Here is a 285,197-nt window from a genome sequence, read left to right on the forward strand (position 1 = left end):
TATTTCAGCCTTGTGCATGCAGGGAGGGCGATGGTTTCTGATGCAGAAAGGGCTGATTTGCACCAATCTGGTGCATTACACTCATGGCTATGTGTGTGCAGAGCTCTGCAGCAAGGTGGGCCAGGGCACGGTGCCACCCTGCTTCAAGCTAAGCCCCTCCATCAACCAGCACAGGGAGACTGGACAAAAAATCCACACTGGAGCTGTTCCTGTGCTGCTGTGCCCTTCTGCTGTCCCACACAGAGCCCAGCCCCTGGGAAGGCTCCTGTGATCCTGGGGGGTGGTGGGCACAGCCTGCCCCCGAGGTACTCCAAACAAGGCAAACAAAAGCAGAAAGGAATGGAAATGCCACGTCAGTGGCTGTGGAGCACCAAGCTGCTGTGCAAAGGATGGTACAGCAGCTCTGGGTCACCAACGTAGGCAACTTTAGCAGCTCCAGCTGCCATGATGCAAAAGGCAAGCTCCTGGTGTCAGGTGGATACAAGGATCGAAGACAGGAACGCCAGTCCAGGGGCAGCTGGAGGGCTGAATGCAGCAGCCATGCTCTAAGCACATGCAGCAGGCTCCCCACCTCATGCTCTGCCCCTTCCTGGGGCTACAGGCACACCAAGGGAGCAGCAGCCATCCAGCCAGCCCTAGGGGTGCCCTCCTGCCCTGAGATGCTCAGCCACCTCCTGTGCTGATGGCACCCATGCACACATGGACATGAGGGACGTGGAGCCACGGTGCTGCCATCCCCTGCACCACACCGGGGCTGCTGGCAGCTGAAGGGACCCCACTGCTCAGCCTCAGAGCAGGGCTCAGGACTGGGGTGCAGGCAGCGCAGATGCAGCCAGAGATGCGCTCCCCACACTATTCTTAGGAAGGGTAAAGTTTATACAAGAAATTTAAGCTTTAAACCCAGGCACCATAAATAGTCTATTTTTCAAGGGCTGCAAGTCAGTTGTAGGCCGGCAGCCAGAGCCAAAATTTGGCAGCTGTCTTTGTTTAATGATTAATTAAAATGAGGTAACAAAACGAGACGTATCTATTAACGAGGGTATTTGCAGCGTCAGGAGACGATTCCAAATGGCTGATTTTTTTCCCCTTTTAATCTCCAAACCTCTCGTCAGGAAAACAAGCTCTTCCTCGGCAGCGGTGGGCAGGGCTGTGCCGTGGCCCCTCACCCTGGGAGCGGGAGTGGAGGGCGTGCAGGCACGGCTTTATCTTTATGGTCTTCTGCCTTTAAACAACGCGAACCCTCCGCAGAAAGATTTTTCCAGCTTAGAGATTTTATTAGAACATCAAGTAAACTTCAATGGAGAGACCCTTGGCTGTGATGGAGGAGGGAGGGGGTAGGTCTGCATGTCGCTCCGGCCCTTTGCCCAGCATGGGGTGGTGGGTGCTGCAGAACAGGGACGGAAACAGGAGTGCTGGAGGCAAAGGGGCACTTTCCATACTCTCTTCTGGAAAAACGGGGTCCAATCCACATCTCCACACTTCTCTGGGGGAGCAGCTCATGCTCTGGGTCAGCTCTCAGCAGTATCCAGCCCAGGCCCCTCAGGGAGACGTCCCCAGAGCATCAGGATGGGGAAGGCGCTCCGTCCCCAGCCATCACCCAGTGCTGGGATGTTCCTGAGCTCTGAACACCCCATCGAGCACAAGGCCACCTCAGGTGGGGTGCCTGTGGCCACAGGAGGGTTAATACATACAGGGGGGTCTGGAGGCAGCTCCGGGGGGTGTGCGGAGCAGGTTCACCCTCCCCGGGGCTCCAAAGGCCTCACCACATGGGAAAGCACCCAAGTATGAGGAAAAGGGAAAAACATCCCAAAATAGTTTAGTCTTGTTTTCTGCACTGAGACGCCCAGACAGGGTGGGAGTTCTGGTTGTGTCTGAGCTAAAAATTACAGTAAATAGCGAAGTGGCTGCAAAGCCCCACGTTCTGGATAAGAAGGACACGTGCAAACACTGCCCGTCAGCGAGAGGACATTCTGGAGGTGAAGGCCCATAAATAACCGAGGGGGGATGGAGCTGTGCGAGGGGTGAGCCCCAAGCGCCTGCTGCAGTTTGTCCTCTGCCCAGCCAGGCAGTGAGGGGCTGGCAGTGAGGGGAAGATGTGGGGACTGCTGAGAGCACAGCCAGGACCCTGTGACCCCACAGCCACGGCCAGGACCCCGTGTCGTCATACCCATGGCCAGGACCCTGTGTCCCCATAAACACGGGCAGGACCCCGTGACACCATAGCCGTGGCCAGGACACCGTGTCCCCACATCCAAGGGCAGGCCCTTAAGACTCCATACTCACTGATGGGACCCTGCTGTCCCCAGCCACGCGAGGACCGAGGGTCGAAGAGCAGCCCGGCAGCAGGGAGGTGCTGCCTCCGCCCGCCGCTTGGAGCCGCTCCGGGCTGAGCCACTTTCTCCGCACCGGCCCCCAGCCGCCGGTGAGACGCTGCGTGAATCCCGAGGTTACGGGGCTGACTGCCGACCCTCCAGGAGCCGAGAAGCGCTGCGGTCGGCCCGGGCACGGCGCTGCGAGCAGCGGAGGCGCGGTGCCGGCCGCCACCTGTGGCCGGGCCTCGGCAGTGCAGCAGCGGGCGGCGGGACACGGCTGCGCTGCTCGTCCCGTGGCCAGTCGGGGAGCGGGGATGGAGGCTGTGGGGCGGGAGGGCGCCCAGCGCTCACAGTTTGGGTGCTGCAGAAAAGCTCTGGGAACAGAAGTGCGGCTTTGTTGGCTCTTGGCGCTGAGAATCAATCATAGAGTCATAGAATCGCTCAGGTTGGAAAAGACCTTAAAACTCATTGATTCCAACCACGACCTACCCAAACTACCTAACTAACAGCCCTTCACTAAATCCTGTCCCTGAGCACCACATTCCAACGGTTTTTAAACACATCCAGGGATGGTGACTCAACCACCTCCCTGGGCAGCCCATTGCAGTGCTGAACAACGCTTTCTGTAAAGTTTTTCCTGATACCCAACCTAAACTGGCTCAGCTTGAGGCCATTTCCCCTCGTCCTGTCACCAGTGAGCAGAGACCAGCCCCACTCTGCTGCAAGCACCTTTCAGACATTGGAAGAGAACAGTAAGGTCTCCCCTCAGCCTCCTTTTTCTCAGACTGAACAGCCCTGGTTCCTTCAGTCTCTCCTCATAGGCCACATTCTCCAAGCCCTTCACAGCCTTGTTGCCCTTCTCTGGACCTGCTCCAGCACCTCCATGTCCTTTCTGTACTGAGGTGCCCCAAACTGAACACAGCACTCGAGGTGAGGCCTCACCAGTGCTGAGCACAGGGCAGGATGACTTCCCCAGTCCTGCTCACCACTCCATTCCTGATCCAAGCCAGGATGCCGTTGGCCTTCTTGGCCACCTGGGCATACTGCTGGCTCATATTCAGCCCACTGTCCATCAGTACACCAAGCTCCCTTTCCATCAGGCAGCTTTCCAGCCCTCTTCCCCAAGCCTGTAGGGCTGCCTGGGGTTGTTGTGACCAAAATGCATTAATTAAATTAAATTAAATTAATTAAAATGTTTAAGCTCAGTCTGCAGGCAGAATCGTGGCCCTGCTTCCCAGAAGCACACACTGGTGGTGATGTGGTCCTGTGGTTGGACATCAGCCTGGTCTTTGAGACCTGGTTGTGCTGTGAAGCCTGCAGCCCCAGACAGTTCATGCAGGCTGCTTACCGTGGTGGGAAGGTGTTTCTGCACACAGCCTGCTGCTCTGCCCTGGCCCAGAAGCACACTGAGCCTTACCTGCCTTTGGGACCTGGCCCTGTGGAGCCCCTTGGTCTGGTTTCAGCTTGGTGAGGCTCAGGCCTGGGGCTGGAAGCTGATCGCTTAAGTGCTGTCTCTGTGCAGTGTGATCAGACCCAGATCACTTCTCTGGTGGGACAAAACCAACCTCCTGGGTCATGCAGTAAGAAGTGCAGACGTGTCAGGAGAAGGGAAAAGCAGAGCACAGCTATAAATCCTCCTAATTCAGAGGCAGGGGCTGCTCTCTGTGCGCCTGCAACTTGCCACATACTGCAGCTGTTGGGGAGAAGCTGATGGAGAGGCTGGGCCAGGGAGCCCAGAAGGGATGGGCTGCCAAGGCTGGTATGAAGCAGGCCCAAAGTCTGCAAGGAACAAGGAGGAGGAGGAAGGAGTGGCGAGGCTGAAGCTGAGCCTGCCTTCATGCTGTGCCCGTGTGCTCTTGTATCTCTAGGCTTTTTTTAGCATATATCCCAGTGTGAAATTCCTGTTTTCAGCCTGATTTCTGCTGTCTGGCTGTCTGAAGGCTCACTTGACTCAAAGTCAGTGACAAATTGATGCTAAATAATGCTGGCTGTGTTTTCGTGTGTCATGGACAGAGGACAAAGAGTAAATTACAGGGAAAGGACCTTATTCCTCCTTGAAACAGCACAACTGATTCAATTTACACTTTAATAGACAGAATTGAAAATAATCAAGAGCACCTGCTGCTGAGTGCAGAATGTTTACTCACCCCTCACTGAAAGAGCAAAACCCAACATCCTTGTGGCAGGGTGACTGGGACAGAGAGATTTGCCTCTGCAGGGGCTCAGATCCACCTCCACATCTGCTGCCAAAAACAGGGCCCAGGGTCTGGATGAGATTACAGATAAGAAATGTAAACTTCCTTAATGAAGCTCCCCAGGCTGTACCTTGCTACTCACCTGTGCTTCTTAAGATCACTCTCAATTCAGGCATTCCTGTGGCCCAAGGGATATTTTCCTCTTTCTTCACTACTTGTCTACATTTTCTCCTATGTATTTTGTATCTCTTTGAAGATTTCACCAGCTAAGGCAGCTCCTGTGATGCCCAGTTCCACTTTGTGGGACTCTCCGACAAGTATTTTCATTATTAGTGAGAAACAAGTGCTTTTCAGCAAAATGCCACCAATCTGAGGGATAAACCACCTGAAAGTTCAGCTTTTGGGGTAACCCCTTCAATTACCTCAATCCAAATATCGTATTTGATTTCCATGGCAAAATCAGCAATGCCAAATTGATCTCTCCTTTTGGATTCCCTGGATGTCAGGAAATCAGGGAAGAAAAAAAAGAAAAAAAAAAAAAAGTAGAACTCCTGGGCTGAGATAAAACTATTTACTAAGAGAAAAGTAAAAGGAAAGTAGTTATGACTATGTATGTAAGTGTGTATGTGAATGCATAAAACAAGTGATGCACAAGCAATGGTCACCACCTCCTCTGAGCAGCAGCAGAGTGAGATGAGCCCCCAGCCCTTCAGAACTCTCTCTGCATGACGTTACATGGTATGGAATCTCCCTGTGGGCAGTGTAAGTCACCTGTCCTAATTCTGTTCCCTCCCAGCTCCTTGGGCCCTTTGCCGAGAGTGGCGTTGTCTCTGTACAGCACTGCTTAGCAGCAGCTGTAAACACTGCTGTGTTATCAGCATTGTTTTTCTCCTGGACCCAAAACAGAGCATCATACCAGACACTGAAGAAAGCAATTCCATCCAATCTCTTTGTTCCCTGTACCCTCTTGCTCCTGGTTTTCTTTATAATCATTACGATAGAGCAGCCAGATGCTCCTACTCTGTGCTCAGGTCATGCTACTCGCCACCAGGTTAAAAGGTCCATTAGCACTTTTCTCTCTTTGAGAAACGCTAATAAACAAGTTGCTCCTTGGTCTTCATTTGGTAAGACCTTAATGGCTGATCTTTCTCCTCCGTATGCTGCAGGTAAATTGTGCAAAGCAGATGAGTAGCACAGACCAGGATGCTTCTGCTGTGCAACAGCCATGCAGACAAGATCCTGCCTAAGGTGGTGATGGCAAGAGCATGGGAAGAGCACAGAGGATGAGGAACTTTGTATCATTACTTTTGTTGTAAGCAGCATGATCATGGAACAGCCTCAGGGCTCGGTGCTTTGAGCATCCCTGCATGGTGCACATGGGGGGCTGGAGGATGGATGCCAGCAAGCAGAGAGGAGATGGCTGCTTCCATCAGCTGCTGCCCTGCCTTAGCACAGCTGTCCCATCTGGGTGACAGTCATTCAGCACCACGCTCTGGCTTACTCACTGATGTGAACCACTGACTTCAGCAGTTTCTGATCCTAGCACTCAATTTTACTGGCCAGCATCGCTTGGTCTTGACTGGCAAAGCTCCCGTATTTGTAAGATCCAGGCTGCTACGGGCTGGCGTTCACTGCTGAAGAAGGAGAGTTCTTCTAGTACCACCCCTCGATCCTGAGCCCACAGACATGTTGCATCTCTTCCTCAGTAACCTGAGGTATCATGGGCATACCGAGCTAGAAATAATTCACCTTTATGTTGTGAATCCAGATCTGCCTCAGCCATTTCAATCCTAGCAGCCTGATCCACCTGCTGGTTGTTGTGATTTTCTTCAGTGGCACGACTCTTGGGTACATGAGCATCTGTGTGATGTACCTTTACAACCATGTCCTCTATCAGGGCAGCAAGATCTTTCCACAGTGCAGTGGCCCAGATGGGTTTGCCTGTGCGCTGCCATTTATTCTGCTTCCATAGCTGTAACTGCACTCATAGGGGCATTTGCCACCATCCAGGAGTCAACATAGAGGCAGAGCACTGCTACTTCTCTCATTCAGCAATGTCTAAAGCCAGCTGGATGGCCTTCATTTCTGCACATTGACTCGATTCACCTTCTCCTTCAGTAGCTTCTGCAGCTCATTGCGTAGGACTCCATACAGCAGCCCTCCACTCCAATGTTTTTCCACCATTTGACAGGACCCATCAGCGAACAGGGCATATTTCTTCTCATTTTCTGGCAGTTCATTGTATTCTAGAGAATCTTCAGCACGTATCACCTCCTGTTCTGGTGATACTCCAAAATCTTTGCCTTTGGGCTGTCCATAATCATTTCTAAGCTTCCTGGATGACTGAGATTCCCTATTCAAGTCCATTACGTAATCAGTGCAAACCAACTTAGTCTACATAGGATAAATTGCACATTTCTATGATTCTGTTGTGTAATTCAGCATTTGTGATCAGAGGGCTGGCAGAGCTGCTCCAGGTGACCCACGAGCTCCATCACTGCCTGTTTCCATAGCGATGCTCAGCTTCACACCCCACTGTGTTTTGGCAGGAGCTTGGGTCAACTGTAGCACCTCAGACCACTGATGATCACTTGCAGGCAGCCCCCATTAACATTGCATGTGGGAGGTATGAGCTAAGAGTGACATGGGAACAGCTCACAGCCCTGAAATGAGCGTGAGGAATACCAAAAGGAGAACATGCAGACAGGAAGCTTCAAGCCCACCCAGCCCTTCCCTGGTCAGGAGACAGGTTTGTATGTCTGTGGCCTCAACTAGAGCAGAGAGCAAGCTCTTGGCAGAGGTGGGTGTTCCTCTTCTGGCAGGTGCTGCTCATTCCCACAGCAGTGCCGAACAGCAGCCTGCTCTCCTTGTGGGGGATTCAGCCTTGCTCTGCTCTCAGCTCCTCAAGAGCTGCAGGATGTGCTCTCCTTGTGCCCTCCACAGCCAAGCAGGGCAGGGCACAGCAGGGCCTCCTGCATGCAGAGGATGCAGAAATAGCAAAAGCCATTTTCAGTCACTCCCAGTAGCAGCACGTAAGTGGTTCTGAGAAATACAGAGACATCTGCAGCTTTAGCATCTCTAGGTGACTCCTGGGCCTTGCCACCATCCAGGCAAAGCTCACTGCCTCTGTGCGCCCAAAGCACGCACAGATTGCAGCTCTTATTTCAGAGAAACAAAGGGTAGCTTTAAAATCCAGGATTTAACTTTCCCAACTTTCACAGTGCCATGCTCCAAATTTAAACCCAAGATCTTTCACAGCTGAACCAAGCACACTGTCTACAAGTCAAAAGATCGTTTTCTAAGGAAATCAGAATGACAACAGTTAGGCAGGCAAAACGCACGAGCCATTCATTTTCTCAGTACTACAGGGGCTAAACTTTACTTCTTTGCAAACAAATCGGAAGGACTAGGACCACTCTCCCCAAGACATGGACTGAAGCTGTAAATGAAAAGACATTTCCTTCTGAATCAGTCTTTGAAATCCCCTCCCAGGATGTGAACTGCACAGAAAACACTGTAACTGAAATTGCAGAGGACAGTCCTGCACTGTTGCTGCTATGAACCTTAGAATAGAGAATAGTATTTCTCTTTCTGTGAGGTCCTCACGAGCCTGCTGAGATGGAGCTGTGGTTTTGCCTCTTTACAGAATTTACTGGAATCACAGCTCTAAATCCTGCACCTTGCACACAGAGCCAAGCCAGTAAAGTTGGACAATATTGCCAGGAACCATTTGACTAAAAATACCACACAGTATCACTTAGTTACCTCATCAACTAAAGAAACACTGGCTGGAAATCCATGCCAGCCGGTCAGAGCCCTGAGAAAGCTTTTGTGCTCCCAAAGGTGTAACAGAACTAGCAGAAAACCTGAGCTGAAAATCATTAGCATGGGGAAGAAATGATGCAGCAGGAGCAGGAGTGCACAGATGTACCTTTAGGAACTTCAGGTGTGCTTAGGAAGCAGCTCAAGAGCCAAACCGATGTCCTGTGTGGCTTCAGGGAGCAGAGCCAAAGCTGCGGGTGAGCTTTAGCTGCAAGACTGTGATGTGGAGGATGGGCACGAGCAAAGTGCTTGCTGTTGGAAGGAAAATCCCTTTGTTCCAAGCAGAAAAACGCTCGTTTGTGCTACTGCGTGAGGAGATGAAAGTTTGGAGGTAAATGAATCATACAGCACTGACAGAAGGTCTGCAAACAGCCGTGCTGAGACCTGCAGGCCGGGCACTGCGGGCAGATCCCCAGGGCTGTGAGAGTGGGGGAAACAGAGAAGAACGCTGGCAGTAAGAATAAAGGGAGACAGTGTTTGGAAAGCAAAGCTCTGAGAGAGATAAGCTTCGTCTTTAGAAGCGAGGAAGAAAAGGAATATTGATGGTTGGGACTGTTTACGGCGGGGCTCCGATGGCGACAGCCAAACGCAGCGCCCCGCTTTGAAGCGGACAGAACGGCGCGCAGCCGCCACCACTGCGAGCCCCGCTAAGCCCCGCCCCCAGCCAGGAACAGCCTCACTGGGTACCTCCGGTCACGTGACGGCGGACGTCCGCCGGGTCGCCTTTCGCTCCTCATTGGTTCGTCCTCCGCTCCTCATTGGTTCGTTCTCATCACGTGGCGAGGGGGGACGTCGGAGTCGCTGCGCTCCTATTGGCGGCCGGCGGAGTTCCGGGGCGGGGTGTGGCACGCGGATGTGGAGGCTGGCGCGGACGCTGTGGCGCGGCCTGGCGTGGAGCGCGGGCACGGCCATGGCCGAGGGACCCTCGGCGGCGCGGCGGCCTAAGGGTGTTCCGCGGCACGTATGGGCCCGCGAGCGGCGGCGCAGCGCGGGCACGGGCCTGTCGGGGCCCAACACCGTGTACGTGCAGGTGGTGGCGGCCGGCAGCCGCGACGCGGGCGCCTCTGTCTACGTCTTCTCCGAGTTCAACCGGTGAGTGCGGGGACCGGGGCTGGGACGGGGCTGCCGGGACGGGGCTGCCGGCCTGCGCTGACCCCCGTGTCCCTCAGGTACCTGTTCAACTGCGGCGAGGGGACGCAGAGAGCCATGCAGGAGCACAAGTGAGTAGCGAGGGGAGCCGCGGGGGGACGTCCCGGGCTGCGCCGGCCCCGGCTTACCGCCCCGACCCGCTCTGTCCCCAGGCTGAAGATCTCGCACCTGGACAGCATCTTCCTCAGCAGGGTGGCCTGGGCCAACGTCGGCGGGCTGCCTGGTGAGTGGGTCCTGTGCCTGGATCCGGCCGCAGGGGCGGGGCTCGGCTCTGACCGCAGCCTCTCGGGGCCTTTAGGGGTTCGTTAGCTGCGGTGTGGCATCGCCTCAGGGTGCGGGGCAGGGTGCTGCTTGTCCGTGCACGTGGCTTTGTGGGCCCGAAGCCTGCAGGAGATGCTGGTGCTGCCAGCACTGAGAGCTTTGTGGATCTGAGTGGAAAAGACCTCCTGTTCCTGATGCTTTCTGTGTCTGCAGAGATGAGCAACTTGTTGAAACCACCACAAAGCTGAGGCAAAATTGAGATTGAGATTTCGGGTCTGGTCTTCCATGAGAAGGTCTGAGAGTGAGGGGGACCTTCCCAGCAAGATCCATCACCTCTTTGTTTGGCTGTGATGAAGTTGTTTCTGTGCTTTGTTTTAGGTATGATCCTCACGTTAAAGGCTATGGGGCTTCAAAGGTGTGTCTTTCTAGGGCCACCAAAGCTGGTAAGTAGTGGAAGGTTGCAGAGAGGGGATGGGAAAGCATGAAATATTGGTACTTACCTTTCAATTGGGAGAGCTGGTGTCAAGGCCTCTCACTATAAGAAAGACATTGAGGCCGTGGAGCATGTCCAGGGAAGGGCAGTAAACTCACGAGCAGAAGTCTAATGAAGAGTGGCTGGGGGAACTGGGATTATTTAGATTATTACAAAAAGGAGGCTCAGGGATTATCTTATCTACAACTACCTGAAGAGAGGTTGTGGTAAGATGGAGGTTGGCCTCCTCTCCTGTGTAGTTAATGATAAGACAAGAGGGAATGGCTCAAGTTGTACCAAGGGAAATTCAGGTTGGATATTAGGAAAAATTTCTTCTCTGAAAGAGTGGTTGGGCACTGGAATGGGCTGCTCAGGGAGGCGGTGGAGTCACCATCCCTGGAGGTGTTCAAGAAACGTTCAGATGTTGTTCTGAGGGACGTGGTGTAGTGGGGAAATATTGGTGGTAGGTGGATGGTTGGACTGGGTGATCTTGAAGGTCTCTTCCGACCTTGATGATTCTATGACTCGAAGGCAGTGGATCAGTGGATCAGTCTGAGATGCTATTCTGGGACAGCACCAACCCGAAGGCTGTGCCAGAGAGGTTGGGTTTCAAAAGCAAATCTGTCACATACAAGGCAGCATCACACTTCTGCTACTTCAAACTGCCTTGTCAGTCAGTTTTAGAAAACAAGGGGAGTTCTGACTGTTTTTCTTCCCCACATTTTAATAGAAGCTTGGTATCTGAAAACCTGCTTAAGGCAATCCTTAACAGTCTAATGCCATATCTAGGCTTACATTTCTATTCCTCACTGTCATTTAATTTCCTTGTAGTATCTGCTAATGGTGATTTGAGGGATGGGAGGCACTGCTGTTCGTTTTCCTTTCTTTCTGTGAATGAGTGATGCCTGCTGGGGGTGGCATACCTGCCCACTGCTTTCTGGCTGTGCGCTGCCCAATTTCTTGACCAGATATTGAGCTTCTGATTTCATGGAAGTAAAGTGTAGCTTCTGAAAGTGTTGCTTTTGGTTTGTACTGCTGAGGGGCAGTTCATTGACTCACTTTTTTTTTTTTTTTTTTTTTCCCCCAGCAAAACTACTTGAAAGCTATTCGTCTCTTTCCTGGACCCCTAAAAAGAATGGATTTAGGTATGTATGTTAGGGGTATGCAGCCAATATAAAGTTGTAAATTGTTGGTTTCAACTGTATCCAAAGTTAGGCACTACCAACATCAGAATAAGTAGCTCGGGTTTGGGTGCCTTCAAATCCATCCCAAGAACTGTCTGGGAGAAAAGTAGTGTTTCCAGGTCTGGTTGTGGCAGGCAGCTGCCAGTCTGCCCAAGTAGTATATGGAACTCAGCTTCAAAGCACTGTTAAGGAAGCTTGCTTCTGGAGATTGGCAGTGAACTTGCTTACCGTGGTGTTATGAACTCTGTTTTGAGGGCAGTGGGCTTGCAAGAGCTTTAATTATTCTTTGATCCTTGCTCTGAGGCAGAAAAATGGAAGGGGGTTGGTCATTCAGTTTTTTTTTCTTTTCCTGAGAGAGGAAAAGATGTTTTCCTGGTACTAATTCTTGTAGCCTATGAATGTCTTATGAACTTCTTAATACCTGTTTTTGTCCTCTTCCCAGCTGTGCAGTTGCACACAGAGCCAGAGTACAAGGATGAGACAATGACAGTCCACCAAATACCTCTAATAGGTGAGCGTGTGATGCAGTAGTTAAACAGGAGAAGCGCTTGTTCATTAATTTTGCTTAAGGTGATTAAAGGAGCAGCTTCTGTTTGCAAGCCTGAGTAAGCAGAGGTTCAAGAATTTGCATGTTTTTCTCAGCAGTAGGATCTCTCAAAGAAATGAGACATGCTCAGTCAGCTTTCATTTGTTCTTTTAGTAGTGAGTTTAGAATGACGTGTATAACAGGGCTGAATTTTGGCTTTGTTAGCCAGCTGAGTATTCCTGCTGCTGAAAGTTGCAATACTTCAAGAACAGGCATAGCTTTCATAGAGTCTAGCTATTCTGAGGGAACCTGGAGGATTTAGACGACAGGTGGCACCTGAAGACCAAGTCAGACTGGTGGAAGGGTGCTGTACGTTGGTGTGGTTGGAATGCTAATGTCACAGAAGAGGAAATGCTGCTCTTGCTTTTCTTGTTGGTCCACTTTGCTTGAGAGGTTTTTGCCTGTTTTTCTTGGATTTGGAATAGGAAAACCATCAGCTGCTGAAAGTACATTTCCTCAGAGTCCTGGATTATCAGCCCAAGATGGAAGTAGCTCAGAAAGTGACACAGAGCCTGGATCCCCAGGAGCTGCGCAGCAGAGCTTGGATGAGAGCAAGGAGAAAGGAAGCCCAAAGAAAACAGGTGAAAACAATGGAACTTTTAATGTGCTTGAAATGAAACCAGAATAAGGATGTTGTTTTTTTTTTTTTTTTTGTCCTCTAAGCTGTTTGTCTGATGCAAGTGAGATCTGTACAGGAGCTCAGCTGAAGGATGACGTGGAGCACAGTGAGGTCTAGTACTTCAAAACCTAAAGCAAAACTAAGAAGGCCTAAACACAGGACATGATTCCTGTGTGGAGTTGTGGTTAGGCCTTGTATTGATTTGCTCCTGTCTGGAGTGGGCTCTTCAGCCTTTGTAACGTGAATATGAATGGATGCTGATCAGTGTTCAGACAAGGGTTTTAGGACACTTTGTTGATAGGCTGCAGGGTTGGCTGGATGATGTTGCTTCACTAATGCTTTAATAAAAATTCGTCTTGGCTTAAGGGAAAGTGATATTCAGTGAAGACAGTCAGTAAGTTTTCTTTCTGTTGCAGATGATGAACAGAAGCATGAGAGCAGGCATCCTGATCTGGTCATGGCATTCCTTTGTAAAGTAAGCTGGCACACAAAGATACCTTGTTCAGTACTTCATCTTGCTAGTTGGATTTATTTGTAAATAGTGTTTTCAAGCAAAAATTTAGAAGCTTTATAGCCCTGCTTTCAAAAAGGCAGCAATAGTAGGAATAGAAGCCAGTTAAAGCTGGAAGGTTTTTTACTAGGCAGCCAGTTAAGAATAGACATGTTCCATTTTTTTCAGTGTGTTTATACTATAGAAGTCTCTTCTGCCTATATTACAAAAGAAGAGAGAGAGAGAGAGAAGCAATAGCCTGATCCTCAACACCCAAAAGGTCTGGGGAAAACTTTTTGGGAGTAAGTTAGACCAGTGGCGGGGGAGATAGTAATAAAAAAAAACAAACAACAACTACCACCTGATCTGAATGTGTATGTTTGGTGGCCCTGCTAGGCAGGGGGGTTGGAACTACATGATCCTTGAGGTCCCTTCCAACCCAGGTGATTCTGTGATTCTGTGATACCAACCTTCCTTGTCTGGAAGGTGATTTGTTAAAGATTTGCTGTTCCACATCTACTGGGTGTGATATGCTGGGTTCTTCATGTCTTCACTGGAATAGTGGAGAAGACTTTGTTTCACAAAATCTGATATTGAAAGGGAAGGGGGGGAAAAGAAATGCCTTGGCTTCTCAGGAAATAGCTAAGCTGGACATAATGGATCTTATTTCCTGGCATTCCTTAATGTTCTTTTATTTGGTTGATTAATTCTGTTTTAACTCTTTTCAGATTCACCCAAAGAAGGGAAAATTTTTAGTTCTTAAAGCACAGGAGATGGGTCTGCCAGTGTGAGTATGAGAGCCCTGCACGGGGAATGGGGCCAGCCCTGGTGTATTGAAGATGTCAAGCTAAATTTTCAATGCCTTGTTTTCAGGGGAACACCAGCCATTCTTCCTATAATTACAGCTCTTAAAAATGGGGAGAGCATCACTTTTGAAGGCAAGGAGGTAAGATGCATATATGCTTTCTGGCTGTGGGTCCAGTGAAGGAGGGAAGTGGCAAAATGTTTCTGTGGAAGGGTGGGTGATAGTTTTCTGCCTGTTTTCATCTCTGCTGAGGTGTTTGTATGGGTTTTGGTGTTCAAGCTTTGCGTGGTTACTTTTGGTGACTGGTCCTTGTTTTCAGCCCCAAGTTGTTGCTGAAGGTGGCTCTTGAGGAGTGTCTGTTGGAGGATGTTGTGAGGGTGTGATTACAGAAGTACGCTCTGAAACGTGTTTGTTTGTGACCATGAATGTCTCTGATTTGCTGGGGCTTCTCGGTTTCACTTTCTCAAGCTGATGCAGATTTAGTTGTGAACTGATCCCTACGTATTTTAAATCTGGGACTTGAATGCTTGTACAGCCATTGTTCCCTCCTTACTCTGTACTTCTTAGACCACAGAGGCGAAGTGAGCTTTAATCTCTCAGACTCTAGTTGGATGTGGGAGGCAGTCAGCCCTGGCAGTGTCCCGGGGGATCTGTAAGTGAAGATCATAACCTGGATGGATACAGCTGTTGTATCTTTTTGTCATAAGAATTTTTGCAGAGCTTCTTTTCCTAAGCAAGCTGTTTGTAGTGTCTGAATCTGCACTGAGAACCTGGAAGCTGCTAAAATTCCCTTTGTTTTTTTTTTTTCTTCTAAGATCAGGATTGTGTTTGTTGTGACACAGCAAAATGCAAACTTGTTCCTGTCCTGCCCTCTCACTGCACGAGGACTGCACTGTGGTTTTGCTTAGTGTTGAGTGAAGTTGCCTGAAGCTGCTTCTGCAGCCCCAGCAGCCTGCTGGGAGCTTGCTGGTGGAACTGCTGAATGGAGACTGATATAATGATGCACAAAGGGCTGCTTGTACACCTTCACCCCACAGTGTGGTGTTTGTATATCTGTCTGCAGCTTTCACCTGAAGAACTGTGCGCCCCTGGTGATCCTGGCCCAGTGTTCATTGTGTTGGAATGTCCTCATGAGGGCTTTGTGGATGCTGTCTGTGAAAATGAGACCTTCCGAAGGTAGCGGGGATGGGTGACCTGAAGTGTTTGGGGGAAGACGTCCGTGCTGAGCCTTCTAGAAAAGGCAGGTCTATGTGTAGGACCTGTGGGATTCTGTGACTGTGACAGGTCTGTCTTCCCAGAGCCTTCAGAGGAGGAAATAGGCACTGGTTTCTTACTATGGAGCCATGCTGAGGCTCCTGCTTTTTTGTGCAGTGAGCCTGGATGCTTAGTTTGTGTGCAATATCTCCATGAGACTTGTGCAGAGGCACACCGAGCTTCTGAAAGGCTCTGCTCCTCTTGGAGGAGGGTAGCTGTTTGGGGTGGGAGAGTGGAGATGTCAGCACACGAGTTCTTAGACCCTCATGTGAGCCTTAGGCCCACTGCTGTGGGGAGTCTGGAGCTCCTGGGCTGTGCTGTTGAGATCTATGCTCTGCTTGCTCCTGGGGGAACAGCTCCAATAATACAAGAGTGGAATTGGAGGGAATGCCAAGGGGGTTAAGGATCATTCTCACGTATCCTTTCTGTATTCGCTTCAGGTATCAGGAAGGACTCAGTGAGGATAAGGTTGCCTTGGTTATTCACATGACTCCAGAGTCGGTGCTTCGGGACAGCCGCTACCAGCAGTGGCTGGAGAGGTGTGTGGTCTTCTGATTACTTGGCTTTACATCGTTACTGGACAGCAGCGTTCTGATGTTGTGAAGATTTTCCCAGAGTCGGTGCTGAATGGCAGCAGAGCTCTGTCTTGGATGAGATTTTTAGCAAGTGGCTCAGCAGTGTGCATATGGCAATGTGGGACTGACGCTGTTGAACATTTTGTCATCCTCTTGTAGATTTGGACCTGGAACTCAGCACTTGGTGCTCAATGAAAACTGTTCTGCAGTGCACAATGTGCGCAGCTACAAGATCCAAAGCCAGCTGAACCTCATCCACCCAGAGATCTTCCCTCTGCTCACCACGTACCAGAGCAAGGTAGGCAAGGCCCTTCCTGTCTCTGTACCTCGCACCCTTGGGTGAGAAACGTGTTTCACGTTGTACTTCTCCCTGCAGGAAGAAGAGGCTGTGTGCAGTGTGCCCGTTGTGCGAGGAGAGTGCCTTTTGAAATATCACTTCAGACCCCAGCAGGAGTGGCAGAGGTCAGTGGCAATCTTCTTGGCACTTCGGTTTTTGAGTGTCGGGCTATCAGCTGTGTTCTGAGGGTTGTGCCCCTGTCACTGAAAATCTGAAGTGTGGAACACAGATGTGAATGAATTGCTGATTTAATAATTTGGGCAGTAGTTTGGAGGGTTGTTTTAATTCCTCACTCTTGAAGTCCAATATGCATTTCTCTGCCCTCTGCTTTTGATCTCATGTGCTGTGCGCCCAACTGGCTGTGATAGGGAGAGACTCCTCAGGAAGCCAGGTGAAAATCTTGCCAGACTTTGTGTGTTCAAATGGTATCAGAGCCTAAAGCCCCAGGTGATTAAACAGAGCGGGCTCTGCACTGTCACTTGCTAGTGTGCAAGCAGGAGAAGGTGTTGGATGGAGCTGTAGAGGGCAGGGGGTTCTGTGATGCACCATTTACTGAGACTCAAAATTATGTCTCTTTGAGCAGAATAGGAGACCCTAGATGCTAAGAGGAAATGATTTTTCTTAAAGGTGCCGAGGCCTGCAGTAGTGCTCGTGCAGTGATGCAGAACCAGCGGACACTGATGGGTGCCTGGAGCCCTGTCGGGTGGTTGCTGTTCTTGCAGGAGTCTCACTGCTTCCCATGGTGGGCCATGCAGTGCCCTCTAGTGTCTACAATCTGAACCTTCATGGTGCAGAAGAACATAGTGCTGTTACAGGAGCTTTGGTGGGATGGTTGTTTTAGTGGGGATGTTCAGTCCTGCCTGACCTTTCTAGCCCACGCCATACTCATGGGTTTGTATTCTCCCACTGCTTGAAATAGAAGAAATATTTGACCCTTTGGAAATCTGTTTTGGCACAGTAATTCGTCATGCTGCTCTGAAAAGTCAGTTCCCTGTCACCCCCCATCCTGATGCCTGGCCTTTTCTTTCAGAGATGCTGTGACTGTCTGTGATCATAATGCATTTGTTGCTGAAGCCATGGATCTCCCTAACTTCCAGACTCGTGTGAAGGAGTGCAAAGAGAGCCTGCCTGCTGTACCAGGTAAGGATCAGCAACTTGTCTTATCTCATGTAAGGGCAAGCAGAAGGTCCTGGTGAGCCAGTGCTTTAAAGCTCAGGTCAAGCTGTGAATGTGCAGTTTTTCTGCTGCCCAAGATGTGCTATGAAGTCCTCCTGGAGCTGTGCAAATTTCAGGCTGAGCTCAACCTGAGTTTAGCTTATACCTGTTGAATTATGCAGTCTTCTGCTTCTGTTGTTCTGAAGCTGCTAGGTTTGGGGATTGACCACTTGGGGACAACTACAGAAAAAGATCTGTGTGGTGTTTCTCTGTGGTGATGAGCTCTGCTTGTGTCGAATGCTGTCGTAGCAGGCAAAGTGCAAGTCCTTATGTTTGGGAAATACCCTCCTCTGCAAGCAGCTTCCTGTGAAGTGTTCTCTAACTTTCAGTTGTCCTGTTGGTAGTGAGGTTTTCCTGGTATGGTGCAGCACCACCCACTCACTGTCTGGATCCTGCTGCAGAGAGTTAGGGCAGGGTGGAACACTAGCTAGATCCCCCTTGAACTGAGAGCTCTGTGTTGGCCAGTGAGATGAGTCCTCATTTGCCTGCCTTGTTATATGCAGCTGTGCATTCTGCTTTGTTTTTGTGATTGTACCTGTTCTGTTTTCTGTCCTTCCACGGTAAATTCTGATGCTGTGGGAAAGCTAGAAGCTAAGGTGAACAAAAATGAACATTCCAGGTGTGGAAATGCTCGGCTGTTGAACTGAACGGTGTCTGACTGGGCAGTACATGGATAATGCTTACAAACTCGTGTGCATTTTTGCAGGAAACGTGAATCCTTATCCTGAAATTGTATTCTTGGGAACAGGATCTGCAATTCCAATGAAAATCCGAAATGTCAGTTCTACACTGGTGAACACTAGGTAAATCATGTGCGTTTTGCTTAGGGAGAGGCTCCGTGTTCTGAGGGTGTTTCCCAAGGGTGGTTTTGAGCAGAGTGCTGATGACACAGGAGAGTGCCCCTGTAGTGGAGTCTGTAGGACTTCTGTCTCTGTAGGGAGGGAAGGCTTGAGAGTTACTTGTAAACACAAGCATTTAATGTCTTCATTTTGCCATTTGCCCCAAGAGTGTGTTCACCATCAGTATAACAGCAGAAGGGGCTTGTGGATGGAACAGTATCTTTGGCTAGGAGGAGTAGCAGTAGAGGTGCAGCACTGACAGCTCTCTGCCCTCCAACCCAGCAGATCCCCTTCCCTGAACAGACCCTGCTCAGTGCTCATCCAGTGGCTGCCACTTGTCTTTGTCACTTGTCTTGCCAGCTCAACACGATCCCTGCTCTTGGACTGCGGGGAAGGAACCTTTGGACAGCTCTGTCGCCACTATGGAGAGCAAGTTGACCAAGTGTTGTGTAACCTAGTAGCTGTGTTTGTGTCTCACATGCATACGGATCATCATTCGGTAGGTGATGTGTTGGAATGAGCAGGAGCTGTGTGCAGGTCTCTTTGTGTTTGGGAGCCAGATGCAGCTGCAGCTGGTGAATGTAGGTTGCTCTGCTCTCAAGGATGCAGTTCCCCTCTTGTTCCCCAGCCACTGCTGAATCTGTCTGTTTCTAATCCCTTTTTGCATCCTGTTAGTGGTCCCTGTAGATTGTTTAGAGATGTTTTTATTTTTATTTAGTTTATTTTTAAATCAGTGTCCAACCCAGCTTCCTTTGGTGCTGTGCAATAAATCCTCACAGAGGGATCAGTTGGTCTGTTCTACGTTGGGCCTGGTTGCGGCAGGCTGTTTGCTGGTCTCCTGTCTCATGTGTGGAAACCAGTCTGAGAGTGATGTGTTGGCTGGAGACTTTCTGCTCTCTCTTCTGCTGGGAGAGACACAGCTCTGGAAGGGTGGAGAGGCATGGTGTTATGGGCTGCTGGTCACCAGCTTGTGGCATAAGTGGTGACAGTGTTCCAGCAGCTCAGTACGATGCAGTTACTGGGGAAAAAAAGGTGGTTGGTACTTCTGATTGTAGACGCTCCTGAAACTGAGCCTTGCTGAGCTGCTGTAGCACTGCTGACACTTATGTTCCTGGGTCTTTCTGACTGCAGTTTGCTGTCTTTTCGTCCCTTTTGCAGGGCTTGGTCAACATCCTCATGGAGAGGCGGAGAGCTTTTGTAAGTTGTGCTTCTGTTTCACTGTTCCCAAATGTATCTTGAACAAGGGAAGGAAAACTTTCCCTATGTGGTGGAGAAGCACCTTCTTTTCCCACGGCTTTTCTTCTGTGTGATGCAGTGTCTGCCTAGTACTGATTCTCCTCCTGTCTTTTCTTTTGCAGGCTTCCCTCGGTCGAGCTTTTAGCCCTCTATTTCTGGTAGCACCTGAACAGATCATGCCTTGGCTACATGAGTACCACGACAACTGTGAATCGATTCTCAGAGACATCAAGTGAGTTTTCTGTGTGGTATGTGAGGAAGTACTCCTGCTGGGTCCTTATTCAAGGCAAATGACCATCATTTGTTCTCCCCATCGTTTTACTGAAGCTCTTTGACACCTTCCACTGTGCAGGACTGCGATGTGTGACTTGCACAGGAGATGAGAGGATCTGTTGTGCAACACTTGGTTGTGCTTCCTAAGAGGGGCTTGCTTGCAGATTATGAAAACGGAGGTGGGTTGGTTTGAAATGACTCCAGAAAGGCAGGGTGTGTGACAGTAGGGAAGAAACGATTGGATGAGTTTGTGGGGCCCTGGATAGCAAAAGCAGAGGGGAAAACAGATGCACAAAATCGTCTTGTTTGTCAGGCAGTGAGCAGAGAAGACACTTGTGTGAGAGTCTGCTTTAAGGTGAGATCAGGTTTTACTTTGTTCCTGTCCTCAGTTCTTTCATTTCCCTTCCCTTGCAGAATGATTACTTGCCAGTCCCTTGTGAAAGGCCGTGAGAACATCAAATCTAAAGCTAAACGGTTTATCACTTCTTTATTAGAGAACTATGACTTGGCTGAGGTAAGCAGACAGCATCATGTGCTGCAGTAAAGGACAAGAGGGAATTTGAAGTCTAATGCTCATGTTCTTGTTTAGTTTCAGACTTGTGAAGTCCAGCATTGTAAAAATGCTTTTGCATGTTCAGTGATCCACAAATCTGGATGGAAAGTAGTATATTCTGGTGACACAATGCCCTGCAAGGCCTTAGTACAAATGGGTAGGTGACAAAAACCTCTTTGAAAGACCTCTGAGTATGGCCTTGAACTGTCAGTAACTGAGGTGGTCACTCCCACACTCTTTGTGCTATGACTGCAAGCCAGTGGGGGCCCTGGGTGGAGATGAGAGTTCACTTGCTTATTTAGGCAGTTGCGTGTTCAGCTGAAGGTGAAATATGTGATTATTTACACAGGGAAAAATGCTACTCTGCTGATCCATGAAGCAACACTGGAAGATGGAATGGAAAGAGAAGCTATAGAGAAAACACACAGGTGGGTGTGTTTTGCTGTTTTATCACTGCAGGGAAAGCAAAGCTGCCTAACTGGGCTTTGACCTTGGATCTGGTGGTGAGGGGCCCAAGGCCTGTAAGTAGTTCTGGTGTGCATAGAGCTCTTCAGCACTAATATTAGAGTGTTGCTCACTGCACCAGCTCTGTAACTCTGTTTTGAGCATCCTCAGAGAGAAATAGGGGAAGCTCTTAGACAGTAGCAATTCTACAAACTGACTAGCCCAAAGGAAAGGCCCTCAGCTTGACTGCACTGCAGGACTAAGCTTGGACAGTAGAGGTGTCATCCACACCCCTGTCAGCTATCTGCATGATTCAAACTGAGCTGCAGCCAGTGGTACTGCCTGCTGCCCCCAATGAAAGGGGGCGATGGACTGGAGAGCAGTTTCCAGCGAGTGAGCTGGACTTACTGGCACCTCTAGGTTGAGCTTTTGTCCCCAGGTTGTGAAGCACTGAAAAGCTTCCAGTTAATTAGCATCTTTTCTGCACAATGAGTCGCATGGAAGCTAGAGACTTGCCAGCTGTGCAGGCAGTGTCTGGGCTTGCTGATGAAGACAACTTGTGCCCAGCAGGTGGTGTATAGCATCTAGTGTTTGCTGTTGGCAAGATGTGGCACTAGCTGCAAGATGCAGCCTGCTGTTCCCTGTTGGAGGAGCAGCGCTGGCTAGTGTGTATGAGTGCTGTGTTCCTGGTCCTTTTGCAGCACAACCTCTCAGGCAATTGAGATTGGGATGAAGATGAATGCTGAGTTCATCATGCTCAATCACTTCAGCCAAAGATATGCCAAGATCCCGCTGTTCAGTGAAGACTTCAGTGAGAAAGTTGGAATTGCATTTGATCATATGAGGGTAAGTTTGGAGTTTTGATGCAGACTGTGAGAAAGGTTTCAGTGCTGCCTGGGGATGGCTGCTTAGGAATGAAATTTTCCATTTCTAATAAAGTATCAACGTGCTGTGTCCTTCTGAGAGCAGTTTCCTATGAAACAGCTTGTTTTATACCTTCTGTCAGGAGGTATCACCAACATGGAGGGGTAGGGGGCATAGTGCCCAATTCTCTTTAGGACAGGTGCTGATGGCTCTTGAGAACAGAAATCTGTTCTTCTGGATGCTTGCCTCACGTCACCTCTGTTGTTTGTGCTGTTGCCAGCTAAAAATATCACTTCCATTCCCTTTCCCTTCTTAATCAATTCACTGCCTTAATGGCTTTCTGCAAAAGATGTCTGGGATCCTAAACCCTGTAGTGCTGTTGCTGTCCTGAATGTGTGAGTAGCACACTGGCTGACGTATACATATACAGTGTGTGCATGCTTTCCTGTGAAGAGAATGGCAATAACTTGGTGTAAGGGATTGATGGACTGGCTTCTGTAAGGGTTGTAAATGCTCATCTGCCTGGCAACTGCAAATCATCACCAAGGTGAGGCTCCTCTGTGCTGGTACCACCCAGAGGGAGGGGTGCTGTCCTGCTTGCTGAGCTGCAGAAGGCTGGGGGCAAGGGATGGCAGTTCTCAAGCAAGTGCTCTTGTGCCCAATGTATTGCAGGTACGGCTTGGTGACTTTTCAACCATCCCAAAGCTGATCCCACCTCTGAAGGCTCTGTTTGCAGATGACATAGTGGAAATGGAGGAGCGGAAGGAAAAAAGGGAGCAGCGCCTTCTGAAGGAGGCTGCAATAGTCTTGGACCAACTGACTGGTGGTGAGAACAAGGAGACACCATCCCAGAAACGGAAACAAGACAAGAACCATCAGGAAGTACCAAACAAGAAACTTAAAAAGCTTAAAACAGTGAACTGAAGGAAAAGAGGTAGAGAACGTTCTCTGCTCTGTAAGAGGTGCCCTGTGTTGTACAGGCTTCTGGGGCTGGCAGTGCTGGGCAGCCTGCAGGTGCCATGGCAGGAGGGGCTGGCCTTGGCCGCTGGCTGCGCTCGGTTGTCAGTGGGTTGCTGTGGGCTGAAGCTCCCAAGCATGCTGTAAGCAGTGCAAGTCCTGTGATGGCAGTATTTACCCATACAGTTCCACAGTTCCTGACCCTGGATATCAGCAATCCACGTGCCGTTTTTCTTTTAGCCAAGACTTCTCTCTGAGCTGTTTTAATTTTCGGTTTTACGATGGAAGCTATTGGTAATGCAGCAGCAGTTACAATCTTGGGAGTTGCAAGAGGTGAAGTCTGGTAAGTCCTCATGGGGCTGTGGACTCACCAGAATGGGGGGGGAGGAGCTCTCTGGTTACACAAGGAGTGTATCTAAGTGTCAAGACCTAGGCTGTGGGAGGAAATTTCAGATAAAATGGGACCCAGTTAATTGCTTTTAGAGATCTAGTTTAATTTAAGGATCTGAATGCTGCTGTGCATTCCGATTTTATTTTGGTTTTCATGGTTGATTTCCTCCACCCTCCCACCCCCCCACCAGAACAGGTTTCCAAAACATTACAGTCTGAATAAACCACTCAACATCACACACAAAGTGTTTTGATTAGGTAGTTAATGAGGTGAGGAGTCAACAAACACCTCAATTTTGGGAGAGAACGACCTTATTTATGTGTTACAGCACCTTGATCAACCTCATAGCTGTTACAAATATGCTTTGTGCTAGTAAAACTACACCTGCTTCTGCTGCTTCATTCCTGTTGCTTTGAGATGGCTAACACTGCTTCTGCAAGGCTCCAGAACAGACAACTGTGAACTGTGTTTGGTGTAGTGTGCAGGGGAGCTGGCGGTGTGAGCTGATGGAGGACAGTGAGCTGCTAAGGGAGGATGTGTGATAGCTTCTCTGCTCAGACTTCTGTGTCCTGGAATCATGTGCGGGTCTGATGGGGAAGGCATTGGGAGCAGGTTGCCCAAGGAGGCTGGGGATGCCCCACCCCTGCAGGCATTCAAGGCCAGGCTGGATGTGGCTGTGGGCAGCCTGGTCTGCTGGTTGGTGACCTCCACATAGTGGGGGTGGAACTGGATGAGCGTTGTGGGCCTTTTCAACCCAGGCCATTCTGTGATTCATGGCTACTTCAATAAAGGAATTCCCTCTCAGAAGCTACTACTATGCCCCCACGTGCTCGACAGGAGGTAGCAATACGTAGTAAAGATGGCTTTATTTTAAGGGGATGGAAGATTGAAGACAAAAGGGCAGCAAAACATCTTAGTAAGTTAGCTGTGCTTTGTTACGCTTGTCTAAAGGGGGAGCTTGGCACGCTGGAGCAGAGCAGCAGGCTGTGTGGGCTTAGCAGGCTCCTACTGCTGCACAATGTGGGCACACAGAGGGCCGGGGGGCGAGCGGGCTTATTGCTGGGCTGCCGCGGATCCGTGCTGCTTCTCGTAGAAGTAAAGGCGGATCTCTTAGGTACGTGCCAGAAATGAGGAAACGCACTCGTTCTCACGTCGAGGTATTCACAAGCAGCAAACGAGCAGCGACGGACGCCGCGAGCTCCAGCTGCCCCGGGGCTGAAACGGAAAACCGGCGGGCGGGGCGATCGGCGGGCATGGCCCAACTCGTCCCCCGGGCAACCGCGGCTCCTCCCCGCAAACAGCCGCCGCATGGAGGGCGCGGAGCTGCCTACGGAGGAGGCTCCGGATCCCCGCGTCCTGCGGCTGCTGCGCCGGGCGGCTCGGGGCCTGCGGCTGCCGGCGGACAGCGTGGCGGCCGGCGATGAAGCGGCGGCGGAGCTGCGGGCGTTCGCAGCCGGGGCGGCGGGGCGGGCGCTGTTGGCGTGGCGCGGCCCCGCGGGTCGGCTGGCTCTGGGACCATCGCCGCCGCCGGCCGCCGCCGCCCGTCCCAAGGCGCTCTTCTTCCTGCGGCCGCCCGGGCCCGGCGAGCCGCTGTGCGGGGATCTGCCCGCCGACGCCCTGCAGCACTTCGCCGCTCTGGTGGAGGAGGTGAGGCGGAGAGCGGGGCGGCTCGGCGCCAGCGCGGTTGGGCGGCGGGGATCCGAGCTATTCCTCGTGGGATGGAGCGCAGCCGGGCCTCGGGCACGGGGCGCCCACGCTTCTTCGAGCGGCCGCGTGTCTCTCAGCCTCGGGATAGCAGAGCTTCCTCCTCACACCTAACGTACTGCTCTCCTCTTGTAGTTTAAAACCGTTTCTCCTGGTCCTATCGCTGTCAGACTGCGTAAAAAGTTGCTCTTCACTGAGACGTGCAGGCTTCATCTGAACTTCCCAGCCCCATTCCTCCAGATCCACAATTACAGACCCCCCGGGTTCCTCGGTCCCCGGCTCCAGCAGCGCTGCACGCTGGGCTGGATTTTGTTTTGTTTTGTTCTCTCACCCAGCAGGGCTCAGCTCCTTCCCCCACCCCCTTCTGCAGGAGGCCGCTGAGAAACGAGGAGGAGGAGTTGCTGTTCCATTGAAATAAACTACTTTACTATAAGTGGTAAAGGAACGGGAGGTAATACAATGTAAAAGGAATCAAGAGTAATAAATCAAGCAAATGGGAAAGGGAACATCTCCTAAGTGTGTGCCGCAGGCTCGGCAGCGTGGAGCAGAAGAGATTGTCTTCGTATCAATGCATCACTTTGTATCTCCCTCCCCAAAACCACGTGGGAAGGTCTGGAGCACTCTGGGGTCTGTAGTTCTCCCTCAGCAGCTGTCCCAGTTCTGTCGCTTCATTGCATGATGACATGATATGGAACGCATATGGAAAGCCCTGACAGGTATCCAGCCTCTATTCCATGTCATTGCATTATGCCAGAATTGTACAACACACATATATAAATACATGCAAATAATAAACAACAATTAGCATTATATGCATGTGCACATGTATACATAAAACTGCTGACTCTTCTCCCCAGCATCAGGTCCCCTTGGAGATATGCACTGAATGTCCGCTTTTCCTCGTGTTACCCCCCCAAGTGAACACGGGTCTCTGAGCAAAAGCAATCTTCTCCCCTGGTGCTGTTCCAAAATTCCTACCTTCAGGCCAGCCTGTGTCAGTTCCAAAAGTCCTGGACAATTGGGGTTTCCCCTTCGAGCCTGTTGTGTAATCAACAGAATCCACTTGGTGCCAAAAAGAAGCTGAGTCAGGGTGACAAAAGAAGCTGTGCACAGTACCAACCACTTTGGAAGCAGCCCAAACCCACTCGTATGCTGCCAGCATCTCCTTTTCAGTTGGACTGTAGCACTCTTCAGGTCCTCTAGATCCTTCTGACTGCTAAACCACGGCCTGAAGCTCTGACTGACCACCTGAGGCAAGCTAGGAATCAGCCGTGGGAGCACAGGTGAAGGCAATTCAGCTGTGCTGCTGGGAGGGGGAGAGCCTGGCTGTGCCTCTCCTAGGTCCCATTTAAGTGCTGACTGCCACTGAGGCAGGATCTCTTCCTGGACATCGATCCTTGTGGAGAATGTTGTGAGCCTACAGCATCAGTGAGCATTTTTCACTTATTAGCTTTCCATCATGATAATCCTGCTTAGCCTAAGCTCTGTACGCTTATTGATTTACATGTGGTGAGCCAGGCAGGCTAAAATGGACTGAAATTGTTATAATGTATTTTCTGTGGAACGTCTACAAATGGGTCAGGGGGAGAACATCACCCCCTTAGATAGAACGATTCCTGGGGAGATCCAGGGCTTATGGGTTCTCCTTATTAGCAGTTAGCAACCATTGTTGAGAAATGGGGTCCCCTGTGTATTGTGGGGAATTTTTCTGCCTGGTGGAATACTTTCACGGGTTAGATAGAGATATCTAACTACAAAAGAAAGGCAGTTGGCCGCCTCCAGAGTGGCATGGCTACTGTTAAATCAAACTGAGATAAGAGCTGACACCTTAGAAAGTGAACATCGGCTATTAAAAGATTGCACTGAAAAACTGGAACAGGAGCTTAATGTATTAACAAGGAAAAGACCAACTTTACATTCCCCGATAGGTCAGGTCTGCAATACTTCAATAGATAATAACCACACCTCTGAAACAACGGGCCTGGCTGAAACTCTAAATTAGATCTAGAGGTTCCACTTATGATGGATTCCTTGGCACTTATCCTATTATAACCAAGAAGACAAAGGAGGCACAAGGCAGACTGGCGGGTGCCCCCTGCCCAACAGCTCCCTGCCCAAACGCATTCACACGTGATGGTGAGGCCATGCACCAACAGAACTGATGGATGTGGTGCAACATTTCGGCACAGGCCGAAAGAGAGTGTACCCACGTGGTTACTTAGATTAGGGGATTCAGGGGTGGAAGGTGTTGTGGTTAATGGCCCAGAAGTATCAAATTTGGCCACTGTGACGGTGCACCCTGCCCTCAGGCAGAGACCGTGTGCTGCTGTTCAGTACAGCAGTGAGAACCAGTCGGTAATAGACTGGTTAATGGCTGCATGCCGCGTGGTTTGGCTGAACAAACCAGATGTTCCATTAAACACAGGATTGTGGTCCTCCATAGGGGACCTTCAGAATTATATTCGTGAGCTGGGCAAAAGAGAAGCGATATAGGGATATAGGGATATTGGGAATAGGTGAACGGTTGGACTGGGTGATCTTTTAGGTCTTTTCCAACCTTGGTGATTCTATGATATACGAGGACTCATTCAAAAGCCCAGACATGGTAAAGTTTTCGGCAGGTACGCGAGATGGAATCTACAGCAGGGCCCTTCCCACCTGTATGGGACTTTGGTTTCCATATTAAACCTGGTGGCCTCGGATTCAACAGGCAGCCCAGTCAGTGGCTGATTTGGGTGAGAGAGCGTCTGCGCGCTGGGTGCAATATCTGAGTAGCAGAAGAAGCAGAGCTGCTTCCAGTAGTCAAAACCAAGAGGCCTCTTGTGCCAAGGCGCCACCAGTCCTCAGTTGGGCCCATAAGGGTCTTGTGAAAACAAATGTTTAACAATCTTATTTGGGCTGGGGTCCAATTTGCGGAAATTGACTGCCAGCCCAATCACATCCTCCTTCAGCTGTGGAGACAATCAGAGATTCCAAAATTACCCTAAGAAGCCAAGGGTGAGAGTTACAGAAAGAGTACCAACGGCGACATGGAACTTAGGGGATTTCATTGCTTCCAATAGCAAAAAGAAGCCCCTCAGGTGTCTCGGGCCACAGTGACAAAAAACACAAAGACAAAAGACTTGACTTTGGCTCAGTTCATGGCATGACGAAGGATGTTAGTCCCCCTAGGGCCTCCAGAAGGGACCGGAGGCCCTTTGTAGAGTTGACAATATTCTGGTCCCGGAAAAATGTCCAGGGAGTGTTATGGCACTTGTTGATACAGAGGCAGAAACATCAATTATCTACAGAGATTCGACTAAATTTGATGGAGATGGAGTGATGATGGGTGGTTTTGGGGGACAGACTATTCCTGTCAGCCAAACATGGGTGAAACTGGGGGTTGGGCGTCTCCCACCATGGGAGTATAAGGTGTCTGTTGCCCCAGTCCAGGAATACATCCTGAGTATTATTATACATTATATACATCCATAAATATTCTATGAGGTCTGGCTCTCCAGACAAGTGCACTCATGTAAGGCAGTATAGACTCCAGGGTGGGCAAGATGAAATATCACAGACCGTGCATTCTCCAGAAACCCACAGCACCTAAAGAAGCTCATGTTTCCCTCTTGCTGGTTGTCAGGGACATAGCAGTGATTTTGTTGTTGCTTCTATTGGGATGTGACGATGTCGCAGTCTTGGGAACTGGATTTCCTAGCAGAAGGGTTTGGATTATTTTCTCTCCTTTCTCAAAAACTTCTGCTGTGTTGCCCCACACGATAACATCATCAATATATTGCAGGTGCTCAGGGGCTCCAATTTGCTCCAGTGCAGTCTGAACATCAGTTTAATGTTCCAGGTCATTAAATCCACGCTGAGAAGTTCTGTGGGATGCTGACCACCAGAGTGGGCTTCCAGGAGCAGGCTGTGGGCTCAGCATGGCTGGCAATGCATTACTTACATGGGAGCTTTTGTTCTGGCTTGAGCTCTGTGGCTGTGCTTAGTCTGCACAGACAGCAGTTTTTGTATCAGGTTTTGTTTGTAGATGACAGCAGGTAGTGCATGATACGTGTTGTAAATACCATCTGTTATGGGGAGGTTTTGGGGTAGGAACATTCCATTCAGCACTGTTGGATCTGTTTTCTGGCTGCCTCCAGCTGCTTGGGGGCACACTTTGGGCTTTTCTCCCTGCAGCCTCTGCAGATGGATGCGGTGTTTCCATGGGAGCAGATAGTGTCTGGGTTTGGTTCTGCTTTTTTGCTCAGACTTAACTTCAAGGAAAACAGGATGGTGATACAGGATAGGGAGAGGGGTGGAGAATTGAAAAGGACCTTTAGTTTCCTGAGGCTGAGGGCGCACATGGCTGTGGCTGCTGCAGAGCATGTTGCAAAGGGCCTTCTATCAACACTTCTGGGTCAGCCTTAGAAGGCTTTCTCTGGTTGGAGAAACAGCTTGTGCTGAACAGTGAGGAGGCCCAGCATGGCTGGGGATGTCTTTTCTGCCTGTCCCACACAAACCCTCATTAGGGCTGAAAAGAACGTGCCTTCTCTTCTTTGTGGAGCTGGGGGTTGTTCTGCTTGCAGGTCATGCTTTGATGGTCTAACAAGGGAACAAGCAGCTGGTTACAAGGACTAGCACTAGCAGCCCACAGGATTTAATAGTGGAAGGTCTCAATGGTAATAGATGGAACTACTGAGCCAGTAGTGAGCCAGGAGTTGGGCATCCTGCAGTGGCTGGTGCTGCTGTTCCCCAGGCCAGCCGTGGCTGCAGTCACTGGCACTCTGATTTCCCAGGCACGGTGCTGTCATGTTTTTTTCTGTTCAGATTTGGGCCCACTTGCAGTTGTTTTTATAACTTTTCTTATTGCAGCTCACCCTACTTTCATTGGCTTCTGCCATAGCTGCACCCAGCAGCCTCCCTGTGCCAGCAGCACTAAGGAGTAGCATTGGTCACCAGAGAGAACCCGGCTTTGTTAGTCTGCTGCCACAGCCTGGAGCCAGCTAAGCCAAGGCAGAGCCAGCCCTGGCAAGCCCAGGTAGCTCAGGGGGACTCTGCTGCCAGGCTGGGACCAACCTGAGGCTGTGCAGGAATGGCAGGAGTCAGATTGACAGGGCTGCAGCTTGGAAAATAACCGAAAAACTGAAGAGCTCCAGCACTGTTGGAAAGGAGACAAGGTGACCCTCACCAATGGGGGGATCCTCTGAACTAGGGGGGTTCAGCCCAGCCCTGCTGCCCTTGGAAGTCACCTGAAAGCTCTGCCTCTGCCCTGCCTGCTGGCATTGAGTACCAGAGCTGTGTGCAGGGGAACAGAACCGATGCAGCCTGCTGGTCCATGCAGCTGCCTCCAGGTGCAGGTTTGGAGGCTGGGGCAGCTGGAGCAGCAGCAGGACTGGGCTGCCTGCTTGCTTTGTCCTCTTGTTTCTGCACTTTTCAGCTCTTGGATTTGAGGGAGGTGTAGTATGTGAGTTTATCATCACATGTGACTGACCTCCTTCCATGAGAACAGTGCAGAGATGTCTGATTTTTCGCCTTGCACACAACAAAACAGCCAAGTGAGTGCTACTGAACACCTTCCCATCCGGCTTGACTGTCTTCTGCCCTCCTGGTGAAGAGAGAGCTCTCAGGACAGTTGACAGTGGTGAGCATTGTTGGGAACGGAGAGCAATGAGCTTTGAACATCAGCATTTTCTTATTCCTCTTGTGCCTCGTGATGCTCAGCAATGCACAAGAGGTGTGACGTGGAGAGGGCTGAAAGCTGTCACCACAGCCCTGGTCTGAGCAAGAGCAGCTAGTTTCGTAGACAGGTTTCATCCCTGGCAATGTTTTGGATCACCAGCAAAGCAGGCCTGTGGAGAGGTCCTTTCCTCCTGCCCTGCCCTTGTTTCACACAGGCACGAAGCTGCTTGGGCCAGCAGTGAGTTCAGGTCTCCAGGCTTGGTTGAGCACGGAGCTCGGAGCCTGGCGGCCTGTCAGTTTCCTGCAGCACTTTTCATTGCTTTTTTGCAATTTGTTCTGCAGGTGATCGTGCCCATCCTGACAAACAGGAAGAACCATCAGGGCTGGCCACGGGTGGTGTCACAGGACATCATACGTCATGTCCACAGCTTGAAAAGTGCCATCTTCGTGGTGGTTGGCCAAGTGAAAGGCAAGACCTTGCTGCCTCTTCCAGCAGGCTCAGAGGGAATAGAGAACATTGATCTGGGACATGAGAAATTGTGAGTATCACTGCTTGCTGTCCTCTGGTTATGTTCTACTGATGCGTGTGCTGTGTTCTGGGGAGCCCTCACCAATCGTAGTGGCTCTTACTGATCACCATTGACTACTGCTTATCCAGACTGCCCAGATGAGCGTATTTTGCTCTACCTGTTCTCTTCCTTACAAACTCTGTCTCTGGGGAGCGTGCAGCACTATAAGCAGGCAGGAACAGCTCAGAAAGTGACAAGAAGTTGTGAACACACAGCAAAGCAACAAACTTAATGGAGAAAACAAACTGAACAAAACCTCTTCTGCTTTCCCGTTACCTCTGAATGGGAAGCCAGGGTTCTCCTGCCAGAATTTTTCTGGCTTCAGTTTGCCAGTGCATCCCCTCAGCTGCGCTGCTCAGAAGTTGTTACCCACCTGTTTGTGGTTCATGCTGACTGCTTGGTCAGGGTTATTCTGCCTCCCCTCAAAACTGGATTTGTTATGGAAAGGTACCTGAAAAAACAGCTACAACTTCCTTCAAGTTTCTGAGCTGTTTGTGGTCCCACAGAGAGATTTGGAAACTGTTGCCTACGTCCTCTTGCAGAAGTGGGGTGGCTTACCGGACGCACACTGCGTTTCCATGAGCACTGTGATAATTTCTGTAGTCTCGATTCATGGTTAGACCTCCCTGGTGGCTGTTGTGATTCTGAAGCTCACTTTTAGTCCCTGAGGGATGACCCCCAGCAAAACCACCCCAGCATCTCTGGTTAGCACAGCCTGGGGAGGCTGAGCCCCTGCAATAGCTTCAGCAACTGAAGAATCACTATCCAAGTGCTAGTGTTATGTCAGGCAGGGTGCCCACACTGCAACTGGGAGGAACTTCCACTCTGGTCTCCTCAGCAGCCAGCCCAAACTGGGAATTAAAGGGGTTTGAATTCTGCAGTGCTGTGAAGCTGGCCCAGGACAAGGCAATAAAGCCTGGGCAGCATGTGGTGGCAGATACCTTTGCACACTGTGTCATCCCCATGCCTGGACTGCATTTGCACCCTGTGGGTCCTCAAGAGGTGTGTTAGTGAGTGTGATGGGACCAATCACGCCTTGGACTGGACGTGGTGTGGGTGGGATGGCAGGAGGCTGTGCTGCTTCCCAGGCAGGGAGGTGGCCTGTCCTGGACACACCTGCCCACCTACATGGTTTCTTTCCGTATTAAGTGAGTTAGTGACAGTGGATGAGAGCGTCTTGCTGCAAGCGTGGCTCTCCAGGCTGGACACTGAGCCCAAATGGATCTGATTGTTTGGGGATGGAGATGTGGAAGCTCTTCCACCATTTCTTTTGTGAACCTTGCTCATAAAAGTGTATTGTTGCCTGGATTGCTGTCGAATTTAACTCATTTTCTCCAGATTGTAATTTAGGTATTGAAGTAACAGCAAGATCTTAATTTCTGATGGTTTTCTGGTTTTGAAACATAAAGCTGGACCTTAATCTATAAATTCTAGCAGGTACAGCTGAATAATGAGCATAAACAAGCAGAAAGCAAAGTTAACCACGCAGTCTGTTATTTTGCAGCCTGGCGCAGATTGACAAATCTCTTGTGCATGCCACGGAGTCAGCTATCATAGACTGGAGCTACCAGATCCAGAGAGCACTGAAGAAAGAGTCCTCAGAGCCTCTCCTGCAAGGCAGTAATCCCAACCCCAAGGTGGAACTGGAGTTCTGGAAGAACAGGTACCCTGGGCAGCCTGGCTGGAGCACGGTGGGCCCTGGTGCCAAACCTGGCTGGTTTGGAAGGAGCCTCGTAGGTGCCTCTAGCAAAGCTGCTTGACCAATTGCAAATGTTGGGCTGCCTTGGATTCGTGTAAGGATTTGAGGCAATGACCACTGCTCCCACACATAAAATAACCTGATCTGCACAGTTCCTTGAGGTCATAGGGCAGCTGGTTGCGTTTTAACTTAGTCCTGGTGTCACATCTTTAGGGGAGAGTTTTGGAAGTGCTCTCACTGTCTCAGTTCACTAGGAGCCAGCCACAGCTGTAAGAGCTGATGGACACCTCTCTGGATCTTCTCAGCCTAAGTAACTTATTTGTGAGGTCTAGGAGATGTCCCACTTCCTAAGAAACAGAAATCTGGTTCTCTGCCTTGGAAGAGGTGGCTTCTGTGCCTGAGGCCGATTAGTGCAACCACTACCACTAAAGTGGTAGTGAAGGCTAATGAAGTTTTCAGCCTTCTCAGAAGCCATCTTTTATTTTTAAAAAGACTACCAACTTGAACAGGCATGTCAACATTTGTTTGTTTTTTTAATTCAGAACTGATTTTCATTGCTGAGCCTCTCCTGGCTGGAATGTAGTAGTCCTCTCAGCCACTCTTGGAGCATTTGTGTCATCAATAGGCATGTGACAGCTCTAGATACCCAATGGAGCAACTGATGCTTGCAGATGGGAAGGGGTTTGAGATATTGCTGTCCCTCTATGGCCTCTAGGGGACCCTGCTCCTTGCAGCAAAACCTACAGAGCCTGTCTGCACCACAGCTGAACTGATGAGTTGAGCTGATGCTCGCTCAGTTTGTGAGCTTGTAATGTGTCTTGGTTGTTGCAGGTGTGATGACCTGGAGTGCATTTACAGTCAGCTGAGGACGAGGAAGGTTAGGAACATGATAGAGGTGCTAGAGAGAGTTGAGAGCAGCTACTTACCGGCCTTCAGAGCTATGCTCACGGATGTTGAAGCAGGTGAGATAATGGTGCAGCTTTGATATATCTGTATGAAATGACCTCTGGCCTTTGTTTTACCTAGTTTTACTAGGTTTACTAGTTTTACTGGTTTCAATCCTAATGTGTGTGCTTGGTCCTTAGGAGTCCACTATGACCATGAGGACTGCAACCACATTGCTAGCCCTGTTTTGTGGCAAGACATTTGTCTGCTTGTGCTTTTGTTTCTAAGCTTGGCCAAGCACGATCATGGTTCTGTTGAGCCAGACCATTCCCAAGGGTCAGGGTGAATGGATTTGGGATTTCACTCTACTGTACTAAAGTAATCACAGTGATCCAGCAGGACTCATCAGAACTGATCTGAAAGATCAAGGTGCACAAGGTCTATCTTGAGACTTTATAGCATCAGCTCCTGCGGTGTTGATCTGCAAGACTGAAGTTTCAGTACAATAAGGACAGTTCTCACAGCCAAGAGAAAGCAGACAGGCCTTAGGTTATTTCCCAAGCTTTGGCTGCTGCAGTCCCAACCTCTGTGGAAGGGTAGCAGCATTTAGCACTTTATGATGAAGCCCTTTGGGCATGCTGATTTCAAGGTCACCCCTTTGCAGACCTCATTTAAGGGTTGGCAGTGGAGGTAAGGGTATCTCTTGCTGGAGATCCCTGCCTACCTGCAGCCTTCCAAAGGTAAGTAGCTTTTCTCCTTCGTTTCTGCATCCACAGCTGCTGTACTTGGGCTTCTTCTCATTTGCTGTAGCCAAAACTTTGCCACCCTGCTGTTATTGCAGTACTTTCCATCCCTTTATAGCATTACAAGGGTATTAAATCATTTTTTTTCTTCAATGAGAAGAAAATCCTTACAAAGAAGGATTTGTTTTCTCCTGTTATTGAAACAAAATTCTACCTTTAACATGCAGCTACGTGAAGATAGCGAGTGAGTTTTGCTTAGGGGAGTTCAGCCAAAAGAAATACTGCAAATTCCCCTCTGCAGTGAAAACCAGCAGCGCCCTGCTGCTCCGCTGCCTGCAGCTCACCGTGAGTGACCCTGCATGTTCATCTTCATCTCAGCTGCTCTGTGGCAAGAGAAAATTATTCAGGCTTTGCCAGCTGTGTTCATGCTGACAGATAATAACACTCTTTACTTCTTCACATGGAAATGTTCCTTCTTTTAAGGACATACTACAGTATGCACAGTGCATGGGCAGTGCAGATCAGTAGGGCTAGAGAAGGACCCAATGTATAAGGAGCCAAGAATTCACTGTCGGTGTAATTAATTCTCTAACAGCCTAATCAAAATAAAAAACATATTTGGTTTTAGTACAGTAACAGCAATACCAACTGGGTAATTTGGACTGTAATTGTTAAATCCCATTACAGCACAGGTCAGATTGGTGGAGTGCTCTTTGTGCTGATGTCTGTGGGTCTGTGCAGGGAGGTCAGTGTTGCTAGTGGGGATTTCTTCCTTCATCGTGGATTCTGGGGTTATCTTCATATGTATCTGGATACTTCTGTTGCTTCTTGTTGGTCTACAGATGTAATTGCATTGTGCTCATATGGTGTCGTTCATGTTTATGCTCTGTAGGATTTTTCTCAAAGGTGAAACTACACAGGTATACAAAGTCAACTCGTGTCTGTGTGGCTGAAGGCTTTGGCTCAACTTGTTGTTGGACAGCTGTGCTGTACAGCCAGGACGAGTGGGACTGTGGTCACCTGTGTTGCTGGCTGCTATAGCTGAAAAAAAGCTCAGGCCAAGACAGGCCCTGCAAGGCTCCTCAGCCTGTGCTGCATGGCAGGGTCTGCAGGCTGCTTGGGGCGATGGCAGCACACATTTACAGCACTCGTTTGCCCACGTCTCATTGAGCAGTTGCAGACCTGGCTTCCGTCTGTGCTGGTTATGGCTGTAGATGAGCAGTGGTCCTGGGCCACCTTCTGCACCTGGGTGTCTTGGTCCACCTTGTGGTCGATGGCTGGTTTGCACCATGTGTAGGTGGGTCTCACCAGCTCTTGTGCTGCTTCACACAGCTTTGAGTGAAGCCCAGGACATTCACCTGCACCTGATGCCCCTCCGGCGCCATTTGGAGGACGTAGAGAGGACTGACTTCAGCGAGGTGCAGCCGCTCCTGCTCCCCCTGCTCCACGTGGTGTGCTTGATCTGGGTCACCTCCAAGCACTACAGCCGGCCTGCACGCATCGTGGTGCTGCTGCAGGAGATCTGCAACCTTCTCATCCAGCAGGTGTGTGGCTGTCACGCTGATGCTTCCAAGAGGAAGTTTTCTAAATCTAGTCCCTCTCTCTTCCTCTCTCCCATCCATCCCTGGCAAAATGATTCTTTCAACTTGAAACATTCAGTGCAAGAAGCGACCTCCTGAGTGTGATTTTGCTGTTCCAGGCCATGGTACACCTATCTCCAGAAGACCTTCTAAAAGGGGAGATAGAGGAGAGTCTGAGCAAGGTGCAGGTGGTGCTCGGCATCCTGAATGGATTCAAAGAGGCCTTTGAGGACAGAAGGGAAGAACTTCACACCTATTATAAATCAGGCAAAGAAGTGAAGGAGTGGGACTTCCATGCCAAGATGGTGTTTGCAAGGCTGGACAGATTTCTGAAGAGACTGGAAATGGTGGAGGTGAGAAAATCATTCCAAGCCTTAAGAAGAGCTTTAATGACTTAAGTTTATTTGTTAACACCTTCACTGGGTGCCTGGGGATGGGGTTACTCACTGTTAGGTCTGCTGGAACTGTTTTCCCTCATCCTGCCCAGTAAAATGATTGAGCTACTCAGTTGTGCTTTTCTGTTCAAATTGGTAGGTGTATTTGTTCTTCCAAAGAATCCCGTTGGGCCAAGGGAGTGGGAGTCACTGGGGGCTGTGGATCTCAGTGCCATCTCTGAGACCCCCTGTCCTGCTGCTGCTGTCAGAGACACCCGCAAGCTGGGTTCTGAGAGGCTGGGAGAGGCTGCCTCTTCCCCATGATTATGTGTGACCTGGGAAGAAGCTCACCGCATCATCCCTTCGTGTCCTGGTGGTCTGCCAAGGAAGGGTACTGTGGCTCAGGGGTGTCCTATCTGCCTATTCAAAGGCAGATTGGGGTTGTTTTTCTCCTCTTGTTCTCTGCAGTGGAACAGAAGGTTTTACTAGTCAAAGTAAGCTGTATATTTTTATGCATTATTTAATTAACTGTACTCAAAATCGTTGTGACTGATGTCTGTTTTAAGACTCTTCATAGTGATGGTTTCCAATAAGATTTGCTGTGCAGTAAACCAAATTATTCTGGTCAGTGTAGAGATGAATGTTAATTGGCACAGAGTAACTGCAGGTCATCATGAGGACAATATGAGTGACACAGTAATTATGCACTGTAACTCTGCAAAGACTCTGGGGCACTGTTTGCTCATTGCTTGGTTACTCTGAAAATGGGCTACAGAAGAAAGCCATTATGGAGGGTTTGAGCTGCACATGTACTGACATGATGGCAGAGCTTTGCAACACTGTCCTACACCCCCAGGGATGGAGAAAGGCTGTACAGTGTGCAGTCAGGTGGAGGAGCTGGAAGGGGGAGAGGAATGAGCTGTAAAATAAAAACAAAGGCACAGCAGCCTGTTGATGAGGAAGGATGCTGTCTCCCTCTCTCTTCTTTTCAAGCAACCGAGTGAGATAAAATGAGGGGCAGAATTTCATGAAGGGTCCAGTTACTCTGGTGCACAGGCAGCCTGTGAGCGTGTGCAGAGAGGAGGGCTCTTCCCTTCTTCATCTCACAGTTTTGCTTTTTTTTTCTGCTGTAAAGCTGCTGCCTGGCTGGGGTGGCCCTCTGCACTCTGTAGTCTCAGCGGTGCAGGATGGTTCTCAAAGCTGTGAATATTTAGCTGCCAGAGACCTGCAAGATGTAGTTCCCTTGGCTGGAAGCTGTTCCTGATGAGCCTGGCCTTGGCTGGAGCTGCAGTCACATGGCATCTTCCCCACCTTTGCATGGAGGGAGGCACCAGAGCCTGGCAATGCCTTGGCATAGATGGGAAGCTCTGGACCAAGGGCTGTCACCTATTCAACAGCCCATGTGGGGTGAAGCTCCCTTGCTGCTTAAGGTTGTCCCTGGAGCTCAGGATATCTGCCAGTGCATTCCTGTGCTTGGGATCAGCGCGCTCCTGGTCCTCTGAGGAAGACCAACGCCAATGCTCACGCATGCCCACCAGGAGTCCTACTGAAAGGGAAGGACAGGGTGGTGGTTGTGCTGCTGCCATACCTGCTGAGGGGAGAATTTCCTGAGAGGTAGCACTGTGGGATCAGGCCTGCTCAGGATGTGGAGGGTGGGAAGGAAGGAGCTCCCCGGCCATCTCAGCAGAGATAGGTCTCACGTTTTGAATCTGCTCCCTAAATAACCTCAGGAGCAGTTTCTCTGCAGGCGCTGTGTTTACAGTGACAGCTTCAGCTCCCGCTGGGCTGTGAGCAGCCAGTGGTGCCCATGACAGGTAAGATCTGGCTCCCTGCTTGTGCTGCTCAGTGTGTGCCTGGGGGAGGTTCCTGCATGTGGCAGCAAGCGCAGCTCCCTGCTGGGACAGCTGTTCTCATTGCCTTCTGTCAGTGTTATAACCTGTGTGTGTCTCCTTTGACTTGAAGGGTCTCCTGTCAAATGCCTTGGATCTGATGAAGCTGGAAAAGATTGAGTTCAGTGGATTTAAAGGGAAGGCCCTGGGTCAGAAGGTCCTGGACATGCATGAGGAATTCCAGGAGGCATACAGGGTCTTTGCAGAGCGAACCTATGACTGCCTCGACCTGACCAATGCGGTGGGTGCGACTGGGAACAGCAACACCACGTGCTTGTTTCCAAAGCACTGATGAAGAACTGGCCCGCATGCACTCTTAATGACTCCTTCCCACCTCTTCCTTCCTTTTGTTATGATCTTGTCTCTCACTGTGGGGGAAACTCTGTCACTGGGAGACGCTGGTCCTACAGACACATGGGAGCTCCTGCAGGCCCATGCTGGCATATCCTGCCAGTTCAGGACCTTAGAGCAGTGCAGCTGGGATGCCTGGATTTCTGTGTGTTTTGCCCAATGTTTTACTCTAAGTGGCACTTGCTAATGTGTATGAACTGTACCATCCACGTTGTTTTGTTTCCCAGCTCTCAGTTCCTAGATGGTCAGCTCAGGTAATCCCTGGGGATGCCTTTGCTTGTCTTGCTGCACACATGATGTCTGGTGCTCTTGGTGTTCAAGGATTCTATGTTTAAATAGTCATAGTGCTTTAATTAAAGGATCATTGCCAGTCCTCTGAGTCATGGCTCAGTGAGCATCCAAATCCCAGATGCTCACAGCAGCACAAGCAGGGCACAGCAGGTGAGCCACTGTACTTATGGTCTGCATGGAAACTCAAACTCCTGGCTTTGACACCAAGCAGTGTAGCCTGTGCAGGCTGTGAAGGAAGAGTGGGAATGGAATTTCTCAAAAGATCTGTGTTGTGATCTCAGCAGGAGAAATCAGAGATCCTCTGCTTGTCGCATTTGCTAAATTGAGTTGTCAGGACGTGGTTAGTGCCATGTGCATCCAGAGGAGGGAGTGCTAAAACAAGTGGCCACAGGGTAGCTCAGTGCTGAGAAGCTCCAGTCCCACACTGCTTCATGGTGATCATCCAGCTGGAAGGAGAAGGCAGAGTCCCTCCTCCTGCCTTGCTCTGAGTTGTGCTGGGATGATGGGCAAGTGGGCTGGTGGTGGGATGCAAGGCTGGTGTGTCCGACCTGTGGGTGGTAGGGGCTGTACGGCACAATGAGGACAGCTTGCACTTCACCTCCTGTCGTTCCCAGTGATGTCTCTGCAGTGGGAAGCACAGGCCCCAGTGCTGCCTGGGAGGGTTTTACTTGCAAACTGCTTGCTCTGCATCACTCCTTGTTCAGGATAGAGGACACAAAAAGAGTGGTGACAGTGGCTTTGCAGGGGCTGACTTGGTTTTTGTGACCCCTTGGCCTCTTGAGTCACACTCCTTCTTTCAGTGCTTGAGTTTTCCACCCTCTGTTACTGTCTGGAGACTTTTTTTTTTAAGCTGAATTGTGACATCTGGTCTTGCTGAAGCTCATTGATGGCAGAAGTAAAGCTGTTGCCTTGCACTTTGTTTTTCCAGTTAAGAGACACACAGCCTAATTTTTATGTGCTTTATCCAGATTAGAAAGGCCAAAGCCTTGCAGTTTGTCAAGTCCAGCTTTTGATTTTACTTGAAGGAAAAATAAAACAAGATTTTACTCTTCAGCTTCAAAGGGTTTACCTTTAATCAGAACAAGAGAAGCAGTACTGGAAGACAGTGGAAGTTACAGAAATGAACTGTTGAGGTTTGAAAGACCTTTGGAGTTCACCCAGTCCAACCCCCTGCCCAAAGCAGGGTCAACTAGAACAGGATGGTCTCCAAGGGTGTGGACCCCATAATCTCTCTGAGTATTTTCAGTGCTGTTTCACAGCCTCATGGCTCGCTGCTTTGCCTTCCTACAGGATTTTGAGCAAGACGCCTTTGATTTCCAGCAGAAAGTAGAAGACATCGACCGGCGTCTGGGAACTGTTTTCATCCAGGCCTTTGATGATGCCTCAGACTTGGAGCACACCTTCAAGGTTTGTTGTGATAACACTGGCAGCTCTGGGGTCTCTGAGGCTCACCCACAGTCTGTTAAACTGCAGAGCTGGCAGGAGGGTGTTTGCAGATAGCTTTGAAAGTATTTCTGCTCTTTCCATTAAGACACAAACAGATTAACGTGGTTGTTTTCCTTCCCTTTCTTTACCTGCTTGTTCACCTCTGCAGCTGCTGGAGATGTTTGGGAGCCTTTTGGAGCGGCCGGTAATCGCTGCGCATGCTGCTGGCAAATACTCTGACCTCGTCCACATGTTCAGCAGTGCCTTGAGCGATGTTAGGCTGATCTACTCCAGGCACGTACGGGCAGAGCGGGAGCTTGGTGAGTAGGGATGCTGAGTAAGGCTGATTTATTAGAGCTGGATGAATTCTGGGGGGGGAAATAATTTGTATTTTCTGGGGAAAGTGGAACTTCTAAGTTACAAAAATGTACAGCCACTGTATCTCCCAGTGCAAATGGAAATGCCTGGGAAATATCTCTGTTCTTAGTATTAAAGCAAAAAACCTACCAGGGTGGGGGGGAGACTGTGTGCGCGTGTGCATGTGCACGTGTGAGTGTGTGGTATGCAGCTGGGAATGGAGATTCTTACAGAGATTTTCCCCATTAAGGCTGTGACAAGAGTTCTGTTCATCTAACACTGAGCGGGGCTTTGCTCCTGCTTGTGTGCTCCCCAATATGAATGCATGATGTTTCTCTTGTATGCAAAGGAGCGAATTCTTCCTGGGCAAAGTCTGCCTCTGTGTCAGCTCCATTTCTAACAAGAGCTGGCTTCCTGATTGATCAGAGCCGTTCTCAGATGCTTGCATTTAAGGGAGAGAGCTGGGAAGTTAACATGGTTTTGTGCAGACGAGTTGCTTTTCATGTATCTTTGAGGTTAGAAGGGCCGTGTTCAGTCAATTGCAGTTTCAATGTTCCCCCCAGGCTTCCCTGCTGTGCATAAGAACATGCCACCAGTAGCTGGAGCCCTGCGCTGGGCTCAGGAGCTGCGAGCACGGATCCAGGCACAGTTTGGTCACCTCAGGCACATCACACATCTGTGCGTGGCTGTTCAGCTAAGTTGTTTCATGACTATCTTGGTATCTTTTCTCTAATCAATCTGATTTTCTTTCTGTACCGAACATCATGCAATGCTTATAGTTTGAAATATTTCCTAGTTGAAGAGGAGTGAAATGGTAGCACTGCCTCTTCAGCTTGCCAGGAGTTGCTTTTTAAGGAACTTGTTAGCTGAATTTGTTTGAAAGTGGTTAATAGGCACAGTAGTGGTTAATGGGCTTTTGAGCTGTGGTTCTAGGTTGCGATTACAAGACACATTGGAACCTTTTTCCCTACAACTCACTCTGTGTGTGCTCCAGTACCTCCCTGGGAGCAGCCCAGGCCTAGGCTGCAAGCCCTGATTCTGGTATCACCCAGTGGAGGGCAGAGAGATGCTGGGCCGGACTCTCCTGGGCTGGGTTGGTGGAGGGGAGTTTCAGGTTGGTGAACACATGAAGACTTGTCCTGGGCACTGACAGAAAACAACTTGCTCAACACCAAACAAGGGAGCGATCTCACACAACTAAGGAAAGAAACTATGCTGAGATATTTTTCACCCCAAATTTTGTTCTTGTGGGTCATCTTGGAGAGAGGTGGTCTTGCACTTGCACTGCTACACCTAGTGGCACTGTGCGTAGACTTCAACATTCCTGAAACAATGCATAAAAGCCCCATAAGTAAACCTGCGTTGGACATAGGATAATTGAAGGTACCCTGGAAATTGTGTTGTGGCTCACCAGAGCAGCTTTACTTGAGGCTGAGTAAATGAATCCAGGTTTTTAATGTGCTTGTCCAAATTAAGCCGTCTCCATCACTGTCTAATATTTGTGGTCTTCTCTCACCTTCATTACCACTGTGAGTCTTTAAGTGCAAGTTGTTCTGCAGCAATAAAGACATCTCTGTGGTGAGACAGGCTCTTGGACCATCCCCAGCAGAGCACCCAAGTTAGCACATGCATCTTGTTTGAATCCAAATGGTGAAGTTTGTAATCCATGAAGAAGGACCCAGATCTGCATTTCACATTGATTTTCTTTCTTCTGTTTGGAGTGGTTAATAACGTGCCTGCAGCAGTGGTGGTGTGATTCTGTTTCCTACAGTGCAACTTGAAAGAAGGAAAGGATTAAAATAGAAGGAAGTTGGTTTTGCTGGGGCTTGCACAATGCTTGTCCAGCAGTGACCTCTCAAGTGCTCCCTGTGCTTTCAGCTGAACTTGCAGTAGATACCAATTACCCTTTGAGCTCTCTGAGAATTTGCTAGGTTTTAAATGAATCAAGTTTTTATCAAAACATTCTTGAAAATCAACAACTTTTCAAGAAGTCTTGAACCTGGGATAAAATTCTTATCAGCATTACTTTGGTTGGCTGCCTCCATGGTGGCTGGGGTTCTGCCTCCTGCACTGTGGGGTGCTCTTCCCCACTCCCATGGTTCAAGGGGCACAAATCTGGCACTACAAATAGCTGTGTCCAGCAGGAGCCACATGCTGCTTCTTTCTGAGCCTCTTTGGTCTTAGAAAGTGGTGGCTGGTGAGCAGAAAGTTGCCATGCTCTGCGCAAGTGCAACGTGTGAAACTGGGAGTGTTGGACGTGTTAGAGGCCAGCCTTCCTCCAGCTGCACTGATACCTTCTTCCCTCTGGTGTGTGGTTCCTGTTTTGCAGTTTGCCAAAAAAACACTTGAGAGGGGTTGTCCAAGCCCCACTCACTCTTTGTGGAGCAAAACACTTTGGGGTGATGTGGTGGGGTGAAATGGTCCCCAGTCATCTACAATCTGTCCTACAAAACGGGAGGATGAGCTTATGAACTTAGGAAGGGGTAAATACAGACTGCAGCCTTGCAGAACTACTGTAATGCTGAGTTTGTCTGTTTTGCTACCAGCTGTCTGGACTCTACTGAAGGAAGAAGGGTGTTGGAGAGGTATGAAGAAATGCTCCAGTTGCTTGACAGGTGAGTGGCAGTGCAGGCAGGACTGTAACTGTACAAAATGATGTTCTCCTCCATGCCACCTACCAGTGTACTTGCCAGTTCAAGGCCTAGCAATGTTCCTTTCTAAGCCAGAGAGGGTCTTCTGATGAGAGAAGAGGAGAAATCCTTTTGCTGTGTGCCACAATCTATTTGTGATGCCTTGCAGTGGGAAGCTTTCCTGGGAGGAGCCTAGCAGAAGCACTGGTACAAGTTACTACTGGGTGTAGAAGTTGCTGCGGTTGACAATCTGGATTGACCAGAAGTTGAGCTGCTGTTGTTCATTCCCAGAGTGTATCTACACTGCCTGTGATGTGTGTTTTCCACAACTCACAGTGGAATTTATTATCACAGACTTGGTATCTTACAGTTTGATGTTAAATCTGATCTGGTCGCTCTGGGCTTTCCCTTGTGAAGTGTCACCTCCCCAGCCAGGATTCATCTCTGCAGGGTCTGCTCTTTCTTGGTCAGCAGTGCAGGTAGCCGACACGCAGGATCGCTGGGAAACACAGGGCAGGTGGAGGCAGCCTTGGTCCTGATGTTCAACCCCCCAGAAAAAGCCACTGAGTAATCATGATGCATCCTTTCATAAGGGAGCAGACCAATGGGCAGATCCTGGGTGACTTTGACAGAGTTGTTTTCTGGGTGATGTTCTTCAGAGCTCTCAGGTGACAACATGATTCAGAAGAGACTTTGCTGTTTGGGTGGTTGTTAACATCCTTGTCATGTGAGCTAATAGGACCCAGCTTCAGTCTTCAGAGGTGTCACTGAGTTCTCCAAGAACTGGATCTCCATGAGGCTGATGGTTTCTCACTTCTCTAAGATAAGTTAATGCAATTGTATCCAGCCCAGGGTTTGTATGGGTGTAGACACCTGTCCTGCTTAGAAACATTGGAAATGCCCAGCAGTTGCTTACCAGTTACTTCTAGCCAAATGCCTTAGAAGTCTGTTTCCAAATCAGTATCCTCTGATAAAAGTGGTACTTAAGTGCTGTTTGTCCTCCCCATTTGATACTGTCTCTGTTTCTTTGGGTGTTTGTCTTCAGAATCGAGTTAATTGTGGAAATGATGTGAAAGGCTTTTCTCATCCTTTATGTTCAACTTTCAGAAGTGGGCTTGGCTTCGTCTGCTTATACACCTGTCAGCTGGCTAAATAGCTATGTGATGAATGTGTGGGTTTTTTCCTGCAGGTATCAAGAAAAACTGTACGTAACCTGGTCCCAGACAGTCTCTGAGAAGTCACAGTACAACCTCACTCAGCCGCTCGTCCGGCGAGAACCAGAAACCAAACTGCTCACAGTCAATTTTGATCCCCAGGTAAAAACTACTGCCAGCTACCTTTCCTGCCTGTCTGCAGGCATCTCTTCCTGCTGGGCTTTTTTTTTTTCTCACTGGGCTCCACTATAGGAAGGTGATTGGGTGAATTTGGTATTAGATCTGTTCTGCTGACATCTGTGGATCCCCTTCTATGATGAGTAATATAAGTATACCACTCTCTGTTTCATCTGTCTCCTGAGAAGATAACAGGATTGAGGTTATAGCAGAGCTGTTTCTAGTGAAAATCAGTTGTGGGATGTAGCAAGGCACACAGATGCTTAAGCATCTCCAGATTAGACTTGGTGCTGGTGTGAAGAGTGCTGGACCTTGAGATCCAGTGTTTGGTTCATGTTATGTGTATATGAACTCTGGGCTACCCAAAAGGGTATAGTATAAGCCAGGAAAGGTTCATTTCGTTACAACAGTATTGTGGCTGTTAGATTCTTTTATTGAACTGCATGAGGCTTGGAACAGATTTAGGGTGTTTTTCCAGTACCCTAAGATTTCTTCTAAAGCCTGTCTTGAGCACGGACGGACCATTCACCTCGCCCAAGGTAGAATCTGGGGTCCAAACCATCGCAGCGCATAGATGGACTGAGATTTTTCTGGGGCCTGTTGCAAGCCAGTGACTGGGAAATGTAAAAGTGTCATTTAATGGGAGAAACTAACTCTCAGGGTCCTGGGGTGCATTGGCACCAAAACCTTCCCACTTTCCTGGGTCTGCTGCAGTTTTAGTGTTTAGATTTTACAGCTCATTCAGACTTGGCCCTCAGTCAAAGGATTTGTCTATCTCCTTGGAACCTCCTTTCTAAGTTGGGAGCCAAGTGGCCTCGGGATGTTTTTTACCCTTCACCTTGGGGTTTGGAGCCTATGATGTACTGAGCATGCCTGCTCTCATCTCCGGTGCCAGTCTTCAAGTACTGCTGCTCTTCTGTTCTTTGCTTCCCACAGTCAGGACAGTCTGATTCCCTGGGTGCCAGTTAAGCTCCTTCATTCCCTCCAGGGTGGATGGGAGCACCTCGCTTTGCCTCAAGGCGTGTGTTTGTAACCCTCCAGAAGAGTCTTTGAGAGCTCTCCTCTCTTGGAAGAAGAGAAAAGGAGGACTGTTTTCAACCCCATGTTGGGCACATCCCAGACCCAGACAAAGAAGAAGGGAGGGGAACTTGTCTGTATCTCACTTGCCCTCTTGCCCCTTCAGCCCTCCCAACATGTGCAGTTCCTGGAGCACTTTACCATACTAGCTACAAAATACAATGAAGATTTTTAGTCTTAAAAGTCACATATTATGTTGGAAGATCTTACTGTTCCCTGCACTGCAGGCTTGCATTTATACTGGGTTTATAACTGAATAAAACTCATTAATCCCAACAGTCACTACTCCATCTGGGGTGGGGAGAGGTATCTGGAAGGCTTTGCTGGTAGGTGGGCACCCTGAGATGGAAGGACTTGACTTGCTAGGTTTGGGCCATGGTGTTTGTTTTTTATGCCAGTCATCTCCAGTTAACCAACAGAACTGGAGTCTGGTCCATCTTTCCCTTAAATAACTGCTAAGCTCTTAGACAAGAATATTGCTGAAAAAGTATTGGTGAGGATGGCTAAAAGAACCAGAGTTCATTGTGGCTTTTAAGGGCTGCCTGGAGTTTACTTGCTTGGTAGTTACCAGAGCTGCCTGTCTTTGATTGGAAAGAGAACTGGTGACAGAGATCAGTGGAAGACAGACAGAGTACAGACTTGGAAGTGTCCGGATGCTTTTCAGAACATGTTGATTTATTAACAAAATAGCAGGCAAACCCTGAAACGTTCAGACATTGGAGAGTGTATGCTGGGTGAATGGAGAGGATTGCTCTGTGTTCAGCTCTTTGCCTTGGTTTTCCAGTTGGTTTCAGTGCTGAGAGAGGTGAGCTACTTGTCTGGCAGCCAGATGGGAAGCATCCCACCAACAGCAGCAGAAATCTATTCCTCCAAGGAGTCGTACCGACAGATGGTGGCCAGGTTGGATCTAATGGTGAACAGATACAACAAGATCCTGAAGACAGTCCTGGAGGTTGAATACCCTCTAATACAGGAGCAGCTGCGGGATATTGATTTCAAGCTGAAAGAGGCAGAGGAAACATTGAACTGGAAGATGGAGGGTAAGCTAGCTAAGCACTGGGTAGTGTGAGCTCAGACACTTGGGTCTTGTCACATTCCCCGTGTACCCAATGTCTGTCACCTGGCTCCCAGCCGCACTTCTCAACCCGAAGCACAACAAGGGGTGGTGAGGTGAAGAGCAGCCCCCAGCTTGCGTGCTGCTCTTCCTGTTCCCTTACTCTGCTGGCCTGGTAGATGGGGTCCTGCTCCCTTTGGATTCAGCCTGGAGAATGCCAGATTTGGGTTTGTAAAAGCTGGCAAGGCTGAGGTTAAAGCCTCTTTTGTTGCCTGTGCTGACCAGCCAGTGCTAGTCCAGGCAGCCCGTGTCTAGCTGTGTGCCTGTGTACCTGGGGCACTGCTTTCTCCTGGTTTACAGAGAGTGGGGACCTTTGGCCCAGCCGTCTGGCACTGGAGTGAGCTTCTCCCAGGGAGAGGCAGAGCCACCTCGATAGCTTTTCCTTAAGGATGAAGTGCTGCAGCTGGAGTTGGGTATTGCGTGACTTTGGGATGATTTAAGTAGTGTTCTTGCTTGATCAGTTTTATCTGCAAGGCAAAGCAGAGGAAAACAATTTGTTTCCTCTTGGTGAAAGCAAAGTGCTCACTGGTGGAATATATATTTCTGTCATCAGGCTTGTGGTATGAACAGGAACAAATGTCCTCCCTTGAGAACATGCAAAGCAGAAGTGCTCATGCTGAAAAGCTCTATTCAGAGAGCTCCGTTGCACAGTAAAGATGGAGGGATTTTCCTGCAGACGAGTCTGAAGTTCTCTGCATCTAAATGTAACCCTTGCTGGTGCCTGAGGCCATGTTGTGGGTGCAAAGTCCCTGCTCCAGTCATGGTGACAGGGTTGCTTAGCCTGCTAACTGTGCTGTGGTGTGTTGGGGTAGGATGGAGCTCACAGTGGTTCAAGGCAGGAAGCTGCTGTCGGATGACATGGTCAGTCTTGCAAGCAGTGATGGGTGAGAAATATATGAGACCTTAGGAAAAAGATGTCAGAGGCTAATCTTAAAGGTATGTGAGAGGTTGCTCAGCAGCTCTGAAAACTCAGTCAGTCATCTTATTTCTGGCCAGGTGTCTGGGACCGCATCTCCATGGTGATGGATGGTGTCCATGACCTCGAGCAGAGGATACAGAAAGCCAAAAGCAACGTTGAGGAGATCCAGAGCTTTGTGCAATCATGGGGGTCACCCATATTTGAGAGGAAGGATGGGAAGAAGGAATCACTGCTGAACCTGGAGGACTGCCAGGACCGTCTGGAGAAGCGTTACAGCCTGGTCCGAGAGTCAGGGCTGAGGATTCATTCGCTGATGAAGGTAAGGGGGGCAGATCCCCAGGGATGTGTTGTCACTGTAGTTTCTCTGTGTTTCTCCCCTCTTTTGAAGTTATCCATAGCTATTTCACCTTAAAATCAACTCTTAACACCTTTGAAAGTTTTAGGCAGTGTTAATTGACAATACCTTTCATGATTGAGTTGGTGTGGCTGTGTGCTGGCGTGTTGCTGGCTGGGCATTGCTGGAAACACAGCTCAGGACAGGAGCGAGGGCAGCCAGAGCCCGTTGAAGGAGTCGTGGCTGTTGTGGAGCCACTAGAGGGGAGTCGTGTATCAGGCTTCAGGCTCCTGCTAAGAGGAAAGATCTCCCTTCAAAATATTTACCTGAAAATACAAAGGCAGCTGCTGACCTTTCTGTTTCAGAATTGTTGTCCCCTGAGGAAGCAGGAGGTGATGCTGGTAGTCCAGGGAGAAACTAAGTGACAGGAGAAAAGCTGCTGTCCAATACTTTGGAGTTTTCCACTGACATTGTCATTGCTGAGAGATTTCTTTGCAGTGCAGGAGAAAACCCAAAGTTCTGCTTCGCACCTTCTGGAGCGATGTGCTTCGTGTGGTGGGCACAGCACCTTGGCCTGGAGGGCAATGGGTTTTAGACCCAAACCACTCTTGAGGGTCTCCACCTGGCCTTGGGCTCTGGAGACAGCTGACTGATCTGCTTGGGACACCAAGCTCTTGCTGCTCACCTCACCTTGCTGTCTGCAGGCAGTCCTGGACCTCTCACCATTTCTCTGCACACTGAACCAGGATGAGGATTTTGTTCTGCTGCTGTGAGCGTAACAAGCTCAGCCCCCTCCAGCTATCCAGCTACCACCCAAGAGATGAGTGCCCTCCTGTGGTAGCCAAGGAGGACATGGCCTTGTGGTCATAGCAGCAGGGTTCATTAAAACATTGGTGGTAAGGGAACTTTGTTCAACATGGCAAAGACAGTGATGCCTTCAGTCAACTGTTAGTACTGAGCTCATTCATATGAGATTCTCTCTCTTCTAGTGTCAGCTTTCTGCTGCCAGTTTGTTTGCAAGGCGCCAGAGCCCTACTTCGCCCTGTTAGGAGCTCAAGCACCCAGCTGCAATGTGTCAAACTGGGAAGCAGCAACTTTGGGTTGGATAACTAACTAACCCAACTGGCAGTGCTGTCTCCCATGTGCTGAGCTGCCACACCAGCACTGGGGTGCATGTTCTCCCGTGCACCCACATGTGAAATACATCTGAGATATCCCCTAAGCATGCCTGATGGCCCCGCAGCGATGGACAGAGTGGGCTGGTTTCTGCTCTCAGCAGGCTGGACCTTGTTGAGACTGTGACTCTTGAGAGCCTCCTTGGGAGAAGGAGCACTCAGAGGACATGCCAGGGCTGGGGACCGAGTCCCAGTGGAGCCTGGAGGCTGCTGAGAGGAGCAGGGGGTGGACAGCCTGGCTTTGTGGGGGTGCAAGGAGGAAACCCAGGAGGGACGAGTCCTTGCTGTGGCTCAGAAAACCCTGAGTTTCATGGCTAGGAGCTGACCTGGAGGAAGGGAGCATAGCAAGATGAGGAGCAAGGCTGTTAGCAAACCCTTTGTTTTGTCATCCCAACGATTCTCTAGTTTTGTTGTTTAAAAACCTCTTCTTGAATTTGAAAGCTCAATGATCTTTTCGAGATGTCCATTTGTAGGACAAATTTTAAGCTGTTTCAGGTGACAGCAGTTTCTGACAGAAGCAGTCACCTGTCTACCTGGGTGTTCAGTAACAACTATCCGGTTTCCAGTCCCTCCACAAGGCTGCTACCCATGGGCTCCCTGGCACATATCCTTAGCTGTGAGCAGCTCTCTTGCAGAACAGGCTCAGCCCTGCTGAATTTCAAGGTGTCTTTGTTTTCTTCCAGGAAAATCAGAGCCTCTTAACTGCAGACCCAGCATCTGATGTCTGGAAGGCCTACGTGGATTATGTGGACGAGATAATCCTGGATGGATTCTTTACTGCCATTGAGTGCTCACTCAAGTACCTCCTGGAAAATACAGGTAACTGCTGATTGTTTTCTTCTGCCCACAGTGCCTGCTTCAGTCTCACCTAAGGGAAGTTCCCTGCTCCTCTTTGCAGAGAGCCATGCAGTGGGGTCAGTGGGCTGTGCCCAAGGGAATGGGGTGGATGACTTTTCTCTCTCTCTCTGATGGAGATTGCAGCATTTGAATCCCTTGTGTGCAGCAGAGATGAGATGCACAGCATGGGGCTGGAGGAAGCAGCATTGCAGGAGTCAGGTCTCCCTTGCTGTTTTCTGTTCTGTACTTTCCCTTGTGCCTGGAAGTTGCTCTTTTCCTGCCTTCTTGCTGTGCCTCTTGTGCTGTCTACAGCAACTCCAGGTTGGGTGAGTGCCTCCATCTCCTGGTCAGTGGAGCAAAGCATTGCACAGGGAAGGTATGGAGAGGACAGTGCACCATTTGTGGGGACTGGATGGACTAATTTGAGGGATCGTCCCAAGTCTGAATACAGCTCAGATATTGATCCTCCCCTGCTTTTACATTTACAAAGCATCAGGGGTATGCCGTCTTTGACTTGTGAGCAATCTCAAGAGCTGATTCTGCTGTTGAAAGGTAGGGAAGAAAATCTCAATCCTCAGGCAGCAGGCCAGCAAGGAGATGAGGTGTGTTCAGGAGATTCTTCCATTCAGACCTCCTGCCTAAGAACATTGTGGAGGTGCACTTAATTCTGCTGCAAGCATCTTGTGTTTACCTAAAGCATGTTTCCAAAAATGCTTCCCCCTTGGACGTGGGGGACACTGAGTTGGGAATTGAAATCCAAACAGTCTTGTTTAAAAACACGCACGTAACTTCAGATTTGAATTTGGTTTTCATTTCCAGTTGCTGTGTTTTTTTTTTGTTTTGTTTTTGTTTTTTTTTATGTGTTTCTCCAATAAACCAAAATGCCTCTTGGTTCCTGATGTTTTTCTCCTCTGCAACTTGTGCCCTGTAATTGTTCAGCTCTCAGATTCCTTTTTGATTAGCTAAAGAGCCTGGACTCCATAACGCTCCGTTCCACAACATTATTATTATTATTTTTTTTCCAACCATTAAATCATTCTTGCCTCATCTGTTCTCCATTCTGATCTGTGGCTACTGGAACATTAGAGAAAAAGCTAGCAAGCCAGCTGTGCTGTTTGCAGGCAGAATATCACAGGACCCTTGGAGTGGGTGTCCCTGGTCACATCTGCCAGTGTCCTTATAGGGCACAACACGAGTGTTGTGTGGTGGATGTCAGTGGTGACTTGAGGTCATTTCTCTCAACCTGAGGAAGCTGCTGATGTCTCTGTTCTTCCTTGCCAGATCCCAAGGCAGGGCTTGCACCCCTGTTTGAAGTGCAGCTGGATTTAGTGATCCCAGATTTGATTTTTCGTCCCTCCTTGGAGCCCGGCACAAATGATGGTTTCTATGACATGGTGGAAAGCCTTCTCAATGACATCTACAGGATCTCCTCACTGGTGCCCAGGCTGGCCGAGCACAGCGGCTTCCCCCACTACCAGGTCTGGTGGCTGAGCTCTGCCTGCTGCCCCGCGGCAGCACGGAGGCCCCGCTGTCACTGTGCTCTGCTTCCCTCCCCTAGGCTGACATGGAGGACATGGCTGACCTGGCTGACGTGCGCCACGACCTGATGGGCCGTGTGCAGGCCGTGATGGCGGCCTGTTGTGAATATCGCAGCAGCTTCGATCGCTACTCGTACCTCTATGGGGATGACAGAAAGGAATTCTTCCGCCAATTCCTGCTCTATGGGCACATCCTCACCGCTGCAGAAATCGAGGCTCATGCAGAGGATGGGGTCCCCGAGACACCCCCCGGCCTCGAGCAGTTCAGGGAGCAGATCGACTCCTATGAGCAGATCTGTGAGGAGGTGAGTCGCATCGAGCCCATCAGCGTCTTCCATTGCTGGATGAAAGTCGACGCGCGGCCTTTCAAGGCGTCCTTGCTGAATGTGGTTAAAAGGTGGAGTCTGTTGTTCAAGCAGCATCTCATTGACCACGTCACACACAGGTAAGAGCTGTTCCCACCTCCTCTCTCCAGCACCTGTATTGACAAAAATGAGTTTTCTCTCATCTTGACTGGACATTCAGTGCTTAACAAATACAAGAGCAGGAGTAGGAGGGTCCCTACTTCTGTCAACTTACCACATGCCCTGCAGCTTCCATCCCCTGCTCTCTGTTGGGAACAGATACTGCTGACTGGGTAATGTGGAAATAGCTCTGTGGACTTGGTGCTCTTGATGTCCTACATGCAGGTCCTCCCAGGACCTGCTGTGTGGCTTTAGGTGGGATGTCTGTTTGTCCATTTGTCCTGATCCAACTATTCTGACAGTCATGAGGAGGTACTTCAAGGTCACAAAAAAGGGGAGTTCTCCAAACAAGTTTTGAGGTCCTGTTCTCCTTGCTCTGAGTAGCTGCTTGGTTACCAGCTTTGTGCAGGGTGATGCATCAGGTGATTTATTTCAGCAGTTGCAACTGAAGGCCACTGTAGCTCTTGGATGCTTACAAGAAGTATTTGCAGACATTTGTAGTAGTGAAGGTCACTGCTCATGGTGGATGGTATGACCTCGTTGTGGTAATTTCACCTGATGGGCAGCTCACCTTCACCACACTGCTCTCTTACTCCCCTCCCTTGAATGAACAGGGAGAGAAAATATGATAGGAAAGGCTCAAAGGTTGAGGTAAGAACAGGGAGATTGCTCCAAACTACCATCATGAGCATGATTGCGCAAGGAGATCTTCTCCAAGTGGTGCTCGTTGGCTGCAGGGGGACAGCTGTCTGCTCCATGGGCCTGTCCTGTGCTGCAGATTTCTTTTGCTCCATGCCTAGTGCAACTCCTGCTCTCCTTCCGCACCGACCCTGGGAGCTGCAGGATTCTCTCTGTGCATTTTAGCACTTCTATCTCTGCTGCTGTGCAGCAGTTTTCCCCTTTCTTCATTCTGCTCTCCCAGAGCACAGCCAGCATTGCTCGCTGCTCAGCATGGGTCCCTTTTGGAGCAGCTGGAGCTGCTGCTCTTGTGTGACATGGGGCAATCCCATTGCATCCCTTTCTACCAAGCCCTTGCCACATAAACCTAATACACGTGTTCTTTTCAGGACTGTGACTTTGATAGATAATTTCTATGCCAAGAGCTTTTTGTATAGTTTTACAACCAGGCAGATAGGAGCTCTTGCTTGAGAGTCCTTGACTCAGCAGTTAAGTCTTCATTAGGTGAAGAATTTAAGAACACATCTTGGCCCAGTGACATTCACAGAATTTAAGCAGGTGCTTAATGCTGTTTTGAGAACAAAAGCGTGGCGGTGCTGGAAAAGACCGAAGATCCAGGAGCTCATTATGCCTCTGCTGACTGTGCCCAATAGCAGGCAAGGTTAAGAACAAGGTAAAGCTAGTAAGGAAGCTTCCCCCACGTTCCCTTCATTGTGTGTTTATTTGTATGCTATATAGCTTGACTGACCTTGAAGAGTTCATAAAAGCTGCTGATGAAGGTCTGAGCAAAAGAGTTGAAAAAGGAGATTATAATGGCTTGGTGGAGATTATGGGTCATCTCATGGCTGTTAAAGAGAGGCAGAGTGTCACTGACGCCATGTTTGAGCCCCTGAAGCAAACCGTGGAGCTGCTGAAGGCGTATGAGCAGCAACTGCCTGAGGAAGTCCATAAGCAACTAGAGGTGAGTGAGAACTCAAACAGGAGTTGTCAAAGAGAATGTGACCTTAATAGTATTGCAGTAATACTGAAGACCCCACTCCCAGTCATTAGAGGGCCTCATTGGATAGTGTTTTGCTATCGTGGGATGTGCCTTGATAACTCTAAATTTTGGAGTTCTATTGAGATTTTCTTTTAAGGCAGAGATTAAGCCTTTTGTTATGTATGAAAAACATAGAATTGCCTGCTCCAACTCCCAGTGATTACTTTTGAAAAAATTAATGCATTTTCAAATGCATCTGTTAATTAGGTTGAATTATAATTATTTTTAAATAAGCCAGTTCTTGGCAACTGTGGAGATGGGGAAGATAATGTTGGCAGAGGAGTTGCTTTCTCAAAGGACTTCATTCCTCTGGGTCTGTAAAACCAGATCTCCCTGACTCAGAGGATGTCACTGGGAAACAGGTTCTGAAAGTGTTCTGACACCTTTACTGGTGTCATTGAATTGAATTTCTGAATTGGTTTGAATTGAATTGGTTTGGTTGAATTGGTTTTCTTCTGAGAATTCCTTTTTCTTCGGTGAAAGGGGCCATGAGATGAAGGTTAGAGAACATTGTGAGGTACCCAGCCAGCCCTGGGGGTAGCAGGAAGTTCTTCTGTGGGTGCTCCATCCATCCAAGGCTGTGGAGGGGCCCTGGGCAGCCTGAGCTGGTGGGGGGCAATCAACCCATGGCAGGAGTGGGGCTGGTGGGCTGTAAGGTCGCTTCCAACACAACCATGCTGTGATTCTATGATCCGATCTTCTTACAGTGGAGAAGTGCATGGCTACGGGCCCATGGATGCCCTGTGGTCACTGAGTGCTGTGTGCAGAACCCAAGGCTGAGAGTGGGGCCTTTCTTGGAGGTTTCCAAGGAGGTGTCTTATGCACCTGGGTGGCAAGGACTCCCATTCTCTGATGCAGGCTTGGGTGGCAGCTGAGTGGGGTTTGGTACTTCCTTGGTTTCCTGTTTTGTTGGTTTTTTTTTTTTTCCTTCAGATGCAGGAGAAAACAAACAAATTGTATTCTTTATGGCAACATGGAGTTGAATGGTTGAGTCACTGCCATATAGGGTGGGAAAAGCAGGAATAAGTTGCTCTTAGTGCCTCTCTCTCCATGGCTGGGCTGAGCTGGAGCTGGTGACGAGGACAAGGAAGCAGCTCCGTGTGTGCACTGACAAAGCAGAACCCTGGGATTCAGGGACAACAGAGCCCTCGGCCAGTATTGGTGTCTGGGCTGAGAATGTGGCCCAAAAAGCCTAGTGAGAAGAAATAGATAAATACATCCCCTTCAGAAGGAAATCCCAGGTACAGCGGGGGGGTTGTCAGCAGCGCTGTGTGCCTACAGCTTGGCTGCAGACCTGAGAAAGGAAGCAGACTTATTTAGCACCAATTTTATATACACAGACTGCAGGGATTTGCCCCAGAGTCCTGCTTCTTAATTAGCTCTGAAAATCCATCTGATCTGATGAGCTGGCACAGGCAGCCCATCCTCCTGCCTTCGGCTGCTCACAGCAGTCTCTGGGTCCCGCTGGGCTCAGTGTTAGCAGCAGTGTTCTTTCTCAAGTATTGAGCCATCGTGGGAGCCCAGAATTTCACATGGGGCCCTTTGTTAAATTATTGAAAATACTTTTGTGATGAGAGCAGCTGGTTGTAAGGTGCCAGTCCTCAGTATTCTTCAAAACTCAGAATCCCACTTAAGTTTTATCCCAAACTGTGTGTTCAGCTTTTCTATCATGGGAATTCTTCCTTACAACTTATGGCGCAGACTCAATTGCTGTTCTGGGTTTATCAATAAACAGATCAGATATGCCATCTATCACGTTTCAGATACACCCTACCATTGTTCAAATTTTGCTTGCAGGAGCTGCCAGAAAAATGGAACAATATAAAGAAGCAGGCGATAGCTGTGAAGCAGCATGTGGCTCCTCTGCAGGCGAACGAAATGGCAGCTCTGCGCAGGAGCTGTGCAGCCTTTGATGCTGAGCAGCACAGGTTCAGAGAGAGGTTTCGGAAAGAAGCACCGTTCAGGTAAAGGCAAACTGCAGCATCACATGAGCCCTAAGGAACAGAGCTTGATGAGGTCATCTCTGAGTGTCTGTAGCCTTTGCATGCACTTCCTACCTGCTCACAATGTTGTATCTCAACACCTGGGGTGTTGTGTTGTTGGGAGCACTGTCCAGAGCTAGCAAGACATTGAGCCTGGGTGCTGAGTGCATAGTACTGCTTAAAAGCGGTGTCAGCACTGGCATGGGGAAGCACCATCAGTGCATACTACAGATGTTTAATTTCTGCTCTGTCTCTTGGAGGCACCATTTGTTTAATGTTTTCTTCAGAAGTTGTTACACTACGTTTCTTTCTAGGTTTGATGCTGAAAAGCCTTATCAGCTGCTGGATGCAAAGAACATTGAGATTAAGCAAATGGAGTCAGCCATGACCTCGATTTATGAATCAGCTGCTCTGTTTGAAGTCATGGTGCCAGATTATAAACAACTGAAGCAGTGCAGAAAGGAGATGTGTCTTCTCAAAGAGCTCTGGGATGTGATCTCAGTTGTGAACAGCAGCCTCGAGGACTGGCAGACCACCAAATGGGTGGATATTAATGTGGAAAACATGGATCTCGAGTGCAAAAAGTTTGCAAGAGAGATTCGAAATTTGGATAAAGAGATGAGGGCATGGGGTGCTTTCACAGGGCTGGACAGCAGAGTGAAGAACATGCTGACGGCCCTGAAAGCTGTGGCAGAACTTCAAAATCCTGCTATTAGAGAAAGACATTGGGGTCAACTGATGCAGGTGACGGGTGTGAAGTTTGTGATGGACTCTGACACCACGCTGGCTGATCTTCTGAAGCTCTGCCTGCATAACTACGAGGATGAGGTTCGTGGAATTGTGGACAAAGCAGTGAGAGAAATGAGCATGGAGAAGGTCCTGAAGGAATTAAAACTGACCTGGAGCAACATGGAGTTTCAGTACGAGCCTCACCCACGGACAAACATCCCGTTGCTGAAGTCGGACGAAGAACTCATTGAAACTCTGGAAGACAACCAGGTGCAGCTGCAGAACTTAATGACATCCAAATGCATTGCTTTTTTCTTGGAGGAAGTATCTGCGTGGCAGAGGAAACTGTCCACTGTGGACTCTGTCATTTCTCTCTGGTTTGAAGTGCAGCGTACGTGGTGTCACCTGGAGAGCATATTCATAGGCTCAGAAGATATACGGACGCAGCTTCCAGACGTAAGAAAGCCCAAGTTTTCTCTTTCTGTTGGGAAAGGGTTGAAGAAGATCCTCCATGATCTGAAATGGGATTGTCTATAATGCCATGTTCCCCAGAGTGGGACTTCTCTCCAGCTGCCTCTCTTTTGGCAGAGACTCTGGTAGTGATGCAGTAGTTTCCCTCGCCCTGCCCAGGGATGGTTTTGTATTGTCGATTATGCCTGAGCTGAGAAGCTAGTTTCCACTGTAATGGAGCAAATACAGAGGTACTGGAGACTGAGTGCAAGGCTGCTAGTCTCATTCAGTGCTGCAGGTGGGTTCCCTGGTTATTTGGAGGATCGAGGACCAAGGTAATAATGGAAATGCTGCAAGACCTCCAAACAGACCTGAGCAAAGCAGCTCTGGCAGCATCTGCTTCCATGTCTTCAGTGCTGCTGCAGAGTGAGAAGCAGATGTTCACTTGCTTCAGCAGCTGGAGCACACTTGTCATTGGTGACCTCGGGGTGCCTGTAGCAGCCCACCTTCCAACCTTGCACCAAGTTCTATTCATTACTTTGAAAATGCTCCAATCTGGTTCTTGGCCCCTCTGGACCGCTTGCATCTATGCTGAGGGATCTTCCTTTGCATGGGCTGGAGTTGGCAATGTCCCCACTGTCCCCATCCACACATGGTGTCAGGTCCTGTGTGCGGAGCCAGGGTCTGTCACCTAAGGTGGGTGTGCACAGCCCAGTGTTGTCCTGGTGATGCACCACACTGGTGCTGTCCCCTTGTCCTGCTCTGTATGGACTGCTAACTCCCACAGCTTTTCTCACTGCGCAGTATAGACAGGTCCTAAGGACCAGAGCCATGAAGGCTGTACCATGTGCCAGCATGCTGTTAATATCTGGCAGCTCTTTGATGGCATGTGTGAAATCGCTTTGTGCTGTGGTCTGCATCCTGCTGGGCAGCTGTCTGCATCTCAGTACCCACCTGGCAGGTGGCACAGACCAGAAACTCAGTGTTTCTGGAGGATAAACCTCCTCAGGATGCACCCAGGGCTGGGGAGCACTGTGCCAGCAGGGCATGGGATGTACTGGAGCATCCTTGTGCCTTGTGAGGAGGGCTCAGCCCTGGGGCAGGGCTGCCAGCACTGAGTGCAGGGTAGCATGGAGATGCTGCCAGGAGAGCTTTGAGTGCTTTTGTGGCCTGACTCGGGAAGAAGGGGAGGAGTGGGAATATCCTGAACATAGCTTTATTTATTCTTCACTGTTCTAAAAATTGAGGATCCTCAGTAGGCACAGAGCATATCTGTCAGTGTCTCCCTCTGCTGCCACAGGGGGTTTTCATGCCCCACTTGAAGCAGGGAGAGGCTCTGCTTGCAGGAGACACGTCCCCATTTTGGAGCACTGATGCTCTGATGCTGTACCAGGAAGGGAAGAGTGCATGGAGTCAGTGTCCTTTCCCCTGTGTGGAAATATCTGCTGCTGCTGTGGCCAGAGAGGTTTGTTACACCACCTGAACAAAGGAGAATAGGTATGAGGAGACATTCAAAGAGCAATTCAACCCCATGAAAGTGGTGGATCCTAGGCACTGACTTCTGCATGGGTCACTTTATCCATGGCTTCTCTGGGAGCAGTCAGAAGCTGAGTGCCTGTTTTGGGCATTTGGGTGGAAGTGCCCTTCTGATATGGTGGAGGTGTTCCTTTCTGCTCTTGGCATGAGGCTCTCAGTGGGGAATCTCTCCCCTCAACACAAATATGGTGCCTGAAGGATGGGGCCTTCCATCACAGAATTAGTGCTTTACCATGAATATGTTCTCTGTTGCTTTTTAGGACTCCAAACGCTTTGAAGGCATTGATGTTGATTTTAAGGAACTGGCCTATGGAGCTCGGGAAACCCCAAACGTAGTTGAAGCCACCAATAAACCAGGCCTTTCCCAACAACTGGAGAACATTCAGAGTAGGTAGGTGGAACTTTGGTCCCTGGATTTTGGCAGAGGCTGGGCTCAGCTGTAATAAGTTAGCTTAACCTGTGCTCTGAGGAGTTCTTTTTAAGACTGCAGGCTTGTTTGCATTCACAAGTAGCAGCACGTCTGATCTTTCTTGAGTCCTTTTATTTGTGATCCATCACCTTGAAGCCCCCAAAGTGGAGCCTGGCTTTCTGTATGTGCAAATTCTCATCCTGCCTATCGATTTGCACATGTACAAAAGTAGGCATTCAGCAGGTTTGAGGAGCACGTGGCCTTACTGCCATCCTAAATACAACGTCTTAAAGGTCTGTTTAGCAGTCCAGGCAGGAATATCTGCAGCAGAGCTGAGCCCATGTTCTTTAATTTACAATATTATCTCTGCACATATACCCTTGGCATATGGAAGATCTAGGCTGCCTGGGAAGAACCTTACTGTCCTGAGATGGATGCACTTCTCACTTAATGTATGAGTTTGTCTGCCTGGAGCATACTGAAAGCTGAATACGATAGCTTTTTTCAGTAATAACTATCCTCTTAAAATAAGGTGGTTTTTTAAATATACATATTAGGTAAAGCCAGTGTTGCTCACAGAGGACTAGCTGCATGTTATTTATGAAGTTTGTAAGCTCAGCAGCAGTTTAGCGTGTAAACACTGAAAGATTTATTTTAGATTGGAGCAAACAAATTTCCCTTCAGGCTTCACAAACACAAAGAGCTGACTAGGTTTGAATAAGACTTTAAAATACAGCTTGTTAAAATAAAAGCAGTTACAGAAACTTTCATCCCAGTGTGAAATCACCTGTGAAAATTATGAACTTTTTTAAAGCAGCAAGTCAGACTGCAAATGCTTTCTAGCTTCTTCCACTTCTGTTTTTGCTTTTTTATGAGGCTCCTAGGCTGTTTGGCCCTTGGGGATACAGGGAGACCTGTGAGTTACTACATGCCATGCTGCCCTATTCAGTGAAGGCTGTAAAGGACCACGCCGTAGGCTCAGCTCATGCCTGACATTTTCCTATGGCAAGGAGGAATCTGCCCAGCTGCAGCATGGAACATGAGGGGATATTCTTCTGTCCTGGGTGTTCATTCGCTTTGTTTCTCCAGGCTGTCGCTGTGTGAGAAGGCTTTGGCTGAATATTTGGACAGGAAGAGGTTGGCCTTTCCCAGATTTTACTTCATTTCTTCTGCAGATTTATTGGATATTCTTTCCAATGGCACCAACCCACAGCTGGTAAGCATTGCTCTGTGTCACCTTTGCATTTCCAGCTGTCAGTGATATCACAGCATGTCCTGGGACTCTCTGGTAGCTTATCCTTTCTTTGAGTGCTTTTTCTAACCCACCTTACTTGGTTAAATAATAATTCCTACACAAGCCAACTTCATCTGTCATCTCTGAAAGTCGGTGCACACAGTTGTCAGATGTAACCCTGGTGAGGTTTGCAGATGGTTCTGAAAACATTTCTCAAAGCAGAGTTTGTCTGCGTGTTGATGGTGCCAAACCACTGGTGGTGAGTGAGCTGTGGGGAGGGAAATATCATTCTTGAAGATTCAGCTAGAACTTGTTCCTGACCCGGGATCCCCAGGCTCAGGTGCCTCCTGCTGTTGGAAGAGCTGCAGACAGAGCATTTGGATGTGAAAGGAGATGTCCCTTTTGAGACAGAGGAGTCATTTGTTATTCAGCCACTTCTTTCCAGAACCATAGCTCTTGGTGTGCCCTTGTGCCAAACTGAAAGAGGCAAGACAGCTGGTGACCAGACAGTGGCCATGGCCAAGGCAGGCAGATAGATCTCCTGGTTCTCTCCATCCCTGCACATCTCAGCATGCAGGCTGGGTGTCCAACCTTCTGGCCCAGGTCCTGGGCTTTCTAACCAAGGATGTTTTCTCTGTTCAGTCTGAGTTTTGGAATGCTAAGTGTGGGGAAGTCCCTTGAAATACACAATTCCCCCTGTTTACTTGTAGTGGGGGAAATTCTAGTTTCCTATTTTAGGAAATGACCTCCATGTATGCTTTCCTGCACTCCCCAGATGAGCATGAACTCTTCCACCAAATTCTGCCCACTGAGAGAAAGGAAGTTTCATAAGGAGCAAAGCAGTGCTAAGGTTGTTCAGTGGTATGGGAGCATGTCAGGAAATGGGGCAATTATGGGCTGCACAGTGCTGTGTTCTGGCTGGCAATGCTTGAGGGACATCATTTGTTCCAAGCTTGGCTTATCAAACTGATAGAATTTTGCAGCAAATGGGGAGTTGTTGGATAAGGAATAAACTCTTTGTTCCAGCTTTCAGTAGTGGATAACCTCACCTTCAAGCTTTCCATCTAATTAGGAATGTGGATGCATGCGTGGAGCAGGTCTGTACGTGCATTTGACAGTGTTGTTATTTATTGCTAACCTTTACCACTGCTTGTACCTGCCTCTGCTGCTGGCTGATTTCAGCCCTCGGAGCATTACAAATGCCCAGTTGACTGATGCATAAAATAGAGAGGAAAAAATAAGGTTGGAAAGAGAAGATACTGTGTCAAAATGCTCTGTGGAGTATGAAGGAATTCTGCGTGTTTTCTGTTAGTTGAATCTATTTGTGAAAGCAAAGTAAATGTCAAGTAGGATCATATGTTAATATACTCTCTGGTTTTCCACTGTATTTTCAAAATCTGATCATCCCTAAAGGAGGATTAAATGCACAGTGCTGTTATCCTCCTGAGCTGGGTATTGAACTTGGGTGGATTCAGGTGTGCCCAGGGCTCCTGTGGCAAAACTATAGCAATGGTTGTTGGAAGCCTTGTGAGCAGGCCAAGGTGTGGGATGTGGAGATGAGTGAGCAGAAACTTCTAGATGTAAGAAAAACTTTCTGTGGTTTTACTTAATGTTTGAAAGGAGAGATTTTAATCTGGGCAGATGCAGAGTGCCAGTTTCTTCTTGAAAGTGTTCAGCATCTTCCAAAGTCTGGCCCTATTTGGGCATGCATAAGGTGGCTACTGAGGAATGTCAGCTGCAGCTTGTGAGAGCAGGCGTGGTTGTCCTTTGTGAGTCAGGTTTAAACAGACAAGTCTGTTGTCTTTCTCTGAAAGCATCAGCACGCCATGCATCTCAGGCTTTCTCAGCCTCATCGCTTAGGAGGCTGCCTCCGACCATCTGCCCATCCCTGGCTGTCTTTGAGAGAGGCAGCTCTGCTCTGGGACTGCTTTGGAAGCCGACCCTTGGGGGAACATCAGTCCTGGGAGACAGCTGCCTCTGGTGGTGGCAGTGATCTGGTGCACGACTGAATGGAAGTGATCTGGAAAGAAGATCTGGTGACCTGCTTGGCTTCCATCGGGAAAGTGCTGATGTTGAGAGCCTGCAGCAGAAAATCTGACACCTCCACATTGGCTTTTCAGTCTCATACAGCTGTGAACAAGGCAGGAGTTGATCGCTTTCATTCTAGAAGAGCTCTTTTGGTCAGTGTGGTTTTGTAGAAGGGCTGGGCTGCTAAGCTGTTTAGCATGGATCTTCATCAGAAATAAAGGTCTCATGATGGAGGAGATCTCCTGACTTCATTGGCCCAGAATTGTCTTCTAATAGGGAGAAAGCAGGGAGATTAAAATAAATTAAATAAAACTCCCCAGCGTGCTGTGAATAGGATGAAGCAGAGCAGTGGCTGGAGACCTTTCATCTTTACATGGTAGGGAAAGTGGGCCTAGGAGGTGATGTAATGTTTGAATGTTTGCTTTCTGTGCTGTTACGTAATGTAGGAGATTTCTCAATGGAAAAATATGGTTTATTAAGGCATGTCTGCTTTGTGAATTGAATAGAAATAGCTGGAAGTATTGGAAGGGACAGCAGCAAGCTTGTGATCCTGGCCATACATGAAAAGCTGTGGTCGCACTGAGACATTCAAGAGCTTCCTTATGAACATGACTGTTGCTGTGAGTTGTGTATGGTGATGGCTGCTCTCCTTGCCCTGTCTCAATCACTTTATACAATTCCGCCTGCAGGTGCAACGTCATCTTTCCAAACTCTTTGACAACCTGGCCAAGATGAGATTCCAGCTGGACTCTGAGCAAAAGCCAACCAAGATTGGCCTGGGGATGTACAGCAAGGAGGAGGAGTACGTCAGCTTCAGTGAGCCGTGTGACTGCAGTGGGCAGGTGAGAGGGAGGACCTCATCCATCAGAATGGTCTGGGGGGCTGCTCTCCCACACCATATTTGGGCTTCTGTAGAACTCCACTACTCTCCCTTAATGAGAGAAAGGTTGGAAGAGGTGCTTGTGTGGTTTAGCAGCTCCATACTTAGTAGCCCTTGGTCCCACTGTGGTTACATGCTCACGGAATTGATGCATTGGCATTGCAGTCCACAGAGGGAACAAAGGGCCTTTTATCGGCTAATTGGGGTTTCATTTATTCATTTATTTATTTAAGATATTTTGAATGTTAGTCTTACATCTTGTTAAGAATATCCTCGTAAGGGAGGCGCTGTGCATTGGAAATAGAATAAGCCCTTCCATGCTACCTCTGCATGGGCATCTTTTGGAAGACAAGGGGTTTTTTCCTGTTTTCTCATCTTCGTTCGTTCATAGGATGAATTACTGAGCTACTGCTCAGCTAGTCTGTCCCCACAGCTGTACCTTTCTGTATCAACTCTTACAAGAAGCTGAAGTATGTATCAGCCACCAAACTGCATGGTGATGGGGCATGCTGCATTTGTGCTCTCCTCTCAGTGAGGATTTTGTGGAATACGAATTTCAGGAGGAATCTTGTTCCCAAGTTTGGCAGCACTTCTTGCCTGCTGCTGGCAGATTGCACCTGAGTCCTATCTCTGATCCTTCTTGTGGCCTGGAGGAGGAACATACTGCTCCAAATTACTCATCCATGGAGTTTGTTTTGGTTTCTCCCATAGCTTGAGTTCAAGAAAGATCTTGCCTGTTGATGTCTACCTATGCAAGTTGTCCAGTACCAGAATCATCTAAATCCACTGAGTCTGAAAGAGGCTGAGGCTTGTTTAGAGAGTTGAGATTCTTGTGCCATTCTGTATCTTCGCTTAAGCCAAAAGTGCTTAGGAAGAGCAGATGTGTTACTGTGATTTAATCTCTCCAGGTTGAGGTCTGGCTGAATCACGTACTGAACAGCATGAGGGCTACAGTCAGAGATGAGATGACAGAAGCTGTAACGGCATATGAGGAGAAGCCAAGGGAACAGTGGCTCTTTGACTACCCTGCTCAGGTATCTGCTGTTGTTCATTCATCTCTGCTTGGTCTGGTGCATGAAGAGGCAGCTCTTGGCCTTTTTCAGTCCTGCTCTTTCCTTCTTACAGTAACAGCATCTCGCTGACTGAGAGCCTTCTGCTATGCTGTCCAGTAGCGATGGGGGATGAGTTGTCCTTTATCCTACCATTCTTCTAACAGAATCTCCAGGATGAGCCCTATGGTCTGGTTGGGGCTGCAGGGAAAATATTCTCTTGGTTGGTTTACAGTGCTCATGGGCTTGGACAGTGCTGTGTCAAAGACAGGTTTGTCTGCCCAGAGAAGGAGAGAGATGAAGATGGATGGTGAGGGCTAATGAGAGGAAAGAGCCCTTCATGTGCACTTCTGACAGCTTCAAGGTCTCCAACTCTGCCTCCATTGCTGTGTCTGGCACATGAAAAATGCTCACTTAGTAATAAGTAGTTGTTAAATAGGTCTCTATTACTGACATGTTTTTAAATGAACATTGCTGAGCAGGTCCCCGTTGTCCTGTGTGCTGTGACTGCTGTATCAAAAAACATTTAATTTCATGTCACGGATTCTTTATCTTTGATCTCTCATGGATCACATGCTCTCTAAGTTCTGCTGTTTTCCCTGGTACTGAGCCAGCTCCTTTCCCTAGGTGGCTCTGTCCTGCACACAGATTTGGTGGACGACTGAGGTTGGGATTGCCTTCGCCAGGCTGGAAGAAGGCTATGAGAACGCCATGAAGGAATACCACAAGAAGCAAGTGACCCAGCTGAACACCCTCGTCACCATGCTAATTGGGCAGCTCTCCAAGGGTGACAGGCAGAAAATCATGACAATATGCACCATTGATGTGCATGCTCGGGATGTGGTGGCAAAGATGATAGCACAGAAGGTTTGTGTTTGCAGCTCAGCAAAGTCCTGGGCTGGGCATTGGAGGAGGGATTAAACGAGGGAGAGTCAGCCACATGCCATTCAGCTTGCTGCCTTGGAGGGAGAAACAAGACTGATTTTTACCTCTGCAGAGTTTACTGTGAGGAGCATGGTGTCATGCTGAGCAATGAAAGCTGGGGTAGAGAAGGAAGAAGGAGAGGACATTGGAAGTGATGACATTTTCCTGTCCCTGGGAAGCAGTGTGTTAATTCCTTAATTTGTTTTACCTGCACATGTAGCTTCAGCTTAGCTGCTGAACTGTCATAATGTGAACCCATGAGTTCCCACGCCTTCACCTTTCCAGTTCTCCCCCATCCCTCCTGCGGAGTGGCTGCGCGGTGCTGAGCTGCTGTGAGTTCAGCACAGCACTCTGACAGTGCATGTGGGTGCATTGCAGGTGGACAATGCACAGGCTTTTGTTTGGCTGTCGCAGCTCCGACACAGGTGGTCAGATGAGGAGCGGCACTGCTTCGCCAACATCTGTGATGCCCAGTTCCTCTACTCCTATGAGTATCTTGGCAATACCCCTCGGCTTGTGATCACTCCACTGACAGACAGGTAGGTCCCCGGGAGCCACCATCACAGCTGGGCTGTGCCGTGCAGTCAGACACAGCTGCCAGACATGGATGGGTTTGGTTTTGACAGTCACATCCCCCTTGTTCTTTCTCCGTGTCTCAGCATTCTTGTGGCAGAGCTCTGTCTCTAACCCAGCGGTGGTACGCACTGGGGTATCTGTGCCTCAGATCCCAGGCTGGGGTTTAGCTCACAGATTAATATGTTCGCCTGTGTGTTTGCCTTTGCATGGGTTGTCCACAGTCCCATGCAGTTGATAATTTTAGAAAACTTTCATCCTGTCTTGAAGTAGACACCTACTATGTGGTTCAGTTGTCTCTATGAGGATGCTTGGAGGGACTTGAGATGCTCTGCAGTGTCCCAGCTGGCTTCCGACTGCCAGTTCAGAAACATTCAAGTCTTCTGTGGACCCTGTGTTGCATCTTCACTCTCTACTTGGCATCTCAGGTGGCTCAACCATGTTAGTCAGCTGAGCCAAGACCCCATGTATTATCATTACAGAATCACAGAATGGCCAGGGTTGGAGGGGACCTCATGGATCATGAATCTCCAACCCCCTGCCACACGCAGGGCCACCAACCTCCCCATTTAATACCAGACCAGGCAGCTCAGAGCCCCGTCCAACCTGGCCTTGAACACCTCTAGGAATAGGGCATCCACAGCCTCTCTGGGCAGCTGTTCAGCACTTCACCACTCTCATAGTAAAGAACTTCCCCCTGACATCCAACCAAAATCTTCCCTTCTTTAACTTAAAACCATTTCCCATGTCCTGCAGTTATCTACCCTTTCCAAGAGTTGATTCCCCTCCTGTTTTAGGCTCCCTTTAGGTCATCATGTTTTGTTAACCATATTGACTACAACTCCATGGTTTCTACAGGGAGGTGTGTGGGCATCTAGCATATGTCTGTCATCAGCATGAGAGAGGAGCTTTGGGGCAGCACTGAGTAGGATGATTCCTAGGCCACCTAAGCAAGTTTCTGGCAGTGGTGGGCAATGGGACGCTTTCAGTTGGAGGGTACTGGGTGGCAAGAGGAAGGTCTCTCAGAAAAGCCAGCCTTTTCCCACGTTACCTGGGATGTTCTCAGTATCAGTAGGCAGTATGGGCTTTCAAATGAAGCCTAAATCTGAAGGCCCATCAGCAGACCCTGGTGGAACAGCACACAACCAGGTAGAGGTGGTAACTGATGCAGAGGATATTTAGCTTCCACATGCACTGTGCTCAGCTACTGCTTTGCAGAACGAAGGCTCACCAGAGCGCGTTGCTTCAGTCCCTTTGCTCTGCGTCCCAACAGTGACCTATTGGACCAGGTCTCAGTCTCTTCTCGTTTTCCCTTTTTCTTTTGCCGTGCAAGATGTTACATCACCCTGACCCAGTCACTGCATCTGACCATGAGCGGAGCACCTGCGGGCCCTGCAGGCACTGGCAAGACGGAAACTACGAAAGATTTGGGGCGGGCCCTGGGCATCATGGTGTACGTGTTTAACTGCTCTGAGCAGATGGACTACAAGGTACTGCAGTGCTGCACCTCACTGCCTGCTGAAACCTCAGCTGGTCCCTCTGGGATCACTGCTATCCACCACCTCGCTCTGCTCCTTTCTACTGTACTCCATGCCATCCTCTTCCCTTTTCTAAGACTCGCATGTGGCTCTTTGAGAAGCAGAGAGCCAAATCCCTCTCTCTGCCTCATGACACCTTTCCTTCTGGAATTAGTTTTTCATGTGAAATGCTTGAAAAATCTGTGTTAATGCTTCAGCCCTGTTTGTTTCTCCCCACCGTGCTCATGGGCTGATGGCAGGGCTGCCACCTGCCCTGCTTTTTTCAGGGTTCTCTGCCAAATAAAGGCGAAGCCTGCTGAACCTTCCATCACTGCAGAAGGTTGAATCATCAGGTTGAGCTTTGCTCCCTGCCACTCTGGCACGGTGCAATGATTTGGTAGCCTTAGATCATATTTTATTCAGCGTATGGGCTCTCCCAGGAAGCGGAGCCATAAGTAATTCAGCACAGGTGACCTTTAAATCAAACGAGTGCACAGATAGATCAAGAAAGTGCAATTAGCAAATCAAGTGGCAAACTGTGTGGAGCTATAAATATTATAATTGAGTTGTGCCTGCTGTTTCCATGCACTCTTCTAAATACCCACAATAGACTGTGAGTTGCTAAAAAATAAACAGACTGGGAATGAAAATAAGCATCCTTTTTTTTTTTTCGTTTTCTTTTTGGGTTTGATTCCGTTCTTAACGTCACTGTTGTAATTTTGTCGTTCTGTTTTATTTTTATTTCTTTCAGTCTTGTGGGAATATTTACAAAGGCCTTTCCCAGACGGGAGCCTGGGGCTGTTTTGATGAGTTTAACAGGATCTCAGTCGAGGTCCTTTCTGTGGTGGCTGTGCAGGTAAGCGGAGAAGCACTCATAAATACACACAGACAGGGTAGAGTTGTGCTGCACTCATAGAGCAGCAGTAAACGTGGGAGGTGCGTGTTGCTGCTTCCTCAGCATCGTGGCTGAGGGATGATATCCCAGGGTTATCACACGCAAATCACAGCACTGACAACGTGTGGCAGTTATGCTGCAAGTATTTCTGTCACTTCTTTTTCTTCCTGCAATTACAGCATTAGTGTGGAGGCAATACCTTTCTCCAGATCAGTGCATGCTGTGGTTCTGTGCTCCGTCCTGAGGAATACACTTCATCATTAACGTGCTGTGAGATCATTGCAGCCCATCATTTTATAGGGAAGAAGTGTATTATGGCTACTCAGTCTGCTGTGCAGGGAGGAGAGGAGGATGTCTGGGGCTGATCATGGCCTGCTGGGCTTTCTGGTGGTTATTTATTGCCTCCAGTCAGGCACAGCTTTTGTATCATGTGTGACGAATAGAAATATGTCCAAGATCTATTTTCCTAACACCTGCCTGTCACCAACCCCAAGTCATCTTTCCCTTCTTTTGGTTTTCGCGTGGAGTTAATCTCAGTATCTGTAAAGAGGGATGTTCCCAGCAGGGTGGGTGCAGTTCCTGGGAGGAAAGCCTGCAGCCCTATGGTGCAGCTTGGTGTCACTGGAACTTCTGCCCACCTGCAGCCTTGGTTGGTGTGCTTGCCTAGGATACACAGTGTGGATTCAAAGCCTAGAGAGGGCTGTTTGAGCTGTGCCTGGCTGTGTGTAACTCTTTTCCCTGTAGGATGATTTCTCATCTTTTTGTTGGTTTATCTGTAGAGACAATGAAGGTCAGGCTGGAGCAGGCTCTGAACAGCCTGATGGAGCTGTGGGTGTCCCTTTTCATTGCAATCTTTAAGGGTTTTTTCCTACTCAAACAATACTGTGATTAGTGAGTTCCATGCAGTGCACATGAGCAGCCCTGGGAGAGGGGCTGGTAATGAGAGCCCCCTCCTCATCGTGCTATGGAGCCCTGTTCTCTTGTGTTTATATGTAATCTGGCACATCCCCTCCTCTTAACGGCCAGTGGGGGAATCTGGAATTAATTTGGAATTACCTCAAGCTCAGTCACATTGGTGCCCTCTGAAAGCACCAGGGACATCCCTGAGGCAAGGTGGGATGGGGAGCCCCCAGCGTCCAACTGCCCCAAGCATTTGGGTGGTGGGTGCCCAGCTGCACTGGGGTGGATGAAGCAGTTCTGACTTAAGCAGCACTGAAAATGTTGAGCCTTGGGGAACTTCACTGTGGAAAACTGGGAAGCTGAAGGGTTCAACTTCTTCTGCACCCAAGTGTCAGTTGAATGCAGGGTGTTAGGATCCTGGTGTTTGATGGAGGTACAGAGTTCTTGATATGTTCTCTTTTGGGCTCAGTTTTGTAGGAAGAAATGCCTAGAGCCCAGAAAGTTCTGTACTCTTGTAGATGTTTCAGTCAAAGATGTTCTGAACCCCTCCATGGACTCCTCACTCTTCTCATCTCCCTCTAAGCTGTAATTGGTTCCTTACGTGACATCCCAAAGAAGCCCCAGGCGAATAGAGGCGTTTATGTACCTTTCCCTCATTTTCTCTTCCATCAGATTCTAGTTGAAAGTTGTCATTGAAAAAAAGTCTTTGAGGATCTTAAAATAAAAGGGGAAGCTGAACAAAAGAAGCCCAGATATGACTCAACTGCTAATGATTCTCTGCTCCTGGCTGGAGAGCCACGTCTGAGGAAGGCAGCACAGCTGTCATTCCATTGCTGGCTGCTATTGGGGGTGTAACCATGGCGATGTTTAATTGGCTGCCTTAGTCATGCAGCTAACGTCGATACGGTTCCTTACAGGAAAATATTCGATTAATTGCTTCTCTTTAAGATGGCAAACAGCGGTGAGGTTAGAGTGGGGAAAATAGATTTCTCCCTTGCTTAAGTTGTGTTGGTGAAGAGATGATGCGTCTTTAATAAACTCGGTTCTTTGGAACCCAAGGAATGGGAAGGACAGCGCTGCAATCAGGCAAATGTAATATTAGTAAGTGAAGGTGTCAGGGGAGGCCTTGCATCTTCTGCCTGGTGATTTTGGTTTAAATTAAGCATCTGATATCCCAGAAACTTAACAAGTGATAAGTTCTGGGGCCATTTCCTGCTCCTCACCCATTGCTCTTATGAGAAATAGTGCAACTCTCCTTTGCCTGTTTCCCAGTCTCTTCAGCTCTGTTCTCTGTTTTGTCAGACCTTAGCTGTGATGGGAAATTGATGCTGGCACACAGATATACTCCAAATGCTATATAAAGATTTATATGGTTGATTAAAAAAGTGAAACAGCAACAATAAAACCCAACCAGTGGTAAGCTCTGTCATGGGGCCAGGGGTAAGGAGTGTGGCATCGTCATCTAATGTATTTCTTTGTACTGAACACCATACCAACGTTTTGCCTTGGCTCCTAGGTGAAGAGTGTGCAGGATGCAATACGGGAGAAGAAGAAATCCTTCAGTTTTCTTGGAGAAGAGATCAGCTTGGTACCTTCAGTGGGAATTTTCATCACCATGAACCCTGGTTATGCTGGGCGAACTGAGCTACCTGAGAACTTAAAGGCTCTCTTCAGGTGAGTCCAGGCCAGGTTTTGTGGCCTGTGTAGGGCTGACAGGAGTTGTCTTTTGGGATGTCTAAGCTTGACTTTGTTTTCTTGGAGAAAATGCATTGGAGAATCACAGATTTCTGCCTTGCACAAGAAGCCAGTACCAGGAGTATAGAGGCAGGGAAAATGAGCTGTGTGCTTTGTGTTGGTGAAGTCAGTGCATGACCTGTCTCACAGGAGTAATTCTGGAAGATAGAATTGCAAATCCTCTGCCCTTTTACAGCTGCAGATCGACTCCTCGCTCTCAGCAAACACAGGCTGTTGCTGCCTTTTGGCTCATTTCTCAGTAGCTGAATATTGTAAAAAGTACAGCCCTGGTCCTTCAGCTGGATAGGGCAGGATGGAGGGGTTGGAACTTGGTGGTCCTTGGGGCCCCTTCCAACACAAGCTATTCTATGATTCTGTGATCTCCTTCTCTCTCACTTTCCTGTGGAACAGTTGTCTCAGATAGATAGCCGCAGCCTCTGTCTGCTCTGCTCTGGGACTCGTTATCCCCCTTGTTTCATTATCACACGTCTGTGAGCCTGGATGGCCGTTTTTCCTCTGGCACATTACCTGGACATGGGTTAATGGGCACACACAGGGCTCCCACCCTCAGCTCCCTTCCCCTCTGCTCCCACACCAGCACTGCCTGCAGTGGGAGGGGCCCATCCTCTTTTCAGCACCGTGCTAAGACTTTGCAGAAGGTGGGGGAGAGGCCCAAATCTGAGTCTGTCTGCAGGTTCCTGCACCAAGCCACTGGTGTTATCCTTTTCTGAGCATCACGCAGTATTCACTATTGCTGATTCAGCAGGTTCAGCATCTGCTCTCCTACCCATCAGGATAACACTATTGCCTGGAAACAAACCATTGTAGAAAGGAGATTTCAACAATGATATTTTCTTCTGAAGACTGATTTTTATTTTTTTTTTTAGTTTTATTTAAATTTTTTTTTTTTTTTTTTTTCCATCAGTGCTGACGCAAATGCTTTCAGGTGAGCTTCAACACAGCCTCCTGTTTCAGCTCAGGACAGAACTCAGATAAACTCAGGAAGAGCTGGAGAGGGAGCTTCTGTGTCTTTGGGGTGGCATAAGCTGCAGTACAGAATCATAGAATGATTTGGGTTAAAGATCATCTACAGCCTGCTGTGATCAGAACAGCTGGTAGCGTAGGCTTTTTGTTTTATTACATCCTCTGAATTCAAGCCCAAACCATACTAATACGTGGGCAGCAAACTGTGCCTGTCCCCTCTTTATAAGACCTGTAGTCAAAGGTTCTGCTCTCCTCCCTCCCATCCTCCTAGGCCATGCGCGATGGTTGTGCCGGACTTTGAGCTGATCTGTGAAATCATGCTGGTGGCTGAGGGGTTCATCGAGGCCCGTGCGTTAGCCAGGAAGTTCATTACTCTGTACCAGCTGTGCAAGGAGCTCTTGTCCAAGCAGGTGAGCCCGTTTCCATGGCTGCATGGAGCAGAGGAGCACCCTGATCCCAAAAGTTGCTCAGAACACAATGCTTTGCCACTGCAGCTCCATGACTGAAGCTTCCCAGCTGTTCTTTAGTGACTGCAATTGTGCTGGAGGCTGAAGGGGGTCTTGGGCTGTCTAAAGGCTGTGGATAAAGTAAGAACATAAGAAGTTACTTCCTGGCTTGAGAGCTCCTCTCATACCTCTTTGTGATCCTTTTCCAGCGATGCCCTTACAGCTCAGTGCTGCTTCTGAGCTGTAACATGCCAACATGCTGCACATGGTAACCTTGTAATGGAGAAACCTGGGTGTTTGGGGCTTCATAATGTACTAACACGACTTTCACTTCATTAACTTGTGCAGATCCGGGCTAGGCTGGACTTGCTTTAGCTTGTTTCATTATTTTGGTGGAACAAATTGCTTAGGTCTTGTTTAGTGCAAGTCCTATTGCTGTTCTGCTGCCAGTGTTGAGTCCCCATGGTAGTAGAAGCAGTTGAATTATTTGACTCTTTAATGCTGTCCCTGAAAAGAATCTCATCCGGGAAAGAAATCAGGTAGCTCAGTCTGGAGGAGGCTTCTGGGCACAATGCACATATCAGGTTTGGACATATTTCTATTGCTGGCTTGTGTGGCTGTTCAGAGCTACTAGTTCTTCCCCCTTCATGGCATCATGGCAGTGTGGTGTCTGAACATAAATTCATCCTTCCTTTTTCTCCTGCATAGGATCACTATGACTGGGGCTTGCGTGCCATCAAGTCAGTGCTGGTTGTTGCTGGTTCCCTTAAGAGAGATGACCCAGGGCGACCTGAAGACCAGGTTCTGATGCGTTCTCTTCGTGACTTCAACATCCCCAAGATAGTGACTGATGACGTGCCCGTGTTTATGGGGCTGATTGGGGACCTCTTCCCTGCACTGGATGTGCCTCGGAAGCGTGACTTGAATTTTGAGTCGTTTGTGAGGCAGGCTGTGTTGGACCTCCGGCTGCAGGCTGAGGACAACTTTGTGCTCAAAGTAAGACCAAATAATCAGCTGTGCCTACATCGCCATCAAATTGTGGTTTTCCTCAACCATTTTTGCCTTTGCAGAGGTGGCTCTGTGCAGAATTCCCCTTTCGGTCTGACCTTGGTGGAGGAGACAGTTTGTTACGCTGGTTCTGACGCAGTTGTGCAGAAAGCCAGCACTGACTCAGTCCCTGAGTTTACAAGGGGCCAAACCTTGTTGCTTGATGAAAGCATGACCCCTAGAGAGCAGAGCTTTGTCAGCCAACAGCTATAAGGTATAAATCAAAAAATCATGGAAGGGCATGGGCTGTAAGGAACCTTGAGGATCTTGTAGTCCCATTCCTATGCTGTGTGCAGGCTGCCCCTCAGGCTGCCCAAGGCCCGTCCATGTCCTTGAGCACCTCCAGGGATGGGGCACCCACAGCTCTCTGGGCAGCAGTGCTGGGGCCTCACCATCCTCTGAGAATAGAATTTCTTCCTGATGACTGACCGAAATCTCTCCTCTGTTATTCAAAGCCGTTCCCTCTTGTCCTACCACTATTCGACTGTGTAGAAAGTCATTCTCTGTCCTGTTTACAAGCTTACTTTAAGTACTGAAGGACCACTGCCTGGTGTCTTCTGTTCTCCAGGCTGAACAAACCCAGCTCCCTCAATCTTTCTTCATAAGAGATGGTTGGAGCCCTCTGGTGATCTTTGTATCTCTCCTCTGGGCATGCTACAATAGCTCCACATATTTCTTGTGCTGAAGAGCATCAGTCCCAAGACTGGCTCCTGGGAGACATTACTCATCACCAACCTACACTTAGACAGACCTGCTGACCACAACCCTCAGGCTGTGACCATCCAACCAATTTCTTACCCACTGAATAGTTCAAATCGTTCAAATCTGTGTCTCTCCTCCAATTTACAGATAAGAATGTGGTGTGGCATCATAGATAAGGCCTTGCAGAAGTCCAGGTAGATGACATCAGTTGCTCTTCTTTGTCTACTGATGCAATCACTCAATCATAGGAGGCCACCATTGGTCAGGCAAAATGGTGCTGGTGATTTATTTGCAGTCTGAGGTTCTCAACTATCATGATCAGAGTGGCTAGATCAAACTGGAGCCAAACCCATTTGCGTATCTTGGTCACATCCTTCTAAAGAAAAGGCACAGCAGAAGCTGCTTTGTAAGTCTGTACTTCAGTATGGCATCATTGTCTGAAATTTGGGCATGCTTTTTTTAGGTGGTGCAGCTGGAGGAGCTGCTGACAGTACGGCACTCTGTCTTTGTGGTGGGAAATGCAGGCACGGGCAAGTCGCAGGTAATGAGGTCTCTGAACAGGACTTACCAGATCATGAAGCGACGGCCTGTCTGGACAGACCTCAACCCCAAAGCAGTCACCAACGATGAGCTTTTTGGCATCATAAACCCAGCGACAAGAGAATGGAAGGACGGTATGTGTATTTTCTCCCTGAATGGGTGGATAAAGAAGGGTTTTAATTTTTTTTTTACGAACTTCTTGAGCAACCTAGCAGGACTCCTTGTATGCAGGTCGCAAAGCCTGGCGTTTGTCTGCTGCTCGCACCCATGTGAGAGTTTGTGGTTGAAAGGATTTGTAGGATGTTTCAGCTATTTGGTCGTCAGATGGGAAGTGTAACATGAGCCTGCTTTATGCTATTGCCCTGAGAGTGTCACGTCCCTTAAGACCAGCAGTTACCAGTTCCTAAATGGGACAGATAAGCTGGAGTGAGCTGGGCCAGTGACAAAAGAGATGTGTGCTGGGGCCCCTCAGCGTGTGCCAGCCCTGAGTTTCTACTGCTGGTAGAACACACACGCCAGCCCTGGAAGTGATGCTTTTCCACCACAGTATTTTCCACCAAGTTGCTTCCTGATCTCTGCAGTACACCAGGACTTGCCAGACTGTCAGTCATCATCACTCCCAAGGAAAATAAGCCATGTGCTTAAAACTGGCTGAAGGGTCACAGGCAAATCTTGGTTGTTTAATGCAGGAATGCAGTTTTGATTTACATTTGCAGCTGGTCTGGGAGAAAGGCATTGCCATCAATCATCCTCGGCCAGAATCTCATCAGAGATAAGGAGACAAACTGTCACCCACCTCTCCCTGCCACGGACCCCTCCCGATGCCCCGCTTAGCTCCAATGTCAGGGCTCATTTCATTTAATTGTAATTAGGGACCCTAAATGGAAAGTGAGGGAGGGAAGTGCGGGACGCAGGCAGAGCTGTGCAGGAGGCTGCAGCAGCAGACGGAGGGCTGCAGGTGGCATGAAGTAGCAGCACAGGATGTGGTAAAGGCATGCACTCTTTCTTGCCTGGCCTGCAACATTTCAAGGGAGCATAGGTGATTCTGCCCTGAGATTTAAAGGCAAACGCTTTTTGTGTTGGCCATTCCTGAAAGTTCTGTTTCTTTTGGCCAAATAGCAGCAAGGAGATTTTTCCCACAGTCCAACAGGAGGTGATGCTGTCATCTCATCACTGTTCATTATTGAGAGCTGAAAAGGCTGTACCTGTTAGATGGTGGAAGGTCCCACGAGGGAGCCCTAAAAGTGTGCTTTATAAAATCAAGCTCCTCTTTTAAGCCTCTTGACAGCTCTGTGGTGTGGATGCACAAGGTTATGAGAGAGGCACTTTTCTCTCTGCTGCTGTCACAGAGCATATGAGGAGAGCATTGATGCTTTGAGACAGTCGATATTTTGGATACTAATGATCTTGGAGCAAATTCAGGGGCAGTTTGCGTGGCACGTGTTCAACATGTGAGGGTCTGCATAGAGGCAGAGCCAGTGGAATCCCCCTTTGTGACTTAATCTCAGAATGAGATACCCAAATCAGGTGAACTCTTCTGCATTTGCTGTGTGCAGGCTTAATTTTCAGTCATGTAATGCCACTATCCATTCCTGGTGTGGGTCACAGAGAAGTAGCTCCTCTTGGAGGAAAGAAGTGTGTTTGTTAACAATTCATCAGGAGAGACGCTTTGTTTTTCTTTCATGTTTGCCTGATGTTTCTTCATGGAGACCAGCATCTCCCTCAGTGTTTCCATGTGTGGAACAGAGCTGTGGTTTTGTGGAGTTTCCGTTTGCTCTACAGTACTGCTGCTCTGTTCCCAGCCTCCTTGCTCTTCTTAACATTCATTATTTACTCCCCTCGAGACACTGCATCCTCTCTGTCTCCTTGATTTTACTGACATTTTGTTCTGTCATTCAATGCTATCCCCTGCTTGTTCTCCCCTCAATCTCACTAAAGCCATGACCCAGCGTTTAATGCATCTTGATTTCCCTGAAATATTTTGAGCCACAAAAAAAAAAGAAACATAAGAAATTCCAAGGCAGATTCAAATGGTTTTCCCTTCATTGTGTAACTCATGCTTTCTTTTGCCTCTCAGCATCTCCTTTTTGCTTTTCATACCCCTTATTCTCAGTGGGAATGAAGCTCATGTGTAGGTCTGCAGTCATCTTCAAGTGATGCTGACTGATAACATAATGATTCCTTCAAAGCAGACTAGACCCATATTGTGATACAGAAGTATTTATTACTTAAAACATGTACAGGTGCACGGTGCTCTGAATGCTTAAGATGAAAGCATTAATTATGATAATTTTTAGCAAGATGCTAGAGAAAATAGAGCAGGTGGCAGATTTGTTCATCAGGATATTCATGTCATCTTCCCAGGGCTGTTTTCATCAATCATGAGAGAGCTGGCCAACATCACACACGATGGCCCCAAGTGGATGGTACTAGATGGAGATATTGATCCGATGTGGATTGAGTCTCTTAATACAGTGATGGATGATAATAAGGTAATTAAAATAAATTAAAGCAGCAGACATTGCTTGAACTGCATGGTGTGGCTCAGCATGGGAGAAATGCATACACAGAAGTAACACCTCCTTGAATAATGCAGTTATGATAGGACTTTTTTTCAGCTTTACCAAACAGTGTTGCATTAAGAAAATGATACGTGAGGATAATAGCATGCTTTCATGGGAATTTCTCTTTCTTGGGAAACTGGAATCATGAGTAACCACGATGTCCTGACAATAACTGCAGACCCTTTAAAGGTAGAGAATAGGGCATAATTATGCACCTTTTCTCTCACCCCAAGGGAGTACTGTTGATTCTGAGTTGTGGAAGAGAGGGATTGTTCCTCTGTTAGAAATCAGTTGCTGTGCTTGGAGGAGCCGATATGACAGCAACCAAGCTTTGAGTGCAAAGTACTCAGTGCTTGTCAGTCCTGTTCCTGGGGATGCATTAACCCCAGAATTGTGCTGCTGCTCTGTCTGTGTGCCATATGCAGGTGCTGACCCTGGCAAGCAATGAGAGAATCCCCCTGAACCCAACCATGCGACTGCTGTTTGAGATCAGCCACTTGCGCACAGCCACCCCAGCGACCGTGTCCAGAGCAGGTGAGTCCTGGCCTGACCTCACCCTGGGGTGTTGCAGGGGCAAGCTGGGATCCATTGCCATTCACCAGACTTCTGTTGGATTCCACTGGAAGTTCCCAACTTGGGATCACGCTTGTCTTTGATGGGCAGAACGTATCCCTGAAGCACGTGGGCAAACTGAGGATCCTAAACCCAAATCCGTGCGTCTCGGAGATGTAACCATAGCTCTCTGATGCTGCTAGATGATGACAGCAGCAGCAGTGCTGAGTGCTGCAGCTGTGCAGGGCCCTGTATGGACAATCCATATTCCAGATTGCCTCTGATCTTCAGGAAAAGTGCATGAAGCAAGAGAGGAGGGAGCGAAGGTGTCTTCTACTTTCATATTCAGGGGAGTGAGGCCCAGAGCAATAACATGACTCAAGCAGGACCACGTTCTGACTTTGAGTCAATCAAGAGATGTCATCATGTTGTCTAGGTTGTGTCCCTTCACTGTTAGTGTTTCTTCTCTGCATTTTGTTCTGCAGAAGGGTTGTGAAGTGAATTCACTGAAGAGTGGACATTTCTAGGGGTATATGCAGAATCATAGCACTGGGTTGGAAGGGACCTTTAAAGCCCATCCAGTCCCACCCTGTATCATGGGCTGGCTGCTCCCCCAGCTCAGGCTGCCCAGCGCCCATCCATGGCCTAGGGCACCTCCAGGGATGGGGCACCCACAGCTCTCTGGGCAGCAGTGCCAGGGCCTCACCACCCTTGGGGAGGCAAACTTCCTCACATCTGACCTGAATCTCCCCTCTTTTAGATCTAAATAATTCCCCCTTGCTGTATCACCACATTTTCTGACACAGAGTCCCTCTCCAGCTTTTCTATGTGTCCCTTAAGTATACCGGAAGGCTACAGTGGGGTTTCCCCAAAGCATTCTCTTCTCCAGAATGAGTTCCCTCAACATTTCTTCATAGCAGAGGTGCTCCAGCCCTCTGAGCATCTTCATGGCCCTTCTCTGGACCCACTTCAACAGCTCCTTATCTTTCCTGTGCTGGAGACCCCAGGTCTGGACACAGTGCTCCAGGTTGGGCCTTGTGAGGGCAGAGCAGAGTGGTTCAGTCCTCTCCCTGCCCAGGGTACTGCTGGCCTTCTGGGCTGCAAAAGCTCACTGCTGGCTCATGTTAAGATTTTCATCCACCAGATGTCAAACTTCTGTTAAGCCTTCGTGGTGATGGCACCCCCACGAGGCCCCATGCCTGGCTGTGTTGGTGTTGAGGAGCCCACCTGGCACACCCTGCCCAGAGCTGCACAGGCTCCTCAGCCCTTTCTGCCTGCTTTTGCCTGCCTTGTCTCTGTGATGAGGGATGGTTACAGTGGTGGGAATGCAGGGCAGAGCAGCAGAGCAGTGCCTGTGCTGTGGTTGCCCTCCATGATGGGGCATCCAGGTGTAGCTGGTTGTGTGAAAGTCGCTGAGCAGTTCTGCTGAAGGCCAAGAGTGGTCACTGCTGTGTCCTCAGTGTTATTTTTTTTTCCTCACCCTAAAGGGATCCTGTACATCAACTCAGCAGATCTGGGCTGGAATCCTCCAGTGAGCAGCTGGATTGACAAGCGAGAGATCCAGTCAGAAAGAGCCAACCTGACCATTCTGTTTGACAAGTACCTGCCACCTTGCCTGGACACCCTGAGGACAAGGTACCATCTGCAGTGACTGCTTCCCCAAGGGCAGGAGGACATGCTCTGCTCCCATGCTGGCTGTGCTGTGCTGGGGCTGTGAGATGTGGTAGCAGAGGGGAGAAGTTTCCTCCTTCCCCTTAAGAGCTTCGAGCATCACTGGCTTAACCACAGAGAAGCAGTGAAACAATCTAACACTCCTGCCCTCCTTTATTGGCAGATCTTGTTTTAATCTGATTGTGTCCGTACTTCTTGTGCCAGTTCTGCGTCCCTTGGAAAGTAAATGCAGGACGTCCTAAAGAGAAAGTCTTCTCAAACTCCAAAAGCATCAGGCTGGACCTGCGTCCACCCTAGAAGTTGTTTTTCAGTAGAGCAGATTTTAGACCACTGCTGAAGAAGAGTTTTCAGTCTGTAATGCGGGTGGTAGAGAGATCAGATCTCCTTTCTCCTTCTTCCATCTTTTTTCCCGTGTTAGTGAGAGAAAGTAGGATTGCTCTTGAGGCAGTTTTATCTTGAATTTCTTTTCCCAATGCACTTGAACAAAATGAAATTAGTCTGCAGTCATCCAGCCTGGATGTATTTCACAGTTGGCCAACTGCCCAATGCATATGAACTTGCACTTTTGGAAGGGCCCTGATCCTTCTTGGGTTGAGTTAGTTCCCAGGTGGGGCCCACAGAGAAGTCCTGTGGTTCTTGATCAATCATTAAGGGAAAAAGAGCACTCTTAATCTTCACGTAATGAGAATTGGCCAAAGCAGAGTCCCAGCAAATCTGAGTTAGGAAGCTTCTCACATCCTCTGCTTGCTTCCATTTTCCAACAAATGACCAAACGAAAGAACACACCAAAAAAGTCAGGCTGCAGTTGAGCATTAGTGTTAATTGATCAAAATAAGGACTTATCAGAAGGGTCCGAATTAATGAAGACAGCGGCCTTTGGAAATTAGACTTGGGCAGGAGGTAGAAGGGAGCTGCTCCCCATGAAATGAAGCTGACGGTGGCTGCTAGCAGCAAAGTCCAGTGGACATTTCCCACTCTGCTGAACATTGCTGTGTCAGAGTGTGAAATCCATAGGATCAGCTGCAGACAGCCCTGAGCTGAGTATTTTGGTAGCTTGCTTAATTCAGAAATTGTAGCACCAACCTTTCAAATAGCTATAATTACTTTATGGAGGACTTCAGTTCTGCTACAATATTAGTTTGGAATTCTGTAAGTGTAGCTTAAATGAATGTAAAATGGCAAGATGAAAGGGTTTATTTTATTACTCCTCTATTTGACCGCTTTTGAACTCCCTGTGTTCGCAGGAAATCATTGCCTTTAGCAAGACTTGCATTTTACTTCTTTCAAGAGGATCAAAGTTTTAAAATGCTTGAAACTTCCGATTACTGTTATTAGTTGTGTATGTGCCAGCACCAGCAGGTCTGGGGAGGAGAATGGGGGTTTTCTTTATCCCTGTACTCGTGAATAAGACAAGCACTGAAAAAAAGTAAAATGCTAATATTCTGAAAAAAGAATTTCTAGGCTTATCTTCCTGTGTTGTGAGCGATTGTAGTGCTGGACCCAATTACATTTCCCATGCTTTCAATTTCCATCCCTCAGGTTTAAGAAGATTATTCCCATTCCTGAGCAGAGCGTGGTTCAGATGTTGTGTTACCTTCTTGAGTGCCTCCTGACGGAGGAGAACACACCTCCCGACTGCCCCAAGGAGCTGTATGAACTTTACTTTGTCTTTGCTGCTGTCTGGGCCTTTGGTGGATCAATGTTTCAAGACCAGGTAATGAGAAGCCGCTGCTTCATCAGTCTTCTATGCATGTCTCTCTTTTTTTTTTTCCCTTAATACTTTCCAACATGTAGTTCTCTATCAGTAATGCTGGCTCCTGGGGCTTGCATGTGGATGATAACGAATTAGAAATGTGAATACAACAAATCTGTTTGCAAATGACCTCCACAGTACCAGAAAGAGGAGGGTGTAGGGGTCAAGCAATGAAAGGATGTTTGTTCATGCAGGCGTGTTTTAATGGGGAGAAACACAAAGTTAATTTATAGAGACCTGTGGATAGGCTTAATGAGATGAAATTAAGTGTGGTTTATTAGGGGATGCATCAGCTGAGCAGCCTTTCAGCCATCAGATTGCATGGGTAGACACTGTACTCTGTGACACAAACCAGCCGGTCCTTTGGCACCACTGGCTTTTGTTAAAAAGAGGTGTGTGTCAGCAGTTGGTAGTCCTCAATTTCTGATAAAATCTTGTCAGAAAGAGAAGTGCTCAGGAGGGCATGATGTGCCCCAGGGATTATGGGTGTCCTCTTAGGTGGAAGTAGTGGCTGTGCTCTCTCCCCAAGGTTTTGTTTGCTGGAGGAGGGCTGTCAGACAGGATCAAAAACGTGGTGCCCTTTGGGTGCTTAAGTCTTCAGTCCAGCCAGAACTGTTACGTGGCTGCTCAAAATCTGCAATAACTGTAAATGAAATGTGAAAAGAGGGTCCCTCTTTAGAGTCTGTGGGTCTCTTAGTGTCTGGCCAAGGCTTTTGCAACTGCTGTTGGACATCTCGACTCCCTTGCCCCTGCACTAGTGCAGAGGAGCAGCCACACAGCTGCTTGGCCAGCTACTGGGGTGGGTGGCGGTGGAAGCTCCCTCTGGGCAGGCAGCTGGTTCCCTGGAGTGAGCTGCTGGCCACAGTCAAGCTTTTGGACCCTAGACTAGTGCTTGAGGGCACAACCTAGAGATGAGGGTTTTCTTGGGAAGGAGAGTTTATCAGGCCGTGTATCACCGCCTCTGACAGTCCCAGTATGTTCCTGTCTGAGAGGCAGAGGAAGGCAGGGCGCTCCTCCCTATGCTGCTTCCCACAGCGCATCTATCCTATAGATTAATTGCAGCTGTCTGCCTCCATTTCCATCAGTTTGCATTAGATGAGGTGGGTGTGACTCCTCACATGATGGTAGTATTGTAAGACTGAGTTTTCTCAAGGTCATCATGTGATAGTGCATAATTTAAACTCCCTCTTCAGACCCTGGTACTCAAAGTAGAGCTGGAACACAGTGGCTTTGGTGGGAGCTTTGGTGTGGGAACACAGTGGGACCTGCAAGTTCTTCTCTGGAGTTGCCCTGGGGAAGCAGAGGATAAAGAGACATTTCTCTCCCCCCTGGCCCCTTGTTCTGCCCCATTTCCCAGCTACAAGGCTCAGCTCAGAACAGTGTGTCTTACCACGGGCCAGAAACACCTGCTGGACTGCTCACGTTTGCTTCATAGCAAGGAGCTTTGGGAAGTAATGGGCAACTAAAGCCAGACTTGGTGCTTACCAAGAGCCCTCGTGTCTCCTGGTGCTGTGTGAGCTGGATGAGAATGGCTTTTGTGGTCCTTGTGGAAGCCTTAACCCCTCAATTTCAATGTGAAGCACTGTGTTTGCTCTAGCAGTGCAGACTGCTGTGTAACCACAGGAGCTCACAGCTTCTTCGGCAAGCTGGCTAGAACGCAGCTGCTTGGCCAATGGGTGCCATGTCCCCCACCCCACAGCTCTGCTCCTGCACCTCTGGCACTGTTGCAGCCATTTCTGCACTGCCAGGGCCTGGTGGGCTCCCAGAGCCTGGTGAGGGCTGCAGGAGGATGCACGCAGCGGCCCTGTGGGATGCCACCCAGCGTGGGGCTGCTTCTGATGCTCTGTAAATGTCAGCGCAGAGAGCGAGGGTACGGCGGTCCAAGCGTGGGGAAGCCTGATGAAAAATGATCCAATATAAAATCTGTTTATTGCTTTCCATTGAAGGGGCCCTTTGCGTTGACCTTTTGCTACTGAAATGTCAGGAGCAAAGAGTCGGGAAGGCTTCTTGCCGCTCTGCATGTGGTGGTGGGTAGCGGGGCCCTGTACAAAACCAGATGATAAATTGGCCATTTCAAGGCTCTGAGATCAGTGGCAATCCATGCAGGGTTGTTATTAAGGAAGCAGTTCAAGCTGGAGGCCGTCCTGGCAGTGAGGCTGGGGCTGGAATCCATGCAGCTGCAGGCATCTTGGGCTGCCGGAGTGATGGCGCGAGAGGGCTTCCAGCACTGCTGTGTGTCCCTGCTGCTGAAGGCTGCTCTGCTGCTGGCACTGGGCGGTTGTGACAATGGGAGAATGGAGAATTACAGTTATTCCCCTTCTCTGAATAGCACGAGGATGCAAAATCAGGAATACGGATAAGCTGGTTTTAGGATTCTCTAGGCTTTTTGATGAGTGATGGCTCAGGGAGCTTCACAGAGGATGTTTGGTGGCAATTCAAGCCCTGATGGAGACTTACCAGCATGGAGGCAATGTTCTCACAGTTGCAGTTTCTGGCCTGGGAAGGCATGTGGCATAGCCATGTGGGGAGAGTGCCATAGATGTCCCAGGAAGACGCTGTACTGTTAAAGCTGGATGAATTCTGCATCCAGTGTTTCACAGACATCTTTTTAACAGCATCTTTCCCTCCCTCCCTGCAACTCCTCCCTGGGGCAGGGAGCTGAAATACCCCCGATCTGCCTGGTGTCATACAGGAGATCCTTGTCAGAGGAGAAAGATGAGCACATTTTGCAAGTCCTGGACCAGCACTGAAATGAGCTCTTGTAAAATTCAAAATGCTTGAAAATCTCCATGCTTGGAAGGACATAACGAAGAACAACAAGAAAGCAGAGCTGAGGGCACGCGGTTCCTTCTGCTGCCTTGGTATATTGGCACAGTCCTGTTGCTCCAGAACGCCGTGGTTTAAAAGAAGCCAGAAGACAACGACTGATATTAATAGAGTGCTGTGATTTATGAGGAAAAGCTTTAGTATGCATGCTTTGACTAACCACGGCCACCGGTATAGACGGATGTTGTGTCCTTGTCTGTTGGAAGAAGCAGGCACCACAAATCAATCAAGTGGTCTGTTTAGTCACAGGCACGTATTGCTCTTTTTCAGATTGATCCATCTATCTGTTGTGAGAGTGATCAACACAGAGGATGAATTATTTAGATGAGTAAATAGGAGCGATGAGAAGAAACGGTGGAAATGAAAAATTAGGCTTAACAATAGGAAAAAAAATAAGACCATTATACAGTGGAATGTGTTTTAAGCACCAATCCTGCTCTGGTGGGCTGAGGCTGATAACGTTCTCCAGCACTGATGAATTCCTACAGATCAGCATATCTTCTTCCCTTTTTGTCTCACAGCTTGTGGACTACAGAGTGGAGTTCAGCAAGTGGTGGGTGGCAGAATTCAAGACTATCAAGTTTCCCTCTCAGGGAACGGTCTTTGACTTTTACATCGATCCAGAAACAAAGAAGTTTGAGCCTTGGTCTAAACTGATCCCCCAGTTTGAATTTGATCCAGAAGTGCCATTACAGGTTTGTGTGCCTTGTGTGGATTGGTTGTGCATTTGGTGACTGTGAGCAGGCTTTGGGATGATGCACCATTAAACATCAAGCTCTTCTCAATAAGAATGCATTTCTGCGTGAGCTACCACTAAATCATCCAGTTTTCATTACAGTGCTTGGACTGTGCAGATCACCTTCCCTTGGCCTTTCACATACAACCTATGTGCAGAGAGGTGGGTTTGGTGGCAGCTCGCCAAGAGCAGGGAGAAGGCGTTGGGATGAAGCCCCCGCGACACCACGTTGTTGTTCTGCCTCAAAACAGAGGTGTTTTTGTGAGCTAGGCGAGAAATGTCTGCAGATAGAGAGCTGCATTTGCCAGCTACACTTTCCTCTCCTTTTGGAAGTGCTGCTGTGAGCAGATGACTTGAAAAAGTTGTTACCGTTTTAGCAGTGTGTGTGTTTGTGGGGAGATCCAGATGCTGCTGCCAGCATCCAGCTGTCAGGGTTTCATCTGCACAGTTAGTTTAATTTTAATGGCTGGCAGCTGTGTATCATTCCCCTTCCAGGTGTGGTCTGCAAACTGGAGTCTCCTCATCCGTTCCCACCTCTCCCAGGTTTTCTGCTCCCCAGAGCGTGGCTGTAGGTTGTCAGTGATGGGAATTGCTCACCTTCTCGTTCCCCCCTGCCCTCAGGCTTGCCTCGTGCCCACAACTGAGACGGTCCGGCTGCGGTACTTCATGGATCGGCTCCTGGAGCGCCAGCGCCCAGTGATGCTGGTGGGCAGTGCAGGCACTGGGAAGTCTGTGCTGGTGGGGGACAAACTCTCCTCTCTGGACACAGATGCATACGTGGTGAAGAAGGTCCCGTTCAACTACTACACCACCTCTGCCATGCTGCAAGGTGAGGCAGCAGCCGAGCTGCGGGACTTTTGTGGCTGCATCAACAGAGGGCTGGCAGCAGGCAGATGGCCTTTTATATGGGCAGATGGTGAAAAGACTAGGGGTAATGGCTTTAAACTAGAAGGGGGTGGGGTTAGGTCAGATGTAAGGAGGGAATTCTTTACTCGGAGGGCAGTGAGGCCCTGGCACTGCTGCCCAGAGGTGCACAAGGCCAGGGCTACCTGCTGCTGGTGTTTTCCTCTGCATCCCACTGCAACCCAGCCTGCCCCCATGGAACAGGTCTGCCCCCATGGAATAGGTCTGCTCCCATGGGATAAGTCTGCCCCCAGCCTGCATGGGGGCTCGGAGCCTTGGGGATCAAGGCAAGGTCAGTTTGCTGTGTGGTTTCTTCAGAAACAAAGAGAAAGATGGGGATTCTTGCAGGGGGATTTTGGAAATGCTTTTTTACTTTGAGTTGCCCAAAAGACAGAGAAAGTTACTTTTGTGTGTTTTTATTAACCCAGAATGGAACAGCCCAGCTTGCTTTGAATTGAAGAGTGCTTGAGGGTCACCATGAAGCAAAGCACTTCCTTTATATTGCTCCTCTAAACCCTTTTGTGATCCATGTAGCCTGAAGTGCTTTTGCTCCTCTGGCCCTGTATGAGAGCACCATTCCTGAAGCATCCCTGAGACCTTGTCAGGAGCGTGGTGATGGCAGAGGGCTCCCTCTCCTCCTGCCTGGTCCCATTTTTCCTTTCTGGGCTCTCTCTGGGATGCCATGGAGTCATTGGATGGGCTGAGCTACTGTGAGCAGTGCTGCCATTTGTACACCCTGTCAGTGTCCCTGTTTCCTGCAGCCATCAGCTGTGGTCTGAGATGGGGACGTTCCTCCTCTGTGGAGGGGAACAAGTCATCTTGCTCGGGGATGAAGGCATGGCTGCATGCCTTGTGTTGGGAAGCATGATTTATGCTGCTCGGCAGGCTTCCCGGCTGCTCATTTTTTAGAGTTAATTTGTCCCTTTCGGTGCAGTTTGTCAGTTGGCTGCTTTTTTCTCCAGCAGGCACCTCTGAAATTTGTAAAACATGGATACAAAGCAGTTTTGTTGTTGGTTTTTTTGGTTGTTTTTTTTTTTTTAGATCTCCTTAAGAAAAGATAAGACCCTAACCTTCAAGTCAGCAATTTCTTAAGCTAAGTGCCTCTCCCACCCCCATCAGCAGGCAGCATATAGAGCAGGGATGCCTGCAAAGTCCCATCTGCAGAGATTGTTTCTTCCAGGTTCCAGCTCAAGTATCTAGCATCACAGAGGTAGAGATGTGGGCCCTTCCTGTTACTGTGGGATGTGGCTTCAAGGTAAAAAGCATCTTTCACCAGTACGTCACTTGATCCCCAGTAGTTGTGTTTCAGTGTGATGGATCTCCTGGATACTTGTGTAATCTCAAAAAAGGCTGATTTTATATGTTCATTAAGGGCTAATTAAATTTAAATTAAATGCTTATTTGAAACACTTAATTTAACTTGCTACAAGACATCTCAAATCTTTTACTGAAAGGGGAAGATGCTCCACTGAGGCAAGATTCATCATTTTTCTCAGCTCAGTTCATTCCTTTGTGCAGCAACTGTCTGCAACCAGAAATGGGCTGAATTTTGAGGAGTGGGAAAGAAAAGCTGTCTGAAGTGCACCAGAGCAGTGCAAACCAAGCCAGAACAAATGGTGCTTTAAAGCATATGTAACTCATAGCTTGAAAAAAAAACAAAAACAAAAACAAAAAACAGAACATAAATCTCCCTTAATAACTTCTGCACATGGTAATGATTGGATTAAATGTACATTTTAAACAAGGAGAGTTTTATTGATGTTTGCAGTCCCGTTTGCGTTTGCAGGTCTTCCCTAATTACAAAGAATTGTTGCTTGCTGTGCTGCTATAGATGTGCTGACAACCCAGCCTTTGTAAATGGAACTAATTCTGCTCCTGGGTCTGGTAGCAGTGAGCCCCTAAGAACAGAATGTGCTCCAAGTCGATCCATGGGAGAGAATCCATCACACCCAGCAGAAAACAGCTGCTTCTGTTTGGTTTTCCGCTTTCTGAGCCAGTAAAGGTAGCTCAGAATCCAAGGAACCAATAGCTATGAGATGTTATGTGCAGAAAGGTGAAATGGTTTTTGTTAAACATGGCCTGGTGCTGTAAATATTCACCGTGTTTTACAGTGTACAACATGCAACCTCAGCCTTCTGCTAAAACCCACTAGTATCTTCCAAAGCTTTGAAACAATAAATTCTTCTTTGTGTCCTTTCCGTTGCTCATGCATGACCCTGCTGAAATCTGAGGGCTAATCTGGCAGCTGACATTGGATATATGTAGTTAAACTGTGGGGAGGTTTGGATATTCTGGGAGGGGAGCAGAGAACCTGTATGGCTCCTGTTAACAGAAGTAAAGGATGCCTGCCCTGCATCACCCAGCTCTTTGGGCTGCTGCAGTTGCATGTGGCATGGAGCTGCATGGGGTGGGAGCCTGTTTCATTTTTCAGCCATGACCCTCTGGTAGTTTACATTTGAGTCTCTTCCTCTGTGCAGGTGTGCTTGAGAAGCCTCTAGAGAAAAAGGCTGGCAGAAATTACGGCCCTCCGGGCACCAAGAAGCTCATCTACTTCATTGATGACATGAACATGCCAGCAGTGGATGCCTATGGGACGGTGCAGCCCCATACGCTCATCAGGCAGCACCTGGACTATGGGCACTGGTAGGAGGCTGCCTGGGCTGCACTGCTCAGATCTCTTTGTTCAGGCCCAGATTTCAGGATGGCTTTTTGGAGGATGATGCAGTGCAGTTCTCCCTTCCGGGACTGTGTTTGGCACTGCATCTTTCTGGACTGGAGAATTCTGGGGCACACCCAGAGGTTTGCCCTTTCCCAGCACAGCAGCTCGCTTGCTCCCAGCCTGGCTGAGGCATTCTTGGCTCTGCTCTTGGCATGGTGTGTGGCTGTAGTCTTGGGGAAGAATGCTCAGCATCGATGTCCTGTAGTGCTGAGAGCAGGGGGAGGTGATGGATCCAGCCCTCGTGGGGATGCAGCATCCCTGCTGAGCCCTCGCTGCAAGCACCTGATGTTGTTTGCACTCAACCAGTAGAAAACAAACATTTTCTAGGCAGAGGTAATTTGAAGAAAAAGCAGTGACAGTGCTTGGGAAGATCAGTGAAATTATATGTTGTAGCCAGCAGCGCTGCGAGGGGTAAGGATGTTCTCAGCCCTGATATAGGGAACATTGTGCATGAGCCTCCAGTGCAGCCCTGAAGCCAACCCAGACATCATGCTCACCCTGCTGCCTGTTTTGCCCGCAGGTACGACAGGGCCAAGCTGTCACTGAAGGAGATCACAAACGTGCAGTATGTGTCGTGCATGAACCCAACAGCAGGGAGCTTCACCATCAACCCACGCCTGCAGGTAGAGCCCAGAGCAGGGCAGGTCTGAGTTCATCTCACAGGACGTTGTTGGAGCATGAGGGCAGAGGAAAATCAGACAGGGATGCTGCTGTTGTTTTATCAGTGGAAATAGCATTAATCGGTTGGGTGACCAAAATTTGTAGTGGTAAGGCTGCGGACTCCTTCCCATATTCCCTTGTCTGGTTTCCCTCTCATTTTGCTGTTCCATCAAAGGAAACAGTCACAAGAACACCTACTTCTGTATTTCAAAAGAAAAAGACATTACCAGGTGCTGGTGATAGAATCGTAGCATCACAGCTTGGCTTGGGTTGGAAGGGACCTTACAGCCCACCCAGTTCCAGCCCTTGTCATGGGCTGGTTGCCACACGCGAGATCGTCTTGTTACGAACTGCAAATATAGATTTTAGGAGAGGTGTTAAACCTCAGGTTTGATTTTATTGGAGCTGGGAGGCTTGACCTGGGCCCACAGTCATCAGCTCTGCCCCTCCCAGCTGCATCACAGCTTCTTGGAGAAGTCTCATGACTGGAGTCAGTCCAAGCCATGGCTCCTTTTAGCTGTTCTGTGTTAAAATGGAGTGTTCTGTGGCTGGAAATGAGCCCCTCTGCTGAGGGATGGGTCCCACATCAGTCTTCTGGGAAATTACACCTTCCGAAGATGGCATGGTTGTAGTCCTCCTGTTTTGGGAGGGAAGGTTCAGTGGGATGGGAGAGCCAAGTGTTACTGCAGTCTGAGTGTTGGGAGGAGGCCAGGGGCTGCTGGAAAAGCAGATGAAGCCACAGAAGTCAGGATTTGGGGAAGCAGGCACTGAGTGAGAAAGTGAGGCTAAATGGGCTGTCAGATAGAACCGCTCAACGTTAGATTTTTGAGGCTGCAACACGAGTTTAGCTGAACTTTGCTGAATCTGAAGTGTTAAACACAGTGTGTGGGGAGTGGCAATGCTCTGTCAGTTGGTGAGACCATCAGATGGGCTGAACTTCCAATATATGGTGGAATACAGCTGAAAATCTCACTTAGAGAGCTGAAAAAAGTCACTTGCCAACTTTGCTGGGAAGTTAGAGTTGGAAAATGGAAGGTGTCCTTATTCTGCACAGACACCAAGTCCCCTAGGGCCTTGGGTGCCGCAGGGGTGGTTGCACAGCCCCCTGACCTTTCCATTCTTCATTTCTCTTCCTCAGCGTCACTTCTGCGTCTTCGCCCTCTCCAGCCCCGGGCAGGATGCCCTGTCCAGGATCTACAGCACCATCTTAGCGCAGCACCTGGCAAGCAAGAATTTCTCAGAAGCTGTACAGAAGTCAGCTCAGCAGCTCATCTCTCTGGCCCTGGGCCTGCACCAGAGGGTAGCTGCTGCTTTCCTCCCGACGGCTCTCAAGTTCCACTACGTTTTCAACCTGAGAGACTTCTCCAGTATCTTCCAAGTAAGTGCAGCTGTCATTTTGTGGCGCTTGGAGCCCAGCTTCAAGCTGCAGGTGTGTGTTCCCCACCTGCGGCGTTGCAGCAGATGTCCTTCCTGAGCAAAGAGAAGAACCTCAGTCTGCTGTGTAGTCCATGTTTGGTTTTAGATGCATTCCATCCCCCAGGGCTGTGAGGAGCACCAGTTTGAAGCTGGTTTACTCTCCAGCCATGTCTGTGGGAGGGCGTGCGGGTTTGGGCTGTGTGGCTGTGGAAGAGGCCAGCTGAAGGGGTTGTTGGGCTCCTGACATCAGCCCTTAGTGAAGCGACTGTTAGTTGGTGGGGCGGTGCTGGCTTTGTGAGTGTCAGTGTGACAGCCTGCACTGGCACAGCCTTGCATTTCTCCATGGTCAGGTACCCAGCCCACACGTGACAAATAACATCCAAGGCATCGATAAATAGCTTGATTCCAAGTCAGCTCGCAGTTACTGACTGAATCACTGCCAGAACCAGTTCCCTACCAAGGAGAAGCTGCCAGCCAGTAACAAAGTTTGAGATGATGAGGTTTGAATCACCCTAACCCAAAAGCTGTTCTTGTTGATGTTTATTTTACCAAGAAGGTAATAAAGGCTTGGATGCCCCCTGTGGTGATGGCAAGCAGTAGGAAATCTAAGAACAGAAACTTGAACAAATTAGTAACTTGGTCACGTGCATTCATGGGAAGAATCAGACCTGTCATTAACTCTCAGCTACACATCACCAGCATTTGGCTTTAGTGTGGGCCATACTGAATTCTGGCTTCTAACCTGTGATTGGAGAAGCAGAAAGAGAGAGAAGCAGTGGATGCGTATTTTAGTTCTAACTGTGGTCTCTTTGAAGCATGTCAAGGCTCTGGGATATCAGAGAGCATCTTGCCACATCTCAGTTCCCAGCCTCTGGAGCAGGGACAGTGATAGGAGCTCAGGTGGCTTTCAGTTTATCACAGAGATGCAGGAGGGAGGGAATTTGGTTTCTTGGTCTTGTCTTGTTTATTTAGGCTGTGGTTCAGATGTTGTTTTTTTTTTTGTTTTGTTTTGTTTTTCTGTAAGCCCTTTATTTGGTATTTGTTTCTGATTATTTTTTTTTAGTACATCATAGAGTCACAGAATCCTCAGAGTTGGAAAGAACCTTTAAAAGTCAGCTAGTCTAACTCCCCTGCAATGAACAGAGATGTCACAGCTTGATGAGGTGCTCAGAGCCTTGAAGGTCTCCAGGTACCCCCACCACATCCCTGGGCAACCTATGCCAGGGCTTCCCCATCCTCACTGTGAAAGACTTTTTCCTTATATCCAAGTTTAGCTTTGCCAAAAAAGTTGTGAAGCTCTGAACTCTGGGAATGCATTTCCTTGTGTTTATATAATAATGTTGATACACATTCGTTATATCTTGTAGTTTAGCTCTGAAATGACCATAGGAGGTCTCTTGTCTGACTCGAGCAGGGCCAACTTCAGAGTTCCCTGCATTGAAGATCCCACAGCCACCATGGCCATCGCTGTACTGTTAAACTCAGTCTACTGTGAAGTGTTTGTGCTTCTCATCCTTTCGCTATGTACTTCCAAAGGAAATAATACTCAGTCCTCTCTATGTTGCCTGTTAGCTGGTCACAGACAGCAGGAGGGTTCCCCTTGACCTTTTCCCCACCCTGAACAAACCCTTTTCTCTGTCTTCCCCTGCATGTGGATTGAACTGCAGCTTTTCTCCTGCCTATCGTGGTGTAGTACCTCTCTGCTCCCCCAGTCCCACCCTGGGCTCACTGCTGCTGCTTGGCCTCCAGGTAGATCTGATAATAGTGACATTGGAGCCTGCTGGTCCAGCCAGTTCTCTACCCACCTTGCTGTCTGCTGTTTGGTCACAACCCCTGGTGTGAAAATAAAGCAGAATGAAAAAACACCTCGGATAAAGAAGAAAAGCAGGGCTGCCTGAGTTTCCTTAGCCTTTGGGGAAGGAGAGAATCAGCATATGTAATGCCTGTAGGTCAGTGTGTAATGCCTTTTAATCCCGGACAAACGGTCAAACACTGGATGTGTTAGCTGGATATATAATGTAATAGCTGCATATATAGAAGGCACTCGGGGATTGTTGTTATACCAGCTATGCTGTAATTATACACGCAGCCAATGATAGCTGTTAAAGGCACAAAACACATGCAAATTGCAGCAGTGGAACTTGCTGCCTGTGTGCTGTGTTACTGCTGGTTCTGCACAGGTGGTTAACAGTGGCTCCGTTTGCAGTTTGTCCAATGGCTCTGTCATTATCATACCGTAATAGATATTAATATTGTACCTAAACATTTAAGTAAGGCCTTGCAAACCCAGCTTGATTCCCTTTGTCAAAACTGCCTGACAGCTCTTATGACAAGGAGCCCTGTGCTAATTGTCTCATTACAAACACTCTAGGAGCCTGTGCCTTAATTGTTGCAGCTAATGAAAAATGATTGGGTTTGAACCTTGCATGCAAGTGAGTGTTACACAAAAAAAGAAAACTACCCCAAAGCAACAGTCAGCAAAATACCTTTTCATTTATGGGTTCATTCATAGAGCTTTAAACTAGGTACAGAGGGGGTGGGAGGTAACTGGGGTCACTAGAACAGAGCCTGCATGTAACGTCGCAGCGCTTGTAGGAGAGGGCTGTGCTAGCAAGATCCACAGTCTTGTGTCTTGGTGACGACTCACCCTTTTGTAGGAAGAACACGAGGGTTGATGTGAGGTTGGTGGCTGTGGAAACACCTGAGTGTGGTCATGAGGGTATTAGGGCTCCTGCCACTCGAAAGGAGCTCGGGTGCCTTTACACTAATGCGTGCAACATGGGTAATAAACAGGAGGAGCTGGAGGCCATTTGCAGTCAGAAGGCTATGATATGGTTGCCATCACAGAACTGTGGTGGAATGATTCACGCAGTTGGAGTGCTGTGATGGATGGCTACCAGCTTTTCAAGAGAGGCAGGCTAGGCAGGAAAGGCGGTGGTGTAGCCCTCTATGTTAAGAAAGAATGTGAATATGTGAAAATTAATGATGGTGATGATAGGGTTGAGAGCTGATGGGTCAGAATAAAACCGAAGGCCAATAAGACTGATATTATTGTGGGAGTCTTACAGGCCACCTAACCAGGATGAAGAGGTGGACAGGACACCTTATAAACAGTTGGGTGAGGTCTCAAGGTCACTCCCTCTTGTTCTTGTGGGGACTTCAACTTCCCAGACATCAGCTGGATTTACAATACAGCAGATAGGAAACAGTCCTGGAGGTTCCTAGAGTGTGTGGGAAATAACTTCCTGACACAGCTGGTAAGAGAGCCAATGAGGGAAGGCAAAATGCTGGACCTGCTGTTTGTTAATAGAGAAGGTCATGTGGGGGATGTAAAGGTTGGAGACCATCTGGGGCACAGTGATCGTGAGATTCTGGATTTCTTGATCTTTGCTGAACCACGGAGGGGAGTCAGCAGAACTGCCACCTTGAACTTCTGGAGGGCAGACTTTAACCTCTTTAGGACCATGGTTGAGAGAGTCCCTTGGGAGGTAGTTTTAAAGAGCTTGGGAGCCCAGGAAGGCTGGGAATGCTTTAAGGAAGTTATTTTAAAGGTGCAGGAGCTGACCATCACCACATCACGGAAGATGAGCTGATGGGCAAGGAGGCTGAACTGGCTGAACAGAGACCTTTGGCTGGATCTCAAGAATGAAAGGAAAGTTTATGCTCTTTGGAAGAGTGGGCGAGCTAATTATGATGATTTACAGGTATGCAGTAAAGCTGTGCAGGGAGAAAATTAGAAAAGCTAAAGCCTGAACTTGGCCACTAAGGTAAAGGAAAACAAAAAATGTTTTTATAAATAAGTCAACAACAAGAGCAGGGCTAGAGAGAATTTAGCAGAGAATTTAGTGGAGAGGATTTAGTGGAGAGCTGTTAGGGTAGTTTGGGTAGGTCATGGTTGGAATCAACGAGTTTTAAGGTCTTTTCCAACCTGAGCGATTCTGTGATTCTTTTGACAGGCGGATATGGGAACTTGTTGCTTCTGTGTCGCTCCTTCCTCCTGTACCCATTACCTTCTGGCCTGCGTGGCTGGGTGGCAGCTGTAGGTGACTCCAGAAGGTGTCCACCCCAAATAATAGCAGAACACCAGCACGGTCTGGCCAGGCAGATAAGGAAACTGATGCTGTGCAGATCTAAGGTGGGGATTGGCTCCAGATTGAGGCACACATCCAGGCACGTGAGGATAACTAGGTAAATCCAGTGCTGGGGAGTGCAGCCCTGCTCCCCAAGCTGCCAGGTCAGGGCTGATTTCGTGTGGCTGCTCAGGTGTGGGGATCTGGTGCTTTAGGAAACTCCACCTCAGTCCCGGGTGCCTTCTTCTGCTTTATTTGCCTGCCCCTTGGGTGTCCAACCTTTGGGCTTCCCTGGACCTCATTGAATGAGGAGCAGTTGTGTCAGGCCACATACATGTAGGTTACTCCAAAAATAATGCCTCCTATTTATTTCCATGGAAATGACAACAGATACAAAGACCACACTTACACTGTTTGAGCAAATTCTCATCTAGCAAACACTGCTATTCCACATGCCACCATTACTATGCATTTTTGCCAGCAGTGAACAAGAGCCTGCATGCCATGCTTGTAACAATCTGCAGCAGCAGGGGTGGCCCACTGTCACTGTGCCACTGCTGTAATGCGCCACCACTGCCTCACTGTGCTCACATCCTCTGGTTGGTCTCTGCAACTATTCAGTGGCAGTGAACGTCAGTGGGTGCCATTTTTTCCACGTGGAGGAATTTAGTTCCACACCTTAGCTTCTTAGCTGAAGAATTAGCGGGACTCATTGACAGGTCTTTAAACTAGGAATGAAGGGGGAAGGGGACAAAATAAGGGCTACTGGTGTTGAACGGGTCATTCGAGGTCTTGTACCAAACTCCATGGGCAATGACGGCAGAGTGCATAGGGAAGGAGTAGGGCAGGGGGATGCTGGGGATGCTGCTGTTCTAGGGGATCCTAGATCCCATATAAAGGTGGCGAGACGGATAGCCCGGCTGAAGTGCCTTTATACCAATGCAAGCAGCCTGAGTAACAAGCAGGAGGAACTGGAAACTGTGATGCACTCGGAAAGTTATGACCTTGTCGCTATCACAGAAACATGGTGGGATGACTCCCACAATTGGGATACTGCCATCAACGGCTATAGACTCTTTAGGAGAGATAGGCGAGGTAGGAGGGGTGGGGGAGTTGCTCTCTATGTCAGGGATTGGATAAACTGTGAGGAGCTCCCTACGAGAAACAGTCAGGAACAGGTTGAGAGCCTGTGGGTTAGGATTAGAGATGGGACTAATATAGGTCAGCTGGTGTTAGGGGAATACTACAGACCACCTGACCAAGGGGAGGCTGTTGACCAGGCTTTCTTGCTCCAGATGCGTGAGATGTCTGGCTCACGGGCTCTTGTCTTGGTGGGGGACTTCAACCATCCAGACATGTGCTGGGAAAACCACATGGCGAGCTGCAAGAGCTCCAGAAGGCTCTTGGAATCCATTGATGATAGCTTTCTGGTTCAGGTATTGGACATACCGACCAGAGGTGAAGCGTTGCTAGACCTGCTGCTCACCAGCGCCGAGGAGATCATCAAAGGCGTCAAGGTCGGAGGCTGCCTGGGCTCCAGCGACCACGCCCTGGCTGAGTTTGTGATCTCAAGCGATGTGGGCCTGGCAAAGAGCAGGATCAGGACACTGAACTTTAGAAAAGCAGACTTCAAACTACTCAATGGATTGCTGGCCAAGATCCCCTGGCGCGCTGCCCTCAAAGACAAGGATGTTGAGGAGAGCTGGCGGCTCTTCAAAGATGCCCTCCTGGAAGCACAAGAGGTCTCCATTCCTCTGAATAAGAAAGTGGGCAGGCGAGGTAGGAAACCGGCATGGCTCAGCAAGGACCTGCTGAGAGAACTGAGGGCGAAGAAAGGGGTGTACAAGCTCTGGAAACAAGGCTGTGTCACCTGGGAAGAATACAGGAATGCCGTCCGGACTTGCAGACGTGGGATCAGGGAAGCCAAGGCGCAGGCAGAACTGAACTTGGCAAGGGACATGAAAAACAATAAGAAAACCTTCTACAGGTACATTGGCCAGAAGAGACAGGCCAAAACGGGCGTACCTACTTTGGTAAATTTAAAAGGAGAACTGGCTTCAACAGATGAAGAGAAAGCTGAGGTGCTGAATGAGTTCTTCACCTCGGTCTTCACTGGTGGCCAGGATTCTAGTCTTTTTCACGTCCCTGAACCCTGCATCCCCAAACCTCTATGTGGGGACCAAGGAGGTAAATCCCTCCCCACTGTAAGGGCAGAGCAAGTCCGAGAGTGCCTCCTTAGACTGAATGAATACAAGTCTATGGGGCCAGATGGCGTGCATCCCAGGGTCCTGAAGGAGCTGGCTGAGGTGGTTGCCAAGCCGCTCTCCATCATATTTGAGAAGTCGTGGCTGTCAGGTGAGGTCCCGGATGACTGGAGGAAGGGTCACGTCACTCCCATATACAAGAAGGGGAGCAGGGAGGACCCGGGGAACTACAGGCCAGTGAGTCTCACCTCCGTGCCTGGGAAGATCATGGAACAGATCCTCCTGGACAACATGCTCGATCACATAAAGAATGAGCATGTGATCCGAGACAGCCAGCACGGCTTCACCAAAGGAAGGTCATGCCTAACTAATCTTGTGGCCTTCTATGATGGAGTGACGGCATTGGTGGACGAAGGGAAGGCGACCGATGTCATTTACCTGGACCTGAGCAAGGCCTTTGACATGGTCCCCCACCACATCCTCATCTCCAAATTGGAGGGAAGTGGATTTGATGGGTGGACGACCCGATGGATAAGCAATTGGTTGAAAGGCCGCAGACAGAGGGTGGTGGTCAATGGCTCTATGTCCAGGTGGAGGCCGGTAACAAGTGGTGTCCCCCAAGGGTCTGTCTTGGGACCGGTGCTCTTTAACATCTTTATTAATGACATCGATGAGGGAATTGAGTGCACCCTCAGCAAGTTTGCTGACGACACCAAGCTGAGTGGTGCAGTCGATACGGTGGAAGGAAGGGAGGCCTTTCAGAGGGACCTCGACAGGCTGGAAAGCTGGGCTCGGGTGAACCTAATGAGGTTCAACACGGCAAAGTGCAAGGTTTTGCATTTGGGCCGGAAGAACCCCAGGCACCCGTACAGGCTGGGAGGAGTGGTCCTTGAGAGCAGCTCGGCAGAGAAGGACCTGGGGGTCCTGATGGACGAGAGACTGAACATGAGCCAGCAGTGCGCTCTGGCAGCTCGAAAGGCAAATGGGATCCTGGGCTCCATCAGGAGAGGGGTGGTCAGCAGGGACAGGGAGGTGATTGTCCCTCTCTACTCGGCTCTTGTGAGGCCCCATCTGGAGTACTGTGTCCAGGTGTGGAGCCCTCAGTACAAGAAAGACATTGAGATTTTGGAAAGGGTCCAGAGGAGGGCGACTAAGATGATCAGGGGGCTGGAGCACCTCCCCTATGAGGACAGGCTGAGGGAGTTGGGCTTGTTCAGCCTGGAGAAGAGAAGGCTGCGGGGTGACCTCATTGCAGCCTATCAATACCTGAAGGGAACCTACACCCACGAGGGGAGTAAACTCTTCAAAAGGGCTGACAACAGCAGGACTAGGGGAAATGGATCGAAGTTGAAGGAGGGAGGATTTAGGTTGGATGTTAGGGGGAAGTTCTTTACAAGGAGAGTGGTTAGGCCCTGGAACGGGCTGCCCAGGGAGGTTGTGGATGCCCCGTCCTTGGATGTGTTTAAGGCCAGGTTGGACGGGGTCCTGGGCAACCTGATCTGAATGTGTGTGTTTGGTGGCCCTGCTAGGCAGGGGGGTTGGAACTATATGATCCTTGAGGTCCCTTCCAACCCGGGTGATTCTGTGATTCTGTGATTCATCTGTACTTCTGTGTCAGATGCTGTTGTGTCAGAGTGCCCTTCTGCTGCCGTCTGTCACATGGCAACAACATGGAATGGGATATTGATGGGAAAGTTCAACCTCTCCTGCCAACCCATCAATGTCTGTCTCTGATGTCATGGGCCAATAGGGTGAAATAGTAGGCATTACTTTTGGAGCAGCCCTCATTAATATATACTTTAGTTAATGTGTACAAAGTAACAACAACAACAAAAAATTTAATTACAACATCCACAGAAGAGATCAACAAAAACATGAAACCAGTGGGCTGTGTGAGCCTGTTGTGATATTGACGCATTCCCTGGGCTCAGCTCACGTGGGCTCATGGCTCAGCGTGGTTTGGTTGGTGCTGAGGGGAAGGGCTGCCATGATGGCACAGGGCAGCAGTGGCCATGGGGTGAGCATGCAGGCCGTGGGTTGGGCATGCCTGGCCTACCCCATGTGGATGCCTTGTTTGAACTGCTTGAGCTTTGCTGCTGTCTAGGCTCCATTGGATATGGAAGAGGTGTCCATAGATTTAAATGGCACCCAGGGCACATATAGATACCTGTGTCTCAGTTTGAATGCCTTTATCTCAAACTGAAACCAGCCCTGAAGTCCCCTGAAATGAAACATCTTGTTCTGTTGACTTGGGAAGGTCAGGGGAACCATAGAATCATCAAATAGCCTGGGTTGAACAGGCCCACAGTGATCATCCAGCTCCAACCCCCTGCTGTGTGCAGGTCGCCAACCAGCAGCCCAGGCTGCCAGAGCCACATCCAGCCTGGCCTTGACTGCCTGCAGGGATGGGGCTTCCACAGCCTCCTTGGGCAACCTGTGACCTCTGCAGAATGTCACCACCCTCTGGGTGAAAATATGTGTGGGGAATCCCACATATTCCTACGGCGTGGGATTTTATCCCCTGTTCTCACTTTATTTTTGTCTCTGGGCTTGACATTCAGCAGAACAACCCCAGTTGCCCCAGTACTGTACTCAGTGATGCTGCTGTTTCTCAAGCATCAGCTGCCCAAGGGCTGTAGGATGAAACCTCAGCTGCCATCCCTTGCGGAAGTCAGCCAGTCTTCCCTGTGCGACACTGGGGCAGGGTGGATGTGTGCCCAGCCAGAAGGGAACACAGGTCTCCAGGGAGCTAGAGACTGCAGTGGGAGGAAACGGGGGGGCTGAGGGGAGAAAGAAGCAACAACCAGGGACAATTTCTCCTCACTTTCAGGTCACTGATGACCTGCAAAGCCAGTAGGGTCTGGGCTGTGGGATGCCCCTCTCTGTTGTTCAGAAGAAATACATGGGGCTTTGAAATCTGTGGTCCCCCAGGCACTCATTTTGTAAAATTACAGAAGGCTCACCAAGCACTGTGAAGCCTAGCTGTAATAAACAGCTTACGTTTACTATCACATCTAGCTGCTGGTGCTCGGGAGAGGCTGGCAGTGGCTGTACAGAGTGAGGGGCAAGCAGAGGCTGGAGAGGGACCAGGATCGGGTGAGAGCTGCAGGAATGGCAGCCCTGGCTCCTTGACCTCAAACTGTCATTTGCTGTTGCTGGTGTTACCTTTGAAGGGTAGGATCACTTTTCAATCCTCTATAATCTGAGTTAATCTGGGTTCATCACTGTTATCTGTTCCTTTCCCCCTCTGGGAGGTGCATCTGTGGTTAAAGTTCGATGCTACTTTCCCTTGCGTTTCTGTAGCACTTTTTCATGCTCTGGGTCCCACCGTGCACTGCAGAGTTAAATTGATTGGTACGCTCAAGGCAATTTACCCTTGATTAAAGAAGACAGGTCTCTGCAGTGATGGAGTGGTGGATTATGCTTTTTAAAAATGAATTCCCTGCTGGTTTACACCAGAGGAAGCCCTGTTGCTGTCTTTCTTTCCCTTCTGAGAGGGTTACCATGGTATTACGCTCTAAATTGTATTTGTCATCTCCGTAAAATAACCATAGACTCAGCAGGGCTGTATTTTGCTTTTTCCCTTTTCTAACCAGATTTTCAAGCAGCATGTCACATTAAGATCACGGCAGCTGAAAAGAGATGGCGTCCCTCTGCCTGCTAATGTGATGACAGCAGTGGTTCCCAGCTCAGCTGCTCCTTCATGTGGGCTGCAGCAGATTTCCCTCTGCTTGGTGTGGGGGAGTGGTGGAGGTGGCACCTTTGTGTTCCCTGGTCTGGCACAGCTGGCATGGCCGTGGTTTTGGTTAGGATCATCTGGGCCCATGTTTGCAACTCGGAAGGTTTGCTTTGCTGATCCATCTCAGATGCTCTTCTGTCTCTTAGCGTGCTCTGAGCCAGTCTGGTTTTAGAGCTCCCTTCCCCTCTGTCTTGCTCTTTGTTCCATTTCTGATCTGGTGGGTGGCAGCCCTGCCCACAGCAAGGCATTGGAACTGGGTTGTCTTTAAGGTCCTTTCCAACCCAAGCCATGCTGTGGTTCTATGATTTCTTTTCCTGGGAGAGATCTGAACACTAGTGGGTGCTTCCAAGCTGCCCCATCAAATGCAGCATCACACAATAGAATATAAGCTGGTGGCTTGGGCCCTCGTCAGTCCTCTCCAGTAGCATGCTTAGAAACTGGTGTACCTTAAGTAGGATTGATGGCTCACATTTTGCTTGTGGTAATGCCAGGTTTGTCACTGTTTTCATGTCACTGTTGTGACATGATTGTGCCCCAGGAGTATTGGCAGGAGGGAGGTGAGCAGGAGGTCTCCAAGGGGTCACTGCGCTGCACTTTACTACTTCAAGTGCTGTTCAGACTACAAAGGGAAAAAAAGTGATTTATTTATCTATATAATTGGGAAACCTCGTGCTTTGTCACCTGCTAATCCATGGGAGCCTCTTAGATCCCTCACATTTACCTCTGCACTTTCCCTGCCCAGCATGCAGAAGCTGAGCCAACAGCCGCCCTTTTGTGCTTCACATCCCTCTCTTCACATGTCCAGAGCAGCACCAGCAGCAATTCTGCCTACTGGGAAGGAGCATTGCGGGGTGCAGAGCTGGGGAAGGGGAAAGAATGAACAACTTGGAAAGCCCAGTGTCCAGAATTCAGGCTGCACTTCTTTAGGTTCTAATTTTTGGACAGTCACTGTAGTCTTGGAGGTTTTGCAAGAATTATGATGTGGTGAGTGGGTTTTTTGTGTGTGTTTTTTTGTTTGTTTTTTTAATGAAACATTCAGCTTCTCTATACATGTGGTTTTTGTTTTGTCCTAGAAACTAGAATGCAAAAAAAAGCTTTGACTTTCCTAGGGTTGCCCTGTATATGCAGAAGCCTCTCCTGCTTTTATTTTGCCTACGTGTAATATATATCCACCTGAAGATGGAGCATGCATCTTCTCCACATATATGTTTGGGAACAAGTTAGGGTGCAAAGAGAAAGAAAATGCCTCTCTCCACTGCACCATCAGACCATTTGACTCTGAATGCCTACTCCAAAGATCTGCTCCAGGACCAAATATCCTTCAGCTGTGTGGTACAGGGCAGTGCCAGAGCCCTGCAGCTCTATCTAGAAAATGAACAATCCTTATATTTGTGAGTGATTCCAAATAAACTCTATGGCACCTGACTTAGAGATGAAGGAAGATGTATTGCATGAAAATGGTCTTTCGTGGCTGACTTGTGGCATTTTGCTAAAGTGATGTTTGTGAAATGGCTCTCAGCTATGGGGTGGCTCTTCCTGGGTCAGGACTCCATTGCAGGGTGGGGGTCCTGGTGGGCAGGGGTCTGAGCAGAGGCTGTTTCACCGTTCTGCCTTTTCTCTTGAGGGCTGTGATATTTGGTATCATTGTGTGGAGAAGCCTCTGTGTGCCAGGAGCTTCCTTGCTACGTTCTGTCCTTTCCGTGGAGGATCAGGAGCTGAAAGGTTTGGCTGGCATACAGCTCAGCGGCCAGATAGGTAAAGCTTGCACTGTCAGGGCAAAGAGCCAGAGATCACCCTTCCACCCTTTGTGGCTTTGTTGGCACCACAGCCGCAGCAACCCATGGCTACAGCTCTCCATGTGCCAGCCCTTACGGCCTGCACAGTGAGGGCTCGGAGCATCCCCTGGGGCAGCAGCTGAGTGTGCCAGCTGGGATGGCAGTGCTGCTCAGGAAAGCAGTGAGGGGCTGTTCTGCAAAGTGAGGGAAGGGGAGAAGTTTGGATATTAAGTTAATAAATTCATTAAAGAGCAGCAAAGTGTGAATATTCTGCTCTCTTACATGGTCTCAATGTGTGCTTGCGTCAAGACAACGTCCTCTGTGGCTTGAAGTGTCTTTTGAGAGTCTGAGTGATAGATATTTTTTCACATCAGTTTACAGCTTGATGGGTTGCACCTTTTGCCTTTTCTCTTCTCAAGTTGTCAGCTGTTCTCTCACTCATTTTGTTCCTGAAATAAATAAAATAACGATTTGGCAGCTGTAATGACAAATAGGAAACCCAAATGGTTTGAGCCAGGGGCCAGTGAGATGAGAGGGAACACTTTACATTGATTTTAACGCATTTTCTATTTTATGTGTAAATAATTAGATGTTAGGAATAAATGCTGTCTGCCTAATTCATGCTATTGAAAGCCTTGTGTGCTGTTAATAGGCTTAGTTATAGGAGACACCTCTTTGAAATATAGTTCTTTTATGCATTTTAATAGAGTTCATGGTAAACATACCGTGATAAGCAGACAGCAACTCGTATTTCCTGTAGGCAGAATGCACCTAATTAAAATTAATTGATTTTTAAAAAATCATCACAACTAACATTTCCAAATTACTTTTTCCTGTTGAAGAAGCACCCACAGAATTCTGTGGGGTGTGGGGGACCCATCTGGGCTGGCACCTGGCTCTCCATGCTCTCTGATGCTGAGATCAGGACCACCAGCACAACCAGGCCGCACTGGGGATGCTGTCTGGATTCTCAAAACAAATACAGTGAATATAAACTGCTTTAGGAAATGCAGGGTAACAAAGGGCACATTCTGCAGAGGCTGTTGAGCAGGGGCTTATTCAGAAGTTCGGTGCAGGTTGCTATAATAAATCTACATTTACAGCCCTGTTGTGGTTTTGGTAGTTTGGATGTTGGCAGTAAGGTCGGTCCCTGAGTGCTTTGAATGGTTTTCTGGGGTTCCCTGACTGTCTTTGCTCCCCGCAGGGTCTTCTGTTTTCAAACCCCGAATGTCTGAAGCAACCCCATGACCTGGTAAAGCTCTACCTGCATGAGTCAAACCGGGTGTACCGGGATAAGATGGTTGAAGAAAAGGATTATGGTACCTTTGATAAAATCCAGCTGGAGATGGTGAAGAAATGCTATGACGTAAGTGTTGAGGTTCGTAACTCTGAGAGTAACATGCAGTAACTCACAAGAAAAGTCAAATTCCTCGGGAGAACAGAGTTTGACTCAGTCTGCTCACCTCTTGCTTGCCTGAGGGCAATGCTTCTGGCAGGAGCCCAGGAGCAACATCTGTCATCCATGTTCTGGGCTGCCAGTGTTGTGATTCACCCATAAGGTTCTTGGGAAGAGGAGATTTGGGCTCTGTGAATTGAGTTCATTGATTTACTTAAGTGCTTTGAGTCTCACTTGCACAAGCAGGAGAAGGGTCACATCTCCCTGCTCTGAATGGGAGCAAAGGGGAATCAGGCACTTCATGCATGGATGTCCAACCTGTTGGCTTGCCTGGGCCACACTGAGTGAAGAGGAATTGTCTTTGGCTGCTTACAAAATATGTAATAGAGTTAATGTATGTAAGTTACAAAATCTTTAATATATGTATTTATTAAAATGAAAAAAAAAAAAAAAGAAGAAGAAAAAGAGCAACAAAACCATAAAAGTAGGGGATATTTGACCTTGTTTTTTGTGGAACTAATGCGCCAGGCTGGTTCTATGGAAGTGATTGCAATTCTCAAGGTGCACATCAGAGATTTTTGATGATTTTTTTCTTTTTCTGTGCTTCATCTTTGAGAGCAGCTGATTACAAACGTACGTACTGCTGAAAAGCAGTGATGTGAATAAGGCGTATGGCCACTCTTCCAATTTCAGGTTCCAAGTGCCTTTTTCAGGTCCCAGAGCTTGGGTTTGAGGTTCATTCTTAGGGTTCAAATCCTCATTGTAGGGTACAGAACCACATTTTAAGGAACAACTCTTCCTTTTTAAGTCACGATCTCGTAAAGCTCTGTGCTCTGCTCTCTTGTAGGCTAGAAAACGTACGAACAGGAGTCAGAGGCTCGATTTTGTAGACTACAGCCTCAGCCTTTGGTGCCTAACCCTTATTTTCCAGGCCTAGAGCCTGTACTTGGGATCCAGAGCCATTGCTTCATCACCTACAGCCTTATTTTTCAGAACTGGAGTCTTATTTTATGGCATAAAACATTAATTTCAGTGCACAAAGCCTCCTTTTGATGTCCACGTTCTCTGATGGGACAAAGCTTTGCTCTGGGGGCCAAGGTCTGAATTTTAGAGCTCAAAATCTCCTTTGACAGCCAATTCCTATCCTGTCCACCAGCCACCACCACTGTGAGGGCCCAACGCCTCATTTCAGTGTCCAGAGCTTCCTTTCTAGTGCCCAAAGCCACACTGCAGGGACCAAAGGCTGATATTCAGGGCATGAAATCTCTTTTGGGGATGAAATGCCCATTTTGATAGATTAAAGCACCGCTTTAGGATCCAGGTCCTGAGCTGGAGACTCCAAAGCCCTTGCAGAGCACAAGCCCTCTTTTTCCACTCTAAAGCATGCTAATGGGGTCCAAAGTGTTGTTTTTTTTTTCATTGCCCAAAGCCTCCTTTATGCCAGGCTGGTCGTGATGATCTTGAAGGCCTCTTCTACCCTAAATGTTTCTATGTTATGACCGTGGCTGCAGAGCTTTCCTGGTGGCCATGTTTTCCTATGGCAATGGGTTGAGTTTTCATGAGTTCCAAAAAGTTGTGAGAGTGAAGGCTATCATTATTGGAGCTTTTTTTTCTTTACTCTTTTTTCCCTCTTGCTCTCTTTAACCTTTTCTAACACACAGGTGCAACTACATGGGTATTAAAAGACATTTGCTAGTTAACTGTACTTAGAGAGATGGCAGAGAGCTGAGTTTTTATTTCTGTGTTTGTTACATACATATGTGTATGTTTCTCTGGCAGGACATTGAGGAGACCTTAGAGCAGACCAAGCAGATGAATGTTTATTGCCATTTTGCTAAAGGCATCGGTGAACCTAGCTATGGGCCTGTTCCAACCTGGGAGGAGTTGAACCAGACCCTTGTGGAAGCCTTGGACAGCTACAATGAAGTCAATCCTGCCATGAACCTGGTGCTGTTTGAGGATGCCATGTGCCACGTGTAAGGGGATTTTCTGGTTTTATAGTTTCCTTATAGCACTTATCTGCACAGATTGCTTCTGTAGAGTTGTGGGTATCTTTACTTGCAGCTGATGAAGAGGGAGGTGTGCAGAAGCCCCACTTGATGTATCCTGCACAAATATTGCACTTCTCTGCAGGTGACGGGGGAAACCGTGAGGATTCCGGGGGCTGGGAGACGGGGGTGTTGCATGCGTGTGGTTATTTTAGATTCTGGTTACCTGTGTGATGTCCTCAGCCCTCCCTGTTCTGCTATTGTGTGGCCATTTAATGAATGAGACGGTGTTCAAGCACTTCGATATTTTTGTGGGCCTTTACTTCAAAGCCAGCTTTGGGATTTCCCTAAATGCTTTCCCTGCTGATTTAGAGCCATATTTACACAGTTTCTTCCTGGCATTTTCAAATGCACATGGAGTGATGTTATGTATGTTCAGCCTATCAGTTTAAATGCTTTCAGGTATTTGAGCTATTTTCATTTTTTTTGAAAATCTCACTTGCATTTAGGCACCTGGAGGTCCAGATGGAAATCAAATGTGGAATTCTATGAAAATAGCAGGTCTTCAGTTTGTGGTTATGAATCCACTTAGATGTCTTGGTGCAGATAGGGAGACGTACCTTTGGTTTTCAAAAATCATCTGAATGCTTTCTGGGGATCCGAGTAGAGACAGAGCCTCATTTCTCTGTGCAGAAATGCGGATCTGGCTCTTGGCTGCTTGAGAAGAGGGGATCTCTGGTATAAATCCATGTTTTAAGTGGTTTTTGTTTTCTTTCTGAAGGCATTCTCTCCAGAGCTGCAGGTCTGTGTGTCTGAGCCAGGAGGCTGCCACTCTCCTGCTGCACATCAGTGCATATGATTTCAATTCTCTCTGGACAAGGCAACCTAATGAAGTCAATCTCCTGGCAATTTTATAGATATAATAGTAGCAGCATATATATATTTGGTGTTAAAGCTTTTTAACTTGTCACTTCACTGTTTCTGTTCTGAGAGCAGAGCATCCCGTTATTCTTGCACTGTAGTGTGCTGGCGCTGTGCTCTGGCAGATTTTCCCCATACTGTGGGCTTTTACTCCTTTCTATTAATGAGCCATACTCACCTGGGTGTCCATGGGTGTTTTGTTTCCAGGAAGGTGACAGTAGTGTTAACCTTGTCCTTCCTGTATGCTAAACTGTGATGTGTGATAACATTTAATGTTATCCTTCCAGTAAATATTTTGAATAAATAGGAAAGCAAGGATTGAGTACTCAGCATGATTTTGTTGAGATTGGGTGAAATTTATTCCTTTCATTTGGAAATCACGTGTTGCAGAAACACAATATTCAATCCATCCCAAATATTTACAAATTTCAACTTGAATTTGCTGGAAAATTTCATTTCAGGTGGAAAAAAAAAGAGAAACAAAAGTTTATGGGCTGAATTTACGTGAGGTGGTGGGGGTCAGCTATCTGTCACATCCCAGTCCATGGCTCATCGTGCCCGTTCACGGAGCACACAGCCCTGCAGTGCACATTGCTTGGAGAGCTGAAACTGGGAAGCTGTCTGCACAGACTGGATTGCTTTTCTAGGTGCAATAAAGCACTGTGGTATTTCTCACAGCCTTGTTTAAAAAAATTAATGCAGGTTAGTGTAGGAAGATACTCAATTTAAATGAGCTAAATAAAGGTGGTGGTGTGAGGAGGGGAGTTGTGTTTAATACACAGGACAGTGTGTTTCACAGGTAGGTCCTGAAACTCTCCTTAGTCAGAGTTTCAGCAAGTGGGGATGTCATCTTTTGCTTCAGGATGATGCATCAGAAACCTGCGGAGTTGACCATGGGACTCTCGGGACGAGTGAACAGACCAGGAAATAATATGAGTTCATTCTTAAGAATGAGAAAATCTTGCTCTTAAGTAGTGCCGTTTGGTTAAGTACAAAACAAGCTGCTTTTTCTGGATAGGATTTATGCCATGGTAGTTAAATACAAATAGGTTTCATGGCATAGCAGGATGCCTCATCTGGACATGGGCTCCAAATGCTTTGTGAAGATGAACCTATGGAGAGTTGCATCAGATCCTTGAATTTTGCTCCGGTCTTTGCACATCCTTGGAGTGTGCTTTTCCTCTCAAAGACGGCCAGACTTTTATCTTCTTTTTAACTGATTTCTGTCCATTAGGACTTGGCAGCTAAAATAAGAACTGGACGCAGTCCAAATTGCCACCAAACTTCTTCCATCAGCCGTGTCCTTTGTGCAGGTCTCGGCAGAGATTGGGATTGCTGACACGTCTCTTAGTGACATTTTTCATCCCTTTCAGAATACAATTTCTTAGTGAATAAAATATGTATGGGAAAGCAGTGGGCAGAGAAAAAGAAAAATACTCTTATTAAAGAGAGATTTCGTATGCTTCAATTTAGTTGCCGCATCAACCGTATCCTGGAGTCCCCCAGAGGAAACGCGCTCTTGGTCGGCGTGGGCGGCAGCGGCAAGCAGAGCCTGACCAGGCTGGCAGCCTTCATCAGCTCTCTGGAGGTCTTCCAGATCACTCTGAGGAAAGGCTATGGGGTCCCTGACCTGAAGGTAGGTGACTTTTAAGGCTGTAAAAAGCAGAACTTAGCCGGCAAACATGGTTGTGCTAAATACTGAGTAGTGAAGATGGAAGAGCTCCCACCGTGGTGTCGGACTGCAGAGAGAAGAAATTCATCACCAGGTATCTTGTTGAAGTGTGTCTGCACAGAGATACGGGCTGATCTGCTGTCCCCTGCCATTCTGTGAGCTGGCCAGGACTGGCAGCGCTCCAGCCCAAGGTTTTATATTGGCAGTGTTACTGGACCCATCCACATCTTGTTGTTCAATGAGTGGAAAATGTAAAGGAGCAGAAAAGTTCTGATTATTTATTATGACCAAACAAGACATAGTAATTAGCTGAGCAGTGAAATCTGGAGTGATTTGGAAGTGGAAAGGGAGCAGGAAAGGGGAGAAGCAGAGCTCCTAGATCATAGTCAGAGATACAGAGGATACATAGAGGCCAATGAGCTTAAGAGTTAGAAGTCAACACTGAAAAACTTCAGTGCAAAGAAGCTTTAGAAGTCCATTAGTTTCTGACAAAATAAGTCTCTTTACAAACGTTGTAAAAATCACCACAATAACTGCAGTCTGCTCTGCCTGCTAGACGTGATAGCTGGTGGATCCTGGGTTCCTTCCCCATCACGGACAGGACAGCGAGTCCTGTCTCAGGGTAGCGAGTGCCATTGGCAAAGCACGGAGCACAACTGGTGTCTTCCCATCCTAAATACAGGCTTTCCTGGTTGCTTACCAGTTTTCCAAGCTCTGCAAATTGGAACTGACCAGGCCTGGCTTTTTCTGTGTCATCAGATCAGAGCGGTGGCTGGGCTGGTCCTCTGCTTGTCTCCAGCTCTTTGCTTCCTGATCAGTACATTAAGTTCCTGAAACATCATTAACTCTGGGACTTCAGAAGGGGCTGCAGCAGTTGGAAGGCCAAGATTTATACCACAGCAGTTACAGGACTGTCTGTAGTGCCACCATCTTCCTTTGGATAACCTGTGGTTGTCAACAAGTTGTTTTCTTTATGTCACACCAAGCTGTCCCGCCTGTTTTCATCTCCCTTCTGTGTTTTCAGCCTCACTCATGGGATTTTGTAGCTCCACCCTGCCTACTTATTTAGGAAGCCTGCTCTCTCAGCTAGAAATGTAGCTTGGTCTCAACATTAAAAAATGTGTTTTCAAAGCACCTCAATGCTTCTCTGTCTGCAGAGGTGGAAGGTAATTTGATGTTCCCTTCACTCTGTATTCATTTTCAAAGAATTTATGAAGGGTGAAGGTTTTTTTGTTTGTTTGTTTGTTTCTCATCTGTGGAAAAGCAGGATGGTGACAGATCACCCTGTCTGCTGTTGGCCCACCCTGCTGTTACAACTGATCCAATCCAAATATCTGGTGATTAATGGAGCAAATTATTCTTTTAGAAGAAGTGTAGTTGCTTGCTGAATTTCCAGAAGTTTCTGGAGTGGTGGCTGGTGTGCTGTTCTGGGCAGCCCTGTGTGTCCTGTGTGCTGCTTAGAGGGGCAGGAATTGAAGGATGGCACCTAGCCCATGTTTTGCACAAGGACAACCCCTAAGTCCGCTTGCTTTTCAACCTCCAGGCAGACCTGGCAAACCTGTACGTGAAAGCCGGTGTGAAGAGCATAGGCACTGTGTTCCTGATGACCGACGTGCAGGTGGCTGACGAACAGTTCTTGGTGCTGGTAAACGACTTGTTAGCATCAGGTATGTCTCATCTTGCTTTTACTTCTCCTCTTTTTCACTGTAAATTTGCTCATCTGTAGGGCATGCTGAAGGGCAGTATATGAAGCAAATTAGAAGATATGTTGGCCAAAATCTGAACTAAATGCAGCACTCAGGTGTCATTATTGAGGATGCACTCCATCTGGTAGATTTTTTCTCTCTGATGTCTCCTAATCTTGTTTTTCCTGTTCTTTTATGGTATGCTGCCTGTGGATGTTATCTCTTGTGATATTGCAGCTGAGGACAGAGCCAAAGGAACGTATCAGAAGAGGAGGAGTTTGACCTATGGATGCCGTGCATCCACTTTCTAAGTGTCTGATAAAACAAGATTGCTTCTGGGTAGAACACTTGACTGAAGCACCTGTGAGTTGGTGGATGATGCTGAAGCCACTGATCACCCTATCTGTGGGTGTCACATGGCTGCTTATCCCATTCCAGTCATTTTCTTCTTCATTTTCTCGGGATGCGTTTAAGTTTTTCTTTTGCTGCTTGCAACAATTTGCAGAATTGTCTCCATGTAAAAGCCTCATTTCCTTGCAGAACGTGGCACAAGTGAGTGCCCTGAGTCCTCCCCTCGCAGGCTGCACTGCAGCGATGGTGCACTTTGGAGCAGCACAGGTGTCACCGTGATGGTGCAAGGGAACCCGGGGAGGGATCATTCCCCAGGCACCCCTGTAAATCACTGCCATAACTGCGTGCCACTTGTTGCCTTGTTTATGAGTCAGAATAAGACGGTACAGCTGGTTCAGGTGACCTCTGTGGATGGTGAGGGTGCAGAGTCGGCAGCACAGGGGGCTGAGAGTTTGTGAGTAACTCCAGAGTCGCCATATGTGACTATAAATTGGCCAGATGGAGCAGCAAACAAGTCCTGCCTGTAATGAATTCATAACCAGGTGTAAGGACAGGGGATGCTGTGGAGGGCGAGGAGAAGTTCCCACTGTCTCATTGCCTGCTGCAGATTACACAAGCATCTCCCTGACACAAGATGAAGCTCTGCAGTGTCCTGAAGCAAGGAGCAGACTTCAGTTGAGTTGCTGAGGTCATTTTACGGCTCCTTTGAAAAGTAGAGCGGTTTTTTTGTGGTTGCTTTGTGAGAAAATAGGACAGAGTGGATTCTTTTTCTAGGCTCACAACTGCAGCACAGAATTGGAGCTGCACTGAAGAGGTGACTGTGCAGGGACCTTGCCTCTCTGTAACACAGGCTGGAGCTACCAGGGGTGTGCTGAGCTCCCTGGCAGCTCGCTGTTATCTACACGATTGCATTTTCTTACTTCTTCACCGAAGAAACTAGAAGACTATATATATTATAATATATATATTATAATCTAAAATCTACTGATTTATATTCTCCTAGTTGGTTAATGCTCATATTGATGGTGTCTCTTTCAATAATGATGATTTCAATCAAATCAGATGCCAGAAAGGAAGTGAAAAGTGGCAAACTGAAGAACCACTAACAAAGAAGTCTGGGTACATTTTGGGCAATCAGTTGTATAACTGTGAACTTCTAAGACTTTATCTTTCAGAAGGTTTTAGTGGCATGGGGCTTATTTGAAAGGGCTGTATATGGCATTTGAAGTTCTGTAGAAATTGTACAAGTCTCAAATTCATTTGTAATACTAAAAAGAATTCACTATTGTGTAACGCATAACAGGGATTTGATTATTTTTATTATTATTTGTAATCAAATCAGCGCTGTTAATTAGAAAGAAATGGGCTTTCTGTACTCTGACTCTGTTCTCTGCTTACTGTGGGCTTGTATAAGAGAGTTGGCTCTCACAAATGTTTATGTTTCAGCAGAGCAACCTTCGGTGCCACCTCCCTGCTGCTGGGGCTCGTGGGCGCCTGATGTGATGACTTTTCTCTGGGAAGGGAAGCAGCTGCTTCACTTAGCTCTAAGGCTGCAACAAAATGCAGCCCAGCAAACCAGCATGTACCCTTTTCTTCTAGGTGAAATCCCTGATCTCTTCCCGGATGATGAAGTTGAAAGCATCATCAGCAGTGTGAGGAATGAAGTCAAAGGTCAGGGCCTGGTGGACTCCAGAGAGACTTGCTGGAAGTTCTTCATAGAGCGTGTTCGACGGCAGCTGAAGGTGAGACAGTGGCTGTGGGAGCTTGGGTCCTCCCCATCGACATCAGTGCAGTTCCAAGTGTTGGAAATCCTTTGGGCTACATTGTAGGGACAGCAGCCTGCAGCCTGAAAGGCTTTTTTGCCTGTTCGTGATGTGAACCATGATTCTCTGAGCAAGTACTGAAGCATACGATTCGCTGTCTGTACTCATCACTTTTTGGGCGTGAGACAGCACTATGGGACTTGTATGTTGTCACTTTCAGGAGCTGAGTAGGACCAGCCTTTCCATTTTCAAAGCAGTGCACCAGGGGTTTAGCTGGGGTGCATCAGGACTAAGTCTTACTGCTTGGAAAAGTTGCACGGGGGATCTGCCTTCACGTTGTTGACAGTCTGTAGCCAGAAGAATTTAAAAAACGCTATCTTAAAACCAGAGTGCTGGGAACTGAGTGGGACGTGAGATACAAGATTTATTCAACTGCTGCACATATTCCCAGCTCTTCCCCTATAAATACTTCCTGATATCCCAGAACAGTTTTTGGACTTTTAGGTATGTTGAGCATGTAGAGAAAGTACACTGCAAGAAGGGGTTGGACTTCTCCAGAAAGTATTTGCCCATCTACAGAACTGTACAGTGCTGGGATCCCAAATTGAAGGGGTGGAGAGAGAGTAAAGACTTGACCTTTGCTTGGTGAATACCAATCCTTCTTCTTTAGTGCCTGCTTTGTGTTGGAGGAACATGCTCACTGAAGTGGGGTACTCTGTTCCCTTTTTGATGTAGGTGGGCATGTGTTTAGGATCAGGAACAAGCAGAAAGTTGAATTTGAGGAGAAAATTTGGGGATCATGCTGCAATGTATTTGCCCAAGGAGAAGGAATCCAGCCCCTCTGCCAGTGTGGAGGAGAATTTTTGACAGGCTCTAAGGCTGTTCTGTATGTCTTCAGGCACCTTGGTTGTCTTCTGCCTAGTGCCCCTCCCTCTGTATATTCCTGTTGACTCTTCAGGTAAGCTAAAAGGGCACTGTGAATGTGATTTCATGGAGGCTGATTGCTTTTCCTTGTCTGCCCTTCTCCTTAATGCTGCGTTAAAGCAGATGGATGGGAAGTACTCTTTTTTGTCTCCGGCATTGAGTGACATCATTGTGCTCTGCACAGAAAGCTGATGGAGCCATCAGTGCCTAGGCCTTGCTGGAACTCAGGGAGCAGCTGGGAGTAGGGCTTGGACCAGTGGAACCTGAGCACCAGCAAACCTGCCTCAGGGTCTTGGGAGAGTAATGCAGGTGCAGAAGAGGGCTTTGGTACAGGAGTAGTGCCCTGAAGCTTGCCTGGCCCTCAGAGAGTAGCACAGAGGTGCCCAAGGCTTGTGCTTGAAAGTGTAGGAAGGTTTCCCATATGGTTGTCCACTAAATGCAGTGACCATCTCAGAGCTCTGAGTCCAGCTGCGTGCCCTGAAGTGGAAGCAACCGTGTTGCAGGCTGGCTTTCACAGCATCTAAAAACCTGGTCTTGGCTCTTAGTGGAGGTGGTGACACAGAGACAGCCACGCCGATGGCAGCCTTCCTCATGGCCTTGCAGGGCTGTGCAGGTATCAGCCTGGGCTGACAAAGTGGAGAGAGGGTGATTCACTGAGTGAATTATTCTGCTTCCCACACTGGCCTTTGCTCAGATACTGCTACTTCATTTTGCAGTGTAGACCTGCCCATGTCCTTATTTGTGCCTGTTTAGCAGAGCTCATAAATCCAGCAACAGCAGGCTTACAGGAAAAGGCCTGTGATAGATGGTCCTGGCAGATTTTGGTCCTTGTGACTTATTTTGCTATTGAAAATGGTGGTGAGGCAGCAAAGAGGAAAGCTAAGTTGCCTTGTTCTGACTTCACAATCTGGGTGAAGAAGTCCCCTTCCTCTGGAAGAGGAAGAGGCTGTGCTCTAGGACCGACACAGTAGGAGAATGAGACCCAGGGGAGGGGAAGGTGGAACAAAGAAGGATGCTGCAGTTTGAAAGGATGGAAAGTGGGGCTGACAGACGAGGGAACACCCCTTGGCTAGGCCCCAGAGTAACATAAAGAAACATTTCCTGCAGATCCATAGCGTCTCTGCTGAAATACAGAAAATTCTTGGAGGTCTTGGGTTGAAAAAGAAAAAAAAAAAAAAAAAAAAAGGAGCTTGGAAAACAAACAGTCTTCTGTCTGAAAATGCAGTAAGCAGGGAAAACAAGTTCCCAACTGCTTTTGTTTTCACCCCACTTTGGTTTGAGTTTTGCCTATCTTAAAAAAAAAAAATAAATAAATCTGCTGAAAGCAGACTTGGAGTTTGAGCCACATCAGCCCTGTTCAGAGCTGGCTTTGGGGGAAGAGATTCAGGCAGGCCTGCCTCAAAGCCATGGTCCTGCCAAGAGAATTCAGGTCCTTGTTGCACTGCTTGGATCTGGACGCCTGTTTGGATCAGGACGCCTGTTCTCTGCTGGGCTTCGTGTCACTGTGATGGCAGCAAAGAGTGGTTATATTAAACTGGCTGTGACTGTGACATTGTGCCAGGTTGCTGCCTTTGACCAGAGCAATGCTTAATGTCACTGCTTGTTTTAATTGCAGAGTAGAAAACATGTTTACTGCCAGATTATGCCTTTTCATTGGCATCAAGTGCAAAAGCTCAGGGATTGAGGTTACTGAAACCTGAGGTGTTGGCATGAGATTTGCTTTTGGGAATAACTGGAGGAGCCCAGGTTGGGCTGCACACCTGAGTTGGGGCTCGGCTCCCGGGACCTTGGGGCTGAGCTGAGCTTCAGCTTGTGGCCCTGCCTCTCAACCTGTCTCTGCTTGGGCCCCTCAGGTTGCATTGTGTTTTTCGCCTGTTGGCAACAAGCTGCGGGTCCGCAGCAGGAGGTTCCCCGCCATCGTGAGCTGCACGGCCATCGACTGGTTCCAGGAGTGGCCGCAGGAAGCCCTCGAGTCCGTCAGCCTGCGCTTCCTGCGAGAGATGGGCAGCATGGAGGTGAGCACCTCATCCAGCCCTCGCAGAGCAGCGTGGGCCATGGTCATAAGTTCTGTGCACTGATGGTACAGTCAGTGAGATGATTGCCTTGCTGGACAGAAAGACCGCATACAAATCAGTGCAGAAAATAACCGAGCACTTCTTCAGGAGGGGAAACTGTTTACAAGGGTGGATGGTGATGGGACAAGGGGAATGGTTTTAAAGTGAGACAGGGGAGGTTCAGGTTGGGTATTAGGAGGAATTTTTTCACATAGGGTGGTGAGGCACTGGAACAGGTTGCCCAAGGAGGCTGTGGATGCCCCATCCCTGGAGGCATTCAAGGCCAGGCTGGATGTGGCTCTGGGCTGGGCTCTGGGGGGGGGTTGGTGCCGCATAAACAACTGCAGGTCGTCGTAGCAAAGAGGATATGACACATTGAATAATTTAAATAATTTAATGTAATTGAACATAAAATAACATAAAATAACATAACATAACATAATCTGATGGAGTCCCACACTGTCGCCGTCCAAGGTGTTGGTGGACAGCCCAGGTTTGGAGGGGTTGGGCTGGGGCCGGTGCCGGTGCCCCCGGAGCACTGCCGCTGCTCTGTGCGAGGGCCGGCGAGGAGCCCAGGGCTACGGGTAGCCTTATTTGTTGGCTGTGTCTCCTGCTGTGGCCGTGTCTCCTGCTGCACCACGTGGGCCGGTTTCTGCCGAGGCTCCCGTGTTGGCTGAGCCCACCCAGCTTCGCCTAGCGCGAGCGCTTTTGTTCTGGAGCATCCTGGCTCTGCGGCAGCTTCCTCTTGGTGGCTCGGATGCTGCCAGCGCTCTGCTGGTGCCCGCTGGGGGTGCAGGCAGGGGCTGGGCACTCGGCCGCGTCCTCATCCGTGCCCGGGATGTTGTCCAGGACCTCTTTGGGTGCCACTTCTGGAAGAGGAAGAAAATCGCCACAGGGTTAAGGCCAGCTTTCCCACAGCAAATGGGTGCAAACACTCTCCTGCCAGCTCTGCTGCCCCCAAACTCACCGCTGTTCATCCAAGCCAGGAGGTCACCGATGTCGGTGATGTCCTCCGGGATGTCTGCGCTGGTTGTCGCTGCTGGAAAGCAAGAAAATGCGCCGTGAGGCAATGCCATCTTTCCCACAGCCACCTGTGCGGCCAGCCTGCCGCCCGCTCTGCAGCCCCCAAACTCACCACCTGATTCCAGCGCTGTGATGCTGCAGGTGAGCGGAGCCGCGTTGGGATGGGGGCACACGCCGATGGGTGCTGGCTGCCCCTGGTCCTCCGGCTCCTCGGGCTGCTCTAAGATGGTGGGCAGGGTGCCGGGCACGAGGCGCACCCGCTGCTGCACCGGAGGTCCTTGGAGGACAGTGGAGGGGCCGGGCTGGCTGGCAGCCTGCAGTGGGCAGCTGCCTGCGGGCTGCGGGGGCTGCCCACGCAACGCGGCCCCGGGCTGCAGCCCCATCGGCTGCTGGGGCTGCATCGTCCCTGCCACCGGGGGATGATCCCAGCAGTGGGCAGGGGCATTGGGGGGAGGCATACCTGGCTTCATGCCCCCGGGTAGGAGCAAGAGCAGGGGTAACTGCTTCCCCCCAGGTTGGAGATGTCCCAAAACAGTGAGCAGCCCCTCGGGAGTGAGCTGAACCACAATGGGAGGCACCCCCTGAGGTGGGAGCTGACCCACGGTTGGGGGCTTCCCCCCACGTGGCTGCTTGCCCACAGCTGGGGCCTTCCTCCCACGTGGTCGCTTACCCGCTGCGGGGGGCTTCCCCGCAGGTGGGAGCTGACCCACGACTTGGGGCATCACCCCAGAGGGCAGCTGACCCACAACTTGAGAGACTGCCCCAGGTGGGAGCTGAACCACTGTTGTGGGCATCCCCCCAGCGGGCAACTGACCCACAACTTGGGGCATCACCCCAGCGGGCAACTGACCCACAACTTGGGGCATCACCCCAGCGGGCAACTGACCCACAACTTGGGGCATCACCCCTGGTGGGAGCTGACCCACCACTTGGGTTGTCACCCCCAGTGGGAGCTGACCCACCACTTGGGTTGTCACCCCAGGTGGGAGGTGACCCACCAACCGGGGGGACCCCCCCAGGTGGGAGCTGGCCCACAGCTTGGGGCATCACCCCAGGTGGGAGCTGAACCACTTGGGGCATCACCCCAGGTGGCAGCTGAACCACTTGGGAGAGCCCCCCAGGTGGCAGCTGAACCACTTGGGGCATCCCCCCAGGTGGGAGCTGCGCTCCCTGTCCTTGGACACCTGGTGCCCCAGGCCAGACAGAAGCCTGAGGCACCACGTAGGTGACGTTGGGGACAGGGAGGGTTTGGGTTGACACTGGCACTGCTCCGCTGCTGTTGGTCTGCATTGCAGCAGTGGCCAGTGGACGCACAACGGATCCAGGGATAATCGCGTCGGGTGTCGGAAGCACCGTCGGCATCCGTGGAGAAATTCTCTCTGTGGAGAAATGCCCAGATGGGCGCTGGGGTGAGATCTGGGGCACTGGCATCCCCTGGAGGGCCGCCGTGCCAGGAGCAGAGGGAGCCTGCTGCCTTACCTGCCAAGGTAGCTCGAGAGTGGCAGTGGGGGGTTCCGTGACCGCTGGGGTCAGCCCCTCTCCGCTGAGCTCACAGTGCGCCTCTGTGACACGGTGCCGTGGTGACACAGGCATTGCTCTGTGCCTGCCCCGTCACCACCGCTTGCTGTGGCCGCTCAGTGCAGCCTGCCGTTGTTTCAAAGGAGATTATAAAGAGGAGGGAAACGAACTTTTTGTGTGGTGATGGTGATTGGACAAAGGGGGAATGGTTCTAACGTAAAGGAGGGGAGACTTGAGTTAGCCGTGGCGTGGGATTCCGTCCCAGTGCAAGGGTGGAACAAGGCCGAGTCCTCCTGGTGTAACTGAATGCATACAAATCCATGGGGCGGGATGATATCCATCCTGGGGCTCTGAGGGAGATGGCTGATGTGGCTGCCGAGCCGCTCTCCATCGCATTTGAGCAGTAGCGGCTGTGCGGTGAAGTCCCCGGTGACTGGAGAAAGGGAAACGTTGCTGCCATGGTTAAGAAAGGGTGAGGGCGGTGAGCCTGAGCTCTGTGCCTGGGCAGATGATGGAGCAGATCCTCCTGGAAGCTGTGTTAAGGCACATCCAGCAGAAAGGAGTGATTGGAGACCGCCAGCGTGGCTGCGCCAAGGGCAGATGGTGGCTGAGCGATGTGGCGGCCTTCTATGGTGGAGTGACGGCGTTGGTGGCCGGGGGAAGGGCAGCGCATGTCATTGCGTGGACTTGTGCAAGGCCTTGGACATGGTCCCTCGCCACATCCTGCTCTCTAACGTGGAGAGGAGTGGATTTGAAGGCTGGGCTGTTGGATGGACTGGGAGTTGTCTTGGTGGCAGCCAAGGGCTGTGATCCATGGCTCTGTGTCAGGGTGCTGAAGCCAGTGTCAGCGGCTCAGTAAGGGCAAGCGCAGGGTGCTGCCATTGGGTGGGGGCAACGCCAGGTATTGATAGAGACTGGGGGAAGATGTGCTTGGGAGCAGCCCTGCGCAGAAGGACTTGGGGTCCTGGTGGGCGAGAAGCTGGCCATGAGGCAGCAGTGAGCGCCTGCAGCCCGGAAGGCCAGCTGTGTTGTGGGCTGCATGAAAAAGGGGCGGCCAGCAGGAGAGGGAGGTGATCGTCCCCCTCTGCTGGGCTCCTGTGAGGCCCCGTCTGCAGCGCTGCGTCCAGGCCTGGGGCCCCCAGCACAGGAAGGACGTGGAGCTCTGGCAGCGGGTCCAGAGGAGGCACTGAGATGAGCAGAGGGCTGGAGCAGCTCTGTGTGAGGCAAGGCTGAGGGAACTGGGCCTGTTGAGCTTGGGGAAGAGAAGGCTGCGGGGAGACCTCCCTGTGGCCTTCCAGTGCTTGAAGGGGGTGTATGAACAGGAGGGGGAACGGCTGTTTACAAGGGTGGATGGTGATGGGACAAGGGGAATGGTTTTAAAGTGAGACAGGGGAGGTTTAGGTTGGATATGAGGAGGAAGTTTTCCCCCAGAGGGTGGTGAGGCACTGGAACAGGTTGCCCAAGGAGGCTGTGGATGCCCCATCCCTGGCGGCGTTCAAGGCCAGGCTGGATGTGGCTCTGGGCAGCCTGGGCTGCTGGTTGGCGACCTGCACACAGCAGGGGGTTGGAACTGATGATCGTTGTGTTTCTTTTCAACCCAGGCCGTTCTGTGATTCTATGGTATGATTCTTGTTACTCAAGGGAACAAACATCTTTCTCTCCACATGCATAACTGTAATTCTCAGGGCAAAAAGATGTCAGGTTCTTGTTGGTGATAACCTGCTGCTGGGCCAAGGGAGAGGTGGTTGTGTTTGTTTAGTTTTTCAGGATGGGGTTTGGGAAGGATAAAGTCTACAATATTTCTTTTTATGTGTGTGCGCGTTCCCATTTGTACTGAAGAAAAGCTCAAATTTCTTCTTAAGAGACTGTAATTTTGATGGAGTTGAATGCTAGAAACATTGCTTGGAATAAGATAAAATACGAGATAAAAAGAGAAATAAAAAGAGGTATAAAGTGCATGAGCAAATGAAGTTATTTTAGAGATAACAAAATGAAAAGGGATCAACTTGGATGTTCTGTCCTGGATTTTGCTGCAGCAGAATAAAATGTTGATAAATTCCTTTATATATGGCACAGGTCTGCACAATATATTGTTGTGGTGTTTGGAGTATTTTCTCTTTCCCTTCTCATCTCACTTCCAGGCTTCAGTGAAAGAGTCGATAAGCAAATTCATGGCCTACGTGCACACAAGTGTCAATGAGATTTCCCAGCTGTACCTGAGCAACGAGCGGCGGTACAACTACACCACTCCCAAATCATTCCTCGAGCAGATCAAACTCTATCAGAATTTGCTAATGAAAAAGAGAAAGGATTTAACAGCAAAAATGGAGCGGCTGGAGAATGGCCTGGAGAAGCTCAACAGTACGTCTGCCCAGGTGAGGAAAGCCTGGGGTCGTACGCTGGTTGTTTGGCTCAGAGGAGGGCTTTACAGGCTGAAGCTGTGCAGGATGGAAAATCTGTGCTTACTCCTGACTGACTTGAACTGGATTCCTGGGGCATAAGTTCTGTTCTGTGCTGGAGGGGAGGAGGGAAGAAACGTGCGTGTGGTCTCTGCTACTTGGGTGGTGCTAATCCCAAATAAAAGCTCACAGAAATTAAAACAAGATAGAGAACCAGCTGGGTGTGTACATCTTCTTTACATGGTTATACTCCAGCTGCAGTGACAAAATAACTTAGAAAATGCAGGAAGATTAGTTGGTTTTGGAATTTCATCCAATAAACCTATACTAACTTCAGCAAGATTCCTATTTTTTAAATAAAACAAAGAATCCTTTAAAAATGAAGCCAGTGTTCGTTTATCCTTGTGTTATGTTGTCTGTTAGGAATACCAGTGCATGTCTGAAATGTAGATGAGCTGTCCTGAAATCCCCCACTAAAAGCATGACTGGCATCCATCTGTGGCAATGACTGGATGTTGTTCTGAGTGTTTCACAACCTCTCTTCACTGACTCCAACTGCCTGTTTTTCTCTGCATTTCATATTCTGTTAACTCTTATAAATGTTCACTTACTAGCTCCTACCGAAACAAATGGGGTCTCCTGACGCTGCTCCAGAGGAGCGTGCAGATCGCTGTGAGTGAAGGACTAGCAGGCTCAGCCTCTTTCCTGTGTGCTCTGGTGGCATAAATCATGTCTGTCATGCTCAACAAGTTACGTGCTTGGTGGGAGGGTGATATATGGGTTTTGTTAGTGCCTCTCGACTCTGATAGTCTACATCTGACTTCGAGCAGTTGCTTTCTGCATGGCACAGGACAGGTCTTTGAGGACGGGGGGAGGGAGCAGACATGTTTCTTGGACCCTTTGCAGGTTTCAGCACCTCTTTAGAAAGCAGCTGAGGTTTACCAGCTGTTAGAGGAGACCACTCATTGCATCTTGTGAAACCAGTTGGAGCTGAAAGCATTTGCCCTCACTGCAAAGCAGGCCTTACACCTGCCTTACTTCTGGTGACAAGTAACTCCCATGACACATGGGGTGCTGCTGGTTTTGCTGATGCCGCAGCAGTGGACAAGATGATTTAGATCTATTCCTCTGTCAAGAGCAACTAAGATAGAGGAACAAGTCCCAGTAGTGGTCAAATGTGGGGACCTTCTTGTATGCTTCAGGCTTATCTCCATGTGGCTGTTGTGTTGGCAGAGGCTCACTGACATGGGAGCTGAGCAGTGGGGGGAGGACTGAGGATGGCATGGAAGCCAAGCACCTGTAGGCATCCTGTCTTGCAGGTTTTGGTGTTGCAAAAAGAGTGAAGGAAAACAAAGCTCACATCTGCTTGGAGTAAGGCTGGGGTGAGAAGAGCCCGTTTGTGAAGCTGATTAAGATGCAGAACAGTCAGGACAAGATAGTCAAATTAGTATCTAAAATTAGCACTGGGGCCTAAAATTAAACACCTAAATTATCAGATGTGCGTAACAGTCAAAACTGCTGTTGATTTGCAACCAGAATGTAGATACTTGGTGTTATTGGAATCATACCAATCTTGAATATGGATTTGAAAGTCTGAAGTTTAGCATTCACTCATGGAAATGGCTGGGCTTGGTGCTCAGGTGCCATCTGTAGCTTGGTGGTGCTTGGAAGCAGCATGCTGTGCTTTTGGATGTCCAAGGCAAGGAGGGAACATTGTGATAGCTGGGTATGAGCTGGCTGTGCCTTAGGACTGAGGACTTGTGCTCCCCCTGTTCCTGCTCTGGTCTCCCGGTACATGGGCACAGGTGAGGAGCTAGTGAGGAGTTCTGTGTATTTCTATACAGTGTTCAGTGTCCCCCCAGCACTTGTGCAGGTACTTATTACACTTTTTTGACTTAGCCAGTCCGTTTTCAGGGCAACCTCTCCCCTTCCTTTTAGTCTCCATTTCTTTTCTTTTGGCATTTGGCCACCAACTTTTCTTCTGTGAAAATACTTTTGTTTGCCTGCCATGAGGATGGTGGTTGTCATTCCCTGTACTCAGAAAATCAGAAGCTGGCTTCCAGTTATTAGGACATAATGGAGTTGGGAAGATTTGCGAGATGAGTCATTTGTTTTTCAGTGGTGTTTGCAATGAAGAGGTCAACGCTCTGCTCAGAGCCCATTGCTGAGTAATTTTGAGGATGACTTTGGTTAATATTACGTATCTGGATTCTAGATTCAAGTCTTGCTTGCTCTATCAATTATTTGCTGACCTTTGTGATGTATTTTGTGTTCTTGAAGCAAGGCAGGGACAATCAGATAAAATGAGTCTCCTGGGAGTCTGCCCTCCAGGTTTTCTTCAATAATTCTTCTTCTGTCTGGGTGGTAGCAAGTACTTCTTCCCTGTTGGAGTCACAGTACATTACCCTTGAATCTCCAATTTGCTTTATTCTTTCCCTTTCCATCTCACGTTACTAATGGCTTATCAGCAACTGTCCTGGACTCGGGAAGCTGCTCGCATGTTTTTCACATTTCTTACCACAGTTTTAGACTGAATGTTGACCTTTTGTGCCCAGTGGTGGCAGTCAGTGTTCTGAAGCACGTGCTGGATCTGCCTGTTCACACCTTGATATGGTCATTACATTAATGATGCCTATGGGAATGACGTTAATAGTGTTCTCTCTTTGCTTTGGGATCATTGTCTGCTGTGGTTTTCTTGCCACTTTTGTCTCCCTCTGTACTGTTACCCTCGTGTAAATCTTGCTTTTTCCTTCTTACCAGCCACATGTTACTTAGAGAGAATCTTCTGCTTTCACCAGTGCTGGCGGACAGTGGTGTTTGTCTCATCTTCCCTGGAGGTGGCAATGAATCTTCTGGATTATTGCTTATAAAGCACGCCTCACGTTGCTGCACCATTAGTTGTGAGGGCTCGTGCCTTTGAAGAGGGGTGAATGCCCAGAACTGTGCTCTTATTCAAGACATGAGGCAATCTCTTTCTGCCTTACTTGTGAAGCTGCTTCTCCATTTTAAGCAGCTCTCTGTAGTCCCGCTGTATGTGCCTGTGTCCACATTGCCCCAAGCCTTTTAGTGCTTCCTGGGCTCTGTATTTGGGCTGTGGATTTCTGATTTTCGGCCTTCCCATTCCATTCAGTGTCCATTGTTTCTTTTGTACAGAGACGAGATGAATAGGGGTTCCTGGCCTCAGTCTCCAGAGTGGCTCTTATTGTATGGAGACAAACAAGAGGTTTCAAGCTACAGGGGCAGGGAAGATTCAGGCTGGACATTAGGAAGTATTACTTTTCAGAAAGGGTGGTCAGGCACTGGAATGGATGCCCAGGGAGGTGGTGGAGTCACCGAGCCTGGGGGTGTTCAAGGAAAGGCTGGATGTTGTGTTGAGGGACATGGTTTAGTGGGAGCTATTGGGAATAGGTGAACGGTTGGACTGGATGATCTTGAAGGTCTTTCCAACCTTGGTGATTCTATGATTCTATGATTCTATGATCTCCATCAGCCTTCATCCTTCCCATCTAAAACAGCCGTTCCAAGGAACTGGTACTGAGGGTGTCAGTGATATCTTCTGTGCTCGTCTCTGTTTGCATCGTGCTGTTTTGTGCATCATGTTGTTGCATTCTGGGTTGTTGTTTGTAGCCCCAAGCAGGAGCACTGTGGAGCTCACCCAGGAACGACCAGGGAAATGCAACTAAGAAAGAAGCTCGGAGGATTGCAGTTGGCTCTGCCAATCTGAATGGTTAACAATACTTATGTATTTTTTGGGCGGATGTGGATTAGGAGTATGGGGTTACCAGCGCAAGAAGGGAGACCGTGACTGCTGGAGAAGTCCTGGGCTGTGGGAGGGCAGATGGGAGCTATGCTGGGAAGGCTTCCTGCACACCCCTGGATAACAGATGTTAGTAGTGGTCTGCCTCTAGATTTGGAAATGCAATAGCAAAAAATAGCAAAAAAGCAAAGCCTAGCTATGTGCACAAACTTTTAGAGTGGAAGGTCTTTCTTGGCATGAAAGGAAGGAAGTGTGGGGCCTTCTGTTAACATGAGATCTATAGACAGAGGAGAACCTTTCATGCTTTTATTTCTAGCAGCACTCTGTAGGGGATGGCTCTGCTTGCCATTCATGGGATCATGTCTATGGGTTCTGCTGTCCCTGTGCCTTCCCAAAGGCAGTGGTGTGATGTCTCCCAGTAGACCTGGGTCTCCTCAGGAGTTTTTGATGACCTTTAAGGGTCCCTTCCAACTCAAAACTGGAAGTCTAGAGAGAATGTGGCTCCCCTGCTAAGTGAGGGGTGTTCTGGTAACGGGGGATGCTGAGAAGGCAGAGATACTGAATGCCTTCTTTGCTTCTGTCTTCAGTGAAAAAGCTCCCCCTCAGAAATCCGAGACCCTGGAGGTTAGTGAGAGGATCTGGGGAATGGAAGACCTCCCTGCAGTCAGGGAAGAGGTGGTCCAGGAGTGCCTAGGCAGCACCAATGTTCACAAATCCATGGGACCCGATGGGATGCATCCACGTGTGCTAAGGGAGCTGGCAAAGGTGATTGCTGAACCGCTTTCTGTCATCTTTGAGAGGTCTTGGAGGACGGGAGAGGTGCCTGAAGGCTGGAGGAGAGCCAGTGTCACTGCGGTCTTCAAAAAGGGCAAGAAGGAAGATCCAGGCAATTATAGGCCAGTCAGCCTCACCTCTGTCCCTGGAAAGGTGATGGAACAGCTGTGCTAGATGCCATCTCCAGACAACTGGAAGAAAAGGAGGTGATCAAGAGTAGTCAGCACGGGTTCACCAGGGGGAGGTCGTGCTTGACCAACCTGGTGGCCTTCTGTGATGTTGTCTCTGGCTGGGTAGATGGGAGGAGAGCAGTGGATGTAGTCTACCTTGATTTCAGCAAGGCTTTTGATACTGTCCCCCACGACATCCTTATAACAAAGCTGAGGAAGTGTGGGATAGATGAGTGGACAGTGAGGTGGGTTGAGAACTGGCTGACTGGCAGAGCGCAGAGGGTCGTTGTTGGTGGTGCAGAGTCCGGTTGGAGGCCTGTAATTAGCGGTGTTCCTCAGGGGTCTGTGCTGGGTCCGCTCTTGTTCAACATCTTAATCAATGACCTTGATGAGGGGATAATGGCCACCCTCAGCAAGTTTGCTGATGATACGAAGTTGGGAGGATTGGCTGACACGCCTGAAGGCCGTGCTGCCATTCAGTGAGACCTGGACAGGCTGGAGATCTGGGCAGAAAAAAACCAGATGAGGTTTAACAAAAGCAAGTGTAGAGTCTTGCATCTGGGGAGGAATAATTGCATGCACCGGTACAGGTTGGGGGATGAGCTGCTGGAGGGGAGCTCTGCGGAAAGGGACGTGGGTGTCCTGGTGGATGACAGGTTGCCATGAGCCAGCAGTGTGCCCTTGTGGCCAAAAAGGCCAATGGCATCCTAGGTTGCATTAAAAAGAGCGTGGCCAGCAGATTGAGGGAGGTGATCATTCCCCTCTGCTCTGCCCTGGTAAGGCCTCATCTGGAGCACTGTGTCCAGTTCTGGGCTCCCCAGTACAAAAAAGACGGGGATCTCTTGGAAAGAGTCCAGCGGAGGGCCACAAAGATGGTGAGGGGCCTGGAGCATCTCTGCTATGAGGAAAGGCTGAGTGAACAGGGTCTGTTCAGCCTCGAGAAAGTAAGACTGAGAGGGGACCTGATCCATGTCTATAAGTATCTGAGGTGTGGGGGGCAGAATAGCGAGGCCGGACTCTTTTCAGTGATGAGTGGAGACAGGACAAGGGGAAACGGCCAGAAACTGCAGCATAGGAAGTTCTGCACAAATGTGCGAAGGAACTTCTGTACAGTGAGGTGAGGAGCACTGGAACAGGCTGCCCAGGGAGGTGGTGGAGTCTCCTTCTCTGGAGATGTTCAAGACCTGCCTGGATGCCGACCGATGCGAGCTGATATAGGGAACCTGCTTTGGCAGGGGGTTGGACTCGATGAGCTCTGGAGGTCCCTTCCAACCCCTACAATTCTGTGATTCTGTGAAAACATTCTGTGATCTCTGTGATGTGTAGGACAGAGAAATGGATGTGACAGACTGTTATTGCTCTGGATCCAAGCGTGGTGTTGAGAGAAACTGTTTGCTGTGCTGAAAGGGTGAAGCTGGAGGAGTAAGGTCATCAGTTTGCATTCCTAACACCATCCCCAGGAAATCACTAAAGACAGTGAGTTTGGTTATGTAGGCATTGCTGCTCGTTCTTTCTTTCCGCTGGGCAAACGCTCTTAAATTGCCCTTGCTCAGCTGCATTTGAGCTTTATCGTCATTGAGAAAATGTGATGGTTTTCTAGTGTGCTCCCAAGCCCTGCTGAAGGTAAGGAAGGCTGCCAGCCACCACCACCCCCCAGCATGCTGAGCTCTGCTGGCAGAGGGTCCAGCAAAGTGCCAGGATCCACACTGCACCCCAACCTGCACTGTTTCTGCTGGGGGCTTAACACATGATCCAAACCAGTTGGACAGGTGACTTGGTAGCACATATTTCTCTGAATTGAGATATTAGGAATTCTTTCAAGAAGAGCTCTAACTGATTTTCCTGATTATTTTCTTTTTCTTTAATCCTGACAATACGTTCTTGGCTGAAAGCAGGTTGTGTCAGGGCATTGTCTGTTCTCACAGTCAGTGCTGAGGGCTGAGTATACATCTGCTCCTTTTGTAGAGCTGTGGAGAGCTAGTGGGTTATAATCCCTTGTTTGCCTTGTTGTGGTCATGTAAAGCCATAGAGCTCCTGGCTGGGTGTGCGTCCAGCACGTGAGCACGCATTTGGGGCAGGTCACAAGGCCAATCTGCAATCAGCAAAGCCTCCCACTTCAATTTCCTGCAATCTCAAAAGACACAGAGCTGCACGAGAGGTTGCTCTCTGGTTGCTGACTGAGGGGATTACGTGCTCCCATGTGTCTGGAGCTGCTGGGATTTATGGGCACATCTTTGTGCTGGTTAAAGCAGTGCTGTAGCCCTGGGCAGCAGGAGGTGGAAAATGAAGTGTGCAGTGAGATTCCTAAGAAACCATTCTCCACTTGAAGCTGATGACAAACGTCAATAGCTTCAGTTTGTGTGTGTTCCAAATGGGGCTCTCTCTCTTCATGCATAAAAGCAGAATTGTGAACAAAAACAAGCATCTGACTTCCCTCATGGTGAGAGTTTTTACATGGCAATGCTGTACCCCAGGAGCTATTAACAATCCTTTATGAGCTCAACAGCAGGACAGCAAACGACTCTGCAGTCTGCACAGAGGCTGTGTAAAGTCATCAAAACGGCTTTTAGAAAGAAATCTTCTGTCCTCGAGTGAGAGCCGGCCCAAGCTCACGGCTGTGCAGGTGCTGCAGCCATTGCTTGGAGGGCTCCTGCCCTGCAGGGCTCAGCTGCTGCTGGTGTGTGGGTCCTCAGAGCACCCACAGTTCTCCGGGCAGCAGTGCCAGGGTCTCACCAGCTCTGGGTAGAGGATTTCCTCCTAACATTGAACCTAAATCTTCTCTTTTCTAGTTTAAAGCTGTTACCCCTTGTCCTATCACCACACTCACTGACAGAGTCCCTCCCCAGTTTTCCTGTAGGCTCCTCGAGGTACTGAAACGCTGCAGTCAGGTCTTCCCAGAGCCTTCTCCAGGCTGAACATCCTCAGCTCCCTCAGCCTTTCTTAATAAGAGAGGTGCTCCAGCCCTCTGAGCATTCTTTGTGACCCTTCTCTGCATGCCCTCCAACAGCTCCTCATCTTTCTTGTGCTGGAGGCCCCAGGTCTGGACACAGTGCTCTAGATGGGGCCTCATGAGAGCAGATCAGAGGGGGACAGTCCCCTCCCTGCCTACTGCTGGCCTTCTGCTGATGCAGCCCAGGGTGCTGTTGACCTTCTGATTTGCACGTGCATTCTGTTGGCTCATATCAAGGTTTTCATCCACCAGAATACAATCTAACAATGGCTGTTGCATTGATAGGTGGATGAAAGCTGTGTGAATTTGGCTTTATAATAAGAGCAGCTGCAGTGATCTGGTGAAGCTTCTGTGTTGTGAAAAAATAATCCCAAGAAGAGGAATATGCCCAATATGAGGGCTTTTGCTTGCTTCCTAGTGAATCCTCCTCAAAGCAACATTTGCCTCTAGCCAGTTCCCCAGCAGAGGCAGTGAGCAGGGCTGGGACAACATCCTTACCAGTAAATCCTTCTGGTTCTGATTCCTTCCCTACAGGGTTCCTGCTAGCGGCCTTTTGTGGCCTGTACACCATGCACATGGGTTCTCCATCCCCTACATGAGAAACCAGGAGTGAAGCAGAACTGCAGTGTCCTGCTGACAAACAGTAGTGCTTTTCTGAACTCCCAGGGCATTGCTTGCTTTATACATGGCCCCTCCATACTGTTAGCTATTGCTGGGCCCCCTCAAGTGGGACAGGGTGGGGGAAGCAGGGTGCTGAGCAGCTGTACACCCACATGTACTTCTTTCCCCCAGGTGGATGACCTGAAGGCCAAGCTGGCAGCCCAGGAAGCGGAACTGAAGCAGAAGAATGAGGATGCTGACAAGCTGATTCAGGTGGTGGGTGTGGAGACGGAGAAAGTGAGCAGGGAGAAGGCAGCTGCAGATGAAGAGGAACAGAAAGTGGCACTCATCACCCAGGAGGTCCAGCAGAGACAGAAGGACTGTGAGGAAGACTTGGCCAAAGCTGAGCCTGCCTTGGCAGCTGCCCAGGCTGCTCTGAACACCCTCAACAAGGTAAGGCTGGGACTCCCATAGAAAGCTGGCATCTCTGTGGTAGGGATCTGTCACTGGTTTTGGGGTGTTGTGTTGATCCTGCTTTCACTTCCTTCCTGGGTTGTGTATACTTGATCCAGAGGCTGCTCCAGTTGGCCTTCAGCCATGGCCACAGAGGGGCAGGAGGACCTGGGGGTGGGTTCCTTGTATGCAGCTTTTCTCCACTAGCTGACTCCACTGCTCATCTTCCTGACCCATGAGGAAGGGAAATTGTTCTGCTGTCCCTATCAGGTCCCAGAGAAGAGGCTATATGCCCGGCTTCATAACCGTTGCAGAATCTGTAATGTTTTGAGAGAGAGAGCAAAAGCAGTGTTTGCTCTGGGTGTTACTATGTGAGCACGCAATCAGCCCAGTGGGAGCTGGGTGCCACTCACAGCACCGAGGCAGACTTGATGTCCATCTGCTTGGAGCCTTTTCCCCAGCACACAGCTGTGTAGCAGGGACTGACGGCTTTGCACAAGCAGCTGTCAGGCCAGCCCCACAGGTTGGTGTTCACACTGGTGGTGAACGTGGGCATCCTCTGAGTCCCCACGTGGCCCAACTTTGGAAAGCAGCTTGTGATGGGAGGGCTCATATCTCCCTGTCGTATGGACAAAACAGTGTGAGCTTAGGGGCTGGCCTGGTCTTTTCCACCTGACTGCAGGTGTGGGACAGGATTCCTCCTGCCCTCTGTTCACCTAAGGCGTTTCTCAGGCCTTGTTGAGCACAGCTGCATGGCCCTGTAGGTGCACTCACGGCTTGGCTTCCTGCTTGATACAAAAAGGGCTGGTACTGAAGCCTCACTGGGTCTCTGCTGGGTTTATCCAGAGAGAACTGTAACCAAGCAGTCTTTGGGTGGGGCCATGCGTTCCTGCAGACAGGACCACTTCAAAGGGCGAAGCCACCGGGGAAATCAGTAACCGGGAGATGGCCTCCTGCAGTCAGAGATGTTCCAAAGCAATTGATTTAAGGAAGGATTTACTTTGAGAAGTTTTTTACAATTAGAGTGGTCTGGAAGTTCCTCTTTTGCAGCCCTGCACTGAGGCGTACCCCGGCAACACACTCTTGCCGTTGGTCTCCTGGCTGCAGTGAAAGCAGCACCTGGAGCAGCAAGCTCCTGCTGCTCAGCAGGCAAAGAAATGGCTGTGCACCAGGTGCAGCCAGAAACAGAGTTATTTGCCAGATCAGAATGGCTCAGTCATGCCTCAAGTCATAGCTCTGCTTTAGAGGAAAACAAAATGAGTCACCAGGAATGGGTTTCCAAAGCGATGATGTCTCCCCAGAGGTGGAGCAGAGTGGCGCAGCGGAAGCGTGCTGGGCCCATAACCCAGAGGTCGATGGATCGAAACCATCCTCTGCTAAGGTTTTGTGTGATGGTTGGACCAGGTGATCATCTCCAGCCTTTCTGCTTCTGTGTGGCTTTGCAGCGGGGATGTTGTGATTTTCACTGCTGGAATACAGGGGCCGTGTCTGCATCCTTCAGCTTTCATGTTGGGTTTGCTGGTTTTTTTTCTAGACACCTGCAAGCAGCATTAGCAGAGCTCTCTAAGCCAAGAAGCAACTGCAGGTTTGTTCAAACGGAAGCTGCTGCAGCCTCTCATACATCCCTGCAGTTTAGTGGTTACAGCTCCTGCAGGGTCTGGTGGCATTGTGACTGAGGCAAAGTGCGAGGCAATTTAAGGTGTCTCTATCTGTATGCATAAATAAAAAGTTCTGACTTGCATGCTTCCATGCTGCCTCTCCTGTCCTGAGCAACCACCACAACAGTCCGGAACCCAACATGGGGCTCAAACCCACGACCCTGGGATTAACAGTCCCATGCTCTACCCACTGGGCTATGAAAGTGACTTGTGTATGTAAATATAAATAGCAATTAAGATATTTATCACATGGACCATGATGAATGCCATGTAGAGGTTATTGCAGGCCCAGCAGAGAGAGCACCTGCAAAATCAGAAATGCACATCCATACGTGATACTGTGTTTGAAAACATGGGAAAACAGGTTGTAGAGGAAAGAAAAAAGCCCTTTTGCCTCTCGTAGTGCTGTTTGCTTGTGCCATGGGCATGCCTGGGCTCTTTCTCAGCACCCACATCCTGTAGGCCCTGGAACACAGGACACGGGACTTCACGGGTTTGCGCAGCCCCCTCTCCTGTTTTGGGGTGATGATGGCATACCCACCTCAGGACTGCCTTCCCCCCCGTGGGTCTCTGTTAGGCACAGTGCAGCTCTCCACGAGGAGGCAGCAGCCATGCTGCAGAGATGGGTGGGCAGCTTGGAAGGGTGCTCGGCCAGTGCTGCCCAGCATTTGCAGGGATGACGATGAGCCAAAGACAGTGACAGTATCAATAGCAGTGGCTCTCCTCCAAGTTGTGTGCAAGGAGTATCCCCCAGGATGGTCGAGAGACATCCAGTGATGCCACAGTGGTCAGTGTTTCTGAGGCAGGCAGCGCTTGGTGCAAGCATCCTCACTCCAATTCCCATCCTGCAGGTGTGCGAATGCATGGAGGGAAGAATTCAGAGCAATGTATTGAGTTGTCCTGCTGTGGAAGTGCTCACTTCTTGGTAAAAAAAGCAGCAGTACCGGCTCAGCATCCCATTACCAGGGAGACAGAGTTTGAACAAGGACTGATGTCAAAGCCATCCTTGCCACCCCAAGCACCAGAGTGCTGCCTGTATTCAGCCAAGCAGGGATTTGGGATAGAGGAGAGCTTTTTGTGGCGTTCTCTGTGCCCACAGTCAGCTCCATGTCACTAAGCACATTAATTAGAGATGTTTTATACCACAAGTGCACGCAGCTCCCAAGGGTCTGTCTCTGTCAGGTTGATTATTAACAAAAGCTAGCAGCAAGCAGAGACAGCGCGCTTGGTGACAGCTTTGTAGCTGATACCTTTCTCCCGAAAACAAATGCTCAGAGGTACCAAACTTGCTTCAGTAGACAAACTGGTGGAAGCAGAACATCAGAGAATGCAAATTAGAAGTTATTAAGAGCTGGTTTAAACAGGAACTACAGAAATTCACAGATTTTTCTTAAACGGGTATTGATTCTAGCCCTTGTTCTTGTTTCGGCTGCAGCCTGGGATCTGAGAACAGCAAATTCACCTGTGCTGTTTTTTTCCATGCAAAAGCTGATTTGTGTGTGCACAGAGAGAGGATTTAAGTGTTAGCAGGGTTTTGTGCTTAGGTCAAGATTTGACCTGCCTGCTGTTAAGGATGCACTGAAACTGCCTGGCTTGGCAGCAGGGAAGGTCAAGCATGCCTCCAGGAATCAGCCCGTGCCTTCTGAGAGCCAAGCAGCTCTCTTATGCGGGGACTGCTCTGCTAAAGAGCATTGGTTGAAGTGCCTGGACTGGGGCTGTGTGATGGAGACACAGCTGCATGCAAACCGTAATGTGTGAGTGTCTCTGGCATGGGGAGAAGCTGAGCATCAAGGGAGCATGAGCTGCCCTGCAAGGCAGTCTTAGAGGGACTGGAGACTGCTATATAGAGGTTGTTATCTGGAAAGGTTTCACTTGGCCTTATCCCATTCTACCAGGAGTTCACAAAGCCCCTTTCTGCAGAGCCCTGGGCTCAGGGAAGGGTTGAGTGTGTGGGGAGGGAGAGTGTGCTGTGCTGGTCCTGGGTGGGAAGCCAGGAGCTGAATGTGGGAGTGGAGCGCATGCCATAAACATGCACAGTGGTTATTGAGAGGCAGTAACTTTCAGGTGGAGCAAAGCCCATTTATCAGGTCAGTATCTTAGGTGCCTGAGTATATTAGCAGCGAAACAAACAGAAAAGTCATTTGTTTTTGTCTAATGACTTCGTTTTCCCTTTTCAGAAGAACCTGACAGAACTGAAATCCTTCGGGTCGCCACCTCCAGCCGTCAGCAATGTCACTGCTGCCGTGATGGTGCTGATGGCCCCGGGAGGAAAGATTCCCAAGGACAGGAGCTGGAAGGCAGCGAGAGCCACCATGGCCAGGGTGGATGGGTTCCTGGACTCCTTGATCAAGTTCGACAAGGAGAACATCCACGAGAACTGCCTCAAAGCCCTCCAGCCTTATTTAGAGGATCCCGAGTTCAAACCTGAATTCGTTACCACCAAGTCCTACGCGGCAGCCGGCCTCTGCTCATGGGTGGTGAATATCGTGCGCTTCCACGAGGTGTTCTGTGATGTGGAGCCCAAGAGGCAGGCACTGAGCAGAGCCAACGCTGAGCTGGCGGCCGCCCAGGACAGGCTGGCCAGCATCAAGGCCAAAATTGCAGTAAGTATGGAAGAGCGCAGCAAGCTGTGCCGTGGGCTCGCCTGTGCCTGGGACCCATCACTGCTTTGAGGAGCAATCCTCCGCTTTGGGGAAAGCTGCTTCTCCTCCCTCATGTATTTTTAAACGGGTGGATCTGAGGGTTGAGCAGGTTGTAGGGCTTTTATCTCTCTTTTATTGCTGCTTTTTGCATTTCATCCCCAGGCTCCACTCCTGCTTGTGCCTTAATAGGATGGCTAGTTATTAATTCTTATTATTCCTATCTAACTTTTAAGATGTGATTTGCCTCTACTTACACGTCCTCAGAAAACTCATTATCTCGGAGCAGTGAGAGGTCTGGTGTGCTGTGCAGGGGCAGGGAGCAGGGCTGGCAGCTGGCTCTGGCCGGCAGATGCTCTGCAGGATGAAGACTCTTCCAGCTGAGTCTGCTCATTTGTTCCAGCCAGCAGTCTTTGCATCATCCTCAGCTTAAGAATAGAAAGCCATCACTGAATAGGTGAAATCACTGTGTGCTTGTTAAGTGGGTTCTACAGAGAGCAGCTGCTCCAAAAACCTGTTTTGCTATCCACATCCCTGGCCAGTGCCTGCTTGTAGCAACGTGTGGAAGCAGGCACGGGGGCACACTGTAGAACCTGCCTTTCCAAAGTGCTGTGGATCTGGGATCCCTCTTGGTGATGGGTGGGTCCTCCATGGATGTGCCTTTGTACTGACAGCAGGAATCCCCTTTCAAAACCAAAGTGCGTTGTCAGCAGGGCTGCCAAATTTCTTTCTATAAATTATGTCAGCTTGGGATGTGCCCCTGGGGCAGCACAGCGTCATACACACCTCTTCCCCAGCACATCTTCATTATAAGAAGTATCCAACTCTCTTGCTGCCTCCTAGGGCTGCTTATTATTGAAGTGTTTGCTGCACTTTTAATTAGAAGTATTTAAAAAAATTCTGCAGAGCACTCCAGCAGCCTCCTCCTGCTGCAGATACACATACAGCACCCAGTCAGAGGTGGGTTTTTAGAGGTCTCCTTTTCCCATCTCAGCTGTGAAGTAAGGTGCTACGGAACTTTTATTCCATCATTCAGTCTATTCCCAAAGCCTTAATGCTAGCTATTATTGCTACTTCATGTTTTTTAAAGAGGCAGTATTATGGTGTGCAGGATGGCTCTCTCTGGGGTTTTGTGGTCCTCTGCTGGCGCACACGTTGGTGTTACTGTGCTGTGCCTGGTGGGCCATTGCAGAGTGATTGGTTCCTTGTGGCTCCTAGATGTTCTTTTATCAGATCATGCATCTGTAATAGGGTTTTATGTGTATGTGAATATACATATAAATGCACATACATTTATATGCATGCAGAGATATAAACTTTTTGTGTTATTAATTCCAAGGCAGAGAAAAGACCACTCTGTATTTTCCAAGATACTGGAGAGCTACAGATATTCCCCAAATAATCCTTTTTCATTTTCAAGTTTGTTTCTAGTGCATAGCTCAAGGAGTGTTCAAGTGATTTACAGGCAGTTAGCTTTAAGCATTTTGCACTGGGTGCAGATAAGATCAATTATTGCTTCTGCTTCTCTTATCAGAAGCCAGAGGCTCCCAGTCCTTTTGGGAGCTGCTGACTTGTTTGAGACTGAAGTGTAAGCAATGCTGTCCAAGCCGAAGGCCCTTCTTTTAGTGGCACGGGGGTATTTCAGGTGGTTTGGGCTCTTTGTGCCCCATCCCAGCCCTGAAGTGCTTTGCAGCCCACCCAAACACGTGCTGGTCCCAGGTAACGCGTGCAGGACACGCCGTGCAGCAGATGCAGCTTGGAGATGGCTCCAGCACACCTCCAGCTCTTCGAGGAGCCCCCGAGGGTTTGGAGCAACAACTTGAGGCCAGCAGAGCCTTGGTCTGCAACCGAAGTGGCTGCAGCATCGGGAACCACAGAATTCTCTTTTCTCAGCTGCCTTACTTGTTTCTCACCTGTAGTGTTGGCCATCGGCACCAATTGGCCTATCTTTCCCAGTGCACATTGACACCAGGGCAGAGCCAGTGGATGAATGCCTTTTTGTGTTGTCTCTGCCCTGTGCAGATGACAAAGCAGTGGGGAGCAGCTGTTGAAGCTGCAGAGTTCACCAGTGCTCTGTGCTTCATCCCAGGTGCCAGCCAGGCTGTGTGCAGTGTGATGGAGTGTGGTGGAGTGTGGTTCTCCCTGCCTGCAGGCTGCAGTAGGAGTTTCCTTAAGGTTATTTTTCCCCTTTTTTCCTATGCAGCGCCTCAACGAGAACCTGGGAAAGCTGACAGCCAAGTTTGAGAAGGCCACTTCTGACAAACTCAAGTGTCAGCAAGAAGCTGAAGCTACAGCATGTACCATCACTCTTGCAAACTGGCTGGTGAGTGGCAGCAGATGGGAGTTGGCAGCGGCATCAATGGGAGACGTCAGGTGCTGCTGAGATGCCGGCCGTGCGCGCAGTGCTTCACAGCCTCTAATCTTTATGGAATGCGTCACATTTCCTGCGCTGCAGCAAGTTTTCAGTAATGAAAAGGAATTTGCATTGGCTGTTTTCATAGATTGGAGTAGGCAGTGCGTGTGCTTAAAGAGCTGCTGTGCACTCTTCGCTGTTCTCGTGTCCTTTTTGTGATTTAATTGTGTGATCAAGTATTAATGGGACCAAAACTGTGCAGCACAGAGATATATGGTAAAAAGAAAAGTGGCAATATAGGAGAAGCTTTGCAGGTTTTGAAGTGACAAAAAGATAGTGGTGAAAAGCTCTGAAAAAGCAGTGCATGTCCCTGTTATCAGTCCATCAGGGTGCATCACCGGCTGTTGTATCTTCACTGTGTGCAGCCTCCAGTCCTGTGCTGGGCGATGCCCTTGTCACTGCCTCAAGATACAAGATAACGGCTTCTGCTCCTACTCTGCTGCTGGCTGGGGCCCCAGCTTTGTGCTCCCTCATGCTTTGCATTTTAGGTTCTATTCTGGCTGTGTGGTGCACGGAGATGGGTCTTCAGGAGGTGGTCCCACAGGCAGAGGGGCTGGAGCTGCAGTGCCAGAGGTGGTTGTGGTCCATGAAATGTTTGGCCCTGTCCTGACAGCCCAGTCCTTGTGAGGATACTGAAGGAGAGGATGCTCCCTGCCCAGAGCAGAGGAGATGCTGCATTCAAACCACTCTCCTGAGAGAGTCTGGGCCCATGTCCTCAAGAGAGCATCCCGCCTGGTCTGCACGTGTTCAGGGCTGCAAGTTGCTCTCAGTCTCTTGTAGGAGCAGCTGCTGCTGGTGAGGCCAGTGGCAGCTTAGAATACAAAAGTATTTCTAGAAGTGCTGCTGGATGCAGATGTCTCTGCTTGTTCTACCAGCCTGTGGCTGTGCTGGTCAATGCTTTGTATATAAATGGTCCTCTATCCCACTGCGGTGAGAAAGAGGAATAGAGGCAAATGGTTTAAGCATTGCACTGTGCTGGATTCTGCTTGCTGCTCTCACACCTTCTTAGGTGACCTTCAGCAAATTGCCTTAGCCTGGATTTCAGGTGAGTTTCCACAGGCACTTGAATGCTCTCAGAAAACTGCACAGCTCCCCCACCTGCACATTTTGGTAGTGGTAAACGTGAAAAACAAAGAGCAAACAAACAAACACGCTTTGTTCTTTAATCTGCATGTGCCTCCATGGGAAGCGGGCACACAGCGCTGCTGTGGCACAGGCACTGCTTTGCAGTCAGGGCTGTGATGTGCTTAGATAGAGGGGTCAAAGCAAACAGCAGATAAGTCCCTTTCTGTGCTGATGGAGATCTCTTTCATGCAGCCACAGAAGGAGTTTTATGCTTTCATGTTCTTCAGGTTAAATCTCGCTGAATGCTTTCAAAACCTTTAATTAAAACAGGAAAGTGGCTTTTTTGTTCGAAAGAACTGCTTCTATTTCTGGAGGGATTTTGCAGGATGAGTATTTCCCTGTGTCTTTCCACAGCCTAACGAAATCCTGTTTAATGTGATGCAGAGATGGATCATGGCTCTGAGTCATGTCGGAGTCAGTAAATACAAGGTACAAGAAGAAAGTGTTTTGAGGAAGAGAAACAGAAATAGTGGTTTCAGTTCCTTTCGTAGAAATATATATGCACGTGTGCATGTTTTACATTGAATGTGGCTTAATTGCACCTCCATTAGTAGCACTGTAACAAACAGCCTGATTTCTTATGGGTGCATCCATGCTTAGCATGTGAATTTGTGGCTTAAAACATGATATCTTCATTGAGGTACAACTGCAGTGTGGCTGGCGGTGAGGGAAAACTGCGCTTCTTTTTGAGGGCTTAGCTATGTTTGCAAAGTTGTCCTTGAATAACAAAATGAGCAACTGCTTTAACGAGATGTATTGTCACTGGAGAGATGTGTGGTTCCATGGTTTTATGCTTTAGCAATTTCCTCTAAAAGAGTGTGTCCCGACCTGAAATCAAGACAAGACATTGGCATACGTTTAGAAAACCTTCCTTTGGTTGAGGTTGAGGTTTTTGTATTGATGTCTGCCTGTTCCTGGTCTGCTAGCACTGGGTTTGTGTTGTGGGCTGTGTAGTCTCAGACAAGTAACAGCTGTAGGAATACATTTGCATTTGAGCACGTTCATTAGCTCACTAATTAGCTGGGACTCCTCACAGGCTCACGGGCAGCACCTGCACATAAGCAGAGCTGGGTCAAATGATCTGCTGGTGCTGGACTCCATCCTTTGTTGGTGAGTGACTCAACACAGCTCCCCTTTGTTTGGGTACACGGCTGACGATTCATTTTGTGTAACAGTTCAATTGCTTTCTCTTCAAAGTCTCTCTGCTTTCCTCTCCAAGTGCTCTGGTGGCTGATTTTGGAAAGAGCCCTTTTGCTGCCAGACCTTTGTAAAAAGCACGGTTGCAGACTTGGAAATCGTGAAGCTGTTACAGCAATTCAGAGGTGGTTTGCAAGTAAACCCTGTTTCCCTTTGGCGTTGTGTGAACAAACAGAAGCACTGTGCAGCCCGTCTGCTTCCCAGGTGGGAACGAGGGTCCTTCCTATGGTTCCATCAGGCTCTTACAAAAGGAAAGTGTTTCGGTGATGGAGCTCTGTGTCTTTCCTTGAAGATCATCCTAGAGAAGCAAACAAAATACTAACAGGAGAAATGAGGATGCTTTCACATGTGTGTGTGAGCATCACGGTAGAAGAGGGTGTTGCTATTTTGGGGCGGATAAAGGACACTGCTGGGCTTCAGGCTTTCTGCTTTTAATTGTGATCATTATTTTTCAGCCCTACCAGTCCCTGCTGATGTTCCTAAGCCATTTTCATTTAGATTAAATTTGGACTTCTACTCAAATGCTGTACATTGCCGTAGCAGGGACCATGATCTGTCAAAATCCTCCTGTGCCTGCAGAGATGATGGCCAGGGAAATGAACTTGGAAAGTGGTTTTGCTCCGCTTTTGGGAATGTGGAGACCTTCTTCCAACTGCACGTATAACTGAGATGAGCTGAGTAACTTCATTTTCTCCATAGTCTGCTAATGGCATCATTCCCAGCCTGTGCCAGGGTGCCTGTCCCTCCCGCAGCATCATGTTGAAAATCACTTCTCCTTTCCTCCTTAGGGAAAGCAGAGCCAGGCAGAAGCAAATCTCTGTTCCTGCCTCTAGCATCATATGAAACTGGAGCATCGTGTGAGCGGTGCAGTCTTTGCTGCAGAGGAAGATGATGCCCAGGAGAAGGCAGCGAGTTTGCTGTTCTGTTCTGTTCTGTTCGCTGTGCTGGGTGAATATTTCAGTATGACAGTCACAAATGCTGAGAACAGATAGGAGACTGAGTCTGAAGGAGGCCAGTGTGAACCCTAGGCTTCTGTAAAGCAAAGAAAGATAAGTTGGGTCTGTTTGCATTATGGCTTTGCCAGGGGATGAATATGTACACAAACCCTGTGGAGGCTCTGCTGCTGCTCCAAAGAGTGCAGTCTAGAAACAAGTGCAGCTGCAAACAAGGGAATTGAAACAGGTATCTGTCCCATTCAGAGTCTGATGCTGGAGTGTCTCTAAATACAAAGATTTGGAAAGAGCTTTGAGTCATGCTCTCCTAATGCTGCAAATAAAGCTCGTAAATGATCTTTCTGCCTCTCCCTCCATCTCTTTACCCAATGCAACCGAGCCAGAAAAGCTAGAAGGACTTCACAGCCTCCATGGTAGAGTGTGAGGCCCAAGGGAAGTGCATTCTGCAGAGGCTCCCTGGGTCCCTCCAAGCAGTGGCTGCCTGCTGGGGAGTGGCTGGAGCTGCGAGCAGAGGTCAGCAAGGGAGTGCTGAGCACAGCTGCCAGTGCAGGAGAGCAGGTCGTGTCAGACCCAATGCCAGTAACTGATTTTAAAGACCTGGTTAGAAAGCACAGCTTGCTACTGCAGCTGTCAAAAATGGATCTGTTTTGCAGTGCATGTGAGGAATTTGGATCCCAGGTTACTGTTGGGCAATGCATACCTTCTCTCTCATTTCTGGCTTTGATCTTGGAATAGATCCTGACAGCTCTTGCTGATGTGTGTTTCATTTGACATCCACGATGTGTCATCTATGTGACGGGACAAGAATTATCCTCCTAGACTTGAAACAAATGTATTTGAGGTAGTACGAAGAAGAAATCTAAGTTTACACAGGCAGTGGTTGCTTTGGATTGAAAAATGTACCAATGGGTGAAGACAAGACACACTTTTAAGGTGTCCTGCTTTTAGTTTGTCATCTCAGGAACTATTGGTGATATAGGGACGATGATCCAAGGGACCAGGGAATGTCTAGGGACCTATGGACCAGAAAAGGGGGAGGCTGATGGTGAGGTATGTAAGTGAAGATGTGCTAACGTGACAGATGAGATTTAGTGATGACAAATGCAAAATATTGCATCCAGGGAAAATGAACCCTAATCATGCATTTACATTGATAGGTCTTAATTGCACTGTTGTCACTCACATAAGAGCTCTTGTGGAGAGTTCTCAGAAGCAGCAGTCTAGCACATGTCTGGAGGCAGCAAGGTGAACTGAGCGTTAGGAATTGGTGGGAACAATTAGGAAACAAAAGCCAAATAATGATTCTGTCAATCCAAATCTGTGGTGTGCCTCCATCTTGCGTGCTCAACACAAACAGGCTGGCCTGTCAAAAGGCTGCAGGTAACCTAGAGAGGGTACAGGGAAGTACGTAGCATTGTCATTTCCATACACAAAATGGTTGGGGAGGAAATGATTAGGACTCTTCATTTTGGAAAAAAGAGGGTGTAGGGATGGATGTGACAGAAGCCAGTAACATTGTGAACGGTACTGAGAAGATGAATAGGGAATGACTGTTCACTATCCCTCATTACCAAAGAGCTACAGGTAATCAAATGAGATGAAAAGAATCCAAATGACTTCTAGGATCTGATGTAGAGGACACCTGAGATTTCTTAAAGATATTAAAATTTACGAGACTTAATGAAGGCAACCAGGACAGTAAAAAAATCACCTCAGGAAAATAATTAGGAGTAGGTAGAGAGTCTACGAGTTTTGCAAGATCAGATGATAAAGAATTCTTCTTAGAGGTGGAGAACCAAGGGAGCTGTGTGAGAACCTACCTTGAGGAGACTGGAGGAAGGACCTGGGGGTGCTTCATCTATAGAAATGTGCCTGCACGTGGTAACATGGTAAGGTTGGAAAGCACTTGAAACTGTTTGTTGAGCCTTTGGCCTGCAAGTGTTGTAGTCCCGAGAAGGACTACTGTGATCCCAAATGCATCAAGAGCAGACTTTCTTTCAAGGCTTAGGGAGTGCGAGGCCAGCAGTGTGAGATGGAGAAAGGCAGCGTGGAAAGCCTGGTCTTTGTGAGCAGGATGGTGGTTCATGCTGATGAAAGGGGAGCTCAGCTGGAACAGGTTTAGGGATAGCTCTGAAATATAATAATGGGTCAAAGAAAATGGTCAGCCTCCTTCTGCTCCTGCTGGGATCGGCAGTTTTCATGGGATTCTTAGAGATTTGTCAACGTAGGAAAACCACCAGAGGGATTTTTGCTGATTTCTTTTGGTTCTTGTTGTTGGTCAGATTATTCATAAACAGTCTGAAAAGGGTGGTCTAAGATACGAATGCAGTAGTGGTGAAAAGTACAAAGAACTGTAAAAATGATACCCAGTGATGGAGATGTGAAGTGCTGGGAACATAAACGCAAAGTGATGCTGAGCTGGTTATTGTCATTCAGGAATTTGTGGTTGGAGACCTTGCACATTGCAGGGGGGTTGAGACTAGATGATCATTTTGGTCCATTTCAACTCAGGCCATTTTGTGGTTCTGTGATTGAATTAAACAGTAAAGCTCAGAGTTCTGTGAGTGTGCGAGCTCTGTGCTCCCATGGGGGAAAGAAATAACACCCAAAACCCGAGCTGAAATTGGATGTTAGAAATTATCAGGAAAAGAACAAAATGGAAAAAACAAAAAAGTCACGATCTGAACTATGTAAATCCATTCCAAATAAATCCTGAGCATGAAGCTACACCTCCAGCCCCTCTGCTGTACCTTAAAGCATGAAGTGGAATAGGAAATGGTGCAGGGAAGGTAACAATAAAAAGAAACCAGAGGATAAAGATTACATCATTCGGTAAAGATAAAGATTGCAAGGGCAATCAAAAGGCTTCTGTTTAAGGAATTATTGAATAGACTTAAAGCTCTTCAACCTCAAAAGCAGACAGCAGAGGGGATATCAAGGGCTTGAAATCATGAGTGGTACGGAGAAGGTGAAGCAGGCGTGATTGTTCGGTGTTTTTCCACTGTGAGAGCGGATTTCAGCAGTTGAAAAGGTCAGGCAGCACATAAAAGGATGTACTTTTTTTTTACAGAAAGCATAGCTGAACTGTGGTTCTCTGAGCTCCAAGATGCTGCAGGTGCCAAAAGGTTGGTTGGCATCCATGGCACCTTAGTAATGAAGGAAAAAGTCATCAGTGGCCATTAAGACAAAGATAGAAACTCTGTTTCAAAATGTTCTTATTCCTCTGTTTGTGGGAGGCTGGGTAATGGTGTCAGGAGTTCTTACGTGGTGGTAGGATTTGTAGAGTCTTGTAGAGTCACCTGCTTGGGGCCAAAGGAGCTGAGTCCCACTGCGATGAACGCGTCCGGCCCAGCCAAGCAGAGCACATCCCCTGGAGGATCCTGCTGTCTGGTAGAGCATTACGTGATATCCATGAGGGTAGAAGGAGATCTGTCCTTTGAAAAGAAGGCTTGTCCATTGGGTGCTCATGAAGACTGTTTCGTGGACTGGACCTTGTGGGAAAGGATGATGCAGACCCAAGGGCGTTGGGATGAAGGCGAAATGCCACCTGCTATCCTCATGAGTTGTGTGTGATAGCTGAGGGTTGTGGCTGTTGGAGGAGAGTCTCTGAGTGAGAGGGAGTGTAATGAGGGGTGAATCTGTGACATCCAGGCAATTAAGCAATCGACAGTTGATGGGCTGCCATAGAAATCCTTATGTGGATTCTGCTGGGAATGGGTGAGGATCAATCCACTGCGTGATGGATCTTCCCTTTATGAATTTGGAACAGATCTGGAGCGGCAGCTGGGACTCAAGTGCAGAACCAGACTTTTTCACAGAGCGGGAAGAGTTTAGCAAAGTCACTGTTGGGTATTTCCTGTGCTGGTTTTAAACTTTAGGAAATGACATGTGAGGTCAGGGACAATGTATGGATACAGTCAAATCCTTAAGTATTGCTAAAGAGACATTGTAACAGTGAATTTGATTTGGGAAATTGCAGGTTGGAGGCCTGGCTTCTGAGAATGTGAGATGGGCTGAAGCTGTGAAGGACTTCAGACGGCAACAGAGCACTTTGTGTGGGGATGTCCTGCTGACTACAGCGTTTGTCTCCTACCTGGGGTACTTCACCAAGAAATACCGACAAGACCTCATGGATAAAGTCTGGAAACCATATTTGCAGCAGTTAGAAGTAAGCCCTGCTTCCTCTGAAAAGCAGTTGTCACTGGGCATAACATGGCCATGAATTGTTGTCGATGGGGCGTCCTCCAAGTAAGTAGCACCCCTCTGCCTCACCGAGTTGCTCACCGAGATCCTCACTGAGGATCAAGTCAAAGCCACGCTTGTTTCCTCTTTGGGGAAGGCATTGTGGTCTCCTTGCACCATGCGGGTGATTCCATTCCCCTATGGACAGTGGAGAAGCCACAGAGCAGCATCCCAAACATGGAGACCAGTGTCAGTTTGTGCAGGAGTCAAGGGCAGCCTAGAGAGGAGATAGTATGGCATAGAGACTGCTTGAAAGAGACAGCTCACTGCCAGCGCTTTGGTAGGCTTGGAGAGACTCCAGATGGTACCTCATGCAAGACATGAGCTCTATTCGTGCTGGCCATGCCTCTCGGCTCCTGAGCTTCATCCACGTCTTGGTGTTCTGAGCAAATGGCCATCATGCTTCAGACTTGGTAATATTTCACAATATTTCCTGCTAGGTACTTAATACATCAATAAATTAACATGTGCTCGGTCTCCTGCAAGACTGAGCTTTTGCACATCATTACCTAACTGGATGTTACAAACCCTGGTGAAATGCCAAGAGGCTTTTATGTAAGGTCACAACTGCAGTGGTGCCCAAATCAAAAGCTGAGAAAATGAGCAAGTTCCCTAGGATGAGAGAGGAAAACAAATCATCCTGTGTTCTTTAATACTAAACCAAAAGCTTGGTTAAGAAAGGAAATGTTCCAAAAAGGGCCTGACTTGGTGCTTAGAGATTTCACATGAGTTGGCTCTATTTCCATTTGGAAATTAACGACCCTTCATGTGCAGATAACTGGCACAGATAACTTTCTACTTGTCGCACCCAGAAGCGGCCTCCCATGTCAGAGAAGTGTTTCTGGAACTGCAGATGCCATTTTGCAGCACAACAGCAGGCTGATGAGAGTGTTAATTATATTCTTCTAAGCTGTCATCTCAGAGTGCTGATACACAGCAGTGTGGTCTGATGGTGGCTGGGTGGGCTGCAGCTTTTCAGGGCTCTCAGCACTCAGCAGGCAAAAATCTCTGGGATCCATGCATAATTTACATTCATTCGCAACAGGAGTGGAAAACACTTAATATTAGATCAAAACTACCCCGTAGAATGGCAAAACACTGATAAACAAAACTTCTCAGTTTTTAATTAAGCTAAATTTGCTTGAGTTGTTTCGCTCGCTCGTCTCTGTGTGTGTTAAGCCGTGCTCACTGCCTTGTGCTGACACATTTCTCCTTCCCCCCAGGTGCCGATCCCTGTAACTCCATCCCTAGACCCTCTGACCATGCTGACAGATGATGCTGACGTTGCAGCTTGGCAGAATGAGGGGCTGCCGGCCGATCGGATGTCCACTGAAAATGCCACCATTCTCACCAACTGCGAGCGTTGGCCCCTCCTGGTGGATCCCCAGCTGCAGGGAATCAAATGGATCAAAGCAAAGTATGGCGAAGACCTGCGGGTGATCCGAATTGGGCAGAAGGGGTAAGCATCAGTTGTGTCACATAACACTGCCTCTTCATGGCTACCTGCTCCTTCTGGTTGACGAGCAGTGTGTGTTTATCTGCAGCCATCTGAGCCCATTACATTGAAGGGAAGCCCTCAAAAGTATTTGTTGCTTATTCATTACCAAAATGATAGAGATTCCTCATTAAATAGAGGGTCTGCTTGGTGCTTGGCCAAGTTACCATAGGAACTCCTCAGAAACAGAGATTGCAAAGAGCAGTGTGCTGGAGGCTGGGTGATGCAGAGGACTATGCCATCACCCTCAGGCTCATGTCGTGTTGTGTCCTGACTTGGTTTCACCATGAGTGAAGTTTCCTACAATTTGGAAGAAGGCAAAGGTGAAGCTGGTGTGAGGGTCACCACCCCGCTGGGCTAACTCTGTTCTGTGTTGGCACCAGCTGGGACGTTCTCATCACAGCACCCCTGCCTTCTTCTGGACACATCTTCTGTGGGAAGGCTTTTTGACTCCTGGCATTTGTCTCTGGTCAAATCACCATTTCCTGCTATATGAACTTGTACCCACTAGTGAGGACTCCCATCTGGGAAGTCAGATCCCTGCTTGGATGCTAACTCTGAGATTTTTGGCTCTTTATGCATTATTTTGCACTGGCAGTAGCTGAGAGTGACCCAAGAGCTTAGTGCTTGTTTGGGGGTATTTGGCTTTGCCTGGACTGGAGCATTGATCTGTCTCTGCTTTTATCATAGAAAATAACAAGAATTTATTAGATTTGCTCTCATGTGGGCTGAGAAGACATTTGGAAACAGCGGTATTTTTCATTAGAGCAAACTTCTGTTTCCTGGCCAACCAGGTCACTATACCTTGCAGTTACTTAAAGGGGAAAAGTAAGGATGCCAGAGAAGGCACAAATCTCCAGGAGGAACAGACCCTGTAACATTCATATGCTGCCATTGCAGACATTTGTGCATCTCTTTTTCCCCTCCTGACCACATACACAGCTGGCAGGTACCCTGAGAGGGGAGTCAGACATTGCAAAGGGGCCCAATTCCCTTGTGAGGAAAGAAGAATTCAATGGTAGTGCCACTGTCCTAAACTCATTCCTGCCCCCAGGGCACAGCAAGGATGCAGCTTGCTCTTCTGCTTGCTTTTATGCAAGGTTAACTGCACCAGTGGCTTCTACGGGAAAACAAACTACTTGCAAAAAGACCTCACAATCCGACCCATCTTTTCTTGGGAAAGAGGATACAGCTGTGACTGCCTGCCTCTCTCCCTCCTGGACAGTGCCACTTGCAGCATCACATGCTGTCACCATCCAACCCCTCTTCTTCTCTGCCATTTCCTGACACGTGCATGTAGTGCATCACAGCTGGAGCATCCCTCTATCCCCTGGTGGCCTCCTTGCTGCAGTGCATTTCAGCCAGCCCCAGGCTTGCTGTACTGGGTGCTAATGCTGCCTCCACAGGTATCTGGACACAATGGAACGAGCCCTGGCTGCAGGAGAACTGGTTCTGGTTGAAAACCTGGGAGAGTCCGTGGATCCAGTTCTGGGGCCGTTACTGGGGCGAGAAACAATCAAGAAAGGAAGGTGAGCTTTGGGAAGGCTCTGTGGCCCGGGTGCTTCCATTTCTACCCTTTTCCTGGTGAGTGTGCTTTGTGTTGCTGTGCTCTCCTTTCCTGACCTCATATAGTATGCTTGTCTATGGCAGCACGAACACCTTCCCTTCGAGTGTTTAAATCAGGCAGTCACAGGTCATTCACTCATAGGATGAAATAAATCTGGATTTTTCATTTAGCTGGACAGCACTGTTCAAAGCTCACGTGAAAGTGAGACCTGCGATCCTCCTCTGGGTTGGGTGACCTTGGTGTCTGTAATTGGCTGTCCTGATGCTGGATGACCAAAATAGCTATGGCTGTTATGAAGAAAAGGTAACCTTGGATTTTAGCAAACACTGTGCATCCTTTGTGATTACAGCTGCAGATGTATACATTAGGAATATGTATGTGATTCTAATGAGGTTCTTGGTGGCACTGCCTCAGTACCTCACACTGCAGCAGGAAACGACAGAAATCTGGCTGGACTCTGAATCTCATCTTCCTACAGTTCCATGGGGACTGTTTTTGTATTTAACTGTGGGCTTTTTGTTTTCCAGCACCTGTGTCAGTCCCAGTCCTTTGTGGCTGACCCCACAGACAGATGCTGGTGGCTCCAGGGCAAAAAGTGGAGGCTGTGCTGGGTGCTGCCAAGAGCTGCTTGTGCTGGGTGTTCTCTGTCTTCCTCTGTTTCCCAGCTGTAAAAACAACAGGGGTAGACAAGGAGAGACTGAGGGGACTGATGTTTGACTGGAGAGTGTATTCAAATTCCTGTGGTGACACCACTGCTTCCACTACAGCCCATCTGCATCCCTGGAAGTATCACTGTCCCCCCATGCATTTCCTGTTCCCCTTTTCCTCTAGTTCTTGTGGGTGTTATTAGATTTGTGTTCAGAGCACTCATGTCCTGGAGTTCAGCCTCCCAGCTCTCTGAATTTTGTACTGGATGGAATGGGAGATAGCTGAGCTCTCCCAAGTGGTGCTTCCTCCCAAGAATGGTACTGAGCTGCTCCCTGTACCCAGCCTTGCTGCTCAGTGCCACCAGAGGCAGCCTGGTTTGAGCAGCACACCAGGCAGTTGTGGCTGTAGCTAATCAAAATCTCTGTGCTGTGAGGCTTTTCCTGCATATTCCATCTTTGGGAAGAGTACAGTCTTCCACTAAAAGCATGGAGAGCTCCTGGTTTCAACTGCCCATCCCAACGCTGGAAACTGTGAGCTTTCTCAGATGCACTCCAAAATTGAGGAGGGGTGCTCTGGGGTTTTTAGCTTAAATCAGAAGTGATTCAAGTGTGTCCATCTTAAATTATTTTGCACTAAAAGTGATTTCTGTATGGAGATTGTAAAGTCCATTTTTGGTGGATTCCACTGGCTGATGCCACCATTTGTCCCGGAATGAATGTGCACCCATGCTCCTTTTGCTCCAATTTCAGGTACATTAAGATTGGGGACAAGGAGTGCGAATTCAACCCTGCCTTCCGTCTGATCCTGCACACGAAGCTGGCAAACCCCCACTTCCAGCCCGAGCTGCAGGCACAGTGCACCCTCATCAACTTCACCGTCACGCGGGACGGCCTCGAGGAGCAGCTGCTGGCAGCGGTGGTCAGAGCGGAGCGGCCCGACCTGGAGCAGCTCAAGGTGGGCAGGATGAGATGAAAAATAATATACATATTTTCCGACAAATAGCGTTTCATGTGTGAAGGCGGAGAGGCTGCTGAGCACCTCGTAAGATCAGATTTCTCTTGTAGAATCATGGAATGGTTTGAGTTGGGAGGGACCCCTAAGGGTCATCTAGTGCAGCGCCTGCACTGAGCAGGGCACCCACAGCTCCATCACAGCCCCTCCAGCCTGGCCTTGGCTGTCTGCAGGGATGTGGCGCCACCACCTCTGGGCAACCTGTGCCACTCTTTTTGTTTGAAACCGTTTCTCTTTGCCCTATCACAGCAGACCCTACAGAAGTGTCTGTATCCTTCTTTCTCACAGCCTCTTTAGACAGTGAAAGACCACTCTCAGCCCTCCCCAGAGCCTTTTCTTCTGCAGGCTGCACAGCTCCATCTCTCATGACCTGTCTCAGATATAAGTGTTGAGGAAGAAGTGCTTTTCTGCTACTTTTTGTTTTCTTGGTATTTTTGGGAGCACTTAGACAGCAATTTCAAGCCTTTTCCTCCAAAAATGTGGGTAGAAAACTATTTTTCCTACTCTTCTTCTAAATGGAAGCAGGTTCACATTATGACATTTTTCTCCATCTTTCACTCTTACTTTAGAGGTAGGATTAATCTCACTTAATTTTAGGCATTTGTGTCCCACTGTATATGTTGTGAGGCTGATAACTAATTTTTTTCTGTTCTGATTCTTATTCACTCCTGTTTGTAAATGGCCAAAATGTTTTCTGTCTTTTTGCATTTAAATAAATATAGCTTCTGTCTCAATATATCATTTTAAAGAAAAGCCTTGTTGCTAGCGGCACACTTAGTGATATAATGGATATGTATAATGCTGAATATTTACTGAGAGTCAGAATGAATTTAGTGCACACATTCGGTCAGGCCAGGCCACTTCTGTAATCATCTTTTCTTTAATGAGATTCTGAACTATGTTATCCGTGCAGCCTTAACGATGCATTTCATTTGAAACGGGCTCATGCACTAACGAGCCAAAAGATGGCATAAAGAATGCATAATGACCACAATTAATGTGTGAGCTGTGGCTTTTTGTGGGAGCCAAACCATCCCTGCAGCCTGGGGACCGTGGGCAGCTCCTGCTGCTGCTGGGCACTGTATGGGGTGACCCACAGCACAGAGAGGTCGCTGACTGCTGCACTGAGGGCAACAGCACTGTTGGTAATGGCTGCTGTCACAAGGAGAGAGACTGATTCCATGTCGTAGATCAGGTTGCCCAGGGCCTTATCCATCCTTACTTTGAAAGTCTCCAGGGATGGGGCACCCACCACATTTCTGAGCAACCTATTTCAGTGTCTCACCACCCTCGCTGTAAAAGACCTTTTCCTTTTATCCAACCCAAATCTCCCCTCTTTAAGTTTGAAACCATTTCCCCTCGTTCTATTACAGCAGTCCCTGCGGGAAGAGCCTGTCCCCTTCTTTCCTGTAGCTCTCCTTTAGACACTGACATTCTGGTCTCAGTCTCCCCAGACCCTTCTCTTCTCCAGGCTGAACAGCCCCATCTCTTTCAGCCTGCCCTTGTAGAGAAGGTGTTGCATCCCTGGGATAATTTCTGTGGCGTTTCTCTGGGCATGCTCCTACAGCTCCATGTCTCTCCTGTACTGAGGACTCCACATCTGGATGCAGTGCTCCAGGTGAGGCCTCACAGTGCAGAGCAGTGCAGCAGGATCACCTCCCTTGCCCTTCTGGCCATGTTGCTTTGGATGCAGCCAGGATAGGGTTAGTTTTCTGGGCTGCGAGGCCCAGCTGTCATCCACCAGTGCCCTCAAGTTCTTTTTAGCAGGGCTATGCTCAATCCTTTCATCCCCCAGCTTGTTTTGGTAGTAGATGTTGTCTCGACCCAGGTGCAGACCTTGCATCTGGATTTGTTAAACCTCATGAGGTTCACCTGGGCCCACTGATCAGCTTGTCTGCAGATTGGTGTGGGATGTGATTTTCCTGGTAAGAATATTTAAATATTTAACCTTATTTCTTCCTTTCCCCTCTGTATCCTTTCTTCTACCCCCATTTCATTCACTGACATTAAAAAGCTGTTCTCTGAGAGCTATGGGGAGCAGTACAGGTGTGTACTTTGGGGTTTCCCAAAGGAGAGGTCCTTTCTCCACGGGTGCTCTAAGCCGTCACTGCTGTGCTCCAAGTCTTGTTCCAGATCACACAGGTTGGTAACAAGTCCTGCACCAGGCTTGTAGCCCAGGTGAGCTGCAGGAACAAGACAGTAAGTGCTTCCAGCATCACCTGCTTCCTGAACCAGCACTGTTATGTATCAGCTGTGAAATAGCAGATAATGAGCTCCACTGCAGGAAGAAGAAATGATGACCTTGCTCCTGCTGAAAACAATAGCATGAGAGATCTGCAACAGATGTAGGCTTTTGAGGGAAATACAGCATTGTGTGCCCTTCAGAGGGTGCTTTTCAGACACTGTGTAGTGATTACAAGCTATTGGAGCAGAAGTCACACTCAGCCTCATTAGGAGCAGCAGGCTCGCAGGCCGCGGTCTGCAGTAATAGCTTGCAAAATGTCATTTTTCAAGGCATGTTATGCTTGAATGACAGGAGCTTACAGAATTAACTGTGTTAGTTTAAGGCGTGTTTCAAGACTTGTGAAATATTCACCACCTGTGTGTAAGGCCTAAGGAGCAGGCCTTTGAGAACAGCCCTGCTGCAGGAATCACGGCACGCGTCGGTGCGCACTGCTGCATCCTCAGGTTGGCACTGACACGAAACGAGTGCGTGCGCAGCAAGTGTGTGAAATCTCAGCCCAAATATTGAAAGATGACTTATTAATGGGAGAGTTAGCTAATCTGCTGAAAAACCTTTGGTAACGGAGCAAATACTACTGGGTTCTGTTGCTTACATGAAGTGTAATTTGTGGGGATTTAAAAAGTGGGGATTTAAAACTGTACAACAGAGTAGTGTTTTTCATACACAGTCAAGCTAGCGGTTGGCTCAGTTTTTGTAGGGAATAGCCACCAGGCTTGTATCTTCACAGCATCCAAATCAGATGCATGGCTGTGCCGCAACGTGTTTTCTGGAATAGGTGCTCAGACGGGAAGTTTAACTGAGACAGGGGAGGTTTAGGTTGGATATGAGGAGGAAGTTTTCCCCCAGAGGGTGGTGAGGCACTGGAACAGGTTGCCCAAGGAGGCTGTGGATGCCCCATCCCTGGAGGCATTCAAGGCCAGGCTGGATGTGGCTCTGGGCCCCCTGGGCTGCTGGTTGGTGACCTGCACACAGCAAGGGGTTGGAACCAGATGATGCTTGTTGTCTTTTGCAACCCAGGCCATTCTGTGATTCTACAGTAGGTGTTTGCAAAAGGACCACATAGTGCCATGACATGGTGCACCTCAAATCCAGGAAAGATGCTATTTCCCTGAGCAAGCACTTAGATTAGTGCAGTCATGTTTCTCAGGAGGAACTCTGTTCTGGAGGAGAAGTTCAGAAAGAAGCCATGAGAGTGTCTGTTCTGCCGTGAGCAGTGTCAGTAAGTGGGATCTGTGCAGAAAAGGGAAGCAGAGCAATTGGCTGGGGAGAGCCAAGGGGCATTATTTCACAGAAACAGTCAAATTCAGGTCAGTCCTTGTGACAAAATGGTTGCCACTGGTCTCTATCTGCTTGGCCACATTAGCGTTGTCTTTGCAAACCCTTTGCCATGGGGATTGTCCTGGTGTGCGCAGCTTCTAGCACTGCAGGCTGGTGGTCTGAGGGAGACCCTGGGTGCAGGGTATAAATGGGAGCAGTAATTGAGTGATACTGAGTTTCCTTTCCATTTTGATCCCAAGATGAGTAGCTCACCTCTGAACCCCAGGGAGCCTGCTGATGTTCTCCCCATCCGCGTTCAATCGCTTGGTTCCCATTGCAGGTGGTACTAGTGTTGGTCTGCAGTGGGAAAGGCAGAGGTTAACAAGGGCAAGTTGTATCTATTGATACCTAGGCTTGCTCCAGAGGAACTATCCAGGCTGACATAAGCTTCACAAATACTTACTTTTAAGACAGAGATACAGGATGTGTGTTTGAGATTGGTGGATGGCAACCCAGCCCACAGCAGGGGACGGGAATCAGATGATCCTTAAGGGTCTTTCCAACCCAAACCGTTCTCTAATTCTGTGATTCTTTGAGACAGAAGCTGAAAGACTTTTCCTTTTTTATTTCCAACACTTTAATACTTTCTGAGCGGAAGGGCTGAGTTCTCCTGTTGCTTTCTGTGCTTCCTTCCCTGAATCAGTGGTATGGAGAATTCCCAGAGCTCTGTTCATATGCAGGAATCAAAACAGGAATAATCAATGTGGACTGTGGCAACAGTCACTTAGAAGCCTGTTACCCTGTGAAGGGGGTTAATCCTGCATGTTTTGTGCCTAAGACTTTATTAATTGCTTATTTGCAGTCAGATCTCACAAAGCAACAGAATGGATTCAAAATCACCCTGAAAACGTTAGAGGACGACTTGTTGTCTCGGCTGTCGTCAGCATCTGGGAACTTCCTGGGAGACACAGCATTGGTGGAGAACTTGGAGACCACTAAACAGACAGCAGCAGAAATTGAAGAAAAGGTAAAATGACAGTGATAGCTCAGAGGAAATTGTGTGAGACGTATTCTTCAAGGGTTTGTGGGTGAAACACATCTTTGCAATGCTGGGCTCTTCTTCTGCTGAGTAGTGAAGAGAAAGTGATATAAATTGAAGTGCTCTTCATTCTGACCAGCTTCAAGCCGTTCAGTTCTTTGGAGCTTTTGTATGTTAAATGGCCTATTTAAGACCAATGGAAAATGGCAGTGGCTGATGTAAAGACGATAAAATTTACACACTGTATCAAGGCGGCTTTAAACTGCTCCAGCATAATTCTGAACGCATCACACTTCCTCAATTAAGCTGCATTTTAGTGCTGCCAGGGGACCGCAGTCTGTTGAGTTTGTGATCTCGAGTGAATCTGCAAGAACTTGGCTATTTTGTACCCTTCCATTCCTTGGGATGTAAATCAGCTGCCAGTGCTGTCACCTACCCAGGTCACCTTGCTGGCCACACAGGGACAGTTAAGTGCATGGGCTTTGCCCTTACACCAGGTAGGCTCAAGAACTGCATGTATCACAGCATGTATTGCAGCAGGACCCTGGTCTGGCTGTCCTCAGATGCTGCCCCCCCAGCCCTCCCATCTTCACAGCCTGTGCTTGTCGTCCAGCACACAGACATGTTACCTGTGTGCTCAGGTCAGGATCAGGCTGCCTCTCACTTCATGCCTCTGCATTAAGAAATGAAATGATTTCTGCTAGCTGTCTGAGGGACATTACGTGCCTCCAGCTTCCTAGGGATGGTGTGCTTGTACTCCTCAAAGGGGATGCTGAAGGAATGCTTTGACACAGCAAGGCTGACATCGCCCTATTGAATTAACTGTTCCTGAAGTGTTTCTATTTCTGAACAAGTGGGGGCTGTAAAGATGATCCCTGCCAACTCTGTGGCAGCGAGGATGAATTTTAGAGATTGCACCTGGTTTTGACGAGTTTGGTACCCACGTAGAAAGCTGCTTCAGGGCAATATTATAAGTCTGCTTCTCAAATCAACCCCTACTCTGTTCTTGGTTTGGCTACAGAAAAAATAAGTCAAGATTTTCTTTCTGAGGAGTCCTTTCCATTGTATTTATGGAAAGCAGCTGTCTTCATCTCCTCCTCTGGATTTTGCATTTCTGGATTTGTTAAGCATATTGGAGTAGGACAACTGAAAGTTAGTTGTCTGGACCATGCAGAAGGCTCCCTGCCAGTGGAGAGATGTAGATGCTATCAAAGATGGGGTCAGGATGTGGAGAAGTGTGTTAGGTGTATTTGTGGTCCATGCAGATGCATGTTTCTGCAAGAGACTCTAAAGCTGTTTTATGAAGGAATCTGAGATGTTACAGCCCATCATTGCTTCTGAAGATGTGCCACGGACCCCAGCGTGTGTGTTGGTTGTGTGCAGCAGGGAGTGCTCAGTCAGTGTCTCAGTGGGAAAGTTTGATGTGCTCTAGCAGCTCGGGTCTGTGCCTAGCAGTGTGTGTTTCTCTGGGGGCTGTGCTGTGATCTGCAGGGCTGTGCCACACGTACTGATCCCACTTCTGCCATGTCCCCATGGAATTGTTTGCTGAACCTCGTGGATCAGCGCTGCGGCACTTCTGGCTGTACGTAGCATGAGCCTACCATAATCCCCAGGAGGCTCGAGGATGTCGCTTCATGCTGCTGAAGTGGAATAAAAGAATGAACAGGACTGAGATGTTAGTGGGATGATGTATCTGCCAAAAGGATTTTCACTGTGTCCATCACAGCAGCTATGCTGACACCGGGCCAGGAAGACAGGGAGGCATTAGGTGCTAGAGAGGAAAGGCAGCAAGTAGCTGAGAAAATTAGCAGTTCTCAGCTTGGGAGAAGCTCTCTTATGAGCAGCACTGTCTGTTCAGTCCTGTTATTAATGATTTGCACAGGATGGGGGCAATTAGCAGGAGAAACTCACTGATTATAAAAATAATTCCAGTTAGTGAAGAGCAGGAACCCTAGTGAGAACTTTGGAGGGGGAGGCTTGGGAAAACAGAGGATTGGACATGAGGATAAATGCAGTTAATGAAGGATGTGCCCGAAGACAGAGGCTGCTGGGAGAGAAGGCGGGTGGGTTGAGGGCAGGTTGGCCACCACTTGACCTGGTGTCTTTGTGGCAGGAATTGCCTTCCCCCCAGCTGTAGCTTCACAGAGCTCACAGAGATGTTCTCACAGTGCCGTCGTTCTGTGTTTTCCCTCCAGGTCCAGGAGTCCAAGGTGACTGAAGCCAAGATTAATGAGGCGAGGGAGCACTACAGGCCTGCCGCCGCGCGGGCCTCTCTGCTCTACTTTGCCATGAACGACCTTCGTGCCATCCACCCCATGTACCAGTTCTCTCTGAAGGTACTGTCCCCTTGAGTCCCGTGGCAGCACTGCCGGGCAGCTGAGCCCTGATTGAGATCAGATTAGATCAGTCTTAATGAGCTTTCCTTTCTTTTGCTTGATTTCTGTTGAGGCAAGTGAACTGATGGCTTGTAGAAAGCCACAGTCTGGCTTGGAGGTGCATTAATGGCCTTGATTACAGAACATTCCAGAAGTTTATTTGCAAAGTAGAACTTTACAAGCCATTTGTTATCTCCTCCATATTCTCAGCCATCTTGGCTTGGCCGAGGAAGATGTGCAATGGATTTGAAAGAGGTCATCTTGGAAAAGAGCCAACAACGTACTTTTTTCAGTGTATTTTATATATTTATGCATTAAGATTTAGCACAGTGTTGGGAGTCGCTCGCTTCCTCAGTTAGTCTTTTCTTTACGTTTGCATTTAGTTCTGTAGCTGTGATGTCATCGGGGTCATAATGTCTGTGCAGATATTTCAGAAGTTAACGAGAATTGCTGCTGCCCTTAGCAATTATCCAAGACCTTGATGTTGAAACAGTCCCGACTTCCCAAATGACACAGTGTTAAAACATCAAATTGCTCTGTAAACACGGCCCTGTCCCACTGAGACCTCAGCGCCAGGGATTTATTGCTGCCCTCTGTACAACAGGCAAATTGTGGCCAATTCTACCTGTCCAAGGCAAGAAGGGTCCCCTACAAGAGCCCTTAGCCTGGAAGTCCTGATGGGATCTGAGGGCATCTGACCCCTTACAGCAGGCTGCTGGTAGGTTGGAGACAGGCAGGCTCTTGGTAACAGTTTGGACACCTTCATGGGGATGATGCTGGGAGAGAACCTGCTTGTGTCCTGTGCTCTAAAATAAACGCAGGACAGACACAGCCAAAGGGCTTGTACTCCAGTGGCCTGCCTGCTCTTCTGTCTCCTCTACACAGACTGCCCTTCCCTGCTCAGCAAAGTATTGCTCTAGAGAATATGGACATGGTGAGCTAGAAGTGGTGTCCCAGCTTTGGAGAACATTCCTTCCTGGAACTGTTTCCACTGGAACAACTGGAGAATGCTTCTGAAATGACATTTACACTGCAGTGTAGTGATTGCTGTTCCTAGTGGTGGGAGAGCTCGCATGACTGGAATGTTGTCATGGAGGGCTGTGTGCTTTATAGGAAAGATCAGCTGGCAAGGTGGGGTGGTGGAGTTGCTCTGTATGTGAGAGAGCAGCTAGAATGTATTGAACTCCACCTGGGGGAGAGTGATGTAGCAGTGGAGAGCTTGTGGGTGAGAATCAAGGAGAGTCTGGTAAGGGTGACACTGTTGTGGATGTGTGCTACAGGCCCCTGATCAGGAGGAGGAGGTTGATGAGGCTTTCCATAAGCAACTGGATGTAGCGTCACGTTCCCAGGCGCTGGTGCTTATGGGGGACTTCAATTATCCAGATGTTTGCTGGACGACCAACATGGCCAGGCACGCGCAGTCCAGACGGTTCTTGCAGTGTGTTGAAGACAACTTTCTGATGCAGGTGGTGGAGGAACTGACGTGGGGAGGGGTGTTGCTGGACCTTATTCTCACCAACAAGGATGGACTTGTTAAAGAAGTAAAGGTTGGGGGCAGCTTGGGTTGTAGTGATCATGAGTTCAAGATCCTGAGTGGAAGAAGCAAAGCAAAAAGTAGGATTGCTACCCTGGACTTTAGGAGAGCCAATTTCAATCTCTGGAGCTATCCCGTGGGCTTGGGTGTTAGAAGGTAAGGGGGCCTCTGAGATCTGGTCAGCATTTAAACAGCTCTTCTTCCAAGTTTGGGATCGGTGCATCCCTGTGAGCAAGAAATGGGGAAAAGGAGGCAGGAGACCTGTGTGGATGAGCGAGGAGCTCATGCACAAGCTCAAAGGAAAGAAGAAGGTCCATGAAATGTGCAAAAAGGGTCTGAGCACTTGGGAAGAATACAGGAATGTTGTCAGGGCCTGCAGGGATGCAACGAGGAAGGCTAAAGCCCGTCTGGAATTGAATCTGGCTAAAGTGATAAAGGATAATAAAAAAGGCTTCTTCAAGTATGTTAACAGCAAAAGGAAAACTAGAGAGAATGTGGGCTCCTTACTAAGTGAGGGGGGGGGGGTTCTGGTAACGGGGTTGCTGAGAAGGCAGAGATACTGAATGCCTTCTTTACTTCTGTCTTCAGTGAAAAGGCTCTCCCTCAGGTTTCCCACACCCTGGAGGTTAGTGAGAGGGGCTGGGGAGTGGGAGACTTCCCTTCAGTCAGGAAAGAGGTGGTGTGTGAGCGCCTAGGCAGTACTAAGGTCCACAAGTCCATGGGACCTGTTGGGGTGCATCCACGTGTGCTGAGGGAGCTGGTAGAGGTCATTGCCGAGCCTCTCTCCATCATCTTTGAGAGGTCTTGGATAACAGGGGAGGTTCCTGAAGACTGGAGGATAGCCAGTGTCACTCCGGTTTTCAAAAAGGGCAAGAAGGAAGACCCGGTTAATTATAGGCCTGTCAGCCTCACCTCTGTCCCTGGAAAGGTGATGGAACAGCTGTGCTGGATGCCATCTCCAGACAACCAGGAGAAAAGGAGGTTATCAGGAATAGTCAGCACGGGTTCACCAGGGGGAGGTCGGTGCTGGGTCTGATCTTGTTCAACATCTTTATCAATGACCTTGATGAGGGAATAGTGGCCACCCTCAGCAAGTTTGCTGATGATACAAAGTTGGGAGGATTGGCTGACACGCCTGAAGGCCGTGCTGCCATTCAGCAAGACCTGGACGGGCTGAGAGCTGGGCAGGAAGAAATCGGATGAGATTTAACAAAAGCAAGTGTAGAGTCTTACACCTAGGGAGGAATAATTGCATGCACCGGTACAGGCTGGGGGTTGAGCTGCTGGAGAGGAGCTCTGGGACATGAGCGTCCTGGTGGACAACAGGCTGGCCATGAGCCTGTGCGACCTGGTGTAGGGAACCTGCTTTGGCAGGGGGTTGGTCTCAGTGATCTCTAGAGGTCCCTTCCAACCCCTGCAATTCTGTGATTCTGTGGTTGAGCTGTCCCATTTGCCACGTGGCAGCAGAGCGTGGTGGGAAGCCAGGAGCTTTGGTAGGAGTGTGACTATGACCTTGTTTTCAGGTTTCTTGACTAATTTTGAGATACTGGCTCCCTTATGGCAGATGTGAGTAGGCTGAGACTCCACTTGCTGCAGTGAATGAACTAGATTTTCAGAGTGAAGTATGAATTAATCGCTCACGTCTTTGCTTCGTGTTGGGGCATCACTTCATCATTTGTTTTCTGCTCCTTGTTGGGAAGGGGGGCTTCTCTCAAGCTGTTTCCTTGATCCTGGAAGCTCCTCAGGCGGGGACCCTCTTTCTGCATTCCCTTCATACTGCCCAAGGCTCTGAGTCTTGGTCTCTCTAAGGACCTGCTGCAATGGAAAGGAGTTGCTGTGATGGTGTCTATAGTTCTGGCCAGCAGAGACTGTGGTATTTATTGAAGAGTTCCATTTTTATTGTTTTAATAAATGGAACACTGTTTTTTTTGTTATGGGAAAGGCATTTTGGAGAATGGAGGGTTAAATGAGACGGCATTGTAGTCTAGTACTTCTTCCAAATGGTTTCTTACATTGCCAACTGACCTGGAAAAAGTAATTGAGAAGAGAATACAATATTTTGAGCCAATCCGCAAAGAAGCTTTTCTTTTTGTTATCTACAATCCATATGCTGAAATAATTTTACCAGGGAAATGTACAGATATCTTTCATGCAAGGGTGCCCTTTGAAAGATTCATTCCCTACGCATACGTAGTAGATATGTGAGTATCTGAAGTTTCACCTTAAATCTCCCTCATCTGTGTTTTGTTTTATGTTTTCCAGTTCACATTAGTATTGAGTATAAATACATGGCAAATTATTTACTGAAATGTTTTTATCAAATAAATTTGGACGACAGATCATAAAACATTGAGGAAAGATGTGCAGAGATGATTTTAAAATACTTGCCATACAGCTAAAAGCCCATTATAAATTAGAGCACACAAGATTTATATACGATTCTGCAGCGTGTTTTAACTCTATTTAAAGAAATGTAAGCAGAAAAATCCATTCTGCAGTTATTCAGTAATGCAGTAGGTATCAATGTTACTTTAATTTGTTGAGGCATCATTCTCCCTTTGTAGAGCCCTAAAAATAATGCTGTCAACACAGCCATGCCTTGTCTGGTTGGTGCTATTAATTTGTACCGGCTTGGTTAATTCCTATTAGCTTGGTCTCAGTATATTGGGCTTTTGCATTGCTAATGAGGACACAGGCCTTTTCCTTTCTCCGGTTGCATCTGATCATTTGCTAATGGGCTTCTTCAATCTGTTCCGAAAGTTTTTAAGTCTTTTCTAATTTAGATCAGAATGTTTCTACGAGAGTCCTTGGTATCTTATATAACAGCATCCTTCTTCACGGTGCACCCGTGCCCAGGGGATTTTAGTGCTCAGCTGATCCCACTTCTCCATGCTGAAGCCCTGCCTGCCCTCCTTATCCAGTCCTGAGCTGGAGCCTGACAATAACGCATTCCTTGGACTGTTCTGTATTTAAGGGAATTGCTGGTTTTAAGTTGAAGCATTTGTGAAACCACAGGTTCCTCTGGGAACACCGACGTCTTTGGCTCAGTGTTTTGGAGAAGTGAGCTGTGTAATCTTGGTGAGAGAACGTAGTCTGAGAAATGTTTCTTCTACCCGTTGCATCTTAATTCAGCCAGCACATCTTGCTGAAGCCCAAACGAGCACAGTGTCGCAGGTATGCCATGAGAAAGCAGCCAGAGGCAGATGCAGAGCCCAGTCTGTAGGTGTCCCCTGCATCCTGCTGCTGCCGGGCCGCACTGCTGGGCACTGGGATTGCTTTGGTCGTGGCTGCAGGGCTCAGTGCCTGAGCTGGCTTCGCTCGTCGCAGCACTTCAGGTGATACACTGGTGTGTGAAAAGAGCATTTAGAAACAGTTCTTGTCTCCTCACCTAGGCATTCAGCATTGTGTTCCAGAAAGCCATTGAGAGGGCACCTCCTGATGAGAGCCTCCAGGTGCGAGTGCTGAACCTCATAGACAGCATCACCTTCTCTGTGTTCCAGTACACGACCCGAGGGCTGTTTGAGTGTGATAAGCTGACCTACACTGCACAGGTTACCTTCCAGGTAAGCACCACCAGGGCGTGCAATCTGTACAAGGCCAGGCTGGATGTGGCTCTGGGCAGCCTGGTCTGGTGGCTGGCGACCCTGCACACAGCAGGGGGTTGAAAACAGATGATCACTGTGGTCCTTTTCAACACAGGCCATTCTGTGATTCTATGATGATTGTACTGGCAAAGATATTGGCATACAGAGAAAAGCCAAGCTGTCACAGCTATGCCTTCAGTATCAGAGCAGCAAATGCAAGGGCTGGGGAACTGATTTTCTTTTCTTCATCTCTTGCTGATAGCAGTCACAGATGCTGTGTTTGATTTGTGTTACACCAAGGAATGGCTGTTTGAGGGAGAGATGCCTGCTTGCAGGACCTGCAGAAGGGAAGCAGGTCTTCAGGGCTGAATGGTTGTATCCAGAAAGAAGGCATGCTACGTGGCTGCTGTTGCTCTGTCTTGTATTCTGCTATAATTTTTTATGTTACCATGTGAGCAAGGAGATGTTTCTGTATCTCTGTACCGAAATCAGATGCAGTCAATAATTGTGCTTGGCATTATGTTACAAAGTGGTTGTGCAGTGAACGGCTACATAAGTGCCCTGCAATGTGGAATGCAGGCGAGAACCAAATTCGAGCACCCTAAACAGTGTGAAGGTCTAGTTAGCCTTAATCCAGTGATTGCCATGACTTTTTTATTTTAATTCTACGTAGCAAAATATGAAGTGTGAAAGGAAAAGCAAATATACATCTGTGTAAATAACCTCTAACAATTTATTTAGTTAATGTCCATGTGTAAAAGTCAACACAAATTTTGCAGTCAGGCTTAACTGTGACCCAAAAGAGATTTACATTTTCATAAATGTATTTGTCTGAATAAACAATTTACCTTGCACACATTGTACTTGCAACTATATCATAGAGTCATAGGATTGTTTGAGTTGGAAGGGACCTTTAAAGGTAATCTAGTCCAACTCCCCTGCACTGAATGGGAAAGATAGTTAAGGTATCACTTCAAGGCATCAGGAAAACCAACATCCACTGTTTCAGTGGGTGGAGGGAATTAGATGATGAGTTGCAGGACTCTCCCATATAAAGAATCAGTTGGCTCTTGAACTGAGTAGCTCATTACTGTCATTGGTGGAGGAGATGCCAGGCATGCTTCAGAAGCCATTGCCCAGTAGGCAGTAATGAGATACAGTCTAGGTTCTGTAACAAGGAAACGAGAAGCTCACCATGCCAGCATTGCTCTTTTTCCTTCCAGAAATTGTGTTCAGAATGTTCAGACTTTGTCTCAGAGGTACGGGCAGTCTGGCAGCACTCAGTGCAGCAGTTCCAGCTGGGCTCCTGAGCTTCCAGAGCTTTCCAGAATGGCCCCAGGCATTGCTCTGCTGGTCTTGCTCCATGTGTTCCCCAAAGCCATCACTGGTGGTAAACACACTGATGGCAGCAGAACGGCCATGTGCTCTCCAGCACACCACTGCTGGGGACCTAAAGGACACTCGTTCTCCCAGTGCATGTGCTGTGAGGCTTTTTTCACTCTCAGTACGTCTCCAATTACTTTCAATAGAAGAAAATTGTGAGAGGTGGACAAGACCTTGGTGGTGTGCCCTAGGGATGCACGCTCGAGTTCCTTGCTAGAAAGTTGTTTGTTCTTTAGCTGCAGGTATCAAGCACAGGGACTGCAGCACATCCTCCTGCCTGCATCTCCACCAGCACTGTGAATATAAACCACAACTTTTCCCACAGTTTTTACAAATTTTGACTATTTTATGCTACGTCTCCATACTTGTTCTGGGTCCTCTCTTGGGGAGACACAAAGCACCTGCAGGGTATGTTTCAGCCCTCCAGCACTGGACACTGTGTGTTTTTTATCTGCACACTTGACAGCTACATACATTGAATGATTAATCTGATAAAGCATTTGCTGCTCTGTATCCTGACTGCTCAAGGATATCTTGCTTGCTTGCAATTACAGATACTTCTGATGAGTAAAGAAATCAATGCAGTAGAACTGGATTTCCTTCTCAGATACCCAGCACAGCCCAGAGTCACAAGCCCTGTGGAGTTCCTGTCTAATCACTCCTGGGGAGGAATCAAGGTACGTATTTTCACCTGAAATGTGTGAAATCAGCGTCTCTTATCTCCTCTGAGGGCCTTTCAGCATCTGTCAGGCCAGTCCTCATAGCACTGGTTGGAAAAGTTCTGACCATACATAAAACACACAGAGTTGGAGAGCTCTGTTGATATGAGATGAGCTTTGAGGGCTCTGTGTGACTTTACTCCTGATTACCTCTGTGTCTCTGAGAAGGCTTTTCTTCCCTCTGAGGTTTAGGCTTTTCCTTCTGTAAGGAATAAGATGTATCCAGATTGCAAAGATCCTCACTGTCTTTGGGAGGAGGTGAGACTTTAAGGCAGATATGACCATCTGCAGACGTGCTGGGGGCACAGTTGTGCCAGGTGAGCAAAGAAAAGCACAAAAAAACATGCTGTCATGGCAGTGAGGTTGTCTAACAGCTGCCGTGTGTTTTGGGATGAGAGCTGAGGGAGAGCATCCTAGAGAGATGTGTTATCCCACCTTTGCACCCACTTGTCAGCAGGTGGAAGTTGTGCTGGATTTCAACCTGATTCAGGATAAGTTTGTGCAAAATGTGTCTGCTCAGAGGAGGACCTCCCTTCCCTGCCTTCTCACTGGCAGTGAGGATGGGCCCTGTGCCCCGTTCTGCACACACAGGTGACCGAGCTCATCTTCAAAACATCACAGTCACATTTGCAGCCATAAAACAAACCTGTCACTTCTTACTAAACCAGCCCTTTTCCTTCTCTCTCTCCAAGACCTATTTCCAGTATGGAGGAATTATGTGCACCCTTTCTCTGTCCCTTGTCGTGTTCCATGTATGGATATATCGGGTGAGCGCTGCATTTCAGTTCCTCTTAAGTCCTTCCGAGTTGAAATTCTTCACTGATTGGGAGGGTTTGGTGCTGCAGTGCTTCTTTCTGCTTCAGTGCTGTGAGCTTCCTCTGGGAGCTGAACTGGCTGCCACCACAAGTTGCTGGGGTGTCAGGCTCTGATTCTCCTTTTGAAGATCTTTTAGTGCATCTGAGGAAACATTACGCTTTTGCAGTGCTCAGGGATGCATTTGCATCCTGCAATTGGTGCACTCTCCAGACAGACATCTTCTCAGTTTGCAGTGAGTTTTTCTGCTCTATGGGATGATCCTTTTAGTGCCAGCCAGTTCCCTTTCACATGTGGGTGGAATGGCCTTTTCTGGACGCCTGTGCTCCATCCTGTTGGTTTCAGCTGCCTCACTGCTGTCATGGAGTTGATACAACTGCCAGCTCAGGCTCATAAACTCCAGAAAGAGCATCCACACCCCATCACTCACTCCTCAGAACTTATTCTATCACACGATACACAGCACGGGTGTGCTTCATCTGGTTCCCAGGTGGGCTCTTCCCACTGAGCTTCCTCTCCCATTCTGAGTCTCCTGGGGCTTGTGGTTGGGACACAACCACATGATGCCGTGCAGATGCTGCTCTGCACACCACTCTTTTGCAGAGCTGGGGGATGATGGGATGTAAATATGTCTGTGAGGGCTCCAAGATGCAAACTCTGCATCCTCGCTGTGGGACTGCTGTCTGCATGAGCTGCACATCTTGAGGACCTGCAGTCACTGGTCAGTAATCTGCCCTAATGTACTTCAGCATTTCCAGATAACGAATGCTTTATTACTGAATATGCTTCAGATTGTCTTTTGTGGTGTGATTGTTTGCAGTATTGATGCAACTATAAATAATGCAACGGGTGTCAATTTTATTAGTGTTTATGTCCTATTAATGTGTGTTGGCTTATTAGCCTTGGAGTTTTTGGCAACTCTGGTTACTTGAGGCGTAATTTTAGTACGATTGCATTTTGTCACAGACTGCTATAATTAGGTTAATTAGTCATGGCTTCTGTAGAGCTTATGAGCAGGCTAAAATCTCCTTTTATCGGAAAGATTAAGTGCTGTGATGAATTGTTTCTTCAACAAAGCTGGAGCAAAGCACCTTTCAGATTGGCATTTCAAATCTGAAGTGGAATGAAGCATTCCGTATGAATTTTCAGAGGAGCACTGAAAATGCGCTGCATTTGACAGAGGTTTGAGGCCACAAGAAATCAATATTGATATTAACCTCCCAGTCCATGCCTCCCATTTTGGGCACGTTAACTTCAGAGCAAACCTCATCAGGTGATGAGGACTGCGGGCACACAAACAGCCTTGAAGGACATGGCTGATTACTTCTCACTTTGTATGGCTGATAATACCTACAGGCTGGGAGTGCTGTGCAGTTGTGCAGCTGTCTCAGCTCCTGGTGCTGGCACATCTGATGCACATCTTTGATTTCATCTTCCAACTTCTTTTCAGTTCAGCAGAAAATTTCCCAGAGCTTTTTGTTGTAACCCTTGTGCCAGGGAGGCTCAGTATTTACTGCTGAATGAAGAAACCCATGTGCCTGTCGAGAAGGGCACAGTTTGTGGAGAAAGGTGTTTTCTGTTATTAGATCTGATGATATACTTGAAAAAATAGGCAGATTGCAGGTTTCCTAGTGCCTCTTTAAGCCTGGAATGGGAGCTGAATTCAAACCAAGTGCAGGCTGAGAAAAAACTTCTCTGAGCTCAACTTGATTCTGCCCATCAATCAGCCTGTATGGGAGAAGGTAACCCCTGCCAGCCCCTTTTGAGGCACATTCATTAGCTTTGGAGCGAGGGGAGAGCTTAGCAGAGGACGCAGTTGTTAGCTTCAGCACAGATACTGCCTCTGGGACGTGGCAGGGGTAGTTAAGGGCAGAACAGGGAGAAAATTACACTGTTTAATGAGTTTTCATTTCAGTACCTTCTGCTGGGTCCCTGGCCCCAGTGTTCAGTAGTGCTGGTCATTTCAGATGTAAGGCTTGTGCACTGCGGGTATTTAATAGTGATCTCGTGAGAAGTCAGAAGTATTCCTATACTCCAGATGAGGTTTTGGCTTTTTTCAATTCCCTTTGTTACAACTTGTTGCGCTTCCATCAACTGCTGTGCCCCCAGTTCTTAACTTGAGGGCTGTTATTTCTGTTGGTGCTTCTGATTTGACTGTTGGTCACCTATGCCAATAAATGTACGGCCACACCTTGGACCGAAAGGTGCAACAGTGCTATTGCTTGAGCTGCACGGGACGACAGGCCACAAGCACATACAAGAGGCCACTTTAATATTTCCACTGCAAGATGGAACTTGAAACAGGATCGGTGTAGAAGTGGTCCTTTGTAGCTTTGTCCTCATTTCTTCTCCCTTCCTTTACTTGAAGATCCATAAGATCACAGAAACTGAGTTTGGAAAGGACCTCTGGAGACCTTATTGTGATCTTCCAATACTTAAAATGAGCTTATAATCAGGAGGGAGATGGACTTTTTACACGTTCTCTTAGTGATAGGACAACAAGGAATAGTTTTAAATAAAAGAGGAGAGATTTAGGTTAGATGTTAGGGGGAAACTTTTCACTCAGAGGATGGTGAGGCCCTGACACAGGCTGCCCAGAGAAGTTGTTCATGCTCCATCCCTGGAGGTGTTCCAGGCTGGGATGAACAGGACCTTGGCAACCTGATCTAGGGACTGATTTATTGGTTGGCCACCCTGCCCATGGCAGGAAGTTGAATCTAGATGGTCTTTAATGTCCCTTCTAGCCCAAATGTAGTATGATCTTATGAGGTTACCTGGTCCAACTCCTGCTCCAGCAGAAGCACCCAAGGTAGGGTGCCCATGGATGTGTCCAGGCAGCTTTTGGAAATCTTCAAGGAGGAGACCATACAGTCACTCTGGGCAACCTGAAGATAAAGGTGTGACCTGTGAAGATTATCTGAAGTGATGCCCCGAGGTCCCTTCAGCCCAATCTACCACCCAGTCTCTGTGTTATTCTGCTCTGCAGTTGTCTGGAGGGCTGGGACAGTCAGACAGGTCATGCCATGGTTCTGGTTCATGGTTCATTTGCTCTGAGCATGGATGTACAAATGGCATTATTGAGTTCTGCGTGTCTCCGTGGTCCTTTCTTTCATGGCTGTCTTAGTGTTAACCAGCCCTTTTTAGATGACTGGGGTGGGTCTCAGGCTACAGAGGCTAACTCAAGGTTGGTGAATGGATTTCCCTGTGCCCCGCAGTGTTCTCTGCTGCAAAATTCTCCCCTGCTCCCACTCCCTTCGTGCCATTCCCTTCCTGGGGAGCCGCATCCACATCGCCCCGTAGCCTTGTTTTCCTGCAGAACCGTGGTCACAGATTAACCCTGTGTGCATCTGGCTTCCAACCTCAGCAGCCCAATCCCTCAGGCAGCTCTGGATCTCTGTTGTACAGGTGCACACTTCCCAAGGCTGATTGCCTTTGTGATATTTTCTGCAGCGCCTCTTCATTGCCAAACGCAGATGTGTCCCGTAGGATAAGTGAAGCTAGTTAATATACAACAAGGATACACCTGGCCAACTCGGATTACTTCTTCATCCCAATCATTTCCCTCATCTTTTTCTGAAGAGGAAGAATTTTCATTATGTAGATATGAAAAGGCATTGTTTAATTAATGTGATGTTGAATAATGAGCTCTAAATACTGCATTCAGCTTTCAAGGAGGAGAACAGCAGCAGACAAAGCAGTATATTAACTCCATGTTGATAATTTTGCGGAGTGCAGGTGATGAGACTGTGCGTGTGGTTTACGAGATAAAATACAAAATCATATATTTTACATTTAAGAAAACTGGATTTTCTTGACAAAATAATAGAAAACTCTTCCAACTTTTCCTTTATGTATTTCTAGGACACTGAGATTTTTCATTCTTGTCAAAGATTCATTGTGATACAATCTGCTGCATATATTGTGGTCTTTGCACATAAGCAAGGTCCTTTGATCAGGCTGGTCAGATATAAAAGACTTGCGGCTCACGGCTTCCTACGTACGTTTATTATTATTATTATTATTATGCCAGAGAATCAGTCTTAATTAAATCTCTTCCATTAACTCAGTTCTTAAGATGTACAGCCTTTCAGAGCATCTTTGATAGGAAGCATTGATTATGACACTCCGCTGTGCGTTTATCTGCTCTCATCTGGAAGTTTCCTAAGGACATTAATCTGTCCTCACCAGCCCTCAAGTTTTGGAGAAGTCTCACAGAAATAACACTTGAAATCATTCTACCTTTTCTTTCCTTTATTTTTTTAACCTGGTGGCTAATAATCTAATGTTTATCTGAGATACAGCGGAGATTGGGATCGCATCAAATATTTAAAGGCGTGCTTTGTCAGTTTGATTGCAGATTGGAAATTGGGTTTTTCTGGATGTATCTTGGGCAGTGTCCTTCACGTTGAGTGCTCCCTGCCGTGTCACAGAGCCTACTGTTAGTTGGTCATTTTGAATGTTAAGTTCTTTCTCCCCTAAATGGAAGATATAGTTTTTTTCGGTATCTTTCAAACGTCCAGTATTTCTTTTCTTAGTCATTACGTGTCTTTTGGAGTCGTGTCGCTGTGCTTGAAAGATAGAATCAAAGATCAGTTGCAGTGCACTCAGGAGCAGGTGGGCTCTAGAGTGACTGTGGAGAGACCTGATGGCTGAGCCCTGCGACAAGGGAGTGCAAGCAGCCATCCCAGGATGGACACCAAGTACTGCAGCAGGGTGCGTTTGGAGATGGCTGGAGTTTGGCTCCTCTTTATAAGCTCCTCCACATCTGCTGTAAAGGACCTGCTGGAGCTCCTTGTTTCTGTGGCGTGGTGGAGTTGAAAAGTTGGCAGTGTTGGGTGGCTGTGAAGAGTGCAGACGAGGCGTCCAGTGAAGCTGTGATGTCTCTGGATGCCCTGCTGGCAGCGCCGCTGCTTTACCTGCATTGAAGCCCATGAAATTGCCTTTTGTGAAGGCACTTGTGATCTGTGGATTATCCCCACCGAGTGCACCAGAACGCTCCAGTGACCCACAGTACTGCCAGTTCCTGTCCTCCGGTGGATACAGTCTGACAGGACCGAGGGGACACACTCAGAATTGGCCATTTCTCTGCTGGAGTCTGATTCGACCTTTGAGTATTGCAGATGGATGTGTGGCTTCTGGAGACAGGAGAGAAGTGTTATGGAGATATGGCTGCAAGGAGAAATTGAGGAGAAGCGGAGAGGTGGTCTGAGAGCCTAGAGGCTGAGAGGACAGTCTTCAAAAGGGCTCCTCTGAAAGGAAAAAGCCATCAGTTGTTGAAATCAATAGAAGACAACAAAAGCCATGTCAGAGTGCTACAGGAAAGACTCGCACCAGACATCTGGGCAGTCTGTGATGGAGGACAGGAAAGGACTCGCAGCATAAACAGTTGGTGGCTTCCATTGCTGAAGTAGTTCTGTTGGGTCAGGTCAAGGGCCCCAAGGAGCTCTGCATCCTCATCTGCTTCTGGGGTTGGCTGCAGTGACGTGAGCTCATCAGTCAGCTTTTATTGAAAGAAATGAGGAAGATTAGAAAAACATTTTTGTGCTGAGGGGTGATTGAAGTTTGTCAAAACCATCATGTCTTTATTTTTACCTTCAATAGAGGTGTCCTCACGAGTTGAATAATTCAGGCAGTGCAGCTAAGGAGAAAATAACACCTTCAGTGAATGAATAATACAAACCAAAACCTAGTGGGAGAAAGATGGCAAATAATCCATCATTTCCTACATGAATCCTCCTAGTTAACAGTAGTATTCAAATGGAACAGTTCATCTGCCTATGTGTCCCCTTCCTGAATGACCCAATCTATCACTGTGAGCCGGATGCAGGTTTGGCTTTGCCATTCCCCAGGAGCTTTCTCCAGCTATGAGGGTGCTAGTTTCCTTGGGAGATGTGGCCCACCCAAATAATATTTACAATAAACAGGCATAGGCAGAGCTTACCAAGTGGGTGGCAGTGTGAGAACACCTTTAGAAGGTGTTTTGAAAACATCTGAGGCCATTTCCAAGTGTCTGATGTTCATGCAGTCACTCTGCAAGTTCACACCCGTGGACAGAGAGATTGAGGATGTTGTGCTCATTTTGCTGAGCCCATTTTGTGGCTAATAATTAGGAATTAATCGTCTCACAGACTCTTAAAAATGGGGGAATATTGAATATGTCTTTCCAGTGTTCTGCAGTTGTGACTGGGAGCCATGTGATGTTTGATGCGTTCCTTCTAACCTCAATGCTCTTTAACTGTAGGGCTCATTTGTAAGGCAAGATAGATCCAGAGCTCAGACTGGAAGTATGAGTCTGTTACAAACTGAAGATTCAGAAAGTAAGGATAGCTTAAAAAAAAAAAAGAAAAAAAAGAATTTCCTTTTTTTATTGTGATTTTATTGTGTCTTTTTTAGAAACCAGCCTTCCGACTGCTGGGGAACTGGGTGAGTGGTGTTGGATGCTCACTGTGGCAGCTCTGGGTTTATTTGCACTGTTTTACTTCCCACGTTCTTTGTGTCAGGGTGCAGCATGGCAATGGAATCTGGTTTGGTTTCCCTTGCCTCAGAGCTCTTTTTGAGCTGAATGACACTGGGGGAAAGGTATTTGAAATTATGGAAGTAGTTTAAAACACAAAACCGCATTTTGTTGTCCCTTAGCGACAGTGCAAGAAAAAAAATGAGATGATCTTCCTTTTTATTTAGATTCAGTAAAATGTTATGAAGCAACATCTGAACTTGGGGCCAGTTTTGACCACATGGTGTCCTGAGAATAACTGCCTTCTGTGAAAAGGGCGTGTGTTTTCTCTAATAAATTTACAAAAGCTCGTTGCAGCATGTCTGGCACCAGAAGATAAATTGCATGAGGTTGCAGTGACACCAGAGCTTGGAAGTCGTTCTTTCCCCTGGGGGCTCAGCCTGTGCCCCGGGGGCAGCAAGCAGAGGAGAGCTGAGTACATCATTGCTCATCGCTGTGCCCTTCTGCCTGGGAGCTCAGGGCATTCTCACATCCCTCGGGGCTCTTGGCAGCAATTCCCTCTTCCTTCTGGCCCCAGGTTGACTCTCCGAAGGGCTGTGTGTCAGTGTCCCCATGTAGGAACATCTGCAGCTGTTCTGCAGTGGCAGAAGGGTGTCCTTCTCCAAGATGATGGCTGATGTATGTTGTATTCCCTACAGCTGTAGGGGGAAAGAGTGCTTTGCATTTGCGAGCTTGTGAGATTCACAGAACTGCTGACATTTCAGCTCCAATTTAAAGTTGGTTCTGACTTAGATGAGGAACTGTCAAAGAAAACTGAAGTGATAAAGCAAATTGTCTGTGATTCAGTGGATGAAAAATCACTCGTTGAGAAAACAATGATCCGTGCCTTGACATGTGCAAAGAGCCCTGTTTTGCTGGCAAAGTCTTACTTGGAGATAGAAACCCCAGGCCCTCCTGCTTCCAGCCATCGGGGACAGACACAGCGTGGGCTGCAAAGGCTGGAACTGCAGTCCTCCAGTCCTCTTGCTCATGTTTTATTTTGGTTAATGCTTTTTGTCTCTCTCGATTTCCATGACGACTCTGGATGACAGGTTTGTTCTCTGCTGTGTTGACAAAAATAGCCATTGCTGTACAGGTTGGTTGTTCCAGTTCATGCCCCTGCTTCTGCTCTTGCTGCTTGGAAACTGTGCTGTATTATCACCAGTCTAAGATTCTTGGATAATATCACAGAGGAAGTATTGAAGGGTAATTGATATTCACAGAAGGGTTACTGATTGAGATAGCTTTCACTGCTCCAGCTTTTAAATAGTAACGTGTCTTATTAACACCATCAGTCCTAATAAATGTAATTTAAATTGTTGACTAATGAAAATTTCAGTGTTAGTTTATATAATACAGACTTTATGCTTGCTATTAGAGCGCTCTTAATTCTGCAACATGTTGTTCAGGGAGAGAGAAGCCATTATCTCTGATTCTGTCTGTCAATTTGAAAGAAGAAAGCAGTTTTTCAGAGTCTCTTGGTAACATCATCAAGAGACTTCTCGAAGCAGCGGTAGCCAAAGTTCTGAAGTTTTACTTTAATTCACTTCAAGAGTCAACAGCTTAAAAACGTTTTACACAAGCACTTGTGCTGATGAGTCTACGGAATTCAGCATTTGGCACCGTATTGTGTTCAGCCAGGAGAGGTGCATCAGATGCATTTACAAGAACAAGGCAGTAAATACAGGGCAGGCTGTGTTGCTGCAGGTTTCAGTCTCTCGTGTTCTGCACAGTGCTTTCAGTTGCGATGTGGTGCTGATGCTAGAGCTGTGGCTTCTGTCTCTGAGATTTCTCCACATCAGTGCTAATCCACACATGGCAGCAGCATCTGTTGGGTCCCTGCCTCACTCACGCTTTTCACACAGTTCTTGGCATGCCTTGGGCATGGGGGTGAGCCAGCCCAGCCTGTGGCTGCTGAGTGGTATTGCAAGTGATCCGTTCTCTTCTTTGTAGAGCTGTTAATGAAATCGTGACTTGGGACAAGGCTTGATTCATTGCAGGAGCATGTATAAAAGCATCTCTGTGTTCCTGTAGCTCTGGCTGTGGTCTTGGAGCACTTGCCCTGTGAGGATAAGTGTAGGTTGGACTGACCACCTCCTGAGGGTTTCTCCAACCATTTTTCTGCGATGCTACAAGTGTTGTGTTCAGCAAACATCCTGTGTCAGCGGCACCCACCGCCAACAGCTTTGTGACCTCTTTCTTTCCATCATCTGCTGGTGTTCTCACTGCTGGAAACATGAACTCATTCATTATAAGGAGCCCTTTTGCTGGAGCATGGCTTCTGAATAAATTCAGTCAGTTAGAAAGACCAAGGTTCTTCATGGGAAGCCTTTCCAGAAAGGAAAGTGCAGCTTTCCTTCCATCAGCACAGTCTGGCCTCCGGTGCCTTCCACCTTATTTGCAACAGCCCTGTGCCCACAGCAATCTCAGCAGCTGTCAGGGCATCTACATGACTTTCAAAGCCCTTTGGTAAGCGTGTATTTTTTCAGCTGATCTCAACAAGGTGTGACACCAACATTTTTCAAGGCGCTTTCTTGGTGCTTTCTTTTTGTGGAGGAGCTATATGGGATGTGAACTGGAACATTAATGGTGCAAAACACCTTTGCCCATCAACAAGCTTCTGCTCTGCTGCAAGCGTGTCCTTGTTCCTACAGAAAATGGCTCATTCGCTGTCTTATACTCCACTTGTCTCTTCATGTTCAACTGCTCATAGCTTCAGATTATGCAAAATGTCCTCAAGATGTTTGTTTCAGTGAGAATTTCACTTGAAATCCACAGGAACTTTACAAGCTACGCAATACATTTTGCTACAATTCGTATTTTCTGTGTACTGTTCATAGTTGCCATGGCAGGAACATTAAAAAAATAGATGCATTTTCATTGAAATTACCAGTGATTCCCTCGACTGCTCATCTGTACATCACTTTGGGACGTTCCACAGCTACCTGTTCTGCTACAGGCTTGTAACACCAATGAGTGAATCCTTGTTAGTATTTGGCAAGTGAAACACTGTGAATTACACTGTCACAGCAGTCTGTACGTGTTTATATAGAACATGTAAGTATCAAGGCAGCACCCAACTGCTTGGGGTTGCAGTGCATGTGCAGAGATTTATGGTCACCTTGACTGGATGGTGGAGTCTCAGCGCTGTGGTTTCTCACTGTGTGAGTGCCCAAAGCCCAAAAGCAGATTTTACCACCAGTTATGATTTTGGCTGCACAGTTTTCTTTGTTGGAGCAGCAAGGTGGCATTGCAGACCTGTAGCTCACAGGATTGTCAGAGGTGAGTGTGCTGTCCTGCCAGAGGTGAGCTCAACATTTCCAGTACCCATCCAAATCACTCGTTTCTGGAATAGCTCCTAGTAGCGAGTGCCTGCTACCCAAGTTGGTTGGGATCCGGGTTCGAAACAAGGAGTGCAGATTTCCTCTCACTTTGGGCTATGGAAAGCTGCATTGCAGATGATGCCAAATTTTCCTCTGTTGTGACTTCCAAACTCCCATATCGCAGTGACTGTGCTGTAAAGGGGATGTGGATGCAGCCATGGCTTCACTGGATGGGGAAGGTCCTTGCAGTAATGTGAGAATATCTGGGGAAGTTGTGCTGGGTGCTGTATGATGTCAGATCTGACATTGTTGGGGCAGCCAGTTCAGAAAATGCAGGTGGCAAAAAACCTCAGAGTGGGTACATTCCACAGGTATGAAACTGCTCCTCTCACCCTGAAGCGGTCCTGTAAATGTCCTGGGCTGGTTGGTACCTGTTGATGCGACAGTGTGCTGACAACAGAGGTAGGAAAAGGAAAACAGACAAGATCTGATCCTGGCGAGGTTCTGTCTGTGGCTCACAGGTTCCAGCTATGACCTTTCCAATGGAGCAAAACATGAGCAGACAATAAAACTAGAAAAACAGCTCAAGTGCACATAGGATTGTTCTTCTGTTACAACAGGACTAAAGGTAACGGCTTTAAGTTGTGCCAGGGGAGGTTCAGGTTGAATATTAGGAAGAACTTATTCTTACAAAGAGTAGTAATGCATTGGAACAGCTGCCCAGGGAGGTGGTAGAGTCACTGTCCCTGGAGGTTTTCAAGGAACGTGGAGATGTGGCACAGAGGGATGTGTGCATGGTGGGGGTGGGCCAGTGGTTGGACTACATGATCTTAGACGTCTTTCCAACCTTGATGATTCTATGGTTCTGAAGACCTTCCTTGAATTTTCCAGGCTCTCTCATCCATGGAGGAGTTCAGAAACCTGGATCGGGATATTGAGGGCTCGGCAAAACGGTGGAAGAAGTTTGTTGAATCTGAGTGTCCTGAAAAGGAGAAGTTCCCCCAGGAGTGGAAGAACAAGTCAGCTCTGCAGCGCCTGTGCATCATGAGGGCCGTCCGGCCCGACCGCATGACCTACGCCGTCCGGTGAGGGCACTTCTCCCTGTCTCAGTCCATTCTCTTGCTTACCAGGCGACACGGCGTCTGTGTTTTCTAGGGAACAGGAGTAATTCAGAAATATGTTTGGTTTCATTTATGATGGAGTATAAGTATTACAGAATGGTTTTCTGTAATGGCGTCATTGCTGAATGAGTTATCTCCGTCAGCACCTCTCATTCAGTTGGAATTTCTTGCCTACGAACCCCAGCATGGCCAGTGGTGATGGAAGCAGTACTACCAGCACTAGGTGGGGAGCAGACATACCAAGTCAGAAACAGGCATTGTCATAGAGGTCTTACATATTCGCTGGAGTCTTTCCATAATCAAAACAGCTTCTAGAATTCATTAAGGTCAATACTGTTTACTAGACTGCTTATAGCCATTGTTCCTTAGGTGCAGGAATAAAATACTGAAGTAAAGGGAAGTTTTATGGAGGTGCTTTGTGTGTTTTTTGTTGTTGTTTTGGTTTTTTTTTTAATTCAAAATTTATGTGATACTTGTTGTGATTGTTGTAGTTGTAAATTATGTATTAAAGGTAACCAGGCAAGTCTAAACTTCATAAAGATATGCAAAAGCACTATGGCTAATATGGCTGTTCCAGGAGAAACTAAAGGTCTTTGACTCCATTAGGACTTGTTTTTTCATTCCTTGTGCTGGTAGTCTATCATCTGACATTTCTGCAATGCCTCTTATTCCACTGCTGCTCAGATAGCTTAAATTGCTCCACCGTCTGGCAGGTGTGATTGTCAGCCCATGAGCTACGCTTTTCTTTGTGCTTTAAGGTGCACAGAAAAACATGGGCAAGATTTTGAGTGAAGTATCACTATGGCCAATGTTACTGCATTTTATTCAATTAAATGATGACATTTATCATCGTTATACCATTCTAAACTACCTTCTTTTTCATTAGTTGCTGTTTTGGGGCTGGACCCTTTGTGTGTTCTCTCAGCTTAAAGAATTGCTCTTCTTTTTGCTGTTGAGCTTGAGTAAAACACGCTCTTGTCCTTCTGAGCTTTTAAGTGCCTGCTTCACTTAAGCAAGTTTAATTCATTCCTTTCAGTCAAAATGGTGGTACTTGTATAGCTCAAAAATAGCTGGAACATAAAGTTTCAATTCCTTTCATACTTTTCTTTTGTGAGAAGGTAAGAGAATCTGAATTCAAAAATTTGACTGAATATTTTTAGGGCTTGGGCACATCAAGCTTTTCTGTCTGCATGAGAACATCTAAATGTATTTTTTGGTGGTGTTTCTTACCTAGAGATAGGTTACAACATAAACCTTTTCAAATAGCAACTCTTTACAGTGCCTTCTCCACAACTCAGTAGATGCTTGTGACTAAAATTCTTCTTGAAATTCAACACAGTCATGAAGTAGTCCCAAACATTCTAGATAGAGCTTTTGTATCAGAGAACCATAGAATGGATTGGGTTGGAAAAGTCTTTAAAGCCCACCCACTTTCATGCTCCTGCTGTGAACTAGTTGTCACCCTCCAGATTACGTTGCCCAGGTTGTTTAGGGAAACAAACCTCCCCCAAACCAAATGGGTAATTCTTAGTGGTTACAATGCCAGACAAAATGCCTTTGACTTCCTTTTTCCTCCATGAAAGTATCATACTCCTCAGACCTTTCTTCAGCCAGCAGCCTGGCTTGAAGAGGTGTTGATCCATTAGAGAAGATAGTTGGTGTTCCTAAGAGATTCACCTCTCTGAAAAACACCCACATCTGTTCATCTGTCCTTCTGTCAGTAAAACCTGGTACTCTGACAGAAAGAAAATGTCTTTGAACTGGATGCAGTAGCATCCCCAATAACAACGACACAGTTGGGCAACAGTCCCCTGGTATCACTTTCTTCCATGTGTCTTCAAAACCGTGTTGAGTCTGTTACTGTTGAAAGAGTGGAGATTCTTCCAGCAGAGCACTAAGGAGTTGCATCTCCTGCCCTAAGGACTTCAGCCTTGGCAACCCTGGTTCAGCCAGAAGTGCTGATCATTGCATCTGATCAAATTAATTGACTTTTTGGTAGTTTATTCTGCAACATTACTGGATGCCACAAGTTGTCTTGCAGTTCTCAACTTGCTGATCTCTTCTTGCTGTGCTAAATACCTAATTGATCATCAGTGAACTCACTGTAAGTACTGCCATGACTATAGAATCATAGAATGGTTTGGGCTGGAAGGGACTTTTAAGATCATGTAGTTCCAACCCTACTGCTGTAGGCAGGGACACCTCCCTCTAGACCGGGTTGCTCACAGCCCCATCCAGCCTGGCCTTGAATGCTTCCAGGGAGGGGGCATCCACAGCCTCTCTGGGCAACCTGTTCCAGTGTCTCACTACCCTCACAGATATTATTCCTAATATCTAATCTAAATCAACCCTCTTCCAGTTTAAAGCCATTTAAACCTTCCTGCCTTTCTGAAATAGGTGCTTGGCAAGTGCTTGGGTGCCTTTAGGGGGGTCACAGAGGAATTCAGTAACTGAAACAAAGGTGCCCAGGGGCTTTTTAGATTCCCTAAGATATCCTGACCTAACCTCTAGCTGCTGTGTAGAAAGGTGAAAGACCCTTTGTGTCCCACATTGCACTTACCAGAATTATAAAGATGGTCTCGAAAGCTCTTTGGAGTCATCCTCCCTGTGCCCATGTACAGATTTTTTGTGTATACTTTTTGTCACTTCTCATGGCAGATCCCTGGGGATCTTTGCACAAGCTGTGCCTCAGTTATGGCACATGTATGGACTGCTCACCTACGGGGGGACTGCATCGAGCATAGAAAAGCTGCAAGCCACTCAACGCGTCTGAAGAGAATGCCTTTAATGATGGCACCATTATTCAAGTGCTCCTGCTTATCTTGTGGGCTGCCTCTATGAAGCACTGAGAGCAGCCTCCGTCCCCATCGCTGAGGGCAGCCTCTGCTTTCCTGCACTGTGACTCATTTCGGAGTCCTCAGGACACATTCACTGTACTTCTCAATCTCCAAAGCATTATTTCATGTAGAATGTTATGACCTTGTATCTCACGGATTTTCTTAGATGTTGTACACTGAACGTCTCCATCAGCTCTTCAGCAAATCTTGACCCAAGCCAGAAAAATCTACTTTGAAGAGGCTCCAAACAAATTGGAATTTCTTCCTTTTGCAATCCCTTTAGGCATTTCTATTCCAGTTGCCTTTCACTCGTCCTTGAAGGCTCTCAGCTCTCTTAGAAAGAATTTGGCTGCCTTATTCTGGTATTATTCCCAAGTTGAAAACTGGTTGATGTTTTTGTTCCCCTGGTACCGAGTTTTCAAAAGGCTGAGTCATGCATCTCCGCTAGAAAAGCAACTGCTTGTTCCTGGGCTTTGAATGTAATGCTCCTGCATTTGAATCAATGCTCACTGTACCATCTTTGTATAAAGCAGTGATTTTTGGTAAGCTCACCCCAGGGAAATTCAGCCTGGCCATTCTCCATACTCTGCTCCCTGTTCAGGCAGCTCCTGTTCGCTCTGTTCTATTTTTCCTTGTGACTCTCATGCAGAGACTCAGCAACACGCACAGGATATTCTTAGAGCTCTTCACTTTTATCTTCCCAGAACAAAGCAATTTTCTAAATCATCTGGACTTTTTGTGGCTTTTGGTGCTAAATCTAAAGGAATGCTGCTTCCTCTCAAACTGGATTAAAAGCATGCTGTGGTTTTTCTGTGCATTGGCTTAACTATTTCTTCTCTCCTATCTGTGTAATTACCAAACCCGTGCTTGCAGCAGCAAGGTCCCACTGCTTGTCCTTCTCACTTGGTTGTTCACCACAGATGTTTCTGTACCACAGGCCATTTCATACCTGTAGGAAATGCCAGAAATTGCTTAGCAAGAGATAGATCCCAGAGCCTGGGCTGCAGACCCTTCCTAAAGTGATTTTATCCTCATTTGTTTGAGTTTCTCATTTATTTGAATCAGCAAAAGCAAAATGAATTAGCTGATTATTTGTACGGGAAGCTTTCTTTCCTGAGCTGTAGTAGATTGGCATAACTTTTCTCTTTTTGACAGAGATTTTGTAGAAGAGAAGCTCGGCAGTAAATACGTGGCTGGGAGACCCCTGGATTTTGCAGCTTCCTTCGAGGAATCGGGACCTGCAACCCCAATGTTTTTTATCCTGTCCCCAGGTGTTGACCCACTGAAGGATGTGGAGAAACAAGGTAAATGAATCATGGCTGATATCACAGAACTGTTTTGTATCTTCTGCATAAGTATCTTGGTGTGATGGTTTTTTTTCATCTGTTTGTAGATAATTGAGTAATCCAGTAAAAATAGATAATTGTGAGAGGATGTGATTTGTTTCTCATTGTTTTTTGGTCTTTTTTTGTTTTCGCTTTCTTCTTTCAAGGCTTTTGGATGTTCATCTAAAGTTTAAATTAAACTTGTCTCTTTCTTGCAGTGCTGAGATTCCCACTGTGGTTCACACTGCAACGATTTCTGAGCCGGTTTTATACACAACCTATGATTTACGTCATAGGTATCCAGTACACTGCCAGGTAGCTAAAAATAAGCAGCAGCTCCCTGTAGCATCCTGCTGGTTAGAGCCAGAGTGTCCGGTTTTTAATCCCATCCTTCTTGAGCTGTTTTCAGTGTGGAAGCTCTGGCGATGTGCTGTCACACTCAGAGCCCAGGTGCACCTTGGAGGTTTTGCAATTTGAGAGTCCAGCAATGGCTGTGCTTCACTTCAGAAGCATTTCTCAGCTTCACTTCAGAAGCATTTCTGTTTTCAGCCTGAGCATCTGGAAATGGGGACAGCTTCACACCGCACTGCTGCCAAGTCAAAGTCATTGAAGGCACTTATTTTGAGACTGTACAGCGGAGCAGCTCTGTCCCGCTGGAGCTGAGGTTGCCTTTGGGCACTGCCTCAGGGTGCATGCACATTGCTGTTGTGCTTCTCAGGTGTCCTTTCTCCCTCTCCAGCCATGCACTACCCACATCTCTAAGACCATTGTTCATGGACAAGCAATGTTGCAATGTTGCCAGCAGTTCGGAGTGTTGTCTAAACTGAGTTTCGTATCAGACTAGCACAGTAGAACTGCTGGCCAGTTTATTGTGGGCAGATCTCCAGGCTAATGCTCAGCAGGGCTGGCAGCCCCAGCAGAGAAACCAGCAGCACCGATCTGAGGCATCGTGAGGGTGTGTGGTATCTGAGCACTGCCTGCCTGAGCTGCAGGTTTGTTTTCCTCTCTGTGGTGCACCTTTGGGTCATCCCAAATAATGTTCAAGTCAGTGCCAATCTAGGCAGTCATAGAATTATAAAATGACTTGGGTTGGAAGGGACCTCAAGGATCATCAAGCTCCAACTCCCTGCCACATGCAGGCTGCCACCAACCTCCACATTTAATACCAGCCCAGGCTGCCCAGGGCCCCATCCAACCTGGCCTTGAACACCTCCAGGGATGGATGGGGCATCCCCAGCCTGTCTGGGCAGCTGTTCCAGCACCTCACCATTCAAGTTCTACATGAGTAGCAGTGCTGCTGGGCCACAGGGCAGTTCTGGGCTTTGAGCTCTGTTTCGTTCTCTTTCTGCCCCTGTGTCAGGTCTCACTGCTGTGAATTGAAGGGGACTCAGTGGGGAAGGCCCTGCCTTGTGCCTGGCTTCCCACTGGAGCACACTGATGCTCCTGTCTCTCACTGTCACTTTCTGTTATGTGTGAAGGAGCATTAAATTCCAGCTGTGAATTATTTGATCAGAATGGTAAGATATATTTGTGTGTAGCTGAGCACCTGGGTTAGTCAGCCAGAAGAGTTACAGCAAATAAAAATGAGAGAAATCTGGCACAATGAAACCCTTGCTTTGGTGCAGCTGCACTGCCCTTAGGCCTGCCTTGCTGGGATTTGTCCAGACTCATTATTCAGTGTTTTCCCCACCCAGTGTTCCTGTGAGGACAGCTGCCTGCCCCACTCCCTGCTCTCCCTCCTGCAGGAGGAAGCCTGGCATCACCTGGCTGGGGTGATCATGCTGCCTTCTGTGAACTTGCCTCATCCCTCCTTGGGAGGATGGGTCCTGAAGGCAGCGCTGTTCTGTGCAGAGCAGATCAGCAGCTCTCAGAGTTGGTTGGCAGCCAGATGTAGTGAGAAGGAAAACTGGAAGTTCTCAAAGATGGGCAAAACGGTGTCCCAGGGTTTTTTTATCTAGTAAGGCTAAGTGGAAAGTGTAAACAACTGGAAAGGATTGGATGTTTGTTTTATGTATTGCCATCTGTTTCCAGTCTTGTACCAAGAGATCAGGCTTGCTAGACAAATCTTTTCCTTGTTTTATTCTGAAACTTGCCTGGAAGCCCTGGCCACCCATTCCCTTTCTGCTGCCTGCTCACAACCAAAAGGGCTCCTGCCCTCGCTGCTGGTTTGAGCACACGTTCACATGGCACATTTCCCCACTGAACAATATCTTGTTCAAAGCTTATTTAATCAGCAGGAAATGATTTTAATTTCCTACCGCTGTAAAATATGTTTTTGCACAAGGTTACAGGGGAATAATGTTCTTTAAACAAGAGGCACTTTACCTTTGTGTTGATTTCACTCTGTAATTAAAAGTAGTTTGGAGGAAGCCAGTGCTGTTTTCAGTGCTTTGGCAGGGAGAGAGACAAGATAACTCTTGTGAGAAGTGTGATGGCTCTTCTGTGAGGTTTTTGATGAGGCTGAACTCAGCGTGGCTACTGCTGTTCCAATTAGAAAGCACTGAACACCGCTCTTTTCTTTTTCTTTTAGGGAGAAAACTCGGTTACACATTTAACAACAGGAATTTCCACAATGTGTCCCTGGGACAAGGCCAGGAGGTGGTTGCTGAGCAAGCTCTGGACGTGGCTGCAGCAGAGGGGCACTGGGTGATCCTGCAGGTACTGCTGTCTATCTGGAAGCAGGCTGGTCGCTCCGCCAGTGTCCAGGTGCTGACTGAGTTAACACAGTTATCAGTTCTCTCATCAGATGGAACAAGGCATTACCTGTGTTTTCAGATCACTGGTTTCTGCTTGTTTCTTGCTGTTATCTTCTGCTTTTTATCAGTCTTTGTCATCTTGGTTCTGTTGCTCTGTGAGCCCTCTGCAGGATGTGCAGTTGTAAGGAGAGCTGGCAGAGGAGATGGTGCTACATTTGCCTGTGCTTCTGTTTGCTCCATAAATATGTAAAGGAGCAATGTTCTTGAGAGCTGTTAGAGTTGCTCACTTTCCACCACTCCAAACTTGCTGTGTATTTAAATGAGCAAAGAGAAGGTATGCTCCACTGTACGAAAGGCAGAGGCTGTCAGTGGAGCTGATGCCTTTATACATCCCAAAACAGGTAAATGCTTACAGCTCTCATCAAACGATGCCAAGTCTTACAAGGTGTGAGGGGAGCACTGTCTTCAAGTGCTCTCTTGAGTCAATTATTCTGTGAGTGCTTTGGTTTGCTAATATGCAGCTCTCATCTCAGTTCTTGGGAATCCCTCTGTTTTCCTCGGTGTGGATTTTATAAACATTTATTATCACTGAATTGTGTGTGTAAGGATTAGGCTCAGACAATGCTTGGTGTCCTGCTCTGAGCCTACGGGCTTCGTTCTGGATTTAAATGAAATGCCATTGATATTTTGATCTTCCTTCATGCTCTTGCTGCAAGCTTCCTCCAAGCTAGACAATTCTGAGCTTGTCAGGAGCTTTTAATAAAGGCAGCTGTAATGCTGGCATCCACTTTTAAGACAGTGAAAAAAATAAGCAGACTTATGAGATATCTTCCATTCAGAATTGCAGAGTGAAGTTTTTGGTTTTCTTTCCTGTAATGGGGAGTAGTTGCTGCATGGGATCTGCAGTGGTACAGAGCTGGCAGGTTGCCCTGGGGCTCGTAGAGGAGTTCAGCTCATGGCTGCTGGCAGATTTTGATGCATGGCAGAAACTGAGGGGTGCCAGCAGTGGCTGTGAGGGCAGGCTGCCACACACCAGTATGGGTCTTGTTGGGGGCATTGGCCACCTGGGATTTTCTCTGCAGTCAGCACAAAACTGATGAAACTGTGCACATAAATGTTTTAGTTCTGTGTTGTGATTGGTTTAGAAGAAAGCAACACAGACAAGACTGATGCTGAGCAGAAGTCAGAGGCCTTTCTTCCTGTCCCTGCAGTCATTGACCTACTGAGCAATCCAGGCAGGGCCTGTGAGCAGATGGTGCTGAGGGGTGGTTTGCATCAGGACAGGCTTGGGAACATCCAGCAGGTGCTTGAGGCTGGCTGTGCCATTCCCCTCCAGGTTCTGCTTTTGAGGTCCTGATCAGACGTGTGGAAGGACAGCAGAGCAAGGGACCTTAGCTGCCCATCAGAAGGACTGAGCTGCTCAGCTCCAGATTGCGCCCATCTCTTTCCAAGGGCTGGATCTTCATGTACAATGAGAAAGAGGTGCTATATCGCTGTCCCCTAACTTGAGCAGCTCATACTCTGTTCTTTTATGGTCAACAGAAATGCATCTGATAGCAGTTCATTCTCTGGACAAAGCTGTTTGCAAGATTGAACGTTTTTTCAGGACTGAAATGCTGACTACTCCAGGTGCTGGTGAATCAGTATCTAAACTCATCACAGCAGGAGCAACAGTCCCACAAAGGATGCTCCTGTCATTTCAGTCACAGGTGGTCATGGGGAATACTTGCAAATACTTGCCATATGGCAGTTGGTTTGACAAGATCTTTCCTGCGAGGCTTCTGGTGACAGGTGCCATGCAGACTGCTTCAGGAGTGTCTGCAGTTCACTTACACAGCACCTGGAATGACACAGACAACTCAATATGCAAAAACATCCGAGCATTTTGGATCATTGCTGTTACAGTGAGAGAGAAGACAGAGCAGATCTCCAGGCAATCAGGGTAAATTAAACTCACTGTTTGGAGCCTGTGTGCCATCCATCCACAGGACAGCTACGTGCAGGCTTCCCATTTGCTTTTGAGCAGGGCAAAAGCAGCTGTTAGCTTCACTTCTGTACTTCATCATCCACTGAACAGCTCTTCAGGTGACATGGAGTTGAGCTTCCCTTTACAACCATTGAATTTGCTGACTTGTATCAACCCATATACACGCTCCAAGACAAACACTTGATGGGATCACCTAAATGGCTTTTACACATATAGTTTGATTGGAACCAGAAGTCAAGTACTACAAGCAATAAAGAGTCAGGCAATTGGCTTTGTGGAAGTCAGTTGCTACGGGGTATTGAAACAGTTGGGAACTCCCTACTGTACTACAGCCACAGCATTGCTGTTCTTGTGCCTTGAAGGGCTGCTGACCTGGGGCCAATTCCTCCCAAGCTGTAATGACCAGGCAACATTGCCTGCTGGATGGCAGCCAGCACTGCAGGAGGCAAATTAAGAAAAGCAGCAAATGACTCTCTGGGGAACCTGAAAGTGTTTCAGCTCACCCTGAAAATGGAGGTTTTCATGAGTGAATCATTTTACAGGGCAGAACAAGAGAGAGCATTTGTCCCTTCGTTCTCATGGAAAGAGACATACCCATGTGTCAGAGCCAAGCCAGCAGTGCTTCCTGCCCCTGCAACCTGCACAGCACTGCCTTGCAGTGTCACAGCTGATGAGAGAATGGAATCCATGGGCATCACTATTCTCTAAACAGACAGAGGGTCCAGCTGCAGAGTAGGAGCCTATCTATGGCAAACGTGAGGCTGCTGAAGAAGGAAATGTTAAGTGAGAGCCACAGAGAAGAACCTCAGTACTGGCCCAGCTGCTGCTCCTTTCTGAATCATCTGTTAGCACTGCAGAATCAAGGCAAATCTCTGTGCTCCTCTGAAATCCATTTAATATCAGGCTCAGCCTCTGAATCTCCTGGATCATGAATTTGGAAGGGTTTAAAACAGATTTTTCTGGCCGTGGTAAAGGCACAGAATTTAAGTCTCATGCTTTTCCCTGAGATGGGTGCACCTCCATTCCATGTGGCATTGAGCTTCCCCTGTTGACTGTCACATGCAGTTTGCAGCAGTCGTAGGGCCTGGTGGGAAGGGGTCTGTCAATGAAACTACACCTGAAAAACTGAGGAAAGTCTTAGATTTTTCATATTCTTTTAGATTTTTGCACCAAGTCATGCTTTTCTCAAGACTCTTTTTTGGTGCCGGGAGAATTCCTGGAGTTGCCATTTGGGCAAGTGCTGTTTGTAATTACACTATGGCAGTCAGAAGAAGATTTAGGGACAAAGTGCCCTAGCTGAGAGGCTTCCAAATTAGTGAGAGGGGGGGCTTAGGGTCAGAGCAGGGCTGAGTGACCCCCAGCAGGCAGCACCTGAACATCTTTGGTTCCTGGGCAGGTCACTAAAGGCTGTTACCAGCAGTTCAAATGGTCTTCATTTCCATGAGAAAGAAACTGAGACAACTACAAATAAAGTACTTTTAAAGCAGATTTTATCGAGCATGCAGTCCAGGTGCTTTGGAGTGCTGAAAATCCATTACAAACATCAAGAAAACAATGTAGGTGTGAATAAATGCATTTGTTAGTGTCTCCTCACCAGCAACACCTTGATGTTGTTCTCAGGATAGAAGAAATTGTCGATAGTTTCTGGATTCTCACTGATAACGTTGGGAGAAATAAGGTTCTGTCATGTCACAAGGATGCGATCCTCTCACAGGACATCTCATCAGAAAGCAGGTTTCTTTTCCAGGTTTCCAAATGCTTCTTCCTTTAGCTCTGATCAAGAGGAAACCCTGTTCTCTCTTACTTTTCAAGATGGGGGATGGAGTTGGGTGCAAACATTTGGATGATGGATACCAGCTCACGACACGGTGGCTCACGGTGTGTCACATGAAGGGAACGGTGAGATCTGACCAAGGATGGGAAGCTCTTCACAGCCTGGAGTTGAACGCAAGAATTCCTCTGACAGCATCTCCCCGGGTCACTTGTTGTCATCCTCTGGTCCCTGCCTGGAATGCTTTGGCTGTGGGAGTTTGGTGAGCGCTCACTCCCAGGGTTGGAAGATTTGATGTCCTTGAGGGCTGGTTGTTGAAAACCCACGCAAATGTACTTTTCTGGAAAACAAGATTTATTAAAAGTAGGAGGAAAATCAGATCAAAGAGAATAATGTGCTCGACTCAGAGAGCTGGATAATCTATGCCTCTGAATATTAAAACACTGATAGAAGAAACTGCGAGTCCATTGCAAGCTTTTGTGATGAATCTGTCAAATCAGAGGATGCCATCTGACTAGAAAATAACGGCTTATTTAGCACATCTTCCAAAACAGAGAGGAATTATTGGAGCACACTAATTAGTCTAAACGGTATGCAGAGGTTTCAGAACAAACTTTGAAGGACGAAATGAGAAACACAGGTATAAGCATCAATTGTAATAGGAATTTGTAAAGGTGGATGAGGTCTGTCGGGTGGTTTGCACTATGAAGATTACTGACGTTATAGAGAAGATAAATTTGGTGGCCCTCCTTGAGCCAGGGAGGTTGGACCAGATGACTCCAGAGCTCCCTTCCAACTCTGAGCTTCACTGAAATAAAGATGTGAGCTTAGTAAGGCTGCAGGTGCCACACAGGGATTCATTAGGGATGCTGTAGAAGTTGAATGTTGCTAGCAGGACTGCTAAAGAACAGCCAAGGGACTGATCTCACTTAAAGCATTGCATAGGCTCAAAGAAATGACCGTGTGTTGATGGCTTTGCATTGATGCTTGATTACCAGAAGTGTAGTCCATACAGAAGAAGATTGAAATGTGATACAAGGTAACCGGAACAGACTATAGGACTACAGTAATTGAAATAGGGTGAAATTTAGTAGAATAGTGCAAAATCACTTGCTCAGGACTAATAGCAAAGGGAAAAAGAACTTTGGACAGGAGAAATCCCTGCTGTGAAAGCAGCAGGTATGAACTGGGAGTGGAAGGTGAGGCCACTGTCTGAAGGTTCAGCACAGTGTCCCCATGGGTGTGGTGATAAAGCTGAACTGTTCTGGTGGGGTCTTGGTATGGATGTTGTATGTTGTATTATTTCCTCTCTTCCCTGCTGTTCTGATTCTATAGGCAGCTAACATCACAGCACATGCTGCTGTGACTGCATGAAAGCAGGGTGGGAAGTGCTGGCAAAGCATGCAGACCTCGGGCAAACTGCTTTGTGAGGTGAGCCTGTTGTAGGCAGCATACTTGTCAATAGCTGTGGGCACCTGCCTTGCAGGCCAGTCCTAAGGATGTATCTTCTGTTCTCTGTAGGCACAAACTGGGAAGCTGAGATAGCCAACTGAGTCTGTAAATGTTTTGACAAATGAAACCTGGGGGAAAAATATCTCCTTTCTAAGGTATCCATGAGGAAAGCCTTGCACCTTCCTAGTTGCCTTGGTAGAGGTCACATCCAGCTGCACTGAGCTCCAGCATCTTGCACACAGCAAGGAGAACAAACAGGAGAACTTACAGATCCACACGCTGCCATAGGGCTGCCATCTGGTCCAGATCCCATAGATGTGCTGGGATGGCTCACTGAGTGCTGCCATGCATGGAGAGCAGCAGGAATGCCTGTGGATGGTTGAAGAGTCAGCTGAGAGCTTAGGAGGTTGTCTGGCAGAGCAGTCTGGGTGAGGCCATGGTGGGTTTCTGCTGAAGACTGCTATGGAAGGTGGAAGTGGGTGAAGCCTTATTCAGACAGGTCGGGAAGCTTCGCTGGCACTGGAAACTCTCTCTTCTCATGGGGAGTTTCAGCCACCCTGTAAGTGCTGGAGGGACGATGCGGCAGGGCACTGAATTGAGGAGGTTTGTGGAGTGCATTGGTGGCAGTATCCTTAATCTGGTTGATGGAGGAGCTGAGGAGAGGAGATTCTCTGCTGGACTCAGTGCTCAGAAACAAGGAAAAGTGATAGGAGATGTGAAGGTCAGGTCTCTGATGCATTCAATCTTGTGTACCTAGGGAGAAAAGAACTTTGCACATCAGAGAGCCCTAAGTACATACAAGCATGAGCTGTGTCAGCTGGGTTTCCTTCTCTAGCCCTGCTCTGAAGCTTTTTCCCAGGGCAGAGGTCATTGCAGTCACCAAGTGATATTTCTCAACCTACTGGCAAAGAAACAATGAAATTTGTTTGCATGTTTATAACTGCAGATCTGGATGAACTGATGCAGAGAAAAATTCAGACATTAGACATTCCCAATTTAATTGTAGTCTTCATCCATTAGCTAAAATGTCATTTCCCTCTCTTTGCAATCAAGTTAATGTAATTCTTGAGCATCTTTCCATTTTCATAGGTATTGCTTCACTAAGTCAGATTCATGTAAGTCAGATTCACTAAACTAAGTAACAATGAACAAAACTGTATGAGAGTCAGACGTTGGCAGAGCACTTCTTAATGCATGATAGACACAGTGGAGACTTTTTCTGTGCAATGCATCACTAGACTTAGCTGCAAGCATGAGAGATATTGTCCTTTATGAGATGTGTTGTCCATTCTAGGCACACAAGCATTTGACACTAAGCCTCTGCTTCAGTAAAGAAGGAACCAGTTTTCCTCCAGCCACATTATCTTTCATTCCTAGGTGTATATAAAAGGAGAATTACCCATTCTACTTTCAGTTCTGGTTCATGAGTTTTTCTCCATTCTGTTAGAGAAATGTATTGGCTATCAGACAGGTGTTTTCCTTCCCACCTCATGTCACAGAAGCCATCCACAAGTTTTTCCACTTTCAGATCCACTTACAGACCAGCAGGTAATGTAGGTATTGATCTGGGATGGAATTAAGTTTCTGTTGGGCTTTTAATGCTTATGTAGATACTGCAGCTTTGGTGTTGTCATAAGACTGCCCTGGAAACCTCTGTTGTAAGACTGTTCTAAAAACAGTCCAATGCTTGCAGGTATCCTGGAAGTGCTGCTAAATTTTCAGGCCAGCCCGTTTGGACTTTGTCTTCTGCTCCTCCCGCCATTTGCATCAGCCTTCTCTGTACCTTGTTCAGCAGGAGGATCATAGATCAGCCTGTTTTTGCTCAACTTCTAGCAGAAAAGGAGTACGTGACCCCATTTGGAGCTGTGGTCACAGTGGGTGAGGGCTTACAGAGCTGCGCTTGTTCAGCCTGGGGAAGAGAAGGTCCTGGGAAGACCTCATTGAAGCCTTCCAATACTTAAAGTAAGCTTATAAACAAGAGGGAGAGTAGCTTTTTACATGGTCTGATAGTGATATGACAAGGGGGAATGGTTTTAAATTAAAAGGGGGGAGATTTAGGTTAAATGTTAGAAAGAAATTCTTTACTCAGAGGGCAGTGAGGCCCTGGCACTGCTGCCCTGAAATCTGTGGCTGCCCCCATCCCTGGAGGTACTTGAGGACATGGATGGGCCCTTGGCAGCCTGAGCTGGTGGCGGGCAACAAGCCTGTGGCAGAGGATTGAAGCTGGGTGTGCTTTCAAGTCCTTTTCAACCCAAACCCTTCTGTGAGTCTGTGACTCTGTGTCTGTCACCACAAGCAAAAAGGGGGGAAGCGATGTAAAGTTTCCAGTGCAGCAAAAGGCTGAGCAGTGCTCTCATGTTCATCACTTCTTAGTGGCTAAGCTGATGAGGAGAGATATAAAGCTTGCCCAGCCCAGGTGAGGTGACGGGGAGCATCACAGGGCTGTGCATTGACACCATGGATGGCGTGTTCAGAGGTGAGGCTAACGGACAATGAAGTCATTGGACTCACTGTTATGTGCTGCTGTCCTCCTTGGGGCTGTGTGCAGAGGGATTCCCTGGACAGTAAGGGATGCAGGCAGGGCTAAGGCAGCACCGACTGCAGGAATCAAGTGTGCTCTTCCCTGTCAAGCATTATCCATGCAATTAGGGCTTGAAAAGACTCAGGCTGTAGGTACTGAAGTCCAGAGACTTCACATAGGCTGCTGTAATTACTCAGCTGGTTGAACACCAGCGTCTCTCTGGTGACAGAAACTGCTGCTTGTGCTCTGATATGGCCCCTCTCCATGTTGAGCTACAGGCCTGTGAGCAGATGTTGAATGCACAGTTTGGAAGTGCAGTTTGGAAGCACAGTTTGGAAGTGGATGCAGCAGTTTGGAAGTGGAAGGTCTGTATTTATCCAGTTTGTTCTTCAAGTTCAGTAGCAGCATTCCCATGATTGCTGGCTGATGGAGGATGGAGCCTCACTTCCTGTGAGTGTGCAGCAGTGGGCAGAGAGGAACCAAGGGCGAGTGTGGAGTTCTGCAACTGGGGAGGAACAGCCGCGTGCGTCAGTACTGACTGGGGACTGACCTGCTGGGAAGGAGCTCTGTGGAGAAGGACCGAAGTGTCCTGGTGGCCAGCAGGGTGACTGTGAACCAGCAGTGTGCTCTGGTGGCCAAGGCAGCCAATGGTTACCAAGAGCATGGCCAGCATGGCGAAGGAGGTGATCCATCCCCTCTGCTCTGCCCTGGGGAGGTCCTGTCTGAGGGGACAGGGCACTGTAACAGAGGTGGTGGATTCTCCATCTCTGGAGATATTTAAACCCGCCTGGATACTTTCCTGTGTGACCTGTGCTGTAGAGAACCTTTAGGAGGGGGATGTAGACGAGAGGGTCTCCAGAAGTCCATTCCAATCCTTATGACTCTGTGACCTTGTATAATTAAACCTCATGCCATCACTGGGAGCTGTCATGGCCAGGGAGCAGTGACCTCCCCCCCCATCCTTTCATATACCACACCATGATACAGTGTAATTAAAGTACTGGGGTCATCTCTGGGCTGCCAAGCCCAGCTTTCACACTTGCTGTAAAATCAGTGACTGTTTTCTGAGAGCATCTCATAAGAGGAGGAGGCTTTGTACAAACAGCTAATTCCCACTGCTCAGGGATTTGTGATAAGGCAAGAGAGCTGCTTCAGTGCTGTGAAGGATCTGCAGTCGCTATCAGCAAAGGGAGTGCATTGTGGAGTGTGTGCTGCTTTATATATACGTGGTGCTATTTCTGATGGTTGCCATAGGAACACTTGCATCCTGTGATATATGTCCTGCCTTCTGAAGTACAAGCACACAGAGGTGCTTGGAAGTGAATTCCCAAAGAGAAACCTCTGGCATTCCCATGTTCCTGCATGTTCCCCCAGCCCTTCTGTGCTGCTCTATCAGTCTGGGATGCAAAGAGGGGAGAGCAGGGAGCGTGTCGCAGTGGTAGTGGTCAGTGTCATGGGAGCATATCTCAGATTTCTTTCTTTACCTCCTTTTCAGCTGTTTCCTTTGGCAGGATTTGGCTCCCACCTGCTTCTTTATCTTTCCATTCATAAAGAGGGGTAACACTCCCATGGATTTGAGATTGTAGCCAGACAAAGACATGAGATGCTGGGGAGCTGCCCTTCACACAAGAGCTCTTTCACAGACTTCAAATCTGGCGAAGAAAAAATGTAATAAGGCAATGAATTACCTTGCTGCCTTGGGTAAATGTGTCTCCTGGGGCTCATCTGGAATCGGGAGGACACAAAACTGTGCAGTGTGATTTAGGGAGATGCTGTTGGCAGTGTGTGAAGCCCCAAGCTGTAGGGAAGGGGTCAGGGCTTCATTATCTCCTCTTTCTGCCAAGAAGAGCTACAGACAGCCCGTGAAACCAGCAGGGGTTTCCAAATGAGTGAGAGGAGGGGGCTGTTGGATAAACAAGTCGCTCAGCCGTGGTTGGTGTCAGTGCAGCATTCTGTGTTGCCATTATTGGTAATTGACACAACATTGAATTATTATGACCGCAGAGGTTGTCATTAGTCATGTTCTGTCAAGTTCTGTTATCTGACTGCTGAGAATTAATTTTCCTTCAAAACTCTGAATCCCCTCCAATGGCATCCCTTTCAATAGAGAATTTAGCAGGTTTGAACCACCTCTGCCTTGCAGATGTGTTCATTTAATTAAATCATGAAATCTGGGTACCAATCTATATTTTCCTGCTTGTTTTCCACCCCTTCCATCACAGAAGTATAATACACAAATGCTTCGACTATCTTTAGATTAGAAATGTTTCTTAAGTTGGCTGAGATACTGAAGGCAGCAATGCTGACAGATAGTGGTCATTGGTGTCATGTCAACACAAGCTAAAGCAATTATTTTTCAGCCATCTAGCACCATAAAAACAGATGAAGGAAGAAACTACCAATTAAAGATGAAAATAAAAAGGATCAGGTATACAGTCTGGGATTAAATTGGTACCTAATGGTGGGTTTTTCTTACGCTCTTCTGTTAAGCTGATCTCCCAAATTACTGAATCTCTGTAGATGTTCGAAACACGTCGGTTATTTGTTTTCATCCACTCTTGCTTTATTATTGAACTTCTAGAGTGTGTTGGTTGCCTGGACCCTGGGAATTACCTGGCTCTTGAAATTGTAAATGCATCAGACAAGCAATGGGGCACCAACAGCCAGCTATAATTGCATTTTGTCTGCTGCTCTTCATATGGCCGTTGTTCACCATGGAGTGGCTTTTCTCAGAACACGGTTCCTTTGTCCTCCTCCTCCTCAGCTCTCCCAACACCTCAAAATCCATTTCATCAGAACAACCCCATAAAATTGTGTGGAAAAAGCTACCAAACTGGAGGGGGTTGGTACTTACTTCTAGAGTCCTGGGCAAGGAGACGATGTAGGAGTTTTCCTTGAGATCTCAGTGCACCTTATATATGCACTTATATATCCACAGAGAGGAAGGAAATGGAAATAGTTAAGCACCCATTTTTAGAAGACATTGCAGTCTTAGACGCAGTTGCACACTTGCTCTGCTAGCTTATTTTAGTGCATGCACCTTTAGGAAATGGTCACCCACCTTCTCCGTGATGCCCTGCTGGGATTGGTTCCGTGGCAGACATCTGTTTGCAGGCATGCACCTTTCCCTTGAAAATTGGTGCAGATCCAGAGGCAGAGAGCACCTGTGAAGGCAGTGTGGGCTGCAGCTGTGCCTGCATGACACAGAACAGCCCAGAGCTCTGTCTTTGTGCTCAGTGGGATGGGAGTTGCTGATCCAGAGCTGCAGTGCTTACGGAGCTGGGGCTCAGATCCACGTACACTGCAGTCACTATTAGGAGTCTGTAAGTCAGTTTTCACCATGATAACTGCATGTATGCATAGGTAGGGCAAAAAAAACAAATTGTGATTTTACAGTTCTTTACAAGTTCTTCTGCAAAAGTGACAGGTGGCATGCAGGCCTTGGTGCTCCTGTGTGCCATCAGTCCACGAAAACACTGTGCTGGGCCAGAATGAAAGCTGTTAGCCCAGTTCCCTGCCTGTAAGAAGGGAGAGGCAGGAGCTGAGGGAAAGGGTGCACAGTTAGGATGAGGATGCAGTGGTTTTTCTGCCTGTGAATTGAAGCTGAGCTCCGTTCTCTGATCGTCTCAGCTTCTACAGAGCCCCGCGACAACGAATTTGCAATTTAGTTATGCATCATGTGAAAAAGTACTGCTCTGTTCATCCCTATGTTGTTATCCCTCATTCATCACCTCCACCCTGATATCTCTCTCCTAATTGGCAAGTCCAGATCCATTTAGTGTCTTTTTCTGTGGAAGTTATATCCTTTTTGGGAGGGAGAAATGAGCACTGGGTATTGCATTCAAGATGAAGGCCCACCATGCTTTCATAGAGCAACATAATGATGTTTCAAATTTTGTTTGCTGTTCCTTTGCTGATGTTTGATTGCTGTCACGCTGTTGAACGTGGAACTGTTATTTGCAGAGTATAACCATAAGAACTCCAAGATCTCTTCTCTGAGTTCAGTTTTGAATCCATCACTGCTTACATATATACAGCTAGGGTTGGTTTTCTGTATGCATCACAGCATCTATCAGAACTGAATTTCTTTCTTCTGCCACATCATAGCCAGCCACTTAGAATGATGGCACAGTTTTGCAATTCTTTACCACCAGTTTTGATTTTTACCACCTGGAATTACTTTGTCTTATGACTAACTTTGTCAGCTCACTATCACTCTCTCCTTCAGGCGATTTTTACATACAGTAAGCAGCTCCAGCTCTCTGAGTAGCTTCCCAGTTTGCTTCCTGTGGGTTAATTATTTGGGTCTTGTTTTTTTGTTTTTTATTTTTTCCTGTGAGACTGCAGTAGTATTGTTAAGTGAAAGATAAATATCTGATTCAGATTAAGATCTAAACAGGAAGAGACACAGGCATATGGTGAGCGATGCTTCAGAGATACCTCTACCTTTCTAGCAAATACAGAGGGAGTTCATGGTGTCAAGCTCATGTTTGGACACCCCCGTTTGCTACCTAAAATGGGCTGTAAATCTTAGATTTCTGTTTTTCTCTAATTCACACTATGTGCTAATTCACTGCTTATTAGAGCTCCTGCCAGTTTGCCTCGTGCACACTGAGCAGCAATGCAGCGCTTCCATATCTGAGTTTCTTTAGGGTGCATACCATCTGGTCCTAGGAAATTGTTTGTTAATTTATCCTAAAATCTCTTCATCTGCTGCTTCAGTGTAAGAGTCTTTCTGGTGATTAAGGGACTGGAGTGTCTGTCACTTGAAGGAGTGGCGGGGGTTGATCAGTTGGTTGAAATCTGGTGGTGCAGGGGGAGTGAAGAAAGGTCCTATGAAGAATGGTTGAGGGAACTGGGCTTGTTGAGCGTGGGGAAGAGAAGGCTGTGGGGAGACCTCGTTGTGGCCTTCCAGTGCTTGAAGGGAGTGTATGAACAGGAGGTGAACGGCTGTTTGTGAGGGTGGATGGTGATGGGACAAGGGGAATGGTTCTAAAGTGAGACAGGGGAGGTTTAGGTTGGATATGAGGAGGAAGTTTTCAGCCAGAGGGTGGTGAGGCACTGGCACAGGTTGCCCAAGGAGGCTGTGGATGCCCCATCCCTGCAGGCATTCGAGGCCAGGCTGGATGTGGCTCTGGGCAGCCTGGGCTGCTGGTTGGCGACCTGCACACAGCAGGGGGTTGGAACTGATGATCGTTGTGTTTCTTTTCAACCCGGGCCATTCTGTGTGATGCTATGAGTGCAGGAGATGGGGCCAGGCTCTTCACAGCGGTGCCCCGGGAAAAAGCAAGAGGCAAAGGCACAGACTGAAAGATGGAATTCCCTTAAACATAACATCCGTAATTTTCCTGATGGGGCGGTTAAGCACAGAGCAGTGGTGGAGTCTCCACCCTTGAACATATTCCCAGACCCCAGAGGCACAGTGCTGGGCAGCCTGCTCTGCCTGAGCCTGCTCTGAGCAGGAGGCTGGGTGGAGAACCTCAGAGGTGCCACTAGCTCAGCATGCAGCATGCAGCTGGAGAGCATTCTGCAGATACATTCTGCCTTTCTGTAGTGGCCTTGCCTTTCTTGGACACTCCGGGTGCACCTTGCTCATCTTTTAGTTTTATAGGCTCTCTGATATGTTTCTGGCTTCTGGAGAAGGTTTTATTATTAGTTTTTATGGTTTTCAGAAGATTGCTCTTTAAAATCTTTTTCAGCCATACCATGGCTGGATTTTGTGCTGTTTCCAGTTTTTCCCATTTGGACGCGATTTCCATTTTCTGAAGAATGTCATTTTACTCTTAATGGTCTCCATTACTCTGCTGTTTAACCATGAGAGCTCCTTTCTGATCCTTTTTACAGATGATATATATTTATTCTAAGCCTATTATATGGTTCCTTTATGTAATTTCCTTGCCACCTGCAAGCAGTTTATCTTCTTGGCATCTGCTTTTAGTTTAAATTTAGCAGGATCCTTGTCCTGTCTTTGGATGGGATAAATCACCTTCCAGAGCGCCTGTTAGCACCACCACCTTTGGTTACCCACCACACTTTAGCATTACAGGAGATTTAGCCCAGGAACCCGACCTGTTCCTAATGTCAGAGAAGCTATTTTCTTGCCTGGAAACTAGCAAACAGTGTAGGAAACAAGGTGAGTCTGTATTCATTTTATCATCTCTGCATAAAACTGCTTAATTCTCTCACAGGTAGATGTAATTAGTTGCACAAATAATTTATTATTTTAAGCTGGAGATATTTATAAAACCACTTTCTTGAACTTTTCCCCACTAACTTGCACTTAATGGATCCCCACTGTTACTCTGTTGAAAATTAGCAAGCGTTTTAATTTGGGCTTGGCAGATCTGGGGAAATAATGTTACTTCATCAGCTGTAGATAACTGTAATGAACAGGATGTTATCAGCCCCAAGAACACAAATGAGCCTAAAATGGTGGTCATTCATTTTGATTATTTCAAAATCATTTGATTACTAATTGCTGGTCATTCACATTGATTATTTTGAATTTAAAATTGATATGCCTGGATGTTTGGGGCTGTGAATTACACAGAGGGACTCTTGGGGCAACTATTGGGCTTAGCCTTGGTGGGTGTCAGTCCTCACCACGGATTTGGTGCCCAATGGGCTTGAGTGTCACTGGGGGGGTATCAATTCAGTGGTGCCTTCTTTGTCCCTACTAGAACATCCATCTGGTGGCCAAGTGGCTGAGCTCTCTGGAGAAGAAGCTGGAGCAGCACAGTGAGGGCAGCCATCGGGATTTCCGTGTCTTCATTAGCGCAGAGCCAGCTCCGTGCCCAGAGAGCCACATCATTCCGCAGGGCATCCTGGAGAACTCCATCAAAATCACCAACGAGCCGCCCACGGGGATGCATGCCAACTTGCACAAAGCCCTCGACAACTTCAGCCAGGTGGGGACCGTCCTGCTGGGCGGCCTGGGGGCTTGGTGGGTGCTGGAGTCGTGCAGAGGGGCGTGGGGGGACATCGCCAAGCCCTTCTCATCACAGTGTCTGCAGACCCCTCCAGCCCTCCTCTGCTCTCCAGATCTCTTTCCATTTTCCAAAGGAGGACATGGGCGATCCTGGCCAGCCTCCTGGCCAGCCTCTTTCAGGATGCTGGATTTCAGCCCAATTTGTGCCTTTGTCATTTAAATTAAAAAAAAAGATGTTTTGTTACAGAATCAGACTTGGCTCCCCAGGGAGGTGGTTGAGTCACCATCCCTGAATGAGTTTAAAAGCCATCTGGATGTGGTGCTCAGGGACATGATTTAGCAGAGGGTTGTTAGAATTAGTCTAGTTTGGTTAGGTTGTGGTTGGACTCGATGATCTTGAAGGTCTTTTCCAACCTGAGTAATTCTATGATTCTATTCTATGATTCTGCTGCATTTGGGAAACATTTGTCGTGATTTGACTTGATTTCCGTGGTGGTGTCCTTCCATGTCCTTCCATTTTGGGTTGGTGAGTGGCATGTCACATCTGTAATCCAGAGACACAGAGAGGAAAGCAGCCCAAACTTCGCCTTCTGTGATGATCACAGTTAATATCTGCTAGGGCTGGTGGCAGGCTGCTTATTCTTTTTATTGCATGCAGCTCGTGGTTATCACACACCCACACTCCTGCTATCCCTGCTCTCTGCTGCAGGGCTGCAGCAGAATCCTGTGCAGGGGGCATGAAAACAGAGTGTGTGGCAGCGATGGGCAAATATTCTTCTTCTCTTTGTGACTGCAGGGAGCAGGGCTCAGTGCATGCAGTGAGACACAACGAACTGTGCAGGAGCAGCATAGTGGCTCCCACAGCAGCCTGGGCTTCCAGGTGGTGCTGGAGCTGCCATGCATCACTGCTGCACTTCTGCCCAGCCCATTTTCTCCATGACCCCAAAGGCTAAGGGCTAACAGCTCACATTTATGATGATTCCTTTTCAAAAGGCATGGACCATTGCACTCTGCTGCCCTGAATGTCCATTACCTTCACTCACACATGCTGCCTTGGGCATGCAGCTCTCCCAACAGCACCCTGCCTGTTAACCACAGCATCCAGCAGGGCCTGCAGGAGCTCCCACTGCTCTGCCTGCCTCCTCGTGGCACTGCAGTCACTACAGCCTCTCTGTTCTACTGATGGCTACACCAGGAGCACAAAGGGCAAAGGGCACATCTTTCTCTCCATGTCACTTGGGATCAGGAGCATCCCCAGCCATGCTGGACCCATGGCACTGCTCCAAGGGGCAAGGAAATGATATGGGGGTGTGTCTCAAGTGTAGGAGCTGCTTTCTCCAAAGAGATGAGAGTGGGAGCCACAGCACAAGGATTAATGCCAGCAGTCAGAGAAGATTATTCCATTTTTATCTACTGTCATTCGTACTGTCATTTATCATCCTGAACTCCACAAAACGTCCTGGAGAATGAGGGAGGGGAGAACTTTCATCCAAAGTAACGTTTTCATCCTGCCCATGCTCATTTCAGTTAGATAGTAATTAGCATTTTCTAAATTGCCAAAGTATTATAAAATGTCTCTTATCACAAATCCTGGAATGTGTGGGTGGACCCCCTTTACACCTCATTTCTCTGCTTTGCACAGAATAGATGTTCAAATTCAGCTTTTAGCTGAAAGCCACTGAGAAGGGCCATTACTGTGGGGGGGGATATCGTTCTGCTCTGTGGCTGAAATAAAAATGCACAACCAAATGGAGAGGCCAGTGAGTCTGCAAAAGTCTCATACTCGGTTTTCATTCCAGGAAGCTCTCTTTAAAGTCTAGGGGAATTTTCTGAAATGAAAAACCTGTTCTTCATCAGGATACTGATAGTGGAAGGAGCTCAGAGTCCAGTCTCCTCAAGAGGAAAACAGGAATTGAGCTATTCAGAGTCCTGTGCAGTTAGCCAACATCTTGTACACTTTGCAGCAACTGGTTCCCCCTGTTCAGCAGAGACACTGAGCTCTACAGCTGGTGAGAATTCTAACACAGTGCATTATTTTAGGTGAAGATGATGGAGGGAAGTCACACAGGTGCCCTTTGTGGTCCTTATTGCATAACAGAGTTGGACTAAAGGGTCTGTCCTTGGCAGGGAGGATGCTCTCTGCTCACTCAGGTCTATGCCTGAGTGCAGGTCAGGGCCACGGCGCCCTGCACTCTGTGCTGCTGGGGAGGGTGTGCAGGGACCTGGATGGAGGTGTGGGTCTGTCCTTTCCAGCACATCCATCTCCTGGTTCTGGAGAGATCTGTGCTGCTGGCAATGGGGCATGCCATCATTCTTCTGTCATGGGAAAGGGGATCTGCTGCTCAAGCCAGTGCTTGAGGGGCAGGAGCAGTGGAAGCATCCACCAGGCTTCAGCCACAGAAGGACATCTCAGACTCATCCATGAGAGCAGAGCTTTGGCCCAGGTGCTGTGCATTCACCTCCAGACCCTTGTTGCTTGGCTCTGCTGTCCCATAGAAGTGATTTCCATGTGCCAGGATCAGGCATGGCTGCCCAGGCTGCCCCTGTCCTGCCTGCTGGGATGATCTCTCACTGCTTCCTTTCGGGCTCTTTGGATCTGGTTCCTTTGTACAATGTCACTGAAGCTTCTGCCCTTCCACCATGACTACTACTTTGTCAGTATTCAAGCTTAAAGCATAGCCTAGAAATTGGGCAGGGAAGCACCAGTTGCTGTGCTGACCTTGTGGGTGCTTGTTTTTTGTTTTTCTTTGCAAACATTTGGTCCTCCCTGCTTGGATCTTTGGAAGCCCTTCCCATATCTGCCTCAGTGTGCCATTAGCACGTGCTGCTACAGTGCAAGGCTGGGCTGGGTTTGTGCAGAGCATCAAGCACTGCTGTCCCACAAGAGTTCTCCATTGCTTCAGTCCCATGGCTTAGAAAGATACTGCTCCAAGAAACCTTTTGTATCCAAGGGGCAGAATGGAGTGTCACCCATGTGCCATCATCCTGGGCATGAGGTGCCTCAGGGCTGTCGCCCCATCTGCAGTGCATCTCCATCTCCCTGATGTGGGATGCAGGACACAGCCTGGTGCTGGAAGGGTGCAGATTTCCTTCTCTTCCTGGCTCTCAGATTACAACATCACTTTGATTTACGAAGGAGAACATGATTTCAGAAAATATGCAGTGGAATTTACCAACACATTTGTGATGAAGCCCACTGTCTCAGAGAGCTCGAGGGCATGTAGGTTATGCAGAAATGAACTCGTGAAGCAAATCAGCTCACGTCTGTCTGAAATCTGGTGTACCTGGGAGACACTGTGAACTTACCTCTGCCTCCCTGCCTGTGTTGCAGGATACCCTGGAGATGTGCACTCGGGAGAACGAGTTCAAGAGCATTCTGTTTGCCCTCTGCTATTTCCATGCTGTGGTGGCAGAGAGGCGTAAGTTTGGTCCCCAAGGCTGGAACCGATCCTACCCCTTCAGCACTGGAGACCTCACCATCTCCGTTAACGTGCTCTACAACTACCTGGAGGCCAGCTTGAAAGTGAGTGAATGGACGTGAGCTGTTCCATAGAATCACAGAATGGCTTTGGTTGGAAGGGACCTTAAACCCAGTTCCAAGCCTCTGCCATGGGCTGGTTGCCACCCACCAAATTGGGCACTAGATCAGCTTGCTTTGGCTGGCTGCTGTTTGGTGGCTTTTAACCTCCAGTAGTGAACTGGGTCATGCTGAAACTCCTGCAGGTTTTCCATAAATGTCATTTTCTTGGTACCTTTGGTCTCATAACGTCACAGTTTGGTATATCTTTGGTGTGAGGCAGGAAACTTCAACATCCACAGCAGCTTACAAACCATGTAAAATAGCACCTGTGCTCTGTATTCACTAGAAATGCATAGTGGTCTTTGGTTTAGTAGAATTTAGAACAAATTTGCATTTCAGTGGAAAGCTGTGTGAGTCTGTGCTGTGATGCCATTTTCCCTGGGCAGGATGTAACTACTGCCTAATGTTTGTTTACTTAGAAAACTGGAACCGTGCAATGGAAGCACTCACTGAGCAGATCAGTCTTAGAGCTGTAGCCTGCAGCTCAGCCGTGCTGCCTGCACTCTGTCACAGCCTCCTGCTTCTTCCTGCAGGTCCCATACGATGATTTACGCTACCTCTTTGGTGAGATTATGTACGGAGGTCACATTACGGACGACTGGGACCGACGGCTTTGCAAGACCTATTTGGAAGAATTTATTAAGCCGGAAATGCTGGAGGGAGAATTCTTCCTTGCTCCAGGATTCCCCCTCCCGGGGAACATGGACTATAATGGCTATCATCAGGTAAGCTCTGTTTTCTGGCATTATTTATACACAGAAGTGTAATGGCTTCCATAACTGCCCTATAATCTGTTTTAGGAGGCAGTGAATAGGATTGCAGTGTTTCGGCACATCTCCTGTTATTTCCCATTATGTTCTGTTTCCACTGACATTTCATCAATCCCCTGGATAAACCAAGTCTAATGGTAGTTTGCTACTTGGCATGGGCTCATTCTGTTCATGCATGAATGGTATTGGTTCTTGAGACTTGAGCGGGGCTTCTAGAAAATTACATCCGCATACTGTTTGCTAAAGTGGCCCTTTCAAGCTCCTTTTATTATCAGTTTTAATGAGAAATGCTGACAGGTCGGGTCGTGGTGATCTACTTACTGATCTCATCTGTTCTTTGTACACAAATGTGGCAGCAGGGATAGGCACATTAGGCTGGTTTTGTTCATGAAACTTAACTACTGGAAGCTAAACTCACACAAGGGATTTCAGAATATTCATGCTGAAACACACAGCAGATAATTGCTAGAGAAGGTCTGAGCCTGAGAGATGTAGCCAAGGCAAACATGAGCAATTACAAATTTTCGCAGTAGGAGTAAAACCTTTGTCCTGTGGGGCTCAAGGCCACGAGCAGAGTGGTGTCAGCCGAGGCTTACTTTCTTGGTGGGCAGTAATTCCAGCCCCGTGAGCTCTGGAGGCCGAACGCTCTGCATTTGAGTCTGACCTCTGCTTCTGTGTGCAGTACATAGATGACACCTTGCCGCCAGAGTCTCCTTATCTCTATGGCCTCCACCCCAACGCTGAGATTGGATTCCTCACCCAGAGCTCAGAGAAGCTCTTCCGCGTCGTGCTGGAGATGCAGCCCCGTGACAGCAGCATGGGCGAAGGAGGAGTGGGGACCAGGGAAGAAACGGTGAGAGTGGTTGGAAAACGGGCTGTGTTTACTCGCTCTCTCGCTCCTCAGCAGCCCTGACTGCTCAGGTCTGTCTCACATCTGCGTGCTGTAACATCTTCTGCCTTTGCCAGAAGCAAACCGGGTGTCTAGAACCACCAGCCTCATATTATGCTGAACGTCACCGCAGCGGGATGTAATTGGAGTATTGTCAGTAATAGGACAGTGGCTTTTAATTACCCCCTGAACTGCAGTGCCTTCATTATCATCCTGCAAAGACGTTGCAAATAAACCTTCTGTGGCCTCCCCTACCTCTGAGCCGCCGCTCCCCAAGCACCGTGCTGTGACTGGCATACCAACAGCTCCGCACACCATCTGCCACGCACCACGTCCTGCCCAGCTCCCAGGGGCCTTGTCATTCCTCATTTCCAGCCGAGCCCATCCGCTGTGCCCGTGTCTCAGATTGATCTCAGCTCTTCCTCTTGAAACTCACAGCTCATTAAAATCCAGCCCTAGCATTCATACCAGCATCTGAAACCAGGCGACACTCGCTCAGTTTTTGATTTCTGCAGACTTGAGGCTTCTGTTTCAAGCCCTGAAAATTAATGAATGGCTAATAGAAAGCGTAAGTGAAGGCTGTGATTTCACAGATGATTCCTTTGGCTTGCTGTGCTGCTGGGGCACTGCTGTCCTTGCCTGAGGGACAGTCAGAAGGGGCGGGAATGGTCAGTTTCCAGATCATGCTGGAATTTGAGGTGAGGGGAATAAACCAGACTTAGCAAAGTCAAAGAAGATACTCAAATGGGAACAGTTCTCCTTCTTTTTGCCAGTTAATTGCAACTCAGCTCCTTGGCCAGAGTAGAACTATCAGTGGTTGATCCAGCAGCATCACAGGGCTTGGCTTTGCTGCAGATTCCTGCAGACAACCAGGGAGCCCCTGTGGGCTTTGTGATCTCTGAGGAAAGCTGCCTGGAGGCAAGCTGAGCATGGCCTGGCTGCACTGCTTCCTGCCTGGGGGATGCTCCCACAGCTCGTGTTCTCCTCGGAGCAATCTCTGTCATTACCTGACTTATAACTGGCACTGGCCATGCCTCTTTACTTGGTCCTTGCAAGAGAGTGAGGACAGAGTTCTCTCCACTCCTCCATTTGTGGATTTCTACCCCTTGTTTGGCTGAGGTGGTTATAGAGATCTTGCACAGAGCTGCTGGAAAGCTGTCTTTTTCCTGAGGCTCTGAGCTCCAGTTACTCCCACAAGTTTCTGAGGCCACATTAGAGAAAATGAGCCATCATTGTTGTGACTAAAATCAGAGCCAGAGAGATTTGCGGGGGAATTTCAAATTATAGGGTATTTCGATACTGCACCAGGTGCAGCTCAAGAGCTTTTCCAGCTGAGCTTCAGCTTCAGCCACTTCGCTGGCTGCAGTTGCAGCCCATGCTTCATCACTTCTTGATAGCTCCAATGTGTGCATGGAGGGTTTGGGAGTGCAGCAGTGGGAGAGTATCAGAGTCCAGAATATGAATGTCAGAGGGCATGGCAATGGAATTACCCGTGGGCTGCCTCTTCCAGTGGCTGGAAGCTGTTGTTGTCACCCGCTTGCCAGCTTTGTACATCAGATTTTGGAAGTGTAACTGCACTCCTGAAAAATCAACTTGGTTTCCAAACCAAATTGAGTCGGTGACCTGAAAACAACTTTGTTTCATTGCACTTTTCTTCCACAGCTCTATTAGTTTAGAATGCAGCTTAAAATTCAGTTTGATATAATCACCTCTCTCTATCAATAGACCACAGAAAAGCAGCTCATGAGCTCAGTTATCCTGAGGCTCAGCTGAGATTACAGCCCTATCAGTCTTCTTGCATTGAGGCTGACCTTAGAAGAAGCAAGAGTGCAGACTTGAGACCCAAGGAGAGAGAAGAGCGTTACGTGTCACCCTGATGTTTTTAAGCCATCGTTTTGAAAGTGTCTCATCTGACATTAACTTTGTAAGCATTTGAATTTTAATAGGATGGGGCAAGGTCTTTGAAAGGTGCAATGCCCAGCACAGCTGACAGCGATTGTTTTTGGAGACAGCAACTGGCAGACGGAGTTTTCATCCCTTGTTCAGACAGCTGTCAGTTGGAGAAGCCCCACAGGTCATTCACTAACATCCCTCTCCACTCCCTTTGGCACGCAGGTGAAAGCTCTTCTGGATGAGATGCTGGAGAAGCTGTCGGATGAGTTTAACATTGCAGAGCTGATGGCAAAGGTGGAGGAGAGGACACCGTACATCGTGGTTGCTTTCCAGGAATGTGAACGCATGAACATCCTCACCAGTGAAATAAAGAGCTCTCTCAAGGAACTGGACCTGGGGCTGAAGGTAGGAATGGAATGGAAGCTCGTGGACTAGAAGGGGTCAGCACTGCCAGCTGCAAAACCCACTTGACTCCATGGAGAAGGATTCACAGTTGGATTTCAAATGGCACGTTGTCCCCAGGCCACGAGCACAAGCATTGGCTGGGGTTAAAGATACACGTAGTAACAAGGGCTTCAGGCACTTCTGTGTACTTGGTATTGTAACACAGCAACAATAGTTCTCGCAGGCATTGAGAAATAGCCTATTTAATACCTAGCCAAAAAAATCACACCTTTTCACAAAATGTCCAGTTAATGGGGAGAACTTGTAATAAGGTCTCATTAAAGGCAAAAGCCTTTCAGCAAAAGCTGAAATCAAAGGAGAGATTGGTCATGTGTAAGGACACATGACTATCCACAGCTGTGAGACAAAAAGGCTTAAAAAGCCAGGAGCTTTGCAAGGGATAAAACTCCCATTGCTGGGTACGAGTCAATTGCAAAAGGGAGAAGGGGAGGGTCAGGGAATGGGTGACCCTATGCAGATGCTGTCCATGATTGCTCCATGCACAGATAGTTCTCCACCCTGGTAAGAAGCTAGGCTGATTCAGGAAGGTCACCTGTGTGACTCTAGGTGGTGTTTTGGCCTTTGCTTACAGGGAATGGTGAAGGGTTCTGGGGCTGACAGGGCATGCCAGGTAATATGCAAGCTTTTGGGTTCAGTGGGATGCACAGGAGGTCTGTGGTTTGAGGCTGCATGCAGTGCTAGGGGAAGTCATCTGCTGAACTCCCTCTGGGGCACACGCTGGCACAAGATATCAAAGGCTTCTGCCTTTCCATTAGAGTATACCCTGGCATAGAGCAGGCTGCTGTGCCAGTGCACAAGGACCTTCCCCAGCAGCCTGGAGCAGCTTTTCTCCCTCACTTTGTCACCCCAAAGGATTCTTTGCAGTGGCAACGTGCTGCATGTCCCTTAGAAAGAGAATGGTGGCTGGAGGTCATGGCACAGAGCCGGTGACTTCAGAGCTACCCTGATGCCTTCTCCTTGTCACTGATACAAACTTGCTCTCTGGATGATTTCATGGTGTGGAGCAGCAGCTAAGGACACCAGTCACTGGGCAGTCCCTGTTCCATGATTTCCTTAAAGGCAGTTGTCATCCTATTCTGCCAAAATCTCAGCTCACAGAAATACTTTGCAGTGCATGGGAAGAGCTTGAAGGAACTGCAGCTACTTTGTCCTGACCCCATAGAAAAGCCTGACAGGGGAGCATGGAGGACCTGCCCTGAGTCTGCATGGCAGTGCCAGTGTTGAGGACACCTTTGAAGAGAGATCTCCAGACAGCATATCTGCAGTGTGTACTGGATTTGAGATTTTCAGGGGGGTAAGGGATAGGACTGAGCTAAATCCTGGCCATGCTGTGCGCTGTGAACCTGGCAGCCTGGGTCCGTGTTGGTGCAGCACTTTTGCATTGTGTTCACCACTGATGCTTGTTGGCTTGGTGCAAGAAACAGACGTGTCACATACGTTTGGTGGTGGCCTGGTACATGCAGTCCATTTTAAAATTGGTTTATATTTATGTGGTCAATTATTATAAACAGGTTTCCTTTATTTTCTAGCATGAGGCAGGGGAATTGAAAATCCTGTTTCCTGAGATAGGTGGAAAGAAGTGATTTAATGTTTCACTTCGCCAGCACTAAACATGCTCTAAATGTGACTTGGACAATGTGTAGTGATTACATTTAGTGTGGATAAGGGTAAGCTGTTTAATATTAGAAGGGAGACTGAGGGGAAGCAGGGGCCTAAATAAACCACAGGCAGTGTATACCATGGAAATCAGGCAATAATCATAGACTCATAGAATGGCCTGGGTTGAAAAGGCCCACAATGCTCATCAGTTCCAACCCCCTGCTGTGTGCAGGTCGCCAACCAGCAGCCCAGGCTGCCCAGAGCCACATCCAGCCTGGCCTTGAGTGCCTGCAGGGATGAGGCATCCACAGCCTCCTTGGGCAACCTGTTCCAGTGCCTCACCACCCTCTGGCTGAAAACTTCCCCCTAATATCCAACCTAAACCTCCCCTGTCTCACTTTAAAACCATTCCCCTCCTCCTATCACCATCCACCCTCACAAACAGTCATTCCCCCTCCTGCTTATACACTTCCTTCAAATATTGGAAGGCTACAATGAGGTCGCTTCAGAGCTTTTTCTTTTCCAAGCTAAACAAGCTCAGTTCCCCCTCAGTAATAGAGGGGGCCAATTTGTCTCCAAAGCTCTACCATGAATCATGGCAGGGAAGTGGGACTGCATCTGCAGCACAGGCAGTGCTGAGGGCTACATGTGTTGGTCCCAGCAACATCAGTTCTGACAGTGGGGTTCTGAGACCGAAAGCACAGAGAGGATGTACAGATTTGTGATACCATTTCTCAGTCTTGAGTGTGCTGAGGATACTGACAGGTCTGAGACACCTTCGCTGGGTGACCCTTCTGTGTCTGTACACAGAGCTGCATGGGTCCCTGCAGGGCTGAGCTGGACATTGTGCATGGCCTATGCTGCTCCCAGCATCACCCAAGGGCCCTTCCTGTGCTGTGGGTGTCACATAACAGCCAAGGCTTAGGTGCTGTCCCAACCTGGCTTCCACACTCAGTTTGGAAGAGGAATCCAGCTTTAATTGTTCTTTCTGAGAGCAACCTCTATGGGATGCACATTAATCTCCTGCATTGTGGTCCTGACTGACAGCACTCAGAGGAGGAGAGTGTACACAGCAGGAGCCACAGATCTCAGAATAGAAAAATGAAACACAGAGGAAGCAATGCTATTGTTTTTAGCTTAGTATTTTTTGCAGTCCTGTTGTTTTTAGCTGACTGTCTGCTAAAGAAGGTGATTTGGAAATGTCACAGCTAATTTGAGTTTTTGAATAATTCATCGTGTCTGTGTAAGGGAAAGCAATTTTTGGCCCAAAAATAGTAGACATCCCATGAAGAGGAAGAGAAATTGCAATAGACTGGTGGCCATCAAAAATAACTGGCACACTGTGTTCCAAGCCCTTTATTCTTGGTGGCTTTGGTGAGGCCAGGGGCTGGGCTGGAACCCCCATGTGTTAATGTTCTATCCAGTGCCATTCCTGTGAGCAGGTTTTCTGTTTTGCACCTTCAGTGAAGGATAAGCCTCCAAAATGAAGGCAATAAATAATGTAAAAAGATACAGTAAGACCAAATTCCGTAAGGCTGGTTGGCATTTCGCTGCACGGAGCAAAAATAACCTTAAATTGAGAAAACAATTTGTGACAATAGTCTGCTCATCTTGGGGGAATGTCTGCAGGCTGATTAGGATTTCCTTCAAGGGTGTCTTTAATGAAAATTACTCTCAGTGTTTGGGGAAAAAAAAAAAGTAACTTGAATCACTCCGGATGCACTTTAGTATTCAGCATCTGAAATGCAAATGTATGCGTAATTGTGTTTGGGCAACGGTATGAGAGAGCAGCTCTGGATGCTTTGAACCCTCGCAGGAGATTCCAGCAAGTATGCTCGAGTGCACAGGCTTTAAAAATTGCTTTTCTCAAGCTTTCCTGAGAATTACATTTGCTAATTCATTTGTTTCCCGAAAGCAAAATTAGACAGGATATATGATCGTGAGGGTTGTGTTTTTAAATCAGTCTGAGTGCTTGTGTGCGTTCTGCAATATTTCTACCTGCTACAAAACCTTTCCAAGAGTGAAGAATGCTTCTGCCTGACCCTGCTTGGAGGTCCTGTGGGTCTGTGTCCTGATGTGACCCGTTGGCCACCAGCTTTGGGCATGGTCTCACCATGGCATTAACCAGAGCTGCCTATGGGACAGGAAAAACGGTCCTGCTGGGGTCTGAGTTCTCCTGAGATGGGAGGTGATGGCCCATGGGACAGGGATGGAGAAGGAACTGAAATGGGATTTCAGAGCTGATGTGCCAGCAGAAGTGCCTCTGAGCAGCAGAATGGGGATAGCTGCCCATGGCTTCGGGTGAGGGGCCCTCTGCTTGGACATGGCTGCACTTCTCTGTCGTGTGAGTTTTAATTACAGATCACTAAATTTTCTTAGATTGTGTTCTAAAGTGAAAAAACTTGGGTTTCTCCAAGGAAATGCCTGGGGCACACACTGCCTTTATGTTTCTTTACCACCATGTAGTGAACACCTATGCAGCAAACATCTTTTGCTTGTGTTTGATCCATGTTGTTCAGAACTACTTGGGGGTACTTGGAGCTTTAAAGACCTTTTACCATCCATCCTGCAGTTTGCAGGTTCCCCTCAAGTGTAAAACACTGAAGAGGAACAGAGGATGGGAATGTGGGCTGCTCCCTGGGTGGCTGTGCCTTTGCATAGGCAGATGCAGCTCTTCCTCCTGGTTTAGGACTAACTGCAAATTGTCCTGCTTCCCCCAAACCATTCACTTGACCTCATTTGCTGCCTCTAGCTTAAAACAAATGTCTTTAAATCTCTGTCCACCACAAATCCATGGGGAAACCTTGCTTTTAACTTGTTCCTTCCTGCTCCTGCTGCCTGCTGCACCTCTGGCTGTGATCTCATCCTGCTGGAGCCTGTAAGTACAGCCTGCAGATCAGAGCTCTGTGGGGAAACAGCATGGTTGGTGTAGAAACTGCAAAGATTTTTTAACTGCTGGACGCTGACAAGCTTTGCTAAACACGTGTCAGGGGTTGCTCTAAAAGGATTTCAACTTTTGCTAAAGCCTCATAGATTTTCCTGGCCCCAGCAAAGGGCACCTCTGCTGCCCTCGTGGCTGGAGGCACTGAAGTCCTGTGAAAGAACAGTTGGAATTTGTTAATGTGAACAGACTGACCCAATTCCCTCGCCCTCGTTCTCAGCAATGGCACAACTGATTTCAGTTAATCTTTCCAAAAACACTCAGCCTGAGGGAAAGAGAAATTGTAAGTCAGATAAATTTTAGCAAAATGTTAAGGGGACAAAAGTAAGTATTTGTAATGGACGCAGCATTAACTGTGTGTCCAAACTGCTGCAGTGTGTCGTGCCCTCTATCTCAGCATGGAGCATGCAAAGCTTTAAATTGTGAAGGACATCACGAGCTGTGCCTGCATTTGCAGATCCAACCCTCCCCTGCTCAAAGTGGGCTCAGAGGGAGCAGGTTGCCCAGGACCATGCCCAGGTGGATTTTCAGCATCTCCAAGGACAGAGACTCACTGCCTCTGTGAACAACCTATGCCAGTGTTTGACCACCCTCACAGTAAAAATAAAGTTTGTATTTCAGCAGAATTTCCTGTATTTCAAGTTGTCCCCATACCCTCTTGTCCCATCACTCGTCACTGAAAAGTGCTTGGCTCCATCTTCTTTACTTCCCACCATCAGGTATTTCTAGGCATGTCGTGATCCAAGCTCCCAGCATGCTGCAAAGGTTCCCCGGCTACAAGACAGGTTGGCAGAAGGGACTTTTCAGCAGCAGAGGATCAGCTATTGCTGTCACTGGCTGCTCTGCCCTGTGCTGCCATCATGGGTGCTTCTGTGTGCAGAGCTGCCAGCCCGTCATCTCCTAGCAATGCACTGAATCTACTTTGCAGCTGTAGGGGGAGCAGGAGCCTTCCTCCCACTGCTGGAAGTCACGAGCTTCCAACACTGATTGTAACAGTCTCCATTTCCCACCTGGTAGGCATAGACTCTGCCCTTCCTTCAACACGGCCAGGTGCTGAGGCTCATTATAGCTGCAGGCTCTCAGAGAAGATCCAGCTGGTCTTTCTCACCATCTCTGGTGCTAAACAGTCTGCTGACCACCTCCTGCAGCTCTTTTCTTGGTGGCACGGGTCCTCCACCAACAGATAGTGCTGCAGTCATAGAGTCCATCTGCCAGCCTGTACTCAACCCCCAGCTGCTCCAGGTGCTCCTGGGGACTGTGCCCTGTGCAATGTCACCCTTAGGGCCTGGCAGCTGCAGGCTGTCCTCAGCAGCTGGGGAGCCCCATCCGTGTGCCCCACAGGCTGCTGCAGCTCTCCTCAGCCTCTGTCAGCTGCAGCACTGCCATCCAGGCAGCTCTTGTGTGGACTGAAGGTAATTTCAGCTGGGCTCAGCAGGGGTTTTCTTAATGGTCAACTAGCAGACACTGGAGCCCTACTGCAGAGTACCAGAAGTTCAAGAGGGATGCCATTATGCAGAGCCCCTATTTTGACTGTGCAATGATGTTCCACCTCTTCTCCTGTCTGGGCCAACCTGATATATATTTCTGAAAGCTTTAAAAATAGTGATCTGCTGGGTAGAGGAAAAGTCAAGACTCTCTCTATCTCCTACTTGGCTGAATCATATCTTAATTTGTTGTGTGCTTCCCTGCTGTGAAAGAAGCTGTGATTACATTTGAAGGCAAGATGTGAATTCAGAGAGAAAGACTTGCACTGCAAAGTAATAAAGGAGGAGGGGAGTGTGGAAGTGGAGAGAAGGGGGATACGACTTGGTATAAGAAATATTTGGACAATTTGGGAGTAGATTACCAGAGAGCTGCCCCAGTAGCATTGGTGGGAATAGCTCAGCGTCTCTGTCAGCGTGTCCTGTGAAGATCTTCAGTCAATGAGAGAAAGCAAAACCAACACAGGGGCAGCTGAAGGACAGCTCTGCTCACTTCACCCTTACGCAGCTTTTTCTCCAAGTAATGTTTTTACGGCAGGGGAGATGAGGCTCCAGGAATATGAAGCTGCAGTAGATGGTGCTTGTGAAAACCTAAAACTCATGAAGAAATTTGCAGGATGTGAACACTAGGAACAGTGTAAGGTGCCACGCTCTTCCATACTTGCTCAGCCTCTGCTACCAAGCAGGTTCTGTTCAGGTTAATGTTGCTGACTGTGCCCTCTCTTACTCAGGGAGAACTGACCATGACAAGTGACATGGAGAACTTGCTGAACGCTCTGTTCTTGGACGTGGTGCCTGAGTCCTGGGTGAAGAAGGCTTATCCTTCCACAGCCAGCCTGGGAATGTGGTTTGCTGACCTCCTCACTCGCATCAAGGAGCTGGAGATGTGGACAGGAGACTTTTCGTTGCCTTCTGCAGTGTGGCTTGCTGGGTTCTTCAATCCTCAGTCGTTCCTGACAGCCATCATGCAGTCCACAGCCAGGAAGAATAAGTGGCCTTTGGACAAGATGACCTTGCAGTGTGATGTGACAAAGAAGAACAGGGAAGATTTTGCCAGTCCTCCTCGGGAAGGGGCTTATGTCCATGGTTTGTTCATGGAGGGCGCACGCTGGGATGCACAGGTGAGCTCAGTGTTAGTAGATGGCTTGGGCATTATGCCCTCATTATTTGGTATTGTACTCCAAGAAACTTCACAGCCCAGGCAGACATTTGTATAAAGTAGATGTCTGTGCTGCCTCTGTAGGACTGGGAAAGAAGTGGGTCCCTCCTCTGCAGCCTAGGGTGCAGATCCAGGATGGTTCAGATGGATCATCATTCCATGGTGATGAACGGAGTTCAAACAGGCCACCTCATGGTGTTACTTAAAGGCAGAAAATGTGGGGTTCTCTCAGGACTAAGTTGTCCCTGCACCTTAGCAGGGTTGTGATTTCACTGCTGCCTTCAAAATTAGATGGCACTTTCAGTGTCACTGCTCTGACCCCTGCTTAGTGGGTAGAGAGGACCCTGATTTCCTACATCTTCATATCCTTATAGTTTGTACAGCTAAATGGGTTGTATGTGCCAACTCCAGACTGCCATTATTCTGCTGCTGAGTGGTCCAGGATTTCACCTGCATAAATAGGGCTTGTGACCAATAATGAGTTGCATCCTTCAGCCATCCCCTGAGGATGTCGGGTAAAGCTGTCATGGAGCTCTAACCTGCACGATCCAGGCAGGCTGAAAGTGTGGCATGGAGGAGGCAGGTCCTGGACAAGCAGACAGCAGGGGTACCCCTTGCTCCTCTTCCCTTTTCTGGATGTGGCCCAATGCCCTTCAGCTGTGACGCAGCAGAGTGAGAGCCTGGAGAGGGCGCGTGCAGGAAGGTATGCTCACCTGCTGCTTCCTGCCCACGTAGCTGACAGCACTTTTCTTAGAGCACGCCTGGTGTTGCAGCATCCCAGTGGAGTGCAGCTGTCCCTGTCATCCCTTCTGACAGTTGTCAGCTGTTAGGAGTTCAGTTTGCCATTAGGAGAACCATTAGGCTGACAAATCCCCACTGGGCTTGGTCCTCTGCGTTGCCCGGCCTGTTAGTACCACAAATCCCAATTTGTTCTGCACATGAGAATTGAATGACAGTGATTCATGCAGCTCATCCTCTGGGCAGCCAGCACACTGCTTCTGCTGCCAGTGATGTGTGAGAGAGTGAGGGCTGATCAAAGTGGGTCACCCAGAACTTACTTATCTGTGTCAAGTTTGCCCTCTTGCAGGAGCAGGCTTTGCTTTCAGAGGCAGCTCTTCAGAGCCTTACCCTTGAAGATCTCCTGTTATCTGCTGTGGGGCTTAGTAGTAGGATGCTGACTAGAGGGACCATGCCTGTTGTATGCTGCATCCCATCCTGGCCCTGCAACTCAAATATAATCATCTCCATTTATTTTTCAGCTCTCTGTGCAATAGTTTTCCACAAAGGATAGGAAATTAGGCAATGAGTAGAACTCACTGACTGATAGCATCCAGTGATTTTATCACAAATCTCTGGGAAGGGCAAAGCAAAGGATGATTTCCCCCTGCAACCCAACGTCTACTGATCCTACAGCTCCCTTCCCGTTCCTTTCCTAAGCCTTTGGTGTGTGGCTGCCCTTGCAACTCTTGGAGGTCACAGCTCCCTGCTATAGAGAATGCTGGATTCCAGTTACCCTCAAAAAATAACATTTTAAACTGATCAAATCGGCCGGACATGGCGGAATAGCAGAAGTTTTAAAAGTCATCCCAGTCTTGCATGTCAAATGCTCCATTAAAAACAAATTCCAATGACTTTTGTTTCTTATTACCATCATTATCACCATTACTAGAAAGTGAGTGGGTTCTGCCAAGGTTATCAACTCTCACAGGTGATAATAAAAGTGAAGAATAGGAAGTTTCAGTGGTGCAAAGCCAGAAATCTTCTGGGGAGCACGTGGTTTCTCTCCTCCATCCCCTCAATATCTTGTATGGGTGACTGCTTTCAGAAGTGCAGTTTCTCTTCAGAGGCCATCTAGACTTTACTAAATGTGTTTTTCTGGTTACATTTTCCTTGAGATTGAAAGATACTGAGCAATTACATTTATAGTACCATTCATAATCTCTGGGTATCATACTTCAATTTATTTCAGTGAAGAAAAGGATATTTTCACATGTTGCTCCAAACACTGAAATATCATTTCCACCCAGTGGAACTATTCATTTTACCTGTAATCCTGTGAGCACCAGTATGCATTAATGGATGCAGAATTATTAAAACTGCTGCACAGTTATTTTGGGTTGCACACTCCTTCCGAATTAATCCGCTGGTAAGAATGGCAGTTCATAGTTAGAGGAACTCTGCTGGGGAACGCCTTCACTTTTGAAGTAATATTTCACAGTTAGATTTTGACTCCAGAAGGGGGAAAATTCCCTCTATGTTCTCCTACTCACATTTTTCTATTTATTTAAACATTTATGTTTGCCCTTGAGTGTCTTAAATTTATAAAACATTCATTGCTAAACAGCAGGCAGCTATTAAATGAAATGAAACCAAGCGCGTTATTTTGGGTCTGCATGATCTGTTGCTGTAGCACCATTAGAGTCAGTGAGGCTCAATGAGAGATAATTAGATGGGTGACACTGAGAAATCTGTCTCAAGCCCTGGGATTCTTGGCAGTATTGCTCCCCACAGCAGAGGATTTGATGCTGGGTGTGTTCCTCTGTCATACCATACTGCCAGACCACGGGTGTCCAACCTTTGGGCCTGCCTGGCTGAACTGAGTGAGGAGAGATTTCCTGCTTGACCAACCTGATGGCCCCGTTGTGATGGTGTTGGTGCGTCAATGGACAAAGGAAGAGCCACTGATGCCATCTATCTGGACTTCAGTGAGGCCTTTGACCCCACAACATCCTTCTTCCCAAATTGGAAAGATATGGATTTGATGGGTGCAGTGTTCAGTGAACAAAGAACTGGCTGCAGGATTGAATCCAGAGTGGTGGTCAATGGTTCCATGTCTGGATGGAGATTGGTGGCGAGTGGCGGCCCCCAGGCGTCACTGCTGGGACCGATGGTCTTTCATATCTTCATCACTGACACTGACAGTGGGATCGAGCGCGCTCTCAAGTTGGGTGGACTTTCTAAGGCCAATCCTACACAAAGCACCAGTTTTCAACCAGCAGAGAGGCTTAGAAGGGACATTCTCTGTGGGAAGGAATAATCACAGCATGCATTCATTTGGTGGCTGAAGAAGCTCAGCATCTTTGGGAACAATTGCACGCCACTCATTTTTGATCTGAGGTGCTTCCCAGAAGCTGGTATAGATGAAAGCAGCGTTAGTGTCAGCCCAGCCCTGATACAGCCCAGTGCTGCAGTCTCTGGCCATCACAGTTGGCCTCAACCTTCTGCAGAGGCAGTGAATGCACCAAATCTTGTGCACCAGAGACTGAAATTTCTCCTGGAGGGCTGAGATGGGACATGACATGGAGGCTTTGCTTGCAGCTGTCAGTAAATGCCTGAGTCTGTGTGAGCTGAGAGCTGGAGCTGGGTGCAGCTGGAGCTGGGGTCTCCAGTGAAAACTGTACAAGGCAGCCTTGGAGGGGACCCCTCCAAGCTGTGCCATGAACAACCAAGCCCTTATTTACAGCTGTTTGGAAAAATGAGTCATTTGGCCAATGCCAAATCTGTGCCTCAGTTCTGGAACCAATCAGGGATAAAAAATCATCTCTCATTTGGTTTTGCTGACAGAGCATCGTTAAGTATTCTCCCTTGCATGCACCACTCTTCTCATTCCCCATCTCTACGGAAGCTACAGACCAGTCTCTGGACCGCCTTGGAGTGATGTTCTGGCTACACTGCGGTCACATCTGGCAATGTGAGGCCCCTTCCCTGCAGACAGAGCCAACTCTGATAGGCAACCAAGCCATGCAGAAAGGTCTGGTGGCTTAAAGACCTTAAGTAAGCGGTGGTGCAGATGCACCTGTGCTAAGAACATCTCAAAGTAGAGTTGAGCGGGAAGGGGTGTTGGCTCCTGGTTCACTGTGTGTGTTCTTGGGTCCATCTGTTATCATCCCTGGGTTCAGACAGCTCTCCTGTGTCCTATGACACTTTGTTGTGTGGCAGTGTATTATGTCCTGTCCTCAGACTGCTTGCTGAGAAGCCAGGATGAACAGAAGTGAGGATTTCTTTAGGATCTGAGACCCAGAACAGTGGCTTTTTACTGGGTGTGCTCTGGCAGTAGTTAGAGAAAATTGCTTTCAGAATGGAATTAATTTCTGATCATGAGAGCGATAAAAAATGCAAATGCAAATCAGCCCAGACATAACACAGTGATACCTCCAGCAGATATCAGATCTTGTTAACCTGAAATGGGTAGAATGTATCTTGGAAATTTGATTTGAGTTATCATCAGTAAAATAAAAGTTATGATCAAAATCCAACCTCAGAAATGAAAGATGTGGATTTTAAGAGCACATAGTAATGCTTGATAAATAGCTCCTTCACAAGCTACCGTAAGACTTATTTAATGTTCAGCACATTGGAAATTACAAAATCAGAGCTGGGCTTGTCACTAGCTTAGGAGAACAGATGGTTTTAGTACAGTTAAACTGAGGTGTATTGCAAGGGGGATTATTTTGCTTCCCTCATTTGCAGAACTAAGCAAACTGTTGGAGAGGTTGAATCTCACCCCACAACTCTGATCTGAGAGCGTTTGAAATAATAATGATATGTGAAGCTAAGCTGCAGAGAGAGGCAGTTTTAGCACTGAGTTTTATTTTCCTTTTCTGTATTTGTTTTCATTTGCTCTCTCTAGCCTCCATTAAGCAATTTTGCAGACTTTCCTGGAAGTTGACTGATGTGCAGTGCATTTTATTGCCAGAAAGAGAAACATAAGTTGCCAGAGATACCTGAGTTAGCGGAACCAGCTCATTTCATGCCCTCGCAGCAAACCATCTTTCTCCTGGCTTGGGCAGCCTGCTGAGCAAGAGCATTTCTTTGGAGAGGATAATGTGGGCTTGTTTAAGATCATATTCCCTCAGGAACGGTCCATCTGAATCCCCTGTGGATGTGTGAGCACCTGCGAGAGAGGAAACAAGCCTGCGGTACCTCTGGGGCCTCATTAATCATTTCTTCTGTTCAGTACACAGCTCAGAGACATATCCCAGGCCACGCTCAAAGCTTGGTGGTGCTGTGAGTCCAGACAAAGCCCTGCTCAGGTGTCTGCAGCTGGTTCAAGCACAGGCAATGCTTACAGAACCACAGAACCGCCGAATGGTGGGGTTGGAAGGGTCCTTAAAGCCCATCCGATTCCTGTTCCCTGCGGTGGGCTGATTGCCCCCACCAGCTCAGGTTGCCCAGGGTCCATGCATGGCCTTGGGGACCTCCAGGGATGGGGCACCCACAGCAGTGCCAGGGCCTTACCACACTCTGGGTAAAGAGCTTCCTCCTCACATCCAACCTAAATCTCCCCCCTTTTAGTTTGAAACCACCACTCCTCGTGCTATGTTCCCTGACACAGTCCCACCCCAGCTCTCCTGTAGCCCCCTTAGGCAGCCTCACTCCCCGTGAAGTGGTTCTGGTGCGACAAAGCCTCGACTAAGAGCTGCACGAGAATGATGGTGCTGGATGCAGATGGGGTGCCTAGGCTGGACGCTGACATAGATAGGAACCTCACAAATTTCTGCTGAGGTGTTTGTGGGTTTGGATACCTGGGGGAGCAGGTATCCTTTTGTATCGGTCCCCTTGGAATAAGCAAACTTGAGGGCAATTTCTAATGAAACAGGGTAGGCGCTCGATCCAGGCCCTGCTTACCTCGGATAGGCTCAGCCACCCCTTGACCTCAAGAGAGATCTCCATTAAGATGGGCTTGTGTAACTGTTGCCACTGATCAGGCATATCAGGCTACAGCAGATGGAGATTTTGACAATCTGAGACCTCTTCTTTCCTTTGCAGACTGGGATAATCACGGATGCCAGGCTCAAGGAACTGACCCCAGCCATGCCTGTCATTTTCATCAAAGCCATTCCTGCTGACAAGCAAGATACCCGCAGTGTGTACCCATGTCCCGTATACAAAACACGCCAAAGAGGACCAACTTATGTATGGACTTTTAACCTTAAAACTCGAGAAAACCCCTGCAAGTGGGTGCTTGCTGGTGTGGCACTGCTGCTCCAGATCTAGGCTCACCAGCAGAGAGCCTCAATTAACATCCCTAACGATGTCTTTCTCAGACAATTTTGGAAACAATGTTCTGAGCCCATTCCCCAGCTCCACCTACCAGGGCCCTTGGCCTGCATGGTGCCTGTATGGGAGCTGAGAGAGGGCAGTGTTTGTCTGGCCCAGATTCTTGGCTGCTGTAGATCAGAGTCCTGTAGATCAGAATCCTGCAGTTCCTGCACTCAAAGATCCAAATCCACCCCCAGATCTGCTGTACTCAGAGAGTGTTAAGCTCAAAGCTGAAATCAAAGTTTATTTCTCTGTTGTAATTCAAAGGTAGTTTTAAAGACCGTGGGCTTCTCCATTATCCGTAGGTAGTTCAGTGATGTGTGAAATTCTTTGGACTTTATTCTTTTCTGTATGTGAACATTTCTTTGCTTTATGTATAACACTGAACCCAGCAGCTGTGGTGGATGCTATGTTTCTTGCTAATATTCCTGTAAATTTTGTAACTGTTGGAAATAACATTAACATCTAATGTGATTAATGTCTTGAACTGTAGAATTACAGCCTGGAGTTTATTTAAGAATTCTCTGTAACAATATAAATTTACTAATGAAAATCATTGCACCTAGTATTGCCTGGAAGCCAGCATCATGCATTTCATCACTCGAACTTCCCCTCCCAGACTGCCAGGTTGCAGCCTTATGGCCAGACTGCAGGGGGCTGTGACCCTCCTGGCTGTGACCAGACCCATCCCCAGAGTCAATGAGCTCCAGGACGTCTTGAGGCCCACCACAGCTGGCCCTGAGCAGGCTCAGGCATTGGCACCACCTGGGGAGAGGGATGATCAGAGAGGGATGATCACTGATCAGCTCTGTTCCTATGTAGTGCACCTCCAGGGAGATGGGGGTTTGGGGGGTGGGAGTCCTCAGCATGGAGAGACCTGAAGGCCTCTTGAGTTGCCCTCATAGTGATGATCCATGGGGGACTTGGCCCTCCCACCTCACCCTGCACACGTTGGCAAAGAGGGGTCAGACCTGGCTCTCTGGTTCTCATTGCCCTGTGCTGACTGTGAGGAAGGTGAGTGGGTGGTTCAGGCCTAGGTATATAGCTCCTGCACTTCTTGATGAGGCAAGCTGGGCTCCATCACCACATGAAGGCCCACTGAGCCATGGGAAGCAGCAATGCTAATGTCCCCTGCTGAGCCCCTTGCACTGCAGTCTGGGGAAGCACGTGTATGTGATGATGTGATGTGCTGCCAAGGAGCTGATCTGCATGTTGGTCACCTTCAGCCCCTTGCATTTGTATCTTGCCTTTCTTGAAGGCCTTCCTTTGGTTACAGATGCAACCGAGGAATGGATGCGTGGAGCCTGCAGCAGTTCTGAGGGCAGCAGTGAGTTTCTCACAGCCTCATATTGAACTGATATCAAACTTGTATCAGGTGAGGCTTTTAAGTGACATCAGCTTACACTGATGGGGACATCCAGTGTCAATCCAGAGCAGTGTAGGAGTGCGAGGTCTGCAGGCTTTGCAGGAGTCCCACAGTGCCTCGTGCTGAGCAATGTAGCAGATTTTTTCCTGCAGGAATGCAGAGATGCAAAATCTTTCTCTTTGCAGTCCTGGAGACTGATGAACTTCAGGAGTAAGGTAAGGAGAGGAGCCTTTCTGGCAAGAGCTGAGTTTAATTGCCAGGAAGCAAGTTGGGGCTTAGCAAAAGACATCTGTAAAGCAGGGGAGAGCGCTGACTGAAGCTTCCTGTTTAAGAGGTACTCGTAGACTGTGAGACAGCCAGGTCTGCAGACTGCTCCAAGTGCCCAGTGTCTGTCTAGAAAGGTCTGTTAGCTGGGGAAGGCTATGCTATTAAATTAATTCCTTCCAATTTAAGTTAAAACCTGCTGATTAGATGATAGATACAAACTGGTCACTTCCCCCAGCTTTGCAAGCTGAGTGCATTACATTCTCCGTATACTTCACAGTGCAGGGGATTTAGTTGCATAAACATAGCACTGCTGAGTTTGTACACATACCAGCAAGAGCAGAATGTACAGTATGCACATCATGTTCCAGGTGGCATTGCTGGGTTAGTCCTTTGATATTTCCTAACTGCTCCTTTCATCACAGGCTTCTCCCTATATATGGGGTCTCCTGCCATTCTGTTGTGAACTCCTTGCTTCCTCTCTTTTAAAAAACCCTCTTCCTTTTTCCAGCATAGCAGAGCCTCTCTCTGCTTGGTGTTCCTTCTGAGATGCCCCTGTACCTGCAGGGAAGGATAAGCTCGCTGATTCTCCAGGCACTGCTTGCTCGTTGCAGAGCAACAGCCTTGGCTGTTCTCTTACTGGCTGAAGAATGGGATGTTGACAACAAAATGGATCTGATTGTTTTATTATATATATCTCCCTGCATAATTCACCAGTTGGGCAGGCAGGGTAGTGGGGAGATATTTATAGATACTAGAAATGTCACCAGGGTGCTCATTCTTCATCCTTTGAAAATCATCACAGAAAAGAGTTGGCTGCAAAATGCTACAAGAGAAGAGTGAGTAATTTGGTGCTTCGGGGGGTGGGGGGGGAGAAAAAAATCTGACAGACGTGAGGTTTTCCAGCAGTATCTGCCTAAAATAGGCAATTAACTACAGCTGGCCAGGCTATTCATTAGGAGTAATGCATTAGTCAAAGGTGGGCTTTTTCTATTTGTGAGCTCCCCCCACATTGGAGGAGTTGTGGTTTGCAGCACACTGCAGTCTAGAGCAAAAGGGTTTTGATTTGCCTTGAGCATGGCGTCCTGCAGGGTTGTACCTCATTGGGAAGGTCCAGAGAGAGTTTCTTTCCATACCCTGGATCTGGGGTGTGAGGTGACACTTGGGTGCACACAAACTTATGCTACGCCCTGGTGGTGTAGGATTTAGCCCATCGCCATGGCTGGTGACTCCAGAGTCCAAATAGTCCCAGTTCCTGTTCAATACTAAAACCCCTGTCTGATATCAAAGCTGTTTTCATCACCTTTCAGTGTTTTGTGCTTATCCACAGAGAGAACAAATGACAACAAATGGCAGTGTCCTTAGCAGGGCTGGCTGGGGTGGGCACAGCTCTTCATCCTGCTGCTACTGGAGCTACCGGCCTGATGGACCAGCGGGAAATTTAAGGCTGGTGCACATCCAGGGTTTCTCCTGATACAGAAATCACACCTCAGTTTTTAAAAAGGAAAAATAAGATTAAAAAATACTGTCCTTTCATTTGCACTGTCCCAAATTTTGAATGCAAGGCCTGCTCCTGCCCCATTACACTGTCCTGCTTCATCCAAGTCCCACATCCCATGACATGGCAGTGGATACCCAGGGGTGCCCAATGAAGCCCTCATCCTCATCATTCCTGCAGCACATTGCAGTGCTGTGTGGGGCTGCTTTGGGCCTGGCTCCTCATCCATGGTCAATCAGTTAACTCTGGGCTGCTGACATTTTCCAAGGGGATGAAAGCAAAAGAAGGAAAATCGTGTTATTGAACACTTAATATCATCCAAAATTGAATGAGCTCTCCTGGGAAAGAGAAAAGAGTTTACCATTGCCTGGGAGTGTTGTACCTGCTGCAAATTAAAATGTGCAGGAGAGCACGTTTCAAAGTAAAGTCTTTGCAGATGCCTTGCAATGGTGCCTCAGATGTCGAGGTTAACCAAGTCCATTCTGCTGCAACTCTTTCTCAGAGAGCAAAGGGAATGTGGAACAGACTCGAGAAAGGAGAACTCGGCTGGTGGTCCCTAGATTGGCAAATTTATTGCCTTTATTAACAGGCACAGGCAATGCCCAGTGCTGCAAAGTCTGCATGTATTACTGCTCAGTTATTTACAGAACAAAACCAGCTTTAACACATCACCCAGATGCGTTCATTTTATAAAGTGACATTAATACATTTAATTAGCAATGGCTTATTAGATTCATGTCCATTATTATGCATTGTTTCTTAAATGCCTGTAATTGCCCAAACAAATCTACAAATATATTTACCTTGTTAATGGCTGTGTACCTCATTTAGAAAGCTTTTAGACTGTAGAAGACATTCATGGAGTCATGAGCAGCCCTTCTAATTTGAATATTAGTGTGCCTGTTAGTGCAGAAGGATTATTTAAGACTACAAATACATTATTAGAGGTTTTGCAGCCGTCTTACCTATATACAGATTTTATAAGGTTTACTTTTAGGATACTTGTACGTGATTCATTGTGACTGGAGTCAAAAGCCATATGGAGAAAGCCCACATCTGCCTTCAGTATCTTGGCCCCAAGAGTTTGGCAGGAGCTGGGAAATGGGGAACTGGGTGCTTTTGTATCTCCAGTGACTGCAACATCTCCAGTTTCTGGGAAGAGCTATTTCAGAGTCTGTAGAAATAATAGTCTTTGTAGTATTGTGTAAGCTTTGATGAAGTAAAAGTAACTCCACGATGGCAGTTTGGTCCTGGCCAGCACATATGCCCCACAGCCCTGTAAAACCCTGGCCCTTAGAGTGATTCACATGGGAGTCTGTCCTGAGACATTGCACTGGGCTGAAATGTGAACTTGAGGTTTGGTCTCCAAGCTCATAGACACTTAGGAGAGGAAGGTGTATGTGGGGACATCTCTGTGAGAGCAGTCCAAGCAGTGGACTTGCCAGGAACACACTTGAATGATGCTCCATCCTGCAAAACTCTTGCTCCCATTTCTCATACAAATTGGATAATCCAGATTTAGACTGGGAATAAATTCCAGGATCCATCTGACTCACTGTTCACTGTCACCTGATGAATCTGCAGGAAGTTCTTTCTACCCAGAAACCACCCGGCCCAGCATGATGCAGGAGAGCACTGCCATGAGCCCTCCAAGAAGAAAGCTCCTTCTTTGGCTGCATCTGCTGCCATGCTTACAGGGGTGCAGGCCAAAGATTTCTTCAACATGGCCCTTCCCACAAGCAAACTCAGACTCTTGGAGCTGATTAGGACTGCAAAGAGAACAGAAAGCCCCAGAAAGTCAGAATGGACCTTTCTTGTCCCATCAGAAGCCAAAAGATGAACACTGCGTAAAAGGGGAGAATTGGTATCGCCTTCTGCTCCACTCAGACCTCCAGGTATGGCCTCGGGCAAAGGGCTGGGGAAGACTGGGGCATGCAGGGTCTCCGTAGAGCACTCTCTTTCCAGCCCAGGACATAGGTGAGAGCAATGATCCAAACCGATGAACTCACAGCACCACCTGCCCTGGGCTCCGTGAGAGAGACAGATCCCTTATTCCTGATAATTCCACATCAACGCTCACAGTTCCTGAACTCAGTGGCCCTAAACCTGTGTGAGTTCTGCACCCACCTTTGTTGGCACCTGGAGCACATCCCCAGAATGGAACCTGTGGGGCATCCCGCTCTGCTGCTGGAGACAAAGCCGAGCCGTGAGGCACGGCATCAGCTTTGCTGAACAGAGATTTCCACTGCAGTCTCATGCTGGAGAGTCATCAAAACACCTGGTATGTGTGGGACTGGAGAAATGGGGAAATGATGATAAGAGACAGGCAGAGTTCAAAGCACTTTAGCGAATTACACAACGAATGCATAATTGTTGAAGTGAAATAAGAGTTCAGTTAGCTGCTGCCTGGCGGATGAGTTGGCTGGATGTGTGTGCTCTGTCTCTCACACTGGAGACAGGATAAATCTGAACAAAACAATCTTTGGAAACCCTGCCCTGGTTTCCCATCTGCCATTGCCGTGTGCTATTTGTGGAACTGGATTGTTATGATACTGCCTACACGTTGACTGTGCTGTCTATTTAATAAGCATTTCAATTAATTACTGTAATGTTATTATTGGGAAGAAGCAGCAGATAAGAGGAAAAGGATTAGATAATGAGAAATACATGGCTATCAGAGGTGTCTCACTGAACACAGCCTGGCTTACCTTCCTCCAGAAAGGAGTTTGAAACATGGCTGCAGGGCTGGGGGTGCCAGGGAAATCACCCCCTACACCAATGGGGTCAGAGGTACTTCTGGGCAGCAATGGCTGTGTGATGCTTTCAGGCTAGGACCAGTGCACATAAAGTAAAGACTGGAGCCACCAGCTGAGCTCTCATTAATTTTCTGCAATGCTTGAAGAGGCAGCTATGCTTTCCTTAGCCAGCTGTACAGCTCTATCACCACCTCTCTGCTGGGAAATCAGGGACAGATCACACAGTCCACATCTGCTCTCCAGCATTGCTGGTCTCTTCCTTCCCACACCAGGTCCTGAAAACAAAACAAGACAATCTTTAAGCAATGGTGTTTGGAAACAAAAACCTACAAGTAGAAAGGTGGCTGTAAAAGCTTGGTGGATGGATGGCATTTGCAACTGCAAATAAATCTGAATGCAAAACAAGTGAAACAGAGAAAAAAGATCTTCCTAAACCAGACTGTGGGATGTGGAAATTGGTAAGGGAAAATGAAGACACTGGGAGAAAGTGTGTAGCTAGCAAAATAACAGTCACAAATGGGATCCTTTCCCAGCAGGTCAGATCCCACATCTAGCAGAAGTGAACACTTCTAATGGAAACGCAGGAAGGGCAGAAGTCAGGAAGATGAAGCCTGCAGTCCTTGGTGTCTGGACTGTGCAGACATGAGCCCCCTTTGGGCATAGTTTGTCCTTTTGCTCTGCCCAAACAACGACACTTGGGATGCTTTGCAGGCCCAGGTCTGGATGTGCACCCTGGCCATCTCTCGAAGGAAGACCAAGTTAGACACGCACCATCTCCTTCTACCTGTTCCCATTTCTCCCATCCTGTGATTTCCTTTGGAAGAAGCCTACAGAGAGCCATAATGTGTGGTCACATCCCTTCTTTGGATGGATGGGAACCAAAGTCTTGTTGTTCTGATGCAATTTTGAGGCTGGGAGGTGAATCCCTCCATGTTAAAACCCAGATGCTAGTACTGGGCTCAACACATTCCGCTGCCCTTCCCATGGTCCTCTGTAGAGCTGAGGATGTTGCTCACCCAGGCAGTACTCACATTCAAGCTCTTCTGAAATACTGGGGAATTTTCAAGGGTCCTGAGGCATGTGAATGTCATGAAAAAGCCACCTGGAGTGACCCAGCTAGATGAGGTGCTTAGAAAGAGAATATGAATACATATTTGTATACAGTGCATGTAATGCTGAATGAAATGCTAGCAATATAATTACTGTGAGTCATCAAAGCTTTTTAGGACATAGGTCTTGTCAAACAAATAAATGATGCAATTACTGGTTGGGCTGACAAAGGTAACTGCACAGATATAACAGTTAGTCCACAGGAGGCATTTAATTTCATAATGCATCATATGGTAATAAAATTTCGTTCAGAAAATGCAGAACAAGGGGGTGGGGATGGCGACTTGGCAGGTTTGGGAGGAAGGACTCCACGAGGAGTTGTTCTCTCAGCATGCCCTGGCAGTGGAAGGAGAGCTGATCAATGCTGGCAACACATCTAAACGGCAGGATGGGAAAAGAAGACATTTGGAGCACAGCAGTTAACTGAGAGCATGTTTGGTTTGGACAAAAATCCCTGAGTGCTGACCCATTTATATTAAATGTGCTTGGATAAGAGTTAAGCAATAATCCCAGGCAAAGAGATAAGGAGATCCTGTCCCTGTAGGGTTAAGAAGAGCAGAGACTGACATCCCTGTTGTGCAGTTTAACCTTAATCCTAACCCTAAAACTAAGTCTAAAACTAACCATCAGCCTCAGTCCTAACCCCAGCCCTAACCCTAAACATAATTCTAATCCTCAGCCTAAGCCTCAAAACTAAAAACAAGCCTAACCACAAACTTAAAGCATAACCCTAACTGTAAATAAGATTAATCCCTAACTTCTAACACCTAACCCCTAAAAGCTAATCCTAACACTAACCCTAATGCTGATCCTGATGCTAACCCTAATGCTAACCCTCAAGCTATTCCTAACTCTAACACTACTAACACTACTCTGAATGTAACTGTGTCATAATGCTAAACCTAATCCTAAAGCCAACACAAACCCTATCCTGAAAGTTACCCTAACTGTAACCCTAAACTTAAGCCTAAACCTAAACCTAGCCCTACCCTATCCAACCTTTATCCTTACTCCTACCCTTAGCCCCCTGCCCCCTACTCCATCCCTATCCCCATCCCTATCCCTATTCCTGTCCCTCAAACAAATCCTATCTCGAAGTCTAGCCCTATCCTAACCATATCCTAACACTAAACTCCAACTGCAATACAAATCCTATCCTAACCTTAACAAGGACAACCCTAATCTTAACCCTTAACACTAAACATAACTCTAGCCCTAACCCTTAACTCTATCTGTAATCCTATGCCTAACCCCTAAACCTAACTCCAACTGTAACCCTAACTCTTAACCCTAACCCTGAGAACTAAGCCCTTATCCTAACCCCTAACCCTAGCTTAATCTTAATCCTAACCCTGAGCCTACAATAGCCCTCGCAGGGCTGTTCCAGAGATGAAACCACCATGCTCTGCACTGTGTGCATACGGACAGTCTTCTGTCTCCTTGTGCATTAGCCTTGAGGGTAATTGGCTTCTTGCAGATGTTTCAACATTCTGCAGAAGTACTGGTCCTGGCTCTGCTTGGAATCACACTGGAGCTTTTGACCTTGTGGCCAGCAGCTTGCTTTGCCTACCTGCACATCTGATCCTACCCCTCTCTTTCCATACTAGTCAGGCTCTCTTCTCTATCAGTTTGTTCTTTGGAATCATTTGGTCCCAGCTTGTTTGGTTTAGGAACATCTGGTCTGGTCAATGATAGCACCTGGTGTCAACCCAGGCTGGGCCAGTGGGACAGGAGGAACAGGGTAAGCCACACATGTGTGAGAACAAGAGAGGGAACAAGAGGCATCTCCACAAATTAATGAGACGTTTGATTGCCAGCTGGGATATACTTGACTTCAGAGGACCTCTGCATCTGGGAGCAATGCCAGTAGGGTGAAGAACAGAATAATTGGCATGGATTAGTGTGGGTAAGCAAAAAAAGAAAAATAAAAAGCTCTTTTAACACTGACAGGGAATGGAAGTAGAGAAGAGCTTTGTTGGAGGCAATCTCTTGCCCTTCAGTCTCTGTGTGCACAGCGGATTATCTGATTTAAGGTTAAATCTGCATGTAAAGAATAGGCCAGGGCTGCTGTTATGTGGGAGGGATCGAGACAGCTGCCTCCCTGCCCTGGTCATCACACATCACCCAACTGCACTTATTCATTCACGGGCTTACGACGAGCTCATCCTAATGTCAAGTAGCAGGAGTTTCTCCAAATAGTCTTTGCAGCCCCATCCTCACGTGCCTGCTAACCCCTTCTGTCATTTTGTTCATGTATACGATATATGTACACGAATCCTTTTTTTTGATAGATGATTTCATGACATAAGGGTTGTGTTGAGAAAGCATCCTGTCCATCTTGAAAGAAGACAACAAGCAAATGCTCTCAGTCTTCCAGGAAGATTGTTTTGTCAGTGTAACATGGACAACTGAAGAACCACAGAAGATGAACTCATCTTTTAACTTTCCCTTGTGGAGACTGGACTGGAAAATGTGTGCGTGTATGGATGGACCCCTGGTGGTGAGTTAGTTAGAGGTGGAAGAGCAAACAGCTCTCTCTCTCTGCAAAGGCCATTTGGGAGCTGGAGGTGCTTTCACAATGCCACAGGGGCTGGTTACCATAGGGGTGGTAGCTGGGATCTCTCTGGAGAGCAGTGTGATGGATGAAATCACACCAGGCTAAGTTTTTCTAAAAGTGGCAGCTTGAAAAAGCTGAGAGGTAGTTCACTAGTTCTGTACTTCATTGGTCCTCCCCAGTAGATCTGCACGTTTTGCCCAGTCTGACAGCAACTGGCTTCAGCTTCCAGACATCTGTCAGATTGTTGTCTTTCCCAGTATATTGCAGAGCCTTTCAGAACTCGGAGCTTTTCCCCATTAAGTTACCTGTGTTTTGCGAGCACATTGCCTTTCAAGTCTCTTTAATTAACTAAACAGATTAAGCTTTTAAATCCTTTGCTTCAAAGTGTCCTATGCTGTCCTCAGCACAGTCATCCTGAGGTTAAAGTCACTTCCCTGCCTCTGTCCCTCTCCTTTGTTCCTACGTCTAAGAACAGTATCAGCTTTCTTGTTGCTGAGTCATATGGAGCTGCAGTGCTCCCTAAACCCAGGTGAGTGTTGGGGCTTTTGGGGTCAGCTGCAGTCATGGCTGCATCAGCTGCAAAGCCATGTCAGAACTCTCTGAAACGACACCAGGTAGCTTCACTTAATAAAAAATAAAAGAATAGATGTGTACATATATGTATACGTATGAAATGTAGTTTGCATCTTGCCTGTTCATCAGCTTTAAAACCAGTGTGTTTGAGTCTGATCCAGCCTGCTGTTACTCCTCTGTCTTGTGGGGCAGAGGAGCTGGCAGCTCGCCTGTAGCCATGACTGAGGAGCAGCCCTTGCTGTGTCATGCAGGATGTCCAGCCCCCAGTGCCCCATCCTGTGGTTCTCTCTCTGATGCCAAGTCACCTTCACCTCACAGCACACAAAAGGCCTCCTCATCCCAACCTGAACTGGCTGGTGTGCTGCAGTGGAAGATGCTGGGAGGAAAGGATGAGAAGCAGGGTGCATGGTCCTCCCCAGGCACTTTCGTTAGCTCTATCGATCTATACATTCCTGAGCTGATTTTGCTAGAAGAGCAGAGCAGGATGTAGACTTGAGAGAAGGTGGCTTCCCCAAAGCTTTGTCCCACTTGTTCATCACCTCAGCCTGCAATGCTCACAGGTGATCATAGAATCATAGAATTACTAAGGCTGGAAAAACATCCAACATCATTCAATCCAACTATCCACATACCACCACTATTGCCCACTAAATCATGTCCCTAAGTACTACACCTACCCTTTCCTTAACCTCTGGGGGCAGTGACTCCTCCACTTCCATGAACAGCAGAAATGCATTAACACTCTTTCCGAGAAGAAATTCTTCGAAACATTCAGCCTGAATCTCTCCCAGAACAACTCAAGGCCATTCCCTCTTCTCCTATCACTGTTACCTTGGAACAGAGGCTGACCCCCACCTCACCACAGTCTCCTGTCAGAGAGTTTGAGAGAGCGGTGAGCTCTCCCCTGAGCCTCCTCTTCTCCAGGCTGCCCATCACACCTGTGCTCCAGCCCCACTGCCCTTCTCTGGACACTCTCCAGGCCTCCATGTCTTTCTTGCAGCGAGGGGCTCAGAACTGAACACAGCACTCCAGGTGCAGCCTCACCAGTGCTGAGCACAGGGGACGATCACCTCCTGCTCTGCTGGCTGCTCTATTGCTGACACAAGGCAGGATGCCATTGGGCTTCTTGGCCACCTGGCACACTGTGGGCTCCCATAGCACATCCTCCTTCCTGCTGTCCTGCAGACTTTGTGCACATCGAGTTGAACATCTTTCCTCAGACCCTTCCCCACCTTCACAGCCCACCTTTGGACAGTCTCTAGCTGTTTATGTCCTTATACTGTGGTGCCCAATACTCAAGGCAAGGCTGCACTAGCACAGGGCAGCGTGGATGTCCGTGCCCGAATCTGGAAAAATTGTGTGCTGTGGTCATATAGGGGTTTTGTTAATTAACAACAAACAAGATGGCTGCTGGCTCCTTAGACAATGAGAAATTGCCTCCCGCTAAGTGGAAAGCCTTTGAATTCCAATGCACTAGAGCCCAGACATTGACTAATAGGCTTTCCAACAGGTGCTAATTTGAATTTACCTTGGGGAAAATACGTGATGTGGAAGGCAGATGAATCACATAATCCAACATTTGACTAAATCCATTTCTTGAGCTCTTTGATCTGTCCAATTATCTGCTACCAAGCTGCCTTGGGAAAACATATTCAAAACTTAACAGGAATGGGTGAAAATCATGAATTGTCACCCTCAGTGCTCATGGTTAGGGCAATAAAGAGGGCAGCAGGCCCAACACAGCCTGACACGTCTTGGAGATGAATGATTGCCGTTGCTGACCATATTCCATCAATGCCATGTCCTAACCAGCATGCTGCAGGCTGCAGCAGCCCCCAGATCTCGCTGTTCTTCAAATACTCCTGAGATTACTCACAGCTTGGGATGACTTGTTGGGAAGGCAAAAATGAGCCCTTAACTGGTGCTGGAGCCAGTGCAAAGCCGTGCCTTCTGCAGGCAGGGCCATCTCTGAGTGCACACATTTTGCTGAAGACAAATGGCTGTAGCAAGTTATTAGGGTTAGGGTTAACTTTTTGGGTAGGTTTATGGTGTTAGGATTAGGATGAGAGGTTAGAATTAGAACACAGGCCCTGCAGCAACAGCCATGTGTGACCAGTATGCTGCAGGGCTCCTGAACAAGCTGTCCAGCCTCCCTGCAGCCAAATCTCCAGCAAGTGTCCTCTGCCAGCAGACACCTAGTCTCCTTCCTCCATTTCAGTATGCGCTGTCATGTGATTGACAGTCAAATGTCTCCAGCAGTTTCTCTTGGGTGAAAAGTTGTTCTCTGCTGCTGTGGGAGAGAAGGTGCAGTAGAGAAACACTCCATAGGATGTGTTGAAATCTGGGCAGCAAAGTCATCTGAGTGCCAAGAATAATCTGGAGATCTCCAGGGAATTGTGCTGGAATGAGACTGACTTCCCAGCATGCAGGAGGGACAGGACCTCTACTGGTGTGTGGGACAACAATCAGCAAACCAGGACTCCAGCTTTGTCCAGCGTCTGCCTTGCAAAGTCGGCAGCAGCAAGCTGCCCAAGGAGCAGATAGGAAATTTATTCTGCCAAGCAGCTGAACTCAGCCTCGTCCTGAGATATGTTGGTTCCTCTTCTCCATCCAAATCGGAGCTGTGTTTTCCCATCCACTCACCTGCACATAAAGGCAGCAGTGAGACAGCTGTGCTTTGTGGATGGGGAAACAGCTCAGCCCAGAGAGGCAGACAGTCTGTAACCTGGTTCCAGCAAATACCAGCCTGGCAGGGCTGAGCCAGTGAAGGACATTACACCAAAGTCTGAGCTGGCTGCCAGATTCCCCTGTTGGTAAAGATTTTCTGGCATGGCTGGCTAATTGTTGAAGCTAGCTATCCAGGTCTCCAGGTTCTGCTTCCTGAAATGTGCTCCACCCATATTCCACCTCCCCATACAGTCCTGGTTTCCCACCTGGTCCTCACAGGTTAGAATACGAGCATCTCTTCAGATCCTACAGGCAGGGGATGTTTCTGTGTAAACACAGGCACTAAGAAAGCCTGCGTAAATGCATCTATTTTGCTCACAGCAGGCAGCTCAATTTGTCTTTAATGAGCACTAGCATGCTCCCCTGCTATCAGTCATAGCAATTACTCTGGACTCACCAGTTACATACAGAAAGCTTGGATAACCAGCTAATAGCCACACAGCAAAGCACACGGTGGCAACAAATGACACTGTGCCAAGGCCCTCATGCACACAGGAAGAGGTTGGTCGATGACTTCATCTGAACACTTAGGGCAAGGCATGGGGACCCTGGGTTTCCTGCTGCAGGTGCAGGGCACTTTGCAGCTGGCTGCCCACCTGCAATAGTGGGTTAGAACAGGCTGCTGCAACGCAGTGAAAGGGCAAGTGGGGTCCCTGCCATGCTGGCAGCTTTGAGGTGCATCCTACTGATGCACAGCAGGCTTTGTGGAGCTGCTGCCATCCCTGGGCTTGCACGCAGAGGCATGGTTTTGTGGCAAGAGAAATCAATGGCCCTGCATGCACAGGAACAGGAGAATTTGTCCTTGTCTGTTTTGAAACTTCCTCCCTTGAGAACTTCTCTGCATCTGTGTGCTTCTTAGCACTACATAGTAGACTTTTTGTGGATCGCCTGGATCTGCAGAGGAGTGGTGAGGGCAGACTCTCACAGAGCACCTGGGGCAAGAAATTTGCTGCCAGTGGTCTGCTGACAACAGGAGAGCTGTGTCTGCTTTAGATCAAATGGGCAGAGCTGAGAGCAAATCTCTGGCATAGGGCTGCATTGTGTGGTCTCATGGGGCCTGTCTGTCTGAAAACACAGCAAATCCTCACTGAGCTGCTGCCAAGAGGTCTCTGGGGAGCTGCTAATGAACATTTTCAGTCTTACACTGGTCTCTCTGCAAGTCCTGTATGGTACCTCTCAATTCTCCCACAGACACTGGGGGATTGCAGCACCATCAGCCTCCCAGGGAGTACAGGGATGAGCTGAGCAGGGGTTTGAGCCATTGCGGATATCAGAAAAATCCTGAGGTTTATTTCAGAAGTGTTCCTATTCTGATCATCAGCAGGTCTAAAGGGCAGCCTCACCAAAACCAAAATAATATTCTACTCAAAATATTTAAAAAAAAAAGTGAATAGTATGTGTGAAGCCAGCAGGGGACATGCCTTCAGCCCTGACCAAAGACACGTGAGCACACACAGCATGTTAAGCACCAGCCCACCTGCTTCAGCTTGTCCCTATTAGAGTGTTACAGCCAAGGAGCCAAAGAATCCTGAATGAATCTTAATAATGGGATTCAAAGGAGATGGAGAAGAGCAGCCACATATCAAAGATGGAGGTTATAACAGGAAGGCTTCTTGCAGAAGATATCATAATTGACAGCACAGTAATTGGAACAGAGCAATGGCTTATTGATAGGATAGCTGCTGGGTAAGTGATGTGGATTTTTTGTTATAATTAGATTGTGTTTTGCAGCAGAGATAGCCCAGGTTTTAAAACTACCTCAGTGCCTTTGGGGTAGTGCTTTTGTGCTCTGCATCAGCACGACAGACAGAGCAGGTGGGAGATACGATGCTGGTGCTCAGCGTTTCCTACAAGCTCCACTCAGGGTGGCATTTTTCAGGAAAGATTCAACATCAAACTGAACAAATCCTGGACAAAATTTGGCTGAAAGATATTCAAAAAAGTTTAAAAATGTGAACACTGCGTGTGGGAGCTAATGGGGACAGGGAAGGAGCTCTGTCCAAATGACAGCTCCAGAGCCAAAGATTCCCTGATCTTACACAGAAAACACCTACATTCAGATGACTTTATATGCCTGCATAAAGGAAGTATGGCTTCCTGTTTCTCAGGGTGCTCTGGCTGCCTCCCAGCACCTGTTCCAGCCCAGCACCTGCTCCAGAAACAAGCAGGGGTTTCCTATCAATCCCGTGCCTTCATGGAACCACTGCTGAGCCTATGGAACACAGTGGGAGGAAAACTTTGCACCTGCAGCTTCTGAACTTGCTTGGCTTGCAGGGAACAGTGAGAAGCATGTTCAGACTGGGACAGGAGAGGGACTGGGAGGAGCTGGTAGGTATCTATGCTGGGAAATGACATGTGAAAGATAGAGGAGGAGTAAAAGATGAAGCTGGGATGGTATTTCAGTAAGTATTTATTGAGCAAAACTGAGGTGATTCAAGATTGCATGAGATGTCCTCACACCAAATGCGAAGTCAAACTCTAAATCAATTAGTAAACACCAACACAGAAGCAGCTGTGCAGTCCATTGCATACTGTGCCCTGACAGAACAGAACTTCTCTGTAGGGGGGTGCTAAAGGGACACTGCTGCCTGCAGAGTGCATCAACACAGTACTATGACCTTTCCTGGAGTCTTTCCTTTTTCAGTGGAGAATGTGACATGTAGGCAGTGAAGAAAGCAACAAGAGATGAAATTTGCTCCACTGTTCAGGACAGCAGTGAAATCAAGAGGCCCAGGATCTGGGCATTAGGATCAGAAAATCACCAAGGTTGGAAAAGACCTCCAAGATCATCTACTCCAACCATCTACCCACCACCTACCGCCAGTATTTCCCACTAAACCCCAGTACGACATCTAAATATTTCCTGAACACCTACAGGGATGGTTACTCCACCACTTCCCTGGTGGTGCCATTCCATTTCCTGACCACTCTTTTGAAGAAGAAATTCTTCCTCATCTCCAACCTGAACCTCCTGGCACAACTTAAGGTTTTTTTCTTTCATCAGTGAGCTTCTTTCCTTCTCAGACATTCTATAACTAGCAGTGGAAGTGCCACTCCAGTCAGCACACAGGTGAAGTCACTGAGAAGGGCTGGGTAACTGAAGTCCCAGTGGTTTGAAGGAAGTTTGATGGAGCAGGTGTGGCAGGTGAAGTAGCAGAAAGATTTCCTTGATAGGAAATCCTTTGGGATCTATAGAGGGCCTGAATAAAGAATTTGCTTCCTGGAGGACTTTGCCAGAGGGAGCATGAACAGTGCAGTTGGTGTCCACTTTTTGAATAGATCAGAATTTGATGCCTCAATCTAAAATAATCCTTGTATGAGCAGCCTCAGAAGGCAGCTGGGTTAGACATCTATTTTATCTTGCACTAAGAGATGAAACTTTCAGCTGTTCAGTTACTTTCAGTAGGGACAGATGAATGTTGGTCTGAAAGGACTGAGATGGCTCCTGAGCTTTCCTGCAGCCAAACAGTTTTGATCACTGCAGGCATCTCTGTCCAACATAAAACTCTACAAAATCTCTGAGCAGGTCCAGCTCCAAAGGAGTTCTGAGACAGCAGTTTGGCAGTAAATCTTCTGAAAGACAACGAAGTCACCACTGAGGTTATTCCTACCATGATGCAGTCTTGTGCCAAGCAAGGGGAGACACTGAGAAGGTGAGAGAAAAAGATTTCTTCCTCTCCTACAGCAAACGTGAGTATTTACTGCAGGGCTCAGATGTGCTGCTGCTTTGGCAGATGCTGAGCTTGGTCAGCAGCCTGAAATCTAAGTTAAACTCAGAGTGCTTCCCAAAGCTTGAGGCAGAAGGGAAGAGCTGGCATTTTGACAAGGAGGGAGAAGGGGAACCAGGTCGTATTCCCAGTCTGCTCCTGACTCACTGCGTGACTGGGGTGAGCCACTTCCAAAAGTCTCTCTTTCCGATGTCCTCTCTGCTCTGCAGGGAATGACTGTGCTCCTGGAGGCTCCTGCAAAGCTCCATTCATTATTAAATGCCTTTAAGTGTGCTATTAAATGCCTTGCAGGAAGGGCCCTGCGGAAGCAAAGCCCTCCTTCATGGGCAGAAAACACATCCGTGTTTGAAGTGAGCTTCTGATCACAGAAGAGCTCAACAAATTGTGGGTTTTGCCTATGAAAATAGCTGAGAGAAAGGTGATATTTTCTTCAAAGGATTACTGAAGCAATAAGGCTTAGCACTAGCAACCACATCGCATTTATTACAACAAGAGACATCTCCGATCTAGTCTGAATGTAATATAATCCACAACTGTACCTGGTTCCCAACCAAAGAAATGGGGTTTGCTGAAGCAGACTCGCTTTTCAGAGGAGAAACCACTCAGCTGTTGAAATTGTCTGTACTCCAAAGCTTCACTTTTCGTTGATAATTTGTTTCAGCACCAGCACCTCTAGCTTCAGGTTTCACCAGCTGGTTCTTCTGATGCTGGATTAAAGAGCTCTTTAATACCCTTCATTTCCGCTTTCTGCAGGTGCTTGCACCTCTTAGCCTCTTGCTATGAATTAAAATACCCAGCTTTGTAAAAACCTCACTGAAGAGCATTTCTGCTACTCAGCTGTGAGTTGGACTGCTTCTCCATCTCTGTCTGCCCTAGAAGTCCTGCTCCAGTTCCTGGAGGTCTGGTTTCCTTTATTGCATTATGGCATTTTTTTGTTCGAAGGGACCCGAGCACCCTTGGCTCACAACTTCCCTCTTTTGTTGCTCTTTGCTTGCAAAACCCTCTCTGTCTCCTGTAACTTCTAGGAGCAACAGTTTCACTTCCGGATTGCCAAGCTTTGTGTTGAAAAGTATGTTGTCTTTACCACTGGCAATAGCACTTCAGAGGCAAAACCCACGGAAGCTCCCACTTTGAGATCTGCTGCTGCACCCCTTTAACATCAGCTTTCTCAATAACGTGCAGTGATAAAAGCTTAATTGGGTGTCAAGCAGCACATGATCCAATACTGTGGAAAAGGCTAAATTTACTGTGTCTTTGACAGCTCAAATTTTAGTAATATTAAAGAACGAATTCAAGTTTGTTTGACAAGATCTGTTTTCCCTAAATGAATGTTGTCAGGTGTTAATTATCCTGAACTCCTTTAATTCTTCATTTTTCAACATCTTTCCAAAGCAACTGAGACCAGGGCTAATGCTTAGGTTTGGCAAACAGTCACATTTGTGGGGCTGGAGCTAGGGACAGTGGGACAGCTGCTGGGAAGATGACAGCTGTGGGCTGGCCACCTCTCTCACTTGGACTCGTCCTCCTTTACATTTCAGCAGCATTTCTGGATTTTCCCTTTCAAGAAGTGGACGGAGCCCTGACCCTTTTGCCTTGTGGATCTTACCTTTCCATAGGGAAGGGTCGCTGCTTCACTATGGAAAGTTTTAACCCCCTGCATCTCTGTGCCAGCAGCCATGTGAGGAGGAAGCAGCAGAACCTTGCTGTGGGAGTGACTCATGACCAAGCTGTTTCTATGAAAGAAAAGAGACAGTTGGAAAATCCAGCCCTATTAATCCCCAGGTGACTCCACACCCATGCCATCATATCCATCCTCGAGTCCTACCAGACAAAGACCTTTGTTTGGTGGCTCCCCTGCCAGTCGCTGGCCTTCCTGTGTTCTGCTGCCTCAGAGCGTGGACCTCTACTGTGTGATGGGGACCGTTTTGTCCTGCCCTTGGGACAGATCCTATCTACCTGTCCCTGTGGGACAGATCTGCCATAACAGCTCTCTGTGCTGTTCCCTGGAGGGAAGATGGGTCTTCTCTGCCTAACTTTACCCAGGCAACATGGGATCGGAATGGGCCTGAGCTCTTCACCACAGTACTGAACTCAGTTGTTACTGGAACTGGAAGCAGCAGGATTTATTGCTTTTTTGAGGTAAGAATTGGCTCTGGCTTCATCTCAGTCATCACTGGCTCTCAGCACAATAAATCCTGCTGTTCTCCTCAATGCCTTTTATGGGAAGTGGAAAAATTAGCTAATTCCCCATTGCTCCCTCCCCACTTATTAGTGCTACAAAGGATTGGGTAATTATGAATGGAACCGCCAGGCAAAATGAAACTTTGCCATTAAAAATGCTTTTTAATTAACTCTGCTGGGTTCATGTGTTTCTTAGGAACTGCTGATCATTCCTTGTTGACTTTGAGCTCTGCTCTTAGAGCAATAGAAGACCCCAAGCACCAACCCAGCCAGAGGCAAAGGAAAAGACACATCTTCCCCCTGGACCTGCCCTGGAAAATGATTATCTTCTCTTAGCGGGGTGTTGCATCTCAGAACTTCGTTAATCTATTTAAGCTGAGCAGCAAAGGAGACAGAAAGCAATGAGGAGAGACAGAAGAGGATCTAGGTGGGTGAGGGAAGGTGATGTGGTCATCTCTGCACCAAGGAGGTGGAGGGGAAGGATCTCCAGAACAAAGAACTCCTCTAAGAGCTTCATGCCTCAGCCTGTCTGAGCTGTGAGTTCGCAGAGGAGGGACAAGGGCAGAGAGGGACAGGGGACAGAGGTGTGACATCAGCATGAGGAGAGTTTCTCCCAGAGCCCTGCACCATGGGGACTGGCTGCCAGCAGCTCTGTGCTGGGAGGGGAGCACCTGCCTTCCATCATCCTGTCCCCGCAGCGTACTCTGAAAGCCTTCTGAAGCCTCAACAGTGTTCATTTCCAGAAATCCTTCCCAATTACCAATGATCCTATTTTTGTAATGCAAGCAAATTTGCATAATGCTGAAAGCAAATTAATACGAACATCGAAATACAAATTCCTATGTTTCCTGCACTAAAAAAAAGAGAGAAATACTCTTCCACTTTCATCCTTGGTGGTAGTGGTGAGGGATGCTTAGTGAGGAACATGCTCTGGCTTCATTGGCTAGCATCTCAGAGGAGTGATGAGGAAATTCCTGCATCAGTCCTGCCAACGGCAGAAGCCAAGCCCCAGCTGAAGCCTCCAGCACCATGGGGCATTTCATGAGTTACGGTTTTGCAGAACGAGGCTTTCTAGATGGAGAGTGAATCACGGCTTGCCAATGTAAAGTTAAAGGAGGCCAATTTGAAAATAAAAACTTACAGGCTGGCATGACAAAATTTTACAGCATATAATAACATCTCGTTCCTTCCCCCTGCTATTTTCTGGCATGATGATGAAATGCAATAAATACATACATAAAAATAATGACTCTTAGACCAGTAGCTTTCATTTTAATAGACGCTATTTAAGTACACACAGAAATATAGATATCTACCTTTCAAACGCTGGTTACAAAGGTTGGGAAGGCTGCCAGGAAAATGGCCTTTTATTTTTCCCCAATAGATATCAAAAGGAAACAATTTGTATGTTGAAATTGCCTTTATTTTTGAATCCATAAATATTTGTTACTGACAAAAGTGGAAAAATCCTTAAGACTAAATTTTACTAAACTGATAATATTTTTGTTTACAGTACATACAGAATGTGCTTTTACGGGTAAGTATAACAACAAGAATAATACAGAGAAAAACAGTCAAATACTGCTCATCTTGAAGCCTCTTTAATGGTTAACCAAGAGTCTGTGCAAAGTTATAGATACAAATGTACTTCCTCTTCAGTACTACCGTATAATAAACATGGAATCCATAAACTGGGCTAAAGCACAAAAATATCCACTTAACCCCTCTTAGGAAATATTGTCCCCCAAACTAAAAATATTACAGTAAGAAGTGTCTTTTCTCAGAGCCAAGAAATTCTTGCTACAAAAATGCCTAACAGGTTTACAGACAGAAGGTTGGGAGTGGATACGAAGCACAGGGCAGAGGGTGGGGATGGGGCAATGCACGCCTCCTCCGGCCGAGACCTCCTGGACATCACAGGTCATGGTGGAGACGTGAGATGTTGCCTTGCTCGCTGCTGAGATTTCATTTCCAGATGTATTCCGTGCTCGTGTCGTTGGCCTGACTCTCCCCTCGTTCCCGAAAGGTGAAGTGTAGGTTGGTGTCCCCACGTGGGATCTGGGCTCGTTGAGGGCATCTCTTTGGCAGCCTTCAGCCGGTCAGGAGAGGCCGTGAGCAGCACCTTCCACCATCCGCTCACAGGCACACAAAACACGAGCGGCCGTTCCCTAAGAAGCAGCCCCAGCACTGGCTTATTGCTAGCAGCACTTTGTAGGAAAAATATTTCAGCCTCCTTCTCACATATTCCCCCTACAAAGTTCTTACTTGACTGAAATATACTTGAATGTGAAATCTGTGTGGGTTAAATATATTTCAGCTGAGTTCGAAGCAAAACTAAGCTACTTCTCCATCAGGTGAACTGCAGATGGCAAACTGTTAACAAACCAGAAAGCTTACTTCAAACACAATTAAAGTCACCCTGTTTCATGGTGATTTTGTTTGATGTGGAGGAAGAAGATGAAGAAATCTTCCCAGCTATTAGGACCTACACCTCTCTTAGAAAAATGACGCCAGGCTCTCGCAGACTCCTGGTGAGAAAGCTTCTGATAGACAAAAGCACAGAAATATGCATGCTCGAAGCCCAGATTTATGGGATTAGCATTGCAGCCAGCTAGGTTAGCAGAACGTAAATCTAGGCCAGGAAAGGAGGGCTTAATTCCGCATAACTTTTCCTCCCACCCACCCCATCCCCAAGAAAGAGAAAGAGAATACCATTTATAAAAGGAACATTAAGACACTGAAAAATATTTTGTTTTTCCTTAAAACGCAATTCACTGTCATTAGAAGTCTTCTTTGACAAAATTTCTGTTCCATACGGTGATCTGCACGGTTCATTAAAAACAGTTTTCCACATTTCAAAGAGTGGGTCAATATATTTTGGAAGCTTAGATTGATACAGGGCCAATTAGCACTTTACGACTGCGTTTTACAGCATACACATATACATGTGTGTTTATGTGTATACTCATAAACATACACGTATCTGTATCAATGAGATATTTGTATGTAATTATATAAAACCCAGCACAGCTCACTATTAAGTGTTGCTGCTTGGGGAATGCAAATAATTATCAGTTTGTAGGAAAGAATATAAACCTTTCTACATCACTCTCCCCCAGTCCCTGCACATGCACACTTGGAACTGGATGCTCCACAGATGTGTTTCCACCTGCGAGTTGGAGAAAAAGACAGATCAATTCTTCAGAGTACACTAGATTAATCAAGGCAGATCATATTTTACTGTACAGAGGAATGTGACTGCTTCCTGCTTTTGTCCTGAGTGCAGAATGAAATGGGGACTCAGACAAGAGGAGAAAGCAGAAAAATCACAGTGCAGGTAACAGTGTTCCTCAGAGCTGCTGCCTGCTAGCGGGACCACGACCAGAAGGAAAGCAGTGTGAAGTCTGGGGGCTGCATCCCCCACCCCAGCACTCTCATTCTGGATGGACTCGACTGCAACACATCAGACACGATGTGGCAGAAGAATGGCGACAAACAACAGTAATAAAAATGTTTCTCTCTTCTACAGTGCCTGTTGTGAGAGAGACTCAAAGCACTTCAAAGACGTTATGGTATGAACACTCACAATGCCTCTGTGGAATAGGAAAGTGCTGCTGTTATTGACCACAGAAAACAGAAATGCTGGGGACAAGACCGTGTACCACGACTCCCAGTCTTGGACCAAGTGCCATTTTGGTGACACACTCAGAAAAAGGAATAAAATCATGTAAGAACACCTGTACATGCTGAAATGCCACTACTCTAGCCATCAACCCATTCCAACACACAGCGCAAGCCAGGGGAACACACAGTGCCCAGAAGAAGTTGCAGCCATTTGGCCTTGGTGCCTTTGAAAGAAATTTGCTGAAAATTTTCTGTGGTAGTGGCAGAGTCCCAGGAGAAATTTGGCCTAGAAAGGCTGTTCAATGGTTCTAATGGGACACGTGCTTGAAACTGTTGTGTGGGTGGAAGAGGCGAGGAGATGGGGACAAGATTTCTTTGGAGGATTATTGACAAGTTAGCAGAAGGCCTGTGATGTTGGTCAGTCAGAATAAGAGACGGCTCTGAGGTCAAAAGGCCCAGGGCACAGCATCTGCATGGGCTACTTGGATCGAGAACTTCCATGTTTGCATCTGGTCCAGCAGCTTCTTAGTTGATGAACTGAACACTTAGACAAAGATGAGAGCTTGGGACAAACAGCTAAGGAAATGGAAAGAGTGCTGACCTACCCACAGCCTCACACGGTCGCCTCTGCTCCTCCAGCTCTGCCACCTCAGCTCCTGCAGACTTTAGGGTGGGCTCTCCTCACCCACAGAATTCATCTCTCTGCTTGCAGAGGGGAAGATCCTGGCTTTGTCTGGGATAAAAATGAATGGAAGAGCCCCAGAAAATTAGCATGGACTGCCTCCCTGCCAGTCGTGTACATTCCTCTTCTCTCCAAATCAGTCACAAACTTCTGGCTGCAAGGAATTAAGTCAGCAGGGCGATGTTTGCACAGAGATGTGCGCTCCGTGAAGAAATATCCCGTGACTGAACTGAGGAGCTTGGAGGTAGTCGGGAAGAGGAGTGTCCATCAAAGAAAAGGGTCAGAAGATGAGGCCTTTTCTCACTTGTCCCTCCCACACCACTGAACTTCCACCCTGATCCATGCACAATTCTGTTTTTTGCCCAGAACGGCTTTGCCCAAGGCTGCGTGGTAACGGCCACTTAGATCACATAGGCTCTTATTTGTTCCTTTTCAGCTCAGTTTCCGTCAAACAAAGCCCCAGTACTTCTCTCAGATGGAGTCTATTCTAAACGCAGTCTCCATCAGCTGAGGAAGAAAGCCCATGAACCAGGAGCAGCAAACCCAGCATGGTCTGGGAAAGTGAAGGCCTTGGTTCTCTTTTGAAAACTATCACAGTGAAAGCCAGCACGGCCACCCCATTGAAGCCTATTTCTGAAATCACCTGGAATAGACAGCATGCTCCTCCTGCCTGTCCTGCACCAGAAGAACCCGGTGCTGCATCATGAGCCCCTGCATGAACTCAAGCTCACAACCTACAATCAGTGTATGCAGTATTGAGCTGGGAACATCACTAAGGCCAAGAGGCAGGAGGTATTTGTGGGGAAGAGGAGAACAGAGCTAATTTAGACAGAGTTTGCTGAGGAGAAAGTAGAAAATGACTCAGGGTGAGGATGTGAGAGATGCGCCATGTGGAAACTTGTTTACAATCTAAAGTCAGTCATCTTTTTACCCCAAGGAGGGGTCATGCCTGTCTTTTGGATTGGTGCATGGGTGCGTGCATGTGCTGGGGCTTTGTGTTCACACCATGGACAGGAATTGCTGGACTATAGTGCCCAGCACCACTGCAGTTACAGCACTGGGGCTGTGTGGCCTTCAGAACCACAGACCCTTTCCTGGCCAAAGAAAGTTCTAGTGTGAGTTGGTTCTGCAGGATTTGAAAGGAGAACAAATAAAAGGAAAACAATAATAACAAAAAGGAACAACAAAGAAATCCAGAGCAGATCCTAATCTGTGTAGAAAGCCAGAGATAAAACCCTCACAAATTCTGGGCCCACGAGTCTATCCTTAAAAGATTTTACAAATATACATTATCTAATTACCATTATATCAGATATACAACATGCCCGTTTATTATAATTATGCCGGATATATAATTTATATGCATGAAATGGAACTGTCTGCATGGTTAGAACTGGGACTCGGTGGAATTGGAATTTGGAAGGTTTCTTTTTGGGCCATTATATGGTAAGACAACCATGGAAAATTACCAGCTTGCTTTTCTGTAGACAGAACACTCTCAGCTTTGAGCTTCTGCTAAGTCTGGAAAGAGATTTGCTGCATACAGAGTTCTAGGTCGCAACTGAAAGAAAGAAACATGTTGGGAAATCCGAATTGGAGTGGTGGAAAATGCTATCAGGAAAAGAAACTCACGGGGAGAAATTCAGATGAAACCCACGGTAGACTTTCCTGGCAGGGGTGTTGGTGGAGTCAGCACTTCCCCCAGCACAGGTCAGCAGAGTGAAGCTGAACAAATTCTGGCACTAGAACCTCAGCAGTGGCAAGAAGCTGGAGGAGAGATAAGCTGTTCCTCCTTCCTATTTACATGTTGGAGACAGTAAGATACTAGAATGAGTGGAGAAGGGGTCTAACAAGCATTTCAGTATATTTGTGCTTATTGAACACATCAACCCCACTACTTCCTACACTGAGAGAGCAGGCGATTTGTAGGCACTAGTATATTTTTATCTTATGAGTATATTTAATATAAACTAAATCTTTATTTCTCAGCCAGGCTATTCTTGTCCCTAGATCTGCCAGTCCCTTAGGAAAGCCTGCCCTTGAATTTGTTCCAAGGGTGAGGAAGAACAGATGGATGGGTGCTGGCTGGTACTGAGTGGTCTGGAGGTGATCCCCAGCCAGAAGCTGACCTACTTGCTACTCAAAGGTCAACCGTGAGGACTGGCATGAGGGATGAGAACAGGGCCCCTTCCTGCCAGGATGGAGCACTGCATTTCCTCCTCCCTGTCACGGGCTGCATGAGACTGGTTCTGCTTGTAGCAACTGAAAAGTCTAAAATTGATGAAAATAATCAGATAATGTAGGTGAGCCCTTGGAAGGAGCCATCTACTTACTATGTCTTTCTTTGACAGAAACTGATGCACGTCAGGAAGTTTCCTCCATTATCCCTCACTGTTTTCAGTTTGGTTGGGTTCTTCTTATGTAATCAATGTAGAGGCGGCTTTAAAAACAATGGGATGGGACTGTCAGAGAAATCTTTTCAGACACTGAGTTATTAGAGGTTATCTTGGCCTATAAGGCCACTGCAGTACGGGGTGCCGTGGCCACCCCAGTCCTTAATGAATATCTACAATGCTCGAGGTCATATCAAACAGTCACCTCTGTTTTGCTCGCTGTGCGGTAGTGGTGGTGGTGTCCTGGAATATAATGCAGTTGTTCTACCGTGTTGTGCCGTCGGGAGGCGAACGCTTGGCGCTTGGCGGATGTTGGGTTCATCCCTAAGGTATTGTACAAGTTATTTGAGGCACTAGGATGGGAGTGCATTTTTGTCATCCTGTAGCGATCCAAGACAGGTGTTGAAACAAAGACGTCTGTGTGTGACAGTGCCCGTGACATGGACTGCTCGGGGTATCCCGACCGCTCCGGGGAGAGCAGAGGGTCCTGTGAGTGGAGACGCTCCGCGGACAGAAGCTGTTCATCTGAGAGGATCCGTTCATAGGACATGCTGAACTCCTCAGGCATGATCCTCTCAGGAGACAGCACCCTGTCCTGGGACATGGCCCTGATGGGGCGGCGGGGCCTGTCCCTCTGGTTGGTCTGTTGAGACATTTTGATGACGTTGATGGGGAGCGTGCCCCGGGCTGCCAGGTCAGGCAGGTGTCTCCTCCTCATGTAGTACTCATCAGCCTCTTTGTCAGCTGTGGGAAAAGAAAGGGAACAGTTAGAAATGTCAGAGTGCTCTCCCACAGGGTGAGAATGGGCGGCGTATCACACAGCCGTGTAGAAGCCTCCCAGTAAGACCTAAGGGCTATCTGCTAGCAGCTGGCCCTGGGCATGGACGTCCATGTCCAGATGCTGCCTGTTGGAGGGACACCAGCCCCACGTGGGTTGTGTGGCCATGGGTTTATCAGCAATAGCTGTGTGCAGACAGGTGTAATTCCTTTCATGATACATCACACCTTCTTGCACAACAGACACAACAGACTCTGTGTGCTGCTGGGTCCAGACCATGGTATCACACAATTCGCAGAAACAGCAAGTTATGGAGAAATGATCCAACATCACCTTCACAATGCACTTACAAAGAAAACACAGAGGAAGCAGGGTGAGGAAGGCAACTTCTCCATTTGGGGGAACTCATACCTCTGGCCTCAAATATGGATGTGCTGTGAAACCCCCTAAGCTACCTCAAAACACTGTTAATTACTATTCTTGAATATTTGTAAATGTGCTTACAAAGTGTCTCTGGTGAATATGGGATGTTCTCTCTGAGATGTTGAATCATATGCTTGAGGTTTTATTTACCCTTGTTTCTATACACTGCTTGATATTGTGGAGTTTATCTCATGGCAAGTTGCTTGATCAGTTTGCTTCTTCTCTGCCTTAAATGATCTCTTTGTTGCAGAGTTCTTTTTGGATTTCAAACAAATGCTTCAGCCTCAGGGAGGATTTTACCTACTGCAGATACGTCCCAGCATACTACTTAAATCCCAGAGCAGATGGAATGACCTGATTCAAACAACCTGTGGGTTGAAGATGAAGGAAAAACCCAGCTTTCCGGTAAAAAACTTTGATGTTCATATGCCTTATGCTGGGGGAGTAGGACTGCCTAGCTGGAAGGAGGATCATCAGCCTTTGGGTTTCAAGACAGCACAGCTTGTGGATCATCATGATGTGCCTGTGACTGCATGTGTAAAGCATGGAGCACCAACCCCTTATCAGAAATACGCTATCATTAAATGGAAGTTCCAAACAGTGTCTCCATGGGGTGGGTGGAGGGGGTGGAGGTGTGTCTAGAGCTCAGCACTAAGAATCTGTATGTGTCTTTCTCCTCCATTTCCTTTTCTGAGATGTTTTCTTGATGCGCCCCATCTTTTCTGGCTCATCAGTAGCTGCAGAAGACCTCAGAGAAAGACTCATCCCAGACACGTGGTAAACAGCCTTCATCTCCATGGAGAAGACAACAGAACATCTTCTGGTGTGCAAGAAGTGTCTTCCTCATTCAAAAACGAAGTGAAATTCTCCACCTTACAGAGAGAACGAGGTTTCTTGCAACTAATCTGATGGGGGCAGGCTGGTGCAGGGACCACAGAGTTGGGAACACACGCATAACCCAGCATGCACTTATCATCTCAAGCCAAGTGCTGGTGGACATCATCTAAATGCCACTCCTACGGCCTGCCATACAAATTCCTTTGCAAAATCTTTTGCCTGTAAGACACCTACGATAAAGATCGTAAGAAAAGGAAGGCCTTTCATTTTCTTAGCTGCAGTATTTCACTCCACTGATACAGATGGTGTTAGATGGGAAAATATACAATGGTGGAAGAGCAAAAAATGCACATGTAGAGTTTCTGAGGATGTTCAAGTGATAAAAATCACAAAGATCTGAATCAGAACTGTTAGGCAATCATGAAGTGGGTGAAGTAGATGGTCCTCTTGTGGGACAGCATCCTGTTCTGGGACATGGCCCTGATGATATGGTGGGGCCTATACCCTTGTTCTACAATGCTTGGATTCTATGTAGACATTAAATATATATAGCAGTTAAGCATAAACTTGGTGAGATGTACTTAAGCAGAAACTGTTTATTCTGACACAGACATAAATCTGTAGTTTTTACACAACACATCAGGGGAGGAATTGGCTGGCTGTCCCATGAGGCGTAGTGTTAGCTGAGGAAATGTCAGCACTTTATGATACTTAATTGGGTGCTGACAGCACCCAAATCCCAGAAGTTTGTTCACAAGAGAGCATTTAAAATTAGTGCCTTGGGCTCTTCAGAAAGAACTCACGGCGCTGCAAGCAGCCTGTGCTGGGTGACCTCACTCGCTGATTTCCTCCTCTCCTGCGCATTCAGTGCTCTTTGATTCCCCCCGGGTGTTGTTTCTCATGTTCCTGCAAACAGTCCACACAACCCAGTGGGTCCATGAGGAAGGTCCTTCTGCATCCAAAAATCCAAGCTGGGAATGCATGTGCTGAAATGCACGCCCTGATGGCACCATTTCTGGTGCTGAGCTCTTCTTGACAGCCCACACTCTGCCAGGACGTGAGGATTACCCAGAGCTCTCCTCTGTTGGCGTGCTCACTGTGGACAGGATTTGCTCAGCAGAATATTTATTGTAGGAATGGGTCCTTTTTTTTTTTGTAATAAAAAACTTCTAGGAAGAATCTTGTTGCAAACGTCAGAGAGCAACTCTCTTGTCATCCAACCCTCATGCTTTTAAAACCACCTTTTAGGAAGCCTTGGAAGAACTAGGGAATTTTGATATGGCCACAGCAATGTTAGATATTTGTATTCTATCCTGTGGCCACAGATAGACTTGCACACACTTAGTGTGCATGGACTTGATAATGATGTGTGAGGCTGGTTGCGGAATAGGAGCTGAGCAATTAGCACTCTGGCACTTGGCCTCTGCTCTCTGGATGAGAGAATTGCTGCTGGATTTGCCCAAGTGACTCTAAATAGATGTAATTAAAGCAGAGAACATCCCAAATGGAGATGTGCTTGGATGCTCACACCTGGCCATGGTAATTGCCAGAGGAGCTAAACCAGCTTAAGTGAGGTTTGCAGTGGTTTGAGCCTCCTACTGAGGCAGAAGAATCAGCTGATTAAAAGTGGTTCAAAGTTGCTCCTTGCTAATTTAGGTGAACAATGCAGCACGGCCTACACTCCAAAAAGTTTTACTAATTAGAAACATTACAAATATCCTTTCATTAAAAATATCCCTTCTGCACTCTTTTAAGAGATGGAAGTCTGCATGGCCTTCCGCTGGCGGCTGCTAACCCATTCAGGTCCTGATTGCACTTTAAAGGTGTTCCTAATCTCACGTTGTCTGTCTCCTCCTCTGCTGCTGAGAGACACAGGTAGATGTTGGCACAGCTATTCCAGGAATATTTTCAGGTGTGGACAAACTTCCTATCTTAAAGGAATCAAAACTGTAAAATGTCAACAGTGTGCTGGTTTAATTAGGCTGCAGGCTGCTGACTCTGGAAGGTGATGTCAGTTGATTGTTACTGGAGCAGCAATGGAGGACATGGCTCCACGAGAGGCCAAGTATCACAGCAGTGCCTTTGTGTGTGAAGGGGAAGCTCTACAGCAGCATTTCCATACCAGAGAAGAACAGTGAAACATACATGGCTTCAGGCTTCAGAGCTTCGAGGCTTCAAGTGCATCACCAAGCGCTGGTGGTGCAGGAACTGCTGATGTCTGGTCACCTTAGTTTGCTAAAACCAAAGTCATAGAATGGTTTGAGTTGGAAAGGACCCTTCAAGGCCACCTGGTTCAACTCCCTGCAGTGAGCAGGGACAGTTACAGCTTGATCAGATCTCAGAGCCCTGTCCATCCTAACCTTGAATGTCTCCAGGGATGGGTCGCCCACCACCTCCCTGGGCATATCCACGTGCCCAGGACCTGAAACCTTCCAGTCTGTTTCATCCCATCCTCACTGCATCAGCAAGTTCACAGGGATGACGAGACACTGATACTGCTACTCCTTATTGTTTTATTGATGCTCACGCGATAACTGGCATTTTTTAATTTAGCCAAAATAAATGTTTCTCTCTTATAGATTTTATGTATAAAATTCAAAAAGCTGTCCTAAGTGGATTTCTAAGGGCCAGAAATGATGAGCAGATAGGAGGATATCACTGGTCTATTGATTAATGGAGATTTCTCTTTTAAAAAAAAAAGCCACCCTCATATTTATGGGGCTTTGCTCATGTTTTTCAAATGCTTAGAGGTGGAATTAAGGGAAGTCACACTTTTCTAATTTCTTTTTCTTTTCATAATTTCTTTTCATAATCTCTTTTTCTTTTCTTCCCATTTTTTCCCCTCACGTTAGTTCCTGGGACATTGCCAGGACTTGTCTCCCCGAACATCCAGACTGCTGATTGCTTTAGGACAAGCTGACCTGCACCGGAGATTTTTGTTTCTCTCATTTGCAGGGAAAGCCCAAATGAGTATTTCCTCGCATCTCACCTCAGCCTGCCTAAGATGAGTGAGACAAAGCCACTGCAGGAAGGCAGAGCACAGCTCCTCCAATGTGTGATTAGAGAAATGAGGTACATGGGTGGGTTTCTGAGAAAAGAGAGTGGAAAAGACAAGGATGATTTTTCTCCCTGTGGTTAGTATGATTAAAACATATGCACGTTCATCTGTATGTAAGGTCATCAGAGCAATTTATTTGCTTTTCTTTCTCAGCAGTTCCAGTGTATTCCCTCGTTGGCCTTGTCTTTCCTCTTTAACATTTTCAAGCTGCCAAGTCATTTGTGATGATCCAATACCAAGTGGTTTAATATGCCTGAAAATATTAGCTTCCTTTCTGACTGACCTTTCTCACTCAGCTGGGACAGCAGTTCCCTGGGGTGCTGGGCAGGGCAGAATTAACACAGATGCTTTTGCTCAGCTGCATGTTCCCACACTCCACACACTGCTGCTCTTCCCATGCACAAGCCCAGCATCAAAGGTGGCTTGTTATCCAGCAATGGGTTTGACAGTTTGCCAAAGCAATTCGGGGGTCAGTGAGAGACTGGCACCTTGATATGACAGAGATGGCTGCCCTTTGTTACTGATTAAGAAGATGCCCGGATGAAAAGGAGGCCAGAGGAACTGCTGAGGAGAACTTAGAAGTCCTGGTTGACAGAGAACTTAACAAGAGCCAGCAGTGTGCGCTTGGAGCCTGGAAGGTCAACAGTATCCTGGGTTCCAGCAGAAGAGGGCGGCCAGCAGGGCAAGGGAGGGGATTGCCCCTTTCTGTTCTGCCCTTATGAGGCCCCATCTGGAGTACTGCATCCAACTCTGGGGACCTCAACACAGAAAAGATGCTGAGCTTTTGGAGAGGGTCCAGAGGAGGACCACAGAGATGCTCAGAGGGCTGGAGCACCTCTTCTATGAAGATTGGCTGAAGGAACTGGGCTTGTTCAGTCTGGAGAAGAGCAGGCTGTGGGGAGACATCATTGGGCCTTCCATTATTTAAAGAGAGTTTAGAAACATGAGGGAAATCAACATTTTACTGGGGTAGATAGTGATAGGGCAAGGAGGAATGGTTTTAAACTAAAGGAAGGGGGATTTAGATTAGACATCAGGGGAAGTTTTTAACAGAGAGAGTGATGAGATGCTGGAACAGCCTGCCCAGAGAGGCTGTGGATGCCCCATCCCTGGAGGTGTTCAAGGCCAGGCCGGATGGGGCCCTGGGCAATGTAATGTAGTACATGAGATAGCAGTTGGCAATCCTGCCTGGGGGGAGGAAATGGGGGCTGGAACTTAACGATCCCTGAAGTCTCTTCCAACCCAAGTCATTCTATGATTCTATGAAGAGGAAGGTTGACTCTGCTCAGCACGTTCTTGAGGCATTTGAGCTTGACCCCTTAACACAAATCTATTTTTGCCTCTTTAAACAAATATCTAGGAAACAATGCAGGAAGGCAACCATACTCCCTCCTGTGACCTGCTGAGGGGCACGTTGGACACGTAAGGAGATGTCTTTTCTTCGGCTGCAAAACAAGTTTTTTGAGACCCCATGGATCAGACACCTGGTAAGGTAATGACCAGTGCATGGATGGAGTTGCTTGGTCAGAGAGTTTATATTCAGTGTGAGCTGGGTAAGCATAACAGGAGTAGATACAGAAGAGTTCAGATCTGATGTACATTTCCAGATGTTGGCTGTGGAAGATGTGGGAGGTTCAGTTAGCATTCGTTTGTTGTTTTTTAATGTTCCAGTGAGATACATCAATATCCTTAGCAGGAAGCTCAAGGCATTTTCAGTGAGCATCTATGCACAATGTATAAAACAATAGATGAATCTCAGGCTGGAAGAGGTCTGGACCATCTCCTTCACACAGTAAGAGCCACAGTAAGAGTCCTTGGTGCAATTCCTGGTGGATGCTTCCCTAACGTGTTCCCAATAATGTCAAGACAGACATCCCCCAGCCTCTGAGCTGGAAGTACTTATCCCAGGTAATCCTGAGCATTGGAAATCAATTAGAAATGAAAGAGCAATCTGGGGGCTATCCAGTTGATCCATTTTTACACTATTTCATCTGAAAAATGAAAATAAATCATCACCTTGAAATGAGGACATTTTAAAGCAGTTATGTTTCAGTGTCATGATTTCAAGGGTTTCCCAGTATTGAACAACATCATCAAAGCTACTCAAGAACATGGACAGCTAATCACAGGGATGCAGGGAAAGGGAAATGCTTCTGGTTAGGACAGTGACTCCAAATGTTATCAGGAGGCAAAAGTCACATACATGGCAGTATCCAGTCCCTAAATACCTTATCTCTGCTCTGCAACATGGTTAAGCACATGCTTACTTTTCAGCATGTCAAATATACTTGCCTAAATGTTAAACACAGATTTAAATTCCACAGTGAAGTGCCAAGGAGTGGGCAGAGATTTTTATGTGCTACATTTCTGTTGCATTTTCTCTTCTGGAAAATCCTCTGCATGAGGATGTGCTATGGACAGTCCAAGGGCTCCTCTGCCACTTCGTTTTGTACGTCTCTCTTAGCAGGCTAACTTGGGAATGCAGCTTTTAGACAGAGCAAGGATGTAGCATCTGCTCTTTGTCCCGATCTGCTTTCAGTGAAGCTATTGCAAATATAGACACTGAAGTTATTTTTCCAACTGAGGCAGCATGTATACCTGGCTGCACCCAGAAAATGCCCATGTTAACACACTATAGACTTGACATCTCAGTCTAGAGAGAGCACTTTTCATCACAGATATCACTTATTTCTAAATCTCATTGAAGCTGAAGATATTTCCATGTGAATATTCACCATCAGGAGCAGCAGTGAGTTGGAGCATTGCAGAAAAGTTGACAGAACAATGCAATATGTAAAACAGCAAGAAAGAATAGATACTAACTGGCATGAACAGGTCAGAGAGCAACACATAAAGACATCAGCAATGCACCAAAGACCAGGGTAAGGTGCTGTTCAGGACCATGAAACATGGTGGACTGCAGCACTGCTGGGGACAGGCAGATGTGCTCCTACTGAAATGGAGGTTCCCAGCCAATTCAGCACCTTTTTATCAGCCTGGGTTTGTCATCTGGTTCCAGCTGCTCCTGCAGATGGTGAGATATCTGCTCTGGGTGCATCGGGCTGAGCTCGGCTGATGTGAACAGCCAGAAAGCAAAAAAGGATTCTCAGATGACTCTATCAGGAGCAGAGAGAGGCGGAGCTGGGGGAGGCAGCACAGGATGGAGGTCAGTAAGCAAATAACCACATGTGCTCTCACAGTAATGAAGTGACTCTTTCTCTCTGCTCTTCCTTGATGGGAAGCGACATCCAGGAGAATCATTACTGGAGATGCCAACTTGGGCAGTACAACAACAGAGGGAAGAAGATTATTGCCTTAACGTTGTGCCCGCTGCGGCTTACAAGCAAATGAGATACAAAGGAAATGGAATGAGCTGACACCTACTTAGTCTCTTCAGAGAAGAATATTTACTTGGGTTTGTCTTGACGGCAGACTCGTAGGATGGTGGGAGGTGAGAGAGGTTCTGGAAGGACCGGGAGAAGGACAGATCGTAAGGTTCGGTGGCAGAAGTAAGGATGTTGTTCATCCGTGGCGTGTCTGCAAAAAAGAAAAAAGAAAAATAAGACATGTCCAGAGCATGCATGAAAACCAGCTGAGAGGGGTGAGCTGTTCCCGCAGCTCTGGACAGGGAGAAGTGCTGTAACTGAGCCAGCCTCAGCGACAATTCCTGGACAGGATTTGAAGTGGCTCCAACGGGTCGATATAAAATGGATGTGGCTTTGCTTCCTTGTCCCCAGTGATCATGGAGAGAGGCAAACTGGTGCCTAGGAAGCCTCCAGACAGACGAGCCTTCATTTCATGGTTCTGGTGGAATGAGTCAGCTCACTTACCATGGAGGTCTCCATCATGATGTGGTGAACTGACCCTACTGCATCCCGCACAAGCTCATGCACCATCACCTACCTTTGCCTTGCAAGCCACACTTTTCCATTCGCCATAGCCATTGAAAAGTGTCTGTGAGTTCATTTTAATAATCAGATTGCTCTTTCATCATGCCAGAATTCGGGTCACTGCTCCAAACCCGGAAGCTCCATGCAAAACCCAGTCCATGGCCCCAGTGTTCTAGTGGGCGCTGGGGGTGGCCATACATCCCCTGTTTGTGGTGAAGCATGAAGTGCAGCTGTGCAGTTTGCATCTGGCTGTAGTCAGAAGATGAGGCAAGGCTTGGAGGGGTTCCTGAAGCACAGAAGCAGGGCTGGAGGATACTGCCCTCTGCTTGTCTTCACTTTGCTGGTCACTAAAGGAGCCCCTGGTCAGCTTAAAACTCCCTCTGCTGGGATGCTAATGCTGAGGGTGCTGTCAGTAAAGATTAGCACTGAGCTGGGATGTTAGAAATCAAGTCCAAGCAATCTGCAGAGTTTGCCGTGTAACTGAAATCACATCCTTTTGCCACAAGCTGGATGGAAAATGGTCTTTCATCAGTTCAGCTGAGGGACAGAGGCCTGCTGAATTACAGCATTTTTGACTCCTGGTGTTCAAGTATTAACATAGGGATAAGAGTATTGAAAATAGCAAGGACTGCAATTGTTGGGAGCAAAGCTATAACAGGCTACAAGGTCATGGAAAGGGGCTCTGTGGGGGCTTGAATCAATGTTGGAATGCATTAGCTGGGTCAGTAGGCCAAGGAGCTGGCCACTTGTGATATGATCTGACAGGGAAATGAGAGGGCAAAATGTTCCGATGTAGCTGAGGAGCAGCAGAATGCCTAGGTTCACCTTTCCCTGTCATGCAGTCCTCCAAAGGGTACTCATGAAGAGCAATGCAATATAAGCTCAGCACTTATTCATGTGCCTTTATACTCTCATAGACCCCCCCTGGTCTATGGGCTGCTGTGAGCTAAGTCACAGCTTCTGCCCAAAACTGGAGCAAGTGTGCTAGCCTTGCACAACATTTTCCAGCTTCTCTCATCTCCCAGAGAAAAATTAAATGAGAACTACCCGAGTGCAGATATTTCAGCAGATATTTTCTAGACTTGATTCTGAAATTCAGCGGTTTCAGTGTGTGGGTTTTGCATGGAGTCCTGTTTGCACTGGAGAACAGGATATCTTCTGAGAGCACCCACATTTTGCAAACTTCCTTGGTGTTCCCTGTTGCCTAAGGATGGTGTTGCAGTTCCCATGTGTGTGGGGAAGCAGAGCTGCTTCCACAACCTTCCTCCCACTGAGACTCCTGATAGATATTTTAGAACTTCTATCCCCTATCCTTTGCATGCTTCTCAGCCAAGGTGAGGCCGACAGTCCCATCTTCCTGAAGAAGGCTGCTCAGGGCTTCCTAAAGCCAGCTTCCTCAGAGTGCTCCTGTGCAGCTCCCACAAGGCTCAGTCCAGAGGCACTGAACCATGTGGGCGATGCCAGAGCATCTGCGATGTACACAGAGTTGGAAGAACTATCAGGCACTTGAATAACAACCACCATGTCAAACAAACCCCAAGTCATTCCTTCCTGCCCCTCTTGTCACTGACACCGTGCACTCTTCCACATGAGGAAGCCTCCTGTAGAGCATCATATCAGTGTCTTCTTCCTCAATATCTATCTGTGAGGTTTGACAGCAAGTAAAGGAGCAACTTTTTCCCCCCTGACCCAGCATGGGGCACCACATCCTGTGCGGGGAGCACCAAAAGATGAGGGTTAAGGAGATGTCTCTGCTGTGGCACTTATCAAACACATGCATGCTCTCTTCTGGGCTCGACAGCCGGCAGCCAGTGACAGGCACCTGAACGAAAAGGAAAAGCCCAGTTCTCTGCCAGAGCATCATTTTGATCCTCGCTCTGAGAAAATATGAGGCACTTTCCGGCAGAATTTAGCAAAGGTGAAAATTTCCTCTTTAAAATGCAATAACCATCTTGGTTAATAAAAGCTTCCTCCCTATTGGTTACGTATGTCTCTACACTCCTGGAACTGTTATTGCTTGGCAAAAGGAACATAACCCCAAGTGAGTATATAGCTAATGTATCATTTCTCTGAGAGCGTTATTTTCCTGCTGATGACTTCAACCCATGTCTAATAGACTGACTGCAGGATTAGTAAGTGCATCACATCATCAGAGAGGTGGAAACAATTGATTAGATATTATCCAGTAAACAGAGACTCTATCAGCATTGAAACAATATGCCCACTCCTATTTGTGCTTGTAGGGCAAGGACCCTGGGGTAACATCTCTTTGCAAATTTCTCAGCTAGAACCTGTATCTAATCTTCATTCTGCATGGAGGTTTGGATGAGCTGAAATAAGCCCAGTTATATGCATGCAGCCGTGTTCAGTGCTGAAGGAGCATGAACTGACTACTTGCACGGAGAGTGTGAAATAAACTGCCAGACGTTTATCCAATGGGCTTCTGCAGAATCACTGCATCTTCATATTGCTTTTTCCATCCAGCCATTCAGGAACAGACCATCAGTATTTTGGCAAACGAGAAGTCACCTTGAAATTCACTCCCTACTGTTCAGCAAAATAAGGGATACCTGAAATGACCAAGATGGCTTCAGCTGTCTTGTGTGTAATGTAGTCTGAGGGCAACGCTGGAGAACTGAGAGGTGCTGGGAAGGAGAAACCTCTTCTGCAATTTAAATTCTGAGACTAATTCAGCAGGAACTCTTTGCTTCTACACCAAATTTGAATCACACCTTTCCCGGGTCTCCCTTTTTCCTTTGTGGTGTTCACAGGCTTCTACGGAAGGTGCTAGACCTAATTAATTAACAAGATATAAATAAAAAGATCCCTCCATTTCCTGCATGGCAGCTGAGGTTGCTCCGTTCCCCAGCGCTGCCACTCATTCCAGTTCAATTCAACATTCTGGGCAATGGCAAATGTTCACTGGAAAACAGAGGATGTCCTATGCTTACTGGAATTGCCTTTGAAAGTCAGTATTTGATCATGTTTGCCTCACCTCCATCCTGCAGCCACGTGCCAGTTTGTGCCCCTCTGACACACCATGCTTTCTGAGCACAATTTGCAAAGCTATCTGCAGAGAAGCACGGAGGAAATTAAGCTATCCCAGTGCATAGCACACACTACAGAGATGGGAACATCACCCAGCAGTTCTTTTCTTCTGGTTTCCAAATTCTCCTTGCTATAGCATTGAATATCAATAATACCTCTTTACAACCAATGCAACATCTTAAGATTCTGAAAGCATCTCTCTGACTAATTCAGCAGGAGAGGGCTCAGCCCTGCAGCACTTCCCCTTTGCTGAGCATGCATCCACCTGTGAGGATTTAGGGGCTGCAGAACCTCCCTCTGCAATTATGGGTTCATTCCTCTCTGTTATGCACACACCCAATGGCTTTATGATCTACAAAGGAGGGAAAAGCACTCTCTGTTGAGTGAGAGCCTTGTTCCACTTCCAGCACTCAGGGCTGAGAAGCAGACTCAGGGTTTTTAAAGCTGGAAGCTTGTGTTGTGGAAAGCAGACCTGAAGTCCCTGCAAATCAGCTTGTTCTTTAGCAGCAGTTTCTGTCTCTAAGTGTGTTTACACAAGGCGCAGAGCCTTCTGACAACAAGGAGAGGAGCAAATGATAACCAGGAGGAAGAAAACCCAAAACAAAACAACAAAAAAAGTGAATTTATGGCAAAGTTTTAAACAAAGCTCAAGTGGCAAAAAGGATGTGCTACATATTTGCATATGAGCCTGCACATATGTTGTGCGAATTTTGCAGCATATTTCAACAGATGCCTTTTAAAACATTCACCCGGGGAAAGCAAACAATGTCACCTAGAAGAAGCTGATACAACCAAAGCCTTCTGCTGCTCAGCTTCAGCTCGTCACAGCCTCAGCCCTCTGTCACAGCATGCAATTCTCCCCCAGCACCGCCTTCTGCTCAGCCACTTGAAGGCTGAGACACAAAGTCTTCTCCAATTCTGATGCAAGCTCATACAGAGGGACACATTCCCTAGGAAAATCTGCCTGTATCAGTTGGTGTTTGGTACCTCCTGTGCCATCCTGAGCTATCCTGGGAATGCCATGCTGCTACAGCAGGCACAGAACTGGTGCGCACTATGGAAGGGGTGGGTGGGAAGGGTGGAACTATCTGTGTTTTCAAACATCTTCCTTTTTTTTTCTTGTTAAAAACACCATTATTAATCATGTTTTACATCTCCAACAAAGAATCTCACAGAGGTTCGTACATTTCCAGCTCAGCTGCTGTGGTGTAAATCAGCAGCTCCCCAGAGGGTAGCTGCCCTCCTTTGTAGGAGTTGGAGATGTGGTGTTTTAAATTCAGTTAGTGGAGAATGAAATACATCTGCATATCAGGATGGCTTTTGGAGGTGGTCTTTTAGGCCTCATTGCAGAGTAACGAGGTGTTAAAGAAACCAAGTGAACTACACCAGCACATTGCAAGATGATGCCCCTACAATAAATGCACAAATGGCACAGCTGAATCCTATCAGTAATGGCACGAAGATGCTTCTGAGCACACGTAGCCCTGTGCTTACAATGGTGTTGACAAAGACAGGAGCTTCCCAGGTTCTTCCCATAGGGAAGACTGGAGACACGGTGCTTATCTGGGTGCTGGGCCATGGTGGGCCATGGAATTGGTGTCCTAACAGCTTTCACCTGCAAGCTGAGGCCTCCATGCTCAGCCCCTCCATGCCAAGGCCATGAAAACTGTGGTTCTTTGGAGCACTGAGTATTTAGACTAGACTAAATAGAAAGACCAGTTGCTTCAATGCTAAATACAAAGACAGTTGCCATTGGAGCCCCTGCAGCTCAGCACACACTAACAGAGGCTGCTTGCACCCCTTACGTGCACTCATGGCCCCAGCAAACCAATGTGTTCCCTATGGATGGTGTAGGACATCACTGTAGGATATTATTAGCAACATTTTGGGTAAAGATAAGTAGATGACATTCCAAATTCACTAAAGGGCTTCAATCTGCCCTTGTATTTGTGTAGTGCACCAATCTCTGTGCAATTTGATTAGCAGGATTTGTGCATAAGGTGGTTGAATCACTGATTGCCTCTGACATCTCCATTACATGTGGTGACTGGAATGCATCAGAAAGTTGGCACTGTGCTGTCTGGTCCTCCCAGATCACCTGGCTCATCTCTACCCCCACTTTCATTAAAGATCTGCTGCTCTGCAGAAAGAACGTTGTAACATAATGTCTACTCGTTCTGCAGGTTATATTCCAGAGATCTGATTATCTTCTAATTTCCTCACATACATTACCATTGGGGATAAATCTAATTTAAACAGTCCTTAATTGTTTTGATTTTGTAAACAGTGTCTTAAACACAATAGATACAGAACTCTCAACAAATTGTTGGAGGAGATGTGACAGTACAGGGAATCATTTTCATATCCTCTGGGATTGTCCCACATTGAAGCTTTGGGTCTGATGTTAGAAAATGAATTATTTTAGCAATATATCCCCCAAAGTCTTGTTACTGTGTGGGAAGGAATGCCCTGAATATCTAAATGAAGAAAAAGAATGGAGGAAGGAAGGAAGGGAGGAAGGAAGGGAGGAGGGAAGGAGGGAAGAAAGGAAGGGAGGAAGGAAGGGATATAAAAAAAAGATGCTCACATACATTTAAACTCGTTTGAAATTCACTTGGGTATGGCTACAACTGAATTTACCTCCCCAAGAGCAAACTCAGACATTATCTGGAAAAACACTTGACCAACTTCAAAATTTGAAGTGAAACCATTTGTTCCTTATGTTTTACCAAGTATTTTTTGAGATGATCATCAAAGGCAATGAACTAACATAAAAATTATGATATGAACTTCCTACTAACTATATTATTTAGCAATTTCCTTGTTATTTATATGGAAATAAAAAAATGTTTATACAAGGCTCTTAGTGGTTTAGCATAATCAAATATGCAGTAAATATAATGAAATTAAACTTAAGTAGCAGTAAAAAATAAAGTAATAAGCTTTACAGAAACTGAGCCTGAGCAGTCAGCACGTATTTGTTATTGCTTCAGTTTTGTACTTTAGCTTCTATTTTTTTCATATTTTAAGATTTTTTCAGAAAAAAATTTTTTGTCTGCTTATTTTGTACAAAAACTGAGTAGCTAAATGAGATATATGAGTGTATCCAAAGGTGTTTTTGCATTTCACATGGAGAACTTAGTTGCACATTGTAGAAAGAAGTACTTGAGCACTCACATTCAGCTTTTACATACAAAATCTCTACGTTTCCACAAACAGTTGTAGAATTCTTCATCTGGAGCTAAAATCTGTAAAATCAGAGCTAAGGAAACCATGATCAAACTTCTGATTTCAGAGGAAATGAGGTCTGAAGGTTACTGAAAGCAGAATGTGGGACTGTAGGTCCTGTCCTGTAATGGGGCGTTCAGAGCCCTAGGAGTGAATTAGGTACACAAACAGGCCCTCATCACAAGAAAATCAACAGCCTTCTTACAGAGGCAGGACACTGGAAGACATGCTGCTGAACCCTGGGCCCTCAACAGCCCTGCGGTCGTTTCTCTTGATCTTCCCTTGAAATTGCCATGTCCTGTTATCCACAACAGGATAAATATGTGCCACCTCTCTGTATACCCTCCATTCCAGCCCGGCAGCAGGAAAAGGAAGACGTTCTTCTCACCCAGTGTTGGCCGTGCTACCAGCACTAGGCTAATTGAATGATAGCAGCCTGATAGAACAGATTATACACAATCTCATCATTAATCAGTAGTTATTCTTTCCTGCATCGGAAGTATTCAGTGTAATCTCACGGCCACACAGCCCACTGCGATGGGCACTGAGGAAGTGTGTGCTGTAACCCAAGGCAAGTTAAACCAGAGACTCCTGGTTTTTCAGCTCTGGGAACCTGATGAATGAACCTGAGCATCTCACAAAACCCAAGTCCAGTCTGTTTTGTTGTCATCTTTTTTCTTCTTGATCCCAGTGGCCATGGGTTGACTTTATCATCTTTCAATTTGTTTCTTTACAGGAAAAAAATCTGCCATAGTAATAAAACAGAGTGATTGGATGTGGAACTGACAGACATTACCTGTAATCACAGGGGGCTCATCACAGTGGCATCTGCAGGCAGCAGGACATAGGCCACCAGGTAATATCAGCTCATGGAAATGGATGTTGGCCATCTTCTTACCATGCCAGCTGAACAAAAGTGTTGCTAATGGAGGTACTGTGGGTTGCTTCCAAAATGCTGATTGGCAGAACAGCTGCTCTGGTGCAATAGCACGTCTGGGTCACTCCTGCATGCTGAGAACTTGTTATGATTCCCAAAACTTTTGGGGATACTGATGATCTGGTGCTGTTTGCTTTGCATTTACTAAGGACTAGATGTACAGTGCAGGGAAAGGCGAGCATGGGGGGCTTGCTGTCATCCCTCTTCAGTGAGGAGGACTCCTGCAGAGCCCTGGGCCCCATATCTACCACAGCTGGGTTGTGGAGAACCTCCTCTGCATACTCCCACAGTTACATGACTTTGGACACTTGCTAAAATAGGAATAGGAGGAGAAAGTAAAGAATGATAACATTGCTAGGAAGATGGGAGATGGGAAGATCATCAGCCTCTGAGCTTTAGTCCTTACAGGCATCTCCACTTTGCAACAACTCCCCTCCCCTTCACATAAACCAGATGAAGTGCATCCTTGCTGGGTGAGGCAGCCCCTGGGGGGCTGTGAGGATTTCCTCCACACAGGAGGGATTTTCTGACTGCTCAGGTTGAAATGTCTTCCTGTGTTAACAGCACTGATTGTTAAGTGGCATGTTTCCTACATCCTCTGCCCTGCTTGCAGTCTGCTGGTAGCATGAGAACTGTTCCCTGTCTTTTTGCTTCAGCAGAGAGTGAACTTGGTCCATGTGTGATGCAGGGCACGTCCTGAACCTTGCACTGGTTTCCTTCCCTTCTTCTGCTTGTTGCAGGTGTCCCTTTGTGGTGGGTGCAAGGCAGGCTGAGGGGCAGAGCTCACAAACAGTGCTCAAAGAGACAGCTCATGTCCAGCTACAGATCTGTGTAATCACACAGAAAAATGTATGCCATGTCTTACCCGGGAAGAGAATTAAATTAGATCTGTGGCTTTGCTGAACTATCTCAGAATTTCAGCAATAAATTATGAATACTGAATGCTCTTTTGATCCCTTATTTGAAAAGTCCGAATACCTCTTTAAAGTCACCGAGCAATGGCTCAGCAGAGCAGCACTCCTGTATCTCAAACGGAAGTGGCCGTGACCACACAGATAACTGAGGAACAAAAGAGAACTCCAAATCATGCTGTTATTTGTAGCCAGATCATCCGAGTTGCTTTGTACAACCAAAATCCTCAGATAACAGTAGTGGAGAACAAAAGCAAAAGTTTCTACGCCAAGAGCACAAATATGTCTGTTCTGATTTTCTCTCTCAAGCCGATAAAAAACAAAGGCATCTGTCAGGCCCAGAGCAAAGTTTAACCATTTGAGCACATGCTGTTAGTTTGAATTACTGACTGCTGTAGGGTTCTAGAGATGGAACTACATTAACACTCCTGCACACATATGCAGGCAATCTGGGCTCACCTGGGTCAGGAGGGGCAGCTCTGGGAACCTGGCATGTTGGGGATGTGGGGAGCAAGTAGCAGGAGGCAGAGAGGCAGACAGAAGGAAATACAATTCCAATCCTATTAGGATTCTTATGAAAGTAATACATTATTGAAAGAAAAAACAGTGTTTTGGACAGTGTTTGAGGCTGGCAATTCACATTCAATCAACACTCCTATATGGCCACTGAGTTCTTTGGGAGATGGAAAAAAAAAATGCATCCTTACAGCAGAAAGTAAGTTGCAGGCTGAGCAGCAGCATGACCCAGCCCATAGGAAGGGGAAACAGCAAAGCTTGGAGGAGACTTCTTCAAGGGCAAATTGCTCTCCCACCAATTTTTATAACAAAATGTGGAAGTTCTTATAGGAGTACACACAACTTTCCCAATAAATCAGTTCCAGAATATTTGTCAAAGTGAAGTTACAGAGTTAAAAACAAACACCAGAACAAAAAGAGTAACAAACACATCAGTTTAGAGCTACAAGAAGAGAGAACCGATATGCGTTAGGATGAGATGTCATCACTTATTGGTTCCTCAGCAAGGGGGGGTTCCCACCAGGAGTGCTGGAGAAATATCTCACATTCAAAGGTAAAGGGAGGAACAAGGAGGAGATTGAGACAAGGCACCAGGTGAAGAGGGAAGAAAGCACAGCAAATAGGGGTACATTCAGAGGTTGGGCTGACTGCACAGAGGCAGAGGGTCAGTGACTGGTTCGGGTCTGGTTGGAGCCAGAAAGATGCAGGGAGTTCTGCTGGTGGTCTGTGATTGCTGCAGTGCAGGGAGGGACATGCTGCCAAAGGGACTGCTCATCTTGGGCTGAGGTCAAAGCAAGGAAGGAGCTCAGGCAGAGGAGGAAGAAGGGCAGGGCTTCTGGCCACAGGGGAAGCAAAGGCACAGCTCCAGGTTAAAATATTTCCAGTGGAAAGTAGGAGGACAGTGAAGGAATATCTCTGAGGTGCAGCGGAACTCTTGAAAGTGGCTGAAGGTTGATGAAGGGCATTCGTAAGTTTACTTGGTCAAGAGGACAGGGGCTGGAGAGAAAGGTGTCACTAAATATGTTAAACCATGTACAGAGGTAATACATGAAAATCATTGTTTCATGGAGCTCAGCAAGAGCAGTGTTAGGAGGAGACTCAACACATTTGAAGCTGTTTGTGTTGAGAACCAAAGCAAGGGGAGCTTTGGAGGATGGACAGGATATATGGCGGAGATAGGCTGCCCCAGACAACTCCTGAGGTGTCACTTCTGAGGCCATGAGGATAGCTCAGTGACAGTCCCCCTTGCTGTGGGTGTAGTGACATGACAAATGGGTTTCATAAGTTCCTAGGGGTGGGGAAACATCCACATTCCCACAGTAAAATAAAGGGGTGGGAAAGCAAACATCAGAAATTGTTCAGTAAGGGGTATTTCTGGTTATGAAAAGTGAGCAGGGGGAATCCCAGGTCTCTTCACAGTCCTTATCTACCTTGCATACAAGAAACTCAAACTCTGAGTGTATTGTGCCACTGCACATCAGGGGCTTCAGTACATTATCCCAGCCAGACCCATGCAAGTGTGGGTTGGATAGCTTGGAGGATCCCAAACACTGGTCACATACTGGCCATTAATGCCAAAATCATGTCAGCTTAAGGGCCCTTACTCCATGTTCAGTGTCCTTCTAACCTATCTGGAAAAAATTTACAGTCAGCACTATGAGTTGAGTGGCTCGGTCAACAAGATGGACTTTTCTTTGGGTGTCATTTTGTGTGGTTAAATCTGACAGCACTTTGCTGATGTGGAAGTGAGAAGGGAGCAACCAGACAGGGGGAAACACAAAGATGATGATTAAAGTTATACAAGATTGGGCCATATTTAATTGTGTGCACTAATGAAAAATATGGTCCTATGTTTAATGCTAATGGAATCCATCATTCATGCATCACTGCCATGGGAACCATTCAATTAACATTAAACATACTTTGATACCAGTAAATGTTACTGGCTGGCAGAGGAAAGTTACAACATGTGTAATTTTGCTCTGTTTTCTCTTACCATGTGTAGGTGTCTGGGTGGCACTGTTTAGTATCAGGTGATTATAATTTTGTTCTTGGTCATCTGAAATTCACAGAAAAAAAAAAGATCCCTTTAAGAAACAGCTTAGCAAACCCACTGATCTGCAGATGATAATTACAGCTCACAGCATTCACAGGAAATCTCAGCATGATTAAAGAAAGGAGAAGAAAATGCTTAAGAAAGCAGAAGAGTCTGTTACACAGTTCACTTAAAATTCCAGAAGCAAGAAGAACATGATAATAAGAAACTGCTCCCCTTCTGCTGAGCCTGCAAATTAAAGTAATCTGCAAAGGTAAGAAGCATGTCCAGACAGGGACTAGCAGGCATCAGTGATACCTTCCTGGGAGGGATGGAACCTCAGAGCCCAGCTCCATGCCTTCTCCATCCAACATGAAGCTTTCAGGACATCAGCCCCCACTACGTGGAAAACAGATTCTCCCATTGTGACCACAGCCATCCACAGCAACATCACATGAGTACAGGGAAGGATCAAATTAATAGCTTCATAAATGCAGGCAGAATGCAACAGCTGCACCTGGGTGGAGCTCTGCCTCTCTGAGAGGATCCCACAGGACCTGATGCATTCTCAGGTAAACGCACCGAGCTGAAAAGGAGGAGGGACGGTCGATGGCAGCAGTGCTGGCATGGTCAGTGGTCAATGGCAGCAGTAATTTGCTGCCATCCTTTGGGGTGGAAAACACCGTTCTCTTTTCTCACTGTAACAAAAAACCATTAAGCAAGTGACTGCTGATTAATTTTGGTCATCCTTAGCTTCCAGAAAGCCTTTGATAAGGAATGAAATGTCTTTGTCCAGATCTGTTGGCCAGGTTAGGGTATGTATGAAAGTGTGGTGAGGTGATTTCAAGAAACTTACACCTCATGCTTGATGTTAAGTCTGCTATTCTGAAAAACCTCTCGTTGATATTTCGTTTCTTCCCCAGGAGGTCTGTTCCGTAAGACCTTGCTTTTAAGGACAATTCCTTCCTCCTGTCTGCCAGGGACACGGAGAAAATCCCTGTTCTTTCTGCAATGGTACTTTGTGACAAAGCTGTTACTGTATGTTCCCTTATTTCTCAAGCTAAATGATGTAATTTCCTTCATGTTTCTCTGCAATGGTGTAATGTTTGCTTTATCTTTGACTGCTTTCCTGTCAAAGATAAAGCTTTCCAGTCCTTCTTGCTCCACTGTTGACCTCGGTCCCTCTCAAGTACACAACCTGGGCCATATTTCTGGGTTCAGAGCAAGCTTATGATCCTTTATGATTCCTTACTGCTTTTCAAACGGACTGCTTCTTGTTCACATGCTCAGTGTACAAAAGGCATTTTAGTATTTGTTTCAGTCCAATACCTAGGATTTTTCTCCATTTAATCAATTTATTTTCAGCCTATTTCTGCAATTTGTAAAGAATATTTTAAATTCTAATACCATTCTCTAATAGACTCACAGCCATCCAAGCTTCACACCATCTGCAAATTTAATAAGGAAATCTCTTTTCCACCACGAACAAAAGGACAAAATGCAGAACCACATCCGTTCATCTCTCTGCTGATGTTTACTCACCTTCTGTGGTTAGGCAGCCAGGGTGACATCTACCTTACAGAAGTTCAGTAGGACCATATTTTTCCCATTTGTCTCACATTACTTTTCCTGAAAGTACTGAAAACCTAGCAAAAGCCATCATCCCTGATACAACTTATTTCTCCCTTACCACAGAACATGGTAAATAATAACAGTAATTAAAAGAATATCCTGACATGATGTGTTTCTGAGAAATCCACACTGGCTGCTGCTTTATTCCTGTTGGAAACTCATTTCTCTGCACAATATGCTCTGTGCACCCTTAAGACTAAAATCAGAGGTTATTTATTCAGATTTCAACCAACTGGGAAGCTTAACTTACATCTCCATCTAGAATACAGGCACTCACTGAATACACCAAAGAAGGTCAGAAAAGTTATTAGCCTGGCTACCAATATACAAAGAACAAATCTTGATATGAAGCCAGGGTCACATAGGCACTGAAGTGCCCTCCACTAAGTGGCATGCAGCTCTACCAGGGCGGAATTTCCCTTTTGATCTTCCACTGCTCACTGCTTTTAGCAAGCAAAAAATCCTGCAAGCAAAAAATCCTGCTTCTATTCCAGTTTCTGTTCTCTCAGTTGCCTCATTGCCCTCTAATGTGAAAAATCTTGAATTTTTCTGGAATCCTAACTATCTGTAGGGACCATCAGAGGTTTAGGATCACCTCAGACTCTTCTTGCCCAGTATTCAGCGAGCACAGCACAGAATTCCATTCGTAATTTCTGCAGTAGGTTTTAATGTGTTCTGGAGTTCAGGCATTTTTAGTAACATAATTTTGAAAGACTTTATGTGATGGTAATTCTGACAAATACTTAAAAGAAATAACTGCAGTATTTTTAGTCTCTCTTACCAGAAACACAATATACTTTAGTTCTCAACTGAATCATTTCTCTGTTTTCAACAACTATTAGGTCTTTCAAACTTCTTGGCCAGCATAAGAAAACAATTTATTATTAGAAAACTCCTCCAAAGGAAGATATTTCTAGCTCATGAGGCTTGTCAATCAGCAACCTGACTATTGTCTTAAAAAATCTAAACAGTTTGTGCTTCTGAAAAAGCTATGGAGAAAGGTCTGGGCCATTATCTGTAGACTTCAGTCATAATCATAGAATGGCCTGGGTTGAAAAGGACCACAGTGATCATCAGTTCCAACCCCCTGCTATGTGCAGGTTGCCAACCAGCAGACCAGGCTGCCCAGAGCCACATCCAGCCTGGCCTTGAATGCCTGCAGGCATCCACAGCCTCCTTGGGCAGATAATCGGTTCATGACGCTCTCAGGCAGAAATGTATTTTGGGTATTAACCATCTGAGTGGTGTGCAGACATTACAGCCAGCAGCTGGGGTGCTGAGACAGTCAGATACACAACTTTGGGGCAGTCTCCTCTATGCAGAATTTGTAAGGTCACAAAGGCAGCTGTTTTACACAGTGTAAATCAGGGCTGTCTGTGCCCTGAGAACCACTGCTTTTCTCTTACAGCTTGTTTTCTGACACTGTGTTCACAGAATCACAGGACTGCAAAGCTGGAAGCACCCCTGGAGGTCATCCAGCCCAACTCCCTTCTCAAAGCTGGGTCAAGTTGCCCAACATTTGGACTCTGAGGATCTCCAAGGATGGAGACTTCTTCCAGTGTTCAACCACCCTTACATTAAGAAAGCTTTTTCTTAAGTTTAATCAACACTTTCTGTTTTTCAGTTCATTATTATTGCCTCTTGTACTATCACCAGACAACACTGAAAAATATCTGACTGTTTTTATTTCCCCCATCAGCTATTATACATTGATCAGATCTCTCTGAGCCCTATCTTCTGCAGGCTGAGCAGTTGAGTCTCTCAGTCTCTTTCCATATAACAGATGTTTCAGTCTCTCCAACATCTTTGTGGTCCTTCTCTGGGGCTTCCCAAGGATATCCCTCCCTCTTGTACTGGAGAACCCAGCATCCCAGATGTGTCTCACCACACATCTAGCTAGAGGGGCAGGGTCTCCCACCTCAACCTACTGTCAGTGCTTCTTCTAATGCAGCCCAGGGTGCTGGTGGACTTCTATGCCACAAGAGCTGGATCACATTGCTGGATCATGTTCAGCTTTGTGTCCATTCTGTATTTTATCCATTATGTTATCCATCGTTTATATATTATTTTAATTATATATATTTTTGATTTATATACATATAATTTTTATATATATAATATTTTTAATTATATATATATAACTTTATTTATAAGATACAAAATCTATTTCTGAGAGGTGCAAACTAGGTAGTGAGCAACGAGCCTGCTCTATTTTTGGTGCCCTCTCCTTGATGTTTGCAGGTGGTAACTTCCTTGAGCATGACTGAATATCTGCACAGCCATTTCCCTTCCAAAAGCCTTAGAAAGGGAGATGTTTCCCCAGGAGGTCTCCATACTTCCATCTGCTTTGTACAGTAGCCAGTGGTATCTATGCTGGTTCCTGTGGGTTTCAGCCAGGTGTGGTAGGGTTGCAGCCATGCAGGGTAGCTAAGCACAGCAAGGACTTCCAGCTTGGCTATAGCAGAGACAATTTTCAAATCAAGTTGCTGAAAACCCAAAGATACAGATTCTTTGTTCTCTTTGCAGCTCGCACACTACAGGAGCCAACAGATGAAAGGTTACACGGTGCTGATGGAGATGCTTGTGGGTGTGAAATGTAAGCACGTAAAGCAGTAGCTGACAAAACCTTAGCACAGTAACTGTTCCAGAAGGGAAACAACATTTTTTTTACTTCTCTAGACACGGGGTGCTCGAGCAGTGACTGGTCTGTACAACTCCCAGAGCAAGTTGTGTCTTCACTGAGGGCAGTGCTTAGGACAACGTGAATAGGAAAGACAGCCTTGTGATACAGCTTTACATCTCACCCCAAATCTCATCCTACTTCTTATTTTTTGCCTTCCCTCCATTTTTTTTTCTTCAAAAATCCCAAGTGCTTTCAGGTTACAGCTTAAGAAATGATGTCCAAAATAGAACCCTGAATTATTGGCATTTTCACATGGCTGAGCTAATCAGGCATCTGAATGCAGTGCTGGTCTGCATTTACAACTTCTGTAGCCTATTGTAAACAGTTTCTAAGCAATAAAATGCTTTAAAATGATGGGTGAGCCTTCCTACACCTCTCCAGGTTTAACAAGATAATGCTGTTAATTGTGAAGTGCCAGCTAGGCAGAAGCATAGCTATTGTAGAGACAAGGATCTGAGTTCAAAGCTATTTACTAGGAAACTGCATTAGAGAAATAAAGAATTCATAGAGCTCTGAATTGCCAGACCACAATGCAAAATTTCTGAGCACAGCTGGAGTAGTTATCAGATACAATAACCAGCGGAAAGAAAGCTGCATTCTACGGGGAGAAAGAAACCTGTGCTTCCACACAGGGATGTTAAGGGCTTCATGTCTCTTTGCAAAGGAAATGGATTTGAGTAGTTAGGACAGAGTGAAATGCTGCATCCCATCAGGTTGTGCCAGTAGTCTACATGTGAATCCCCCAACTGCTGCTCTGGGAAGTGCAACCCACGTGGGGCTGAGGGTTAACTTATGGCAGGAGAAGGGAACGTGGGGTTGGAGGGGTGGGATGCTGGGTCTGTATGGGGGTGGTGGCTGTGTGAGAAGTGGCACAGGCCAAAGGGGGGGCTGGAAAGGCTGAGTCCCTCTGAGAGGGGAAGGAGATGGAGCATTTAGGGGGAAGAAGAAATCTGCTGGTACTGGCAAGTGCTAGGGGACAAGGACCTGTCTAGGTAGCTGTGCTGCCTTGCTCAAGTGATCCTTGTGCTGCAGTTGTAGACTCATAGAATGGTTTGGGTTGGAAGGGACCTGTAAGCTGTAAGCTCCTCCAGTCCACCCCCTGCCTTGGGCTGGTTGCCCCCCAGCAGGTCAGGCTGCCCAGGGCTCCATCCAGCCTGGCCTCAGGCACCTCCATGGATGGGCCATCCACCAGATAGGTTGTCAGTCTGTCTGAGAACCCCAAAAGCTCTAATGCTTCTGCATAGAATTTACCTCTAAGAAACTGCATTAACAGACCTCCCCAAAATCCTTTTCTTCAGTGTCTCCTGCCAGTGTTTGCAGATGGAGAGGAGGGATCACTCATTTAATAATCCCTCAGATTTCACTGAAAGTGCATGTGCATTTTTGAAAAGACAGTCTGGTGTCAGCTGTGGCATCCAGTGATTGATTTGAAGAAACACAAACAACTTTTCTGCTGTGGATAATAAAACACGAGGCTAGTTTTCCCACTGAATGTGCATAGTGCTTCATGGTCCTGATATTGCAGCTGAGCAACTTTGGCATCTGGACAAGGACTCTCTCTGATGCTTCTGGGCAACGTGCTTGGAGCTGATCAGGTGGGCAGTGAGATCAGAGCACCTGGGCCAGTTCTGGGGTGGATGGATGGACGGAAACCATTCTTCTCTTCTCTGAGCTGGCTCTCTTCATCTGCTGAGGTATCACTGAAGGGATCTCCCTGTGGTCAGTGGACACAAAACAAACTGTGCTTCAAGGCACAAAACTCTAAGTCAGTGATGAAGAAAACTTTAAATATCCACTAAAGAGTTCCCTCTGCTCTTCTTATCCAGGAGATCTTCTGAAGTAAGGATCTTCTTTGTGCCAGGACTTAACCTTTCCTTTTATACTTTGTTTTAGCTTACTCTAGGGTATATTTTTTCAGTCTCAGGGATTTTGTATGTGTTCATTATTAATAAAAACTAGATTTATTGTGATCTATAATGGAAAAAATAGCAAGTGTCAGAATATGGAAAGAAAACGCTGTATTTTCCAGCCTGTCTTCCCTAATAAAAACTGCAAAGGAAGGATATTTTTAATATATGCCAGCTATAGTGCAGATATACGATGGTTCTGAAAGTCATGCAATATTTTGTGTTAGTTTTGCAGTACTTATTAAGGCATTGGGAACTGCTCAACCACCTTTATTTTACAGGACAAAAGGAGCTATTCCCTCAGGAAATACACTTTGCCTTCTGCCCCTCTGGTCTTTTCAGCAACTTCAGCATTTGCCTACCTTCAACCCTTTTTTTCCAGCTGAGATTTTCAGCAAAAGAAAGACTAGCAAGCAGTTTATTTTTCAGATGACAAGATAACTGCTCTGCGTCTGCATTAATGAAATGAAAATCCCCTTCAAGCCTAATCTTCCAGAGTACTTAAATACTACAAAAGACTTCAGGCTTCAGGAACTGAACGAGATGCAGGCCTCCAAGGCAAGGAAAGAAGCGGACCAAGAGGTGATGATAAGAATGTAAATACCTGTGGTACAAAGCTACCAGTTTTTCACCTGCCTGTCCCCACTGGGCACAGTCTGTTCACAATTTGGTGTCTGGAGGAAAACCTTTGAGCCAACATCCTTTAACTGCTGCCATGCTGGTCAGGCAAATCCGAGCTGGTCGCCTGTGAGAGGAGAGGAGGCATTGACCCTTTAGTCCAGATCAGACAGGGATGGAGGAGGAAGGCATCTCCCAGCACTGGGGACCAACACATTGAACTGGGGAGGCTGAGCCCTTGGTGCCTCTGTGAGGTTCCAGCCAGCCAGAACTCTGTGGTGCCTTAGCAAGGTGCTGAGCATATGAATGCTAAGCCTAATGATCATTAAATCCCAGTGTCTTTCACATACCTTAGCCAATAACTAATTACTTGATACCTTTATGCTATGGTTATCCAGCTGGCAGTGTTCAGCACCTGGCTGACAATTCCCAAACAAACTGACACCCAAAAAAGGGACTGTAACAAGGAACACACAAGTCAAAAACCAAAAACAAGCTATGAATAAAGTCAGAATGTCAGTCACTAAAGGGGCTGGAAGTGCCAGATTAAAGGCTGCCCCCAAATCCTTAATTTGATATTCATTATGTCAGGTCTTTGTTCCATCGTTCCAGCCTATTTTTCAACTGTAATCCTGTGACTCATTCATTGAACAGGATGCTCGGGGAATAAGGCAGCTATTCAAGAGTTATTTTAATCCTCATTAAGCAGTGAATGGCCCTGTTCTTTAATATCCCACACCATCCATATACTGCACTGATTACGGAACTGTTATTTTCCGTGCAGGCTTTCCTTTAGCGCTCATCTGAATCTCACAAACAGTTTCCAGGCTCCCACTGAAGGTAGGGTGGGCTCTGTTTAAGCTGAGCCAGGCAGCAATTGTACCTGTGTCTGCAAGGTTTTATTACTTGGAGGAACTGGCAGGTCAGATTTTGCAGATTACGCTGGGGATTTTGTAATAGGATTTAGCAAGCATATATCAGATGCTAATTAATCATACCACTTTTGTGGGGCAGGTGCAATCATTTCTGATTTACAGGTGAGGAGAGCAGGGAAGGCAGGTGGAAGCACTTCCATGCGACCACGCAGCAGCACAGGGAGGATGGGAATGCTGGGAATGCCCCTTTCCCCCCCGCACAGCACCAGGCTGGAAGCACATCCTGCAAGTTGTAGCTGGAGCAGCTCGCAGGTGCTCAGCACTACTGAATATCACGTTGCAGGTGCTGGAGCCTTAAGCAGCAAAAAACCAAGGAAGTGTTGTAAGGCTATGATTAACTGACTCAGCTTCCTCCAGGCCACAGGGCAGAGTCACACCGGCAGAACCCAGCATCCCCTCCTGCCACCCTTCTTGCCTCAGGCAGCATCAGGGCACCAGCTGCCTTAGCAAGGTGAGCACTACATGGCAGAGGCTAACGCCCAGGGCTACCCTGTCCTAGCAGTGCTCAATACAGATACTGCATTTGGGAAAATGAAGACTGTATGAGCTTAGGAATACAGGAAACCTCAACTCCTACATTAGCTACTTGCTGACTTCTTGGTTTTCCACCTTCAGTGGAAGTCTTTCTAAACTTCTCTTTACTGCCTATGTGCACACAGAAGGAATGCATACAAGCGCTGGTCTTCCCAGATGGATCTTATTTTGGCGTGATGATGGCACTGTAGTTTCAATTCTTTCTGTCTGAATTTCTGCAGACACTTATAGAATCATAGTATCATAGAATGGTTTGGCTTGGAAGGGATCTTTAGGATCACCCAGTTCCAACACCCTGCTATAGGCAGGGATGCCTCCGTCTAGATCAAGCTGCTCACAGCCTCGTCCAGCCTGGCCTTGAATGTTTCCAGGAAGGGGGCATCCACAACCTCGCTGGGAAACCTGTTCCAATGTCTCACCAACCTCACAGTAAATAATTTCTTCCTAATATCTAATCTACACCAACCCTCTTCCAGTTTAAAGCCATTTCCCTTTGTCCTGTCACTACGTGCCCCTCACTATTTGGGTTGTATGAGGGATATTGTGGGGAGGATGTGTTGGAAGTGGGTAATTCAAAGGCTGGATGTGGCTGTCCAGTCTGGAGGCTGAAGTGCTTGGGCTACCACAGTGATAAGTGATCCTCATGCAGAAAAACAAAGCACATATGGTGATGGTGGCCATCTCAGTTCCTTCAAAGTGAAACGTTCCCCATCACTTAGCTTTGCAACAGGTTGGTTTGTGCATGGCAGCCATAACTGCTTTATTATTTTAATGCTCCTGGAACTGGAGACTGAAATGAACAGGAACGAAAGCAAGGCAGAGGCAAGCATGCAGCTGCAGATGGAAAATACTCAGCTGCAATGGGCTTTGAAGTTGACCAGCCCAACTGCTTCAGGAAATGTACGTGACTTACTGGGCTGCCCAAGAACACAGCAACAACAGAACACAACAAAAGCTCAAACAAAAACAAGGCCTCGAGAAGGATATTTCCCAATCTTGGCTAAAATGTTATTTAGAAAGAACAATGCTATGGTGAAGATAAAGGTTATTCCAAGATCCTAATTTAGAAAACAATAGAGACAATGATACCCCAAAATGGGGAAGTCTGAACTTACTGTAGATCCAGAGTTTCAAATTTCCCTATAGCATTTCACACTTTATTTGCACCGATTTTCTTTCATTTTTGTATATTTGGGGCTGCCTTTTCTTGCATGTTCCAGCATAGACCAGGAGAACAAAGTGAAATGAAAGTGAAGAAACTCAGAGAAAAAGAAAGAGAGCAGGGAGCATCTTTCTGGGACAGAAAACTGCACAGCCAGAGGCAAATCCTCTTGGACTAACTTAGCTGGTGTTGGCAATCAGCACCTGGGATCTCCTCTGTGTTTGAGAACTTCCCACCAACCCTCTGAACGCAAAGTAATTAGATAAATATGGAGTGGGATTCTCAGAAATCAAGCAGCTGAGCAGGCTGCATGACTAACGTAGGGCAGCGATGCACAAACAGCATCTGGGGGAGCAGTCCTGGATGCCAACCTTTGGAAGTATGCAGATCACAGTGAAAACATATGGTCAGAACAGAAAAAAATGTGTCCTTTAAAGGGCATTTCTGAAGATGAAGTTGATTTTAGAACGTATAAATAGTGTGAGTCTCTAAAGCAGGATTAGTTAAATGCAGTCTTATGTGGAATACAGCCAGCTATTACACATTCAGAGTGGAGAGATAATTATGCTAATGCCTTGGGAAGAAACACGTGGTTGTTTTTAACCCCATGGTATTGGCAGGAGGAGAAGGAATGTGAACACAAAGTCTTCCCCCTCGCGTTCATGAGGTATCAAGAGAAACAAAAAGTAAGGATGAAATCCCTGCAGGAAGGTGTGTCCGTGTGTCAGTGTTTCTGCTGTGTGAGCAGGGAGCTGAGCCTCAGGAAACAGCCCAAAAGAGCCTGGCTGTCCCATCCTCCTCTCTTTACACAGAAAATACAGAGGATTGAGCAGAAAGCTAAACTCAAGGCCACCTTACTTCTTACACTCCAGGCACAAAAAGAACCTTATATGATTTCCCCTGTAACCAAATGGGGTTTCCTGAGAACGTGTATAGAATCAGAATGGCCTGCGTTGAAATGATCAGTGATCAGTGATCATCTGGTTTCAACTGCTATGTGCAGGGTCGCCAACCAGCAGACCAGGCTGCCCAGAGCCACATCCAGCCTGGCCTTGAATGCCTCCAGGGATGGGGCATCCAATGTATGACGTGGTCCACTGACACTGTGTCCAGTGGTTTGGGGTCTTCTGTGACTGGGTGGAAAAACAGAAAACCCAAGAGATGGTCTGACACATGCTAGTGCTCTAACTCCCTTGGTTAGGCAGAAGAGCAAAGAGCAGTTTGGGGTTATCACACAGGAGAAGGAAGGTGAGGAGCAGGGGAGTGCAGGTCTGCAGCACCAGGAGGCTGCTGGAGCGCAGCTGCAGCTCTGTGGGGCAGAGAAAGGAGCCTGTGTGGGGGCTGGAAATTCTCAGCACACCTAACTGATGTACCGTAACACTCATGGAATGCAAGGAAAAGGAACTTCTAGCCCCAGAAGCAAAAATCCACTGCATATGAGATTGTCTCCTGATTATCCAGGCACAGCTGGGACACTAATTAAATCACTTCTGCTATACTTCTAACATATAGAAACCTTACACATAGAAGTTCTACCCATAAGCGAATATGACATTCATACTACTGACAAGGGAGGAAAACGTATTTCTACAGATTGCAAGCAGGGAGCTCCCACTATGCAACCACTTGTTTGTCCAGCCAGCCAGGTGGAAAAGCAGTAGAAAGCTCCTTGAGAAAGGTGCTCTTGCTCCAATTGCAGGTGTAAAGTAAGCTCCTTTCCAGCACCTATTACATATATTATATATAAATATATTTTATGTGTATGTATGTGTAAAACAACCCACTGATTTTAAACACAGAAATTCCCTTGCTGCTCATCTGCCAGCACCTGGACAGCCACATGGGGATTCCTTGTGACATGGCACAGCTCTCTGCTATGGGCCAGGAGCAGCAACTGGTGGGTCAGGATTTCTTGAAGCCTCTTTACTCCATTTGCTGATTTCTGGCATTTTCTGTTCCCTGCTGCGGGACTTGTTTGCATGCTTGTTAACTGCTGAGCATTGCTTGGGGCAGCACTGCACAGACAATTAAGATCCTGATGCAGTCTAACACTGATCATGTTCTTAACTTTAAGCACACAAGTGAAGTCACGAGCACTAATGAAGTGCTTAAAATGAACCATAGACAGAAGTGCTTCACTGGGGCAAAAAGAGAGTGGCACTGTGTTGAAGAAGAACTAAAAGCTCTCTTTAAATCCATCCCTAACCTAGCAGCAATTAAGCAGGTGGTTAACTTTAAGTATCTGCTTAAGTCTAACTGAAGTCACATTAAATGGTGGCTTTCAAAATAGAACTCTGGTAGTACCATCTCTATATGCCAGCATCAAAATCTCATTTTTTGCTGTTAATCACCTGCTCTATTCTTGCAGTCTTTCCATTCCACCTGATCTGATGTGGGAGAAAGCAATGTGTGCTCTCTAAATAGCTGAGGACAGCTGCATTAGCTCTGACCAGCAGTGCTGTGCTCCCCCCATGAACGCAGACCTTTGGATACATTCTGCATGCCTCTTATTTTAACTTCTTAAAAATAACTGTTCAATTAAATAGCCCTTTTCCATATGTTCTAATTAGAAATTTTCTGCTTGGCCGACTCAAAACCAGCTGAAGTGATGATGAACCACTAATTTTTTTTATTTTTAATTATTGTTTTTGGTGTACTTGTAAGTCGCAGGGAGGTTTAGATGTAGGGAAAATTGGAAGATTAATGTTAAAGGAAAAAGAAATTGTCGTGAAAAATGGGAAGATCTGGATGTGCTTCGAGGAACTTGCCTTCCTCTTTGCAGGAAGGAGATGTAATAAAGCACGTTGTGGCTGACACTGATCTCAAAGAGTGTTGAGTCCACACAGTGCAGAAAACCTGCCTGCATTCCAGTGCACCAAACGTGGCACCAGCTTGGCAACTCGAAAGCTCTTTAAACAATTAATTTGTCTCTATTGACAGTAAGTTACAATACAATCATAGAATCATAGAATTGGCTCAGGTAGGAAAAGACCTTAGGGATCACCGAGTCCAACTGCAACTTGACCATACTACACAAACTCGAGCAACCCTCCACAAAGAATCATAGAATTGCTCAGGAATATTCACTGTATATTTAGTTTTGCTCAAATGGGTTTCTTGTCTGGAAATCCTCTGCTAACCACTAAAGGAATACTTTAAAACCCTTGTTAATGTTAATCATTAGTTTGTCTTTCCACAACGTTTCTGGGGCACCCCAGTATATCTTTGCATAGAAAATGAGCATTACCTGGCACAAAAGCTTTTTTTTTTTTTTTTTTTTTTTTGACTATCCCAATTTTAGCAAAAGTGTGGTGCTTTATCACAAGTCCTTAAAGATCCCCAGGTCCTTGAATCATTTCACTAGGTAGGAATGTCATCTGTCCTTTTCATTACAGGGAGCTCCCCACCTCCTCATTAGTGCAGAGGCAGCAGCAGCAAACTGCACCTCCAAGGCCCTGAAGGCAAAAAGATAAAGAAAAGAACTAAACATTTATTTATTTTGAGCCTGTTGGTTTTTTGTGTTTTTTTTTTTTTTTTTTTAATACAATCTCAGGTTTGTTTTCAGACCTCGTTTGTGGTTTCAGGAGGGGTCAGCTCTTTGAAAGGATAGATAACAGCAGGACAAGGGGAAATGGTTTTAAGTTGAGGGAGGGAAGATTTAGGCTGGATGTCAGGGGGAAGTTCTTTACTATGAGAATGGTGAGGAGCTGGAACAGCTGCCCAGAGAGGCTGTGGATGCCCCGTCCATCCCTGGAGGTGTCCAAGGCCAGGCTGGATGGGGCCTTGGGCAGCCTGGTCTGGTATTAAATGGAGAGGTTGGTGGCCCTGCATGTGGCAGGGGGCTGGAGATTCGTGATCCTTGAGGTCCCTTCCTACCCAAGCCATTCAATGATTCTATGATTCTATGTTTTCTTTAACACATGGGGTTGTAATACTGAAGCTTCCTCAATAACTTGTGCAGTATTTCCTATACTGAATCCTGGCAATATGACCAGGCATAGTATTCATAGCTCTCTCCTGTAGGTAAAGCAATTTCTATCTCTTTACTCACTCGCTGCCTTCCATGGGAATACTTACATTAGCAAATTTGATGCTTAGCTATGCTTGTTGGAACATAGTTTTATTGCTGTTTAATTTTATATCTGCACCATGCTCACCAAGGCCAAGCAAAGCAGTTCTGTAGCCTTATCAACTGGATGTGAGTACACTAACAAGATGGTCTTGCTCCTCCCTCAGCGCTCCCCAGTGTCCTTCTGCATCTCCTGTGCCTGTGTACAGATGCATCATGGCTTTGTCTAGATGATCTTGCAGGAAATCCTCTACGCTTTTTATGACCAGATCGTTTTCCTGATCTCCGTTTCTTCTCAAAGGATGGAGGTAGTGCTGAGCAGCTGGAGGTGGGAATGAGGGTGCAGCTGCCCCTCACAGAGACAAATGTTATTCGCGTCAGACTGAAGGCACTGGGGCATCACGCCAAGTGACTGGCTTGCTTCAGCAGTTCTGGATCAAATGTGAAGCTGCTATAGGAACCAAACTTGCATAAGCAAGTGGTCTGTGTGGTCAGAGTAAAGATCACAACCATATTTCAATAAGAAAAATGATGTTTGTCCAAGCTAGACTGTCTTTTCAAGCCTCCCAACTCCATTCTCTGCAAGAGCTGCAAAATCCTGTAGTTCCAAAGCTGCTCAAGGACTATGCTGTAGCTGGAGGAAATCTGGGCTCAGCTGGACCAAGGCATTTCAGATAAATTAGCACAGCCTGACTGCATCCTTCTGAATGTGGCAAGCCATCCCGTCTGCAGCCCTTGGGTAAAACAACCCTGAGACATGGGATGCCAAGTAATTAATTACATTGCTTGTTGTGAGGGCTGTCCTTGTAAAGGGTGGGCAGCAAAGGTGTGAGAAAGGAGTCAAAGAAAATGGGAGGAGAGCTGGAAATATAACTGAAGTCAAGCAAGGTGTGCTGGGATGGCAGGACTGGGAAAGCCCTGCTCTGTGGTTGCAAAAGCATGGCGACCACATTGCCTTCACCCTATAGCACTCGCCTAAGAAATGAGCATGCTGAAAGTTAAGGGCTGAATGTAAGTGAAAGCACACCAGGGCAGAATGATGTGGGCAGACCGGAGTGATGTTTCTGTCCCGATGTCTGTCTCCCCTGTGCTGGTTTGGGATCCTTTCACAGTCTGTGGATGCTTCTCATCTGAGATCCAAAGCAGATTGCCAAGCTGTAGACATGCAGACATCTCTGTTTTCCCTTGTTAAATCCAAAAAGCCTCCAGCACTGTGGGGAAATCCCTTACCTGTTTTTCAGACTGAGAATCTGGGAGAAGGAAGAGGAGAAGACCCCAGATAGCACAATGCTTCTTGCAGGATGCCTTTACAGTGTGCAGGACGTTTCCCAATGCAGAACATCTCTTTTCTCTGTTTTACTCTCTATCTGCTTTCCCCCTATGATGCTGTGCTGCTGTCCTGATGGACAGCTAAGTTGGAGACAACTTTCCTGCTGGTGGTTTCCTTTCCCAGACCCTTTTCTGGAGCATTTTGGAAGAAGAGATACACTTCTCCAAAATCTAACTGGGAAAATTCTACCAAATGCAAACTCAGCTTCACTTCACATGAGCATTTTGCTGTTTCAGATACGGGCTCTCCTCTCCTCACACAGTATTTTTACTTGGTGTTTTATTTACTCATTCTGCTTTCTTTCACCCAGGCCACCTCCACCTTCAGCTTCTAAATTCAGGAGAACCAGCTCCACTGGAGAAACGCCTCACTTTTGAAGAAGTACTGGAGATCCTTCAGCACATAAAAGAATGAGGGAGCAGAAGGCAAGGCTGAAGCTGCACATGTTGCAGTAAGCGTTGTAAACCCATAGGCTTGGAAAAGCCAGGCTGAGTGGAAGCTGAAATCAGGCATTCCTCAACAACGTGCCTATTTGCAGTTGGCTGCCATAAAGCTGTGATCAGGTGACACATCCTCCCAAGGATTACACAGCTGGAAATGTTTGGGCAGAAATGCAGGATCAGCATCTTTGCAGGGAAAGGGCTGCCCTAGGGATGAGCCAACATCTGCTCCAGGCCTTCCCAAGCTGTGAGTCTCCCCGAGACTCTGTAGGCTGAGGAGCCCCATAACTTCTCTGAGGCCCCCAGCAGCTGGGAAGGGGCTGGGCATCCTGCAGAAAAGCACAGGGGACTCTGTGGGCCACCTTCCCCTCGCAACCCTGCAGAAAGGCAGCTCTGCACCAGGCCTCTGCATCTAGAGGAGAGCAGCCTGTGCCCTGCTGGGCAGGACTGCAGTTTGCAAGGGCTGATGTCACTGCTTTGCCTTTTCCATGGGGACAGTTTGATGAGAGTCTGATCTCATCTCTCACTGTCCTGCTCAGCCCAGGGACCCCTGTGCCCCACATCCACTGCCTGTCTGCACTGAGGGGCACTGTGGATGATGGTGTCAGATCACACATCCCTCTATTTTATTAGCTATTTTATACCTCGTATCATTAATGACTATTAATTAACGGAAAGAGCCTGGATTCTTGTTGATAATATTAATCTCTTTCCAAGAAAAGCCTCAATTAACTTTTGGCTTCAAAACTTGGCTTGAGTAAATAGATTTATAGATAATACATAAATTTGTCTCTTCACATGCTAATGAGTGTCTCTTGTTTCCTGACGAGCAATAGGGGAGGAGCCGATACAAGATCAAGTGGATCTGATCTGATCCACAGCATGAGGCTCTGAAACTCAATGAGTGAGAGAAAAAAAAGGAGAAAAGTGATGGTGCCTTTAAAGTGAAAGATGGCAGAAAGGAAAGAGTCCGAGTGGCCCAGCACAGATGGGTGCCTCAGGGGTGGCATCCCCCTGCTGCACACGGTGAATGCCAGCACTTCTCTGTGCTGCTTGCAGAGGCAGGCTGAGAGGAATCCTGTGTGCTGGCCTTGGGATTTTTCCTATTTCTTCTTCCTTGGATATTTTGCATTCTGCAAGTGAAGCAATGTATCGTGATTCATTAGCTCCTGACCAGAATGCAAAGGCTGGCTCTGGCAGTAATAAAAGCAGGTGATGAAAACACCATGCTTTTGCTGAGATGCTCCCTCCCATGCCATAGCAGTGCAGTGCCAGGCTGCGATGCCGCACTGCCTCCCAGCACTGTGCAGCTCTGCATGGCCAGCCCCTCACACTCATCAGCATGGCGATGGGCACTGCGTGGACATGGCATCTTACAAAGAATTTTAGCACACTTGAAAAAAAATGGCTTTAAATCTTTAACACCCACCACCAAACACAGCTGTGCTGGGGTAGAACACCGCAGCCATTCAACAATTCGTGGCAATGCTAAAAATGGATGAATGGGATCGTAGTAAGCACAAGTACAATTTGCTTCAGGATGCAACTGCTGAGATGTCAATGCAGACAGCAGCTCTGCAGGCTCTTGGGGGCATGACAGGGACTACAAGAAGCACTTTCAAGTCATACTCTCTATGAATGATGCTCAGGACAAGAGTTTCTAATGCAGAAACACAACTTGGGTGCATAAAAAGGTATGGATAATCTCATCTCTCCTCCCCCTGCTCTCATCTCTCTCTCACTTTGCAGAAATGCTCCTTTCTCCAGAAGCATGCAGACAGAAAAATGTGGACTGCAGGCAATAGAGAGAAGAGCATTAAAGGCGGGCCTCAGGCTGTGCAGTACAGGATGGGCTGAGATGGGATCTGGTCCATGGCAGCAGTTATCAGGACTTGTCATCTTCCTACCACCATACAGCACAGGAGGAGAGAATATGGCACAGAGTTGTAGAAATGGTTAGGGGCAAAATCATATCTCTCCAGAGACTGCTCCACTGTGCAGAGCTGGGCTGCAGGGTGGAGAGGTGATGTACCCTGGAGGGGGATGCAAAGGTGGGATAATACAAGCAACCCCCAGCACTCACCAGGTGATGGAGAGACTGTGGGTTTGGGCTGGGATGCCCTAATGAAAAGTGGAGTGCAGAGCTAACAACACCATGGCAGTTTTACTGACTGAAGGATTAATAGCTGCTTTTGAGATGGGATTTGGAACCAGAGCTCAGTATTCTTTCAGGACAGAGGTCTGTGGATTCAGATTCAGCATGTTGTGGAGGTTCAAGAAGCACTTGTGGGCAAGGCAAGGGAAAGTGTTCATCCTCGGAGAGCACTCTGTGGTGCTGAGCTCATCAGAGCCAGCCTGGGAAGGCACTGCAGCCACAACATCTGGCTTTGATGCTGCTGTAAATGGCACAAGTCCAGCCTGCTGCAATGTGAGCAACATGCAGCCTGTGAACACAGCATCAAGCCAGGTCAGGGGCTGTTTTTAATGGAAATAACTCAAAATAATAATAATAATTAAATAGTGATAACAAAACAAACAAACTTTTGAACGAGGCTCTGAGTGGTCTCTCTACCATGTGAGCTTTGTGTGCCCTCAGCCATCCATCCCAGCCCTCTGCCTGAAGTGCCAGCCAGATCAGCACAGCAGACATTTTGTGAGAATGACCTAGTGAGAATGCATCCCTTTCCCTGCAATTCCAGATCTCCCCTTCCCCACATCACTTGAGTCCATCCTTTCACCAGCTCCTAGTCCTCGTGCTCTATCTCTATGTATGGGGTTAGATGCTTGTCACATGCTGCCTTCTCCATCCGGCTCAGCCACCTCCATCTAAAAGCAGGCACAAGGATGAGACGCTTCCTTGTGCACCCTGTGGTCTTACAGATAAGGCCACCATCCAGCGTCATCAGCTGTGTTTCCACTGGAGATTGAAACACTGCCTGCCCCTGCGGCCAGGGATGAGTTAACCCAGCTATTCTACCTGGATGTCCTTCAAAATGCTGTTATGGTGTGGCTGGATCTGAGGACTCTGCAGCTGCCGTGTCCCATCTGCCATTGCAGATGTGCCAGCAGGTAAAAAAAATGGGCTCTGGGGAGCAGAAAGGCTTTGGCAGTGCCTGCAGTGGGAGCAGATGAGACAATCTGGAACAGATGACATCCCACTGGGGAATCTGGAATAATTCTGGAGGCTCAGTGGAGATGCAACCACTGGCCCAGGAGGGCTCTGCCGTGGTCTCAGGTTTCCAGAGTTAAAGCACAAACTGTGATTTTCCCACTGAATGACAACATGGTGGCTGTGGCTGCACCCCTGCATCGTCAGCAGGATGAGAGAGAACATTGAAGAGGGGAGGCAGCCCACAGAGACCACCAGTAGCACCCTGTGCCAACGAGAGTGGGGTGTAGGAGTGGTCTCTTCTTGACTGAAGGGAGCTGCTAAAGTCTTTTGGGCAACCCCTGTACTCCTCCCCACTCTTGACTGGTGGCTCTTCCTCCTGTTACAAGCTCATGGCAGTTCCACCATTTTGCTGCATTTGGCACATGGGTGTACACAGGGGCAATGTTCAACCATTCCTCGCTCAGGGATGGCCTCAGGGTGCTGAGGGGAAGCATCAGGGGAGCCCTGGACCTGAACAATCAGGGAGTCTTGAATACCTCCCCATTCACTTTGTTTTCTTCCTGCAGCAACCACACCAGGGAGCTGTGCTTGAGCAAGAGCTCTGCTGTGCACGGAAGGTCTCTAGGGTTGGCTTCCTGGAGAGCAGTAAGTCTTCTCTGCAGCAAAGCCTGCTCTTGCTGAAACATGGCCCAAAGCCATGAGGACCCATTTCAGCAGATTCTGAGCAGTCACATCAGGTTCCTTGGGCCTGATCCAGAGTCTTTGATGCAGGAGAAAGGTCTCACCATTTCATAAAGGGAATCATAAGATTGCAGACCCACTAAACATTTGCTTTAAGTCTCTGAAGGTCTGAACTTCATCCTGTGAAAGGGTCCTGAGATAGCACGCTATTTCTAATAGAACTTGCTTTCCCTGTCTTTTCAGACTGGAGTTTGATGAGGGTTTGGAGAACTGGTTGGTGAAGCTTCTCGCTGAGTCAAGACACAGATAGCTGTGTCCCAGGAGTGTCAACCTGTCTCTGGGCTCAGTGCATGGGATGAAGGCAGTAAGGACCATTTCAGTGCTTGCCATACAGTCACAAGACAGTCCTGTGTGTGGCTCGTCTACCTTTGCACATCATTTCATGGGGTTCAGAGCAACCTTTTTGTACCAAGCCAAACTCCTAGCAGGCCCAGGGGGACTTTGCTGGTGGTGCTGGGGTTTCCACACGTGTAGTTCACACTGAGTTAGAACTCACATAACCATTGTGGCACAGACACACATCCCTGCACTGACAGCCTTTTCTGTGTCAAAGGCAGCTGCTTGCACACAGAAGCCTCTTTGGGCACGTTTCATCTGTTTTCCCTCATCATTGCTAACATGAGCTCATTGCCACTGACATGAAGCAGCAGAGCCCTGCTGCATGTCCCCTCACTGTGGTGACAAAGCAGTGCTGGGAAAGCCCTGGTCAGCAGCCCTGCCTTGGAGAAGCAGGTGCCTGACAAGCTCCGTGCTTCAAAGTTCCGTGACATTTCCCATTTGTCATCCACAGATTTGCTCTGCTCCTGCCTGCCTCTCCAGAACTAAAAGCCCTTTTTGTGCTTTGAGCACTGCAACCCAGTGCACTGCATCTCCTGATTTCCAGCACTGAGAAGGCTTCTGCTCACGAACAACCCCCCACAGCCACATTTCCCCTCCTGGGGGTGGAGGAGGGGTGGTTTACGCAGAGCATGGAGGCATCAATATTTCAAAGCTCTTAATGCAGTCTCTCCATGAAGCCTCTGTACCACTCCTCTATGCATCCCCCTTGCTAGATGAATTATTAGCAGGGAAAACAGACAGGGCTGTGCAGCACTCAGGCTGACAGCAGAGCCCAGCAGCATCACTTGGTCTCCATCAGGAAGCCAGCATCATTGCAAACTGCTATTGCCTAACAAAATCTTTACCTGCTCTTTACTGTGGGCTTCCCAGAGCCATGAGACCAGCATCTTCCCTCTGTTTTCCTTATATATTTAGTACCAGATTACTTTTACTACTGCTATTTACTTTACTATTACTATGGTGCCCCACAGACACCCTTCATGGTCTATGCACGTCCTTTTCCACAATACTTACAACCCTTCCCACACAGTATATACAAGGCTCCTCTCCTTGATGCATGCACCCACCCTGTCACCCATGACACACTGCTCTCACCACCATCCTCTGCATGTCTGTGGCCTTGGATGCCTCCTAGAATCACAGAATGACAGTAACAGAGAGAAGGGACCTCAGGAGATTATCTAGTCAGAAAGGAGAGAGGAACAAAATGTTCTTGCAGCTGGGTGGTTTGTAGCTCAATTACAAATGGCAGCAGGCAACTTTCCTGCAGGAGCATAAATGATGGACAACTTGTTCTGTGGATAATGGACACAGGGTAACTGGGCTCAGTGGGGCATGGCCAAAGTCTGCCTCCAGCACTTCAAAAGCAACCAAGGCATTGGGTCCTGCCTTGCACATGCAAAGGACTCTGCCCAGCATGGATGAGGAGGTCCAAGCTGGACCTAATCTGTTGGTATGGGTAAGGTATGTGCTAAACTTCTCCCTAGACTCAGTACTGCCCTGGTGGACAATGAAGGGAGGATCTTGCGAGGGCAACCCTCGCACTCCTATCAACCCAATTAGCTTTGCAATCAGTGCTAGCCAGCAGGGCCGCTTTCCCTGTGGACAACAGACCTCAGAGACATAATTTCATGCTCTTGCTGTCAGCTGCCTTGCACAATTTATCTTCTCATTACCTCTTTAACAGCAGTGCTAATCACTGAACTGATCGAGGAAAATAACTCTCGTGATGGAGAAACTGGCTCTTGAAATAAAGCAGTAAGTAATGTTACTATGCTACAATATAAGCTGTTTCTGTAGCAAGCATGCAAAAGAGTTTGGGAAGGTGGATGACAATTGGTTCCAGTATCCAGTGGCTTCTCTAATGCCATCATAAGTGGCTTATCATGGAAACAAATGCTGGTTGACTGAGACAATGGCTGATGGGAAACAACAGGCAAGCTGCATATTGAAGACTACCATGCTGCAGAAGATCTTTCTTAGATGATTCTGGTGTTTTTGAAACACTGTAGATGCCTTTGGCCCTCTAAGCAGAATTGGAGGCCCCACTGTTACTCCAGGGAAGAAATCAGAAGAAAGAACCCTAAGAGAAGAACGTAAAGCAAAATGATGGCTGCCACTCATGACTTGGCAAAAGCAGCAAGCACTTAGCTCATGGTGCACACATAAAGACAACTGTAGGTGCAATGACTTTCCCATGTTCATCAGTTTCTCCCTCTAACTGAGCAAGAGTGCATATCATAGGGATCCATGACTATGCGACTTGGCAAGGAATCAGAAACGCTTTGATTCTGGAGGCATTCCTTTTTCAGGAAAAAAACACTCAACCTTTTCCCTGGGCAGCAGATGCTTTTCATGGTAAATTTCATTTTGCTATGAATTCAGTTTCCAAAAAAAGTTGTTCAAAAAATTTTTCAAACAGCTCAGTATACAGCCAAGCCACTGGAACTGTAAAAACATAAGAGGAATCCTGATTCCAGGCATGGGAGATGGGCCACCGGCTCCACTGCTAACTGCCCCACAAGGACACAGACATTCTCAGCACTGTCAACTCAAGCTACATGCAAGGAAAAATAAAAACGACTTATATCCTAGCTTCAAGCTTCCAACGAAGTAAAGTTCTTCACCTCATCTGTTTCCTGTCTTGAAGAGCAAGCAGACACATCCAAGAAATCCATCACACCTGGATCGCGGCCGTTGAGGTGTCATCTCATGATCAGCAGGCAATCTTTGTTGCAAGAGGAATGCCTCAGGGCTCACACAACCAGCAAGGTCCTTGTGAGGTGGAAGGTGGAGAGGAAGTCTTCCCAGGTTCTTGTAGGCAGGAGGCAGCTGCTGGTGGTCTCTGAAATTCTACTCAGTGGCATCATGAGACACCCAAGATGGCTTGCTTTGACAGTGATGTTTTCCATCAGCAGTACCAGCAGCAAAATAATCAGCTCTCTAGAACCTAGCTGCTTCTTTTTCAGATGAGTGGTCATCTGTGGGATATACAACTGGTTTCTTTGTGCAGTGAAATAACTATTTGTCAGTATGTTTGCATGGCATTTGTACCATTTGGAAACAAGCACCGGAGGGCGTCCTAAGCAAGCAGTGTGCAATAGCAAACTTCCAATCTAATTAGGTGAGATAGAAGATGGACAGGTCAGTGATGAACACATAAACATCCCAGAAACTGAGTCCAGAAGGTGCTTTGTTTGATCAACGTCCTTTGCTTGATGAATTCATCAACAGAATCATAAACAGAAGAGAGGTTGACTTTTGACACAGGGAATGGTTTTAAACTAAAAGAGGGGAGATTTATATTAGACACAACGAGGAAATTCTTTACTCAAAGGACAGTGAGACCCTGGCACTGCTGCCCAAAGAGCTGTGGGTGCTCCATCCCTGGGAGGTGCTCAAGGCCATGGATGAGCCCTGGGCAGCCTGAGCTAGTGGGGGTCAACCCCAGACTCTGTGATTCTGTGATTCTGTGATTCTATGATTCTATGATTCTGTGATTCTATGATTCTATGATTCTATGATGCTATGATTCTATGATTCTATGATCAAGTCTGCAGCAGGGAGAGTTTGAATGGCACTCATGCTAGCAAGGATCAGCCCTGCAGTTATACTGTCCTGTCTCTGCACATAGCTTTGTCTCTGTCCCTCCAGCTTCTTTCTCTTCTTTTTCTTTTTTTTTTCTTTTTTCTTTTTTTTTTTTTTTTCTTGAGAAAAAAGCATACTAAATAAAATATAGACAAATCAGCCAGGAAAAATGCTGTTGGCACAGGAGTTCCCCTAGCTCCCTTTGGTCCCAACTCTCTGAGCTTGTTTTGCTGTATTTGCTTCCACATGGTCCCCACACGCTGGTGTGTTCCATTCCCTTAAGTAAGAAGGGAGCTGTCACAAATCATTACAGCATGAATATCTCCATATCTCCCTGCATCCCTCGCAGGGCTGTTGGCGTTGCTTGTCACTGTGCAGGAGTTTACCCAGGCAGACCCTGTGCATTACCCTGCCCTGCGCCGCTGTGCAGCTGCTGAAGGCAGTAGGTGGTGCAGGGAGCTTGGGAGTGTTCACTGGAGTGGAAAAGGCTGGTGCAGTGAAAATGTCTCTCCTTCCCCAGACGGCTGTAACAACAAAGCAAAGGTCTGATCTGAACACATTCACTGGCCCTACCAGCTTCACGCTCCGTGTCTAGCTGTTACGCAGCACCCTGCAAGAGCAGATTCTGAGTGAGTTGCACATAGACAGGGCAAAGGTCTCCTCTAACCTGCAGTTGTCTCGAGGTTGATTATTCTAAAGCACCCTGTGTCTGCTTTCACCCCATCTGAGCAGTGGGCTGCACCAGTGAGATGGAAGGGCAATGTCCCCATGCACTGCTCACTTCACAGCAATGCTGAGCTTCCAAGCATTCAAGCCTGGCTGGGGAGGCAACTTCAGCACCCTCCCCACATAGCACATCTGATCCTGAGATGGAGTTATTGCTGCTCTACTCTTTGCCCAGGTCTGCAGCTCGTGCTGGAGGGTCTGAAGTGTCCTCCTATGCCTGGTGCTCCAGCTCAGCATGCTGCCAATGCAGACACAAGGCCTGAATCCTTGGCCAGCACCTCCAGAATGATGTTGCCCATTAACGGTGCATAAACAAATAATCACTTATAAACTCACGGAAAATAATCTCAGACATAATCACTGATTAGAAATGTTTGCTTATAGCTGGATATTTATAGCCTGTGAGAGGTGCAATGCCTGCATTGCATGGGAAATATTGTTTAATTAGCAATCACAGCCTCTGGGCTGCTGCTGTTTGGAACAGGAGATGAGTGCTGCTGTGCTTTATTTACCCTTCCCTCTTCTCCACTTCCTGTTTAGGAGTAGGATGTGGCCAGATCTTCCTTACCTGCAGTTACTGTCAGACCCACAGAGCAAACAGGACACTGAGGGATCTGCAAGCTTTGTACAGCACCACCACAACCAGTGGTGGTTCCTTAGTCTCCAGCTGTGTTCTATACAGCATTTCCTGGCCACTGTGCTGAAGCCCTCACATTCCTCAGCTATACCAGCAATGTTGTTCTCCCTTGAAGGAAGTACAGTTCAAATATTGGAGGTTCTTGAGGCCATTGCACATCCAAAGAGTTCGGCAGGACCTACAAGAGCAAAGCACTGCTGAGACCTCAGAATTTCCTAAATTTGCTAGGAGATCAAACAGACACCTGAACTTTGCTCTTCAGCCTTGAGTGGGATCTGCAATGAGGAATTGCCCGTGAGCCTCTTCCAGCATCCCAGCTCTGCTGTCCTTGCTGTTTGCTGAGCACACTCAGAGCTACTCGAACCCCCTGGCAGGCTCTAAAGACACAGCCCCTGATTATCTTGTCTGTACAGAC

The 285,197-nt window shown here is 47.7% G+C and overlaps 3 protein-coding genes and 1 non-coding gene across 4 annotated transcripts in view; 3 read left to right on the forward strand and 1 right to left on the reverse strand.

Moving 5' to 3' along the window:
* The first annotated feature begins 9,182 nt into the window (after positions 1–9,182).
* ELAC2 (elaC ribonuclease Z 2) lies at positions 9,183–23,234 on the forward strand. Its single transcript, XM_042833398.1, has 24 exons — positions 9,183–9,421; positions 9,499–9,549; positions 9,631–9,701; positions 10,118–10,182; positions 11,299–11,356; positions 11,838–11,906; positions 12,407–12,562; positions 13,017–13,075; positions 13,819–13,877; positions 13,964–14,036; positions 14,959–15,071; positions 15,590–15,688; positions 15,884–16,022; positions 16,101–16,186; positions 17,092–17,201; positions 17,983–18,079; positions 18,476–18,614; positions 19,274–19,312; positions 19,474–19,583; positions 20,039–20,138; positions 20,214–20,334; positions 20,527–20,605; positions 21,323–21,467; positions 22,158–23,234. Exons 1-24 carry the CDS (start codon positions 9,183–9,185, stop codon positions 22,407–22,409), a joined length of 2,529 nt encoding a protein of 842 aa, XP_042689332.1. The 3' UTR covers positions 22,410–23,234.
* Positions 23,235–24,141: 907 nt separating this feature from the next.
* Positions 24,142–215,589, forward strand: DNAH9 (dynein axonemal heavy chain 9). Its single transcript, XM_042833278.1, has 69 exons — positions 24,142–24,480; positions 30,538–30,734; positions 32,269–32,427; positions 33,295–33,425; positions 35,424–35,635; positions 35,791–36,024; positions 38,008–38,175; positions 39,867–39,983; positions 40,171–40,321; positions 40,922–41,036; positions 42,905–42,973; positions 44,178–44,304; positions 46,181–46,436; positions 47,507–47,748; positions 49,622–49,757; positions 51,057–51,253; positions 51,334–51,758; positions 53,194–53,416; positions 55,292–55,458; positions 55,791–56,661; positions 58,452–58,582; positions 59,690–59,816; positions 62,552–62,704; positions 63,651–63,776; positions 64,419–64,658; positions 65,094–65,254; positions 66,622–66,778; positions 67,557–67,661; positions 70,117–70,274; positions 71,590–71,728; positions 72,473–72,760; positions 73,977–74,187; positions 76,418–76,545; positions 77,043–77,151; positions 78,657–78,804; positions 80,380–80,554; positions 83,941–84,114; positions 84,777–84,984; positions 87,536–87,701; positions 88,298–88,400; positions 89,576–89,815; positions 102,846–103,007; positions 104,817–105,013; positions 107,420–107,582; positions 109,162–109,285; positions 111,254–111,396; positions 114,195–114,356; positions 119,078–119,311; positions 127,779–128,039; positions 131,875–132,300; positions 134,540–134,659; positions 142,004–142,192; positions 143,490–143,725; positions 145,168–145,290; positions 146,726–146,930; positions 151,352–151,516; positions 153,724–153,864; positions 158,830–159,000; positions 160,959–161,081; positions 172,644–172,837; positions 176,866–177,014; positions 179,566–179,693; positions 194,143–194,370; positions 197,722–197,913; positions 198,504–198,695; positions 199,423–199,593; positions 201,745–201,927; positions 208,740–209,129; positions 214,937–215,589. Exons 1-69 carry the CDS (start codon positions 24,142–24,144, stop codon positions 215,162–215,164), a joined length of 13,383 nt encoding a protein of 4,460 aa, XP_042689212.1. The 3' UTR covers positions 215,165–215,589.
* TRNAM-CAU lies at positions 129,347–129,418 on the forward strand. Its single transcript has one exon. It is a non-coding gene; the product is annotated as a tRNA-Met (tRNA).
* Positions 215,590–240,861: 25,272 nt separating the features above from the next.
* Positions 240,862–285,197, reverse strand: part of SHISA6 (shisa family member 6) — a 213,494-nt gene continuing 169,158 nt past the window's right edge. The window contains exons 4-6 of the mRNA XM_042833341.1: positions 260,291–260,353; positions 249,149–249,301; positions 240,862–241,412 (exon numbers count right to left, since the gene is read on the reverse strand). Coding sequence (XP_042689275.1) covers positions 240,862–241,412; positions 249,149–249,301; positions 260,291–260,353 — 767 coding nt within the window. The remainder of the gene's footprint in view (positions 241,413–249,148; positions 249,302–260,290; positions 260,354–285,197) is intronic.

Source organism: Centrocercus urophasianus, unplaced genomic scaffold (assembly GCF_019232065.1).
Source record: "Centrocercus urophasianus isolate 14NV4802_14NV808 unplaced genomic scaffold, USGS_Curo_1.0 seq_41, whole genome shotgun sequence".
Classification (NCBI taxonomy): domain Eukaryota; kingdom Metazoa; phylum Chordata; class Aves; order Galliformes; family Phasianidae; genus Centrocercus; species Centrocercus urophasianus.

Bases quoted from the DNA above. Each gene is read 5' to 3' on its own strand.
- DNAH9 (XM_042833278.1), top strand. From the start codon at position 24,142: ATGGAGGGCGCGGAGCTGCCTACGGAGGAGGCTCCGGATCCCCGCGTC. The intron at 24,481-30,537 runs GTGAGGCGGAGA...TTTGTTCTGCAG, and splicing joins TCGCCGCTCTGGTGGAGGAG to GTGATCGTGCCCATCCTGAC. The intron at 107,583-109,161 runs GTAGGTGACTTT...TTCAACCTCCAG, and splicing joins ATGGGGTCCCTGACCTGAAG to GCAGACCTGGCAAACCTGTA.
- ELAC2 (XM_042833398.1), top strand. From the start codon at position 9,183: ATGTGGAGGCTGGCGCGGACGCTGTGGCGCGGCCTGGCGTGGAGCGCG. The intron at 16,023-16,100 runs GTAGGCAAGGCC...TTCTCCCTGCAG, and splicing joins TCACCACGTACCAGAGCAAG to GAAGAAGAGGCTGTGTGCAG. The intron at 19,313-19,473 runs GTAAGTTGTGCT...TTTCTTTTGCAG, and splicing joins TGGAGAGGCGGAGAGCTTTT to GCTTCCCTCGGTCGAGCTTT.